The sequence below is a fragment of the Podarcis raffonei genome, chromosome 3 (genome assembly GCF_027172205.1).
Source record: "Podarcis raffonei isolate rPodRaf1 chromosome 3, rPodRaf1.pri, whole genome shotgun sequence".
Classification (NCBI taxonomy): Eukaryota; Metazoa; Chordata; class Lepidosauria; order Squamata; family Lacertidae; genus Podarcis; species Podarcis raffonei.
The window spans coordinates 113,310,345-113,598,702 of NC_070604.1; the positions used below are offsets into that span (position 1 = coordinate 113,310,345).

The 288,358-nt window shown below is 45.7% G+C and overlaps 2 protein-coding genes, 1 long non-coding RNA gene and 1 other non-coding gene across 7 annotated transcripts; 1 reads left to right on the top strand and 3 right to left on the bottom strand.

Moving 5' to 3' along the window:
• Window positions 1-3,191: 3,191 nt before the first annotated feature.
• PNPT1 (polyribonucleotide nucleotidyltransferase 1) lies at window positions 3,192-43,716 on the bottom strand. Of its 2 annotated transcripts, none has more exons than XM_053383663.1 (28): window positions 43,494-43,716; window positions 41,769-41,829; window positions 41,523-41,597; window positions 41,182-41,287; window positions 40,660-40,709; window positions 39,192-39,255; window positions 39,059-39,106; window positions 36,423-36,536; window positions 33,533-33,719; window positions 29,948-29,999; window positions 28,825-28,882; window positions 26,240-26,336; window positions 24,688-24,790; window positions 23,391-23,461; window positions 21,418-21,454; window positions 18,736-18,802; window positions 18,563-18,652; window positions 17,581-17,634; window positions 17,369-17,478; window positions 15,677-15,748; window positions 15,524-15,587; window positions 12,115-12,198; window positions 11,036-11,119; window positions 9,463-9,569; window positions 8,733-8,788; window positions 6,664-6,742; window positions 5,786-5,833; window positions 3,192-3,507 (listed from the first exon to the last, which is right to left on the bottom strand). In XM_053383663.1, the coding sequence occupies exons 1-28, from the start codon at window positions 43,679-43,681 to the stop codon at window positions 3,352-3,354; spliced, it is 2,382 nt and encodes a 793-aa protein (XP_053239638.1). In that variant the 5' UTR covers window positions 43,682-43,716; the 3' UTR covers window positions 3,192-3,351. The 2 variants fall into 2 exon arrangements, with proteins under 2 accessions (XP_053239638.1, XP_053239639.1); XM_053383664.1 differs by having other exon boundaries at window positions 41,523-41,593; window positions 43,494-43,601.
• Window positions 43,717-72,138: 28,422 nt separating this feature from the next.
• EFEMP1 (EGF containing fibulin extracellular matrix protein 1) lies at window positions 72,139-143,599 on the bottom strand. Of its 3 annotated transcripts, XM_053383683.1 has the most exons (12): window positions 143,357-143,599; window positions 132,829-132,918; window positions 131,998-132,085; window positions 127,782-127,830; window positions 124,914-125,159; window positions 100,381-100,503; window positions 98,629-98,748; window positions 83,754-83,873; window positions 80,982-81,101; window positions 77,571-77,694; window positions 77,262-77,457; window positions 72,139-75,573 (listed from the first exon to the last, which is right to left on the bottom strand). In XM_053383683.1, the coding sequence occupies exons 3-12, from the start codon at window positions 132,079-132,081 to the stop codon at window positions 75,415-75,417; spliced, it is 1,341 nt and encodes a 446-aa protein (XP_053239658.1). In that variant the 5' UTR covers window positions 132,082-132,085; window positions 132,829-132,918; window positions 143,357-143,599; the 3' UTR covers window positions 72,139-75,414. The 3 variants fall into 3 exon arrangements, with proteins under 3 accessions (XP_053239658.1, XP_053239659.1, XP_053239660.1); XM_053383684.1 differs by lacking the exon at window positions 98,629-98,748; XM_053383685.1 differs by lacking the exons at window positions 98,629-98,748; window positions 100,381-100,503 and having other exon boundaries at window positions 143,357-143,598.
• A 29,755-nt stretch (window positions 143,600-173,354) lies between these two features.
• Window positions 173,355-249,678, bottom strand: LOC128411375 (uncharacterized). Its single transcript, XR_008329776.1, has 3 exons — window positions 249,397-249,678; window positions 193,279-193,419; window positions 173,355-174,408 (listed from the first exon to the last, which is right to left on the bottom strand). It is a non-coding gene; the product is annotated as an uncharacterized LOC128411375 (long non-coding RNA).
• Window positions 178,139-178,212, top strand: TRNAK-CUU (transfer RNA lysine (anticodon CUU)). Its single transcript has one exon. It is a non-coding gene; the product is annotated as a tRNA-Lys (tRNA).
• Window positions 249,679-288,358: the final 38,680 nt, after the last annotated feature.

Consider the following 288,358-nt stretch of genomic DNA (forward strand, 5'->3'; position numbering starts at 1 on the left):
ATCCCCGCGACGGGGTGAGCTCCCGTTGCTCGGTCCCTGCTCCTGTCAACCTAGCAGTTCAAAAGCACACCAAAGTGCAAGTATTTTTCGCTCTAGAAGACGCACCAGACCATAAGACACACATAGTTTTTGGAGGAGGAAAACAAGGAAAAAAATATTCTGAATCTCAGAAGCCAGAACAAGAAGAGGGATCGCTGCGCAGCGAAAGCAGCGATCCCTCTTGCTGTTCTGGCTTCTGGGATAGCTGCGCAGCCTGCATTCGCTCCATAAGATGTACACACATTTGCCCTTACTTTTTAGGAGGGAAAAAGTGAGTCTTATAGAGCAAAAAATACGGTAAATAGGTACCGCTCCGGTAGGAAGGTAAACGGTGTTTCCGTGCGCTGCTCTGGTTCGCCAGAAGCAGCTTAGTCATGCTGGCCACATGACCCGGAAGCTGTACGCCGGCTCCCTCGGCCAATAAAGCGAGATGAGCGCCGCAGCCCCAGAGTTGGCCACGACTGGACCTAATGGTCAGGGGCCCCCTTTACCTTTACCCTTTGGGACACCCTCCCATCACACACCTTTGCTCTGGGCCCCACTCCTGCCATAAGGGAATTGCTGTTGTGCTCATGTGCTGCTCCTGAGTACAGGATTTGATGAGGCTTTGGTCTGATCAAGCTGGGCTCTCCTTAACAGTCAACACTGGGCTAAATGAAGAGGCTAAATAGACTTCTCTGGCAGCAGCAAACAAAAGATGCTTCACAGTGATTCCCTCTAGAATTTGCTCTGTCTGTGCCTGGATGTTTTTGATAGGAAAAACATTCACCTTTGGTCCCCACCCTGCGTTCAGCTCTCACTTGTGGCTCCTAGAAGCAGTCAGCATGTGACAGCGGCCACACTCTGGGAATGGTTTTGACTAGCTGGCTAAACCAAGGGAGAGTAGTTGATGTGTCTCAAAACCTCAGTGAGTTAGGGACTCACCTAGACAGCATCTTAAAAAGCAGAGACATCACCTTGCCAACAAAGGTCCGTATAGTTAAAGCTATGGTTTTCCCAGTAGTGATGTATGGAAGTGAGAGCTGGACCACAAAGAAGGCTGATCGCCAAAGAATTGATGCTTTTGAATTATGGTGTTGGAGGAAACTCTTGAGAGTCCCATGGACTGCAAGAAGATCAAACCTATCCGTTCTGAAGGAAATCAGCCCTGAGTGCTCCCTGGAAGGACAGATCCTGAAGCTGAGGCTCCAATACTTTGGCCACCTCATGAGAAGAGAAGACTCCCTGGAAAAGACCCTGATGTTGGGAAAGATGGAGGGCACAAGGAGAAGGGGACGACAGAGGACGAGATGGTTGGACAGTGTTCTCGAAGCTACCAGCATGAGTTTGACCAAACTGCAGGAGGCAGTGGAAGACAGGAGTGCCTGGCATGCTCTGGTCCATGGGGTCACGAAGAGCCGGACACAACTAAACGACTAAACAACAACAGCATGTGAAAACATGCTCTCGTGGATTGAGTGGATGAGACCAAGAGTGGGTCCAATGGTCAAGAAGGCAGTTTCCGCACACTTGCCATAGTGGGGAGTGAAGGGCAGATGGCGCTCAACAACCTGGGAAGGCAGCCCACCTAGGAGAAGGAAAACTCAGATCCTAAAGCTCCGCTGCCTTGCAGGATATCTTCAGGAGAAAAAAACGCTGAGGAATAAACCCTACAGAAATCCGGAGAGGAGATACGAAACAGTTGGAAGGCGCCTTGTACACCTCCTTCCAGCAGCTCCTGCAGCCAAGCTGGTGCCAAATTGATTGCTCTGCTTTCCTTTGGACTATTATCCATGAGGCTGAGAGGGGGTCTTGTCATCTGGGCAGCCTCGTGCCCCAGGGAGGTGACAGCACTGCTGTTAATGCAATAGCTTTATTTCACCCCCAGAGGCACACTCCATTGTCTCTCAAGACAGACAGATGCCAACAGCTGCACTCTCAGTATGGTTTTAACACTGGAGAGCACCCAATATTTCTTCTAGCTGTTGGTTCATTTTGACATTTAGGTTATCGCTTCTACTGGGAAGTGCAGCTCCCAATATGCAACAATAATTTCAAAGTACAACACACTTGGGGGCTTAGCATTTTATGAAAATAACATAGTAAATCCATACATCTTGAAGGTTCCTTTCTGGTTAGAGACAGATTCGTTTTGCTCATCCTGTGTTGTTCTTCACACATCTCCCCCCAGGAAGGTAGACTGTCACATTTAACAATGTGCATCCCTGTATGTACAATTAGTGTGTCTTTTTTATTCTGAGGCCAAGAGGAGAAGGATGTTCTGTCTACTTTTCCCCTTGTGCTATTGTACACAATGGCAGGCTCACCATTTTTAACACCACAAGAGATTTGCAGCAATGCTTCCAGAGCTTCAATAAATTTATCAGATTTGCATTTTAAGGCATCCATTTCAGTTTTCATCTTGTTTTTCCTGAACAGACGTTGGCAGCCCACGGGCCATCCTCTCTCCACTCTTTACGCATCCCAAAGGTTGTTCCTGTCTAACCACCTGTATCTTTCAACTGGTAGCTTGAGACCTGATTCCAGTGTGAAATATATGAATGTTACACATTCAGCATGACCAAAAGACAAAAAAGCCACACTGTCTTTGTCTTTGAATGACCTCTCCTGAAAATGTCTTTTAAAAAATGTTCATAATGGGATCCTCAAAGTGGCGCTAAATTTGCCAGATTATAAATACGCATTTGCTAAAATGTTCGCCTGCAAAGTTGTGTTGCACAGTTTGCTCCATTTTATAGCAGTCAGTCCCATCGTCACTAGTTTCTAACGGGAAAGATGCACATAAAATTGTATTGAAAGGGTTTAAAAGCAAAGCCTAACGCAGAGTTAAATAGATCACGGAGGTCATTTTCTGTTATGCGAGAGAATGAGCTGTTTGGATTTTTTAAAGACATTCTTGCAAGCCAAACAATATACAAAAAACAGCTGAGAGTGCGCACACACAAATGTATCTTCAACACACCTCTTGAGCAACAAAAGGTGTTAAGTAGTAGGCAGTTTTCTTTTCTTATTGTCTGGAAACAGTCCAGCTACTTGGAAGTGTGGTTTCAAGTTTTACATAATTTATAGAGGTGTTGCTATGGGCATGTTTTTCAAAAGGAAAAAACTCTACGAGGGGAAAAAGAAAAAGAATCAAACAACAGAAAATGAACTGATATCCACTGATCTTTATACAAAATTTAAAATATTTCTCTGTGTGGTATACAAACCTGCATGATAAGAACTTGTCATTTCACAACAATTTAGTCTCTTGTCAGAGGGTCACAGCATTGATAAGTCCAGAATGATTTCTACACTTCCGAATAAAAGTTGCTACGATGTTGAACTAGCAGGCTCTGGAATGGGACCTCCCACGACTATATTGCTCTTGTCACTGAGTGTTTTAACCACTGTTGTAGCTGGAGACTGAAGCACTTTCCTCGAAAGCCTCATTCTGCCGTCAGTAGGATCACGCCCAAAATATTTCACCTGTTCATTGGGAAGAAATGGGATTGATCGTCTGTAAGGGGATTTGACACTTCAGTATAAAAGTTTAAACACCTTAATGGTTTTTTAAAAAATCCTATTTTTAACTATTTGCTTTTACAATATAGGCAGGCAGTATTAATAATAACACGACATCTTGGGTATGACTGAAAGCCTCAATAGGGAAAAGGCTTCCCTTTCTTTTCTACTAATAACATTTGAGGATTCCCTGCTGCCGCACTAAGCAATTTCAGAAAACCAGAAATACCTTGTGCAGGAAGACTTTTGTGGGTGTACCATCGCAAGTGCATAAAGGCCTTGTGGTCCCATTTTTGTTAATTTCTGTTTTGGACCATGGAGAGCATTGACTTTGGCCTCGTTCACCCTGAGCTTTGAACCACATTACGAACCTTGGTTACAACCTTTGGTTTGTGTGGAAAGAGCCTGGGTTCAGACAACACATTAAGCCAAACCATGGCTTGCAGCAAAACAACCAGGAGGAGCTAAGCAGCTAGAATCTCCGATCCAAGAGCCTACACCTTTGCCCATTCACACTATGCCACACTTTGGTTGAGCACGATGTCCAAACCGAGCCTTTGTGATGTACTGTAGATTCCGGCGTATTAGGTGACTGGGCGTATAAGACGACCCCCAACTTTTGGTGTTCAGTTATAGAGTTTGAGCGCCGCCCGGGGCAGAGCGTGCACCCCTCCGCTGCCTCTGCTGTCACAGCAGCAGCAGCCCAAGGCGAGGTGTTTGGAGGGCCGGCGAGTAAGTGCCATGCTTGGAAGGATTTTCCGTGTCCCCTTCTGTGGGGAGGGAGGAGGAGCGACAGCAGAAGGGGCGCCTCTGCTCACTGACTCCCTCTCCTCCTTCCTAACGCGTATAAGGTAAAGGTAAAGGGACCCCTGACCATTAGGTCCAGTTGTGGCCGACTCTGGGGTTGTGGTGCTCATCTCGCTTTATTGGCCGATGGAGCTGGCGTACAGCTTCCGGGTCATGTGGCCAGCATGACTAAGCCGCTTCTGACGAACCAGAGCAGCGCACAGAAACGCCGTTTACCTCCCTGCCGGACCAGTACCTATTTATCTACTTGCACTTTGACGTGCTTCTGAACTGCTAGGTTGGCAGGAGCAGGGACCGAGCAACGGGAGCTCACCCCATCGCAGGGATTCGAACCGCCAACCTTCTGATTGGCAAGTCCTAGGCTTTGTGGTTTAACCCACAGCGCCACCCGCGTCCCTTCCCAATGTGTATACCCGGCGTATAAGACGACCCCTGACTTTTGAGGTGATTTTCCAGGGATAAAAAGTCGTCTTGTATACCGGAACATACAGTATGTACATGGACCTGTGGGATTGTATGAGACAAGAATATATACCTATCGACCCCCCCTTTCCCATAGTCCTGCTTTCAAGTGGGGCTTCATCTAACAGGATGTTCCTACATACAAACACACTGCGCACAGACAACAGTTCTAGCTTAGGGGGTTGGACCAGATGATTCCCATGGTCCCTTTCCAACTCTACAATTCTTTGATTCTCCCCCAACAGAGTAGTTTTCTATGTGCGGAGGATCATTTAATAAGAACAAGGCCCTCTCGCAGTTGGAAACGGTGCACCTCAGAAACACGCCTTCCACCTCAGGCAGACCCTGTCCCAAGTGGAAATGCAGAAGGACAGACCTACTGTCAAGCCAGAGGGATATGAAAAATGAAAATTCACCACAGGATTCCCCCCAATATTGAGTCAGTTTACTAGCCAGCTACTATTTATAGTCACCAGTGATCCACTTCCCTCCTCTGAATCCTCTGGCAATCACAGAAGAGTTAGGAGAAAGGAAGGGAGGGGTCTTCTCTAATTTGCACTAATGTATGGAGAACGAGAACATTTGTCCCACTTCTGGGAAGAGATCCCTGCTGTTTTCTCACCTTATCTGAAGCACAGTGCGAATAGGAGCTCTGGGGAGGGGAATCTGTGTTTCAGTGCTTTACATGCCAGAGAGCCAGGAGAATTTATCCCTGGCAAGAGGATTTGTGGACACCTGGACAGGCACACACTCTCATCCCAAACAACCCCACTTTGCCCCCAAACGTGCATTACATGAACAGCAGAAATCACATAGCATAGCAGAGATCTATTACGTACTGTAACCTAATGAAATGCTAGCTGTGCAAAAGGAACAGTTTACGGATGGTGTCCATTGAGTTTACATACACATTAACCTTCTTAGACAAGTGAAAAACACCTAGAGGATGTTCATATATTGGTTTAAAGTTTACCTGGATTTCTTGACCAACTTCTAATCCAAGAGCACTAGGATGTTTAATCTAGAACAGAGGGTATATATCATTATTTTTATCCAATTATTTGCCGGAAAATCCTACTCTCCTGGGGCATGAATTATTATTCTTTTACCTTTCCATCTTCCATTTGCTTGGTGTTAACATGTAACTGCAAAATTCTCTAAGTGGCCACCATGGTCAGAACGACCCATTCATGTGACAGTAATAGCACAGATCAGGGGGCCAAACCTTAAAGATACAGTGGTACCTCGGGTTTAGTACTTAATTCGTTCCAGAGGTCCGTTCTTAACCTGAAACTGTTCTTAACCTGAAGCACCACTTTAGCTAATGGGGCCTCCTGCTGCTGCTGCACCGCCGGAGCACAATTTCTGTTCTCATCCTGAAGCAAAGTTCTTAACCTGAAGCACTATTTCGGGGTTAGCGGAGTCTGTAACCTGAAGCGTATGTAACCCGAGGTACCACTGTAATGGGTGAGATGGAACATAGCACGTGCAGGTGCCCCCTCACACAACTGGGCTTCTCCATCATCTCCTCCCCTCTGCAGTCCCCCACACACTCTAGAGGACCATTTGGAGCAGATTTGGGGCAGGGCGGTGGGTCTGGGAGGGTGGTGGAAAGAAAGGAAATGAAAAGTTCCACTGCATCAGCAGGTGGTCATCGCTGGATATTGGCTGTACACTTACTAGTTAGGTTGCTCCTGCCTCAAATGACTCTTCTGATAAGCATGGCCAAGAGGCAGACTTCCTGACCTACTAGCATCGCTTCCTGAGCACCACATCTCCACAGTAATGGCACAGGAAATAGCAAAAGCACCAGAGCACAATTCAGCCACTACTGAAGGAAAAAATAAATACCTTTCTTTGATCCAGCTGAGAGTTGTGAAGTAGAACGGGAGTCATGTTTGGGTACAATTTTACCATCACCCCAATATCTCTGCATTAAAAGAAGAAGAAGAGTAGAACTTGCTTTACGTCAACAGACTGTGATGAGAGGGCTTGTGTTGTGCAATATATCCTTACTTAGATGAAGCTAAGCCTGTTCCACACATTCCTCTATTCTTGGAAGGATAAAAGACCCACCTTATTTTTTGCAGGCTTGCTTTCTTTACTTATTCTCTAACCTTTTCTGAAGTGCACACAAAAAATGCTTTGCAGTCTTTATCTCAATAGAGTTTTGTGGACATCTTAATCTCCATTCTTATGCAGTAAGGCTGGTAAGAATATGGATAGGGGGGTCAGCATTAAATCAATAATAATTAAAATAAAATAAAATAAAATAAAATTATTATTATTATTATTATTATTATTATTATTATTATTATTATTATTTATACCCCGCATCTGGCAGAGTTTCCTCAGCCACTCTGGGTGGCTCCCAATCGAGTATGAAAACAATACATTAAATATTAAAAACTTCCCTAAATAGGGCTGCCTTCAGATGTCTTTTAAAAATAGGATAGTTGCTTATTTCCTTGGTATCTGATGGGAGGGCGTGCCACAGGGCGGGCACCACTACCAAGAAGGCCCTCTGCCTGGTTCCCTGCAAGCTCACTTCTCACAATGAGGGAACCGCCAGAAGGCCCTCGGAGCTGGATCTCAGTCTCCGGGCTGAACGATGGGGGTGGAGATGCTCCTTCAGGTATACACTCCTTCAGGTAACACTTTGAATTGTGCTTGGAAACGTACTGGGAGCCAATGCAGATCTCTCAGGACCAGTGTTTTATGGTCCTGGCAGCCACTCCCAGTCACCAGTCTAGCTGCCACATTCTGGATTAATTGCAGTTTCTGGGTCACCTTCAAAGGTAGCCCCACACAGAGCGCATTGAAGTAGTCCAAGCAGGAGATAACCAGAGCATGCACCACTCTGGCAAGACAGTCTGCAGACAGGTAGGGTCCCAGCCTGTGTACCAGATGGAGCTGGTAGACAGCTGCCCTGGACAAAGAATTAACCTGCGCCTCCATGAACGGCTGTGAGTCCAAAATGACTCCCAGGCTGCACACCTGATCCTTCAGGGGCACAGTTACCCCATTCAGGATCAGGGAATTCCCCACACCTGCCTGCCCCGTCCCCCAAAAACAGTACTTCTGTCTTGACAGGATTCAACCTCAATGTGTTAGCTGCTATCCATCCTCCAACCGCCTCCAGGCACTCACACAGGACATTCAGTGCCTTCACTGGTTCTGATTTAAATGAGAGGTGGGGCTGGGTGTCATTTGTATACTGATTTAAGGGTCTGGGAGGGAGTTGTGGAACGATGCACTCCCTCATGTCTGTTGCACACAACTGCCTTTATATATGGGCAACAGCAGTTGTGCAATTCCAGATTCACTTCCTAAAAATATGATTAAACGGCTGGATAGGGTGCAGAATCAGGTCAGTTATGAGATGAGGGAGGTATCAGACTAAACAGAAGCTGCATCAAGACGTTTACAAATCACTGCACTTGTATTTAACTTTAAAATGACCTATTTTTAAACATACCGTATTTTTCTGTGTATAAGGCTAGGTTTTCCCCTCCCAAAAAATTAGGTTTAAAATTGGATCTCGTCTTATACTCGGGTAGTGCTGAGGGGTGTTTTCTTAATTTGGAGTCCCCCAAAATAGGAGGCGTCTTATACATGGGAAAATACGGTAATCCTTCAAATGAAGCAAAAATATTAGTCTTCACCACCATTTTCAGATTTGTGTTCATGATGTTTGTAGGCATATATAAATTATACATTATATACTCAAGCTAAGTATGGAATATTTGCTTATATAAAACACACACACTCAAGGTAATGTACATTGTTCTCCTTCCTCCATGTTTAATCCTCAAAACAACCTTGTGAAATAGGCTGGAGTCAGAGGCAATGACTAGCCTAATATCACCCAGTGAGCTTAGTGGATCATTAGTCATTATAACCTGATGAGTTTCTCTTACCTCAGTTCTGTTATTGTGGCTGTATAAATAGCTCCGAATTCCAACTGATAGTCCTGCTACAAGAAACAAACCAGAAAGAGATGAATGACTAGCTCCGCAAAACCAAGAAATCTGAAATTTAAAGGATGGGTGTGTGATTCGGCATAGGACTTGCCGCTCGATGAAAAATGCAAAGTTCGCACTGGGCACCAACTGTTGGCTATTTGCAGTTTAGTAGCGCTGCAGAGAGCTTGCTGGGGAGACCATGCATTAAAAAGGGACTTAAACAAGGTTTTAATAAGAAAAACAAAAACTCCATTTACACTAAATACATCAACAACAAACCAAACCCAACCCCCAGGGTAATGGGAGAGCTAGGTGCTGCTCCTTATATACTACACCCAATTGCTGACACAGCTTGATTAACACAACTCAGCAGCACCTGCTATGTTTCACAGCTGTAAAGCTGGGTCTCGTTATTTTGCTCTGGCCCTTGCTCTGGCCCCTTAAAGACATACACATCGGGTGGAACAATGATGAACCTTTACATTTAAAGAAACCATTCAACACCAACAAGCCCTTTCTAATAGCTCTATGCATCCTGGCCATCATATCTTAGATATATGTTTTAGCACACCCTATCTAATAGGCTTAAAGCAGCAGGAAAAGCAGCCATACCTATATTAAGAGACGGATCTTGATACATGAAGCATATGCACAATATATCAAAGTCCTTAAAATATGCACTTACATCATCTTTGCAGATTTCGGTAATAAATTCTCGTGCTTCATGCATAGCAGACGGCGTTGGAGCAAATACGGAAAAGGTCTCTTCGTCTATTTGGCTAACGGTTACCCCTGCAGGATAAAAAATGTGGATAAAATCAACACTGCTGTAAAAAAAGAAAAGAAGAAAAGATTGGGTGGTTTTGTACAGGAATTGTTAAGTGACTCAACACACTGGTGCTAGAGATGTGTAGGAATCAACGGGCAAAAATGTAACGCCCAAATCGTCAATGTAGGATCAAGAGGAAGGAGCGGAAAGAGTTCAGACTTGTTGGATCTACTCTGCAGATTCTGAGCCTAGGAGTTTGTTCTCCGTTCCACAACGGAGCTGAACTCACAGTCCTTACGGACAGAAATTTCCACTCTTGCTCGCTGCCTCTCACCAGCTTACATGTCAGTGGGAAAGTAATCTTGCTGCAGCTGGGTGTCAGAAATCTCCGTGCTAATCTACTGCAAAGAGATCTGCCAGTAGGTCCCAATGCACCTTCTTACTCATCTCTGCTAATGAATGAATTCTCCTCCACGTTGTTCACTATAATGAAGCATGCCAATGCCATCCGGATCTCCCGCAGGAAACTGAAGCCAACTAGCTTAAGGAAACTCTGGCAGGTATTGGCTGTTGTTAAGGTTAACGGCAGGAAGTGCAAAATAGAGAAAGTTTTCACAAGAAAGGGAAAGAGTCTACAGCATGGGTAGGCAAACTAAGGCCCGGGGGCCGGATCCGGCCCAATCGCCTTCTAAATCCGGCCCGCGGACGGTCCGGGAATCAGCGTGTTTTTACATGAGTAGAAGGTGTCCTTTTATTCAAAATGCATCTCTGGGTTATTTGTGGGGCATTGGAATTTGTTCTTTTTTTTTCTTTTTCAAAATATAGTCTGCCCCCCCCACAAGGTCTGAGGGACAGTGGACCAGCCCCCTGCTTAAAAAGTTTGCTGACCCCTGGTCTACAGGTATGTTTAGCCTGGAAAGAGGAGACTGAGTGGAGATACAATAGCCACCTTCAAATACCTGTCACGTTGAAGATGGAGCAAGCTTGTTTCTCCTGCACTGGAGGGTAGGACCTAAACCAATGGCTTCAAGTTTCAAGAAAGGTGATCCCAACTAAGCAGCAGTACAAATTTTAATATTTGTAAGAGCTTTTTGACAGCAGAAGAGACTCCCTTGAGAGGTTGTGGACTCTCCTTCCTTGGGGGATTTAAGTAGAGGTTGGATGGTTATCTGTCAGGGATGCTTTAGTTGAAATTCCTGCCATCACAGGGGGTTGGATTAGATGATCCTCGTAGTCCCTTCCAACTCTACAATTCTATGATTCTCGTCTACATTTCATTTGCACTAAGAGAAAGCACACGGCCACCAGAAAACGAAAAACTTTAGTTGTATCCCTGCTTTTAGTCTGCATTATCAACTTTGTGAGTACAGCTATATATGCAAAGCGTTCCTCCCTATAGAGAAAGGCATGTGCTTCAATTTTGGGGAAGGAGAAGAGGATAATTTAATAAATTCGCAAACGTACACATCAAAAATCAATGAAGACTCACCAGTTTCAGCTTGAAGTTTTTTTAAATTATAACCACCAGGGCCAACAAATCTCGCCCTTTTTGATAATGGCACCTGAACATTTTCTGAAATGCAAAGAGTTTTAAGTGAGAATTTTGTTGCAATAATAGGATCAAGGGATTTCCACACCCACCCACACAATACTTTTATCCTAACTGTACGTAAACATGTTAATATTTTTAGAGACTTAAAATATCGTGGCATCGTTCTGGAACTCATTTTCTCCAATGGAAATAAAAGTTCCATCTATGGGACACTCCTATCAGTAGATGAGGGGAGGTGGCCTCTTCTGATTTCCCATGCAACTCCCTTCTGCCCCACAAAAATATGGATTTGGAGTGTATATGAGAATGCAGGAGGAATCAGGAAAAGCTACCTTTCTTCTTTCTGCCAGCAGGATCCTCTGTTAGATCAAAAGCGCTTCCATGAATAGAAGGGAATTCGGGACCTAAACTATTATCTTAAAAGCATAACTTTTCAGCTCAAAAGATGCCATCACTTTATGGTAGCCTTGTAAGTTAAAATTCATTAGTTCACAAAAAATGGGAGGGGCGGGGGATTTGCCATACTAGCAGTCTGAAATAAAGCGTAAACAAAATTTACCCTGAATTAACAAATGTTTACTCCCTGCCTGATCACCAGGAGGTGATTCTTACTTGCCAGATATAACCAGCCAAGTTGATGCTTACAAACCAGCATTATTTACCTTATTTTAGACGTGGGATGAAGCCTTTAATAGTACTGTACCCTGAACAAATTTTTAACATGCTTATGTGACTTTTTAAATGGAATTTCTCCTTTCATTGTAGCTCCTTTCAGGGGGAAGTGAAATAGACATTTAAGAAACCTAAGCCTATACTGAATTAGGAATTAACTTGAAAGAAAGGTTCTAATCTAAAAAGTAATGCATGCATAGCCTGACAACTATGGGCTGTATCCTTGACCACCAACCACTGTTCTTAAAAAGCATGGTTTGCACACCTACGGGAACTTTGGTCCTCCAACTGAACTCCCCACCCCACCTCTCAGAATATGTACAGTTAATTAGAAACGCTATTACCTACAAGTGGTCCGTTCTCTTTTCTGCTTGCTCTAGGTTTTGCAATCGTTTTGTTCATAATTTGCAATATTTCTCTCTTTGCCACTAAGGGAGAAAAAAACACATAAAAAAACCCCTTCTAGTTTAAATATAGAACACACATGTTAAATGCTTTCATTTTTTTTTAAAAAAACTCTATTTTGTTGCAAGGAAACCTTCCTTTCTTCCCTAATGCTTCTAACATGACTAATCAAGCAAAACATTTGCACGCAGCAGCACAGCGAGGGTTTGAGGCACTTTTGGGGAGTTGCATTGTTCAATAAAAGAGCAGAATTGTTTCCAGTTTTATGCTTCATAAAGGCATTTAGGGCAGCAGATCTTCTGTCCAGCTCTGTGCATTATTTCCAGCGCGTTTTAAAAAGCCCAACATCTCCCTCCCCCAGGTGAAGCACATTACACTACACAGCACTTAAATCACTGTGCAATAATGAATCCTTATTCCATTGGTGTAGACTTTTGCTGGTACAGGGGTACCTCGGGTTACATACGCTTCAGGTTACATACGCTTCAGGTTACAGACTCCGCTAACCCAGAAATAGTAAAGGTAAAAGGTAAAGGTACCCCTGCCCGTCCGGGCCTGTCGTGACCGACTCTAGGGTTGCGCGCTCATCTCGCTCAAGAGGCTGGGAGCCGGCGCTGTCCGAAGACACTTCCGGGTCACGTGGCCAGCGTGACGAAGCTGCATCTGGCGAGCCAGCACCAGCGCCACACACGGAAACGCAGTTTACCTTCCTGCTATAAAGCGGTCCCTATTTATCTACTTGCACTTAGGGGTGCTTTCGAACTGCTAGGTTGGCAGGAGCTGGGACCAAACGACGGGAGCTCACCCTGTCGCAGGGATCTGAACCGCCGACCTTACGATCAGCAAGTCCTAAGCACTGAGGTTTTACCCACAGCGCCACCCACGTCCCTAAGAACTTTGCTTCAGGATGAGAACAGAAATCGTCCTCCGGCGGCGCAGTGGCAGCTGGAGGCCCCATTAGGTAAAGTGGTGCTTCAGGTTAAGAACAGTTTCAGGTTAAGAACGGACCTCTGGAGCGAATTAAGTACTTAACCCGAGGTACCACTGTATTGTGTTGACCGTGCGTGTGTGACTTCCGAAGCTGATTCTTGGAATACAAAAACACAACACCCAGTGCAATCACAAGTTCATCTAAATAATGGGCCACCATATGTTACTTAGGTAGAAACCCCCCCCCCCAAAATTTATTTCAATGAACACCTTGCTTGGCATTGATCACATTTGCTTATGTCACATGGAATGCTTTCTCTAACACACAGCTTTTTCTGAAAGCAAGCTAGCAGATGCAAAGAAATCAAAATTGCTTTCCTGAGAAAAAGGAGAGCAAGCCAGCTTTCTTCTTCAGAAACAGAAATGTGGGCAGAGTTCACTGCCTATAAACAACAGTTTGACTGGGAAGAAATATGGCTAAGCTGTAAGCCAAAGAGTATCAAAGCAATCCAGAACCTCTGGAGGCAACAGACTAGTGAAAGCTGCCCCATATGGAGTTAAGTTTGCAACGTTTAACTATTTCTAATTGGTAAATCAACTATCTAAACCTTTATGCCAGCCTTTCTCAAATTTGGAGTCCCAAATGTTGTTGGGTCTACCACTCCCATCAGTCCTGACTGCTGCCCCTGCTGACTAGGGAAGATGGGAGTTGTAGTTCAACATTCTCAGAACCCAAAGTTTAGAAAGTCTGCTTTATGTGTTGATTAGTCATGGTGGCTGCAACATAAAGACATTATTGGTTATTTTTTGAGGCTATTTTGCTTAATAAAAATAATAAAAAATAATAATATATTATTTATACCCCGCCCATCTGGCTGGGTTTCCTCAGCCACTCTGGGCGGCTTCCAACAAAATATTAAAAATACAATAAAACATCAGACATTAAAAACTTCCCTAAACAGGGCTGCCTTCGGATGCATTCCTTTAAGAAATGAAAACGAAAACATGAAAAGGAAAATATTAAATCTGGGCTCGCCGTCTAACAGTTAATGGTAGGTTTTGTTTATTAGATGCAAGATGACCCTTCATTAGGGCACCAAATTGAGATCTCACAGGATGCACATTTAAAAAAGTGATCAGTCATTTTGCTTAGAACAGGGATAGTTAACATGTGGCCCTCCACATATTCTTGGACTCTAGCTCTCATCAGCCCCAGACAGCATGGGCATGGTGAGGGACAATGGACAAAGTCCAGAACCATCTGAAGGGCCACAGATTCCCCACCCCAGTTTAAAATGAAGTGACCCATAAGCTAAAAGCTCTTTTGCAAAACTTAACATGAAGGATGAGGATCTCAGTATTATCATATTTTTATTTTTTAGACAGTGTCCAAGGAGTACCTTGGCTCCAAACAAATATATGCCCAGTGCATATCTTTCGTCTTCAAGTCTTTGGTTCAATAACCATTAATGCCACATTTTATTTCATATAGAAGCATTCTGAATAATGCATATTAGGTTAATAACCTCTCAAATATGCTGAGTCCCTTTAATATTAATTTTTTCCCTGCATATCATGAACCAGACTCCTAACTTTTAAACGCTGGAAAAAGAGACAACCAATTTACCAGGCACATAAGAAACCATACATTTTACCAATGAAAGGTTTTTTTTTTTTAATTCACACATCAAAATTATTCCTATCACACAACTGAACTTCCTAGGTCTAACAATGATTGCTTGTCACACCAACAATTTTAACCAGGCATCCTCAAAAGGCCAAAACAGGGCCAAAACCAGAATAGCGATTTGTTAATTTATTATTTGTGCTCATAGTGCAAGGTGTACTTCACCAAATGGCCCTAGGGCAGGTTGCAAAAATATGAAAATCCCTGAAGAAAAACACAAAAACGAACAGTATCAAAGCAAAGGTGGCCTGACATCCCAGGACTTTCAAATCGGGCAAAAGCATGTTTGTGGACCTGAGGTTCTGCCCCTGGTACGTAGGGACAGAATACATGCCGTTACAGAAGCTTTCAAGAGGCTTTTATTTAGAAGGCTTAACCTCAAAGAGACCACCTAAATACAATAGTCGAGTCAGAGATATTAAGGTGGGCACTGATAAGGATTTACAGTGGTACCTCAGGTTACAACGCTTCAGGTTACGAGCTCCGCTAATCCGGAAGTAGTTGCGAACTTTGCCGCAGGATGAGAACGGAAATAGCGCTGCAGCGGGAGGCCCCATTAGCGAAAGCACGCCTCAGGTTAAGAACAGTTTCGGGTTAAGAATGGACCTCCGGAGTGAATTAAGTTCATAATCTGAGGTACCACTGTACTGTTCTAACAGGGCTGATTGTCCATTTCATGGGAAATTAGCAAAACAGCAGTGAAAATCAAACGCCATGCGCTCTACACTCACCTGTGGCTTGCTGAATCGCTTCCATCACAATTTTTAGGGGTATCCCTGGTAGTTTGATATCAGCCTAATGATACACAAGTGAAAAAGTTAAAATAGCATCTTTTTTTCTGGAACAGAGGTTTATTTCAAATTAAGAGGATTGGAGGAGGATACCTGTAAGGCAGTGATTCCTTTATTCGTTCCAGCCATTTTGAAGTCCATATCACCATGATAATCCTCTATTCCCTGCAGAAAATAAATATATTCCAAATGTCTTTCCAAGACCACAGAGTTTCTACTCACAGACTGAAAAAACCGACACCCCAGCCCTGAACATAATAGAGGGATGCAAATTCTACCACAATAGGTTAAAACAATTCCTACATTTCGGCTGCAACCACAAAACCTATACTTGCAACATATTTTCACAGTCGGTGCCTGTCTGAGAAACCTTTAGCAGAAGTCCCCTAATTATAGTTTCATGGTTTCCTTGGAAAATGTCAGATAACAAAGTAGGGGTATTTTGTAGAAGAGTTTGAATACAACTGCACTACAAGCTTAAGTTTATTTTAAGTCAATGAAAGCGGTAAGAATTCTATTAGAGAACACTAGCTCCATCAAAAGAACTATGATTTCCAAGATTTCAGGTAAGCAGACACAATTACTGTATACCAATTCATGTATACATCTAATGCAGAGGTCTTCAACCTTTTTGGGTCCATGGGTCCCTCGACCAACTACATTCATTCTGCCGCACCCCTGTGGGGCTCAGGAACCCAGTTGTGTCGCCCCTAGCCTGCCGAGCTGGCAGCCTCTCACCCTTTTTCAAACACCCTCCCTTGTGGAGTGTTCCCTCAGCCTCCTCTCCTTCTCCCTTTGGGAGTCCTCCGGGCAGCCATTGCATCCACCACCAGCCTCTGAGCTGCCTCAGCTCCCAGCAACCAGCACCCCTGTCCAGCCACAGAGGTACCATTTGCCTGGGGAGCTTGTATCCAGGGCTGCTGCAGCAAACAGCTGTGCAAGCCTTTTGGAGGCAGAGACGTGAGAGGGCATCAGAGGAGGGAGGGAAGGACAGAGGCCAGTGTTGCCCACAGCGCCCCTGACCATCATTCAAGGCACCCCAGGGTGCCACGGCACACTGGTTGAAAACTACTGATCTAATGCGATGCTGTGATTAATGTGTGTTCTGTTGCAGATGTGTAAGATTTTTGCACAGACAGCAGATTTTGAACATCTGGCAGTCAATGTGATAAAAACATTAATGTCAAATCAGGTACTGTGGGTTCAACAGGCCATCAAATTATTATTCCCTATTTTAGCATTGTGGCTACTAATGAAGTGTTAAGGTGGCTGTTCTGCATGTAAACAATATGCATTCTCCAACGTGAACTAATAGTAAACAAAGGAAACTTTTATAATCATTTTGCACTATCCAAAGCACATCATATAGGGCAGGCACCCCCAAACTCGGCCCGCCAGATGTTTTGGGACTACAACTCCCATCGTTCCTAGCTAACAGGACCAGCGGTCAGGGATGATGGGAATTGTAGTCCCAAAACATCTGGAGGGTTGAGATTGCTGATGCCTGATGTAGGGAATCCTGTAATCCTGTAAAGCAAGCCTGTATTATTATTTCATATTGCAGATGGAAGGGATTAAGGAGAAGAGATGGTAGTTTGTCTGAATTCATAACAGAGGAGAGGTTCAAAATGAGGACTTCCAGATTCATAGCCAAGCCTCCAAGCCACGTGTTACTGGCAATTTGTGAACAATTATCTATACTTTACACATGTCACAGATCTGAGTTTTAAGCTAGAGTCCAGATCTTTTGAATACTGAGAAACAGACTCAATTAGGAACTCTTACCAGAATGTCTGTTAGCAAGCGATAATCCTCAATGTCTCCATTTTTTTCAGAATTAGCCCTGGAAACCAAACCAACAGCAACACCTGCGACAGGAGACGATATTGGGACTCCTAACAATAAAAGAGAAATCATGCATTTCTGAGTTTTGGTGCCACTTCCATTGACCTATGCATAAACACATCCCAAAATATGAATTCCTCTTTGTGGAATACCTGCATCCATCAGTGCCAAACTCCCACCACAAGCAGAAGCCATTGACGATGATCCTGGAAATAGAAACCACAAGGTTATGCTATCAACCATTTTTGAGTAGCCACTAAAATATATGATCTGCATATAAATAAGTTTCTTAGCAACACAAAAGACATGGACAACCGTTTGCCACCGTATGATTTATATTTCTCCCTGGGATAGGGGGTTTTCTTTCCAGATACAAGAAGCACTCAGTTTTTGCACTGTTTTGTTGCGGTTCAGAAATTTCAGCTAACATCTGAGTAAATGGTCTAAAGACATGTGCTCAAATTATGGGGGAAAGAGTAAGGTAAAGGTAAAGGCACCCCTGACCATTAGGTCCAGTCGTGACCAACTCTGGCGTTGTGGCGCTCATCTCGCTTTATTGGCTGAGGGAGCCAGCGTACAGCTTCCAGGTCATGTGGCCAGCATGACTAAGCCGCTTCTGGCGAACCAGAGCAGCACACGGAAACGTCATTTACCTTCCCGCTGGAGCGGTCCCTATTTATCTACTTGCACTTTGACGTGCTTTCGAACTGCTAGGTTGGCAGGAGCAGGGACCGAGCAACGGGAGCTCACCCCGTCGCGGGGATTCAAACCGCTGACCTTCTGATTGGCAAGTCCTAGGCTCTGTGGTTTAACCCACAGCGCCACCCGTGTCCCTGGGGGAGAGTAGGGGTTTCCCTAATGAAATCCACAAATATTAGCCCAAAGCCCATTAGCCAATTCATGACCCCTTGTGCCTTCTAAAAAGGGGGGAAATCTCAAAAAGTAACCTATTTGCCCTTCCCATTAGCCGTGTGATAAGGGCCCTGCCAGATTTCAAATCATAGGTGTGGGGCGAGTGGAGAGAGTTTTATCAGCGCAAGCATTTCTGCTTGTGCGATGGAACGATCCGCTTAGCGCTAAGTTGAATTCCACCCACACATTCTGAGCAATAGTTAAATAATAAAAATCAAATACCATTTGACTCCAGTACTTCTGAAGTAACCCTTATTGTGAAAGGGAATTCACTGGGAATCACAGGCTTCAAAGCCTTTTCTGCAAGTGCACCTACAAGTAAAAAATTATGTTGTGAATTACAAGGAGTAATTCAGTTTCAGTCTAAATATTCAGCTTCTTCTGTTCTTACTCACCATGGCCAAGCTCTCTTCTATTCATGCCAGTAATTTTGCCAATCTCGTTAGTTGCGTATGGAGGAAACTGCAAAATTTTAATATATCAAGAGGGGGAGAAATTCAGTATAATGCTTATCTGATTGTCAGCATTCATTTCAAGGCAAACATCCATGGAATTCACCCAAAAGGATAAAAATATGCTCATGCAATGAGTCATTTGCAGAGTTATTAATATGCTACCCTTTGGAATAATCTTCAGCCACATATTTTAAGTTGTACACTTTCACAGTCGTGACGAAAACAATGAGACCTTTAAAAAAATAAACTATCTGGCTTATCCTATGCGGAGTTATGCACACCTAATGAAAGCAGCAATCTTAAGTAGATCAGAGTGAATACTTGCACTATAATTTGAAGTGATACAACCTCCAGACGTTTTATCAATTAAAGTAGCTTTACTTAGAGTTGCTATACTATGCTGTACAAATGGAAGATTGAATTAGTGCCTAATTTTAAGGTTTAGACACTTTTCAGGATCTTCTCTTTCAAAGCATGAAAGAGGTTTCTTTCAAAACCTAATTGAAACTCTCCAACATTTTTAAACGTGTCTTAAAACTGCAGAAAGGTCTTAATGCTTAAATTCAGCCATCTTTCACAATAATCTCTGTAGCTTCAGTACTCAAAAGTTTCACTGTGAATATAATTGGGATAAGCTAAGGGATGATTTACAAATCGTCCTTTTAATAAGAGAGGGTGGGAAATCGAAAATTCCAGTGCATCAGGTTCCTTTGTGCAAGCAGCTACGGATGCAGAGCATTTTCAGCAATCACCTATCTGGTTCTGTATTCCTGGATCAGACTGATCCCACTGCTACTGTTATTACAGTGGTACCTCAGAAGTCGAACAGAATCCGTTCCGGGAGTCCATTCGACTTCCAAAACGTTTGGAAACCAAGGTGCGGCTTCCGATTGGCTGCAGGAAGGTCCTGCAGCCAATCGGAAGCCACGTCGGACATTCTGGTTCCAAAGAACGTTCACAAACCAGCACACTCACTTCCGGGTTTGTGGCATTCAGGAGCCAAAACGTTCGACTCGCAAGGCGTTCAGGATCCAAGGTACGACTGTATTTCCACCATCTACTACTGCTACATTTATATCTCACATTTCCTTCAATGGGCTGAAGGTGGAGCACAAGTTTCTCCCCTTCTCCATTTTATACTCGGAACCCTATGAAGTAGGCTATGCTGAGAAACTGCGACTGGCCCAAGGTGAACTTCTTGGCCGAGTGTAGAACTGAAACCTGGATTCCAAGGTCCTAGCTCAGCACTCTAACCACTACACCCCACTAGGGTATGGTGGACTCACTCCAAACCTAATCTTCCCCTAATCTCAATCTCTTTCTATCTCTCACACACACTCTGGTGTGTTTGAGAGAGCGAGCGAGAGAGAGAGAGATTAGGAAGAGGCAATTATGGGTGCTTTAGCTGAGATTCGTGGATGCTTTAGCATTTCAGGGAGTTATACCAGATGACTCTTGGGGTCCTTTCCAATTCTAAAGTTTTATGATCCTGAGATTAGGAGGAGGAGGAGGAAGAGCAATCCTCCCATTTACCATATTTTTCACTCTATAGGATGCACCAGACCATAGGACGAACCGGACCATAGGAAGGGGAGAACAGGAAAACAAAAATTCTCCCCCTCTCCACTCAGCACCCCTTCAGCGAAGTGGCAGGAGAAACGGAGCCCCTTCCATTTCTCCTCCCGCTTCGCTGAAGGGGCGCTGCGCAGAGAGGGGAAACTGTGCAGCGCCTCTCCAGAGAAGCGAAGCCTGGAGAGCAAGAGGGATCGGTGTGCACCGACCCCTCTCGCTCTCCAGGTTTCAGGCGGCTATCCGCAAGCCTTCGGAGCGCAGTGGGAACTCCTGCTGCGCTCCGAAGACTTGCGGATAGCTGCCCGAAGCCCCTGGAGATCAGTGGGAGTTCACGCTGCGCTCCAGGGGCTTCGGGCGGCTTCAGCGAAAGCAACGCGAAGCAACGCGAAGTGCGGGGGGAGCTCTCCCTCTGCGCTTCGGAGGCTTTGTGTTGCTAACGCTGAAGCCAAGGAGCCTGCATTTGCTCCATAGGAAGTACACACATTTTTGGAGGTGAAAAAGTGCGTCCTATAAAGCGAAAAATACGGTATTTGCTTTCGGACAGCAAAGCAACCAGCGAACATAGCTTGTCAGCAGCAGTCTCAACAAAGGTTATCTCCTATCCAAAAACGAGCAAGAAGGAAAGGTAGAGTAAAAAGGAGCCTGTTTGTTTCAAATACCAGCGCTATTAAAGTCAGGGTGAGGGGAGAAGACGCTTTATTTATGGTACATATTCAGCTGCTTTTCTTTTTTTTAAAAAAAGAGCACCCAAAGCAGTGTACGGTATTAAAATCACAAAACAATTAAAATAAATACATTCTAGCACCGTGCAACTCTATACAACCCCTAAATACACCCTGACACCACAATGAAAAAATTAACAACAATTCCACATACAGCCTGTCTCCCTAGAGGAGGCTCCAAAGCGGCCTGCATGTGGCTTTCAGGCCTCAGGAATGGGCTCCAGATATAAAGAAAGCAATTCGAGAACAAGCCCCTATGTTTTCAGAGTAATTACTCCTAATAATTAAGCACAAATGCTTTTTATGAAGCTCAAGTGAGTTCCCATACCTCGTAGTGGAGCATGAAGTTCTTCTCCTTTATTCCACTAAAAACAGAAACAAGTGTTACAAAGAACTAAATGAGCTGCAAGTAATTTACTTATATCAGGAACCCCTTGAAGCTTCTGTCGACCCTGTCTCTCTCCGGAAGGGGTTGGGTACAAACGAGGGGTAGGTTTCTGTAATGCCTTAAATACTAGGGGAAATTCTTTTCCCAGGAAGGCCCTGCCTGACTGCCTCTACCAGAGCTCAGAGAATAATATTAGGGTACAGTAAGCTGAAGGTAAAGGTAAAGGGACCCCTGACCATTAGGTCCAGTTGTGACCGACTCTGGGGTTGCGGCGCTCATCTCGCTTTACAGGCCGAGGGAACTGGTGTTTGTCCACAGACAGCTTCCGGGTCATGTGGCCAGCATGACTAAGTCGCTTCTGGCGAACCAGAGCAGCGCACGGAAACACCGTTTACCTTCCCGCCGGAGCGGTACCTATTTATCTACTTGCACTTTGACATGCTTTCGAACTGCTAGGTTGGCAGGAGCAGGGACCGAGTAACGGGAGCTCACCCCGTCGCGGGGATTCAAACCGCGACCTTCTGATCAGCAAGTCCTATGCTCTGTGGTTTAACCCACAGCGCCACCCGCGTCCCTCGGTAAGCTACTCTAGCGTTAAAACAAAGTGCATCTGAGCCCGGCTTATGCTTCATTGTGAAGTTGGGTGAGCAGCAGACCAACAACAGATTAAATCATTTTTAACTGAGTAGTCGTTTGCATACAGGCGGCCACCATTTCTCGCGCGTGTTCCGACCCTGTTCCGTCTTTGATCACGTGTCAGTTGGACACGGCTAAGATGGTTGCTGCCTATATTAGCAAAATATGTTAGTAGTGCTTTTCTGATACTGAATAACAGATGAGGCAGCCTCTGTTACAATTCCTGCTCACTGTTAAAGCAAAGTCTGTGTTTTAATATACCCTGCCATTTCTCAATACATCTGCCCCACTAGGATTTGTCCTTAAACAGTTAGAATTATCCCCTATGGAATAACCAACTCACATTCGGGTTGCCTGAGCCAATGAAATTTTTGTCCCTACCGAAACAAAAAAAAGCAAAAACCGGGCAACTTTCTTCTTAAAGGTAAAGGTAAAGGGACCCCTGACCATTAGGTCCAGTCGTGGCTGACTCATCTCGCTTTATTGGCCGAGGGAGCTGGTGTACAGTTTCCGGGTCATGTGGCCAGCATGACTAAGCCGCTTCTGGCGAACCAGAGCAGCGCACCGAAACGCCGTTTACCTTCCTGCCAGAGCGGTACCTATTTATCTACTTGCACTTCGTGCTTTCAAATTGCTAGGTTGGCAGGAGCAGGGACCGAGCAACGGGAGCTCACCCCGTCGTGGGGATTCGAACCGCAACCTTCTGATTGGCAAGTCCTAGGCTCTGTGGTTTAACCCACAGCGCCACCCGCGTCCCACTTTCTTCTTAGGAAAGCTTTTAATAACTACTTTTGCACTGTACTGTCTCAGGATTACTTCAAAGTTCAACTTAGCTATGTTATTTTGATATTCTTTTTTGCATGTGGCCAGTCTTGATTTCTCTGAAGGGGCTGAATATACCCATTTTCAATGATGTTTAGAGAGATTGCCTTCAAATAAAAGATGATTTCATATGAATGTCAGAAGCTGTGTTACCTCTGATCAGATTTGCCCACACAGTCCAGTTTATCGACTCAGACTGGCAGCAGCCTGCCCCAAGCTCTCAGGCAGGGAGAGGTCTTCACCTCTGTCTGCCACCTGATCCTTTTTAAATGGAGATGCCAGGATTGAACCAGGGATCTTCTTCATGCAAAGCATGAAGCTCTAACCACTGAGCTATGGCCCCTCCTGATTTTCTTGAAGATTATGAACACAAGGTCCTAAAGAGTCACATGGTGCAATTAACACACCAAAGTCAAGTTGGGGTTTGAAAGGAGAAGGGATGGTGGTATATATACCTTAAAGCTGTTGTGATAACGTCAGATTTTACACTTGATTCCAGTGAGTCAAATGTAACTGTGCAGAGGACCTAGAAAACAAAGGTCTACTGAAAATACTGTGGTTTAGGGGAGAGGAATTAAGTTTTCAACAAATAAGAAAGTGCAATGATTCAAAAGCAAGACACATAAAAACCCAGATAAGGTAAGTATTGCTCTGGGCACAAACTCACAATGATATCAGAAGGGGAATCATTGACATGCACGGTTTGCACTGCACTGTTTTGGATTTACAGAGAACAACTTCCAAGTTTCAGCCCTCCCCCCTTCTTGGTTACAAGTTCTGCTGATTATGAACCAATCTAGAGGGCACATTTGCTATTCTAGCCCTCCCACCAGATACCGATTACAGCTGGGCGAGTCACTAATGCAGTTCAAAGGTGCGACAACTTTTAAATTGACATTTGGTAGAAGAACTTGCAGTAAAATATACACACAGTTCTTCTGAACAGATTTTCTTTTTGGCGGCGGGGGGGGGGGAGAACAACCACACACACACACACACACTCTCTCTCTCTCGCCACCCCCACCCCCCTCATATATACAGTGCTTTTTTCTGGGGGGACACATACCCCTAAACATTTTGTGAATCTAAGCTTGGTCTCATTGAGGGGCAGTATTTCAATATGAGTAGGAAAATGAGAGTATCCCTAAACATTTTTAAAGAAAAAAGCACTGCACGCATACACACACAAACACACACACACACACACACACACACAGTGCTTTTTTCTAAAAAAATGTTTAGGGGTACTCTCATATTTTCCTACTCATATTGAAATACTGCCCTTCAATGAGGCCGAACTTAGATTCTCTCTCTCTCATATATATATATATATATATATATATATATATATATATATATATATATATATATATATATGAGAATTTATCACCCTTCAATTTAAGCAGAGCAGCAGGTCTGATTCATAGATGCTGTTATTTTAAGCAATTCGCCCACGGGGAACCTTTTCATTCACTGACTCACACATCCCCCACACAGTGCGGTTTTTAATAGTGATGCAGAACATACGTGTACTCTAATTTTATAAGTACGCTCGGAGAAAGTTAGGAATGATTTTGCACTTATTCAAATAAAGAATCAAGTTTATTTCAGGATGGTCTTCAGGAGCTTATCCGCACCATCTAAGTCCATTTCGTAAATTTCATTTTAGTTGCTGACCCACAGCCACTGAACCACAGTATTTTTATTTTTGAGTAAAATAAAAAACGGGGGGAAAAGAAGATCAGTGAATACCTGGGTTTGGCCTCTCTGAAATAACGCTGATCCGTGAAGGGTTTTGAACATGTCCACCTCGCAAGTGATGTCTCTAAGTGAAGTCAAGTCTCGACCATCACATCTACGGGAATAAAGCAGCAGAGAGGACAGTTTCCACAGGTTCCTCTCACCTCGGCTCTAGATTTGGCCTGCATTCATGAATATTTGTTTTTTTTTAAAATAAATGTTTATTAAAGTTTTACAAATCAAAAAATTCATCATTTCAGATATAACATTACCATAAATGAGGCTCACATAAAAAACAGAACAACAAAGATATATAGCAAAAAAAAGAAAAACAGAGAAAAAAAGAAAAAAGAAAAATCCACTTTCTTACATTTACAAACTTCCATAACCCTCTGTCTTGACCTCCTCACATCCCCCTTTTTTGTGTTCCTCTTTATTCCAATCAAATTCAGCAAATTCAAACCCTTATTTAAACCATGCTTAAATTTATATTCTTCTAATTATTATGTCCCAATTTTTCATTGTTTTAGCCCATTCCTCATCTTATATACTATGACATAATATTATTCTGTTCATAACCCCTTCTGCTTTTTAACATTCTTCTTTTCATTCACATTTAACCAGATCCCACAAACCCTGTTACCTTCACTTCCCACATCATATTAACACTCAAACATTTTGCAGTGTTTTTGTAAATAGTCCTTAAACTTTTTCCAATCCTGTTCCATCAGTTCTTCTCCCTGGTCAGCATTCATGAATATTTGGAATCCAGTGCAAGTGTTATTATGGCTATAACTGGGGGAAAGGGAGGATTGTGGCTACCCACTTTGCCTCTAGTCCAGCCTGATGTGCACACATTTGAAGCCACAGTCAAATGAGGCCCCAAAGAGAGCAGGTTTTGGCCTCGGTCACACACTGCTTTTAAACATCCTCAAACAAAACCATGATTTCGATTTAAACCACAGTATAAAGCAGACTGGTGAACAGGACTAAAACCACAGGCGATTTGTTCCTCTCCTGCTGCATTGCTGGGAGTGAAACCGTGACAAGGCCTAAAGTTACATCCAAACTTGGGCTTGTAGCTTGTTTCCTTCCAAACAAACCACAAGCTGTAACTAAGGTTTGTTCCTGGCTTACTGCTGCTTTTGTTTCGCTTATAGCACATTCTTAACCAGGCCTACTCAGAAGTCAGATATATGAAATTCAGTGGGCAAGTAAGGGGGCTTAGCACTGAGCCTTAGCTCCTGGAATTGCCTACCACCTGAAATTTTTAGCCTTGTGCTCCCAGCATGTTGTGTGCTCACCTTTAAACCATAGTTAAGCTTAACTATGGGCTTAAAGAGATGAGCAAACAAGGCCAGGACCTGTGTACCACAAAGTAGGAGCATACTGATAGTTCTATGTGTGTGAGCATCCATTCCTTAAAGGAACCATGTGGAAGCTGCTTGGTACGCAAGGCCACTGCAAACCGGTGCAAAGATGCTGCTGCTTTTGGCCTTTCAGTGTCCTTATTCCGCGGAAGAACCTGTTTTAAACACAGCGACGCGGAAAACGCCATGTTTACCTCCTGTATTCATTCAGAACAAGATTTCTAAAGACTTCCTTCAAGACGACGTTAAAAGATTCCATGATTTCATAACACTCCGCTTCCGGGAACTTTTCTAGAGAGAAAGAAGAAAATTGAAACGAAACCTAAAACACAATGCTTATTTCCCCCAATTACTGTATTTTTTCGCTCCATAAGAAGCACCTGGTTTTAGAGGAGAACAAGAAAAAAAATATTCTTTCCCTCTGCTCAGCGCCTCTCCAGCAAAGCGGGAGGAGAAATGGAAGGGGCTCCGTTTCTCTTCCTGCTTCGCTGAAGGGGCGCGGCGCAGCTCTCCCTCTCTGCGAAGCGCCCCTTTAGCAAAGTGGCAGGAGAAGCGGAGCCCCTTCCATTTCTCCTGCCACTTTGCAGAAGGGGCGCTTCGCAGAGAGGGAGAGCTGCGCGGCGCCTCTCCTGGCTTCAGCGATAGCTGCACAGCCTGCATTCGCTCCATAAGACGCCCACACACTTCCCCTTACTTTTTAGGAGGGGAAAAGTCAGTCGTATAGAGCAAAAAATACGGTATGTGACTAGAAGGGAAGTAAAAGGAATTTGTGACAATAGGTGTCACTACTTGCTTTAAATTTTCAGTTAATAAGAAGAGTTTGGATTTGATGTCCCGCTTTATCACTCCCCTTCAGGAGTCTCAAAGCGGCTCACATTCTCCTTTCCCTTCCTCCCCCACAACAAACACTCTGTGAGGTGAGTGAGGCTGAGAGACTTCAGAGAAGTGTGACTAGCCCAAGGTCACCCAGCAGCTGCAGGTGGAGTAGTGGGGAATCGAACACGGTTCACCAGATTACGAGTCCACCGCTCTTAACCACTACACCACACTGGCATTGGCAGGTTTGATGCTCAAAGCACCTAGGAGAATGGCTGGGGAATAAGATGAGGACAAAGAGCTGCACCAGCCTGGAGCCGACACACTGATTATCCTCAGTGCTGTCATGGGAAAGTAGTGGGGCACAGCCCCTCTCCTGAAATGCCGCCCCTCACCTACAGGGATCCTGCTGGTGACACTACTGTCCACCTGCATGTTTGGTGGGCAGAGTGGTGAGCTCTGCACCAGTGGAGTGAAGCTGGCATGAGCCCATGGGCAGGGACACGTCCCCATAACACACACACACACATACACACACACACTGGCACAAAGGGAGTTTGGATTACAGTGTCTGGCTGGTTTCTGTCTCTTTTCATTAAGCAGGTACACAGTAGAGAGCCCAACACTAGCCAAGAGTATTCTCAGTGCCTTTGGAGGTCAGAATGGAAGACTGGTCTGGGGTGGGGGTACATGCTTCTGTCTTCAGCATCTTCATCTTCAACATCCACAACAGGGAGGACTATAGCATAGGCTTAGTTATCATGGGTGCAAGTCAGCCCAGATACATGTTTATCTCTTCGGATCGCAAAGCAGGGGTACATACGACCAAACGCTCCTCATTAAAAATACAATCCAACCCCCCACCCCACTGGATTTCAACCTTCTCTCTCATGTGTTTTTGGGGGACAGGGGATGGGCTGGTGTGGAGGACTCCCTGGTCCTGAATAGGGTAACTGTGCCCCTGAAGGACCAGGTGCGCAGCCTGGGAGTCATTTTGGACTCACAGCTGTCCATGGAGGCTCAGGTCAATTCTGTGTCCAGAGTAGCTGTTTATCAGCTCCATCTGGTACGCAGGCTGAGACCCTACCTGTCCGCGGACTGTCTCGCCAGAGTGGTGCATGCTCTAGTTATCTTCCACTTGGACTACTGCAATGCGCTCTACGTGGGGGTACCTTTGAAGGTGACTCGGAAACTACAACTAATCCAGAATGCGGCAGCTAGACTGGTGACTGGGGGTGGCCGCCGAGACCACATAACACCGGTCTTGAAAGACCTACATTGGCTCCCAGTACGTTTCCGAGCACAATTCAAAGTGCTGGTGTTGACCTTTAAAGCCCTAAACGGCCTCGGTCCAGTATACCTGAAGGAGCGTCTCCACCCCCATCGTTCTGCCCGGACACTGAGGTCCAGCACCGAGGGCCTTCCGGCGGTTCCCTCATTGCGAGAAGCAAAGCTACAGGGAACCAGGCAGAGGGCCTTCTCGGTAGTGGCGCCCGCCCTGTGGAACGCCCTCCCAGCAGATGTCAAAGCGATAAACAACTACCTGACATTCAGAAGACATCTTAAGGCAGCCCTGTTCAGGGAAGTTTTTAATGTGTGATATTTTAGTGTATTTTTGGTTTCTATGGAAGCCGTCCAGAGTGGCTGGGGAAACCCAGCCAGATGGGCGGGGTACAAATAATAAATTATTATTATATTATTATTATGTGCTGGTTTTCTATTTGCAGAGAATGTTAAGAAATGAGGCAAGAAGCATTTGGTCATGTGACAACCCCCCACCAAATCAGAAGTGGCACAGTCCTGACGCAGCTTCACCATCTGAGTAAGAAGCAGGCTGCTGCAAATATCTGCATCCCCAAGTCCATGAAAAAATGTCTGACTGCCGAACGCAGAACTGTAAGACAAACCCTGGCAAAGTAAAACATTTTAGAACATAGTATAGTCAATTATGAGTGTGTCTGACCTTTCAGCTGCTCTTCTGTTTCAAGTCTGATTTTGTTAATTGCTTCATCTCTTGAGATCTAGGATGCAAGATATTCATTGACACATTCTGAATTTTATTAAGATGAGCTATAGAATCTCTTGAACATACTATGCTTGGGAGCTAACGTACATCAGCACACAGAGGCCATAGAAACACACTTCCCTAGAGAGTCACGCCACTCAGTAGATGTGATCATAGAACTGTAACACTGGAAGGGACCCCCAGGGCCCAACTCCAGGTAATGCAGGAACCTCAACTCGATCATACATGACAATGACCATCCAAACTCTGCTTATGTACGATCTAGCTAGGAACCTGAAAAAGCTTTTACTCTGTGCATTCTCCCAATGTGTGCAATTTCTCCATGCTGGCACCACCGATGGGGGATACTTTTAATTCCCACTGTATGCAGGCGGTTACCATTTTATGCTGGCCCTCAAACTTAAATGTAAAGGGACCCCTGACCATTAGGTCCAGTCGTGGCCGACTCTGGGGTTGCGGCGCTCATCTCGCTTTATTGGCCGAGGGAGCCGGAGTACAGCTTCCGGGTCATGTGGCCAGCATGACTAAGCCGCTTCTGGCAGACCAGAGCAGCGCACGGAAACGCCGTTTACCTTCCCGCCGGAGCGGTACCTATTTATCTACTTGCACTTTGACGTGCTTTTGAACTGCTAGGTGGGCTGGAGCAGGGACCGAGCAACGGGAGCTCACCCCGTCGCGGGGATTCGAACTGCCAACCTTCTGATCGGCAAGTCCTAGGCTCTGTGGTTTAACCCACAGTGTCACCCACGTCCCTGGCCCTCAAACTTAGGAAGGAATAAAGCAGCAGAAGGCTTCTGGAGATACACTTCTTGTTCTTCGGATCGGGATGGGAGGGCACTGTGGTGCAGAAGGGAGCAGGCCAATTGAGGCTACAGTAAGTGAGTGGACAGAAAGGTTCTTTGCATTGTCATTTACATTTCATCTAACAAGAGGAACAAATTCAGAGCAGAATACCTAGACAGGAGTTGTGTGTGCATCTCTTTAAACCGGCTGAAGCCAAACAACGAAAACCCAAGAAGTGGTTCAGGCGCAATTTACCAAAATGCATTTAAGTACTCACTTTATCATGCGTGAAGTCGGAAAACACAGCAGTGATCTTTCCAGATGCAAGGCTTCAAGCACGGGAAGGTGGGGGAGAAAAGACAAAGACGAAAAATTATAGCCAAATCATACAGTGGTACCTCGGGTTACAGGCGCTTCAGGTTACAGACGCTTCAGGTTACAGACTCCGCTAACCCAGAAATAGTACCTCGGGTTAAGAACTTTGCTTCAGGATGAGAACAGAAATTGCGTGGCAGCAGCAGGAGACCCCATTAGCTAAGGTGGTACCTCAGGTTAAGTACAGTTTCAGGTTAAGAACGGACCTCCAGTTCTAAATAAGAGCTTAACCCGAGGTACCACTGTATCTGAATGCCAACCTGGTTGAACCCCATGACATTTAAAGCAGCAACATAGGACAAGCAGAGAAAATAACAGGTGCTACACATAAATCCTAGCCAGACAGGCCAAGGCCCGAGTGACAGTTCTTCTCTGGTACCTCATTTATTCTGTCTCTAGAAGGATCCCAATCTGCCTTGAAGCAGACCGCAAAAATCAAACAGCTGTGCCAAGAAGATGAAAAGAAGCATAACTGCAACACATTTTGCCCACCTGAGTCCCACATGTTAGGGGTCTCTCAAGCAAACAGAAGCCTTGCCATTTCCATCAGTTAAATAGTGAGGAAGTTTACCCTTTCTGCTTCATCTTATGAATCACTTCAGAGAAAACTAGAGCAGAACAGTGGGCACCAGACCACTGCAACACTGCTGCTCTTGTTTTATTTAAATACAGTGGTACCTTGGGTTAAGTACTTAATTCATTCCGGAGGTCCGTTCTTAACCTGAAACTGTTCTTAACCTGAAGCACCACTTTAGCTAATGGGGCCTCCTGCTGCCGCCGTGCCACCGGAGCACGATTTCTGTTCTTACCCTGAAGCAAAGTTTTTAACCTGAAGCACTATTTCTGGGTTAGCAGAGTCTGTAACCTGAAGCGTATGTAACCTGAAGCGTATGTAACCCGAGGTACCACTGTAATGCTGTCAGGGCATAAGGTATTTTATAGAACAATGTAAGTCAAAGGCTGGCACCTCTTCAGAGCAACCCCCAATCTTAGGTTCATGTTGGGGGTGGGGGTAGAAGCGGCAGTATAATCCCCTCCCTGTTCCAACAGTCAATCACTCGATGAAGGTGTTTAGCTGTCATTAGGCTGTTTTGGGTTTGTGTGTCTCTTTCCACCCTAAATATTTTATTGTACTTCTGCAAACCTCAGTCCAATACTACCTCCCTCTCTCACACATGGCTGTTGCTGTTTTGGCTGCATAAGCAACAACACTCACAAGGACTGGGTGGCAATTAGATCTAGAACAATACACAGTCCTAATGCAATACACAAAGTCAGCATGCGATGCGACCCTGAAGGCTACCAACATGTCGCACTCCGAACACAATGGAACTGCAGCCAAATTGCAACAGTGCTGTAATTATTTCGGCAAAAGGTGTTGTGCCCATACTGAAGATGGGAAGGTTGAGGCCGAGAGGGAATTACTTGTCTAAAGCCAGCACCTGGTTTTCTACAGCACAGGTGAAATTTACAAGGAGAATTTCCAGCTTACTCTTTTTACTGGGGCACTAGCTTTCCAATCTGCAGTGGAAAGAACGATTGAATGCTGTTGCAGACAGGTATGAAATAAAGCCTATTTGTCATGAAGCAGAAGAAAGAACACCCCGCCAGAAAACATAAGATAAGACTGCTATAAGGCAGGCTTCCTCAACCTCAGCCCTCCAGATGTTTTTGGCCTACAACTCCCATGACCCCTAGCTAGCAGGACCAGGGGTCAGGGATGATGGGAACTGTAGTCTCAAAACATCTGGAGGGCCAAGGTTGAGGAAGCCAGGCTATAAGGTGTCTCATGGCTGAGACTATGTTTCACTTTGTACGTCTAAAAAGTACAATTGCTTTAAAGAAGAAAAAGCCTCACTCAGTGTAGGTCAGATTTTTGTTTCTACTCCTTATGCCTTTTCAACCCCTGCCATGTATTTGGGTGTTCCGATTCGTTACTCAATTTATCTTCAATCCTCACTTTAATGCAAAGATGTTGGACAAACTCCAGCACTTCGCAGCCTCTCTGTTCAAGGCAGATCCCAAAATATTGCTCAGGGTGGTTGTGAAGAAGAGGATGGAAATTCAAGCTGATTCAATAGCAGGTTTCCTACAATTCACAGGGAAAACCTCACTGCTCCAGACTGTACGCATATGAAAACACCCCTCTTGCTCGCTTCAGTTATTGGACCAAATGTGCCAAGTGAAATACAGTGGTACCTAGGATGCAAACGGGATCTGTTCCGGAGCCCCGTTCGCATCCTGAAGCGAACGCAACCTGTGTTTGCACGTGCCGCGATTTGCCGCATCTGCGCATGATGTCATTTTGAGCATCTGTGCATGCGCGAGCGGCGAAACCTGGAAGTAATGCGTTCCGTTACTTCTGGGTCGCCGCAGAGCGAAACCCAAAAACGCTCAACCCGAAGTATGACTGTACGCAGCTTGACACAAATAATTTTTTCCCTTAAAAAGAAAAAAAGGGCTTCTTCTTTAATTAAAATAAACCATGGGTTAAGAATTATTCATAATTCATAAAAGACAGTCCAACTGCCTTTACAGAGACGGTGAACTAAGAAGCTGCTTTCCCTTAATGCTGATATTTTTTAATACAACCCACTTTAAGCCCCAGTGGCAGTTGGGGGGTGGCTGGGAGAACACTTTTTTTTAAAAAAAGGAAATTTGTGTGCTTTGTTATCCTGGTGGCCAGCTCTATCCCGTTTTCTTCTCCAGAGACAGAAGGCAACATCAGCAGCTGGGCGGACAGGGGCCAAATGGGTCAAAAGATTCTGCCAGCTACAAAACCGAAAATTTCCCAAGATGAAAAGCACCACCATCATTGCTGAGCAGTATTTTGTGAGACACTGTTTCATCAGCAGTGCTAGCTAAGGACAAGGATGGTAGGAAGCACACAGTGAAAAGGTTTTAACGTTCTGTTCAGATCTCTTGCTCTGTTACGTTCCCAAAAGCAGAGATGGGTAACCTGCAAGCCCAGTGGTCAGGAATGATGGGGTTGGAAAAAAGCATCACCCAGAGGGTCACAGGTTGTCCATCCCTGGGTCCTTGCAGAGGAGGGGCAGTCCTAAAAATGAAATATTGCATATCCCTCCATATCCCCCACCAAACTGTTTTTTCTTCCACAGCTTCAGAATTCCAGGGAATTTCACATTCACCAAGGATTAAGCAAGTCTATTTTTACCAGCACAATTTAGGCTCCTACACACAAAGGAGGATCAGTAAAGAAAGGCAATTACTAACACAAATATAATTAAGTAAAGGGTACCAAACGGAAGATAAAGTGATCAAGAGCTGGGCTCTTATTTAGCATATGAGTGGAACAGTTTTAATATATCCTTTTCTTTCCATATCATAGCAGCTTTTGTTGTGTTTTGAAGGTGGATGAAAATTTACGTAGGTGTATTTTAGATTTTTAAAATAAGGAAACCCTAAATTCAGCTACTATATCTGCAGTTGCAGCCCACGTAGCCCAGAAAACCTTTTGTGTACTTACTGCTTTGCACATTCCACAATCTGCTCAGGAGCAGTGAATAGCTTCTGCACGGTTCTCTTGGCAACGCCCTGTTCCTTTGCCAGCTGTTGTATGCCTTGAATTATTTGCTGGGTGTGCTTCACGCCCACTTTGATAGCATGGCAAAAGTCCTGTTGCAATACGTTCTCGGCAGCAGCTTCCAACATCACTATTTATTCAAATTCAGAGATGGGAAAGTCAGTCACAGCTGTCTTCTTCGACCGATACATTTCAGTTATCAACCAATATTCACAGAGAAACCCAAATGGCAAGTGTGGATTTTGAAAACAGAAGCTAACAACTTAACCTGCACTCTCACAACGCAGGTCATTTCATTTTGACATTGATCCTGACAAAGTAGAAACAGTAAGCCATGAGACATCACATACAGTCGTTTGAATGCAACAGCCTGTTGGATCAGACCAGTGGTCCATCTAGTCCAGCATCCTGTTCTCACAGGGGCCAACCAGATGCCTGTGGAAAGCCTGAAAGCAGGAACTGAGCCCAACAGCAGTCTCCCCTCCTGAGCTTTCCAGCAACTGGCAACCAAATGGAGACAGATCATAGCCATTGTAGCCTTATCCTCCATGTGTAATCCTGGTATGCCCTGTGGAGGGCCTTAAGGTCCACAAATGACAACATTTTGGAGGTCCCAAGGTGGTTAGATTGGTCTCAACTAGGGCCAGGGCCTTTTCAGTACTGGCCCCGACTTGGTGGAACGCTCTGTCACAAGAGACTAGGGCCGTGCGGGACTTGACAGCTTTCCGCAGGGCCTGCAAGACAGAGCTGTTCCACCTGGCCTTTGGTTTGGACTCAGTCTGACCCTTATGTTTCCCTCCCCTTATGGTCCTGATTTATCGGCTACTTTTAAAATGAGGCTGCATTTTAAATTGCATTTTAACCTGTATTTTAAATTGTTGTTTTTTTCTTTTTCTTTCCCCCCTGTTATGTTTTTACTGTGATTTTATTGGTGTTAGCTGCCCCGAGCCCGGCTCTGGCCAGGGAGGGCAGGGTATAAATAAATTTTATTAATAATGATAATAATGATAATAATATTTTAAAGTCATCCAGGTTGGTGGCAATCACTGCTAGGGCTGGGCGATATATCAATATATTGTCCAAAACCGGTTTGACTTCCATATTGTGATATCAGATCCAGTTTCATAATTCTTGATCTAGCAATGTATCTAGAATTGTGTGTGTGTGTGTGCGCGCTATGCAAAAAAACCCCAAAAACCAAAATGTGGGGGAAATTGTGAAGCCAGCCGATGCTTCTCTCGATTCCAGCATTCCCTGTTAATTCTGCCAGCTCAGCTCTCCCGACTCCTGCAGAGGGCAGCGAATCACTGGCAAAAATCACGATGCAGGGAAAAACGTGAAGCCAACCAATGCCTCTACATAGCTCCATCCTTATTTCAACCACCATGATATAACAGTATATCACGATGCTTTGGTGGTGATATATCACAATGTTGAAAACCAGATATTGCCAAGCCCTAAACACTGCTTCTCCTGGGAGCAAATGTTATAGTTTAACCATGTGCTGTGTGAAGAAGTATTTTCTTTTGTCTTTTTTTTTTGGTCCCTCTGCGAGGGAGAAAAACAGTTCTCTATTCATTTTCTCCATCCCATGTGTAAATTTATACTTCTATCATGCCTCCTCTTACTCGTCCTTTTTCTGAACTAAGAAGCCTCAAATCTTGTAACCTTTCCTCACAGGGGAGTTACTCCGTTCCTTCGATCATTCTGGTTACCTTTTTCCAACTCTACAATGTCCTTTTTGAGGTGAGGCAGCCAGAAATGTGCACAGTTTTCCAAGTGTGGTTGCACCATTGATTCAAAGAAAGACATCCTACCTACAAAGTTTCAGTCCCATTAATAAATTTAGTGAATGACCTCAAAACTGAGGAATCAGGAAACCACTTAAGTTTAGAACTGGTTCATACACATCAAAGTCCTTCAACACATCTCTCAGTCCCTCAATGTTCAATGCAAGAACCAGGAATTATTGCACCTGAAGTTATCTAAAGTGATACATGAAGTCAAACTGCAATGTTTTCATCTGTAGTTGCTGATTCACACATGCTAGTCATCAAGTGATAAATATGTGTATGTGAACCAGCCCTTGGAGAGAGGCGCACACAGGTTTTCAAATGAGCCTTCCATCTAAGCCTTCTCTCGGCGCTGCCACTCTCACAGGCAGGTTTGGTAGGGATGCAGAAGAGGGCCTTCTCGATGGCTGCTCCCAGACTTTGGAACTCCCTTCCTAGAGAGGTTAGGCTGGCTCCCTCCTTGTCCTTCTGATGGAACTTTCTTGTTCCAGCAGGCTTTTGGGAACCGACAGTTTTTAAGGAAAGGGCTGGTGCTCTGATATTCTATTAATGTTTTGTTATTTTTAAGTACAGTGGTACCTCTAGTTACGAACTTAACTCATTCCGGAGGTCCATTCTTAACCTGAAACTGTTCTGAACTAGAGGCGTGCTTTCGCTAATGGGGCCTCTTGCTGCCACTGCACCGCCGGCACACAATTTCCGTTCTCATCCTGGGGCAAAGTTCTCAACTCGAGGTAACTCTTCCAGGTTAGCAGAGTTTGTAACCTGAGGCGTTTGTAACTCGAGGTACCACTGTACTGATTTTTTTCCTGTTCTTACTAACAGCTAAGTACAGGCGGAAAAAAACCCAGTCCTTAATTTTTTTAGCTATAAGCTGCCTTAAGTCCCTTTTAGGGAAAAAGGTGGAATATAAATAAATAGGGTACCAGTAATAACAATAATCATAAGGCTAACACCCACTTAACTTTAAAATAGCATAGAATGGCTTCATACCATACTCTGGCCATTTTACCAGTAAATAATCCATTTGAATCACTTACCAATTTGGCTACGAGGGGCTCCAGAGACCACTAAATCCAACGTGCTGGAAGACATTTCTTTTCGTGTGGGATTCACAACAACTTCGCCGTCAATCAGTCCTACCCTCACAGCACCTGAGAAGATACTCCATAAATTAAGATATTCCGTCAGTTAGCTTTTTGCAACTAAGGCAACACTAACTCAAGAGCTTGTGAGGATACTTTTCAGATGTGCTTTTAACATGGAAAAGCTAATGCCATTTGGGAGAACTGCATAGGGCAGTGGTTAGGCAACCTAAGGCCCGGGGGCCAGATGCAGCCCAATCACCTTCTTAATCCGGCCCGCGGACAGTCCGGGAATCAGAGTGTTTTTACATGAGTAGAATGTGTCCTTTTATTTAAAATGCATCTCTGGGTTATTTGTGGGGCATAGGAATTCATTCATTTCCCCCTCCAAAATATAGTCCAGCCCACCACATGGTCTGAGGGACAGTGGACCAGCCCACGGCTGAAAAAGGTTGCTGACCCCTGGCATAGGGCTTGACAATTGATTAATTCAAGAGATTTTGCTGTGACACACAAGTATTTCAGCAGCTGAACCGCTAAGAGAGCTGCCTACCCTTAGTTTGCGTGTACTGGACACAACTGATAGGGATGGGGATTTAGCTCTGTTCAAGAAAGTACAACTTGGTCTATCTGTGCTTTGATAGCAGGTTAACTCTGCTCCACATAGTACGTGGTGACCAGTAGATAAGAGAACCGAGGAACTAGTTCCCGGGGGGGCAATTTAGCAGCCCCCTCCCTTGCTGCACAGCAAACTACAATGAGTCCCTAAAGCAATTTTTGATACAGCAAGGAGAGGTTGGACAGCTGTTCAAGTAAAGACGAAGCAGAACTCCACTGTGTTGAAGGACAGGTGCAAATCACTGCACAAGTTGCACAGACTGAATGTTAATTCACTCCTGGCACAGATCTGCCAAAAAACCCCAAAAGGACAAGAGCCCAGAGGAACCAAACAGAAACCCATGAAAGATGTGCAAGAGGGAATAAAGTGGGCCCTGAAAAATCTGGCCACAATATTACACTTCATTACGCTCCTCAGCAAGTACTGAACTGGACCTGAGTCCAGAGTGACTGGACAAAACAGGGAAGACGGGATGATGGGGAGGTATTACCTGACCTATTCAAGTCCTTAAGGGCCCCTGCTCACATGTGATCTGTCTGTTTATATGTATGGACGTTTTGCTGTACAAGTGAATCAGGTTTATATTGTTTGTAGCTACTGTCTGTCTGTTGCTTGTTTTCAAATGAAGCTATAATTGCCAATAGCTATGCAACAATAAAGACCGACTACTTCGGAACTGGCCAATCCTGCAGCTACAAGGATGCTCTTACAAGACTGAAGCAAGACTAATCTAGATAGAATGTTAATAAACCAGCTCAGAGGCAGAACATCTCTTGAGGAGTCCCAAATATTTATTACAGGGGTGCAAACCTGAATAATATGGGGGGGGGGAGGCAAGTCCACCCCACATAATCACAAGACGCATACAAGCACACCATTTGAATGGCAATGCTCATCAACCGGGGGGGGGGGCCTGGCCCCCTCAAATATTTTACTGAGTGTGTCTGTGTGTGAAGGGACCTTGGCCCCTAGCAACTGGCTCTTATGATTCATTACAAGTTTTATTTACCCATTCTTTTATACAGTGGGCGCTTGGGTTGTGAACGTGATCCGTGCGGGATGCACGTTCGCAACCTGTGTCTGCACACGTGCGGGTTGCGATTTGGCGCTTCTGCGCATGCGCAAAGTGCGATTTGGCGCTTCTGCCGAAACCTGGAAGTAACCCATTCGGGTACTTCCGGGTTTCGGCAGTCCACAACCCGAAAAAACACAACCTGAAGCGGATGCAACATGAGGTATGACTGTACAGTATATGCTCTGATATATTCAATGTATCAATGACTTCAAATGTATCAATGTATCAATGACTACTTAAAATCCATCGGGGGGGGAGGGGGGGAGACACAATGTAATCTAGCTTCTAAAGATTTCTAGCCTTCATGGTGCCTGGATTTTTTTTCCTTTTTAATTTTACAGCTTCAAACTGGTGAGGTTTGCTTTCATTTCTCATAAACTTGTGCCATGCGTTTGTAGGAATCAAGCCGTCAGAGGAATTGGCCATTCTCCAGGCACCCGGCTTGAGTTCCTTGTTGACCTCCCCATCTGCGACTCCCGGCAAGATCAGGCGAGATCTCAATCGGCGATCCTCCTCTAGCGTGAGAAGAACACACCACTCCTCCCCTCTTCCCTGCCATCCCCAGGGAGGGGAAAGAGACAGACAGAAATGTATTTACATGCCTTTATTTCTGTCTTTCCAGCAGTACAGAGAAATGTGTCTGCACTCTCTTAACACCAACAGCAGAGAGAGAAAAACTCCTCCCCTGTACTTCCAGTACAGGTCAGATGACACTCTGAGCTAACATCCGGTGCTCAGTACAGTGAATAGACTGTTCCTTTGTTCCCACGGTACAGTCCCAAGCATCAACATCCTGTTTGGCTTTCCAGCCATCTGGAGCTCGCTGCTGCATTGCTCCTTTTTCGTAACAGCGTTTTCAAACCAATGCTAAATTTAAGTTAATGTATCTTTACTCACCAATGGGACCGTTCCATGGAATATCCGACAAAGCAAGGGCTGCGGAAGCTAAAAGTAATTGAGATGCATTACTTGAAAAATCTTTATACTGTTTTGCTAAGACTAACTAGTCTTATTTACAAAAAGTTTTTACCTCCATTGATGGCCAGCACCGCAGGATCGTTGACACCATCTACAGCCAAAAGATTACAAAGGATCTGGGGAAATAAAAAGAAAAGTTGATGCATGATTTCATGTAGCAGCCCTGTTCATGTATATGGAGGTACCAGGATTACTCTGGAGTGCGGCTATGTCTTTAGCTCAGTCTCCAATGAGGCATCTCCCAACGATGCGTTCTTTGTGGTTATCTAAATTCCAATAGGTAAGCTCCTACCCGCAACTGGGCACACGGTTGCCCAGAAGTTGCACGTTTAGATTTCTTTTCAAAAAGCTCAAGGCAAAGTACAGCTGCTTAAGGAAGGAGACAAAACCTCAGGGGCGGGGGGGGGGGGAAGCTCAGCCACACTCTAAACAGACATGGTAACATCCTATATGCAAGCAGCACACAAAGGCTAGTATTATTCAAGGTGTTGGGTGACAATCAAAGTTCATCATATTCAGAGTAGAACAAATTAAATCAATGGAGTTAAAATACTTAAATGTGGTCTACTCATAGAGTACAACTTAGCTGGGTATTTCCCGTTATAGACTGTGCACCTATGGAAGTTGAAATAAATAAATTTATCTGCAAATACAAAGGTCATTGCTAACGTTTAGGTAAGGACTATCGCCTTACAAGTGTTCTTCCACACATACTCATGTTTTGGATTTGCCCTCCCAACAAAGATGTGTCAGGAAGACCATCTTTATGTTCTTTTAATTCCCCCATGAAAAATTGTTCATTTAAAAAACAAAAAAACAGAGGTTCCTATCAGTCAGGTTTTCCCAACGTACTGTGGGGTTGATTCCCCTTAATGCCCTGCTGATTATTTATTATTGCTGCTTGCTTTTTGGATTGTTAAAGTTTTGTTGCCCAATAGTGATGTTATTCATTTTTGCCTTATTTAAAAATTTAGGAGAGGGATTTTTCCAGAGCCAAAGTTTTAAGATATTTCATTTAATAAATACCTTTTGGGTCCCCTATGTTTCTCATCAATTATTTTCTAATATACTATAGAAAGAGAAGACAACTGACTATTTCAACAGTGCGGCCTCTCACAGGGAGGCTAACTGGATCCACAGCATCCCTTCCATGTACAGAAGGGCTCCTTCCATTCATGGAAAACACTGAGACCCAGCAAAGTCTTCTGTTGGAGGAAGCAAGGTAAGGCGGGTGACATTTCCTACCTCATGCAGCCCCTAACACCCCCTCCCCCAATGCTTAGGGAGTTTTCCATGGGGCCAGAGAGATGGAGGAATCGGCAAATATTGCCTTCCTCTCTTCCTCCAGCGGGAGAATCTCATGAATGAAGTTCCACTCAAAAGAACGCTGGATCCAACCAAGAGCGATATTTCCCACATTTCTTTAGTAGCAACATACAAAGCGGCTATTTAATAGTGGTATCGCACTAACATCACACTAGGAACTAGGCTAGAAGTAAGAAGTGATCAAAGTAACTTACCTGTGTATCATAATAGTAGCCTGCTGGAAAGAGTGGTCTAATGGACCGATCTGTAAAACAGTATTAAATATTTAAGGTCATCTCTCTCTCTCAATGTCTAATTGTTTTCACAAGCTATTCACACTGCAGCAGATGGGGACATAAAACCAGTTAAGACAATCCCCTGATGCAAAGCAGGACCGTCTCCCAAAGACCATCTCCTGGGATCCAGGCACACATGAAGATCGTATCCAGACAAGAAATTAGTATCATTGGTTTCCATGGAAGAAATGCATGCAGGGCTCTATTACCTTGGAAGCCAGTCCACTGAAATCAATGAGATTTGCGTCCCGGTTAGAATGCTTAGGATCAGGTTTATGTCATCCAAAGGTAAGGAGCACTTAAGGCACAATTTCCCCTAAATATATTAAGAAACTACTGCACCATGGGGAAAGCCTTTAAAAACAAAGTCCCCCTTTTCAAATTTCCAAGAAATTATTGGAATAGTTATAATAGAACACAGCTCAGACTTATAGTACATACCTATTACTCTGCTTGTAAGAATTTCTTTATCGGTAGAGCTCAGTTCTCTTCTCAGATAATTGGTAGGAATTCTTCCTGCTGCAGCAGCTTTTTGTCGATAGTCAACCTTACATAAGAGACAATATTATTGTTCCCTTTTATTTTATTAAGCACAGGACAGTGTAGAAAATCACAAGATACCAATCCAGTTTATCTGATTCACCCAGACCAATAAAATAATTTTATAGGCTTTTGTCTAGAAATGTTTTAACTTGGTTATTTGAAAGATATTTGCATTATAACAAACTAGTATAATTTTATGCAAAGCTATGCATTATGTTAAATACTTCAGTGCTACTCACCACCAAAGGCATGAACTGAGATGGAGAAGGCTTCGTTTTACTGACCGCTGTCACCATCACTGAAGTATCACCTAGCTTAATTTTTTTTAAAAGAGGGGGAGAAAGGTATTAGGCACACTTCTTCAGTACAGAGCAATGAGATATCAATCTCTAGTTATATTTGCTATATTTCTGGAAAGATAGGCAAAATGTATCAAACAACTGAAACATATTTCAATGGTATATGGTTATTGAATAATTTTCTACCTGTACTACAGCACATCCGTCAGCGAATCGGGCTAATTTTCCAGAAGAGATTTCTAATTTTCTGAAGAAAGGAAATTAAAGAAAAGTTTCATTATGTGAAAATTTATATTTCTCTTAGATCTGTGTGGCAAGGGGCTGCATTATTCAGCTGACAGGCAAACACACCCTGCAAATGCCTGCAGGTGCTTTCATAATTTCATAATGCTGTAGGTAGAAGGCATGAAAAAAGGCACCCCACACACGTTTAGAAAAACTTTCATTTTACTATAAAACTGAAGCTGGTCAGCTGTGAGGGAACAGTCTCTCTGCACAAGTTTTGCTCATATTTATATACATATATATCTTGCAGATATAGCAGCAAAAATGAAATAAACATTACCAGCTCACATTAACAATTAAGAAAAGCACTTTCGACCTTTGAACACATGTCTTATCATCAATCTTGTTTGGATGCCTATTTATACGTTTTAAGTCAGGACTGATGTTTTCCCCCCACCTGCTCAGAAGTGACAGCAGCGTGGGAACATGTTTCTGCTTCCACTTTGATTATTTTTTTTCTTTCATCTTTCCCCTACCCACAAAGTGATCCCTGCGAGTGGCAAAAAAGCTATGCGGACAAACATTAAAACTGCACCAAACTCAAGGTTGCTCCTTCTCTGGAAAAGAAATGGAAAAGTATAGTGGTGCAGCAGTAACAAAACCACAAGAACATTTGCAAAGCTAAGCGGTGTCCAGTATGGTTTCAAATATTGGATTTTGGGGGACAGACTGCACGTTGAGATTCGTTTGGACTAGGTCACCCTCTTGCCAATAAAGGTTCGTATAGTTAAAGCTATGGTTTTCCCAGTAGTGATGTATGGAAGTGAGAGCTGGACCATAAAGAAGGCTGATCTTTGAAGAATTGATGCTTTTGAATTATGGGGCTGGAGGAGACTCTTGAGAGTCCCATGGACTGCAAGAAGATCAAACCTCTCCATTCTGAAGGAAATCAGCCCTGAGTGCTCACTGGAAGGACAGATCCTGAAGCTGAGGCTCCAATACTTTGGCCACCTTGTAAGAAAAGAAGACTCCCTGGAAAAGCCCCTGATGCTGGGAAAGACTGAGGGCACAAGAAGGGGACGACAGAGGATGTGATGGTTGGACAGTGTTCTCGAAGCTACCAGCATGAGTTTGACCAAACTGCGGGAGGCAGTGGAGGACAGGAGTGCCTGGCATGCTCTGGTCCATGGGGTCACCACAACTAAACAACAACATCAGATCAAATGTTAAAAACAAATGGAATGAAGATATGCAGGAAATAATACTATGTTAAAATAAACCAGAGAAGGAGGTTGAGGGAAGTTCGAGGGGGGAGGGAAAACTCTTGAAGTAGTGAATTATTTGTTATGATACAATATTGGAAAAATGGAAAATTAATAAAAATGATTACAAAAATAAATAAATTCTCAACTGCAGGCAGACTGTTACAACCCATCATATCTTCAAAGGAGGCCTCTTTCCAACCCTGTCATTCTGTAATTCTTCACTATGCAAGGCGGTGAGGGCAAAGACACTCTGCACGTGGGCAGAGGCAACATCAAACACCCCCAGGAGTCAGGCGCGGCTTTGGGAACGGATTCCAAGGCTGAACCCTGTTAGGTTTTAAGCCCTGGAGGAAATGAAGAGGATCACACACCGCTTTTTATGCGCAGGGGAACCAGTCACCGTTGCCTCCCTACTCCTTACCTGCCCCCCACGTCCACAGACACCGCTTTGGGGCCTCCAGCAGAGCTCCAGAGGCCTCGAGCCCGAGCCAGCCGCGCCAGGCGGAGGCAGCCCGGACCCCTCAGCCAGGGCCCCATGGCGCCGCTACCCCGGCAAGCGCTCGCCCTCCGCCTCAGCCACGAAAGGCAGACTGCGCTGGCGGCCGCCATGACACCACAGTCGCCCGGCAAAGCGCGACCTCCGACCCCGCATTCACTTCGCACTAAGGCGCAAGCCGATTGGCTCCCCGAGATAAAACCGCCGGGCAAAGGGGCGGAGCAAAGGGGCGGACCAATGACAACGGAGCGGTGCCGAGGTTCGATTTCGATTCCCCGAAAGCGAGGGAGCAGCCGGCGGCAGTGCGCACGCGCCGGAGCTCGCCCCTCAGTGGCCGGCCAGATGCCGCGGCTGGGCCAATAAGAGGAGACTTAGAACGCCGGCGGCGTTTTCTTGCTCTCCCCTGTTCTGGCAAGGGGCGCGGCGGAGCAGAGGTTCTATGCGCGTTCTTTCCCGCAAAGAATTGTGGGTGCTGTAGTTCTTTTTTGGTTTTGAATTACAAACTTTATTGAAACTTATTTTTTTGTGTAAATCAGTTGGGTTTCTGGCTGCTTTTTGGACTATAATTCCCATCACCCCGATCACTGGTCCTGCTAGTTGTAGTTCAGAAACAGCTGGGCACCCCAGTTTGGGAATCGCTGGAATTATCTAGTTCTGCATCTGTTCTGGCATCCATCTGTGTTGGGAGACAATGGAGGCTTGTGCCTTTGGGGGTGAGGACACTTGCAGCGCCTGCTGTGGCTGTAGAGACCAATGTGGGAGAGACACGTTTTAATACTAAGAATAGTAATTATTATTTATACCCTGCCCATCTGGCTAGGTTTCCCCAGCTACTCTGGGTGGCTTCCAGCAGAATATTAACAAAAAATATTCTTTTGCAGCTGGGGCATATGAAGGTGCCCAGTTGTGCTGTTGTAGATGCACCATGGCGCTTCTTCAGTATACCTGAAGGAGCGTCTCCACCCCCATCATTCTGCCCAGACACTGAGGTCTAGTGCCGAGGGCCTTCTGGCGGTTCCCTCATTGCGAGAAGTGAGGTTACAGGGAACCAGGCAGAGGGCCTTCTCGGTAGTGGCACCCACCCTGTGGAACGCCCTCCCATCAGATGTCAAAGAGATAAACAACTACCTGACATTCAGAAGACATCAGAAGGCAGCCCTGTTCAGGGAAGTTTTTAATGCGTGACATTTTAGTGTATTTTTTGTCTTTTTTGGAAGCCGCCCAGAGTGGCTGGGGAAACCCAGCCAGATGGGCGGGGTACAAATAAATAATAATAATAATAATAATAATAATAATAATAATAATAATAATAATTCTCTCTGCAGTCCTCCTAGCGGTCATTTCTCCTATGGTCACTGCTATGGATACACAACTTCATATCTCTGGGCTCTGAGGACATCTTCATCAGCAATGAAGGATTTTCCTGGATTTAGACTGCTCCATATGGGAAGAAAGGCTTAAACAGCATTAGAGCTTTGGGGCTCCTGATAACTCCCTAGCCTGCTAAATATACAGTGGTACCTTGGGTTAAGTACTTAATTCGTTCCGGAGGTCCGTTCTTAACCTGAAACTGTTCTTAACCTGAAGCACCACTTTAGCTAATGGGGCCTCCTGCTGCTGCTGCTCAAATCCCTGAGACCGGCTCCTAATGAACAGTAAAATGGGAAACGTGCTGTTGCTGAAAGTGCTTTCTCTCTTGACAGTTAACTCTGCGTCGGAGGATACAATTAAGATACAATATTACTGACTGATTTCTCCTGATTTCAAAGTATCAGGAAATAAATGGAAATAGAAACTGTTGTCCTTTTGAGACTGGGGGATGAAAGGGAAAAGTAAGTTACTTTAAGATATTATTTGTTGCTGCTACTGTGTCCCCCTAGAGGAACTTTGAAATTGTTGCAGCTGCAGCTGGACTAAGGGGAATTTTCCATTTCAAAACAAACTCTGACTCTGAGTGTGTGACCGGCCTTGATAGACTCTGACTCTGACTTTGAGTGCGTGACTGACCTTGACTTTTATCTGGAGGGTTATGGCAGATGGGAAAGACAAGTTAGAGTCCCTGCAAAGGAGAGCTTCGACATCCGGCCCTGCTGGCTTGCCAATAACAACCCCATTGGTACAATCTAAACCGAAAGGTATGGCTGCTGACGATGCCCTGACCCAGGCACTTAGTAAAATAAATGAATCTTTGGATAAAATAAGCAAACAAGTAGCCGAGGCATCGAGTAAAATTGACCAAAACACCACAAGTATTAATCAAAACACTACAAGCATTAATAATTTGGGTCAGAAGGTAAACACTAATACTGAGACTATTCAGAAATTACTGCAGGAATCAACTTTGATATGAAAGACAGCTGATGAGGCAAAAGAAATTGCAACCACTACAGCCACCATTGTAGAAGAGAAGATACCACCGATACACAAACAACTACAAGACCACAGATCGATATTGTCTATGATCGAGTTGAGGGAGAAACAAGCAAATTTAAGGGTCAGGGCGGTTCCGGAATTGGAGAAAAATAATTTGATTGAATTTCTTACACAGGAATTTGCAGACTTCTGGAATCCAGATTTGGAGAAGGACAGCTTCAAGATAGTGAGTGCTTTTAGACTTGGACAAGGAGGGAGAAAGAACAGAGTGAGAGACTGTTTGATCACCCTCCGAACAAAAGAGGAGAGAGACAAAATCTTGAGTCTGCATTTCCAGAAGACTTTGGTGATACATCAGTCAAGAGTGGAAATATTTAAGGATATTCCGAAACATCTTTTGGACCTTAGGTCCAATTACAGAGATTTGACTGCATTGCTGAGAAGTAACGGAATCTTTTTCAGGTGGGAATTCCCCCAAGGTCTGTCTTTTAGTTACAAAGGCAAGAAGATAAAAATAAGATCAGAGGACGACAAACTTAAATTTTGGAGAGACCACGGAGAAGACCTGCAGAAGAAAGCTGAAGGAGAGTTAAGTGCACTTGTAAGTGAAACTTTGGATATACCAGATCTACCTCCTGAATTGAAAGACCGCTTGAAGAAGGTGATACCACCAACAGAACAGGAACAGGCACTGGGTGCTGTTGGAGGAGAAGCATAGTAACTACATCATGGCTCTGCAACTATTAAGTTGGAATTGTAACGGTTTGAATTCCCCTCAGCGAAGGAGATCTGTGTTTCATTTATTAAGAAAGGAACAATTGGATCTGAAGCACTATTTCTGGGTTAGCGGAGTCTGTAACCTGAAGCGTATGTAACCTGAAGCGTATGTAACCCGAGGTACCACTGTACACACAATTAGGGCCAGCCCAATATATTTTGGTGCCTGGGGGAAAACACAACATGGCCCCTCTCCCTCCTTCCCTGCCAGGGAAGAAGGGGTGAGTAAAGATCTACACCAGGAACAAAGAGGGGATAAAGATCCACATTGGGATCTGCTGCCCCTGCGGATCTTGCCTCCGAAGGCTGGGCACAGATACAGGCACAAAGGCTTGTGGAGCAGAGAAAGGATGTAGTGACATCCAGGCAGCACAGATATCTCAATGGAGTTTGTGCCACTAAGTGGTGTCCAAAGGGTAATTAGTACAAAACTGAGCTTATTTATTCTCATAAGATCATGTTAAGCTGTTGAAAGTTATCAAGCTCCTTTATATGATGTAAACTCTGGAAATTTAAAATATAATATTTTATTTGTTTATAACAATAATTATAGACAGCCGCCTCATATACGAAATTTGCCTCTACAGTCATACCTTGGGAGTCGAATGGAATCTGTTCTGGAAGTCCATTCAACTTCCAAAACGTTCAGAAACCAAAGCGTGGCTTCTGATTGGCTGCAGGACATTCAGCTCCCGAAAATCTTTCGAAAACCAGAACGCTCACTTCTGGGTTTCAATCGTTTAGGAGCCGATTTGTTTGGGAGCCAAGGCGTTCAAGATCCAAGGTATGACTGTACAACAAAATATCATATACCTTAAAAACAACAAAAATAATAATGACTTGGCGCATCTTGGGGGGAAAAAAACAGAAACAACTGAAGAGACCTATCAACATGAAAGGGGCACATGAAACTTAAAATCAAGGATGCCTGTTGAACCTTTGTTAGAAGCGTATTCCTCAGCATGGGATTGGGGATACTAAATATCCAACTTCAATCGAAGTCAGTAGTCAGCTGAAAAACTGGCAACCCGAAAAAAAGAGACAGACTTAATAGCTTTGAGTATTATATACCAACTTTATGGAAAGCAAAAATGTTTTTAATGTTTTTAATTATGCTTGTTTGTGCTTAAGGTATGATACATTACGGGCAAGTCTTATTATTATTTTTAAAAAGGATATTAATTATTCCATGAAGTGTAAAGTTATATAGCTCTCTTGCTGGAGACCAGAGATGATTGTTCATTCATGCTCAGACAGCAGAATAATGTGAGCTCAAAGCAACAATTGTGCCAGTATCGGACTTCACACATGATTAAATTAGTACTAGCTGATGTGCATTATACAGTTGCACGCAACTTCCGTCTCGAAACAGACTCTATGGGTGTCTGGCTTACTGAGGTGTGGTTACTTTAGAATGAAGGTCAGTGGCTGTGGTATCTTTGAGGATATGTGGCTTTATTTACACATATATGCAGCCTGAGTATAGGATGGAGGGCTCACAGCATTAACACTCCCAACTGACCTCACTTCCTGTCAGGGAACTGCCATTGGAGCCTAGGGTGGAGGTAAGGCTCCCTGACGATGCAGGAGAAGGAACCAGCAGGGAGAGAGAGAGAGCTTCCTTGGAGGAAGGAAATAGGAGGGACACCAGGAAGAAAGAGGAGGCTGCGGAGGGAGGGCTCCGAGACTCTTCCACAGAGAGCAGCAGGGAGAGCCCAGGACCTCCGTTGGGCACGCCCACTCTGCGCAGGAGACTTCCGCGCAGAGAGGCTAGGCGGAGACTTGGAGTGAAGGAATTTTTATGTTGGAAGAAGTTCAGAAAACGCCCACTAACGGATTCTGCCAGTGACTGAGACAGTCATGGAGAAAGGGCTGTCCAGCCAGGGAAAGGTTTAGCCAGGCAACGCTGTCTAGAGCTGCAGCACCCTTTACGCACAAGCAACCCCAATTCCCTTTACACTTCCCCATTAGGTTTTCCAGGGAATCCCAGCACAGAGCAATGCAAGCCTCTGTGTACCCAGCTTCCAACATAATCCAAAACTCCCTCTCTCTCCCCCCCCTCTCTCACACACACAAAAGCCCCCTTGGCCTATTGTTCTCCAGCCTAGGATGATGTGGCATCCTACCAGGCAAAGCCCCTTCCCCATTTGTATTTATGGCAACAGAGATTACTCTTTTAAAATGCAAATGGCGGGAACTTAGCTGAGCAGCTAAGGCCATTCCACAAGCTTCCTCCTATAGATTCTAGCCTCCCATAAACAACAACAACAACAACAACAACAACAACAACAACAACAACAATTTATTTATACCCCACTCTGGGTGGCTTCCAACAGAATATTAAAATACAGTAATCCATCAAACATTAAAAGCTTCCCTAAACAGAGCTGCCTTCAGATGTCTTCTAAGAGTTTGGTTGTTGTTGTTCTTTTTGACATCTGGTGGGAGGGCGTTCCACAGGGCAGGTGCCACTACCGAGAAGGCCCTCTGCCTGTTTCCCTGTAACTTGGCTTCTCGCAGCAAGGGAACTACCAGAAAGCCCTCGGCACTGGACCTCAGTGTCTGGGCAGAACGATGGGGGTGGAAGGAATAGGTTTTGAAGGAATCTGCAGTGTCTTTCAGACTGACCTCCCACCTCCAACTTACAAAACTAACTTCACTTCCTATCTGGAGCTAGTCTGAAATAACTATATCTATAACAATGCAGAAATAGCTGGAAGCTATTTCATTTTCATTTTATTTATTGCTTGCGGCTTACGTATATTTCGCAAGCAATTGACAGAGCAGTGGTGTCATTTTTGGAGCATCACTTACAAAAGTCAGATTCGGTATGTATGTGTGTATATATGTATAAGGTAAAGGTACCCCTGCCCATACGGGCCAGTCTTGACAGACTCTAGGGTTGTGCGCCCATCTCACTCTATAGGCCGGGGGCCAGCGCTGTCCGCAGACACTTCCGGGTCACGTGGCCAGCGTGACAAGCTGCATCTGGCGAGCCAGCGCAGCACACGGAAAGCCGTTTACCTTCCCGCTGGTAAGCGGTTCCTATTTATCTACTTGCACCCAGGGGTGCTTTCGAACTGCTAGGTTGGCAGGCGCTGGGACCGAGCGACAGGAGCGCACCCCGCCACGGGGATTCGAACCGTGACCTTTCGATCGGCAAGTCCTAGGCGCTGAGGCTTTAAGGTGTATATATATGTATATATGTGTGTAAATATGAAATATGAAAATATGAAAAAGTGTGCTGTGCTCCCCACCGAATATTAACCGATCTATTGCAGCACAAGGTTTTGTGAACTAGTGTGCATTTGATAAGATGGGTGAAGTGCCATCATCAGTTGGTTCATACACAAACATAGAGAACAGAGAAGAGAGGGAATAAATGCAAAGCTGACGTATTGAACAGTAACGGAGAACCTGTAGTCTTCCACAAGTTGCTGGACTACATTTCGCACCATCCTTGACCTCTTTGCATGGTGGCTGGGCTTGATGGGAGTTGGAGTCTAACAGCACCTGTAGGGCCACGGGTCCCTCATCCCTGGAAGAAGAGTTTGGATTTGGATTTGATATCCCGCTTTATCACTACCCGAAGGAGTCTCAAAGCGGCTAACATTCTCCTTCCCCTTCCTCCCCCACAACAAACACTCTGTGAGGTGAGTGGGGCTGAGAGACTTCAGAGAAGTGTGACTAGCCCAAGGTCACCCAGCAGCTGCATGTGGAGGAGCAGGGAAGCGAACCTGGTTCACCAGATTACGAGTCTATTGCTCTCAACCACTACACCACACTGGAAGAGAGCGTAAGTGGAGTGACCTTCCATAGCAGTGAAAATGGGCAAACGCCGACTATTAAACTGACTGATGCATTCTGAAATAAAGGACCGTTCCAAGTCTGCACTGCATCAGGGCAACAGAATGAAGGCACCACATTCTGAGATCATATTGTGGAAGATAATTTTGAGTCCAAGCTGGTGAGCATCTACCATGGGTGAGTGACATTTGATGATCAATAATTCACTTTCTATTGATAGGGAAGCTGCTTTAATTGCTCTCTGGTTTATGGAAGATCGAAGAGGTCGTGTCAGTCTCATCTGCTGTGTTTTTTGGTTTAATTAGATCTAGCCTGGGGAGGGAAAAAATTATCTCAGCACATAGGTGGCCTCTTTGTTTATTAACTTCATTCAGCCGTCTTGTGCACTAATTGAGATCTCAAAAACACTACAAAAACAATGGCTGCTCCCAGACAATCTGTTTCTTGGGCATTCATTCTGATTTGCCCGCACAAAGTTTATGGGGAGGTTAGACAATGTTTGCTATTTACTGAGCATCCATTCTGATTTTTTTCTGGGAGAAATTTTGTGACAGTGTATTAAGCAACCATTATCCCACACTTTCCAATGCGCTTCCTAGTCACTTTCCTTAGTGCAAAAAGCCCTATTTTGTTTTGGTGTGTGTAGGGAAAGCGAGTTTGTTGTGCAAGAGCTTTAATAGCACAACCTGAATTTACTGTTATGTCCTTGTTCCTATTATTTGGGTGGGATTTAGTCTGGGAGGACCAAGTGTCTGAGTACAAGGACTCAATGCAGAAGGGCTGGATGAACGGAAGCCAGAAAACAAAGAGTTAATGATGGCAGTAAGGATGTAAGAAGGCCTGGTCTCCTGATTCGCCCTGTATTTGTCACATGCAGCCCTGTTTCCGTTCCACTGCAGGTTGTATTCTGCAAAAAACTATGTTATTCGTCTCACCACCTACTGTTGTGAAAATTCCTTAATTTATTAATTTACTTAATTACTTAAATAAACTACTTAATTTATTACTTAATTATGTAATTTACATAAGTGATTACGTAAATTATGTAGTCATTATGTTATCCCACTTTCTTCATTTGCCATAGTGGCTAGCAGCCATTGACAGCTTTGTCCCTCATGAATTTGTCTAATCTTTTAAAGTCATTTAAGTTGGTGACTGCCTCCTGGGGATGCCTGAAGGAGCCCTGATCATCTCTGACTTCAAAAGCAAGAAGTTGTTGTTGTTGTTTAGTCATTTAGTTGTGTCCGACTCTTCGTGACCCCATGGACCAGAGCACACCAGGCACTCCTGTCTTCCACTGCCTCCCGCAGTTTGGTCAAACTCATGCTTGTAGCTTTGAGAACACTGTCCAACCATCTCGTCCTCTGCCGTCCCCTTCTCCTTGTGCCCTCAATCTTTCCCAGCATCTGGGTCTTTTCCAGGGAGTCTTCTCTTCTCATGAGGTGGCCAAAGTATTGGAGCCTCAGCTTCAGGACCTGTCCTTCCAGTGAGCTGATTTCCTTCAGAATGGAGAGGTTTGATCTTCTTGCAGTCCATGGGACTCTCAAGAGTCTCCTCCAGCACCATAATTCAAAAGCATCAATTCTTTGGCGATCAGCCTCCTTGATGGTCCAGCTCTCACTTCCATACATCACTACTGGGAAAACCATTGCTTTAACTATACGGACCTTTGTTGGCAAGGTGATGTCTCTGCTTTTTAAGATGCTCTCTAGGTTTGTCAAAAGCAAGAAGTACTGAAAACAAAAGGCTTTTAAATTGCGCAAACTTTCTCTCTTTCTCAACAGATTCCCTTTCTCTACCATTAGGTGGCACCAATTAGCTGGTTAACCGCATGCCCAACTGTATTAAACTTTTTTTGTCCCCTACGTTCTTTTATGGAGGTGCAGTGACAATGGGCAAAACCTTGTTATATCGTTACATCAAAAGTTGTTACAGCATATATACAGTCATACCTCATGTTGCATCCACTTCCGGTTACGTCTTTTCAAGTTGTGTCCCACGGCAACCTGGACTTACCGGAATGGTTACTTCCAGGTTTCACCAGTCACGCATGCGCAGAAGCGCTAAATCGCACCGTGCACTTACGCAGACACAGCGCTTCTGGATGCGAACGCTTCGAGTTGCAGACATGCCCCCGGGATACCAGTTAGTCCTGGTATGCCCTGCAGAGGACCTTAAGGTCCACAAATGACAACATTTTGGAGGTCCCAGGTCGCAAGGTGGTTAGATTGGTCTCAACTAGGGCCAGGGCCTTTTCAGTACTGGCCCCGACTTGGTGGAACGCTCTGTCACAAGAGACTAGGGCCCTGCGGGACTTGACATCTTTCCATAGGGCCTGCAAGACAGAGTTGTTCTGCCTGGCCTTTGGTTTGGACTCAGTCTGACCCTTATGTTTCCCTCCCCTTATGGTCTTGATTTATCGGCTACTTTTAAAATGAGGCTTCATTTTAAATTGCATTTTAACCTGTACAGTGGTACCTCGGATTAACAACTTAATTTGTTCCGGAGGTCCGTTCTTAATCTGAAACAGTTCTTAACCTGAAGCACCACTTTAGCTAATGGGGCCTCCCGCTGCCGCCACACCACCACCACGCGATTTCTGTTCTCATCCTGAAGCAAAGTTCTTAACCTGAGGTACTATTTCTGGGTTAGTGGAGTCTGTAACCTGAAGCGTATGTAACCCGAGGTACCACTGTATTTTAAATTGGTTTTGTTTTGTTTGTTTTGTTTGTTTCCTCCCCCCCCCCCATTATGTTTTTACTGTGATTTGATTGGTGTTAGCCAGCCCGGCTATTGGTGTTAGCCGCCATGGCTGGGGAGGGCGGGGTATAAATAAAATTTATTTTATTTATACAATAAAATATATGTTTTATTTATAATAAAATTTTATTATTTATTAAATTTATTACTTCTGCAACTCAAGGTTCCACTGTATATTTATTTTAAAAAGCCTGCCCCCCACCCCGAACAAATTTAGCTGCAAATGCACTTCTGGAACAAGGAGATCCACATTCACGTTAGAAGAGATTCCTGGATCAGACCAATGGCCCATCTAGTCCATCCTGTTCTTGCAGCGGCCACTCAGATACCTTTGGGAAGCCCAAACGCAGGATTTGAGCACAAGAGCAACACTGTCCCCTCCTGTGGTTTCCAGCAACTGGTATTCAGAAGCATGGATACCTATAACAGCAGAGGCAGCGCATAGCCGTCGTGGCCAGAAGCCATGAATAGTCCTCTCCTCCGTGAATTAATCTAACTCTCTAAATCTAAAGCCAACTATCTCATTGTGTCAGCACATTGATTTCTACTTGTGCAATGGGACTTTCCCTCCTCTCCTCTTCTCCGTTCCCCCTAAAGTCATTCTGGGGGCTCCCGCATCCCTCTGGGGCAGGTTTGGCAAAGGTGTGGGGTGCACACAGGGGGAGAAAGCGTTGAGTCCTGTTGTGCTTGTTATGTACTGAGGTTCTCACCCTGGGCCAGCAGGGGGATACTGTAGAAAGTTTTCACTCAGATCCACATATGCAAATAAGGAATGGAAAGTGACGTTCAGTGATTGGATAGTTACAGAAAGTTGTTACTGTTGCGTTGTAGTGGAGCTCTATATAAGCAGGCTGGCTGAACCCTTCAGTTCAGTTCTGTTCTGGCCTGTGAATAAACAAGAGCTGTTTGAAGAATTGCTGTGTTGTCTGATATGTTCACCCACAACTTAACAGTGCAAGTGGTTTTTCTTGCGCAGACAGTATGAGTTAGTTTGATACCACCCTAGATGACTTAAGTTTTTGCCCTCCCTCTCTTGGGCAACAAGAGCCACCTTCCAGCCATCTGAGATTAGGGGGAGATCTGGACTGAGTAAATGATTTCCCGCTAAATTTTAGCCACAACACCTGACGCCTTTACGCAGGAGATACTGCTCACCTGAACTGTTTCCAACCTCAAATCAATTGGGTGGCCCATTTTCTTCCTGGAACTGTTCAGCCCCACCCACATTGCCAAGAATATTTCTTTTCATCCTGTGTAAACCAAACTTCCAAGGAAAGAGAATTAGGAAAGAGAGCTTAAGGGTTTCCCTTTTCTTTCTGATTTATATGTTGCCACAGATAGCAGCAGCTGGAAAATGCAAACCACCCAGAAGTTTTTAATTGGGGAGGGGTGGGAAGGTTAGTTTAGAAGGATTTTGAACCGAGGAAGAGTTTCAACAATCCAGAGATGTCATCTTGCATAAAGCTTTCAGATGCAGAAGGAGAATTCAAATTCTTTTGCCGCATAGCTGTTCTATGACTAGGCTTGGCAGGTCATGATTTTAACAGGGCTCAAAAAAGAAGATCACTTCCTTCTGAAGACAGCTTATATATTACTGTTTAATTTTTTTATTTTTCTTTACAAACAAAAACAGACAATACACAAGAAAACAAACAAACAAGCCAGACATCAACAACCAAATAAGGAATACAACACAAGGAGCTTTCAATGATAAAGTCAAAAGAAAGATGAAAAATCAGGAGTAAATGAACTGGGTTCAATTGTTGTTGTTGTTGTTTAGTCGTTTAATCGTGTCCGACTCTTCGTGACCCCATGGACCAGAGCACGCCAGGCACTCCTGTCTTCCACTGCCTCCTGCAGTTTGGTCAGACTCTTGTTGGTAGCTTCAAGAACACTATCCCACCATCTCGTCTTCTGTCGTCCCCTTCTCCTTGTGCCCTCAATCTTTCCCAACATCAGGGTCTTTTCCAGGGGGTCTTCTCTTCTCATGAGGTGGCCAAAGTATTGGAGCCTCAGCTTCATGATCTGTCCTTCCAGTGAGCACTCAGGGCTGATTTCCTTCAGAATGGATAGGTTTGATCTTCTTGCAGTCCATGGGACTCTCAAGAGTCTCCTCCAACACCAGAATTCCAAAGCGTCAATTCTTCGGCGGTCAGCCTTATTTATGGTCCAGCTTTCATTTCCATATATCACTACTGGGAAAACCATAGCTTTAACTATACGGACCTTTGTCGGCAAGGTGATGTCTCTGCTTTTTAAGAGGCTGTCTAGGTTTGTAATTGCTTTTCTCCCAAGAAGCAGGCATCTTTTAATTTTGTGACTGCTGTCACGTGACTGCTGGGTTCAATTACAAAATTATAAATGGGGTATAAAAAATAGGGACATTCCAGGATCTAATCAGAAGCAAGGATGACTTTTATAATTCTAGGACTGGGACACTTGGAGGGTCTTTAAAAAGCAAACCAAACGGAATTTCTTCCTCATTCCCAATGGCGCATAGGGTTGCACCTTTCCCCACCTGATGATCTTCTGCAGCAACACCTTCTCTGTGGGAATGTTGTGGATAGTAGGAGAGGATATATTGATTAAATAGTATCCTTCCTCACAGCACCAGTGAGCTGGTAGCATTCTCCTGTATATTGCAGGAAGTTGGTAGATTTGTTAGAATCTCTTGAGTTAAGCTATCCAGTCTGGCTTGTCCAGATTGGATTGAACCTGGTAAATTCCCTTTGTTCCCTCTTAAAAAAGATTAAAGACACCACAGTCTTTTCTTGAAAGCAATAAGAAGTTTACTTACATTCAGTTCACAGTAGGATCCTGAAGGCAGGCTTTAGCTTGTACAGTGGTACCTCGGGTTAAGTGTTTAATTCGTTCCAGAGGTCCGTTCTTAACCTGAAACTCTTCTTAACCTGAAGCACCACTTTAGCTAATGGGGCCTCCCGCTGCTGCCGCGCTGCCAGAGCACGATTTCTGTTCTCAACCTGAAGCAAAGTTCTTAACCCAAGGCAATATTTCTGGGTTAGCGGAGTCTGTAACCTGAAGCGTATGTAACCTGAAGCGTATGTAACTTGAAGCGTATGTAACCTGAAGTGTATGTAACCCGAGGTACCACTGTAGTTACAGAAGAGAGTGTGGGTTCGTCCTGTATGGGGATTGAGCCCATGTGCTGCTGGCTAAGAGCCAGCAGACAGCAAAAGCATCAAGATGGAATAAAGCGAAGGAGAAGGGAAGATGGCTGCGTGACCAGTCCTTTTATGGGGTCTCTCAGGGTCATGCCCATCTACCTGGTCTGATGCAGGGGGAGGATGCTCCAGGCCAGGTGTGACAGGAAGTCCTCCTGGCTGGAGCAACATTCCCCTGTGTGTCCACTCTAGGCAAACAGGAAATGTAGTTGTCAGGGAACTGCCATCGGGAAAACAGGAAGTGAAAGGGCTCACAGAGGCTGAGAGAGACTTATCAGCTGAGGAGGGAACCAGCAGGGGGAGAGGAGGAGCTCCAAGGGAAAGTGAGTCGGAGGGATGGCTCAGAGACACTTCTAGCGAAAACAGTGGGGAGGTTTCAGGACCTCCCATAGGGACACCCACTCCTCGCCGGAAACTGTCGCGCCGAGAGTCCAGAAGACGCGTTTCCGTTAAGGAACTTTTATGCTGGAAGAAGTTCCGTAAACGCCCACTGTCGGATTCTACAAGCGACTGACGGAGCCATGCTTAAGGCGCTCCGTCACAGACAGAGGTTTGTGGACTTAGCCAAACTCTGAGGGACTAGGAATTTCACGCACAAGCAGCTCATCATCCCATCACAGTAGTATTTGACTGCTTTTGTGATGTTACATCCCACATTCTCCACTTTTCTCATAGGCAGGGTTGCTAAGAACTGGGCAATACGATAAGCCAAGCAGAACAAGAATCAACACTTTGAGTAGGCCCATCTGTATCAGTGATCCATGCGACGGTCACCTCCAGGCTTGACTACTGTAATTCGCTCTACGCGGGGCTGCCCTTGAAGCTGTCCCAGAAACTCCAGCGGGTGCAGAATGCTGCAGCGAGGCTCCTCACGGGGTCTCTGCCATGGGAGCATATTCACCCAGTGCTTTTCCAGCTGCACTGGCTCCCGGTGGAGTACAGGGTCAGATTTAAGGTGCTGGTTTTGACCTTTAAAGCCCTTCACGGCCTAGGACCCTCGGACTTATGGGACCGCCTCTCCCAATATGCCCCATGGAAAGCCTCAAGGTCCATAAATAGCAACACCCTAGTGGTCCCGGGCCCTAAGGAAGTTAGATTGGCTTCAACCAGAGCCAGGGCCTTTTCAACTCTGCTCCGGCCTGGTGGAACGCTCTGCCTCATGAGACCAGGGCCCTGCAGGATCTGATTTCTTTCTGCAGGGCCTGTAAGACAGTTGTTCCGCCTGGCCTTTGGCTTGGAGCCAATTTGACCCCCCCCCGTCTTTCTTTTTTCTTTTCCTTTCTCCTCCTGTTTTAATATTTTAATGTTTCAATATTTTAATGTTGTATTTTAATTTTGTTTTTAAGTTGTATTCATTCAACTTGTTTTTATTATTGCTTGTTAGCCGCCCTGAGCCCGGCCTTGGCTGGGGAGGGCGGGGTATAAATAAATATTATTATTATTATTATTATTATTATTATTCCTGCTAAGTGCAGAACTTAAGGCTTTGGGGTAGCAGAACACTGAACTCTTCCGGTGGTAAGTCTAATCCTGTTAGTAAGTCCAACAGCGTCGGACGAAAAACCAAATGAAAACATCAGGATTGTTCCCATAACATTTTTTTTGTTTGTTTCATCAGACTTGGAATAGAGGCATGGGAAAGGGTTTTAGCTTTTCAGTTCCAGGATAAACCCACCCGGAGCCGACACTCAAGTAACTTGCCAAACGCAAATGCCATTCAGAAGACCTTCTCGAGAGTTCATAAATTCTACCTGCCATGCAAAAATGCATGTGACTTCACTCTGCTGGGTGGGATTGTTGAGCCAGGATAAGAAAATGTTTTCTTTTTTGATATTTAAGTATGAAGCATGGCAACAGCAACCACTGAAAATCAGCAAAATAAAGGAACAAAAAGAAAAAAACCCACACCTTTTAGGGCTGATTCCGCACTAATAATAATACAGTGGAACCTCTACTCATCACCACAATCTGTTCCAGAGGCCCATCCGGAAGTCAAAGTGGGTTGCTGGGAGAGGCACCATTGTGCGCAGGCGCGGGCGGCGATTGCCCACCTCTGCGCATGTGTGAACGGTGCTTGCCACTCCTGCGCATGCGCGAACGGCGGCAAGCCCGCCGGTTACTTCCGGGTTTGCTGCGGAAGTTGAGCAAAATGGACGCGAGCAGAGGTGGGACATAAGAAGAGGTCTGACTGTAATAATAATTGTTGTTTAGTGATTTAGTCGTGTCCGACTCTTCGTGACCCCACGGACCAGAGCACGCCAGGCACTCCTGTCTTCCACTGCCTCCCGCAGTTTAGTCAAACTCATGCTGGTAGCTTCGAGAACACTGTCCAACCATCTCGTCCTCTGTCGTCCCCTTCTCCTTGTGCCCTCCATCTTTCCCAACATCAGGGTCTTTTCCAGGGAGTCTTCTCTTCTCATGAGGTGGCCAAAGTATTGGAGCCTCAGCTTCATGATCTGTCCTTCCAGTGAGCACTCAGGGCTGATTTCCTTCAGAATGGAGTGGTTTGATCTTCTTGCAGTCCATGGGACTCTCAAGAGTTTCCTCCAGCACCATAATTCAAAAGCATCAATTCTTCAGCGATCAGCCTTCTTTATGGTCCAGCTCTCACTTACATACATCACTAAATAATAATAATAATAGTCTTTTAAAAGTCAAGTAGTTGTTTATCTGTTTGACATCTGATGGGAGGGTGTTCCACAGGGCGATCGCCCTGGATGAAGGTCTGACGATCTGTTTGAAAGTAGATGGGAGATTATTGGATCAATAAACTGTCAGACAGAATGAGCTAATACGCTTCTCATGCTGCCTTATACTGAGGACTCAGCTACATTAGTCAAAAAACGTTTTGAATGTGTTAAAAACATGCAACACCAGATGGCGCCAAAGAGCAAAACAATTTCTATGTGAATTTTAGATAGCGGGTTTTATTTTTGTTATACTGATTTAATTTCTGACTTATATATAGCGTTACTTTTCCGGTGTGTAGATCCACCCTGAGTCAGATCATCTAGTCAGTATTTTCTACACTGACTGGTAGTAACTCTCCAGGATATCAGGCAGGGACATTCTCAGTCTTACCTGGAAATGTCAGCTCAGGATCTTCTGTATGCAAGGAAGATGCTCTTCCACTGAGCTATAGCGCGCGAGAGAGAAAGACCTAAACACTGATGGTATGGACACCAGAATAAGGTACAGGACTGTGGGGTTGGGGCAGGTTAGATATTTATCAAATACTGTATTTTTCGCTCTATAGGACGCACTTTTCCCCCTCCAAAAATGAAGGCGAAATGTGTGTGCGTCCTATGGGGCGAATGCAGGCTTTCACTGAAGCCTGGAGAGCGAGAGGGGTCGGTGCGCACTCCCCTCTCGCTCTCCAGGCTTCAGGAAGCTATCCGTAAGCCTTCGGAGCGCGGCGGGAGCGAATGCAGGCCAGGCTCCCAAGGCTTGCGGATAGCAGCCTGCAGCCCAAAGCTGTTCTAGCTTCGGGATGGCTGAGCAAAGCTTCCGCAGGGCAGCGGGGTGCCTTCACCCTGATGCCCTGCGGAGGCTTGAAAGGCTGTCCCCAAAGCCAAAACAGCGAGTTGGGGTGCTGCGCAGCCCTCCGTCTCACTGTTCTAGCTTGGGGATGGCTGCGCAAAGCCTCCGCAGGGCAGCGGGGTGCCTTCACGCCACTGCCCTGCGGAGGCTACAAAGGATGTCCCCGAAGCCTCAAGCCTTTGGAGTGCAGCTGCGCTCCAAAGGCTTCAGGGATCTTTGAGGCTAGCGGTGGGGGAAAGCAGCGCTTCCCCCCACCGCCAGCCCCACAAACTCGGGGGGCAGCGGCAAGGCTGCGCGCAGCCTTTGTGCTGTTCCCCGACCTGCTCTTGTACGCACCTTGAACACACCTGTTCTCCCCCTCCTATGGTCCGGTGCGTCCTATGATCCGGTGCGTCCTATAGAGCGAAAAATATGGTAATGCATGGTCCATAGAAAAATTGAGAGAGAAGTTTAGAAATACTAGAAATCAGGTTTCTCCCCCAGAAACCTATTCCCATGAACTTATTTGTTACAAGGGAGCTTTGTATGTTCCTGTTCATTTTATGGAGTCACTGTTTATTTTATATTTAGAAAAGCATTTGAACTGATATACTTGCAGGAGAACATCTGAGAAGCTCAGCCTAAAGGCGGTTGTGCAGCTTTTCGGATCTGCTTAATTTAGCAACCTTGAATAGCCCCCTTGTATTCCCACAACAGGAAAACACACACACTACTAAAGCATTTGTAGGGTAGCAGCTCAGATTTACAAACTGTAAAGCTCCCCACAAATACTTTTGATAGCGACAAATCCTCCGGCTTTGGAAGACCACCCAGCCTTTGGGTATTGTGTGATATAAAATGACCTCCTGATTTTTCCATCAGCTCAAACAGAGGAGCCTGTTGTACATTCACATGATGTAATATGTACATATGGTAAAAACACTCATATGGCAACCTAGGGTGTAATAGGAGATACGTTGGTTGTTCTTTGAATTGCCATCATTAAGCAACTCGAAGAGAGAGAGAGAAACTACTTACTGCTCAGCTTTCCATTTAAACCTTGCTGCCTTAAAAGTGGACATTCAGAAAGCCAGAAATTAAATGTTAAGAGCTGCTTCATGCTGAAATTCAATGCATATCAAATTCCAGAGGGGCAGCTACATTAGCCTGTGGTAGCAAACAACATTAATGAACCCTTGTGGCACTTTAAAAGCTAACAAGACCAGTAACAAAAGACTTAACCTAGCGCCCAGTTTCCTTGGCATGAAGGTCAACAGACACTGTGGAAAAACCAGAGCATCCCATTTTTTTCTTGTCAGAGAATGGTGGCCATTTTGGACGCAATGGTATCGTGTGATTTTGCGCTGTGATCCCCTCCCCCAAAAACACTTTTTGGGGGGCTGTGATATCACGCGGTGCCCCCAAACACGTGTTTCTGGGCACCGTGCCCCAAAAAGCACTTTTTTTGGGTGAGGGGAATCATGGCATGAAATCACGGTGCTGAAAACGGCTGCTGTTCTCATGTGAGAAAAAGTGGGAAGAAGGTGTCCCGGATTTTGCCGCAAAGGTGTTGGAGGCCTGGGAATCAGCGTGTTTTTACATGAGTAGAATGTGTCCTTTTATTTAAAATGCGTCTCTGGGTTATTTGTGGGGCATAGGAATTCGTTCACCCCCCCCAAATATAGTCTGGCCCCCCACATGGTCTGAGGAACAGTGGGTTGGCCCCCTGCTAAAAAAGTTTGCTGACCCCTGTACTAAATGATGCACAGTGTGGTTCAAATGAATAGAGAGAAGTTTTCATCCCTTCCTCACAACACTGCGGTCATCCACAATGAAGCTGGATGATGGAAGATTCAGGGCAGGCAAAAGGAAGGGCGTTTTTATCGCAGTGTTATGTACTGAGCTGAATCCTAGAACAATAGGATCCAGAATGCAGAAGTCTGATTGGTCCACAGGAGCCACCCAATCCAGCTCCAGGTGGAAGTGAATCAGCGACCTGATTGGTCTGCAGGAGCAGCCAATCAGGCTCCTGGACGAAGTGAATCAGCAACCTGATTGGCCTGCAGGAGCAGCTAATCCGGCTTCTGGAGGAGGTGAATCCGCAACCTGATTGGCCTACAGGTGCAGCCCGGAATTAGCCAATCACGCGGGGCACATTGTGTAAATAATGTATATATAGCGAGACGTTTTGGGGAAAGTTTCATTCATTGCTACTATGAGCTGAATAAAGAGCATGAAATTCACACTCGACTCCGAGTATACTTCATGCAGCGTGCTATTAAACGGTGGAATCTGCTCCCGCAAGATGTCATGATGCCACCAACATGGACGGCTTTAGAAGGGGTTCAGCAAATTCGGGAAGGGTAAAGCTATTAATGGCTGCTAGACCCAAACTACTTTACTTATGAGCCCACCTTACTTCACACGTGTCCAACTTGACGGCTTCGATCTGTGGAACAAAATGCTTTGCTGTACTTTTTTCCAGCACCTGCTTAAAACATTTTTGTTTAGGCAAGCCTGCCCAGATATGTAGAATATCGACATGTGTTTTTAATCTGTTTTTAACTTATCACTGATTTTAATTATTTTTTGAATGCTTTCAATAGCTGTTTTTAACTCTTCTGCTGCTAGCTTTATTGTCAATTGTTTTTGTAAACTGCTTGGAGGGTTGTTTTCTTCTTCTTACAATCAAGCAGTCTATAAATTGTTTATATACATATTTATATATTATATTTTATAATATAGTAGTGCGAGAGGAATGTTCCCCTGCAGATATTGCTGCAATACGACTCCCATCATCCTGTTAGAATTCCTGCTCTGTGATTGCAGTCCTGGGATTGTTGTCTATCACATGACGGCTTATGTTTTGACTCCACAAAGTGGGAAGTGAACGATCCCGAACGATCGACCAGGAACGGAGAGAACATGTCAGTCGGGCATGTGTCTCTGCCAGGGTCCTATTCGAGTGTAGGCTGAGCTCCTGACACATCCTATGCCCTTTTAAAATGTGTATAATTCAGAAGGCGATTGGGCCGGATCCGGCCCTAGGCCCTAAGTTTGCTTACCCATGATTTAGTACATTGCTATGCATCATTTTATACACCTCTGTCCTGTCCATCCCCCTTACTTGGCTTTTACCCCCTCAGGGACGTCTGCCCGTTCCCTTTCCTGGCCTTTCGTCCCAGGTGAGTTACCTGAGAGAAACTCCTATGAATTCCAGCTTCACACGCTACTGATGTTGGGGTGGGGGTGGCCTGCTCTCTTCACAGCTGACAGCCCTTTAAAAATGTTTCCTTGGCCTGAGGAGAACATACAGACTTGCTTCGGCGCCTCGAGGCACAATTTTTAGCCACATCCATGGAGACCAAGATCTATGACAACATCAAAACAAATCGGTCTATCAGTGGAATGTAACACTACATACTGAACCCATATATCATCGGAGCCACTTCCAAGAATTTCACCACACCTGCAAAGGAAAATTTCGCAAGACAATATAGACATCCAACTGCGGCTGTGAGCAGGAATATAAAATCCACCACAGGCTTTTATATTTTAAAGTACCTTCCTTTACTCACTGCCCCCCGTCTTTGACCATGCCCATTCCAATAAAGAAACATATTAGGATTATTTTAAATCATCATAATAATTTTCCAATTTTATTATCGAACATTCTGGCAGAGCTTTTGGAGAAAAGAAGATGCACCAGGGTTTTTTTTTTACTGTTGCACAGGAAATCCCAAGGTAAATTGTTTGTCGCTTGCATTATGGAGGGCAAACTGGGTAAACCACTTTGAAATCTTTGCATTAGGTTAATTTGCAGCACAACTGCATAACACACATGCTCGGTTTACAAGCCACTCAATCGCCCCCAAGCATCACACATTCAGCGTATTTTTCAAGCCCTTAACATGGGAGCAACAGGGCCAGGCCAATACATTTGGGCACCTGAGGTGAACCACAAAATGGCAGCTCCTCACCAGGGAAGAAAGAGTTGAGTGAAGATCTACGTTGGGAACAAGAAGCGGGGAATCAAATCAACCTAACATGTCAGTTGAAGTGGAAATCAAAGGCCGCCGCAGCGGGAAAGGGGACCACTCTGAATTATACTGGGTGGGTGCAGAGCCCAAGAGATGCCAGAGGGCATAGGAGCGAGCCGAGGTCCCTTCAGCCCCCCAATAAAATATTTGAGGGGGCACCCCCAAGTTGATGGGCACTGCTATTCGAATGGCGTGTGAGTGCCATGTCTTGTGATTGATTAGGCGGGACAGGGCTTACCTGCCCCCCTATATTTTATTCAAGTTGGCACCCCTGCCAGAGGGCAGTCCCTGCCATTTCCTCCTTAGGGGTAACAGGAGACCAGCAGCACCTCCTATCTGCCAAGAGCCCGCTGTAGAGGGGCCATGGCAGGGCAACTGAGGAGGCTGTGGGCAATGCATTCCTTGGAGGCTGGAAGTGTTGCCCCTGTGGATTCTGCCGCCTGAGGCGGTTGCCTCACTTTGCCTCATGGGTGAGCCAGCCCTGATGAGCAAAGTACTGATCTTCTCCTTCTCCTTCATCTCCTCCTCCTCCGTAGGGCCTTCTCAGTAGTGGTACCTGCCCTGTGGAACGCCCTCCCAGCAGATGTCAAGGCAATAAACAACTATTTTACTTTTAAAAGACAACTGAAGGCAGCCCTGTCTAGGGAAGTTTTTAATGTCTGATGCTGTATTGTTTTTAATATTCGGTGGAAGCCACCCAGAGTGGCTGGGGAAACCCAGCCAGATGGGTGGGGTATAAATAATAAATTCTTCTTCTTCTTCTTCTTCTTCTTCTTCTTCTTCTTCTTCTTCTTCTTCTTCTTCTTCTTCTTCTTCTTCTTCACCACCTCCTCCTCCTTCCTCTTCTTCATTAAGAAAAGCACCATTGAGCTAATCAAGTTTTATCAATTTTGTGCACTGAGATTATGGTCTTCCAGATTACTTATTTGAATCACCAATTAATGTGTGGAGGAATCTATTTACAGCTTTGCAATTTCACCCTATGCTCACAGCCTGTTTCATAGGGATGGAAGGGTGTGACAGTTTACTTTCCCTCGATTTCTCATTTTTCCAATCTTAAATTCAGTTCTTCACATTTCTGCAGGGAATGCAAATCTGACAGATTCATCTTTAAATGTGAACTGAATTGAAATTCTGCTACACCCACACCTGTACACAATCGTTTGTGTACCTGGGGCCAGGAAGGAGTGAAAAATATTGTTCATTATGTGCAGGGTTTTGAAAAAATCTCTACAAATTTGATGTTTTGGAGCTATTTTTAAGGAAATTCACCAAAAAATCAACATTTCCAACATTCCGTATGGGTTGTCATGTGTCCAGGTATTCCTGGACATTTTCATGATTTCCGGAAATTCCACCCAGACACTATTTCCGACAGATGTATCCTGGATATGTCTGGAAAACCTGAACGTAGAAGTCATATTGCTCCCTATAGAATTCTCCTAGGGATAAATTTCTTAAAGAAATTCCCCAGAGGGAGAAAAACATGTTGATGGATAGAGATAAATACACTGCATAAAAGTTTTCTATGGACTCTGCTGCAAATAAAACGTTTTAAATGTGTTGTAAAGTGCAATATACAAATGTGACACTAGATGGCGACAGCGAGCTATGCCAAATTCAATGTATTTTTCAAAACTTTTAAGTATGTGTATAGATTCCACCTATGTTTTCCTTAGATCAGACATGTATAGCATGGGGTCCTATGTGCTGGGGACCATCAATGTTGAAATGTACAGTGGTTACAAACACCTCGGGTTACAAACACTTCAGGTTACAGACTCCACTAACCTGGAAGTAGTACCTCGGGTTAAGAACTTTACCTCAGGATGAGAACAGAAATCGTGCTCCGGCGGCAGCGGAAGGCCCCATTAGCTAAAGTGGTACCTCAGGTTAAGAACGGTTTCAGGTTAAGAACGGACCTCCGGAATGAATTAAGTTCGTAACCAGAGGTACCACTGTACTTCTACACTGCTTGTATTTTTGTGATAGTCAGTGGCTTGTAACAAATAAATCTGACTGCCTGACCTCGGAGCATCGGGGACGGCACTACTGTTAGTTAGAGCGAGACAGCTGCCTCAGATGGCAGATACTGGAAGGCAGGGTTATGGCAACAACGTGCCAGAGGACAGACATTGTTAAGTTGTGGGTGAACATATCAGTGATTCTTCAAACAGCTCTTGTTTATTCACAGGCCAGAACAGAACTGAACTGAAGGGTTCAGCCAGCCTGCTTATATAGAGCTCCACTACAATGCAACAGTAACAACTTTCTGTAACTATCCAATCACTGAACGTCACTTTCAATCCCTTATTTGCATATGTGGACCTGAGTGAAAACTATCTACAGTATCCCCTGCTGGCCCAGGGTGAGAACTTCAGTACATAACAGACATTGTGCCAGGTAATCCCTCTGCCCACAAAGTTAGCCTGCTGTTGCTCTCAGATGTAGTGCAGAACGCCATCCTGTCACACTTTCCCCTAATATAAGCATTCAAAGTGAACCAAATTTCTCCCGTGTCTCTAAGCCTGGGTGCCACTCACTCTATCATTGCCCCTTTCAGTAGCTCTTGCATTTTCAGTTCCTTGTCTTTTGCAGACTGTGTCTTTGCCCCCAAGTATCTGGTGAAGGTTTTGATCCTGCCCCCGGGGAAGTAAGAGATTGTCTGCCAAGGTGCCTCTCTGTGCAGCCTCTCCAAAAGCACAGACTCTCTCCTTCCAAGACATTCAGAAAATTTAGGCTGGCTCTCCAGGAATGTTGGCATTCGAGAGAGGTGCCCATTTGCATCTACAGGCTGGCAGAGCTACACATAGACGGGTGCACTCCAGTTAAAAGGAAATCTTTCTGGGTGGCAATATAAAATATCATAATTCATAGTGTGTGTGTATGAAATAGAACTCTCTAGACCCATAACAGACTTATCCAGAATTCTGTGAATGTTTTAGTGCTTGATTAAAGATTTGAAATGGATAATTTCGGGCTTCCCCCTTTATAAGCATTCCAGAGCAAAGACAGAGCTCTTCCTCTCCCATTAAGGTTTCATGTTACTATTTTTGATCCTCCGGACTCTTTTCTCTGTGTATAAAACAGCCAGTGCCTCTCAATAAGGCCTCAACATGTTGCTTCGCATTTCCTCGCTCGCTTCATCCCTTCGCCAGATCCTTATTTTGCTGTTGTTGTTATTTTAAAAGATCTCATGAGACAAAAATAGCCTTGTTACATATTAGGATTAAAAGATAAAGGCCCCAGGACACTAAACACAGCTCCGGATTTGGAAGGAGGGGGAAACTTGCTTGCCGTCATTTATAGAAACCATTTGGAGGCACTATTTTTTTTTTAAAAAAATTAAAAACTCGGGTTAAGTACTTAATTTGTTCCTGAGGTCCGTTCTTAACCTGAAACTGTTCTTAACCTGAAGCACCACTTTAGCTAATAGGGCCTCCTGCTGCCACAGCGCAGCCACTGCACGATTTCTGTTCTCATCCTGAAGCAAAGTTCTTAACCTGAAGCACTATTTCTGGGTTAGTGGAGTCTGTAACCTAAAACGTATGTAACCTGAAGCGTATGTAACCCGAGGTACCACTGTACTGAGTTTTTGGTGGATTATTTCTCTCTCGCATACACACCTGCACTCAGACAGCCTCACGGTCACACCCACCCACCTACCCAAAGTTACATTGAGCCTTGAAGTCTTATCCAGATGTTAAACTGTCCAGCCCAAACTCTGTACCACTTACCAGATTGTCACTGGCTTTGCGACATTTCAGACATTTTGGGGACTCCCCTTAAGAATCAGAACAAGGGCAGGGGCCCTTTAGGTTAAAGCTACATTTCCTTTGGGGAAATTGTTATGTACTGAAGTTCTCACCCTGGGCCAGCAGGGGGATACTGTAGATAGTTCAGGTCCACATATGCAAATAAGGGATCGAAAGTGACGTTCAGTGATTGGATAGTTACAGAAAATGGTTACTGTTGCGTTCTAGTGGAGCTCTATATAAGCAGGCTGGCTGAACCCTGCAGTTCAGTTCTGTTCTGGCCAGTGAATAAACAAGAGCTGTTTGAAGAATCGCTGTGTCGTCTGATATGTTCACCCACAACTTAGCAGAAATTGAGTTGGGGGCCCGCAGAGGATGTAGGAAAGATTAGAGCCCAAAGTGTTTGTGCTACATTTTTTGTCCGCCACCCTGTTTTCTTTCTCCCTCCGTGGCACCCCTTTTCTGCGACAGAATGGAGGAGTCCAGACCTTCCTGGGTCTTCTACAGTGGAGTCCTCCAAATCAGAAAATGGTCATGCCACACCCTCAGGATGGGCAGCGGGAAGTACTGGCTTCATAGGCTCATATAAAGGTAAAGGTAAAGGACCCCTAAGGAACGTGGGTGGCGCTGTGGTCTACACCACTGAGCCTAGGGCTTGCTAATCAGAAGGTTGGTGGTTCGAATCCCCGCGACGGGGTAAGTTCCCATTGTTCGGTCCCAGCTCCTGCCCACCTAGCAGTTCGAAAGCATGTCAAGTGCAAGTAGATAAATAGGTACCACTCTGGCGGGAAGGTAAACGGCGTTTCCGTGCGCTGCTCTGGTTCACCAGAAGCGGATTAGTCATGCTGGCCACATGACCCGGAAGCTGTCTGTGGACAAACGCCGGCTCCCTCGGCTCATAGAGTGAGATGAGCATGCAACCCCAGAGTTGTCCGCGACTGGACCTAATGGTCAGGGGTCCTTTACCTTTACCTTACTCTTTCCCCCATAATTTGAGCACATGTCTTTAGACCATTTACTCAGATGTTAGCTGAAATTTCTGAACCGCAACAAAACAGTGCAAAAACTGAGTGCTTCTTGTATCTGGGAAGAAAACCCCCTATCCCAGGGAGAAATATAAATCATACGGTGTCAAACGCTTGTCCATGTCTTTTGTGTTGCTAAGAAACTTATTTATATGGATGGTTAAGTGCGGTCAAAGGCAACTATGGAGTTGCGGCGCTCATCTCGCTTTCAGGCCAAGGTAGCCGGCGTTTGTCTACAGACAGCTTTCTGGGTCATTTGGCCAGCGTGACTAAACCGCTTCTGATGCAACAGAACACTGTGACGGAAGCCAAAGCGCACAGAAACAACATTTACCTTCCCGCCACAGCGGTACCTATTTATCTACTCACACTGGCGTGCTTTTGAACTGTTAGGTTGGCAGGAGCTGGGACAGAACAATGGGAGCTCACTCCGTCGTGGGGATTCGAACTGCCGACCTTCTGATCGGCAAACCCAAGAGGCTCAGTGGTTTAGACGACAGTGCCACCTGCCACCTTTGCTCATATAAGAACACTTATGGAACTTCCTTATACACCCTTCGCCTTCTACTTTCTTTGGTGACGTTTCCAGGTCACTTCTGGCTTCAGTGTGATATATTGGACGTCCCTAAAACGGTCGCTGCCTGTTCTTGCTTCAAGGGACCATCCAGCCTGTTATCAGCCGAGAATTCAGAGCAAAAGATGTTGTTGTTGTTCAGTTGTGTCCGACTCTTCGTGACCCCATGGACCAGAGCACGCCAGGCACTCCTGTCTTCCACTGCCTCCCGCAGTTTGGTCAAACTCATGCTGGTAGCTTCGAGAACACTGTCCAACCATCTCGTCCTCTGTCGTCCCCTTCTCCTTGTGCCCTCCATCTTTCCCAACATCAAGGTCTCTTATCAGCAGAGAATTCAGAGCAAAAGGTGTTATTGGGGCTTATTTGTTTCTCCAAGGATCCTAAATGTCAATGGTTAGGCTAATCGCCGGATGGTCCTCAGGCTTTTTAAAAAAACTGTCTTTACACGCAATTCAAAACAGGGCATCTGCGGGGTGCAGCACATCACTCCTCTTTTAATTTGCATCCATCAGCAACGATTGGGGTGGCGCATGAAGTACATGGACAAAAGCCCTTAACTGAGCAACTGCATAATATTATTCCTAGCCAGAGACGGCTCAAAACTCCCAATTTTTACCAAAAGGCCCTGCCTTTTGCTAACGTATACACAAGCCCGCACAAAATAAACAGCCCTGTTTAACATCTGCTTTTGCCTAAATAGAAAAAGCAGTTGATATATTTCCCCACCCGCACCCCCTCTCCTTTCAATAGTGACAATAATTTACTCTGCTGGCCAGATGAAATAAGACTGCCCCCCCCGTGGCCCACCCCCTGCCCCCAACAACAACCAGATGCGGCTTGTATCGTGCAGGTGTTCCCCCAGCTGGGAAATATGGAAATCTGCCATCCAGCAGGGATGATGGTTTGTGATAGAAATGCGAGGGCGTTAAAAATAATTCAAGTAAGAGGAGACTCTTCTCCCTGGGGTGGAGTGGAGGGGGGCTCCCATATGCAGAACATACGATGGGGGAAGCAGCTGGGCTGCAGTTGAGCTGAAGAGTTATAAAGTTAGAAACATATTTGGCCTTTTCAAAACATAAGCAACAGCCCGCTGCCATGGAAACGGATTTCAACAGTAAACTCCTGTTTTTTAAGACTTCCAAACATAATAATCCCATTAGACTCATGTTCAGGTGGTCTCAAAGAAGTGAATGAACCCGGTTACTATGTCCACGGGAGTCTTGTTTACTCAAGGCTTCTATATTTACCGCCAGCATCCACGTTTCTGGGAAGAGGCAGCATTTTACAATCGGTCCTATTTTAAGGCCCACGATCTTTGATAGTGGCAGAAGCAAAGAGAGGCAGATGAAAGGGGAGTTGGGTCCTGTGTTGGTTGCTATTTTAGAGTGCCTTAGGAACGCCTCCACCCCCATCGTTCTGCCCGGACACTGAGGTCCAGCGCCGAGGGCCTTCTGGCGGTTCCCTCACTGCGAGAAGCCAAGTTACAGGGAACCAGGCAGAGGGCCTTCTCGGTAGTGGCACCCGTCCTGTGGAACACCCTCCCACCAGACGTCAAAGAGAAGAACAACTACCAGACTTTTAGAAGACATCTGAAGGCAGCCTGTTTAGGGAAGCTTTTAATGTTTAACAGACCATTGTATTTTAATACTTTGTTGTAAGCCGCCCAGAGTGGTTGGGGAAATGCAGCCAGATGGGTGGGTTATAAATAATAAATGATTATTAAGGTAGTACCTCGGGTTAAGAACTGAATTCGTTCTGGAGGTCCATTCTTAACCTGAAACTGTTCTTAACCTGAGGTACCACTTTAGTTAATGGGGCCTCCCGCTGCCACCGCGCCGCTGCCGCGCAATTTCTGTTCTCATCTTGAAGCAATGTTCTTAACCCGAGGTACTATTTCTGGGTTAACGGAGTCTGTAAGCTGAAGCGTCTGTAACCTGAAGCGTCTGTAACCCGAGGTACCACTGTATTATTCTTATAGTGCATATAGGAAGGCAGGCGAACTCTGGGCTTGTGGGATCTACTTTGTTTTTCACAAAAAACCGCAAGATCTGCCAACCAGAGCCACAGGTATCTTAAGAGAAATGGTCCATTTGTCCAGCCTATGAGTTCTGCTGTCCACATTTCCGCAGCAGTTTGCAATATTATTATTTTTAAGAAGTCCCATGTGAATTTTGGGCAGTGGAACACAGAGGCAGTAATTGCCACCTTAGTTGGGCATAAGTCCTTTTGCTATTGTTTGCTGGTGCTGACTTGTGACAGGGCCTCTTCGGTGGTGGTTCCCTGGTGATGTAATGCGTTCCCTAGTGAGGTGTGCCGGTCTCTTTCATTGTTAACTTTCAGGAGGCATTTGAAAACATTCCCAGGTGACTGACTGGTTGTTCCTGGCAACCCTGTGATCAATAGGTGGAATAAAATTTGTAACTGGAATTGCTTTTTGAATTTTTAAATCTGTTTTAGAATGCTTTTCCTTTGTTTTTAAATTGTCTGTGCCCTGGGAAGGGCAGGATACAAATTCAATCAATAAACATGCAATACATTGACAGGAAGCATTTTTCCTGCTTGTTCTCAATTGTCCCTTTTCTGAATGATTCAGGGAAGATGCTGTCTCCCACTACGAAGTCACAGGCAGATGTGCAGCTGATGTAAACTTGTGTGTTTCTTTCACATTAGCAACACAATCCACTGACATATACCAGCTGCTGATCTGGCTTCTTTGAGCTGTCCTTTTAAGATAAAATAACTCGCAAGACAAAGCAAGTCCACTAAAAACAGGTTTATTTACTTATTTCTTTATTTTTTATAAAAAATTGTACATCAAAGACTTCATTATGGTTTTTCGATGAAGAAACAGGAGAAGGTTTTACATATTACAAAGGGATGTATTCAGTTCCAGGTTTTACTACCGTTTTTTTTTTAATGAACACTGTACATTTAGAATTGCAAATCTGAGTTATAAAACATATATAGGATGAGTAAGGCACTGCTGTATTGTAGAAAGTTTAATAAAAGGGAGCCAGCTCTTGGATCCCAAATTCTGAAAAAAAAAACCCAACACATGTCAAAGCCAAAAATGGTTTAAAAAAGAAAAAGAGAAGAACGTAGAAGCAGCTGTTTTTTCAATTGGGGGATCTTAGTATACAAACATATATTCCCCCACCCCCTCCTTTGCTCAGGAACTAGAAAGAAGCAAGCAACAATACTCATGCAGAAACATTTCTCCAAATGATGTCGTCTTTCCATTGGGAGCTTCACTCATTGTTGGCAAAGCTTCTTCCTTATGTCCCATTTTTCTTGGAAAAGATAAAATGGTAACAAGTGGTATGGAAACACCCAGTGCGAACTATTTTCTCTTTATGGTGCTCATTAATCCCAGATCAGTTAAACAACAAGAACACACAAATCAAATAGGAGAGAAAAAATAGGTGTCTGAGGAATTAATTCTTCTTTTTTTATAACCTCTATCCACATCGTTTAATGTGGGCGAGCTATCTTACTGTTAGATCTCTTAATGGTGTTAGATGGTCTTAGCGGTGTGTCCGTAGGTGACTGTGGAGGCCAGTTCTGGATCTACACGTCCTTCCACAGTGGGGACATTGGTTTCTGGGCGGGAGTTGATCATTTGAACGGCCTGTTCTGATTGAAGTGCTTTGAGCACAACGTGGGTTTAGGGACAATGGGATGTACAAATAAACCACCTGAAGTGTAGGTGGGTTTCCACGAAGCACCCCTGCAGGTGTGCTTCAGTAATAACAGCAAGAACCTTTATTGAACTACAGAACTGGACAACAGGGGCAAAGCAACTGCTTATATACATTTCTGAAGGCCTGGGCCACTCCCACTCCCATTGTGATTGGCTGTCTAAACTTCCAAGCTGCGAATCATAACTCAGTGTTTAAGGGCCAATGGCAGAGGCCCAAATCCTGAAATGTTCTGTGATTGGATATCATGTATCGAATCAGAACACAGGGGCTCAGAATCCTTAGTCCAGACTCAAGCTCAGGCAAACACAGACCACTAAATACACAGCAACACCTATGGCAGGAGTGGGAAACCAACAATCTGAATGCCAAATGTTGCCCTCCGTTCCCCTGTATCAGGCCCTTGGGACTCTGCCTAGGCCACACACCCTTCTCAGGCCACACCTCTTATCAGTCCTGTCCCGCCCCCTGCCCAAGTGCTTTTGCCTCACTGAAATGCACGCTTGAACTGCGATGATGCCTCACTTGGAGGATGGCGAGGCATATGAATGAGTTTCTGCGTCGAAAACACAGACCTCTGCATGGCTGAAAAGTTGTCCTGCTGTACAAACGCAGGAGTCACATCTGTTGCTTTACTCGCCTTCCCCTCTGGGCACACCCTCTTTTGCATCTGGCCCCACCCACCACTACCATGTGGCCCCTGGGAGGCTTCCGACGAGGCCCTTGGTCTGTAAAAGATTCCCTCCCTCATAGCTTCTATGATCACCAGGCTTTTGAACCCAAGAGCACTGTCCAGCCAGTACAAAGCGCATTCGAGTCCCGCTGATTTTAAACGTCATTGGGACATCAAAAGTGGCCCTCTCTGGCTGGGTCTCACCCTACAGGCGTGCTTCAATGTGCACACGAAGCTCTTGGGTACGCTAGCAGTACTATTTCGCCCACGTCTACAGATGAACGTACAGTGGTACCTCGGGTTACATACACTTCAGGTTACATACGCTTCAGGTTATAGACTCTGCTAACCCAGAAATAGTGCTTCAGGTTAAGAACTTTGCTTCAGGATAAGAACAGAAATCGTGCTCCGGTGGCGCGGCAGCAGCAGGAGGCCCCATTAGCTAAAGTGGTGCTTCAGGTTAAGAACAGTTTCAGGTTAAGAACGGACCCCCAGAACGAATTAAGTACTTAACCCGAGGTACCACTGTACTTGAAATTGGGCTTCTTCCATTGAAGTAAGCAGGGCAGCCCATGCAAACAGAAGAACATCTGCGCTGGGCTCATTTCCCCATAAAAAATCAGTGGGAATAGGTGAAACACTATCCAACCCAGGATCTCATACAGTGGTACCTCTGGTTGCAAACGGGATCCGTTCCTGAGCCCCATTTGCAACCAGAGCAGAACGTAACCTGCGCCTGCACATGCACATGCACGGGTCGCGATTCGCTGCTTCTGTGCATGCGCGAGACGCCATTTTGAGCTTCTGCACATGCACGAGTGGCGAAACCCGGAAGTATCCCTTTCCGGTACTTCCGGGTCGCAACCTGAAAAGATTTAACCCGAAGCATCTTTAATCCGAAGTATGACTGTAACAGAAAAGTGTTAGCTTTCAGTCAAAACAAATGTTTACTTTTTTGGGGGTGTCTGTGGATAAAACAGTCTGTATTTGAAGGTGATGTCCTGCTATTCTAGAAAGAAAATGAGAAAGCAACAATTATAGCCATATTCTCATTTCCAAACCGTGATGACTGAACGCATTGGGGGAGGGAGGGGTGAGATTTTGGTCTCTGACCTTGTCCTTCTGCCTCCCCAACCTCTGTGTATTCAGTGGAAGGTGTGGCTGGACCCCAGTTATGCATGAAAACTCTTTCATGCGATTGGAAAGCCTCTGTGATTGGGGTCCTCCGTGGTGTGCGCACAGAGCCAACGCACGTGCGGTTTCCATGTGCACAGCGCTCTTCCACCACTTCCATCGAACACATGAGGGTCTGGGGCAAAGCCAGTGGCTACGACCCCACTCTTCTCAGTGGGAATAGCGCCGCTGTGCAGTCGGTGTGCGACTTACGTGCGCGAGGAATCGGGTGGGGAGAAATGCCATCTTTATACAGAAGGTTTGCAATGCCCAGGTTATATTGCTGAAACACATATCCTACTCTTGAATTATAAGCATAACAGCGTGGTTACAAGTACTAATTTCCTTAATAAAGGGGCTTTCCCCTCCCCTTTAAAAAAAACAAAACAAACACACCCCGTAAATTCTATAAATAAAGTCGTAAGTGCTTCATTTAAGGGAATATTTCTTTGGCTGCTGTGGGTGCTTGCGAGTGGCTTAGCTGCAGAGGCTAAAAGGGATATGGTCCTACAATTAGCGTTAATCTCAGCACGGAACTCGACCGATAGTTCATACTGTTGACGGTAAGCAGCTCCAGGTCAATGATATGTTCTCGAGGTCCCGTTAACGGTTTCACCAACACAAGCATTGCGCTCACAGAGCTTGTTTGCTGAAAGAAAATAAGGAATTGGAAGTTATCACCTGGAAATGTCTGTCTCCACCCCGCCCACCTGGGAGTAAGTTTCAAAGAGCGGTGTTTTCCCTGAGTTATGGATAGGGATGTTAGAGAGTGGAAATTGCCACCATGTCTGGAATGAACATTTGTCCAGCAAAATAATCGGTACTCTTGCTGCTGATGTCTGCAAACAATAGGTACCGTATTTTTTGCTCTATAGGACACACTTTTCCCCCTCCAAAAATGAAGGGGAAATGTGTGTGCGTCCTATGGAGCGAATGCAGGCTTTCGCTGACGCCTAAAGAGCGAGAGGGGTTGGTGCGCACCGACCCCTCTCGCTCTCCAGGCTTCAGGAAGCTATCCGCAAGCTGTAGAGCCCGGGGAGCGGATAACAGCAAGCTCTGGAAGCGAAGGCAAGGTTGCACGCAACCTCGTCACCGCTCTCGGACCCGTTCTGGGGGCTGGGGTCAGGGGAAGCTCGGGCTTCCCCCGCCCCAGCCCTGCGGCTAAAAACGAAGCCAAGACAGTGAGCGGGATGTCTTGGATTCTTTGCTCTTTGGGGCTGGGGGGGGGGATTTCCCCCCCTAAAAACTAGGTGCGCCCTATGGTCCGGTGCGCCCTATGGAGCGAAAAATACAGTAATGGATTCCTTTCCACTCCATAAGCATCGCACGTCCTTTGCACTGAAATGGTGCGGGATAATGTAATGATAATTACGTAAAACTCTCCCGCAGCAGAGAGTGAGACAAATAGCGTCGTCTTTGACGGAAGCTGAACTGCGGCAGAACAGCCCCAAGGCTGCATGCGACAAACGGCCTTGGTCCAGTATATCTGAAGGAGCGTCTCCACCCCCATTGTTCTACCTGGACACTGAGGTCCAGTGCCGAGGGCCTCACTGCAAGAAGCCAAGTTACGGGGAACCAGGCAGAGGGCCTTCTCGGTAGTGGAATCCGCCTCTGGAACACCCTCCCACCAAATGTCAAAGAGAAGAACAACTACCAGACTTTTAGATGACATCTGAAGGCAGCCCTGTTTAGGGAAGCTTTTAATGTTTGAGGCATTATTGTATTTTAATATTGTGTTGGAAGATGCCCAGAGTGGCTGGGGAAATCCGGCCAGATGGGCAGGGCATAAATAATAAACTACTACTATTATTATTATGATTATGATTATGATTATGATTATTATGAACACATGTTAGAATGAAAATCAACACCTTCTTACCCTCCCAGTTGCAGAGTTGAATTCATTTTATTTTTTTCAAATATCCCTAAAGCTGCTCTGGGCTGGCAGGGCGGTGTGAGAAGGATGCAACAGCCATGTGCCTTTGATCCTAACCTCGCTTTGCGAGGCTGGGCTCAAAGGGCACATGACTGTCGCGCCCTCCTCATCCCACCCTTGGGTGTCAGGGCGCAGGTGAGATTTGCCTGCCAAGGGCTGCATCAGGCAGCTGGCCTCTCACCTGTGGGGGGACAGGTGGTGCAGCATGGCCCATCTTGTCTCTGGTGGGGCTGGTGCTCTGGCAGTGTTGGCAGTGAGGGCTGGGCTGGCACAGCGGGCTTCATTCATGTGCCGACCCAGGAGCCGGCAAACCGCACTATGCTGCTGCCCTTATGGGAGCTTTATGGAAACCCAGGCAAGCCGAGTCAAATTTTGTTAGCGGAACTTGGCATAATACTCACTCTCAGGACGAAGTCTCCGTTCTCATTTCCAGATTTGATCCGGAACGTGTTAATGGTATTAGGGTAAATGGTGGTCGCCTGGATTTGGAAGATATCGGACGGAGTCATTCTTTCTGAGCGGATGCTCATGTATTTGTGCACAATGGAGTATGGAAGGTCTCGGCAAAGGGGGTTGGACACCGGGCAAACGCAGCGACTGTAAGACAAACCACAACGACTGAAAAACAAACTCCTCGCACCTGTGGGCTTTGCAGCTCTGAACGTTGCAAATGAGGCTTTGCTAAAAGATCTCTTAGCAGTTCCCCTTACTTTTCAGACGACAGCACGTAAGGCTCTTGACAAGGGTTCCTCGGGTAACAGCGGTATCCGCCATGATAGTTCCAGCACATTTCGTCCTCCCGGCATTCATGGCCCACTTCACATTCATTGATATCTAAGAGAGGAAGCGAAAGAAGTGAACCTTTAGAGTTTTGCTGGCAGAACCCCTGAACTGTTATAATTTAGATAGGCTTTTGTACAGTCATACCTTGGGTTACTGACGCTTCGGGTTGCGCGATTTCAGGTTGTGCACTGCACCGCACCCAGAAGTACCAGAATGGGTTACTTCTGGTTTCGGCGCTTGCACATGCGTCGAAGTGCTAAATCGCGCTTTGCGCATGCGCAGAAGTGCTGAATCACAACCCGCGCGTGCAGAGACGTGCAGGTCAGGGGTTGAGAATGCTGCGGGTTGCAAACGTGCCTCCTGCACGGATCACGTTCGCAACCCGAGCATCCACTGTACTTGAATCTGCAGCAGATAGCTGCCTCTACTAAGCCGGCAGTAGAGAACCTCCAGCCCCGTGGCCTGATTATTTATTTATTTCATAAAATTGATATATTGCACGATTGTAAATAAAACATAGAAGTGGTTTACCCCCCCAAGATATAATTATCACTACAAATTTTACAGCCGCAATTTAAAACAGACAAAAAGTTAAAACTGCAATAGAATAGGCCAAAAAAAAAAAATCAAAACTCATAAAAACTTTATAAGTGTTTGGGTAGGCTCGTCTGAGTATGAATGTCTTCAGCAGGTGCTGAAAAGGATGCACTAAACGACTTGGTTCTTACAAATGTGGAATGAGTTTTAGGTGGCCCTTATGCCAATTCCACTGATCAAAGCGGTCGAGGGTAAGGTCATCTCGTATGTAAACCAGTCCCAAATTGTAAAGGGCTTGATATGCCAATAGTAACAACTGAGCATGCCCCTTGTAGCAGATCAGCAGTTCAGTGCAAATTTTTTGAGCGCAGGTGATTTAAAACTATCTAATCCCTGCTCCTGCCAACCTAGCAGTTCGAAAGCACGTCAAAGTGCAAGTAGATAAATAGGTCCCGCTCCGACGGGAAGGTAAACGGCGTTTCCGTGCGCTGTTCTGGTTGGCCAGAAGTGGCTTAGTCATGCTGGCCACATGACCCGGAAGCTGAACGCCGGCTCCCTCGGCCAATAAAGTGAGATGAGCACCGCAACCCCAGAGTCGGTCACGACTGGACCTAATGGTCAGGGGTCCCTTTACGTTTACTTTAATCAATCCATAATTAAAATATGAAACGACATTAAAACATCTTTAATTAAACGACACAGTTTAAAAATGCAACAAACAGTTTAAAAAACCCAGTTAGAACAATGTCATCGTAAGTTCAGATCCAGGAGAATGCTTGCCTAAACAGGAGCCAGCGGCATGCCAATACGGATGACTTCTCTTTAGAGGGACGTGCTTTCCATAACCCTGATGACGGCACTAAGAAAGCTTGCCTGTGTGTTACCACAAGCCGATGATCACCAGGCTGGGGCAAAACTAACCTGATATCACTGGATGTCGTAACGATGTAAGGTGGGTGGTGGTGGCGGCTCCCCCTGTCAAAGGTTTTGTCCACACTTCTGCTTGCTCCCTGCTTCCCAGGCTCGGGTCTGAGTGGTTGTTCATTTGTCCCACCACTTTCCCCAGAAAAACTGCTGTTTATCGCTGAATCGGAACAAACGCTAGTCCACAGAATAGCTGCTAAGTTGTGGGTGAACATATCAGACAACACAGCGATTCTTCAAACAGCTCTTGTTTATTCACAGGCCAGAACTGAACTGAACTGAAGGGTTCAGCCAGCCTGCTTATATAGAGCTCCAGTACAAGGCAACTGTAACAACTTTCTGTAACTATCCAATCACTGAACGTCACTTTCGATCCCTTATTTGCATATGTGGACCTGAGTGAAAACTATCTACAGTATCCTCCTGCTGGCCCAGGGTGAGAACTTCAGTACATAACAATAGCCGATTGCCATTTGCTCTGATTCAGCAGTAAATCAGTGGGACAAGTGGAAGTGTGGACAAGGGAAGGTTCTAGCCCATGAGTCAGATCCAGTTGCCCACCAAGTCACCTGGCTTCTGTTAACGGATCTTGGGGTTCTAGTGAAAAAATAAAGTAGACTCCACAAGTCTGGAACACGCCCGCCCATAATGTATAGCTGCCAGCCTCATGCATGCAGGACTTCCATTCATCTTAAACCAGGCCTACGCAGAGTCCACCAATCATGTACTGTGGTCTGTAAGATGCTTAATATCTCCTCCACCTCTTCCTGGATCATTGCTGTTCCCTACAGGGAGTGAAGAAGGTTCATCTGTCCCCTGCTTTGCTGTGCTGGTGGCAAGTTGCACAGGGGACATTTTGCACTGCCCATGTTGAAGAGATTTACAGGAAGAATCCTGAGACAATGAAAGACTCTTTAAAAATGGTTGTTATTATTATTATTGATTTTTAATTTCAAGTAACAAAAATGCAAGGAAAACAGAGCTTAGCGGTTGCACAGAAAAAAAGAGAAAAGTAGTGGGTGATTGTTTTAGACGTTCCAAGAAAGGCTGTGATGGCCTGGTACTCAGGCTCGGACTCAGAGCCAAAGGATTCTCAGTCCGCACCAGACCCTTTGCCTCAGGCGGCAGCTGAACCTAGTCTGGGGCCTGATTCTGAAGAGCCCCAGTCTGCACAGGTTCTCCTGCGACAAGCACCAGCTGGGCCAAGTCAGGGGCCTGAGCCTGCCCTGGCTCCAGATGTGGGGATTACCTCGTTGCCTCCAGCTGGGCCATCACTTACAGCTGCTCCTCTACCGGCTGGGTCAGGGGAGGCTGAGGCGGCCCATGGGTCTAGTAACCCACCGATGTCTCCCAAGCTGCAGAGACTAAGGTCCGAGAGAAGGAGAGACCTGAGTACTCGCAGGAGGAGTGCTCGCCTTAAGGCGACAGGAGGTGAGTCACTGGGGGATCAGGACTGGCCATTACCCCGACAGAGATAAAAGGCTGCGGGACCCCACCCCAGGTTGTGGAAGCAACGTTGCTGTTTGCCAGAACCTGCCTGTGATCCTGTGCCTGACCTTGCCTGGTTTCCTGCCTCATGTCCTGCCTTGGCCCTGTTGGACTGACTCCTCATGGAACCCTTGGATTCGTGACTGGACCTGGACCGTGTTGCTTGGGTTACTTCTGGGCCCAGCACAAAGGCAATCAAATGAGAGTGTCTCTCCATAAGGTTCTATGAGTTGATGGAGGATGAAAACCATGGACGATTGTGTTAACAAAGTCGGTAAAGGGATACTATGCAGTATGTAGAAGGTGTGATTCTTCCTACCCCACAGATCAATATTGGTTTATATGTTAGAATCAAGGCGGCAGGAGTGCCACAAAAGAAATATGCTTACCTTGACAGTTTCTGCCTCTGATTAACTGGTAACCATCTGGACACAGGCAAGAGTATCTCCCTGGTTCATTGACACACTGATACATACATATGTAGTTCGAAGTTCCGCATTCGTTGACATCTGTAAAACAGAGACATCTGCTAGACGCCATATTTTCCTCCGGTTTGTTTGTTTTTTAATAAAAAACTTGCAATTTATTTATTTGACTTCTATATTTATACGACTTCATCATAAGATGCCAGGGTGGTTCATAAGATAAAAATACAAAGCAACAGATTGAGGGCAGGGAGCATTGGCCAATGAAATCTGGGGTCTGAAGTCCAATCAGAGTGAAGGCAACGCTTCTGCCTCTTATTCTGGCATCTTGTGTTTAATTTCTTTTTTTTAAAAAACCACACCCAGTAGCAGGGTCTTCACCACCTGAGACATGTGCAGGCATCAAAAAGGGGAAAGAGAAAAGGGGAAAAGTGACCAGGGCTTTTGACCCCAGAAAAGCACCTGCCATTTGAAGTGGGGGGAAATTGCTAGTAAATGTTTTGCTCAGTTTTAACTGTGAGTTGAATCCAGTTAAGTCACTGCATGAGGGGAAGATCTTCTGCTCAGACAACAGAACTTCCTCTCCCCCTCTTTCATCTGTATCCCCACCCACAACATCTATTCTGAAGGGTTCAAGGAAACCATGAAGTGGATTTAGAGTGTTTGTGCGTGAGGTGAGGAGAGGGACAGGAAGTTCTCCTGCACATGCAGAAGTCACTTCCTTCATGCAACAACTCTGCTGGATACAACCCTATAAGAGTTATAGGGTTGGGACAAAAAGCTCTTCCTGTTCTGTTATATCTCACAGAGCGGGATTCAACTAAGTTGTTGACTGCACAGAAGGAGGTCTGCTTGTGCAACAGGACTGCCCCCCTCTCTGCCCTTCTGCATCCCCTAAATATGCTTCGGAGGGTTGTGGGGAAAAGGTTCAAGCCAGGTGACTCACAGGTAAGCCCTCTTGAACCTTTCCCCCACAACGCACCACTTTTTAAGACCTGGCCACAGTGATCCATGCGACGGTCATCTCCAGGCTTGACTACTGTAATTCGCTCTACGCGGGGCTGCCCTTGAAGCTGTCCCAGAAACTACAGCGGGTGCAGAATGCTGCAGCGAGGCTCCTCACGGGGTCTCTGCCATGGGAGCATATTCACCCAGTGCTTTTCAAACTGCACTGACTCCCGGTAGAGTACAGGGTCAGATTTAAGGTGCTGCTTTTGACCTTTAAAGCCCTTCTCGGCCTACGACCCTCGTACCTACGGGACCGCCTCTCCCGGTATGCCCCACGGAGGACCTTAAGGTCCATAAACAGCAACACCCTAGAGGTCCTGGGCCCTAAGGAAGTTAGATTAGCTTCAACCAGAGCCAGGGCCTTTTCAACTCTGGCTCCGGCCTGGTGGAACGCTCTGCCTCACGAGACAAGGGCCCTACAGGATCTGATTTCTTACCGCAGGGCCTGTAAGACAGAGTTGTTCCGCCTGGCCTTTGGCTTGGAGCCTATTTGATTCCCTCCCCCTCTTTCTTTTTTCTTTTTCCTTCCTCCTCCTGTGATGAGGCTGCATTTTAATATTTTAATGTTTCAATATTTTAATGCTGCATTTTAATTTTGTTTTTAAGTTGTAATCATTCAACTTGTTTTTATTATTGCTTGTAAGCCGCTCTGAGCCCGGCCTTGGCTGGGAAAGGCGGTGTATAAATAAAAATTATTATTATTATTATTGTTGTTGTTGTTGTTGTTGTTGTTGTTGTTGTTATTAAGAGTGGCAAAATGCTGCCACCCCACCATTTTCACAACCTAAGCACAGGCCTTTGAGACGGACTCAATATTATTTCTGGTATTTGGGAACATTTAACCAGAGATGCCAGGAAATAAGCTTGAGACGTTGTCCTCATTTTCACGTCACTTCAAACCATAGTTAAACTAAGCCATGGTTTAATGTGCCCGTGCTGTGGAAATCACATTCGGTCCTGTCCTGCTGCTGCTGCACTGCCAGGAAACAAACCATGGCGTAGGGTTATATCTGAACCAGGGCTCTTTGTTTGTTTCCCTCAAGCAAACCATGAGTGGTAAGCTAAGAACAAACCATGGTTGCTGCTTGCGATTTGTTTTAAAAGAAGCAAAACACAGGGTTCAGATGCAACAGTAAACCAGAGTGTGGTTTGTTCTGCAGCACCATGGCAGGAAAGGAGCAACGGCACATGATTTCAGCAGCATGCACCACGTTCTCATTAAACTATAGTTTAACTATGGTTTAAAGTAGGGCTGGGGAACCTGTGGCCCTCTGGATGTTGATGGACTACAGCTCTCATTGTCCCTGTTGATCAGTTGAGGCTGAAGGGAGTTGTAGTTTAACAACACCTGGGGTGCCACAGGTTCTTCACATGCAAACCAGACCATTGTGCATGCAAAGCCCATGTTCTGCAGAAGTCGGACACAATTCAGTGCAAAGTGAAGCCCCATCAGGATTGATTTCAGTGACTGCTTAGCTCCCCCTCTGAAATCAGTGGGATTTCCAGTTGCTTAACTGTGGTTGTACCTGATGACCGTGGATATTAAACGTTAAAAGACTGCTGATAAAACCAATGGGGACAGTTAAAAACCTCTGACTAGGATGATGGAGAATCTGGAGTCACTAATGTTTCTACCCCCATATTACTTGCACAGCCCAAAGTCAACTTAAAAGGCTCCTACCATCCCATGTCCTTTGAGAACCACCAATGTAGCCAACAGTCACTCACCATCGCAATTCATTCTGTCCCGGCTTAATTCGAAGCCCTGATTGCACTGGCAGATGAAAGATCCAACCGTGTTGTAGCACAGTTGTGCACATGGGTTGCTGGTCTCACATTCATTTATGTCTAAAAAGGAAAGATGATAGGTCTTTACTAGGGCTGGATAAATCTGTCAATTTGTTACTTCAATTTTTTACAATCTTAAAAATCAGTTTTTCACATTTCTGTAGCAATTTGTGATTTTTTTAAAAAATCATCGTGAAAATTTGCTTGCATTTTAATGCATTTTTTTTTAAAAAAAACCCCAAACACATCTTTGTATGCATTTTCTCCCAATACACATATTTTTGCAATGTAATTTTCCCTAATAGAACACATTTTGGTCTGTTATCTCTTCTAATAGAGATATACTTTAGCCTAGAATATGAATTTTTGTACACATTACCTGGCTGAAGAAGAGCATTGCAAAATTCATAGAACTACGAATGTTGAAGGAGAGCTGTGTTTTGGTTTGCGTATTATTTCAGAGAGTGTAATTTAGTAGTTTGCCTTTAAATGTGAACTGAATCAAATTTCTGCTCCAGCCTTACTCTTCACACAAAGCTGGGTCTTCTCTCACATTGTATTTAGGCAAATTCACCAGACGGTCCAGGTAGGCTTAACTTTGCAGAGTCAAGACAATTTATGTAGGATTTATGTACCTAGGAAATGACAGTCAAGGTGCCTGGGTCCTATCTGGCAGAGGTCCCCCGCTAGCCCTGCTATCATTTATTAACACTGGAGGTGGTGCCTAGTACTGTATGCATTGAATCTGTGGACTACACCAGAGGAAAGAGACTACACAGAGAATTCTGTGACTCACTCAAATGAATGGGAACGTCCATATTAGTGGACATTTCATTTCACAAAATGTATGTATTGCTTACTAGCTCTAAAGACCTTTAAGCAAGTTTGCAGTAGGCAATCCAAAATATGGATTGAAGGCACCAACAAAAACAACCCTTAAAAAGAAATCGCATGAGAAAAGTGTTAAAATATAAAATAAAACCCAGAAACCTTTTGAAACACTGATACTTACTAACATAATGTACCAAAAGCAGAAAGAAATTTTCAGCAGGCATCAAAAACCATCTGGTGTCCAGGTGGATCTTGGGCCGACCCTGACCCTTCTGTAAATTTGGCATTTTAAGTTTATGCTGTGATTTAATTGGGCTCTCAGTTAACTTCTATGGATATCACCTTATGTAACTACTGTTAAACTTCTGTGATGATAAGATATAAACAAATCCGAATCTATGTACTTTTCTGTCGCTTCTTTAAATTAACATTTCTATGATCAAGCATTTTAGGGAAATTTTTAATGTTTGATGTTTTATTGTGTTTTTAATATTTTGTTAAAAGAGTGGCTGGGGAAACCTAGCCAAATGGGCGGGTATAAGTAAATAAATATTTAACTTATATGCAGAATTCATCATGCGAAAGGCTGGGCTAGATGAATCCCAAGTCGGAATCAAGATTGCTGGAAGAAATATCAACATCCTCAGATATGCAGATGACACAATCTTGACGGCAGAAAGTGAGGAGGAATTAAAGAACCTTTTAATAAGGGTGAAAGAGGAGAGCGCAAAATATGGTCTGAAGCTCAAGATAAAAAAAAACGAAGATCATGGCCACTGGGCCCATCACCTCCTGGCAAATAGAAGGGGAAGAAATGGAGGCAGTGAGATTTTACTTTCTTGGGCTCCATGATCACTGCAGATGGTGACAGCAGTCACGAAATTAAAAGACGCCTGCTTCTTGGGAGAAAAGCAATGACAAACCTAGACAGCATCTTAAAAAGCAGAGACATCACCTTGCCAACAAAGGTCCGTATAGTTAAAGCTATGGTTTTTCCAGTAGTGATGTATGGAAGTGAGAGCTGGACCATAAAGAAGGCTGATCTTTGAAGAATTGATGCTTTTGAATTATGGTGCTGGAGGAGACTCTTGAGAGTCCCATGGACTGCAAGAAGATCAAACCTCTCCATTCTGAAGGAAATCAGCCCTGAGTGCTCACTGGAAGGACAGATCCTGAAGCTGAGGCTCCAATACTTTGGCCACCTCATGAGAAGAGAAGACTCCCTGGAAAAGACCCTGATGCTAGGAAAGATGGAGGGCACAAGGAGAAGGGGACGACAGAGGACAAGATGGTTGGACAGTGTTCACAAAGCTACCAGCATGAATTTGACCAAACTGCAGGAGGCAGTGGAAGACAGGAGTGCCTGGCATGCTCTGGTCCATGGGGTCACGAAGAGTCGGACACAACTAAACGACTAAACAACAACAACTAAATAAAAACAAACAAACAAACAAACAAACAATACAGCACCTGCCTAATATCAATGGGAAGTTCCAAAGCCTAGGAGCTGCTACACTAAACGATCAATTTCTTGCAAGTGCAAATTGAACATTACGTGGCTCTTGTAAAAGTGCCAGTTTCTTCAGACCTAAGCAGTCAAGTGGGCACCTATGCCATGCCTCTTTACACCGGGTTAATGGGTCATGTTGTGGGTGAGCCTAGCACAAGCTGTAGATGGGAGAGGAACCTCTCAGAAGCTCCTGCAGGATCTCCTGAAGAAGGAGGCTGCGGCCTGTCAAGAGGCCCTTTATGTTTCTGAGAGCTACAGTTCCCACAATGCATTTAGGGTCTCCGTGTTTGCTGCATATGGCTCTAGCTGCAGGTAGAAAGAAAACCTGCTGTGTGCTTTTCTAAGCATACAAATTCAGTGGCTGAAGGAACACGCATGATCTGAAGGTGCCCTCACTGCTTTCAGTCTAAATATACTCATCTTCTGTAGGGTCAAGCTCTGGGAAAACCCAGAGCTGCAGGTTTAAAGCAGAGGTTGGCTGTGCATGAAACTGTTTGGCTTCTCATGATCTCAGCAAGAAACCTTCCTCCATCAATCTCCTGTGCAGTTTTGCATTTAATAATAATAATAATAATAATAATAATAATAATAATAATAATAAATTATTTATACCCCGCCCATCTGACTGGGTTTCCCCAGCCACTCTGGGCTGCTTCCAACAGAATATTAAAATACAATAACCTATTAAACATTAAAAGCGTCCCTAAATAGGGCTGCCTTCAGATGTCTTCTAAAAGTCTGGCAGTTGTTTTTCTCTTTGACATCTGGTGGGAGGGCGTTCCACAGGGTGGGTGCCACTACTGAGAAGGCCTGACAAACAGGATCCCTTTTAAAAGATGAAGAAGATGGTTAGAATCATAGAATCATAGAGTTGGAATAGACCACAAGGGCCATCGAGTCCAACCCCCTGCCAAGCAGGAAACACCATCAGAGCACTCCTGACATATGGTTGTCAAGCCTCTGCTTGACAACCAAAGAAGGAGACTCCACCACACTCCTTGGCAGCAAATTCCACTGTCGAACAGCTCTTACTGTCAGGAAGTTCTTCCTAATGTTTAGGTGGAATCTTCTTTCTTGTAGTTTGGATCCATTGCTCCGTGTCCGCTTCTCTGGAGCAGCAGAAAACAACCTTTCTCCCTCCTCTATATGACATCCTTTTATATATTTGAACATGGCTATCATATCACCCCTTAACCTCCTCTTCTCCAGGCTAAACATGCCCAGCTCCCTTAGCCGTTCCTCATAAGGCATCGTTGCCAGGCCTTTGACCATTTTGGTTGTTTTTCTTTTTTAAAAAAGACCTAAATCCAGGAACATTTTGGGGGCACCTTTAAAAATTAAAAATAATGTGGACAACCTATCTGAAAAAAATGGGGCGTGTCAAGGATAGTGGATGAATTTATCCAGTGTAGCTGCTATGCTAGTTTCCTTCCATGCTTGAGAGAAATGCTGTGAGTTCTTTTGTTTTAAATATGACAACTTGCTTTCGCTAGGCTTGTTCAGCACCAGCCCTAACAATGAGGTACAGCTGCTCTGATTTGCTCAGACGTACGGTGGATTCTGCAGTTGCTGTAATGCAGTTAGAACTGTCAAGGATATGACAAGGTTTGAGGCTGCCTTTAAATCACACAAAATTAAATGCAAAATCCATTTTACATTGTCTTTTGCTTTCTATCGAGAACGTCTGGTATTATGCTTCAGGGGAAGGAAAAACAATATCCAAATTCCTGCGCCATGAGAAATGGAAGTCAAGTGTCATAAATCATGTTATGCAAATTAATACTAAAGTATGCAGCTGTGCTAAAGTAAGTATTCTGGCTTTTGAGATTTTTTTTTAAGCAGTGAAAGTTAATCGAACATGTACAACAGGAGTAAAGGTAAAGAGAACCCTGACCATTAGGTCCAGTCATGGCCGACTCTGGGGTTGTGGCGCTCATCTCGCTTTATTGGCCGAGGGAGCCGGCATACAGCTTCTGGGTCATGTGGCCAGCATGACTAAGCCGCTTCTGGTGAACCAAAGCAGCGCACGAAAACGCCATCTACCTTCCTGCCGGAGCGGTACCTATTTATCTACTTGCACTTTGACGTGCCTTTGAACTGCTAGGTGGGCAGGAGCAGGGACCAAGCAACGGGAGCTCACCCCATTGCGGGGATTCAAACCGCCGACCTTCTGATCGGCAAGTCCTAGGCTCTGTGGTTTAACCCACAGCACCACCCGAGTCCCTACAACAGGAGTGGGGGACCTCATTTTCATCTGTCACTCAGGAATCTCCCAGGCCACACTCCTTCTTTCCAGGCCACACCCTCACTGTCCCCTCCATACCCTCTTTGAGTGCTTTTGCCTCACTGGAATGTGCCTTCCACTAGCTTGCCTGGACGGGAAGAGCTGTCTGTAGAAGCCTCTAACTTTTGTATGGCTGAAATGTAGCCTTATATACTATTCACCTGGCACATGGTCTCTGAAAGGGTGCCCATGAAGCAAACCTGCCCTCAGAATGCAAAAGGTCCCCTACCTGAGGGAAATCACGGCAGGGGTACGGGAGCGATAATAACATACGACATTGTCCCTAGATAGGAGGACCATTAAAGTGACAGGCAGGATCAAGTTAGGTTCTCACTGACTCCCTCGTCCTGAATGGGGTAAGTGTGCCCCTGAAGGACCAGGTGCGCAGCCTGGGGAGTCATTCTGGACTCACAGCTGTCCATGGAGGCACAGGTCAAATCCGTGTCCAGGGCAGCTGTTTATCAGCTCCATCTGGTACGCAGGCTGAGACCCTACTTGCCCTCAGACTGTCTCGCCACATTGGTGCATGCTCTAGTTATCTCTTGCTTGGACTACTGCAATGCGCTCTACGTGGAGCTACCTTTGAAGGTGACCCGGAAACTACAACTAATGCAGAACGCGGCAGCTAGACTGGTGACTGGGAGCGGCCGCTGAGACCATATAACACCGGTCTTGAAAGACTTACAGTGGCTCCCAGTACGTTTCTGAGCACAATTCAAAGTGTTGGTGCTGACCTTTAAAGCCCTAAACGGCCTCGGTCCTGTATACCTGAAGGAGCGTCTCCACCTCCATCGTTCTGCCCAGACACTGAGGTCCAGTGCCAAGGGCCTTCTGGCGGTTCCCTCCCTGCGAGAAACCAAGTTACAGGGAACCAAGCAGAGGGCCTTCTCAGTAGTGGCACCCGCCCTGTGGAATGCCCTCCCACCAGATGTCAAAGAGAAAGATAACTACCAAACTTTTAGAAGACATCTGAACGCAGCCCTGTTTAGGGAAGCTTTTAATGTTTAATAGGTTATTGTATTTTAGTGTTCTGTTGGAAGCCTCACAGAGTGGATGGGGAAACCCAGCCAGATGGGTGGGGTATAAATAATACATTATTATTATTATTACTATTATTATTATTATTTCCAGAGCAACGGCTTATGCATGTGCTTAAACTCTGATATTACAATGTGTTGTTGTTGTTGTTGTTGTTTATTGTTGGGACTTCAAAGTGCAAATCTGAAAATGGAGGCCTCGGCCCAGTATACCTGAAGGAGCGTCTCTACCCCCATCGTTCTGCCCAGACCCTGAGGTCCAGCTCTGAGGGCCTTCTGGCAGTTTGCTCACTGTGAGAAGCAAAGTTACAAGAAACCAGGCAGAGGGCCTTCTAGGTAGTGGCGCCCGCCCTGTGAAACGCCCTCCCTTCAGATGTCAAGGAAATAAACAACTATCTGACTTTTAGAAGATAATTGAAGGCAGCCCTGTTTAGGGAAGTTTTTAATGTTTGATGTTTTATTGTGTTTTTAATATTCTGTTGGAAGCGGCCCAGAGTGGCTGGGGAAACCCAGCCAGATGGGCGGGGTAGAAATAATAAATTACTGTATTATTATTATTATGCACAAAATTCATTGGTACTCCTCCAGCTGAGCTGGCAGCCACCATTTTTCTTTTCCAAGGAATTCCTGGAACAATACTATGTTGGGGTTCATTAGGAGTAGCATTCTTAGACATTAAAATGGCAATCCTCAGGTGAAGAGCGTGCTGATGAGTGTTCCACACCCCTCCAATGTCTACCACACCCTAGAAGATGAAAAGACAACATTCCATTCTCTTTCAAAATCAACCCCATTCTAAATCAGCCAAAACTTCTCTTTTGATAACCTTTGGCACAGCTTTGGTTAAAATTGGGAACCCTTTGAACTATGCGTTGTTGTCACATGTGATGAGACACCACTATTTTTATATAAAAAAGACCCACCACCTTAACAGCTAGATACCGTCTTTCTAAAAAATGCTAAATAAAAAAAAGAGGGATGGGTGAATCTGACAATTTGGGTTTGTCTTAGTTTCTAATTTTTCTCCAATTTTAACTTCTGTTCTCCATATCAGTTTTTTTTTTAAAAAATATAAAGCCTTCATGAAAAATCACCAGCATTTCACTACAAATTTATCATAATATACACATCTTTGCATGCAATTTTGTCTACTATACACATTCTCGCAGTTATTTACCCTAACATAATTGATTTCTATATGTTGTTCGAACATATGCACACCTTACCTTAGTATGTGCATTTTTGCACATCTTTTACTTAGCTGGAGAACAGCATTGCAAAATACGGAGAAGTGCAAATTTCAAAACCTGGCTGTGTTTCAGTTCACGTATTGTTTTGGAATGTGCCAATTAGGTAGGTTCACCTTCTAATGTGAACTGAACGGACTCTCCCCCATCCCTAATTAAAACACACAGCACCACACACCTATTACCTACAATCCATGACTTGAGCGGAAACTTGCATCCAAACTGGCTGACTTTTTGGGGAATTGGTTTCAGACCATTTTTATTCAGGGTTTTTTGTTTTTTTAAAGTGATTGATTTTGCTGTGGTCCAGTCCCTCTTTGCTTCACAGATGGCTCATTTCTTGTAACCAACAATTGCTCTGTATATTTTAATAGGGATGACTAACACGGCCGTATTTGTTTTGTCGGAGTTGCTGTTTCTACTTTTAATAGGTTTGGTTTTATGGTCCTAACACCAGGCCTGGTTGTCCAGAACATTTTCTTGATTAGTGGAGGACGGATTTAATAAGAACGAAACACCTGTTGTTAGATTTGTCTGCCAGGTTCCACAAGTTTGAAAGAATGGCAGACCACAACATCAACACCACTCCTGTGAGCCAGAAGAAAACTCAATTCAGTCAGTCACATAAGAGCCACAAAAAGAGCCCTGTTGAGTCAGGTCAATGACTCAGCTACTTTAGCATCCTCTTCTCAATTTTGCCCTCACCCCTGTGAGTAAGAATTACCCCCAGATAACTAGGCACAGACATTGCTGCAAAATTCAGTTCCCCACAACTTTTAGACCAGGGGTCCGCAAACTTTTTCAGCAGGGTGCCGGTCCACTGTCCCTCAGACCTTGTGAGGGGCCGGACTATATTTTGAACAAAAAAATTCAACGAATTCTTATGCCCCACAAATAACCCAGAGATACATTTTTAATAAAAGTACACATTCTACTCATGTAAAAACATGCTGATTCGTGCACCGTCCTCAGATTGAGAAGGCGATTGGGCCGGATATGGCCCCCGGGCCTTAGTTTGCCTACCCATGTTTTAGACAAAAGGGAACATCTGTGCTGTTAACCCCTGTCAGCCTGCCTGTGAAGACCTGGCTGAAAGTTCAGCTAGTTTCTGAAACTTCACTCTCCTCAGACAGATGGTGTAGCAAAGCAGAAGCTGAGACCAGGAATGTAAGCAGGCAAGGACTCCTATCACGAGGAAATGGCTCCAGCAATATCCCCATCAAACCCTATCCAAGTCAGCAGACAGGTTCTTGACCTGTGTATGCTTAACTGTTGTTGATGAAGAAACAGTTTGGGAGACGAGGAACACAGGAAGCTGCCTGATACTGAGTCAGACCATTGGGTCCATGTAGCTCAGGGGTCTTTCCTAGCCCTACCTCGAGATACTGGAAGTAAAAACTATAGGCTCATAGTCCAGCAGAACTTTGTACTTACACCATCCTTTGAAGGTGCTATATGAGTCAACTGCTCCTTACTGTATCTCACCAGGACAGCATCTGAGATTTCTGGGAGAGTCACTACCCGCACTTGGCTTAACTCAGGGCGATGTCCAGTGTTGCATGAGCAGAGTTCCCTTTGCTCTCTTCCCTTCTACAGCTCCCATGCTGTAGACTTGAGGGACACGCAGAGGACTGCAAGGGGAAGGGGAAGTTCCATAGTGCAAGTCCAGATGGGCACAATGGGATATCACCGTTCATGTACCTTGTCTTAGAGGAGGGCACCAGAAAGTGTTCTCATACTGTATGGTACACTGGTTTGACAGCCATGGACAGAAAGTCCCTACAGAGGGTGGCGAAGACAGCACACAATATCATGGGCTGTCCTCTGAGTCTGCTAGATGTCATCGCAGGAGACCGTTGCCTCAGAAGAACGAGGAATTCTCAGGGATGACTCACACCCTGGCCAGCACCTTTTTAACCTCCTGCCCTCAGACAGGAGATATAGAAGCATGATAAGCCTCACCAACAGGTTAAAGAACATTTTCTACCCATGGGCCGTGAGGCTGCTGAATGGAAGACAGCAACATTGCAGCTGACGTTCGGGGTTGATGGTCGTACGACAACACACAGTGTGTAACAAGGACTGAGAGATTGTGGGGGGCTCATTTAATCTCACTGTAAACAAGTGGTACAGTGGCAATAAAGTATTTCTATTTCAGTTCCTCTGGTGGGGAATCTGTCATGCTCCTTCTGGGGCAGTTCTGTAGCTCCTAGAAGTTGTCAGCATGTGACAGTGGCCACACCTCAGGAAATGGCTTTGGCTGGTCGGCTAAACCAGGTGAGAGTAGCTGATGGGTCTCAAACCCTTGGTGAGTTAGGGACATCCTCTGGATGCGAAGACAGGCTATGGCAGATTGAGCAGATGAGACCAAGAATGGGTACAACAGTCAAGAAGGCGGTTTCTGCACAGGGAAGTGAGGCACAGATGGGGTGTGTCAACCTAAGAAGGTAGCCCATCTAGGAGAAGGAAAACTCTGATCCTAAACCTCCGTTGCCTTGTGGGACATCTTCAGGAGAAGAAAAGGCTATACAAAACCGAAGTAGGGTCCCTAAGTCGGCTGGAAGGTGCCTTGCATGCTTCCTTCTGGCAACTCCTGAAGCCAAGCTGGTGCCAAACATATCGCTCTGCTTTTTTTTGGACCACATCAGCGAGGCTGAGAGGGGTTTCTCGTTGTCTTGGCAACTCAGGACCTCCATACACACTGCCTAGGCTTGTGTCCTGATGCACACCCAATTGTCTCTTGAGACAGGGATGCCAACAATCAGTATGTTGTCCCATTGGCTAGCTTAGCCAATGGTCGAGGATGATGGGAGTTGTAGTCCAATAACAACCCGGCCCCCAAAGTTGACTAACACTGTCTTACAGTACTGCCTTCTCAACTGCTTCATGGATAACATAATTCCCAGGGAAGGGGAAAGCAGAGACAAGTTGGCATGGAGGCCAAAGCTGAGTGGAGAATTCCTCTCTCCTCTCAAAACTGGGTCAGGATATGTGTCGCCCTCTATCAATCACACTTGTTATGCCTGTGAGAATTATTCTTCATTTCTGTTAGGAAATGTTGGTGGCATTTTAGCATGTAGCAAACTTTTCCAGAAATCCTATTGTGGTTTTTAAATGCTGGATTCCAGCATCTTCCCCACTTGCCCCCCTCACCCCCCATACGATTTTTGGTGAGGGGTAGGTCTATAAATAATTGCTATAAGAAACACGTACTGATAAAGCTTCTCAGCATGCAGGCAGTTTAAGATTTATCTGGAGCTGTTTATTACCCTGGAGACCTGTTCTTTTAAAATTCCACTTCGTTTATGACATGAGCCTTTGAGACCAGTAGATCATTTTGCAATGCTCAGGAGCATCAACTGCATTGCAAAATGGTGAGATTTATTTCTCCTCAGTGCAATGTTGGGGGGTCCGTTTTATATTCATCTTAAGAGCATTATCAGAGGGCACAGAAATGTAAAAAACTTGCCGGAATTTCCAAATGTAAAGTTTAGGTATGTGACCCCGTAGTGAACCCTGTTTTGCATTATTAACTTTTTATTATCCACCTACTACAGAGAGTAACTTCTAGTAGGTACAGATTTCCTCCTGTGTGAAAAGCTTCTTCCCCAGATCACTAACTCTCCAATATTTGAGAGACCAATTTTCTCAGAGGTCTTTGGCTCTGAGAAAAAGGTAGCTTATTGGTTATTGTTCGGATATAAATAGCTGAAACAACACTATTTATTAATAATTCCTAGCAACAAGCCCACCAGCTGGTAGAACTATTAATGGGACTGTGATAATAATAATAATAATAATAATAATAATAATAATAATAATAATAATTTATTTATACCCCGCCCATCTGGCTGGGTTTTCCCAGCCACTCGGGGGGGGGGGGTGGCTTCCAACAAAATATTAAAATACAGTAATGCATCAAACATTAAAAGCTTCCCTAAACAGGGCTGCCTTCAGATGTCTTCTAAAAGTCTGGTAGTTGTTGTTCTCTTTGACATCTGGTGGGAGAGAGTTCCACAGGGCAGGTGCCACTACCGAGAAGGCCCTCTGCCTGGTTCCCTGTAACTTGGCTTCTCGCAGTGAGGGAACTGCCAGAAGGCCTTTGGCGCTGGACCGCAGTGTCAGGGTAGAACGACTGGGGTGGAGAAGCTCTTTCAGATATACTGGACCGAGGCATTTTGGGCTTTAAAGGTCAGCACCAAGACTTTGAATTGTGCTTGGAAATGTACTGGGAGCCAATGTAGGTCTTTTAAGACTGGTGTTATGTGGTCTTGGCGGCCGCTCCCAGTCACCAGTCTAGCTGCCGCATTCTGGATTAGTTGTAGTTTCTGGGTCACCTTCAAAGTGAGCCCCACATAGAGCACATTGCAGTAGTCCAAGCGAGAGATAACCAGAGCATGCACCACTCTGGCGAGGCAGTCTGTGGGCAGATAGGGTCTCAGCCTGCGTACCAGATGGAGCTGGTAGACAGTCGCCCTGGACACAGAATTGACCTGAGCCTCCATGGACAGCTGCGAGTCCAAAATGACTCCCAGGCTGCGCACCTGGTCCTTCAGGGGCACAGTTACCCCATTCAGGACCAGGGGGTCGTCCACACCCGCTCGCCTCCTGTCCCCCAAAAACAGTACTTCTGTCTTGTCAGGATTCAATCTCAATCTGTTAGCTGCCATCCATCCTCCAACCGCCTCCAGACACTCACACAGGACCTTCACCACCTTCACTGGTTCTGATTTTAAAGAGAGGTAGAGCTGGTCTATAGCTAAATAATACAGGTGGTATAAGACACCTGTATTGGGGTGAAGAACTTCAGGCCCAAATGCATCTCATTTTGGGCAAAAAAAATGAGAGGCACAAATACAAGACGGGTGACACCTGGCTTGAGAGCACTACATGTGAAAAGGATCTAGGAGTCTTGGTTGACCACAAACTTGACATGAGCCAACAGTGTGACGCGGCAGCTAAAAAAGCCAATGCAATTCTGGGCTGCATCAATAGGAGTATAGCATCTAGATCAAGGGAAGTAATAGTGCCACTGTATTCTGCTCTGGTCAGACCTCACCTGGAATACTGTGTCCAGTTCTGGGCACCATAGTTCAAGAAGGACACTGACAAACTGGAACGTGTCCAGAGGAGGGCAACCAAAATGGTCGAAGGCCTGGAAACGATGCCTTATGAGGAACAGCTAAGAGAGCTGGGCATGTTTAGCCTGGAGAAGAGGAGGCTAAGGGGTGATATGATAGCCATGTTCAAATATATAAAAGGATGTCACATAGAGGAGGGAGAAAGGTTGTTTTCTGCTGCTCCAGAGAAGCGGACACGGAGCAATGGATCCAAACTACAAGAAAGAAGATTCCACCTAAACATTAGGAAGAACTTCCTGACAGTAAGATCTGTTCGACAGTGGAATTTGCTGCCAAGGAGTGTGGTGGAGTCTCCTTCTTTGGAGGTCTTTAAGCAGAGGCTTAAAGTGGAATTTGCTGCCAAGGAGTGTGGTGGAGTCTCCTTCTTTGGAGGTCTTTAAGCAGAGGCTTGACAACCATATGTCAGGAGTGCTCTGGTGGTGTTTCCTGCTTGGCAGGGGGTTGGGACTCGATGGCCCTTGTGGTCTCTTCCAACTCTATGATTCTATGATTCTATTCTATGATTCTATGATTCCAGACCTATCTAGCTGACCCTTGGGAATTCTCCTTGGGCCAGACGTAACACCAACACCCTAGCCTTGCTTGGCAACTGCAAAGCTTCTGGGCACTCCTCTCTTTGTCATGAGGTGGTAAGGGTGCTTACCTCCCTCCTCAAAAAATACACAGAGTTGAAAGAGGAAGAACAATACTCTTTCCCACTTCTTTCAGCTCTTTTCAATGCTCAGATCAGCACCTGAGCAGCTGAGGGAGGGAAAAGGGAGGAACAACAAATCCTCATTGGTCAGTGCTCATTGGGGACAATATTTAAAAGTGCAAATGTGTCAAGACATGTGCTTCATGTTTATTCAGGTTTCTGTAAGGCTACAGTTTTTAATCAGTTAGATCAGGGGTGAAGAGCCTCAGGTGGAACTGAAGTTCGCCTGCCAATTTCAGTGTCTCGTTTTTCGAATCTTAAGTTCAGTCTGCCACATCAGTTTGCATTTTTAAGTCGCTTTTTAGTGTGAATTTCCCCCCAAAATAAATTTATTTCTCTGCATTCCTCCCCCAATATACACATTCTTGCAAACCAATTTCCTCCAACACAATGCATTTTTGCATGTTCATTTCACCAACATATGCATTTTAATGTACACAGTATTTGGCTGGGGAACTGCATTGCAAAATTCAGAAAACTGCAAATTTCAAAGGATGGTTGGAGGGTTGCCTATGAGAAAATGTGGCCCAAAGCTTGAAGAAGGTTCCTTGCCCCTGAGATTAATTGATAAAACTTTCTTAATCGGCTGAAAAAGTGTCCCTATAAACTTTTAATACAAGCGCTTATAAATGCAGATGGCAAACAGCATCTTAAAAGAAACACAAAAAGGAATGCATTTTATAAGACTTTGTCTGCTGTAACAGCTCTGCAGATCGTGTAGGAAGAGAGAAGATGTACTTCTTACTTTAGAAATACTGTGTTAAGCCATGTGCAAATGTAATCGATAGACTAATTCACCAGAAAACTGCTAGGTATAGTAATTTAATTCACTGAAATTATAAATGCTTGTATGCATTACTATGTGTTTAAATTTGATTGGTTGGTAACTGAATTCTGGAGAGTTCTCTAGTAGTTTTCATGTGATTGGCTAACAATGGTCACATGGGAGATATCTATTGATGGAGATACTCCATTTTATATGATGTAAGATGCTTTAGAGTCCACTGTGAACACTGCTAAATTGAATAGAGCGTTGGAGTGCTTCTTCTCTGCTTGAAAGTCAGAGAGCAAAGCTGCAGGAGAAGGGGAAAGGGGAAATCCCTTATAGGAGCTGCAAGGCATGGCCTAACTGAGATACAGAAGGCTGAAAGTGCTGTGCTCCGAAAAGAGAAGAAAACACAGTTGTTTGGAAGTTAGAAGAAGAGACTATAATGCTTGAAGAAGCATGTGACTATAAATATTATGTTTTAATTCATCTCTAGCTATAAGTTTCTGCAAGCTTTTGAATGTTAAAGTCTGGACATTGGTTCAATCTCCATAGAGGGGTGTCAGTCATATATCTGTTTTGAGTTTCTTAGGTGCGATTTCGCTACCCTTACTTCAACAAAACATCAAGGTTTATTGATCAAAATGCCTTTAACAGGTTGCACTCCTAGGTTTCAGAAATAGCAAATGCAGCGGTTGGGGAACCTGCGGCCCTCTAGATGTTGCTGGACTAGCAATGGCCAATGAGCAGAGATCAGGGGAGCGGAACCCACCCACCAGCCTTTGGAGGGCCACAGGTTCTTCCCCTTCCTTGCATGAAACCAGCAATGATTAAACAAACTCCGCTGGCTTGAGAAGAATACCACAACAGAAAAACAAATCAAGCAACCAACACAATACAGGCTAAAAACCATCTTAGTTCAACACTGTCATGACAGGGTCAAGCATTTTAAACTGCTCTGGGCACAGCTTTCCAGGGAAGATTCTAGAAAAGAGAAGAAACAGAAACCATGTACTGAGAAAACTCTCTATTTTGGTGACTGAGTTCCTGGATTTGATTGGCAATTATGACCACAAGCTCTCACAAAGTTATTAACAGAAACCCAATCGGGGGTAGACAACGTGGTGCCCTTTCAATGCTGTTGGACTACAACTCCTGCCAGGGATGATGGCAGTTGTAGTTCAGCACCATCCGAAGGCTCCCATGTTGGATGTCTCTGCTCTACGGGACGGGACTGTCTATTCTGACAGTGGGGAAGCCTCTTCTTCTGAGGCCTGATCTGCCAAATTCCCCCTCGAATCTTACCTGCGCACGTGTGGTTGTCGGCTGCTAACTGAAAACCAGCGTTGCATTGGCAGTAGTAGCTACTGGGAGTATTCACGCACCGATGATGGCAAAACGAAAGGCGTGCGCATTCATCTATGTCTGGGTTGCCGTAAAAGCGCAGCATTTAAAAAATAAATAAAAACAAAAAAAATGGAGTTAAAAAAACTCGCATTGCCACCATTCCTTTAATCTGACAAGAATAAAGGCGCTAAGATATCGTTACCAGATATTTTTTTCAATGGATCCGGGGACCCCCCCTTTTTTTTTTGAAGATGAGTAGCAACAGGGAGTCAGTAGTGGGGATATTGAGGCAAAAGACCCTCAATATGCATATTGTATAAAGGTGCAAAGCCCTTCTTCCGCACCCTGTGAAACATAAATGTGCAGTTTTTTAAAAAACTGGGCAATGACGCGCCATCCACCCGTGACTCCTGAGCCTTCCCTGATCTCCTCCCCCCTCCCCCCTTTGTTTTGACAGATTAGGGGAGGCTCTGGAGTCAAGGGTGGGCAGCCGCCGTGCTGCCATGGCACCCGCCATTTGTCCTGCACCCGAGCAGCGAGCAGCTCCTGAAGCCAGCCAGAGTCAACTGCACTACCAGGCTGGCTCCGGGCTGCTGAAGCTGCCGCTGCCATGTTTCCGGGGGACAGATTTGCAAATCTGGGGACATTCAGGGGACGGAATTTGTCCGGGGACAGATTTGTAAATCTGGGGACTGTCCCCGGGAACCGGGGACGTCTGGTAACCCTATGCTAAGATGATGATTTGTCATCATTTATATAAAGGGTAAAGGGACCCCTGACCATTAGGTCCAGTCACAGACGACTCTGGGGTTGCAGTGCTCATCTCGCTTTATTGGCCGAGGGAGCCGGTGTACAGCTTCTGGGTCATGTGGACAGCATGACTAAGCCGCTTCTGGCAAACCAGAGCAGCGCACGGAAACGCCGTTTACCTTCCTGCCAGAGTGGTACCTATTCATCTACTTGCACTTTGATGTGCTTTCGAACTGCTAGGTTGGTAGGAGCAGGGACCAAGCAACGGGAGCTCACCCCATCACGGGGATTTGAACTGCCGACCTTCTGATCGGCAAGTCCTAGGCTCTGTGGTTTAACCCACAGCGCCACCCGCGTCCCTTGTCATCATTTATACAGCTCCTATAATTTTCTAGCCACTGCATGAAGATTTGAAACAGGGGCATCTCTGCTTACAGGCTTGCAGTTTAGTAGGTATAACACAAAAGGAAAATGGGATGGCAAGGGAAGAGGAAAACGCGAGCCCATGCACCAATTCCTAGAGCTACTTAACACTTCTTAAAATGGCCAGCTGGACTAGACAGCTCAGAGAGGAGCCAAATGACAGTCGAGTCAATGGAGTCTCTCTCTCATCCTTCAGCTGCAACCAGCTGGAATGACTGCCAATAGATGTTGAATCAGGGAGAGAGAAGGAGCCAGGAGGGATGGAGTTAACCCTAAAACCTAGCTCTGATCACATGGAGGTTAATGGGGAAACCCACAAATACAAGATTCATGTATTTAACAATGGGGAAACATTGCAGAACAACTTATAAAGAGGAATGGTGTGTGGGCAGTCCAGTATAAATCTACCACCATTGTACTATCTGCATCAGTGGCCTGTTGCAGAATACACCTGTAAAAAACCCCCCACTACTAGTTAGGGAGAAAGGCCCTTAAACTTTACTGTCAAGGAACATCTTGCTTCTCCACAGTACTTACCGACACATTGGTCCCCTCGCTTCTGATACCCGGCTGTGCATTGGCAGCTGAACGATCCTCTTAAGTTGACGCATATCTGATCTACCCTACAGTTGTGGGCGCCTGTTGCACATTCGTCAATATCTTTTGAAAGCAAAGAAACAAAAACGACAGCATGGACTTTAGGGACTTTGGAGGTGCAGTCCTAACTTTTCTGTTTGTCTCCAGAACCTTGGGAGAAAGTAGAAGGCAGCTGAATCCCATATTCAAGGACGGATTCTCGTGTTGATGGAACCGTACAATCAGCTTGGAGAAGTGAATATTAAGAGGGGACATGCTAAGGTAAAGGTAAAAGGACCCCTGACCATTAGGTCCAGTTGTGACCGACTTTGGGGTTGCGGCACTCATCTCGCTTTACTGGCCGAGAGAGCCGACGTACAGCTTCCGGGTCATGTAGCAGCATGACTAAGCCACTTCTGGCAAACCAGAGCAGCGCACAGAAAAGCCGTTTACCTTCCCGCCGGAGCAGTACCTGTTTATCTACTTGCACTTTGACGTGCTTTCGAACTGCTAGGTTGACAGGAGCTGGGACCGAGCAACGGGAGCTCACCCCGTCATGGGGATTTGAACCGCCGACCTTCTGATCGGCAAGTCCTAGGCTCTGTGGTTTAACCCACAGCGCCACCCGCGTCCCATGGGCCTTCAAATACCCAAAGGGCTTGTTCTCCACTGCTCCAGAAGGCAGGATTAGAGAGGGAAGCAGATTTCAGCTAAACATTAGGGGGAAAATTCCTAAGGGTAAGAGAAGCGAAACAGTCAAACAGACCGCCTTGGACACAAATTTGGTCTCTCCACTGCTGAAGGATACGCAGCCAGTGCCAAGGATGCCATGGTTACATCCTGCTGCACAGATCTTGCATGGAGAAGGAAGTCAGATTAGATGACTTCCTAGATCCCTTCTAGCACTATGATTCTCTGACTATTGCTTCCTTCTTCCTGGATCCAAGGCTGTACTGTTTGCTGCAAAGTTTTATTGAGATTCTCGCAATACAATAAAAGGAAAATAAACAGACTAATCTACAAGAAATAATAAAAAAGGAAACTAAAAAGAAAAGAGAACAACACCATCTTCTCTCACTGCTATATCTGTGTGAGTGTCGTGAGGTGGTTGGAGGATGGATGGCAGCTAACGGATTGAGGTTGAATCCTGACAAGACAGAAGTACTGTTCTTGGGGGACAGGGGGTGGCCTGGTGTGGAGGACTCCCTGATCCTGAATGGGGTAACTGTACCCCTGAAGGAGCAGGTGTGCAGCCTGGGAGTCATTTTGGACTCACAGCTGTCCATGGAGTCACAGGTTAATTCTTTGTCCAGGGCCGCTGTCTACCAGCTCCATCTGGTAGGCAGGCTGAGACCCTACATGCCCGCGGACTGCCTCGCCAGAGTGGTGCATGCTCTGGTTATCTCCCGCTTGGACTACTGCAATGCGCTCTACGTGGGGCTACCTTTGAAGGTGACCCGGAAACTGCAATTAATCCAGAATGCGGCAGCTCGACTGGTGACTGGGAGTGGCTGCCGAGACCATATAACCCCGCTCCTGAAAGATCTTCATTGGCTCCCAGTACGTTTCCATGCACAATTCAAAGTGTTGATGCTGACCTTTAAAGCCCTAAATGACCTCGGTCCAGAATACCTGAAGGAGCGTCTCCACCCCCATCATCCAGCCTGGACACTGAGGTCCAGCGCCGAGGGCCTTCTGGCAGTTCCCTTGCTGGAAGAAGTGAGGTTACAGGGAACCAGGCAGAGGGCCTTCTCGGTAGTGACGCCTGCCCTGTGGAACGCCCTCCCAGCAGATGTCAAGGGAATAAACAATTATTTTACTTTTAAAAGACAACTGAAGGCGGCCCTGTTTAGGGAAGTTTTTAATGTATGACGCTGTATTGTTTTTAATATTTGGTTGAAACCCGCCCAGAGTTGCTGGGGAAACCCAGCCAAATGGGCGGGGTATAATTAATAAATTATTCTTATTATTCTTATTTTAACTTTTATCCCATACAGAAAGCTGTGAACCCTCCCAGCTCTCACCTGGGACCATTCCTCTCTTTTCTCACCCTTTGAGGTCTCCCCTCCCCGCCTCTCACACAGGGTCCTTCAACCTATCCTTCATCTTCATCAGCTTGCAATTCCATCTGTGAAGTCTCAGGCTGCAATGTTTGGATAAGCACCCGCCTTTCTACAAACCACAAGGAGATCCCTGCGGGATCAGACCATAGCTGTCAAAGTTTCCCTTTTTTTAAGGGAAATTCACTTGTTCCGAATAGGATTCCTTGCAAGAAAAGGGAAAAGTTGACAGCTATGGATCAGACCGCAGGCCCATCTGGTGCGGCACTCTTCTTCCCACAGTGGCCTACCAGGACAGTTTTTAAAAAAACACTTCTTTGTGCATAGTTGGAACTTTGCAATACGTTCCCAGAAGAAGCAGTGATGGTCACCAACTTGGGCGACTTTCAGAGAGGATTGGACTAATTCATGGAGGGATAAGGCTCTCTGTAGGGACGCGAGTGGCGCTGTGGGTTAAACCACAGAGCCTACAACTTGCCGATCAGAAGGTTGGCAGTTCGAATCCCCGCGACGGGGTGAGCTCCCGGTGTTTGGTCCCTGCTCCTGCCAACCTAGCAGTTTGAAAGCACTTCAAAGTGCAAGTAGATAAATAGGTACCACTCCGGCGGGAAGGTAAACGGCGTTTCCGTGTGCTGCTCTGGTTCGACAGAAGCGGCTTAGTCATGCTGGCCACATGACCCGGAAGCTGTACACTGGCTCCCTCGGCCAATAAAGCAAGCTGAGCGCCGCAACCCCAGAGTCGGCCACGACTGGACCTAAAGGTCAGGGGTCCCTTTACCCTTTACCTTTAAGGCTCTCTGTGGCTACTAGTCACAATGGCTGCCTAATGGAGGCAGGATTGAATGCTGTTGGGATCAGGTCCAGCTTGTGAGCTTCCCAGAGTCATCTGGTTGGCCATGAGAACAAGATGCTGGAAATAATAATAATAATAATAATAATAATAATAATAATAATTATTATTTGTACCCCGCCCATCTGGCTGTTGACTTCCTCATGCAGGACTCTTCCGATATTCTTACATTCTTAATGGCTTGCAATTCTTCTCTCTCTCTCTCTCTCCCCCTCAACCCCAGTAGAAGATTCGGCAAGCTGCATCATTGTACTGGGTTTGTGTGTGGCTTCCCAGATTTATGCCTTTTATAATCCGATGCAGCACAGTTTGACAGCAGTTTCTTCTGGCATTCGGCACCAACTGGAAGTCTCTAAGCTGAATAAACAAATTCCTTGAAACTAGTTTACAAATCCCACTTGAACTCTAAATGTTTGTTCAGGAACTGGGGACCAGTGGCATATTCCGGGTGGGGACATGGAAAAGAAAAGATGGATTCTTTCTCATGCAAAATGAAAACAAACTTGACCCTCCCCCCCACCACACACAAAAAAGCCAGATCACAAATAGAATGGACTGTTTTGACTCTATTCTTCAGGCTTGCTCCCCCGACACACACACACACGCACACTCTTCGAATGCCCAAATATTTTCCTACATGCTTCCTTTCTATATGACAGCTCAAAAGAAACTTTCCTCCACCCTGACTCAGTCCTTAAATTGATGGCTGTTATCAGTTCCTAAAAGCTGGCTCACTGCTGGAAAAGTACACAGAAGAAGACGGGCAGGTGGAACGCAAACTTTGCATTAACTCACAAAATGCCTGTCATTGCGACCAGTGTGCTTGTGTGTGTGTGTGCGAGCATGTTTATTATATGGACAGCTAGCATCTTGCAAAGACCTGTGTGATGTGTGTGTCGAGAGAGAGTCGAGTTGCAAAGATCTGTCTGGCAAATGAATGCTTGTGTACAGTGGTACCTCGGGTTAAGTACTTACCGTATTTTTTGCTCTATAAGACTCACTTTTCCCCTCCTAAAAAGTAAGGGGAAATGTGTGTGCGTCTTATGGAGCGAATGCAGGCTGCGCAGCTATCCCAGAAGCCAGAACAGCAAGAGGGATTGATTGCTGCTTTCACTGCACAGCGATCCCTCTTGCTGTTCTGGCTTCTGAGATTCAGAATATTCCTTTTCTTGTTTTCCTCCTCCAAAAACTAGGTGCGTCTTGTGGTCTGGTGCGTCTTATAGAGCAAAAAATACGGTAACTCGTTCTGGAGGTCCGTTCTTAACCTGAAACTGTTCTTAACCTGAAGCACCACTTTAGCTAATGGGGCCTTCAGCTGCCGCCGTGCTACCAAAGCACAATTTCTGTTCTCATCCTGAAGCAAAGTTCTTAACCTGAGGTACTATTTCTGGGTTAGCGGAGTCTGTAACCTGAAGCGTATGTAACCCGAGGTACCACTGTACTGCATTGTGTACTGCCAGTGTTCATCTGCATGTGTTGTAGAAGAAGACTTTGACCCCACAAAGGTAATAATCACAACTGTCACTTTATCACCTTTTCCTCTGGCAATGCGGCCTCAGAAGGCTGCCCATGAGAATTATTATTATTATTATTATTATTATTATTATTATTATTAAAAGTGGCCCTTGGGGCCCCTGCTTTAAGATCCTATGGTAGCAAGGGAGACAATTGGTCCATGGGGGAAAACAGAGGCTGCTTCAATGAACTGGTCCCTTCTTTCCCAGTTCTTTTAGCCCTGCTTTCCGTGTCCTTCTGTAGGAACACAGGAAATTGCCTTTCGCTGAGTCACACCATTGTTCCATCTAGCTCAATAAAGCCAGCAGCTCGCCAAGGTTTCAGACAAGGGACTTTTCCCAGCCTCAGTTGGGAAGGATTGAACCCGGGACCTTCTGAATGCAAGACGGGTACTCTGCCAGTAAGCTACAGTCCTTCCCTGTAAAATCTGAGCAGCGCAGCCAGGGGCATCCAGAGACCGCGTGAATTTTCCTGCTTCCCTGCAACATGAGGGCTGCTCAGCCAATCACAGCCAGAGGCCTCGTTGCCCCTCCAAACCCATTGCCATAAAATCCCATTGCAATTTGAGTGGGGTTTTTTTGCAGCGGCCCCCAAGACTTTAAACACCCCCCTTTAGAAACAGTTCTTATAAATTCAGTGTGGTTATGAATACTACAGTGGTACCTCAGGTTAAGTACTTAATTCGTTCTGGAGGTCCGTACTTAACCTGCAACTGTTCTTAACCAGAAGCACCACTTTAGCTAATGGGGCCTCCTGCTGCTGCTGCGTCGCTGGAGCCCGATTTCTGTTCTTATCCTGAAGCAAAGTTCTTAACCTGAAGCACTATTTCTGGGTTAGCGGAGTGTGTAACCTGAAGCATATGTAACCTGAAGCGTATGTAACCCGAGGTACCACTGTACTATTAAGAAAGCCTTCTCCAAACTGCCTTGCAACCTGCTGAGGTTTATGAGATAATATAGAAATACTGTGAGAAGTGTTTTATTTTGCAAGTTGTGGGGGGGTGAAATGACTCCAGCGCCCCCCCCCGCACACTGTGGCAAAATACAGGTTGGCTTGCACCGCCTCACGCTTGTTCCCACCAGCTTCACTAATAGCTGCGCTCCAGCGATTTCCTCTCATTTGCCAAAAATGTACCCAGCGCCCTCTCACAAAGTGATTTATACTGTTTTCTCCCCTTCCGTTGCTGACTTTGGCAGGGCGCTCGTCATTCTGTGCTGAAATTCTGGGTGAGCTCTCGGAAGACCCTTCCTTTGAAGCAAGCTGCTTTTAAAAAGTCTTGTCAGTGCCCCCCAACTCTCCCCCGTCCTTCCCAGCTCGCTCTCTGCCACCTCCTCGGATCCCTTTGCTGGAACCGCCATCCTAAGAACACACCGACTTTAGAGAAAGCCCACGGATTCTGTTGGAACTTGCTTCCAAGAAGAAAGCACGCTTTAGGATCTCTTTCTTTCTCTCTCCCTCTCTTTACATGCTTGGCTCCATTCCCTCTTGGCTGTGACTCACTCTTCCCAAAACCCCTGACTCACGCTGCTTGCTCCCTTATGTAACATTTTAATCTCCGCCGTTTTGCTTCCTACAACCAGATAATCACAACAGCGCCCGGCATTTCCAGCGCGGTTCCCACCGGCCGTTTACACTTCAGTGCAATTATTCCCCCAGCTCAGCTCTTTTATGTAACCAAGCCACGGGGTTGCTTTGGTGCCCTTTTAAACCTGTGTCAATCTGGAGCCCATGGTTATGGAGCAACACACTCGAGCCAATCCAAGCACGCGGTGACTCTCATTATTCTTGGTCACTAGCTGCGGGGCTGGAAAACCCCCGAGTCCTCCTTGCCTGGGCACCTCGCTATCTAAGGCTGGCACCTAAAGAGAACATGCTGTAGAGGCAGGCACCCAACTCCCAGCTGGGAGAGAGCCCAGGGCAAATCAAGAACAACAACACGACAGATACTTGTAGGCCAAGGCCTATGGGACCGCCTCTCCCGCTATGCCCCACGGAGGACTTTAAGATCCATAAATAGCAACACCCTAGAGGTCCCGGGCCCTAAGGAATTCAAACTAGCCTCAACCAGAGCCAGGGTCTTTTCAGCACTGGCTCCGACCTGCTGGAACGCTCTGCCTCATGAGACCAGGGCCCTGCAAAGATCTGATTTCTTTCCTCAGGGCCTGTAAGACAGAGTTGTTCCTCCTGGCCTTTGGCTTGGAATCAATTTGATTCCCTCCCCCTCTTTTTTCCTTTCTCCTTCTGTGATGGAACTCCTATTTAGGGACTTCCCTGGCTTTTTTCTGGCCCATGTAGGACCAGTCTGGATAGTTAGCCTTGGTGAAGACTTGATGTTTTTATCCCCCCCAAAAGTTTTTGATTGAGTTTCCACTGAAATGAGGCTGCATTTTAATGTTGTATTTTAATCTTGTTTTTTAAGCTGTATTTCAATCAATTGTTTTTATATTTGGTGTTAGCCACCCTGAGCCCAGTCTTGGCTGGGGAGGCAGGGTTTAAATAAAATTATTATTATTATTATTATTATTATTATTATTATTATTATTAAGGATGGGGATGCTGTGGCCATCCAGGTGTGGCTAGGTCACAACTCCCATAATCCTTGACCACCAGCCATGCTATAGAACTTGAGAGTCCAACAACATCCAGAAGCTAAATAGGTCCAAATTCAATACAGGCAACTCTCCATTTACACACCTTCAAGGCACATGCTACCATGCCGAACCCAGAAGCAACCCCCCCAAACGTCAGAAAAACATCACCAAAAATGGGCGGAACAGGGCAGGGGCAGAGCAGGGGTGAAATGGGTTGTTTGCAGGCTTTTCCAATGGCGTTTCAAATCTACACGATTTCACTCCAATGCACGGTGTCTTGGAATGTAATCCCCAAGTAAATTGCGACTGGGAGAAAGCAAACTCTTCGGAGTGGCCCAAGTCTCTTAGCTTTAGGGCCATCACAGTAGAGACCCTGCTCCATTTGTATGCAGGTATATGTGCTGCTGGAGGAGACTCTTGAGAGTCCCATGGACTGCAAGAACATCAAACCTATCCATTCTGAAGGAAATCAGCCCTGAGTGCTCACTGGAAGGACAGATCCTGAAGCTGAGGCTCCAGTACTTTGGCCACCTCACGAGAAGAGAAGACTCCCTGGAAAAGACCCTGGTGTTGGGAAAGATGGAGGGCACAAGGAGAAGGGGACGACAGAGGACGAGATGGTTGGACAGTGTTCTCGAAGCTACCAGCATGAGTTTGACCAAACTGCGGGAGGCAGTGGAAGACAGGAGTGCCTGGCGTGCTCTGGTCCATGGGGTCACGAAGGGTCGGACACGACTAAACAACAATATGTGCTGCAGGGCTCCTTTGACAATTCTCTGTGTGTGTTTTTTAAAAAACTATTGTGTCCTAGCAGAGCGATCCTCTGCAGTCCATTTAGTGTACAGTCATACCTCGGGTTACAGACGCTTCAGGTTGCGTTTTTTTGGGTTACAGACCCGCCAAACCCCGGAAGTACCGGAAGTACCGGAACGGGGTCGCGCATGCACAGAAGACCAAATCTTGCTTTGCACATGCGCAGAAGTGCCGAATCGCAACCTGCGCATGCGCAGACGCGCCGCTGCGGGTTGCGAACGTGCATCCCGCACGGATCACGTTCGCAACCCGAGTGTCCACTGTATTCATTTTTCCTGATTTGAACTATCAAATGGTGATTTTCTTGAGTCAAAATGAGAGTCACTGGTGGAGAAAGAGGAGTGTGGGGGGAGCGCACCGCCCCCGGCAGTGCGATCCCAGTGGGGTGCCATCGCAGGTACCCCCCGCCCGCTCTGGGTGCCACGCCCCCGCAGGCGGCGTGCCACGCTCCCAGGACGTGACCACGCCTCTGCGGGTGGCACGCCATGCCCCCGGGGCATGTGCCAGCCCTACCCCCACCTGCTCTCCACCCCCCAGTGCCAGAGCATGAAGCTCCGCCACTTATGAGAGTACCCCTAAACATTTTATTTTAATAGAAAAAAGCACTGGTAGCATCTATAGGAACCTAACCTTTGGCACCTGCACTGGTTACTTGACCTGAAACAAGAGGCCGGCGGATTTTGGCAGTGTTCATTTCTACCTTTTAAGCTGCAGTCTTATTCCCAAGCTACCTGAGAGCAAGCCTTTAGGAAATCGACAGTTCCCATTGCTTCTGCACAGAATTGTATAGGATTGCTCCACCTTTGGAAAGGAAAAAAAACTGCATCTGACTTTCTGCAAGCTTCAACCTCCACCCCAGTAAATATCCTCCCATAAATGTGCAGGTTTTTTTCTTTGCAGGACAGGCCTTTGAAGAGTCCTGGCGAATTATGTCTACTGTTTGAGGGAAGCGTTTCTCAAGAGCTGAAGGAAATCCATTCAACGTGCTGCCTCTGCTTCTTGTGACGACTGCGCTTTAGGACGGCGGTGCCCTGACATGCCCTCTCTTAACATTCCTCCCTTACATTTCTTATGGCTAAAGCCAGGCTCAGCGGCTATAGGCTTCCCTGGACCTTCCCTCAATCCCTTCCTTGCATTTTGCAGCAACACCAGGAACCTTGCTAATCCTCCGCTTTCCTCTTCTGCATTAGCAAAGCTATCTGCAATCTCTGTCAAAGGCTTTTCTTTTCTTCATTTCCCTTGCTACTTCCTTCCATGTTTGGAATGTTGCACATCTGGGCTTAATGCCCAGATCACTTTTAACTCCTTGGTTTTGGAAGCTCTGGTTTTATTTATTTATTTATTTAATACAATACGAAAATGTCACCTACTATCTTCAAATCAGGAAGCAGCTCTAGGTTCGCATCCACATCGTACCTTTAAAACACATGGCTCCCCGCCCCCCCCCAAAGAATCCTAAGAACTATGGTTTACCCCACCACAGAACTACAATTACCTGAACGCTTAACAAACTACAGTTCCCATGAGTCTTTGGGGGGCAGCGTGTGCTTTTAAATGTGTGTTAAAAGTGCTTTAAATATATGGCATGGATGTAAGGTAAAGGACCCCTGGACAGTTAAGTCCAGTCAAAGGCGACAATGGGGTTGCGGCTCTCATCTCGCTTTCAGGCCGAGGGAGCCGGTGTTTGTCCACAGACAGTTTTCCGGGTCATGTGGCCAGCATGACTAAACCACTTCTGGCACAACGGAAAACTGTGACGGAAACCAGAGCACATGGAAACGCTGTTTACCTTCCCGACACAGCCATACCTATTTATCTACTTGCGCTGGTGTGCTTTTGAACTGCTAGATTGGTAGGAGCTGGGACAGAGCAACGGGAGCTCACTCCATTGTGGGGATTCGAACTGCCAACCCTCTGATCGGCAAGCCCAAGAGGCTCAGTGGTTTAGAACACAGCGCTACCTGTGGTGTGGATGTGGCTGATGTCAAAAGGATGGTGAAAAAGGTACTGAAATATCTCTCTCTAGGAAGCCAATGGGACCCAAGGCTAGTTAACTTGGGGTGCGTCCTGCCCTAGGGAAATTAATGACTGCCACCATCATGATTTCACAAGACGCAAGTATTATGATTTATAACAGAGCTTTCCAAACTGTGTGTTGCGACACGTTAGTGTGTGGGCTGCAGTGTGTAGGTGTGTCACGTGAACGCTCCCTGTGCTCCTCCCGGGGCTCGAAAGGGGTGAGTTTAACCTCCGGTTTGCTAGTAAAACTGAATTACGGTGTCGCTAAATGATGCATGTCTAAAAAGTGTGTCACCGGGGCTGGTTTTTTTCAGCTGGAGCTCAATGGAACGCAGATCTGGTACCTCTCAGGTGGGCGCCATTGCCATTATAAGAGAACAAGGGAAGCGTTCATGGTGAAAACTTTGGAAAGCTCTGATTTATAAAATACAATATTGTGATGGATGCATTTTTGCTGGGGACTGACGTGATGCTGAATTGCAGGGTCTTGTGAATCTGCACTGTGCTGCAAGCTGCCCAGAGTGGCTGGAGAAACCTAACCAAATGGGTGGGGTAATAATAATAATAATAATAATAATAATAATAATAATAATATCCATTGCTTTATTGCTATATTTTCAGTATTTTTATGAATTTTTAAAATGCGCTTGTATCTTCTTTTTTTTGGTAATCCACTCGGGCATAATGTAATTTGACGTTGAGCAGGATATAACTGCAAATAGTAAATGCATTTTGACTCCCGCGTTGCAAATGAGCCTATAAGTGTTGGTTATGTTTAACTTTGGCATCATGATCTGAACGCTATGGTGCAGTTTATCATCAAGATGTCGAAAGAGCCTCTTGCCAGTTATGTTAATGCTAGCAGTCAAGATTGTGAACGGGTGGATAATAATGATAATAATAATAATTTATTATTTATACCCCGCCCATCTGGCTGGGTTTCCCAGTTAGCAAACTGGGCCAGCTTTCTCCTGCAGGAGTTGCCTCTTTAAATCTGTTCCTTTCACAGATGAAGCAAGCACGAAACCAGCGCAGTGTGAGCGCAGCTCTTAACCCACCCACGATGACCAATAAATGTTGGAGGATCGTCAAAGGAAAAAAAATAATGATCGGAGATAAAAGAGTTCCCCCTGCTTTCCCTCATGGCATATCATCTTCAGAACAAATAGGGAACATTTCCATGGATTTCGTTCAGCACCATATACTTCCCAAAAGCAAGTTCTTGAACAGGAAAAGAGAGCATGACAGCTAAATTGAATTAACGTCACCAAATTAAACTCCCGGTTCATCACTGCAAAATTAAGAAAGGGAGGGGGAGAAACACAACACACACACACACCCGAATCAAGTCATCATGTGTGATTTCTTTGCTTATGTAAGTTAATAGAAAAGCTATTTGACATTTGATACGAAACTGCCACCCTTCGCTGAAAGACAGCCAGCAATCTGATTATGCTCTAACGGTGTCCAGAATTATATGATTTTCTTTTGCTGGGTTTGTCGTTTCCAGTTTGGTAATCGCTTCTGTTTTTGTTTACTTCCCTCCTTGGAAACCTAGGAAGGAACCAGCAGGCCAGACATAGGGGACCTGTGGCCCTACAGATGTTGCCAAACTACATCTTCCATTATCCCTGAACATCCACCAATCCTTGCTGGGGGCTGTTGGGAGTGAGAGCCGGACAACATCTGGAGGACCACAAATTTCCCTATCCCTACTAGGTTGAACTTAGCCCAATAGCCACCTATTAAGTACTTGCCAGTTCCTCTGTTTTACTCATCCAAAACAGGGAGCAAAAATGGGAGGTTTATTGCACTTCTGGTAGGCTACTGAACATGGCTAGAGTTCATGGAATCATAGAATTGTAGAGTTGGAAGGTACCCGAGGGTCATCTAGTCCAACCCCTGCTATGCAGGAATCTCAACTAAAGCATCCCTAAAGCCTTTCCAACCTCTGCTTAAAAACCTCCAAGGAAAAAGGGCCTATCACTTTCTGAGGGAGTCGAACAGCCCTACCATCAGAAAGTTCTTCCTGATATTTATTCAGAATCTCCTTTCTTGTAACTTGAAGTCAATGGTTCGAGTCCTATCCTCTGGGGCAGGAGAAAACAAGCTTGCTCCATCTTCCATGTGATAGCCCTTGAGATATTTGAAGATGGCTATCATATCTCCTCTCAGTCTCCTCTTTTTCCAGGCTAAAGATACCCAGCTCCCTCAACCGTTCTTCATAAGGCTTGGTTTCCAGAACCCTGCTCATCTTGGTTGCACTCCTCTGCACACCTTCCAGCTTGTCAATTCTACCGCATGTTTTTTTATTTACAGTGGTACCCCTGGTTGCGAATGGGATCCGTTCCAGAGGCTCGTTCACAACCTGAAAAGAACGCAACCCACGTCTGCACACGCGCGGGTCGCGATTCGCTGCTTCTGTGCATGCGCGTGATGTCATTTTGCGCATCTGCGCATGTGCAAGTGGCAAAACCCGGAAGTAACCCTTTCTGGTACTTCTGGGCCACCGCAGGACGCAACCTGAAAATGGGAGGCCCCATTAGCTAAAGTGGTACCTCAGGTTAAGAACAGTTTCAGGTTAAGAACAGACCGCCGGAATGAATTAAGTACTTAACCTGAGGTACCACTGTAACACAAGACACGTAGTAGAACATGGATGGGGAATCTCAAGTCCTCTAGGCCTCTCTTTCTGGCCCTCCGAAGTTCCCCCAGGGCCGCATAACCCATCTCATAGCCACACCCCATATCCCTAATATTTTTGCCTGGCTGGAATCCAACTAACTCCTGAGGATTTCCCCCAGGCAATCCTTATTACTCAAGCCCTGCTCAGTGTCCCCACGTGCTTCTGCCTCGCTGTAACGTGCGCCTCTTGCTTGCTTGGATAGGGGAGGGAGAAGTGGGGTAGGGAGGCAGACAACTTTTGTGTGGCTGGAATGGGGCCTACTTCTGCTGCTTACCCTTGTGACAGGAGCGAGCCAGCAGAAAACCACACCAAACAAGTCAATTTTAACTCTTTACAGTGGTACCTTGGTTCTCAAACACCTTGGTACTCAAACACCTTGGAACCCAAACACTGCAAACACGGCAGTTTGCGAACTTTTTTCGGAAGCCAAATGTGCTCCGTTTTGAGTGTTACGCTTCCGATTTGAGTGCCACACTTCCGTTTTGAGTGTTAAGCTTCCGATTTGAGTGTTATGCTGAGGTCGATCTGTTTTTGCTATTTATTTTGCGTTTTTGTGGCTTTTTTGTTTTGTTTTTGTGACTGTGTAGAACCCAGTTCAGCAACTGATTGATTGATTGATTGTGTGACTGCAGGACATTGTTTCCTGCTTTCATTTTATGGATCAGTGGTCTCGTTAGATAGTAAAATTCATGTTAAATTACTGTTTTAGGGGTTGTTTTTAAAAGTTTGGAATGGATTAATTCATTTCGCATTACTTTCTCTGGGAAAGCGTGCCTCGGTTTTGGAACTCTTTACTTTTGGAACGGACTTCTGGAACGGATTAAGTTTGGGAACCAAGGTACCACTGTATTAGCAAAAAACAGGATCAGGACCGAAGTATCAGGGCTAATGAGCACAGAAACTCATCTCCAGCAAATCTTGTCCCCAAGAAGCAGTTGCAGAGACTTACATCCCCACAGCTGCCTAAGTCTCCTCCTTTTCAGTGCTTTTCTGAAGTAACCTGAGATTATGCCTGCGTGACGCTAAGTTCTCTGCTCTCTTCATGTGTCTCCAGGTTCTGGGAGACCTGGAGGAGGGGAGCTGGTCACAGCAGGAGGAGGAGACGCATGCCTTTTCACCAGCTGGACTCATCTCTGCCTCTTTGCCTCCCTCCTCTCCATCTTCAGCTTCTTCCTCTGAGTCTGGACTGCTTTCTGCCACGGACTCCACCCACTCACCAAGCCCTGTTCAGCTTCCAACACCTCTTTCCCCCAGTCTTCTCCCTCTGATCATTCACTGTTGTCTCACCACCAATCTCCAGTTGGTTCCTCCCACCATTTCTCTGTGTCCAGCCAGTCTGTGACACCTTGCCCATGTGGCCCCCACATGCTTATTCATGATGGCATGTGGCCCTCAGGCTGATAAATATCCCACACCCTTGTTCCAGAGCCACACAGCATTCCTAGCTCTTGAATAAACACCGGTTGGAGAGGACCAAACATTGTGGTCCCCACCTTTAACAACATTAGGGCAGCTCCCCCTTTTTACTGGCCCTGATAGGAAAGGTAAAGGGGACCCCTGACCATCAGGTCCAGTCGTGGCCGTCTCTGGGGTTGTGGTGCTCATCTCGCTTTATTGGCCGAGGGAGCCGGCATACATGTGGCCAGCATGACTAAGCTGCTTCCGGTGAACCAGAGCAGCGCACAGAAACGCCATTTACCTTCCTGCTGGAGCGGTACCTATTTATCTACTTGCACTGGTGTGCTTTTGAACTGCTAGGTTGGCAGGAGCAGGGACCGAGCAACAGGAGCTCACTCCGTCGCGGGGATTTGAACCGCCGACCTTCTGATCGGCAAGTCCTAGGCTCTGTGGTTTAACCCACAGCGCCACCCGTGTCCCTACTGGCCCTGATACTGCATCTCTAACCACAGTCTGATGCCCAGAAAAAAGCAGGCAAAATCCTTCTTGCCCAGTATTGCCAACTTTGGCTGGCATCACCTCTCCGGATCCTTTCCCCCGGAAATGCCAGGGACCCACCCTGGTTTTGCATGCAAAGCAGGGGTTCCAGCCCCCTCCCCAAATGAAACACGCCAAGAGCATCCGGAGCCCCTCTCTGAAAATGTTCCGCGAGTTCTTTTCGGGCGGCTGCGAGTGCAATTTAAGTTCAAGCCCAGCTCGGTTGACAGCTATCAAAAGCAGGAGCCTTATCTCAATGAGGATATTGTTTTCCAGCTGCAGTCATGCTATCTGCTGGCAGCAGCCCCCTTTTCTGAAATCTCTACAACTCCCTGAGTAAATAAGTAGATTCCTGACACGGTTCCAACTTCCAAAATATGCCTTTGAAGGGCTCAGCCAGCAGCAAGCCGCAATGATTTCCCCACCGCCGAACATGTCCATGTGAGACTCTAAGCTCTCAGTTAGATAAGAAAGGGGACTGAGGCTTGTTCGTTTTCGAAAGGAGGCAACCAGGGCCGTTTTTGAAAGATAAGAAGCCACTGAGGGACTCTGTCAGGACATGAACGGTCTGATTCACAGCGTGCATCAGCACAGGTTGGATTAAAATAATCTGGAGGCAGCTTGGCCTCCCTTGCCCGAGTGGTTCTGCTCCAGTTACACTGAATAGACTTTCTCGTTCATCCCTAATTGCAAATCACTTGGGGTCAGACAGACAGTGTCACGTCTATAAGAATGATCCTCTTAGGGAGCAATCCTACAGCAAGATCTGCCGGGATGAGTAGGGTTAGGATACAGCAGTTTTCTGGCTGAGCCAGTGTGTGTGTGTGTGTGTGTGTGTGTGTGTGTGTGTGTCTGCACAACTGGCATAATTCCTGATCCTTGGCTCAGCTGGAGATATGCTAGCATATCTCCTTCACTCCGAGCCCAGCTAGGTGAGGCTAAATTCCAGAACCTAAAACTACCTAACTGCGCTGCAGTGGGAAGAGAAAGCTACACGAGACGGGATTGTGGTCTGATCTGACAAAGCTATTTGTGTATCTTGATAGTCTCCAAAGGGGCAACACCTTTTCTTCTCCTTCTCGCGCAGGGCAACAGACAGGCCCACACATACCAGAGAGCTTAGGAGAGAAAGGGAAGGAGGATTTCTGCCCAGTATCGCTTCTGCCAAGTGAAACTCGCAGACGGAGTTTGGCTGAAACAACGCACACACTTTGCCCCAGGGCTATGAAATTCTGTTGACCCGGGTGCAACGGTAGAACAACGGCGTTGCCAAGGAAAACAAGCAGAAATGCATAGTGCGGCACAATAGGATTCCTCAGAGCTATGACAGGGCAGGTAAGATCTGTGGAAAAGAGTGCTGTTGGCCAATGAGGCAGTCCAGGAAGATTTTCTCAATGTCACCTGTCAAAGGTAGGCCCAAAGGAAGCACCTGGGCTGCAGCTCAGGGGTACGACTCATGTACCGTATTTTTCGCTCTATAGGACGCACTTTTTCCCCTTCAAAAATGAAGGGGAAATGTGTGTGCGTCCTATGGAGCGAAGACGCCATAGTCCCGCGACCCTCTCCCGGCTGGAGAGGTAACGCGCGGCTATGGCAGGAGCCTCTCCACTGCGCCTTTCCGCTGCTCCCTGACCTGCTCTTTGGGGCTGGTGGTGGGCTTCCCCCCGCCAGCCCCAAAGAGCAGGTTGAAAGGAACCTGAAGCCTGGAGAGCGAGAGGGGTCGGTGTGCACCGACCCCTCTCGCTCTCCAGGGTTCCAAGGTAGCCGCCTGAATGCACCTTAAACGGCACCTTGTTTTAGAGCGGGAAAACAAGAGGGGGAAAATTCTCCCACTCTGTGCGAAGCGCTTCCTGCCGCTTCGCTGAAGGGGCGCTGGGCAGAGAGCGGAAGAATTTCCCCCCCTTGTTCTCCCCCCTCTAAAACAAGGTGCGTCCTATTGTCCGGTGCGTCCTATGGTGCGACAAATACGGTAGGTCCCAGACTCTTCATTTCAGCAGCCTATTTTTCATGGAGAGAGTTGCTTTGTTGCTGCTTTTGTTAAACAACTCTTGCTTAGAAACCACGCAGTGGCAAACCTGCAAACCTTGTTTTGCCTTCTGCACAACCATGCAGATTAATTTACTAGGATCCCTTTGATGGACCTTTAAAAAATAACTCTTAAGTTCCTTTTAACTGAAGTATTTAATGTCATAGAAGAGGCAGTCTGCATTCTCTCTTGTACCAGACAAGATACCTCTTCAAAATTGGTGCTTGCTGCATGCTGTGCAGACGTGATATGAAAACAAAGCATCCAGACGAAAATGTATGCTGATGGAAACTTATTAAAATTTACAAAAGGAAGACCTCTTTTTAAAAAACAACAACAAAAAGAACAACAACTAAGTGACTAGCCAAGTTGTACCACTTTGGACTGCAGGTGATGGCGCAAGTCTTGTTGAGAAAGCTCACTGATGTCAATAATTCTCTGCGCATGAAAAACTAGGATGTTTTAAAGGGTCGCTTTTGAATAGCCTTTGCCCTGAGATGCTAGCTTCCCTGATGCTGGTGGACTACAGGTCCCATGAGCTATAGGCAGCTTGGCCGGTGGGTCAGGGGTGATGGGAGATGTAGACTAGCAATATCTTGAGGAGCCCAGAACCCTGATACGTTAATTGAAGTGGAGGAGCACTCAGACCTGCGTTGCAAAGGAAGAAGAAGAAGAAGAGTTTGGATTTGATATCCCGCTTTATCACTACCCGAAGGAGTCTCAAAGCGGCTAACATTCTCCTTTCCCTTCCTCCCCCACAACAAACACTCTGTGAGGTGAGTGGGGCTGAGAGACTTCAGAGAAGTGTGACTGGCCCAAGGTCACCCAGCAGCTGCATGTGGAGGAGCGGAGACACGAACCCGGTTCCCCAGATTATGAGTCCACCGCTCTTAACCACTACACCACACTGCGTAATCCGTTCTGGAACGTAATCCGTTCTAGAAGACTGTTCGACTTCCAAAACGTTCAACATCCAAGGCAAGATTTCCGATCAGTTGCAAGAGCTTTTTGCACTAAAGCAGAAGCAGCGCCGGATGTTCAAGTTCCAAAAAACGTTCAAAAACTGGGTTTTCGCCGTTCGGGAGCTGAAACGTACAATAACTGAGGCGTTCGAGAACCGAGATTGGTCTGCAATTGAATCCACCTCTCAAGATTAGGGTGTCAGAAGAGTCATACAGTGGTACCTCGGGTTACATACGCTTCAGGTTACAGACTCGGCTAACCCAGAAATAGTGCTTCAGGTTAAGAACTTTGCTTCAGGATAAGAACAGAAATCGTGCTCGAGCGGCGTGGCGGCAACAGGAGGCCCCATTAGCTAAAGTGGTGCTTCAGGTTAAGAACAGTTTCAGGTTCGAATTAAGTACTTAACCTGAGGTACCACTGTATTTCAATATTGATAAGGATTTTGTACCTGCCTACTCAGAAGTAAGTCCCACTGCATTCTGCAGGAATGCAGCTTTCTTTTATTACATTCTTGGAAGCTTTTGAAATGGTCAAATGGAAACAAATACAATTTTGCATTTGAGCAGCTGACCTAACAGCAACAAGGCTTGAAATGTTTTGTTACCAGCCTTGGTTCACTTACTGATCCCAAGGAAAATCCTTCTCCCACTCCCGTCAAATGGCTGCAGGTTTGCACAAGAAATACACCAACGAGCTTGAAATTTAAATTTCATCACCGCGGGAGCTAATTTGTTTTGACAGATAAGGAATGCCAGGTAGTTAATTTATTATTATTATTATTTCTGACGGGCAACATTTTTCCTCTCCAGCTATATATAATTATATGGGAACGGATTCACTCCATGCTAATATCTGAAGAGAGCTTGAAGGCCCAATCAAAGAACTATACATTGGTACCTCGGGTTACATACGCTTCAGGTTACATACGCTTCAGGTTACAGACTCCGCTAACCCAGAAATAGTACCTCGGGTTAAGAACTTTGCCTCAGGATGAGAGCAGAAATCGTGCTCCGGCGGCGCAGCGGCAGCAGGAGGCCCCATTAGTTAAAGTGGTGCTTCAGGTTAAGAACAGTTTCAGGTTAAGAACGGACCTCCAGAATGAATTAAGTACTTACCCCGAGGTACCACTGTAGATGCATCACTAGTAAAGCAGTTTCTGGGGCTATCTTGTGGTGCAATCCTACACACGTCCACTCAGAGTTAAGACCCACTGAATTTAGGGGGACTAACTCGCAGGGAAGTGTGTATAGGACTGCAGCTATAGATAGGGAAGGGCCAAAGCTCATCGGGAGAGCATTTGCCTTGCACGCAGAATGCCTCATGCTCAATCCTCACCATCTGGGAAAAGTCTCACACATTTGCGCAGCCGACATATCATACCAGCAATCTTTCTCTCTAGCCCTCCGGTATAATTCCATCTTTCTTCAGTCTCGGAGCGCTGTTGCTTATGTAAGCAAAATGGCATGGCCCACACCTGAGAAGAAGGTACTAGTGCGCTTGGGAGAACCGCAAGGTTTGCAGAAGTTAAAAAAAATCTTCAGCAAAAATAAAATAAATGCTCTGATGATGAAATCCCTTCCTTTCCCCATATCATTCCGATACGGACTGACTGTTGAAGCAGCTAGAATCCGGAACTTTCTAGGCAGGGGACTAAAGTCAACAGCAAAGCAATCCCGACTTACCAAACATGACTCTTAATGGAATACTGACACTACAAACTCATAGACCAGTCTTTTCTCAACCTTGGATGTTGTTGGACTACAACTCCCATCATCCCTTGCTAGCTAGGGATGATGGGAGTTGTAGTCCAACAACATCCAGGGACCCAAGGTTGAGAAAGGCTGTCGTAGATGTTTTATATCATTATAACTGCCATAGCTCAACAGCCCTGGCCTGCCTTCCCCTCATTCTTTAACAGATACTACTTGGTTATGGTTTTCTATTAGGGCCAAACACACGCACCTTTCCCATTTTGTTAACGAGATTTTTTGACTGCATTATAGAATGAAATCCTTGTCAATTTCATGTTAATTATTGCCAATTTATAACATAAAAAACCGAGTCTCTTAATGCATGTTGCTTCTCCTGCGTCCTTTGCTGGCCTTCAAGCCTATGTCCTTTTTGCTGCCAAATTACACGTGACGAAAAGCGGATATTTCCACACTATACTTAACAATGGGGGAAGCCACTTCTATCATGGTTTGAGCTCAATGGCATGGCAGCAAATAAAACACAAAAATGTTAATTGGTATAGAAGCCATTTTATAATCACCACATGGAGGCCAAGCTGCTCAATCACTCTATAATTTGCAAATCCCTTTTGTATTTTTAGTTCGGTCAAAACATAACATTGCACGAGGTAAAGTGGAACTCTTCGGGATATAAGCATACTTCCTTAACATACCTTTCCAGAATATCTTCACATTTTTTCTCTGCTCATCCACTTAAAATTACGAGAATATCTGTGATGGCCTGGGATTCGGACTCGGACGCTGAACCTGAGGAATCCCAGCCTGCACAGGAGCCCGCACCTCCAGAACCAGCTGAGCCGGGGCTGGGGCTTGAGCCTGAAGGTCCTCACCTGTGCTGGATCCTCAGGTGCAGGCACCAGCTGAGTCTGCTCTGGCTCCTGAGGTGATGGAGGGCCCATTGCCTACAGGTGCTCCACTCTCAGCCCTGTCAGGGGAAGCTGAGGTTGCCTCTGGGTCCGGTAACCCTCCAGCCTCTCCTGAGCTACAGAGGCTCAGGGCAGAGAGGCAGAGGGAACTAAGTTCTCGCAGGAGGAGTGCTCGCCTCCAGGCCAGGAGAGGTGAGTCACCTGTGGACCGGGGTCGCCCTATGCCTCGGGGCAGATAAAAGCCAGCCAGCCCCAGTCCCAGGTTGCGGGAGCAACATTGTTGGTAGCCTGTTCCTGCCTGAGCTCCTGACCTCACCCAACTCCCTGCCTTGGACCCAGCTTCAGCTTTGATGGACTGCCTCCATACTGCACCCTCGACCTTGGACTGGACTCGGACCTCACTGCACAGTTAACCCTCGGGACCAGCAGAATATCCATCTGTTACAAGCCATCTATAAAGAAAGCGAATCTGAGACAACTGAACCCTTTTCAGACTTGAGCCATGCAAAACTTCTCTCTATGTGATGGACTGCAACGTTTCTGCAGGCTGTCATCAGCTAGCCTGTCAAACCATTGGCTGAGCTGCTGTGAAGTCATGGGGTTACTTCCACACCTAACAGTTTAGTCTGAAGTTGCCACGCTATTTGTCCACTTGTGAAATGAGGAATCCATCTGATGTACAACTGTCTGTTGTGAAGAAAGCGCAACTGAAGCTTTCAAGGGCTCCTGCACTTTTAATTAAAGGTTACCTATTTGCAGGTCCTGTTTTGTTGCTTCCCCTTAAGCCTGACCAGAGGATTTGTGAACAGGAACAGGAAGTGGCGTGGGGAAAATTAAGAGAAATAATCTAGCTAACCGACTATTCACCACAGATTCTCTACTCAATCTCAAGAGGAGGCAATAAAACGGGTAGGGCCTGCAAATAGGAAACTTTTAATTAAAGGCACAGGAGTCCTCAAAAGTTTAAGTAGAGTTTCTTTGTACTGGATAGGCTTGTGCTCCACTGCACATCAGATTGGCTCTCCATTTAAAGCATCTTAGGCAGGGAGATATATTTTTCTCAGTGTCTGCTAAGCTGATCCTTTTAATTGAAGTTGCCAAGGCCTGAACTAGGGATCTTCCGCACGGCTTTGCCATTGATTTCCCTTATGTTCCCTCCCTAGATTAGCAATTGCACTTTGCTAGTGAGCTATATCCTCACCCCCCCCCCAGCTCTGATCCTTTGGTCAGAGATCCAGTCTGAAGCTTGCCAGCATTTCAAACAAGCTAGCTAATGAACAACATTTGCATGAGTGTACACCCACCACTCCCCAGGATAAAATTCCCAGGATGTTAGCGATGGTAATTCCTTTTAAAAAAAATTTTTTGCACAATCAGGAATAGGGCTTGCAGCAATCCTGTAAACTCTGGAGACTGTTTCTCATTGTGTTTGTTTGTATAAATAGTTTACTTTAACATCTGTTCCTCCAGCGCATATCATTTTTGTGAAAGAAACGACCCGGAGCCAAATTCTGCTTTTGATTCATAAACACTTGTTCTAAGGCTAACCAGTGGGAGATCCAAGTGCACGTCAGCAAAGGCATCTTCCAAGATTTGGGCTATTGATTTTTCTTTTCTTTTTAATTCCCTGGCTTCAATAGAGAGAGGCCTTTCTATCTAATTATATTAAATAGTGGTTTAAATGGTCATAATCGAGACAAGCTGTATGAAATAGCTGTAGTTCCTTTCTCGGTATTCATAGAGGCAGCGCCAACCTCATTTACCAACAAACACATCACTCTCAAATTAAGTTACCATTAATGGGATGCTCTCATGGGGTTTATTTTATGAATCAGAATATAAACATGTTGGATGGAATCCTTACCCTAGAAAAACCACTGCCCAAACCACCATTGATTTCCACGGACCTCAAGCTTCTTCTGCCCTGGCCAAAGGCTCAAATTCAACGCTCTTTAAATCACAGTTGATAAATAAGCAACAATGTCTTAAAGGACAGTCCCGCACAACCTGTGAATGTCCAATATATACGCTACTTCCCATATTATGTAGTACAAGTGTGCCTTGCAACAAAATCATAGAAGCAAAGAATTGTAAAGTTGGAAGGGACCTAAGGGTCATCTAGTACAACCTCCTGCAATGCAGGAATCTCAACTAAAGCATCCATGACAGATGGCTACCCAACCGCTGCTAAAATACATCCATTGAAGGAGAGTCCACCACCTCCCGAAGGAGACTCTTCCACTGTTGAACAGCCCTCACCACCAGAAAGTTCTTCCTGATGTTTAGTCGTAACCTCCTTTCTTGTAACTGAAGCCATTGGTTCGGATCCTATCCTCCGGAGCTGGAGAAAACAAGCTTGCTCCACCCTCCGTGTGACAGTCCTTTAGATATTTGAAGATTGTGGGTTAAACCACAGAGCCTAGGACTTGCCGATCAGAAGGTTGGCGGTTCAAATCCCCGTGACGGGTGAGCTCCCGTTGCTCGGTCCCTGCTCCTGCCAACCTAGCAGTTCAAAAGCACATCAAAGTGCAAGTAGATAAATAGGTACCACTCCAGTGGGAAGGTAAATGGCGTTTCCGTGCGCTGCTCTGGTTCGCCAGAAGCGGCTTAGTCATGCTGGCCACATGACCTGGAAGCTGTACGCCGGCTCCCTTGGCCAATAAAGTGAGATGAGCGCCGCAACCCCAGAGTGGACCTAATGGTCAGGGGTCCCTTTACCCTTTACCTTTATCATATCTCCTGTCATTCTCCTGTTATCCAGGATATACATACTCAAGTCCCTCAATTGTTTCTCCTAAGTCTTGGCTTCTAGGCCCTTGATCATCTTGGTTACCCTCTTCTGCAGTAGATCCTCACCACATTAACAGGAATTCTCCTACTCAAGGTTCTAGCCAGCCAGCAGTGACTCCCTGGGATAGCGAACCAGCTTCAGCTGATTAGCCAGCTGCACCCCTACATAGAGATAGTCTACTCTGATAAAGTCCAGCTTAAAAGGTTAAAGGTAAAGGGACCCTTGACCATTAGGTCCAGTCGTGACTGACTCTGGGGTTGTGGCACTCATCTCGCTTTATTGGCAGAGGGAGCCAGCGTACAGCTTCCAGGTCATGTGGCCAGCATGACTAAGCCGCTTCTGGCGAACCAGAGCAGCGCACGGAAACACCGTTTACCTTCCCACCGGAGCAGTACCTATTTATCTACTTGCACTTTGACGTGCTTTCAAACTGCTAGGTTGGCAGGAGCAGGGACCGAGCAACGGGAGCTCACCCCGTCGCGGGGATTTGAACCGCCGACCTTCTGATCGGAAGCCCTAGGCTCTGTGGTTTAGATCACAGCGCCACCTGTGCCCCTAACCTCCAGCTTAGACTACTAATATATGTGGGGCTGCCTCTGAAGGAAGTTTGGAAGTGCAGCTTGGTTAGAATGCAGCTGCTAGGCTGGTAACTGGGACTAGGGGCTGCGAGCATATTAGGCCAGTGTTTTGCGAACATGTAGTGGCAAACTGATCCATTTCCGGGGTCGATTCAAAATGCATTTAAAAATGCATAATTTTATCCTGCATAGCAACGTAGGAAGCTGCCTGATACCAAGGTAGACTGGGGGTTGAACCTGCGACCTTCTGCCTAAGAGGCAAGATGCTCTACCACTGAGCTACAATCTAAAGCTATATAAATATGTGCTCTGAGGATGATGTACTTCAGATAAAATAAATTCAACAATGCATCTTTTGCGAGAAGAATTATGTTTAAAATGTGCATTTAGATACAAATTTTCATGCGCATTGGAAAAAGGAGGAATTTGCAGATTAAGGCAGGAATACGACAAACTGACTTCAGAATGGGCAGGTGCCGAAACCGATGGAGAGCAGAAATAAGCTGACTCAGTTCTTACTACAACCTCATCCCTTTCTTCTGAATTACGGTACCTTCTCTGATATAAGTCACTAAGGCTACATTACCTGCCCTTCCTGTTATTCTCTACTACATAGCAGGGGCAAACAGATAAGCACAAGTCCCCCCCTTGCTTCAATTTTGCTGGCATAAGTCCATGTTTCTTTCTGATTTTTTTTTAAGAATGCAAGACAACTCCGCGTACATTTATTACATGCATTTGTGTACATATTCCCCACCACTCCCCTCAATAATAATAATAATAATAATAAATTAAGTCAATGCACTTTCTCCTAAAACACATATTTGAATATGCATTTCAACTGTGGGTTTTTTGGGTGTGCATGTTATGCGCACCGAAATGGCATTGCAAAATCTGGCTAAGGGTGCAATTCGACCAGTTTTGTTCCAATCAACAACTGAGTTCAGGATGGTTGAACCGGGCCAATCTGGTGCGGAAAGGGGGCCAAACGAATCCCACCCCCCTCCCTGATACAGGGATGTAAAGCTTGGCATAAGATGACTTCCTTACCTTGGCACACGTTGTGATCGCTGGCTTCAAACCCGGCCGCACACTGTATCCCCGGGACAGTCCTTCGAGCTATGGCATTGCCATTTCGGCCATTAGGCACAGGCACGGGTTCAGGCACAGGTTGCTCTTGACCGTTGTTGACGATAATCTGAGCCGTTCTGGGCAGGCAGAGGTATCCTCCGAAGTGGTTCACGCATTTCATCCCACCTTTGCATGCATCGTGCACGATTTCACATTCGTCGATATCTGCGGTCGGAAACAAGGCGAAGGTGAGCACCAAAACGGCAGCATCCTCCTGCCTCGGATGCAGGCGAGTGTCTCAGGCAGGCGGCAGGTGTGAGAATGTTATCAGCACTTCCACATGGAAAGAAAAGGTAGGGGAAGAGGCAGCAACGGCCTGTCCTATTTCAACATAATCATAATCATAATTTATTATTTATACCCCGCCCATCTGGCTGAGCTTCCCCAGCCACTCTGGGCAGCTTCCAATCAAGTGTTAAAAACAATACAGCATTAAATATTAAAAACTTCCCTAAACAGGGCTGCCTTCAGATGTCTTTTAAAGAGAAGATAGCTACTTATTTCCTTCACATTTGAAGGGAATGTTCCACAGGGCGGGCGCCACTACCGAGAAGGCCCTCTGTCTGGTTCCCTGTAACCTCACTTCTTGCAATGAGGGAACCGCCAGAAGGCCCTCGGCGCTGGATCTCAGTGTCCGGGCTGAACGATGGGGGTGGAGACGCTCCTTCAGGTATACTGGGCCGAGTCCGTTTAGGGCTTTAAAGGTCAGCCCCAACACTTTGAATTGTGCTTGGAAACGTAGTGGGAGCCAATGCAGATCTCTCAGGACCGGTGTTATGTGGTCCTGGGTGAAACAGAAAGGTGCTCCTCCACTCACTGCTAACTGGGGTTGCATGACTACAGCTTCTGCCAATTATTTTTTTCCATTGATTTTCCAAATTATTACAAGTAAAACCAAATTAATTCAATCTAATATTTCCAAAACCGGTTTCCCGCTCTCGTTACATGTCCAAGATGTACCCCCAACTGCTGCATCAGTTTTCACTTAGTCTCTAGTTGACATCACTTCACAACTGAGCCAGTGTGGTGTAGTGGTTAAGAGCGATGGACTCGTAATCTGGTGAACCGGGTTCACTTCCCCACTCCTCCACATGCAGCTGCTGGGTGACCTTACGCTAGTCACACTTCTCTGAAGTCTCTCAGCCTCACTCCCCTCACAAAGTGTTTGCTGTGAGGGAGGAAGGGAAAGGAGATTGTTAGTCACTTTGAGACTCCTTAGGGTAGTGATAAAGTGGGATATCAAAGCCAATTGCCAGTAATATTTTCGTTCAGCTGCCCCTTTACAGTGACTACGGCAGGAGTCAGCAAACCTTTTCAGCAGGGGGCCGGTCCACTGTCCCTCATACCTTGTGGGGGGCTGGACTATATTTTGAAAAAAATAAATAAAAATTGAATGAATTCCTATGCCCCACAGATAACCCAGAGATGCCTTTCAAACAAAAACACACATTCTACTCATGTAAAAACATGCTGATTCCCGGATAGTCTGCAGGCTGGATTTAGAAGGCGATTGGGCCTGATCTGGCCCCTGGCGCTTAGTTTGCCTACCCATGGACTATGGCTTCTGGCAAGAACATGGGAGAGGTGAGTAAGATATATGCTGTAATATTTTTTCCTTGCTGCTGCAGGAGCAGCAGTGGACAAGCAGGACACCCACCCCCAGCCACGGGAGATGTGAAAAGTGGCGGCAGCAGCAGCGATATCTCGCGAGAGTTCCACAAAATCTCATGAGATGTTGCCATAAGCTGCTGCTGCTGCTTCGCTTTGCTTCTCTGGCGGCAGCGACAGGGGCTGGCAGTGTTTCTGCAGGAGTGCTGGCCATTCCCCTGTGTCAGGGACTGGGCAGAGGAGGAAGGGTAAAGACCGCCTCCCCATCCTGACCCTTCTAGGGAGGAGGAAGAGGAAGCCAGTATAGATTTACAACAGAGGTTTGAGGCAGGTCGCAGCTCAGAGGCAGATGTGGGGGAAAGCTGGGAAATCATGGGAGAGCCAGAGCAACACCTGGCGGACACGTTGTCACTAGAAAGCATCCCAGACCCTCCATCTCCCAGAACCCGGCGAGCCTTAAAAGCAGGAGAGCAAAGAGCACAAAGACAGAGCACGTAGCAGCACCCGCAGAAGTGATGAATGAGGAAGTGGAAGAGACAGGGTGTGTCTCTCTGTAAAGATTGAAACAAAAAAGGACGGTAAGAAACTTTTCCTTGTCTTCATACTTTCCTGGGCAACCAGCCGGGAACTGCTGGCAGCATCCTGACACCCTTGGGTCCTCAGTCCACCTCATGGGGAGAGGGGAATTGGATGTGCGAGAGGTACACAGCTAAGCCAATTGCATGTGCAATGCTCAACCATTATTGAGCTCTGCATTACCCTCCTAAATGACTGCTGTCCATGCTGTCGAATGGGAATGTTCCATGATGCACTCTTTAACGATAAGGGGTGCTTTAAATGAATGGCATGAATGTGACTATAACCCAACAAGATCTGAAGAGCACCACATTGGCTATCCCTGCAGTAAATGGATCATTCTCACTGCCCCAGAAGGAAATATCAATGACGAAGAATGCAAATCTGTGCTGGAGAGAAACTGATACAGTGGATGCGATTCCAAAAACCAGGATATGGCCACAATGTTTGTGCTCCTTCCCATGCTTTCTCCATAGTCTCTGCACTGGAAAAGACCATGGAGAAAATTCCACTATGCAGACGGAATTCTCATTAGTTCAAGCTCAGGATTCCCTTTAGCAGATATAAATTCATCAATGTGCTGCTTGTTACAGTTTACTGTACCTTTGCATCGCTGCATGACGGGATCCCATTCGTAACCATCTGTGCATTGCTGCATGTAAAGCAAAGAAAACCAATTAGCACAATCAAAACAATAATATGGATTAATATATTTTCTGCTGTTAAGATCAGGCCCCAGTTTTATGGAGTTTTCAGGAAAGAGACTTGCCTCTCTCCCCAGGGCTCACATTACTTTTTACAATTGCTGATCCATCGTCACTGAGGGCCTCCTGAGTTAGGATAACATTAGGGGTTGTGTGTGTTTGTGGGGAAATCAGTTTGCAAATTGGAAAATGTTCTGATGCCCTAGAGGGTGATCTAATTTAGTATGTTCTTTAATTTGTGTTCAGTGAACGAAACTTGAAAAGTTCCCACTGCCAAGCTTGCGCAACATTTTATTTGCAATCCCCATCCATTCATTGTTGCAGTGAACTTATGAAACAAAAGCATTTTCCACAGGAAAATAAAGCACTGCATTTCCCCGCATGTCACCTCACTGGAGGGACTGCTGAGGCCATACCTGCACCGTCCAATTGAAATCATTCTCTAGCTTGAGTAAAAAGGTAAAGGTAAAGGGAGCCCTGACCATTAGGTCCAGTCGTGGTCAACTCTGGGATTGCAACGCTCATCTTGCTTTATTGGCCGAGGGAGCCGATGTACAGCTTCCGGGTCATGTGGCCAGCATGACTAAGCTGCTTCTGGCGAACCAGAGCAGCCCATGGAAATGTCGTTTACCTTCCCGCCAGAGTGGTACCTATTTATCTACTTGCACTTTGACGTGCTCTCCCCTCACGGGGATTCGAACCGCCGACCTTCTGATTGGCAAGTCCTAGGCTCTGTGGTTTAATCCACAGCGCCACCCGCATCCTGCTAGCTTGAGCAGGAAGCTTCTAACTGCAAGTACAAAATTAGCACATTGGGGAGCACCAACGTTTGACCCAACTTACTATTACTGAATGTGCAAAGGGACAGAAATGTCAAAGGAGAGCTCTTGGACCTCGTTGGAACATTCAAATGGAAAATTTGCAGTCTCTGAAGCCATATTGTCAATCAACAGGTAAGTTGCAGAAAACAATGGCGGCTTAAGACATCTTGACATCGAAAGTGAAAAATCAAGCAGTACCCTTCTGGTTTCTCAAAATGTAGCATTTTAGCGAAATAACTGACAGTCTTCATCATCAGGTTTAACTGATGAAAGAGAGAGAGATGCATACAGATACTGTTGCAGGTTGGGAGGGGGTGTCAGTCTGCACAATGCCTCCCTTCCTAATCCTTGGGGTCCTGTCCCCGGTAGAGTTAAAAGCTGATGGAACAATCCTTTGCTAACTAGGCAATTGTAAGATAATGGCCAAAGCTTGTCACTTAAGCACCTAAATCAGTCCCTTTGACTAGGAAACAGAGAGTTTAGCATCATAAAGAGCATCCTTAAAAAAAAATGACCTGCGCTGCAGCTAAGTGAAATAGCCAGAGGAGTTGTATGTGAGCTCAGCTGAGAGCAGGATGAAGGCTGAGACGCTGAGACAGATCCAGGCTTGGTTTTTGTACTGGAATACAATGCTGTGGTTAAGGGAGAAGGAAGACTTTTTGGGGTATCAATGCTGTCTGTCTGTCTGTCTGTCTATCTATCTATCAATCATCTATATCATCTATCATCTATCTATCTATCTATCATCTATCTATCATCTATCTATCTATCATCTATCATCTATCTATCATCTATCTATCTATCTATCTATCTATCTATCTATCTATCATATCTATCTATATCATCTATCTATCTATCTATCTATCTATCTATCTATCTATCTAATCTAGCTATCTATCATCTATATCTATCTATCTATCATCTATCTATCTATCTATCTATCTATCTATCATCTATCATCTATATATCTATCATCTATCTCTATCATCTATCTATCATCTATCTCTATATCTATCTATCTATCTATCTATCTATCTATCTATCTATCTATCATCTATCTATCATCTCTATCTATCATCTATCTATCTATCTATCATCTATCTATCATCTATCTATCTATCTATATCTATCTATCTATCATCTATCTATCTATCATCTATCTATCTATCTATCTATCTATCTATCTATCATCTATCGTCTATCTAATCTACCTCAGGGTTCCCATATGTCCTCTTTTTCCAAGACTCGTCCTCTTTCTCATGGGTAGAATTGCCATAGTGATCCATAGTTAAAAGTAGAAGTTGGCAAATATGTCCTCTTTTTTGCTCTTCAAAATCCGGCAACCCTATCACGTCCGCCATACTAAGCACAGTGTTTTCACAGTACTACTGATGGCAGGGAGTGAGTGAGCGAGCGAGAGAAACCCTCGAGTTAATAAATCAGCTTGTCATGGCGAGCCAAATCCACCCCTGCCGTAACTTGGTAGGCACTCACGGCGTTTGCTCCAGCTAAGAATCTGTCTCAGCATGTTGACGCCCTTGTTGCTCAACACGCTGGGCTGCGGTGGGTTGTTTTGAGTAGCTTTGTTACTCAAGGAGCTTAAATCGGAGGCAGAAACTAACTCTCTCCCCCCTTCCATTTATTCACAGGTGATGCTAGAAGTCTGCCAAATCTCGCAGCGAGCTGGAAGGGAACAGGCCTTGAGTGTAACAAGGGGGCAGGAGGGCAGCTAATTGCATTACAACCCCAGCTCTCCAAAGGAATGACAGCATCTTCGGGCTGAGGAAACTGGACTTACTGTAGCTATAAAAAGGCCTCTGAGCCCCAGAGGAAAAAACAGCAGAACTTACTGAATCTCCCCAATGCCCGTTTAATGCACAACGAAAAATCACGCCCAGTTAACAACCCAACGGGGAGCACTTCGCAGATGACTTATCCTCAAGAAATCCCATTAACTTCAGTGTGATTGCTCCGCTGTGGATGATCAGCAAAATCAGGAACACAGGAAGCTGCCTTGCACTGAGTCAGAACATCGGTACTATTGACAACTGATGTCGACGCGCGGGCAGTTCCATGGAGAAGGAGGTCATTCTCAATATGGGGATGAGGGACTGGTGGCCCTCCTGAGCTTGTCAAGACTTCATTTCCCATCACACCCGTTCACGGGCAATGCCAGCTGGGGCTGATGGGAGTTGGAGTCTGGCAGTATCCAGAGACCCACAGCTTCCCCATCCCTGTCTCAAGATATCGCAGGAGGAGAGAGGCAAAAGCAACAAACGATAAATGTGAGACTGAATATTCATGCAGTAGGCTGGGGGAAGAGACTAAGGTGTTCAGCAAAAGGCTTCCTGCATGATTATGGAAGATCGCAGGGTCACCTCAGATTTAAAAGAGGATTGGGCAGAGGTCTTTTTGAGCAGGAACTCAGGGGAACTGAGTTCCCTTACCTTTTAAAAATTAAATAATTGCTATTCTTTTTTTGTCTTGGAACGGGTATACACGCCTGAGCCAAAAATCCGCCTATATCTGCAGTCAATAAAGTTGTGGCCATTTCTAATCTAGATCACTGCCTGCTTGAATTTACTAATCACATCTTAAATTTAGCCACTGCCTGGGGTGGAGGTGGCACTGTGACTGCAAATAACTAACTAACTAACTAGCTAACTAACTAACTAACTAACTAACTAACTTCAACACCTTTTCCCCACAAAAACGCACTGGGATTGGGTAACTGTTGATGGGGAGGACCCTGTGGAACCATTGCCAATAAAAAAAATAGGCCTTACTAGGTTATACAAACCAGTTGACATCTGCTGCGGTGTGAGTGAGGTGGGTTCTGAGGAAGGATTTGAAGGAAGAGAAGCTGGGAATGGTACTATGAATAACGGGAAAGCAGGTGTGCTTTGACAGCTGAAGAACATCTAAACCAGGAACACCTAAGAAGGCACCCTCCAGATTCTACTGTGAACCGCCCTGAGACCTCCGAGTATAGGGCGGTATATAAATTCAATAGATAAATAAATAAATAAATAAATAACAAATAGATAAATAAATATTGCACTCCGATTCCCATCAGCACCACCCAGCATGGCCAATAGCCAGGGATAATGGGAGTTGTGGTCCATTAACACCTGCAAGGCCACAGGTTCCAGATCCCTACAATATGAGGATGCATTTAACTTTTAACCTCATGTGTAGTTTGGCCGCCAGACAGATTCTGGTACTATTAACTTCTGTAGGATTGGTTTGAAAGCCCTGTAGTAGACAACATTCCACCCCCCCTCTCGACTTTACCGTGTATGTGATCGTTTCGTCTCCTTCCTGTCCATGAACTGTAGCGAGCATCAATGCAGCGAGGACAGCGAACAGCGCCATCATGGATCTTAAAAGAAAGGAAACCCAGTTTAAAATCAACAACAACAACATCATAGGTAGATGACAGTCAGGCACTCCTGATAGCAGGAAACTGAGAAGGGAGGCCTAGCAGATGCCTGGGTTTCAGTGCAGGATCAAACCTGTCTCTGGGATGTACCACTTCAGATCAATGCTTGGACTAGTTCAGCTTAACAGCAACTGAATTAGTTCACTGAAAGACACCTAAAAGTAGGCCCCATAATTGCTGGGTGACCTAAATGTGAATAAAAATTTTGGGAACAGAACTTTGAACGATTTATAATTCAACTTCGTTTTCTTAGACGCGTTCTTTTAAACCAGGCATTTAAATAAAACCACACACAAATATGGAAGATCTGCTCTCTTCAGCAGAATAAAATTTCAAAAAGGTAAGGTAAAAAACACTTGATTATAAGTTATGCTCACATAAACATTTTTAAAAAAAATATTCTGTAAGATGAGATGCACACTACAGAGAAATATTAAGAATGCACTCCTGTGTTCTGTTCATAGGCCAAATGTGAGTAAAAGGTGAGAGCCTCTTAGAGCAACTGGTCGGACGCGTTTCAGCATAAAGTCCTCTTCAGTGGCCAAACAAATGTACCTGTGATGGGGGTGATTTACCTTAACTTTGTATTTTTGGAATGTAAAACTAAGAAAAACTCCAGAAATGCTTCACAGAGCGACAAAGATCTGTAACTGTACCCCAGGAGAGAAGATGGGGGAAATTACCTGATGAGAGAGGGCAGAACTGAGCCCTGAGACAAACAGGAGAGTGTTGCTTGTAGTTTAGTGATGCTCCAAGCTTGTACGTTTCTGGAACTGAGGAGGGGAAGGCAACAGCACAGACGGTATTATAATAACTGTGAATTGTGCCTAATGTAAAAGCCACTGTTCTCTAGAGACAGATTCTTTTCTGTTTAAACTTCATCGTCCAAATTGCTCAGGTCAGTTCAAAACGTTCCCATGTTTTTGTCCCAGCGAGGCTGCAAGCTCATGTACATTTTACATCTCCACTGACCACAATCAAGGACTTACTTCCAAATAAACATGCATAGGTCCGTACTAAGTGTTTAAAAGCAGGCCCAGTTCAGCAGACAGCACTGGCCAGCCAATCTCTGCGATAGCTTCTTTGCAACCCTTTATCTTACTCTTAACACCCTCTGCCCACAGCAAGAGGCGGCAATCACCTCTCAGCCCTAGTGATTTGCACTATTGCCTGCATTTTCCAGCTCTGCTGAGTTGATTCATTGATTGAACCGAATCAATTTCCCTGCACATAGAAAACTAGGGTGTCAGGGAGAAGGGTAGACTAGAAGAGGGGTGGGGGTCCCATGGCTTCCAGATATTGTTGAACTGAAACTTCCGTATGATGTACCGTTGGTACATCACACCAAGTAAGCTAGCCAAAATGTATAGGAACCAGGATAAAGTCTGCTGGAAATGTAAGGAGAAGGAGGGGAACTTTTTGCATATGTGGTGGACTTGTTCTAAGATCAAAGTCTTCTGGGATATTATATATAATGAATTGAAAAAGGTATTTAAGTATAACTTTAGTAAAAAACCAGAAGCTTTTTTGCTGGGGTTAATAGAGGAAATTCAAGTAAAAGATGTAAACTTGTTTATGTATGCCACAACAGCTGCAAGAATACTCCTGGCCCAGAAATGGAAGCAGCAAGAACTCCCCACATTGGAAGATTGGTAAGTAAAGATGGTTGAATATGCAGAGCTGGCTAAGCTGTCGGGAAAGATCCGGAATCGGCGTGATGAACTGTTCCAAAAAGAATGGGGCAAATTTATATGAAAGAAAATTGTAAACAGTTGAAAACGTTTGTAGGTTTGAGTTGAAATGTTTTGTAATGGGAAATTAAGGAGCTGATTTACATATAAGAAGGTGATTGCTAATAGATTGATATAAGGTAAAAAAGTGGATATAGGTATGCGAAGAAATTGGTAAAGGTGTGTGGAAGTCTGTTAGAGGGAGGGAAGGAAGTTGATGCTTAATTTAAGCAATGCTTCAAGTTATGGATTGTTTTCCCCCTTTGATTTTTATATGTAATGAAATATAGAAAACTTAATAAAATTATATTTAAAAATAAATAAATGAAACTTCCGTATGAAGGGGTGTTGCAAGCATACAGATCCCAAGAGGGAGGGGGGTCCTGATTGGCTGAGGATACCGCCCCCCCCAGCCCCATCCTTGCATGGTACAGCACAATGCATTTATGCTAATATGGCCTCAAAGGTCAACCACCAGGGAGAATGGACTTGAATTCTTTCAATGCACAAGAAGGCTTGAACGAAGGCCCCATATTATAAGTGTCATCAAACTGCTTTCCTCTCTCAAGAAAAGGAACAGGGGAAGATAATTAGGGTGATGTGAGCTGAGGGATGTTTCAAGAAGCACACGCAAATAAGCTTTTTTTGGGGCGGCGGAATATCCCCTTGTGATGGGTAGCACTGTCCGTAGAGGATGAGACTCTTAATTTCAAGGTTCCAGCCCCACATTGGGCAAAAGATTCTTGCATTGCAGGGGGTTGGACTAGATGACCCTCGTGGTCCCTTCCAGCGCTAAAATTCTATGATTTTTTTGGGATGCCTCAGGGTGAACACATCCTACGGAAGGAATCACCTTGTCCCACCCGACTCAGCACAGAAGCATGGGAACTGCTTCCCTATGATGCAAGCTCATGTCTTGTAAACAAAGCAACCACGATGGCAAGGCTAAGTGTGTGGGCTTTGCCTCTCCTGGATAACTGCCCTTCCACCTGGACTTGCGTCAACTGGCCACTGCAAATGACGGCACGATGGAGAAATCAGCTCCTGCCCCACTGCTGGGGGGGAAGGTGTGGCACAAGGGCCTATATACAACCAGACAGCCCCACTTTATGGAACAGCTATGCAAGGCTTCCACTGCTCTCTATGCTTTGCCGAAGGGCGAAACAACTTTTTGATTCTTAAAAGCCATTCTAGGCTGATTAGATGGCTTCGTTTTAATCCGCGCTGGTGCTTAATACGGATTTTTATTGCTGGCCTTAAATTGACTTGCTGTTGGTTTCACATTAGTCTCTATGGGAGGCTATTCACACTCAATGGTAATAAAAGGTAAAGGGACCCCTGACCATTAGGTATAGTCGTGGCCGACTCTGGGGTTGCGACGCTCATCTCACTTTATTGGCCGAGGAAGCCGGTGTACAGCTTCCGGGTCATGTGGCCAGCATGACTAAGCCGCTTCTGGCGAACCTGAACAGCGCACGGAAATGCCTTTTACCTTTCCACCGGAGCGGAACCTATTTATCTACTTGCACTTTGACGTGCTTTTGAACTGCTAGGTTGGCAGGAGTAGGAACCGAGCAACGGCAGCTCACCCTGTTGCGGGGATTCGAATCACCGACCTTCTGATCAGCAAGTCCTAGGCTCTGTGGTTTAACCCACAGTGCTACCCGCGTCCCCTATGGGAGTATATTGTATTTTAAAAACGGGGTATCAGAGTTTTTAGGGGGCTAACCAGGTTGGGATAGCTGGGATAGCAGGCTTGTTGGTTTTGAATGTCTTATGTAGATTTTTTTTCTTTCCAATTTCATTGTTCTGTATGGGACAATGACAATAAAGATTATAGTATCATGTTATTTCAGAGGTTGGTTCCGTTTTTGAATTTTTGTTTGCGGGGAGGGGCATTTTACAGAAATAAAACGGCAGCAAGGAAACGTAAAATGAGAACAACCAGGAACCTGGCCACCACATAAGAATGGCAGTCTTCAGCATTGCCATCTGAATCCACCTGAAAGAAAAACCTTAAAGAACCTTCGTATCTGTAAGACTGTAAGCAAATTCTCTTCCTGCTCAATGTACACTTAAGGCCAGATCCAACGTTACCATGTGGTATTCTCAAAAGCTGCTACACGCCCCCCGGCCCCACAAAAATGCTCAAGATCCCAGATTCTATTCCCCACTTCCATACCCTCCAACATTTCTCCAATGCAAATAGGGACGTCCCATTCCATAATGATAATTTTACTATTTGTACCCACACATCTTCTGGGGTTGCAGCAGCCACTCTGGGCAGCTTCCGACATATATAAAAAACATAATTAAACATTTAAAAAAACTTCCGTACACAGGATTGCCTTCAGACGGTTCGGGGGTTGGATAACTCCATACCCTCCATCATTTCTCCAATGAAAATAGGGACATCCTAAGGAGAAGTGGGACATTCCTGACGGCTTCTCTAAATTACGGATGCCCCTGGGAAATAGGGACACTTGGAGGGTCTGCATTTCTCCAGGTGGGACAGAAATGTCCCCTCTCTCTGAAACCTTGGAGAGCCACTGCCAATACTGATGTGATGTTAACATATGAGAGTGCTGGAGGTGAAATAGTTAAACAAGTTACCCAATCAGAACCCAGGGGGGTGGAGTCAGAGGGACTATAAAACCAGCTCTGGGAGGGGTGAAAGGGGAGTTTATTGGGAGTTGGGTGGTTGGTTGGAGTGGGAGTGAATGGATTAGAGTCTGTGGGTAGGTTGAGTTAGTGTAGCAAAATAAGCTGAGTCAGGAACAGTTAGGAGCTAGGAAGACAAGTAAATATCTGAGAGGTGGTTTAGTGAGGGAGAGCAGGTAGCGGAAGTTATAGGTCTGGATAGGCACCCTATGATTGTAATTGACCGATACCGTTTATGAAACCACACGCTTGTTAAACTGCAATAAATAAACAGAAGTTTATGTTCCAATTTAAACCTGACTGGACTCAGTATTGTACCAGGTAGGGCCTGGGTGGTGGCAGCGAGACATAAAGTGGTGGCACAGGGATCAATAGACGGTGAAATGTCCGGGGACCCAGTGTGATCGCCACAATTGCCAGTAGGCAATTCTGATCTAGACTGAAATATACTAGGGGTCGAGAGTGGATTTCATGCTCTTTATTCAGCTCATAGTGGTGAGGAGGAATGGAAGTTCCCCCACAATATCTGCTTTATATACATTAGTTATACAATGGGGCCCACGTGATTGGCTAATTCCGGGATTCTCCTGTAGGCCAATCAGGTTGTGGATTCACTTCCACCTGGAGCTGGATTGGGTGGCTCCTGCGGACCAATCATACTGCTGCATTGTTCTAGGACCAATCAGACTGCTGCCTTTTGGATCCTCTTGTTCTAGGACCAATCAGACTGCTGCATTTTGGATCCTCTTGTTCTGGGACTAATCAGACTGCTGCATTTTGGATCCTATTCAACTCAGTACGTAACATAGATGGAACTGTGTTCTCACTCAATACAAGGCAGCTCCCCATGTTCTTATATGTCACTATTGAATCTGCACTCCCTCCCCTCCAGCAATGTGCTGGTCCACATTTCCCAGCCTAAGCTGCTCCAGAGCCCAATGGTGTTGGGAACAGAGGGAGAGAGAGGAGTAGAGGTACCGGGGCCTCTTGCGTCCTCTTTCCAGAGTGGCCAACCACAGATGCAATATATAGGAAGTGTAGGAAGCTACCCTATAATCTTCTCTAAACAGCCATCAGCGACCACATAGGATTTTCCCATCAGAAAAGGAATGAGAAGCTGCCTGGTCTTGGCAAGAAAGAGGCTGATGGCAGAATTGGCCTTTTGCTATGTAACCACCTGCAAGGATCAGGAACAGACCCTCATTATGGGCCAGATATTACATTTATAGCAACTAAGCTGGCTCCAGGTTTAAGGGGAAGCTGGGCAAGATGTCTCATTTTGGGGAGGGCCCTTGTTATGTCCTGAGTTGAATAGGATCCAAAAGGCAGCAGTCTGATTGGTCCTAGAACAATAGGATTCAGAATGCAGCAGTCGGATTGGTCCTAGAACAATAGGGTCCAGAATGCAGCAGTCTGATTGGTCCGCAGGAGCCACCCAATCCAGGTGGAAGTGAATCCGCAACCTGATTGGCCTACAGGTGAATCCCAGAATTAGCCAATCATGTGGGGCCCATTGTGTAAATTATGTATATAAAGCAGACATTCTGGAGGAACTTCCATTCCTCCTCACCACTATGAGCTGAATAAAGAGCATGAAATCCACTCTTGACTCTGAGTATATTTCACCCCCGATGTTGCATCTTTCTGGGGCATTGTGGGAGATGAACATGGTGACTCCCAGTCGCTTTCAAAACGGGCTTTGCAGCCTCAGCAGTTGCCTAAGGATGCCATATGATAACACCCCTGAGGTATTTTGAGTGTACACGAGGTGGCAAACCCAGGTCAGCCTCTGCGTAATGTGTGAAAGTGCTCTAAAAAGCGACACAAGAAATCCAGCCTCCGTACCACAGAACCTAGGGATCGCCTGAACTCTCCAACTTCCTGAAATACACAGGACAGCACCTGCCCCTCTTTACCAATGCAATGATATGAACCATTGAACCCACTTTGCATTCAACCGAACCTCATGACTCGCTTCAGCTGTGACCACTGAACAAGGTCATCCACACAAATATGAATTCCACTCTTATCTCTTGACCTCATGTGCAGAGGACATCCCATTTAAAAAGTGTTGAGCCTGCAATGGTGGGAGTCTTGACACAAAACCTTTGAGCATCAATGCCCAACACATATGCCATATCAACTCCTGGTGCTGTTTGCACTAAATGATGATGGTGCACATGTGAAAAGCATATGGTATTATGTATGTGTGTGTGTGTGTATCTATCAGTCTATCAACTGTATGTAAGTTGCTTGAAGATGTGACAATCAACTCGGAAGTTTAATAAATGAAAAGTAACTCAAAGAGAAAGCATAAGAAGGTGGGAGAGTTTTGTGCTTAGAAATAAAGCTCTGGTCTGATAGCACAAAACTGGAAGACTGGAGAAATTCCAACAAAAGAACAACGGCAAGAGAAATTGATGAATTACACAGAACTGGCAAAACTGATGGATGGACTACGAGAAAAGGACAACAGTGACTTTGAAAAAGAGTGGGGACCTTTTATAATATATTTGCAGAAACAAAGAAAGAACATCGACTTGACGGCAGGATTTAAATAAACACTCACATCTTTATTAACAGAGAACATTTAAAATAATGAAGAAATGATATAGTGGAGTTTAAGAAGCAGCAGTATGTAGTAAGGTAAAGGGACCCCTGACCATTAGGTCCAGTCGTGACCGACTCTGGGGTTGCGGCGCTCATCTCGCTTTATTGGCCGAGGGAGCCTGCGTACAGCTTCTGGGTAACAAATCAGAAATGGAAGCTGAGGGAAGCCCAGGAGGGAAGGGGTGAAGAGTTGTAATATGTATGTTATTGATATGAGATGTATGTAATGACAGAAGGAAGTGAATAAAATTTTATTTAAAAAAGAAATAAAAAAGAAATAAAGCACTGGTTTTGTACTGTGGAGAAGAGTGACCTGCGAGGAACAAGAAGTCCCCTGTTCAAATCTCACCTGCAATAGACACAACTTGTAGGCTGGGATAGCTCAGTCAGTAGAGCATAAGACTTTTAATCTCAGGTTTCTGGGTTCAAGCCCCACATTGGACAAAATATTTCTGCATCACAGGGGGTGGAAAAGATGACCCTTGTGGTCCCTTCCAACTCTACAATTCTGTGATTCTAAGATCACACATTGAAAACATAATACATAATACATCTCTCTACTGCAGCATCTGCAGCTGGTTCACACCCACATTGTCCTAAAATGCATCTCTAAAACCCGGAACTGCCACACTAGCATATGGCAATTTTTGCTTTCTTCCATCTTCAACCTTGGACAGAAGCAAAGGGAGCAATTATCTTGGGAAAGAACGCTTTCCCCTTTCTTGTGACAATATGTAGGGGAGTTACTCCCCAATATTTTATTTTCTTTAAGTGTTCAAAGGAAGAAACAATAAATATAATACTGGCCTACTTTACAGGGGTGTTGCAAGGACTATCACAGTAAGGTATGTGAAAAGCTTTGGGCAGTATCCAGTGCACTCGTCTTGTCTGCACAAGGATTTGCACTCGTGCAACAGACTTTTTTCCTTCCCTCCTCCTCCTCCTCCTCCTCCTCCTCCTCCTCCTCCTCCTGTGTGTGGTCCATGCCCTCTCCTAATCTGCTACAGAAGGTTGGGGGAACCCCAGAACCATGGCTCAGAACACCCTTGCACTGCCAGAACGATTCATGCAGTGCTGTTTCGGAAGCAACCCTTTGAATTCTGCTATATAAATTGTAAGTATAATTCTGTGAAGGTTGCCAGAGGTCCCTTCTGCTACGCTTCCTGTTTCCACAAAACACAAGAGCTTGAGAATTCTTTTACTGGGTCAGATCAAGGTGTACAAAATCCAGTGGACATGTTTCTTATTTCAGCCCCATTCCAGTTCTAGAGTATTCTACAACTAGACTATTCAGACTCGTTATCAAGTGTCTTCTCTTAGGCAATGCATCTTCTGGTTCCAGCACAATATATCTCATTCAGGCCCCTTCAGTGCCATCTACAGAAAAGATTCCACAGGTTCATGGCTTACGGTCTTGCAGGAAGCAACCAACATTTATCCCCCTCCCCTTTAGTAGTGGAATATATTTAGGGCAGTCTTGCCAATAAATCCACCAAAGTTAGAAACATTTTACCTGCCTGTTCACTACACACATACACCATTTGCAGCGTATCAGCAGCCTTAAAAAGGAATGCAGAGAGGGAACATTTCTCTTCCATTTTACAGAAATATTCCTGCTTGGTCACCTGGAAAAATTTCTTACTTGCCACAAACAAAATGGCAAGTGGTTAATTTCTAGGTCAATCGGTGACCTGGATGCAAAGTGCAATCAGCTAGGATCGGCAGGCTTAAAAAGGTAAAGGGACCCCTGACGATTAGGTCCAGTCGTGGCCGACTCTGGGGTTGCAGCACTCATCTCGCTTTACTGGCCAAGGGAGCCGGCGTACAGCTTCCGGTTCATGTGGCCAGCATGACTAAGCCACTTCTGGCGAACCAGAACAGTGCACGGAAATGATGTTTACCTTCCCGCCAGAGCGGTACCTATTTATCTACTTGCACTTTGACATGCTTTTGAACTGCTAGGTGGGCAGGAGCAGGGACCGAGCAACGGGAGCTCACCCCGTTGCGGGGATTCGAACCGCTGACCTTATGATCGGCAAGTCCTAGGCTCTGTGGTTTAACCCACAGCGCCACCCCCAGGCTTACAGTGGCCTAAATTCAGCACGCGGCATAATGCCGGTGCTTAACGTCCTATGCTTGAGGATGAATACCAGGTTGGTCCAAAAGGTTGTGAGAATGTCAGGCAACGTGACATTCATTTCATTGGCCCAACTCAGACAGGGATGCGGTGTGTGTGTGTGGGGGGGGGGATCTGTGGCCCTCCAGATGTTGCTGGACCCCAGCTCCCATCAGCCCCGGCCAGCAAGGCCTGTGGTGAGGGATCATGGTAGTTGTAGTCCAACGAAATCTGGAGGGCTACAGGTTCGCCATCTCTGATGTAGCAACTAGCAGCTATTTTTGCAGGACACACCCCGTTCTCTTTCTCACCCCCACCCGTTCACCCCATTCATACACCATCCATTCATTCTCACTCAAACATCCTGTGCCTCCATTCAAACACATGCGAGGACGAACCCCATTGATACAGGATCCGTTCTCCACACACCCTTTCTCTTACACCTCCCCCCCTTTCTCTCACATAACACAACACCCTACCTATCTAGGTCCCCCACATTCCCCCCCCCCCGCTTTCCTCCCCATCTCTAAAAATTTAAAGCAGGTATGAAGGCTGTGGGAACGCCCCCCTACCCCCCAATGGTCTGCCTCAGGGTAATGTGGCTGCAAAACCACCAAGTCCTTGCAGCTTATTATTTTACCTGCTTCACCAAGAACTGGTGTCTCTGTGTGTGGAATGTATGGGCACAGAAAGAAATGCATTAAATCTTAGAATCAACCCCCTGCAATGCAGGAATATGCAGCCATCCTATAAGGTGATCGAACCTGCAACCTTGGCGTATAACAACACCAGGCTCTAACCAACTCCCTGGATTTACTGATTTTCTTTCTTTTATTACCACATCCATGTGCCACTTTCCCTCCATGGAGATGAAGGTGGCATACGCCGTTCTTCCCTTCCCCCCATTTTATCCTCACAACAGCCTTGAGAGGTAGGCTGGGCTGGGAGGGCGTGACTGGTCCAAGGTTACCCTGCGAGTTTCCTGGCTGAGTGGGGCTTTGAACAGGTGTCTCCCCAATATCCAGCCCAACACCCTGACCCCTGCGCCACTCTGGCTCTCAACAACCAGCCAGCCCCCTTATTTTAAGAAAGGTATCCTTTGTTAAGTCCAGAAACCTCCCCTCACCCCGGAGAATAAAGTTCCAGGTTGCCCTTCTCTTTTGGATATTATTATTTTTGGTATGGCATTGCCTATTCACCTCTCACTATTCTGATGTATTAAAGTGGTGGACTTGGGGCTCTCAAATTCAAAGCCTCTCTTGCTCTCCATTCTACAGCATTGTTGTGGCACCCCCTGCAGTGTGGGCAAACCGGCCGCGCTACCCTAAAACCTCCTCTGTCTACTACCCCAAGCAGACTGGACCCTAAACATATTTGCGTTTCAGAAACTGAAGTCCTGTGGAATTCAAGGAGAGTTAACTCCCAAAAATGGTGTTTAAGGACCAGAGTTCCCACTGCCTGTTCAGTTAAAAGTTTCCGCTCCATCAGGGCAGCCTACATAGGAGAGGAAGCCTTTAATTGAACAGGCAGTGGAGTTTCCTTCTGAGTTACTATTCCTTATTTGCACAGCCAGACAAGGAGTTCAGAGCACTACCTCCCTCCTTCCCAATTGCTTCTCCCTCTTTCTATAATCTCATGTTACCTCCTGGGCTCTTGGGGAGGAAGGGCAGGATATAAATTTAATATATGTAAAAGCAAGCAACGATTGCTTTTCTCCCAACACCAATCCTAACATTTTTATCCCCCCTGGAGTAGAAAACCTACCCAGCTGAGGGAGGTACCCCACCAAGTCCTAGGCGCTGAAAACAACCCCCTGAAGTCGCTCAAGTTTTCCAGTGGGTCTAATCGGACTGAGTGGGAGACACGACCCACAAACCACCCCAAGGGCGAAAAAAATCCCCTACACTCCGCTTTGCAAACTGCATCCACTTCGGCGCACCTAAAATCCTTGCACTGATCCCTTTGCACCCGCCAATCTCGGTGCGCCAGAAACTTTCCTTTGCAAGAATCTGCCCACCTACCAAGCGAGGAATCACCTCTCTCCTTCTCTCTCCTCTTCCGCCGCCGCCGAATCCGAATCCGGGCGCGCCTTACCTGCACAGCCGCAAGAACGCGATGCCCCTCTTGAAGACCGCAGCTTAGGTGAGGAGGGAAGAGGGTGGACTCCCTTCCCGAAGCGAGCCAGGCTGCAAGACCCCCAAGTTTGCAGAGAGAGAAGTTGGAGAGAGCGTATGGAAGCTCTCTCCCCAACGGCAGGTTAAGCCTGCGCCTTCGCTGCGCTCCGTTCGCAGATGGAGCGTGTTCCCCGCACCGCCTCCCTTCGCAAAGATCTTTGACAAACTTCCCGGCTACTGTTTGCATCCATTGGACGCCCCCTACCGATCTTCCGCTGACTTGACCCTTTCTGAGAAGAGCCTGATGTCGAAACACAGGGCGAAGGAGAGGTCGCGCGGTGCAAACCCAGAATTTATTATTTTCATGTTTCATATTTGGTTTTGCACTTCTTCTTTCAATGGAAGGCGCTGCTCAGTAAAGGGATTCCTCTTCAGGGCGCGTTCCAGAAGGGTAGCCCTGCCGTGGTCTGTTGGATAGAATCACAAAACTGTAGTGTTGGAAGGGACACCGAGGGTCATCTAGTCCAACCCCAGCCCCCGAAACGCAGCAGAGAGTTTGTGGCACCTTAAAAGACCGGGCACATTTATGAGCGAGGCACAAGCTCCAAAGCTTCTTTTTTCTGTTTCACAAAATGTATACATTGCTTGATTGTAAAAGCGACTGCAAGGAAACACAAAGCAATTTAGACTGGGCAATAAAATTATCAATGAAAACAACTACTGTGTGCATTGAAATCCACATTAAATCCACATTAAATCCGCTGTAAAGTTAAAACAGATTGAAATATACATGGATGTTCTACACGTCTAGGTAAGCTTGTCCAAACCAAAATGTTAGCAGGTGCCGAAAAATGCAGTGAAGGCACCTGCCTGGTTTCCATTGAGAGGGCAGTGCTGGATTAATTGTTGTTGTTGTTGTTGTTGGTGAACATATCAGACAACACAGTGATTCTTCAAACAGCTCTTGTTTATTCACAGGCCAGAACAGAACTGAACTGGAGGGTTCAGCCAGCCTGCTTATATAGAGCTCCACTAGAACGTAACTACCCAATCACTGAACGTCACTTTCAATCCCTTATCTGCATATGTGGACCTGAGTGAAAACTATCTACAGTATCCCCCTGCTGGCCCAGGGTGAGAACTTCAGTACATAACAATTATTATTATTATTATTATTATTATTATTATTATTATTATTATTATTAAAATTTGTATACCTCCCTATTCCCGCAGCTCTCAGGACCCCGAGGAGACCGTTAGGCAGCTGAAATCTCAGGGGCCCCCCTCGCAAATTATCTCAGAATATGTTTTTGATTTCACCAATAACAATTGTAACGAACCAATTTTATTACGCAGTATTACTTCGATCTGTTGTCTCAGGGTCCCTAAAAGGAGTGGGGCCCATAGACCAGTGGGTACTCTGCCTATTTGGTAACCTGGCACTGTGACAGGGAGTTCCAAAGTGTAGGTGCAGCCACAGTAAAAGATTGCTTTCTTACGTATGTGGAATGGGTATTATGCGGCACATGCAACAATGGCAGTTCTGGCCCTTGAAGAGGTCAAGTAGGCATATACAGGGGTAGGGTGATCTCGCAGATAAACTGGTCCCAAGTTTTTAAAGGGCTTTATAGTCTCATCTTCAACTTGGCTGGATAGCAAATCAGCAACCAGTGCCGCTCTCCGGGTGTAGGTGTTATATTTTGTCGTCAATCTTGTTCAGTCTCCGTAAATTGTGAGTCAGTCGCGGAGCTGTATTGCTGTTCAATTGCTTCAGCAAATACAGTGGTACCTCAGGATAAGAACTTAATTCGTTCCGGAGGTCCATTCTTAACCTGAGACACCACTTTAGCTAATGGGGCCTCCCGCTGCTGCCACGCAATTTCTGTTCTCATCCTGAAGCAAAGTTCTTAACCCGAGGTACTATTTCTGAGTTAGCAGAGTCTGTAATCTGAAGCGTCTGTAACCTGAAGCGTCTGTAACCCAAGGTACCACTGTAAATAAAATGCATTCCCCCCTAGCATCGTTTGAGTCTCAACAGATTCTTGGACTTGAAATTGGAAGCCCAAAGCAGTTCTTGGCAGTCTAGTTTTGCATTCAGTGGAACATGCTTAATCTAAAAAGATTGGTTATGCCCTCCCTGTTTTCCCCCTTCCCTGTAAAATTTCTGGCAATTAACAGACATGAAAACTTTTCAAAGTACCTCGGGTTAAGTACTTAATTCGTTCTGGAGGTCCGTTCTTAACCTGAAACTGTTCTTAACCTGAAGCACCACTTTAGCTAATGGGGCCTCCTGCTGCCGCCGCACCGCCAGGGCACGATTTCTGTTCTCATTCTGAAGCAAAGTTCTTAACCCAAGATACTATTTCTGGGTTAGCAGAGCCTGTAACCTGAAGTGTATGTAACCCGAGGTACCACTGTACGATTTTGTGCCTAACTGACTATGGCATCAGCCACAAGTGCCTACTCCCTGGGACACTGGGTGGCCAAGCACCAGTGGCAGAGAGCAGGTGGGGTTGGGGCTGGCGCACATCCCGGGGGCATGGCGCACCACCCATAGGGGCGTGATGCGCGTCCTGGGGGCGTGGCACTCAGCGCGGGCAGGGGAGCAGCCGTGATGGCACCCCACCGGGATCGCGCTGCCAGGGGCAGTGTGCTCCCCCCGCAATCCTCTTCCTCCACTAGTGCCAAGCACCCACAGAATTCCCCATGAAGGAGCCAGGCACCCACACATTTCAGTGCCAGGGCCATGGCACCCACAGCCCCGGGCACCCGCAGTCGCAGGGCCAAGTTGGCACTCCTGGCATTATCTTTGAAGCTTACGCTACAATCTAAACACATCCTGTCTTTAAACTGCATGCGCAAAAGCTGTGTGTAAACTTTATGAAATAAATAAAATAAGCCTTAACAATTGTGTCGCACGCCATGTGCCGAGTCTTGAAAGCGCCACAAACTTACCTGCTGAAATAGACCTAACCTTCTAGAAAATGGTCTGGAACTGAACCATTTCAGAAAGCCTACCCCTTTCCAAGAAAGAAGAAGTACAAATTGCAAAATAAAGAAAACAAATCTGGATTTGCACCATATGACATTTCCACCCTGTCTTTCAACATCAGGTTCTGGACCGCAAGGGTCAAGTCAGTAGAAGATCAGTAGAGAGCGTTCAATGGACACTTGTAAAACTTGCAAAAAGTTTGGGTTTGGGTACAAATGGCAATCAATCAATCAATCAATCAATCAATCAATCAATCTGGTAAGGAATAAAATGCTGTAGCAATTGAGCAGGTGAGCAGAGCAGAATGTGGAGGGCATGATCCAGCAAACACACAGCACTTTTTAAAAGTTGGATGGCCTTCAAATGGGAGTTTTCAGCCCTGAATCCACAGGGCTTGAAACTGTGGCCGAATTGTGACCACAGCAGTCTCAGAAGAAGGGTTTAGATTTTCTTAGGATGCCCACTGGCTTGGAAGGAAGTGGGATTTACTTCTGAGTAAATATGTATAGGGTGGCGCTGTGGGTAAAAGCCTCAGCGCCTAGGGCTTGCCGATCGAAAGGTCGGCGGTTCGAATCCCCGCAGCGGGGTGCGCTCCCGCTGCTCGGTCCCAGCGCCTGCCAACCTAGCAGTTTGAAAGCACCCCCGCGTGCAAGTAGATAAATAGGGACCGCTCTGGCGGGAAGGTAAACGGCGTTTCCGTGTGCTGCTCTGGCTCGCCAGATGCAGCTTTGTCACGCTGGCCACGTGACCCGGAAGTGTCTCCGGACAGCGCTGGCCCCCGGCCTCTTGAGTGAGATGGGCGCACAACCCTAGAGTCTGTCAAGACTGGCCCGTATGGGCAGGGGTACCTTTACCTTTACCTTAAATATGTATAGGGTGCACCACTAAAGTAAAAACAAACAAACAAACAAAACCTAGATATACGACAATTCAATTGTTCATTTTGGTGACAACTATCCGGATCAGATACACATTTGGGCCCATCTGCACCCTGTGTTTAAAGTAGGATCGCATAGATCTCTCATAGAATCATAGAATTGGAAGGGATTCTGAGGAGCATCTAGTCCAACCCCCTAAAATGCAGGAATATGCAGCTGTCCAGATATCGAACCTGCAACCTTGGCATTGTCAGCACCATGCCCAGCTATCATACCACATTCTTCTTCTTCTTTTTTTAAAAAAAGATATTTATTAAGGTTTCAACATTTTACAAAAATAAGAAAAACAAAACAAAAAAAGAAAATACAAAGTAAAAACAGTTAAAAACAAATCATTTTTTTCCAGATCTTATCTTTCATTTGCTTGTTTCCCTGACCTCCTCGCACCTCCCTTTTTTGTATTCCAATTCAATTAATTAGTTCAGCAAATCCTTTCCAGCTTTATATTATCACGTGATAACAAACCATTTTATATATTCCTTTATAACATTACTACTAAAAACCACTTAACTTCAATCCAACATCATTCTAATATTCATTAATTTTGCAGTGTTTCTGTAAATAGTCTTTAAATTTCTTCCAATCTTCTTCCACCGACTCTTCTCCCTGGTCACGGATTCTGCCAGTCATTTCCGCCAGTTCCATATAGTCCATCACCTTCATCTGCCATTCTTCCAGTGTGGGTAAATCTTGTGTCTTCCAATACTTTGCAATAAGTATTCTTGCTGCTGTTGTAGCATACATAAAGAAAGTTCTATCCTTCTGGGCCTCTGGTTTCTTCAGGAAGGTATATTTAAATACCTTTTTCATTTCGTTATAGATCATCTCCCAGAAAGCCTTAATCTTTGGGCATGTCCACCAAAGGTGAAAGAATGTACCTTCAGTCTCTTTACATTTCCAACATTTATTATCGGGCAAATGATAGATTTTTGCAAGCTTGACTGGAGTCATGTACCACCTGTATATCATTTTCATAATATTCTCTCTTAAGGCATTACATGCCGTAAATTTCATACCAGTGGTCCATAACTGTTCCCAGTCAGCCATCATAATATTATGTCCAACATCTTGTGCCCATTTGATCATAGCAGATTTCACCGTTTCGTCCTGAGTATTCCATTTCAACAGCAAGTTATACATCTTTGATAAAATCTTGGTTTTGGGATCTAACAGTTCTGTTTCCAATTTTGATTTTTCCACCTGGAAACCAATTTTCTTATCCAAATTATATGCCTCCATTATCTGATAATAATGAAGCCAGTCTCGCACTTTATTTTTTAGTTTTTCAAAACTCTGCAATTTCAATTTGTCTCCCTCTTGTTCCAAAATTTCCCAATATTTCGGCCATTTGGCCTCCATATTGAGCTTTTTCTGTGCCTTCGCTTCCATCGGTGACAACCACCTTGGGGTTTTATTTTCAAGTAAATCCTTGCATCTTATCCAGACATTAAACAATGCTTTCCTGACTATATGGTTTTTAAATGCTTTATGTGCTTTGACCTTATCATACCACAGATATGCATGCCATCCAAATACATTGTTTAAACCTTCTAGATCCAAAATGTCTGTGTTTTCAAGAAGCAGCCATTCTTTCAGCCAGCAAAAAGCTGCTGATTCATAATAAAGTTTTAAGTCTGGCAGGGCAAATCCACCTCTTTCCTTTGCATCCTTTAGTATTTTAAATTTTATTCTAGGCTTCTTGCCCTGCCAGACAAATCTAGAAATGACTCTCTGCCACTTCTTGAAACAATCCATTTTATCCAAAATTTGCAATGTTTGAAACAGAAACAACATTCTAGGCAATACATTCATTTTTATCGCAGCTATGCGGCCTAGCAGTGAAAGCTTCAAATTTGACCAAATTTCTAAATCTTTTTTCACTTCCGTCCAACATTTTTCATAATTGTCTTTAAATAAATTCCCATTTTTAGCTGTCATATTAATCCCCAGGTATTTCACTTTCTTAACCACTGTCAAGCCTGTCTCGTTCTGAAACCTCTCTCTCTCGATCGCTGTTAGATTTTTCTCTAAGACCTTTGTTTTTAACTTATTCAGTTTAAATCCTGCAACCTGACCAAATTCTTGAATCAGTTCCAAAACTATTTTAGTACTAGATTCTGGCTCCCATTCTTCTTCTTCTTTTTGTTCTTCTTCGATCACTCGTAGCTGAGTAAGATTGTCTTCCACAAACACAGTTTTAACAATGAGTCCGTAAGCGACTGTGGAGGCCAATTCTGGATCCACACATCCTTCCACAATGGGGACATAGATTCCCGGGAAGGGAGTTGATTACGGTGAGGGTTTGCCAAGCGTGCCTTCCTCTTAGCACGTTTCTCCCTTTTGTCCTGAGTTGGAGTGTCTTCAAAGTCCATGACACCTTTGGTAAACCGCTGTGTCTTGCCACAAGGAATCCTGGGTAATGTAGTCTGTTATGGGTGCGGAGAGTTGTTCGCAGACTCCTATTCCCTGCAGAGAGCTGCAATTCTCGGAGTGGCAAACGCAGTTCCAGACCTCCTGCATGTGTTCATTTCTGCAGGAATCAATGCACTGACAATCGCAGGAACGTAGAAAGCTGCCTTATTCCAAGTCAGACCGTTGGTCCATCTAATGTAATATTGTCTATATAGTAATAATAATGAAGCATGTGAACGTAAGCAGGTACTCGCTTAGTGTTTAATAAGGATCAGGCAGACTCAGCAATGGAGAATAAGAAGGTAAGGTTTATTGCCAGGCAATAAGGACCCAGTTTGGAATCTCTTCCAAAAGGAACTGGGACCCCGATTGACAGAAATCCAGAGGTCTTTATACCCGAGCAGATCACAGCAAATCATAGATCATGAGACAACCATGAGGGACTCACAATATTGTCAGCGAAAATTAGCCAATTAGCAAGCTTCTTGCCACGCTACCAGCTCCTGGTCAAGCACTGGTCAAGCACGGAGTTCTAGTTCTGCTTTCCGTTGCTTGCAGTGACGCTCTGTCTAACCTCTCCCCTAGTTATGACAGGACAGGGAGTTTGGAGATTTTGTGGTTTTGCTCTTCCTTTTTATGGATTAATTTAGCCTGTATCTGAGGGGATTTTGTAGCAGTATCTCTGATTCACGTCTTCCCCTTGTCCAGGGTACATGGATGTTTGTAGGGGAAAGGTCGGCTCCTAATTTTGCTGTTTCAAGCAGTTTGCCGTTAGCTAAGGCACAGCTTCCCTTTGATTCAAAATGGATTATAAAATACTGTAAGCCCTGATTATGTGTGAGCATATATGAATATATTGATTACTGATAACTGATTATATGGATAGCATAGGGGTAGCCCTTCTTCGTTGCCTTAATAATAATAATAATAATAATGATAATGATAATAATAATTCCCCAGCCACTCTGGGCGGCTTTCAACAAAATATTAAAATACAGTAATGCATCAAACATTAAAAGCTTCCCTAAACAGGGCTGCCTTCAGATGTCTTCTGAATGTCAGGTAGTTGTTTATCTCTTTGACATCTGATGGGAGGGCGTTCCACAGGGCAGGTGCCACTACCAAGAAGGCCCTCTGCCTGGTTCCCTGTAACTTGGCTTCTCACAGTGAGGGAACTGCCAGAAGGCCCTCAGCACTGGCCCTCGGTGTCTGGGTAGAACAATGGGGGTGGAGATGGTCCTTCAGGTATACTGGACTGAGGCCATTTAGGGCTTTAAAGGTCAGCACCAATACTTTGAATTGTGCTCAGAAACATACTGGGAGCCAATGTAGGTCTTTCAGGACCAGTGTTATATGGTCTCGGCGGCCGCTCCCAGTCACCAGTCATGTTGCCGCATTCTGGATTAGTTGTAGTTTCTGGGTCACCTTCAAATGTAGCCCCACGTAGAGTGCATTGCAGTAGTCCAAGCGGGAGATAACCAGAGCACGCACCACTCTGGCAAGACAGTCTGCGGGCAGATAGTGTCTCAGCCTGCGTACCAGATGAAGCTGGTAAACAGCTGCCCTGGACACAGAATTGACCTGCACCTCCATGGACAGCTGTGAGTCCAAAATGACTCCCAGGCTGCGCACCTGGTCTTTCAGGGCACAATTACACCATTCAGGACCAGGGAGTCCTCCACACCCGCTCGCCTCCTGTCCCCCCAAAACAGTACAGTGGTACCTCGGGTTAAGTACTTAGTTCGTTCCTGTGATCCGTTCTTAACCTGAAACAGTTCTTAACCTGAAGCACCACTTTAGCTAATGGGGCCTCCTGCTGCCGCCGGGCCGCCGGAACACAATTTCTGTTCTCATCCTGAAGCAAAGTTCTTAACTCGAGGTATTATTTCTGGGTTAGCGGAGTCTGTAACCTGAAGCGTCTGTAACCTGAAGCGTATGTAACCCGAGGTACCACTGTACTTCTGTCTTGTCAAGATTCAACCTCAATCTGTTAGCTGCCATCCATCTTCTAACCGCCTCCAGACACTCACACAGGACCTTCACTGCCTTCACTGGTTCTGATTTGAGAGGTAGAGCTGGGTATCATCTGCATATTGATGGACACCCGACAGGGTTTCAGAGAGGAGAGCATTCCCAGTCCTACCTGAAGATGCCAGGGACTGAACCCGGGACCTTCTGCATGCAAAGCGGATGCTCTACCCCTGAACTAGAATAATAATAATAATAATAATAATAATAATAATAATAATAATAATAATTATTATTTGTACCCCGTGCACCTGGCTGGGTTTCCCCAGCCACTCTGGGCGGCTTCCACAGCGACCAAAAATACACTAAAATGTCACACATTAAAAACTTCCCCTCAACAGGGCTGCCTTAAGATGTCTTCTGAATGTCAGGTAGTTGTTTATCTCTTTGACATCTGAAGGGAGGGTGTTCCACAGGGCGGGCGCCACTACCGAGAAGGCCCTCTGCCTGGTTCCCTGTAACCTCACTTCTCACAATGAGGGCCCTCGGTGCTGGATCTCAGTGTCCGGGCTGAACGATGGAGGTGGAGACGCTCCTTCAGGTATACAAGACTGAGGCCCTTCCCACCCTCTGATTCCAAACCTGCCTAGTGTGTGCAAATAACTTTTCATCTTTGGCCTCCCAGCTGCCGCTTCTCCCAAGTGCATCTGTTATCTGCAATCCTTGGCAAGGCCTTAAAGCACTGAGTGATCTTCTGGCAGGAGTCTCCAGCGGTAGAAGTGATTCTCCCAGCCTCTCAGAATGTGGGGCCACAGCCACACTTATCAATCTTTGCTCGGAGGGAATATCTGCAAGGCGGTGGGGAGGAATTGCCTCCCTCTATCAATTCACCTCCCGCAAGCAAATGTCAGAAATGCGACACGTACATCTGAGATTGGCTGAGGATGCGTGGCCTGGCTCAGAACACTGGCAGCCTGAGTTTCATCTGCGATTATTAATGACCCGAAAGGAAATTCTGATGTTCCCAGGAAGGAATTTAATGCGCGGGTCTTTACGAGGGTGCTGCACAGGAGTTAACGAAGTTATGTACAGTCGCAAAGGAGTCGTTTATCATATCCGGGCTGGAATTAATCATCCTGAAGCGGGTTGAAACAAAAGCGGTGCTAATGCACGACATGAGGTCTATAATAATAATAATGATGATGATGATGATGATGATGATGATAATGATAATGATAATAATTATTATTATTTATTTGTACCCCGCCCATCTGGCTGGGTTTCTCCAGCCACTCTGGGCAGCTTCCACAAAGACCAAAAATACACTAAAATATCACACATTAAAAACTTCCCTGAACAGGGCTGCCTTAAGATGTCTTCTGAATGTCAGGTAGTTGTTTATCTCTTTGACATCTGATGGGAGGCCGTTCCACAGGGCAGGCGCCACTACTGAGAAGGCCCTCTGCCTGGTTCCCTGTAGCTTTGCTTCTCGCAATGAGGGAACCGCCAGAAGGCCCTCGGCGCTGGACCTCAGCGTCCGGGCAGAATGATGGGGGTGGAGACGCTCCTTCAGGTCTACTGGGCCGAGGCTGTTTAGGGATTTAAAGGTCAACACCTTTAGGGTTCAGGTGACATTGAACAAGCTGCCTTGGCAGGAGAGCAGGCTTTAGAACAGCGGTTCTCAACCTGAGGGTCCCCAGATGTTGTTGGACTACAACTCCCATCATCCCTGAGCTCTGGCCTTGCTAGCTAGGGGTGATGGGAGTTCTAGTCCAACAACATCTGGGGACCCACAGGTTGAGAACTGCTGCTTTGGAAGGATGAAGGCGTCAGTTCCCCGTCCCAAGAAGAATACTAGAATCGGAGAATTGTAGAGCTGAACGGGACCCCCAAAGGCCATCTAGACCAAGCAATGCAGGAACCTCAACTAAAGCATCTGTGACAGATGGGCATCCAGGCTCTGCTTAAAAAGCTCCAAGGAAGGAGAACCCACCAAGACTTCTGTGTAACCCTAAAGCTTGCCAATTGAATTGGTGCAATTAAAACCACCATGTGATTTTTTAAAAAATGTCTTTTTATTAAAGATTTTCTTGATTTACAAAAGTATGTGCAATGTCTCTCTCTTTTATTCCCCCCATGTAACATTTTTTTTAACAAATTGGTTTCATTTGTCGAGACATTAGGAAGAAAAGGGGGAAAGATGTGGAGGGGGAAAAAAGATGAGTGGGGTTTCTATCAGGTGGCGATGTTTCTATTTTACTTACTATATGTTGGGTTTTGTGTCAGCGTCGCTAGTGCAGGTTCCCTGCTGTTCACTTGTGTTCCTTCGGTGGTGAGAGAGGTTGGGGTTGGCTAGGGTGTGGTTGTTCATTTGTGGTTGGCTGTGGTGGTCTTTGTTTTAAATAATCTTTATTAATTTAAATTACACACTTATACAAAGAATTTACAAAGAATTTACAATCATACTACAAAAAGAAAATTAAAGAAAAAACAATTAAGAAAAAAGAAAAGAAAATACAGAAAGAAGAAAGAAGAGAAAGCAGATTTATGTACATAAAAAAACACTTAATCTTCCTAATTAATACTTAAACACTTAAATAAAAAAGATTTCTGACAAAACGAGTCTTCCAATCATTCTCATTGTACTGTTTCTACTGTCGTTTTTTCCGCACAGTTTTATATTCTTTAATATTGTTCCCGTCTACTCCACAAACGGTATTTGTTGTGTTTACAAGTATCACTCAAGTTGTGCTAATATGGTGTGATTGGTACAATATGATCTTATCTAATCCTTAAATATTCTCCATTCTCCAAATATTTCCTGGATCAATACTCCTCTAACTCTTCCCCTCAGCTTTGCTAGGTGGTGGTCTTTGTTTTCATGTGTGAGTAACCAGACACTGGAGAGACCTGTCAGGAGTAAGCATGGACCAATGGTACCAAATAGTATGGGAAACAGCCTTACTAGAAAAATTAACCAATAAACTGAAAGTGACACTGGGACAAATAGAAGAAGATGCCTTCACCCCGGTATGGCTCTCCTTTATCACATACACAGCCCAACAAGACAATGACAAAAATCCACCAACAGCATACAAATCAATATGGCTAACCTGATCCAAAACCGCCATGTGATTTGAGATGGCCTTTTTTTTTTTAAAGACACCTACCTGCATACAGCCAGTATGGTGTAGTGGTTAAGAGCGGTAGACTCCTAATCTGGTGAACCGGGTTCGATTCCCCGCTCCTCCACATGCAGCTGCTGGGTGACCTTAGCGTGGGGGGTGTAGGGGGGGCCAGCCGCGCCGGGCGCAACATCTGGGGGTTAGGGTTAGGGGGTGCAAATCCACGGGTTAGGGGGCGCAAATCCACAGGTTAGGGGGCGCAAATTACTTGCCTTGCCCCGGGTGCTGACAACCCACGCTACGCCACTGCCTGGGGGTCACAGGAGAGCACACAAGGAACTTTTTTTCGGGGAGGGGCAACCTTGTTACATTCAAAGTTTCAATCTCAAATAAAAAGAGCTTTTTGATTACAGTGGTACCTCGAGTTACAGATGCTTCAGGTTACAGACGCTTCAGGTTACAGGCTCCGCTAACCCAGAAATTGTAACTTCGGTTAAGAACTTTGCTTCAGGATGAGAACAGAAATTGTGCTCCGGAGGTACGACAGCAGCCGGAGGCCCCATTAGCTAAAGTGGTACCTCAGGTTAAGAACAGTTTCAGGTTAAGAACGGACCTCTGGAATGAATTAAGTTCTTAACCCGAGGTAAAGGTAAAGGGACCCCTGACCATTAGGTCCAGTCATGACCGACTCTGGGGTTGCGGTACTCATCTTGCTTTACTGGGAGCTGGTGTACAGCTTCTGGGTCATGTGGCCATCATGACTAAGCCGCTTCTGGCGAACCAGAGCAGCACACGGAAACGCCGTTTACCTTCCCACCAGAGCGGTACCTATTTATCTACTTGCACTTTGACATGCTTTCGAACTGCTAGGTTGGCAGGAGCAGGGACCGAGCAACGGGAGCTCACCCCATTGCGGGGATTCGAACCACCCACCTTCTGATCGGCAAGCCCTAGGCTCTGTGGTTTAACCCATAGCGCCACCCGCGTCCCAGATTAACCCGAGGTACCACTGTATTATTTTTAAAGCAGGGTATGTTTTGTTTACTGATCAGTACAAGACTCCTGGCATCCTTCTGAGCAAGCGAGCATCTTTCTCATACAATGTGTTCGCAGGACAGGGCTTGGACATAATCGTGGCGAGCGAAATGTGAGTGAAAGGAATTGGGGGTTGGGGACACAGGGAAGGAGCTGTTTCTCTTTCCAGCTCTGTGGTCAACACCATTGCCCTGACCTGATTACTTCAGCCGATGTTTTTCCTAAATCTGTCATGAATCAGCAATTATCAGCTTTCGCAACACTCTGTGACTGTCCTGTGAGAAGCTGCTGAGGGACTGTTTTATTGTGGGCTGGATGTTCCTGAAAGAACCTTTGAATATACAAACACACACACACACACACACACACTCTCTCTCTCCTTACACACTTGGCTTTTCCTTGGCCAGAGAAAGTGCAGAAAGACAGAAGAGGGATGAGGAGAGGGAGGGGAAAGAGCAAACTTCCACATCCCCCAAGTGTGAGGGAAGATCAGCTGAACACAATTTGGATGTGAACGAACGATGCCTTTTATAACAGGCTCGCATGTCAACAATATATTTTTCCATTAAGCCCTGGAAGAGGTCCAGATTGAGGAATTAAACGTTCCTTCTTCCATGGGAGTCCTTGCATAATAGGGAACGCGTGGAGTGGAATGGGATTAGCACCCATGCGCAGCTAATAGTTCCAAAAGGGCTCCCCCTCCTGTGCCTGGATCACTGTCTATTGAAAAAATTGTTAATAAGTTAAAAAAAAAGAAGAAGGAAAAAATAAGGGAATTTTCCCACCGGTTGATCAGCAGAACATTGGACAAACATGCTGGGTGATCTGTGTCAGGAGGTCTGTTTTGCAGGTCAGCAAAGTTCCTAGGAAGCTCAAAAAAAATAAAATAAAAAAAAGGCAGAGAAGACAAAAATGCAAATACAATTCAGCACAGTTTCCTAAGAGTACTGATGGATAAATCTGTCAGTTTTGGTCCCCTCAGTTTTCAAATCATAAATGCATTTCTTCCCCCCTGCTGCAGCACTTCGCTTTTTTTAAAAAAGTGTCTTCATTAAAATTAACCAGTATTTTACTGCAAATTTCTCCCAAGAAACACATCTCTGTATGCAATTTTGCTTAACACACACATTTTTTGCAAGCAATATCCCCTATAGTTTTGTGCACGTGTTGCAAAACGCTCTGAGACCTTGAATAAATAGTGTTATATAAATATTCTTTATAGATGAATAAATTCAATACAGTCACATATGCATTTTCATGCGCACTTTCCCTTGTAATCTGCATTTTAGTACTCATTGTTTGGGACTGCCTTGCAAAATTCAGAGAAATTCGAATTTTGAAGGATAGGTGTGTTTTGGTTCGCGTATTGGTGCGAGCAGAGTGAATTACGTAGTTTCTCATTAAAATGCAAACAAGATTTAATTTCTTCTCTGTCCTTAGCTGGGAGTCATCAGGCTTCAAGGCATGAGATTGTGGACATGGAGCATAGAAGCCAATTTCTAGGGACTGAGGGGTCTTCGGCCCCCCAATAAAATATTTGAGGTTGCTACTCCCCCCCCCATTGATGGACATTGCCATTCAGATGGTATGTGAGCACCACATCATGTGATCGATTATGCAGGGCGGGGCTTACCTCCCCCCCAATATTTTATTCAAATTGGCACCCCAGGTTAATAGACTACACTGTCCCTTGACGTGCTTTTGAACTGCTAGGTTGGCAGGAGCAGGGACCGAGCAACGGGAGCTCACCCCATCGTGGGGATTCGAACCACCGACCTTCTGATTGGCAAGCCCAAGAGGCTCAGTGGTTTAGACCACAGCGCCACCCGGTAGCTTGCCCCTTATAGAGCTACAATTCCCAGCACCCTTAACAAACTGCAGTGGTACCTCAGGTTAAGTACTTAATTCGTTCCTGGGGTCCGTACTTAACCTGAAACTGTTCTTAACCTGAAGCACCACTTTAGCTAATGGAGCCTCCTGCTGCCGCTGTGCTGCCGCTGCACGATTTCTGTTCTCATCCTGAAGCAAAGTTCTTAACCTGAAGCACTATTTCTGGGTTAGTGGAGTCTGTAACCTGAAGCGTATATAACCTGAAGCGTATGTAACCCGAGCTACCACTGTACAGTTAGCAGGAATCTTTGGGAGAAAGTGATGTGCTTCAAATGACATGGCTGTGATCTTTGACTTTCCAGAAGTCTGCAAAGATTGTTATCTCTCCACCAGCATAAAGCGATTGACTCTCTGTTGGCCTGCCAAAATCTTTACCAGATTTACTCATCCTGACAAAGCTGAAGGATGGTTTTGTGCCCCACAAAGCTCCATGGCTGAAGACCATTGGAAGGTGGTGATTTTGCCTCCACAAAACCAAGTGGAGCCTCTTCTCTGCACATCCATTTATGATAGAAGGAACATGGATGAAGTCATTGGGCTCAAATGCCACATGTGGTGGTGGCGAACTTTTTCAAGCCGACAGACACCCGTCACATCATTTGCCCAGCTGGAGAAGGGCTGAAGAAGAAAGGAACCAAGCAAGCAAACAATTTTGCCTTGGTCCAGTACTGCAGGAATCACTGCTCAAAAGCAGCAGGGGTCTTAAGATAGACTATGAGGGGATAGGAAAATCCATGCAGCGATCGTAAGCAGGAAGTTCCTTTCCAGGAGGATATCGGCTAAAATAGATCTGTGGTTTGTGAAGGGAACTGCTTTGGAATGTTGACCTTTAAAAGCCCAAGATGGGGGCTGTTTCTTTGGAAAATTTGTCATCGTAATGTGGAAGGACACTGTAGCCTCCGATCCTCGTGCGTTGCAACAAGATGCGCTGAGGCCTAAGTTATTCCTCCCGGCAGATGTTTGCCACAGATGGCATTTTGGAGATCTGGCCTTGGTTGAAGAGTAAAGTGCAAGAATGTAGGAACAGCTATAACGGTTCAGAACCAAAGCAATGTTTTTCAGCTGGGGCTCCATGCATATGCAAAACACAGCAATGCTGATACTCTTGGCCTCCATCTTACGCAGCTCCACTTTCAATACTGTCTAAGCCTGCAAACTTTTTGGGCTGGAAGCATTGCAAAACAACTAACAGTGCAGAATGATGGCTGGACGGCTCAGTAAAAACCCACTTCGAAAGCACCATTATTGCATCTGAGATGTGTTGCAGACCACACCTCCAAACCTCCCTCTCCCCCCAGTCTGGAGGACCCAAAGCCATCCTAGCCACACTTTATGACAGCTAAGGAATGAGGTGTTGTGTATGGATAGGACCATAAAGAGAACATGCCACAGGCGGAACTTCCATGTTGCCCCCATGCCCATCTTTAACCGGTGGGGTCAACCTCTTTCTGCATGAGACAAGGATTAAGTTCTACCTTTGAGAGAGGGCTCTGTATTCTCTGTGTTCCTTTTCTCTTTCTTCTCTTTTGTTTATTTAGATCAGCTTTTTTTTATTGAACTGTATGGTGAAATGTAAAGAAGGCTGATCGCTGAAGAATTGATGCTTTTGAATTATGGTGCTGGAGGAGACCCTTGAGAGATTACCCAGCAAAAGCAAGCTCACACTTTGCATTGAGTTTGCATACAGGTACAGTCATACCTCAGGTTACAGACGCTTCAGGTTGCGTTTTTTTGGGTTATGGACCCACCGAAACCTGGAAGTACCAGAACAGGTTACTTCCGGGTTTCGGCAGTCACACATGCACAGATGCGCCAAATCGCAACCCACACATGCACAGATGCAGTGCTGCAGGTTGCAAACATTGCGGGTTGTGAACATGCCTCCCGCACGAATCACGTTCGCAACCCGAGCGTCCACTGTACATATGTAAGAGGCTCGTTTATATTTTGGGAATGATTCACATTCTTACGTAGCAGCATTGTGCATTCTTTGTCAATAAAAACTATGATGTGGCACAAGCAAATTTTTATTCCAAAAGTGTGGACTGGTGGGGGGGGGGGGGGAAGAAAACCACTGCCTTAAGGACTCACTGCAGAGATTCTGCATGTGATTGATCAAGGGCAACAGGAAATCGCCTACCTGTTATATTTGCCCTCTTGTGGAGAAACAGAGATATTACATATGGTTCTGCTGATAGTTTTGAAATCCCTTATTTTAGGATCCCTTTCCAGCGATTCCCCAGCCCACCTTGGCAATCTCACTCACCCTGGATTTTATAACCAGTGCTTTGAGAGGTGGTTGAGGTTCCCGCATTGCAGGCAGTTGGACTTGATGACCCTTGCAGTCCCTTCCATCTCTTCAATTCTATGTTGTTGTTGCTGTGTAGTTGTTTAGTTGTGTCCGACTCTTCGTGACCCCATGGACCAGAGCCCACCAGCCACTCCTGTCTTCCACTGCCTCCCGCAGTTTGCTCAAACTCATGTTGGTAGCTTCGAGAACACTGTCCAACCATCTCGTCCTCTGTCGTCCCCTTCTCCTTGTGCCCTCCATCTTTCCCAACATCAGGGTCTCTTCCAAGGAGTCTTCTCTTCTCATGAGGTGGCCAAAGTATTGGAGCCTCAGCTTCAGGACCTGTCCTTCCAGTGAGCACTCAGGGCTGATTTCCTTCAGAATGGAGGGGTTTGATCTTCTTGCAGTCCATGGGACTCTCAAGAGTCTCCTCCAGCCCCATAATTCAAAAGCATCAATTCTTCGGCAGTCAGCCTTCTTTATGGTCCAGCTCTCACTTCCATACATCACTACTGGGAAAACCATAGCTTTAACTATACGGACCTTTTAACTATGATTCTATGAAAAATACTACTGCAAACGGGGATTCCAATATTATTTATTTTTGTGTAGCTGAAGCCATTACAAAACAAAACGAGACACATACGACAGAATAAAACACAATTATGCAAAGTAATTATGAAAACCAGGCATTCTGTTGGATAACAGTTTGCTCCGCTGAAGAATTTAACTTATCATCCCAGCAAACTTTTCTCCTTAAAACTGGTAGTCTAAAGGCAAAACAGGTTACTTTTTCAGAAGTATAAGGAGGACCTTTCTCCTAATAAAAAGTTAATGAGATAATCAATCTCTCAGCTGGGAGATTTAAATCTTTGAACAAGGCTCATAGATTGGGTAAATCAGTAAGTAGTGGGGAAAGACTTAGTGCCTGTATTTACTGTATTTTAATATTGTGTTGGAAGCCACCCAGATGTGTGGGGTATAAATAAACTATTATTATTATTATTATTATTATTATTATTATTATTATTATTATTATTATTATGCTCCCTTTAACTATGTTTTTCTGGGTCCCTCACTCCACCTTGCAAATTGGTACAGCTCCAAAGCTTCAGCCCATCTTAATCTGACCACATTACTGTACGTTTACTTTGATTCATAAACCTCACTTGCACTCAGGTGTGCTTATTCCCAAAGTGAGAGTTCATACTTGCAAGCCAAGCTTGCAATTCAAATCAACCTCACGGGGTTTCACAAGATTGACATGTGGGTGAGAGTGGGACCATGCATGCTACCAAGGTGTGATATAAACAATGTCAGCCAGATCATATCTTCTAAAAGACCTCAGCTTTTGATCGGATGACCTCCAAGGCAGCTCAGAGCATGCTAACAATCCCACACGTGCTTTACTCGGAAGCAAGTTCTCATTGCAAAGATTTCGCATTTGCCGTATCGAGGTGGAATCCTCTAACATCTTCCACCCACACTTCTTCTTTTTTAAAAAATAATTTTTATTAACAGGCCAATCATATCACATTATCCATATCACATTAGTTCCAAATTATATAGCCAAATTTTAAATTTTGTTGGGGGTACCCATACATCAAGCTCCGCACGAGTCCAAAACAGCACCACTTATCTTACTGCTTTAATTAGACAGTTCTGTCCAGTTTGATCCGGATAGTCCTTTATTACTTCCTTTCTCTTCTTGTTGTTATCGTAAATTCCTTTCTTTGAGATCTCTGATGATTTTCACAAGCAGGTTGAAAGCTGGCATTCTATGTGGATTTTGTACTCTTCCAAAAATCATATCGGTCAGGGACAGCCTCTGTACAACGCTTCCATAAACAAAATTAATCTCCGGTCTGTCCTTTATTTTTCTCAGGCTTACCAAATAAATCAAATGAGTCTGGGGGCTCTGTCAGGTCAAACTTGCATTCCAACATTCCTTCTCATTCGAACGATCCTCATTCTCCTCCCCCTGTCCTTCTTTCTCCGGCAAGCCTGTCTTGGCGAGACGCCATTTTTTAACTGCGTCATAAAATTTTTCCTCTTTTCTCACTGTTCACCAGTCTTCTCTCCTGTTGTATCCATCCCACATAGTTCTTAAAATGCTGCCTATGATTCATAAAAACGCGACGATCTTGTTTCTATCTGGGGTGAAGGGTTATTAATATCACATCGTGCAAAGAAAAAAAGAGTTTTTTCCTCCACCCCCCTTCATTCCAAACATACAGTCTCCTTGTAGTGATTCATCAGAAGATTTACTTATCTGTCCGTCACTCCTGGTCGCAGAGATCCATTAATCAGCAGTCTTATCTGTCGACCTTTCTTTGACGTATGTGCTTTCAGATTCATTTCCAATCATATGTTTCCAATTATAATTCCGAGCTGAAGCAACCAGCACGCGCTGATTGGAATCGGCGTCAGGAAGATCTGACTTCACTGAGGGCCTGTGCCAAGTGTTCGGCACCCCCATCTCTCGGATCGGGGGTGCATTGTGAACACCGCTGGCAGGGCAGTGCCCCCCATATCCAGGGGGGTTTAGGAAGGCTGCATACTTCCCATAGCAGCCCCTTAGTACTTCGTATGGGTCAGAGAGATGTTATTGTCGGCCATCTTCCAACACGCCACCTGGTGGCCCCCTCCACCCACACTTCTTGTGTAGCAGTGTTTGCAAAAAAAAACACCCCACCACAACATGTAGGGATTACCTGTCCTCAGATGAACCTGACACAGGAAAGATGAGCCCTGCCTGTGAGGAAAGGCAAAGGGAGATGAGGGGAAATCGTAGATCTTTTAAACTTTGGAGATTGCAAGGAGTAGAAAACAACAGCGAAGCGGGGAAGAAAAAACAGGGAGCGGGAAACAGCAGGTCTTGGGGGCTGGACTCTTGCTGCCTGATGTGCAGACAACTCACTTGTCAATCACAACTCTGACTTCATTCATTGGCTAGAAAACACTGAAAGTTGAAAGCAGGAAGGCTGGCTCATTTCACCTCTCACTTAGAAGTTTGCCTGGACATCTTACTTCGTACCATCTCTTCCAGGAGGTTTAGCAACTTTCTTTCAACTAAAAAATAAAAAATAAACCTCCTTGTTCGGATCTCTACTTGTTCTGGGCCTGGTGCATAAATACCACCCCTAGGAAGTGCTGCTGGGATGCTTAAAGGTAAAGGGACCCCTGACTGTTAAGTCCAGTCGCAAACGACTCTGGGGTTGTGGCGCTCATCTCGCTTTACTGGCTGAGGAAGCTGATGTTTGTCCGCAGACAGTTTTTCCAGGTCATGTGACCAGCATGGCTAAGCCGCTTCTGGCGAAACCAAAGCAGCACACAGAAATGCCATTTACCTTTCCGCCGGAGTGGTACCTATTTATCTACTTGCACTTTGACATGCTTTCAAACTGCTAGGTTGGCAGGAGCAGGGACCGAGCAATGGGAGCTCACCCTATTGCAGGGATTCGAACTGCTGACCTTCTGATTGGCAAGCCCTAGGCTCTGTGGTTTAGACCACAGCACCACCCGCGTCCCACTTGCTGGGATGCTTAGCATCTCCTAATCTGCTTCTCCCCCTTACACCTGCAGAGCTGGCCAGCTGCCTGGGCTTAACTCCTTGGAAGTGGACAGCGGTATCTGCTATGGCACCTTTGATGTTTCTGCTCCTCCTGGACACTGCCCAGCAGATACCAGTATCAATGGCTGCTTTCAGCAGCTCCATTTGGAGGTAGGCTTCCTGCTCTGTCACCCCCAAACCTTAAGATCCACGTAGGGATGCAGAGATGTCATGGACAGGACTTTACGATGTCATAGGTAGGACTTTATGATGTCATGGGGGTCGGTGCCTCATGGGATTGCAAATTATTAAAAGTCGGAAGATGTGATCCATAGGCTGGGTGGGTCCAGGAATCCAGCAGAAGCAGAAATGTGAAGACCCAGGAAAAGGAACATTTAAGGGTTGTTATTTTTATTCATGTAGGGAGTCAGCAGTGGTGGACCTTGAGGCCTCAAATTTCAGCGCAATGCCAAAATCTGGCACCCCCTGAATGTCAGAGCCATTCTAAATACAGTTGTACCTTGGAAGTCGAACGGAATCTGTTCCGGAAGTCCGTTTGGCTTCCAAAACCAAATCACAGCTTCTGATTGGCTGCAGGAAGCTCCTGCAGCCAATCAGAAGCTGTGGAAGCCCTGCTGGACATTCAGGTTCCAAAAGAACGTTTGCAAACCGGAACAATCCAGGTTTGTGGCGTTCGGGAGCCAAAACGTCCGAGTTCCAGGGCGTTCAGGATCCAAGGTATGACTGTAATAGTTGCGGTGCTCCCTAGTTGCACCCCCAAGTTCTGCACCCAGTGCGACTGAACCAGTTGTGCCCCCCAAAATCCGCCTCTGGAGCCGGTATGAGCTCTCTTAAGTAAAGACCATTCCTCCCCCATCCAGTACAGAAAATCAGATCCTGACACTTGTGTTGGGCCCAGCATTCTTGCTTGTTATGGTGGCCATCAAATCCCAAGCCACTCTAGACAAGGTGACTTCAGAGTGGTTTCCCCAAGACCAAGTTCATGACCTCTGACACCACCTTTGTGTCCGCCTCCATCAGCCCAAGTCTGGAGATTGTTATGTTAGTCCCTTACCTTTCTCGCCCCGCCCTGGCCACAGTGATCCATGCGATGGTCACCTCCAGGCTTGATTATTGTAACTCGCTCTACGCGGGGCTGCCCTTGAAGCTGACCCAGAAACTCCAGCGGGTGCAGAATGCTGCGGCGAGGCTCCTTATGGGGTCCTTGCCGCAGGATCACATTCATCCAGTGCTTTACCAACTGCACTGGCTCCCGGTGGAGTACAGGGTCAGGTTTAAGGTGCTGGTTTTGACCTTTAAAGCCCTATGCGGCCTAGGACCCACATACCTATGGGACCGCCTCTCCTGGTATGCCCCGCGGAGGACCTTAAGGTCCACAAATGACGACATTTTGGAGGTTCCAGGTCGCAAGGTGGTTAGATTGGTCTCAGCTAAGGCCAGGGCCTTTTCAGTGCTGGCCCCAACTTGGTGGAATGATCTGTCGCAAGAGACTAGGGCCCTGCGGGACTTGACATCTTTCTGCAGGGCCTGCAAGATGGAGCTGTCCCCCCTGGCCTTTGGTTTGGACTCAGTCTGACCCTTATGTTTCCCTTCCCTTATGGTCTTGATTTATCGGCTACTTTGAAAATGAGGCTGCATTTTAAATTGCATTTTAACCTGTATTTTAAATTGGTCCCCCCCCCCAATTATGTTTTTTACTGTGATTTTATGGGTGTTAGCTGCCCTGAGCCCGGCTCTGGCCGGGGAGGGAGGGGTATAAATAAAATTTATTATTATTATTATTATTAGTAGTAGTAGTAGTAGTAGTGGGGGAATTCCAACCCTGTTTTGGGATTCCAACACCAGTTAAAAACTGGCAGACTACTGAGCAGGGAACTCAGAAGCAGTGATGGAAGAAAGCAGCGAGATTCTGAGCAGGAAGTTGGTGGCCCAGACCCTCCTCTCTAATATTTGCCTGGGACTCCAGAGAGTCACTTCTTGACAATACTGGGCTAGATGTATGAATATTCTGACCTAATATTACATAGCTTCCTTTGTAGATAGCACAGCTATCTACAAAGATAGATAGGACCGCCTCTCCTGGTATGTCCCACAGAGGAACTTACGGTCTTCAAACAAAAACATCCTGAAGGTCCCAGGCCACAGAGAGGTTAGGCTGGCCTCTATTAGAGCCAGGGCTTTTTCGGCTGTGGCTCCAATCTGGTAGAACGCTCTGTCACAAGAGACCAGGGCCCTGCGGGACTTGACATCTTTCCGCAGGGCCTCCAAGACGGAGCTGTTCCGCCAGGCCTTTGGTCGGGGTTCAGTCTGATTCCCTCTCCTCTTTTCATAAGAACATGCATGAAAGTGGCCTCCCAATTTTTCTCACAGGCCCATATAAGTTCAGCAGAAACACTTGGGCCTGGTGAGCATTTAAGGTCCCCAACCCTAATCTGCGGGTTGCCATCTGATTGGATTTTATTCTGATCCTGATCTGATTTGAGGATATATTTTAATTGATTGTCTGATTTTATGCTAATGTGTTATACATTTGATGTTAGCTGCTCTGAGTCCGGCTTTGGCTGGGGAGGGCGGGATATAAATAATTTTTTTTTAAAATTATTATTATTATTATTATTATTATTATTATTATTATTATCTTTGTTTTTTGTCACATGGAACTCAATGGAAGCCATGATGAGCTGAGCCACCCTCTCTTTGCATAGCTCCACCCCTTCATTTGCATAACGCAGGCTCTGCTCTTTGGTGTAAAGCTGGAATTCTGGCAACTGGCTCGTCTATGTATATATATTTAATCTAAGGAATCCTTCTTTTTATTGGTTACACGGAGGTTGTCGTACACTTGTCCCAAGCCCTTGGGAAAACGGTAGTGGCTATGGAACAGGATTAGAGAATTGCAGGTAGATTTGGAATACAAAATAAATGAACTGCCGGTGGACGTCTTGTGAATTTGATTGGAGTCAAAGTTTTAGACTAGGAACTGGATACCACAGAATGCTTGGCAGTCATATATGCATGTGTCAACTTGCAAGGCTGGGCCATTTGCATCTTGACGGAACTGCAATTTCATTATATTTGTTACTGCTGAGTTTGTTTAAGCAGGAAGTTTAGTATGAAAAGTGACTGGGGGGGGCAGAGAGGGAGGGAACTAATCTGGATCCTTCCCAACTTGGCAAGGCAAAGAGACTTTTGAGCCCAGCAATTTGTCTTAAGTTTCAGGTTCCGGGAATTACTAAATATTTCAGGATCACCTAGAGCAAAGCAGGATGAAATTTGCTTGGGAGTGACAGAATTTCTTGCCGCGCTTGGGCTGGGGACGATATCGATGGAGAGGAGCAAAGAAGCCCTTTAGAAGTACAGTGGTAACTCTAGTTACGTACTTAATTCGTTCTTGAGGTCCGTTCTTAACCTGAAACTGTTCTTAACCTGAAGCACCACTTTAGCTAATGGGGCCTCCTGCTGCCGCTGCGCTGTTGAAGCACGATTTCTGTTCTCATCCTGAAACAAAGTTCTTAACCCGAGGTACTATTTCTGGGTTAGCAGAGTCTGTAACCTGAAGTGTATGTAACCTGAAGCGTATGTAACCCGAGGTACCACAGTATTATATCTTCTGTTGTGAGCACACATTTGAAAAAAGGTTAGCAATGAAGCAGACATACTGTAAGAAGCAGAGACCATTTAACAACGCAGGAAAGTAAGAACATCACATCCCGCAGAAACAGGAGATTTACCGGCACAACCCTGAGCTTGGCTACTCAGAAGTAATTCCTACTGAGGCTGTGTACGTGCCATACATTCAAAACACATTTAAAACACATTTCATCCCCTGAATAATCCAGAGAGCTGTAGCTTATCTCCTGACAGAGCTACATTTCCCAGCACACTTAACAAACCACAGTTCCCAGGATTCTTTGGGGGAAATGATGTGCCGTAAATGTGCTTCAAATGTACAGTGTACACACAGCCTAAGTTCAGTAGGACTTAGAATCATAGAATTGTATAGTTGGAAGGGACCACAAGGGTAATCTGGAATCTCAGCTAAAGACTTGTTGTTGTTGTCTAGTCATTTAGTCGTGTCCGACTCTTCGTGACCCCATGGACCAGAGCACGCCAGGCACCTCTGTCTTCCACTGCCTCCTGCAGTTTGGTCAAACTCATGCTGGTACCTTCGAGAACACTGTCCAACCACCTCGTCCTCTGTCGTCCCCTTCTCCTTGTGCCCTCCATCTTTCCCAACATCAGGGTCTTTCCCAGGGAGTCTTCTCTTCTCATGAGGTGGCCAAAGTATTGAAGCCTCAGCTTCAGGATTTGTCCTTCCAGTGAGCACTCAGGGCTGATTTCCTTCAGAATGGATAGGTTTGATCTTCTTGCAGTCCATGGGACTCTCAAGAGTCTCCTCCAGCACCATCATTCAAAAGCATCAATTCTTCGGCTGGATCTTGGGGTGACAAGTGAGTCAAAGATATTCTGAAGGAGGAAAGGAGCTGAATGCTTGTTTTTTTTGTCTACATAGTGGAAGATATATACAGTAGTACCTCGGGTTACATACGCTTCAGGTTACAGATGCTTCAGGTTACAGACTCCGCTAACCCAGAAATAGTATCTCAGGTTAAGAACTTTGCTTTAGGATGAGAACAGAAATCGTGCTCTGGCGGCATGGCAGCAGCGGGAGGCCCCATTAGCTAAAGTGGTGCTTCAGGTTAAGAACAGTTTCAGGTTAAGAACAGACCTCTGGAACGAATTAAGTTCTTAACCCGAGCTACCACTGTACAGCAGATCTCTGTGTCTGAACTAACTTTCTCAGGCAGGGCATTTGAGGAATGGAGGCAAGTAGTCTTGAAGACAAGAGATCAAGTTCTATGGCTTATTGACAGTGGTACCTTGGGTTAAGAACTTAATTCGTTTTGGAGGTCCGTTCCTGAAACTGCTCTTAACCTGAGGCACCACTTTAGCTAATGGGGCCTCACGCCGCCGCCACGCGATTCCTTTTCTCATCCTGAAGCAAAGTTCTTAACCCGAGGTACTATTTCTGGGTTAGCGGAGTCTGTAACCTGAAGTGTCTGTAACCTGAAGCGTCTGTAACATGAGGTACCACTGTATTTAAAACAAACACATCGTTGGGTCCAGAGGTCACCTAACTAAGCGTTCTTTAAAGAAGGCAAATGTGAAATTGCTGGTTTTCTAACAATAAGCGGCAACTTGTCCCTAAGGCTGGGGGTCACACCTGAGGACTGAAAAATCCCAATTTTAGAAGTTAAGTGGTTTTTAGCAGCAATGTTATAAAGGAATATGTAAAAATGGATTGTTAACAGGTGATAATCTAAAGTTATAATATATTAAGATAAAGGATTAAGATAAAAACAAAGAGGGAAAGGATTTGCTGAATTAACTAATTGAACTGGAATACAAAAAAAGGGAGGTGTGAGGAGGTCAGGGAAACAAGCAAACGAAAGACAAGATATGGAAAGATTGATTTGTTTTTAACTGTTTTTATTTTTCTGTACTTTGTATTTTCTTTTTTCTTTTTCTTATTTTTGTAACATTTTGAAACTCTAATAAATATCTTTTTTTTTTAAAAAAAGAGAAAAATCCCAATTTTAAAGATGGGACTCAGTTGCTGGTCTAGTCAGCTTTGCATAGAAGTTACCATCCTGCATTTTGTTTCAGGGAACAAAATGGCTTGGACCGGTCTTGCAAGGGTTGAGTTTGATTCATATCATTCATCTCTCTTTCTCTCTCTCTTTCAAATTAGATTAAGCTGGTCAATGTCATAAATGTTTCTTCTAGAATAAAACGCCTCTGAGCAAATGGGCAATCTCTCTTTGCTTTTGGGTGGCTCTCCTTGAAACATATTTTCCCCATTAACTTAGTAGTAAAGTCAATTGGCAGCGATGAATCTTCTTCATTAATTTCTTTGTTGGCAAACTTTATCTCTCTTTCGTAATTAGTGACTGGGTGGAATTTGCTGGAATGGGTGAGGATGATGGTCTCTTGTGGTTTGAAATCTGGAACTGATGTGAATGACGCTAAAAGTTAATTTTGTCATCATTAATGATGAATAAGATTTTCCTTATGTTTTCACTTCAAGAAGAAGGAAAAGAAATAATGGAAAGTTAAGTCCTATTTGTTTGTCCTGTATTTTTATGGTTGGGGATGGGGAGATAAACTTGGGAATTAGGGCCATATGTTTCAGCTATAGATTAATCAACCAAGTTTAAGTTGATTTACTGATGGGAACTCCCCCCCTCCTCCATGTTAACATGACCAGGTTCTAACATAGTGTTGTTGTTGTTTAGTCGTTTAGTCGTGTCCGACTCTTCATGACCCCATGGACCAGAGCACGCCAGGCACTCCTGTCTTCCACTGCCTCCCCCAGTTTGGTCAAACTCATGCTGGTAGCTTTGAGAACACTGTCCAACCATCTCATCCTCTGTTGTCCCCTTCTCCTTGTGCCCTTCATCTTTCCAACATCAGGGCCTTTCCCAGGGAGTCTTCTCTTCTCATGAGGTGGCCAAAGTACTGGAGCCTCAGCTTCACGATCTGTCCTTCCAGTGAGCACTCAGGGCTGATTTCCTTCAGAATGGAGAGGTTTGATCTTCTTGCAGTCCATGGGACTCTCAAGAGTCTCCTCCAGCACCATAATTCAAAAGCATCAATTCTTCGGCAATCAGCCTTCTTTATTGGTCCAGCTCTCACTTCCATACATCACTACTGGGAAAACCATAGCTTTAACTATATGGACCTTTGTTGGCAAGGTGATGTCTCTGCTTTTTAAGATGCTGTCTAGGTTTGTCATTGCTTTCCTCCCAAGAAGCAGGCATCTTTTAATTTCGTGACTGCTGTCACCATCTGCAGTGATCATGGAGCCCAAGAAAGTAAAATCTCTCACTGCCTCCATTTCTTCCCCTTCTATTTGCCCGGAGGTGATGGGACCAGTGGCCACGATCGGCAAGGCAGTGATCCATGAAGGGGAACATAGTGTAGTCCCCCCTAAGTACAGGACTTACTGCAGAATCCTATGGATAAATAATAAGAGGGACAAGGCACTATTGATCTGGTCTGGGGCCTGATTCATGCTGGATCGCTCAATGCCCCAAAGAGGATTGAGGGCCTTGCACAACCCTAAAGTTTTGCATCAGGGTTGGGGAGAGGAAAAGCCAATGTAGACAGAGTATTGCTTGCACCGCCTCCTTCTCCCCAACTTCCTGTCATCCTTACCACCCCCTAACAAGTTTAATAACACCCCCCACACCTTTCAACTGTGTTACAGGCCACTCCAATCTCTGCCAAGTGGTAGCAAGATTCCAGGGGCCTTGGCACTTAACCAGGGCTTGTGTTCCTTTAAAATGAGGCATAGCGGAGACTGTAGTGTCTTTAAGATATATGGTTTTATTTATACATATATACAACTTAGCCTTGATGGAGGGAGGGCAGAGCATCACGCCTCATAACTTCAGCAAGCTTGGGTCCAGCCATTCTCCCTGGTCTTTGCATGCAGGTTCCTCTAGCCCAGGCATAGGCAAACTCGGCCCTCCAGATGTTTTGAGACTACAGTTCCCATCATGCCTGACCACTGGTCCTGTTAGCTAGGGATGATGGGAGTTGTAGTCCCAAAAAACATTGGAGGGCCGAGTTTGCCTATGCCTGCTCTAGCCAGCACCACATGGAGTTCTGACCTATCCCTGTTGGGATACTGCCAGGGAGACAAAGTCCATCTGAGCCCCCAAGCCGGCTGCCGGACGATCCATCGATCTCCCGTAGACACGCAGTATCAGCAATTAGCGACACGAAGCCTCAGAAATAGATTGCCACATTCTTAGGCTGGTGCACACTCTATCAGCAGAATTCACACAGCGAGAGATGCACAGCAGGAGAGCATATTTACAGTTTATTTAGCGTTGGTCAGAACAAAGAAAACCATGACCGCCTGCATCGGTATGCTCAGGCAACAAGAAGGAAACGAAAGCAACTGACACAACAGAAACATCCTGTGAAACAGGAAATACGCAGGCTGTGACACAAACATCCTGCTCCCTTTTAAGGTGGAACGGAAATATCCTAACAATCCCCTCGTGTAAAAAGGGCCAGCTTTTTCCCCTGTGGTGACACCTCTGCAGACCACACCCACTCCCGAGTCACATGCCCTCTCCCCATGCCACGCCCCTTACCAGCCTTGTGTCACACCCTCCTTCTGACTCTCAACCAGTGTTCTTCAAACCTGGGTCTCCAGCTGCTGTTGGACCACAACTCCCATCATCTCTAGCTAGCAGGACCAGTGGCCAAGGGATGATGGGAGTTGTAGTCCAACAGCAGCCGGGGACCCAAGTTTGAGGAGCACTGCTCTGAATATCACACCGGTCTCTGAACTGTGATAGTACCTGTTGCTCGCTTGGCCAAAGGACAGAGAGGGTTCGTGTATGAGTGTAGAAACTAGCCCATTTGTTCAAAGGTAACATGATCTTTCACTGTTTTGCCCCAGACCCCAGCCATTGCTAGCATGAGGCTCCTGGATCCTTTCCCAGGAAGGAATGCAGCCCGCGGAGCTCAGGACTATTGATCTGAATGCAATCTCAGGCTGAGGACCAGGGATTTTTTGTCTCCGGCCATATGAGAAGCATTACACGGTGCAAAGGCCCTTGAGTGACAGCTCCCTCGGAGCAGCCTGTGTGAGTCAGCCCTGAGCTATGCGTTTCTGAGTAGGTCAACTCTGGTTTAGGCAATAAGTTGCAGCTCCCGGAAGGATTGGATTAGAGAGGTTTAAAGACAGGGCTGCGGATCTGCTCAAACCTTAGAGCCACCCAAGGCCAAATGGGACAGAACTTCAACACAACAGGGGAGGTCTCCGGCCTTAAAAGGCCAGTTACTCATCAAGCATCTCGGATGGGGCGTCCCAAGAGCAAACTCCTTGGGTGTAACTTATTTCATACCCTTACTGGAATATGATGCTAGCGTGCAAATAACATCCGATGGGCAGTCAGCAGAGAGAGGCAATGTCGTGTGGCCTCCAACTCGATCTTCAGCCGGCACCTTATAAAGCTCAGAAAGGCATTTCTGTCCGGTGGCCCTTTAAGACGGGAAAACAAAAGTGTTAACAAATGAGCTTTTTGTCATTTATTCAGCCTTCTTTTATTGCACATCTGAAAAAAAAAAGACTTCTGGAAGCCCAGAACGTGGAAGGGCTACATCAAGGAGGCCCCAACATGATACCACAAGTGTCATAATAATAATAATAATAATAATAATAATTTTTATTTATACCCCGCCCTCCCCAGCCAAGGCCGGGCTCAGGGTGGCTAACAAGCAATAATAAAAACAAGTTGAATGAATACAACTTAAAAAGAAGATTAAAATACAATATTAAAATACTGAAACATTAAAATATTAAAATGCAGCCTCATCACAGGAGGAGAAAGGAAAAAGAAAAAAGAAAGAGGGGCGGGGAATCAAATTGGCTCCAAGCCAAAGGCTAGGCGGAACAACTGTTTTACAGGCCCTGCGGAAAGAAATCAGATCCCGCAGGGCCCTGGTCTCATGAGGCAGAGCGTTCCACCAGGCTGGAGCCAGTGTTGAAAAGGCCCTGGCTCTGGCTGAAGCTAATCTAACTTACTTAGGGCCTGGGACCACTAGGGTGTTGCTATTTATGGACCTTGAGGATCTCCATGGGGCATACCGGGAGAGGCGGTCCCATAGGTACGGGGGTCCAAGGCCATGAAGGGCTTTAAAGGTCAAAACCAGCACTTTAAATCTGACCGGGAGCCAGTGCAGCTGAAAAAGCACTGGGTGAATATGCTCCCATGGCAGAGACCCCGTGAGGAGCCTCGCTGCAGCATTCTGCACCCGCTGGAGTTTCTGGGACAGCTTCAAGGGCAGCCCCGCGTAGAGCGAATTACAGTAGTCAAGCCTGGAGGTGACCGTCGCATGGATCACTGTGGCCAGGTCGGGGCGGGAAAGGTAAGGGACCTTTCATGAGAAGTAAGATGCCATATATTTAAAGCACCCCTCCAGGCTGGTAAATTCTGCAGTATTTCTTTGACACAATAATGGTGCATCCGTGCTGTACTTATACTGGACCATCACCATATCATTCTGCCTTATTACTTCTTTTGCCATCCTTCCCCAATGTTACTGCATTATTGCTGTCTGGAGAGGCACTCTTGCACTTTAGCACATCAAAAGTGTGACTAAGAAATAAACTGGAGCATTTGTGGCAGGGTTGCCATATCCCCCAAAGTGAAAATCTGGACAAAGTGGTTGAGCCCACCTTGCCATACGTCCAGATTTCCCCAGACATTTTGTGGATTCAGCAAAAATCTGCCCCGATGCCATTTTGCTGAACAATTCCCTGGGAAAACCCAGATTTGGTAACCCTACTTTATGGTATAATACTAATATTTGCACACCTCCTCTGTAGACCTCAGGGTGGTCCGCAAAATAAAATTACAATATAAAAATACGAACAACAACAAAACAATAATTCGCCCTCCCACAACACATAGAAAAGGGCATCAGATGTCAATCAACCCAAAGCCTGGTTTTTGCCTGGCACCTAAAGGTGTACAATGAAGAGGCCAGGTGAGCCTCCCTGGCGAGAGCATTCTCAAATGGGGAGCCACTGCAGAGAAGGCCCCGTTCTTGTGTTGCCACCTTCTGGACCTCTCATGGAGGAGGCACAGGAAGAAGGGCCTCAGAGGTTGATCTCAGAGTCCAGGGAGGTTCATATGGCGAAAGACGGTCTTATAAAAAGTGACACGATTTCGGCTGGAAGTGATGGGAGGTGCAGTGGTTGTAAACGAAGCAATATGGCCGCCCTGGAAGATTGGAAAGCACAAACAGTATTAACAATGGGATTGCGTACTGGGATCCTACCGCCACCACGATCCTGAACAATCATTTCTGAACAGCAAACAGTATGTATCACAAAGGACCCAATGCCCGGGAAAGCAGCAGAAAACAGGTACGCTACTTGCTTGGCATTTGGCATTGAGAAAATACTGGTGGGAAGGAAGTCAATTGAGTGGTGTTTGTAGGTTTGTTTGTTTTATGTCTATATGTGTTACTTCAGTTTTTCTTCTCTGTTGACACTATTTTTTCTCTTTTATCTATTACTTTTTTAATGTCTTTGTGCTCTTTGATGTTGTTTTCAAGAATTCAATAAAAAGATTTTTAAAAAATATAAATACTGATGGGGCATCAGACCTTTTTCTGGAAGCGGCTTACAAAAAATAAAATAAACCACCAAGTGGGGGCAACTGTACTATAGCTGGACCGGTTAATTTGAGAATTTTGCTGATGCTCGTTTAGATGCTGAAGGCAATGCATTAGGAACTGATGGTGCCTGATTATTATCCAATCAGTTCCTGATGCAGTATCTGCGACATCAAAAACTCTGCAGGGTACACGTTTGTGTGTGTGTGTGTGCTTGTGTATGAGAGAGAGAGAGAAAGAGAGAAAGAGAGAAAGAGAGAAAGAGAGAAAGAAAGAAAGATCGCTTCTATTTCCAATGTTTAGGCAGTGAGTGCCGTTCCTTACATTGCCATAACAGCACCACCCCCCATGCACAGACTCAGGAGAACCTCAATGTTTGCAGAAAGGGCAATAAGTATTTTTTGGGGGACGGGGGAGCACAAAGAGACATGGAGCTCAGGGAGTATGTTCAATGGCCATGGAATGCTGACAAGAAACCAGGAAAAAGAAGGGGGAACGGAATGGAGTGGCTGAAATCCCTGAATTCCACGCAGCAACATTTTGCTGCAGCTCCCACTTGTTTTAAACTACTGCCACAGTGCACAATTTACCATTTGATTGGGTGTGTTTTTCAGGCACTTGTTCGTCCACCAGGCAGCGAGGACTGCTTCCCTTTTGGAAATACTCACTATCGACTACATTAAAGAAGGTGGCGGCCGGCTGTTTTGCACTCACTGTTGTTTCTGGTTGATAAAAACGTATGGAGGCAATAAGCCCTTTAACTCCAGAACGTAAGAAGGGTCTGCTGGATCAAGCCAATGACCAGTCTAGTCCAGCATTCCGTTCTCCCAGGGACCGACCGGATGCCTGTGGGAAACTTTCCGGCAGGATTTGAACACAAGACCGCTCTCGCCTCCTGCGGATTCCAGCAACTGGTATTCAGAAGTATTGTGGCCTCCAAGTTCCCCCCGTTCTATCCTCTGCAACGTTCCTTCGACCGGCTGTTTTATGCCTGACATATACATACCTCCCAGTGCCCTGGGGGAAAAGGACATCCCATTTTTCTGCGTGAGATTGCTGGCCACATGACCCGTAAAGCGAGATGAGCGCCACAACTCCAGAGTGGTCCGCAACTGGACCTAACGGTCAGGGGTTCCTTTACCTTTATACATATGGGACACGGGTGGCGCTGTGGGTTAAACCACAGAGCCTAGGGCTTGCTGATCAGAAGATCGGCGGTTCGAATCCCCGCAACGGAGTGAGCTCCCGTTGCTCGGTCCCTGCTCCTGCCAACCTAGCAGTTCGAAAGCACGTCAAGTGCAAGTGGATAAATAGGTACCGCTGTGGTAGGAAGGTAAACGGCATTTCCGTGTGCTGCTCTGGCTCTCCAGAAGCAGCTTAGTCATGCTGGCCACATGACCCGGAAGCTGTACGCCGGCTCCCTCGGCCAGTAAAGCGAGATGAGTGCCACAACCCCAGAGTTGTCCGCGACTGGACCTAACGGTCAGGGGTCCTTTATACATACCTCCCAAGTGCCCTGGGAAAAAATGACATCCCTTTTTTCTGTGTGAGATTGTGGCAACCATGTTGGGTGCCGAGATCTTGTGTGCTCTCACCCTGAGAAAAGCACTTTGGGGGGGCCTAACAAGATCTCACCCCCCAAAGCACTTTTTCTGAGTTGAGAGTGTGGAGTGGGTCACAAGTCTCACATGGGAATGTGTCCTCGAAAAGTTGGATGTTAATCCAATGTTAATCCTCAACATTATCCTGGTCACCTGTCCCATCACGTCTCACCTTTTCCTTGCAGAGGCGATGAAGGCAGCAGAGAAGGTTTCAGTTCATTTGGCAGAGTTGGGGAATGAATGGTGACTACATGTCCCATCATGCCCTTGGGGGAATGGATGGAATTAAGAGTCACGTTTGCACCAAGGCATCCTGGGAAATGCAGTCTTTCCTCCCTTGCTCTCTCTGGCAGGGAAGTGATAGCCCTCCTACCACTGCCTTCACTGCCTCCCCATTCTCATGTCCCATGTAAGGCTTTTTTGGGGGGGAGGGGACTTTAATTAATAATATCTCAATCATAAAACCCTCCAGGCGATGTGCACAGTACAATTATTGACACAGAAGCAGCCCAAATCCACAAAGCCATTAGAAAGTAAGGAATGCACACACACAAGATAACCAAGGATGAAACACAGATTAGAATCTGAGGAAAGAGATTGCTTGTTAAGCGTCACTATACGGCATGTTCATTTGCCAATAAAGCTACACGGATTTGCAAACAAATAAATAAACTGTCCAATTTTATGTCTGGATGGGCTTGCTGAAATAAAAAGGCCTTTGGCAGACGTCTAAAAACAATCTAGCAAGGGCGCTTGCCTAAAGGTGGCAGAGGGAGGTGAAATTGATGAAAGAGGTGGCAGTTTTTTGGTGGGCAGTTTTTTGGAGAAGCACCCATCCCTCAGGTGTGCACCCTCACAGCAAGTGAAGGGTGGTCCATGAGGATGAACAGGGTGCCACCCCACCAACACCAGTCAGTCCCGAACCAGTCCAGGGGTTGGCGCTGTCACTTTTCAATTAGCAATAATTGTGCAGGGGCGGACTTTGGTGCCCTGAACAAGGCCAAAACCTGGCACCTGCAAATGGATCTTCTCAATTATGGACCTTCTCAATTGTGTGCACCTTCGGCATGGCACCCTGTGCGGGGGAACCACCTGTGGCACCCTAAACCCAGTGCTGAATGGCACCTCGGATTAACCTTGTTGACTACGATTCTGCCACTGTGCAGAATCTTTAGCCCCATGTGTTGCCATTGTAGAAGAGACGAGGAGGGTGAATTTAGACTGAGCAGGTGTCACCTGTCATTGGCTCTGGCGCCACCTACTGTTGACCTCCCTGCTTTTCACCCCACCAGTTCCAACAGGCCGCAGCCAGCCTGTTCTGCAAGCCCCTGTTTTGGAGGGTAGGGGAACATAGGGATGCATGATTCCTTCTTACTCTCTCAGCCTACTTCACACACTGATTAGACCAGTGGGTCCCAAACATTTTTGGGCCATGCCCCCTTTGGTTCCACAAATTCACCCCCAGTGCCCGCTAACCCACCCTATAAAAAAACATTATTCAGAATAGAGGTTTGCATTACCCACTAAGGAAGATAACTGCACGATAAAATTCAAAACAGTGACAATCAATTGCACGTTGACTCAAATTCCAATGGAAAATATTTAGTTTAATTAATTCGACAAAACTGATGTCCTCGATCTAGTGATATCAGCTAAAGTCCAGCAGCCACTTGCCAGCCCCTGGCCTCTTAGTCCCCCCTAGGTAATGCCACTGCTTTCCAGGGGGTAGTACCGCCCACTAGCTCAGTCGGTAGAGCATGAGACTCTTAATCTCAGGGCTGTGGGTTCGAACCCCATGTTGGGGGAAAGATTCCTGCTTTGCATGGGGTTGGACTAGAATTCAGCCACGTCCGACTCCAAAGAGACTGTAATCTACTCACATTATAAAAATACTGGCTGTGATTTGCCCATTGTTATTGACAGGCGAAGTTGTTAAGCTTTTTTTTTTTTAGGGGAGCTAAAGCTTTTGTGATGGCCTGGGATTCGGACTCGGAGGAGCTGAGCTGGGGCTGGGGCTTGAGCCTGAAGGGTCCTCACCTGTGCTGGATCCTCAGGTGCAGGCACCAGCTCTGAGGCGATGGAGGACCCATTGCCTGCAGGTGCTCCACACTCAGCCCCGTCAGAGGAAGCGGAGGTTGCCTCTGGGTCCAGTAACCTTTCAGCCTCTCCTGAGCTGCAGAGGCTCAGGGCAGAGAGGCGGAAGGAACTAAGTTCCCACAGGAGGAGTGCTCGCCTCCAGGCCAGGAGAGGCGAGTCACCTGTGAACCGGGGCTGCCCTATGCCTCGGGGCAGATAAAAGCCGGCCAGCCCCAGTCCCAATTTGCGGGAGCAACGTTGTTGGTAGCCTGTTCCTGCCTGCACCCTGTCCTGCTGGAGCTCCTGACCTCGCCCGACTCCCTGCCTTGGACCCAGTTTCAGCTTTGACAGACGGCTTCAGTACTGTACCCTCGACCTCGGACTGGACTCGGACCTTTCCTCATGGAAACAGCACAGCTTTCTATGGGGGTGGAATCACTAAGTGTCTTGCGATCTGCCGCTATCTACCACAGATGTCCGGTGATCTACTGGCAGATCACGATCTACCTGTTGGACATGCCTGGACTAGATGATCCTTGTGTGGCTGCTTCCATGATTCAAAACACTTCCTTAATTTTTTCCTTTGGAACAGTATTTCTGCCTCTACAAGCTATGCGGAGGGGTGAATCAGTTCAGTTCAGTGCCTGTGGGTGGAAGACCTAAACTAGGACAAGTTAGTCAGCAAATGTTCAGATTATTTCAAGAGATGCTTCCCGTAAGGCAGGAAATGATATACAGTGTCCATAGGGGCTGCTTCTCAATTCGTGGAATGCTTGAAATTTGACAGCCCAGAAAGAGAGAAAGTTTTTCAGATCTGGGGAGCATTTGTTTCCGCTTAGGATTTAGCACTGGCTCCTGTGGTATCTTGAGATGCTATCTGCACACAAAACCATAATATCTATGGTTGTACAAAGTTGTTTAGAATGTGGTAGAACTGCTAGTAATATTTTGCTGTTGGGGGGTGTGGTGTGGTGAGGCAAAGAGATCTCCACAGAACGGAAGACAAAGCCAAAGTCTTACCGAAATGTTTGTAGACTGGACAATCATTCACAAACATAAAATAAAAATACATTTTGTATCCATTTCCACAAAGAGCCAAGCATCAGTTTGAAGCATGCTTTCTGTGGGTTGAGGGAAATTGAATTGCGACTGCATATGCATGAACCGAGCTGACGAATATATTTCCAAGATACTGCTAGAGTGGATTGAGTTATTATCTGCACAAGCTGCCAAATTTAGACAGGGCACTTCATGATGTGCAGAAGTCAATGAAGTCAAACACCGATCTTGTGCGTTTGAGAGCGGCTGTTTTCCGTGCAAAGGGATCTTCTCCGGCTCTGTGATCTTCCGTGGGCGCATGATCGATCCGCCACAGAGCAACGCAATTGCCGTGTTTAGCATAATCCCAGATACCACTGTGAGAGGGTTCGTTAACTGCTCACAGTTGCCAGCTGAGATTACACCAGCTCACAGCCATCTGTGGAATCTGGCCAGGGAGTGGATTTGCACAACTCGGCTCACAACTTCGACAACGCCTTGTTCCAGGTTCGAAAGCTTTGGCGGCTAACATGGCATTAGGGAAGAGCTGGATTAAGGTGGTTGGGCACCATGACGCAGTTCCCTCCTTCCCCACCACCCGAAGAGAATATCAAGGTAAAATTTGTTTTATTTTACTGAATGTATTTAAGAACATAACATAATGTGCTGGCTCCCTTGGCCTGATAGCGAGATGCGCACCACAACCTCATACTCGCCTTTGACTAGACTTAACCGTCCAGGGGTCCTTTATCTTTGTCATGGTGCCTCCTTATAACGTTCAACCATGGCTCAGAGGTATGTGCAAATGCAGTCATGATATCTCGGTCTAAACTTATTTACAGGGTGGTTGTTGTTCCGAGCTCTTCCATTGTAGGACACATTTCTGCCTTGGTGTTTTCTTGATCTCTTATCGGAGTACAGTGGTACCTCTTGTTGTGAACGGGATCCATTCCGGAGCCCTGTTCAAACCTGAAAAGAATGCAACCTGTGTCTGTGCATTTGTGCACACACGGGTCATGATTCGCCGCTTCTGCGTATGCGCATGGCATCATTTTGCGCTTCTGCGCATGTGCGAGTGGCGAAACCCAGAAGTAACCCTTTCTGGTACTTCTGGGTCACCGTGGGACGCAACCTGAAAAAAGTACAATGAAGCAAACGTAACAAGAGGTGTGACTTTACATTTGAAAGCGTTGTTGTCCCCGAGACCGGATCAGTAAGAATAGTCATTTGATCTGAATAAGAGTCGCCTGATGCGGCAAAGCATTTGGAGGGTGTTGCAAGTGTCGAGCATCTCCCTTCACAGCGCTACATTCTGGTCCAGTGGTATTTGGCACGTGCGAAACAGCAAAACCGCGAAAAGAGGAGCTTGTTCCCTTGAGTGCCTTATTTAGTTCATCTCGGGTAATAAGGAACGCAGCAAAATGTGAGGGAGACGTTGAGCTGGTGGTCTTGGAAGAGGTTTACACACAAACAGGGAAAGAACAACAGCTGTAGTTGCTGCAATGTTTTATTACCGCTGACCCCAAATTACTATTACCCTGCGATGCAGAAGAGGGCCGAGAATCTGGATTTGAGGGCCAGGGGAGGAAATGGAGCACGACAGAGGAGGGGAATGACCTAGAGATGAAGCTAATTGAGGCAGAAAACCAAATCCCCTCCCCGTTGCAACATGCTCACAGCAATAAATTAATTCTGTGGCAGTTTTACTGGCACCCAGGGGTGGATCTACCATAAAACTGACCAAGCTTGAGCTTTGGGGCCCCTCACCATTTCAATGCAAAATTTAATCTGCATTAAAATGCAAATATTTGGGGCAATAACCTCATGCATATATTGGGTGCACGGGTGTTACACTGGCACATACAGGCCTTCGAAATTGTTCTACATTAGTTCTGTATCGTAGTTGAAAAGGGTTTGAGTAAAAACGCTGCGGAGGTGAGGGTGGGAAAATCAATCTCCGGAACAAAATTGTTCTGTAATTATTTAATTTGAAAAATTTCGGAAATTTAATTTAAAAAATTACATTCGCAACAATGTTTCATGTTAGAGAAAATTGCATATAAAAATATTGCTAAACACCAGCCCCAGGGACGCAGGTGGTGCTGTGGGTTAAACCACAGAGCCTAGGACTTGCCGATCAGAAGGTTGGCGGTTCGAATCCCCGTGACAGGGTGAGCTCCCGTTGCTCGGTCCCTGCTCCTGCCAACCTAGCAGTTCGAAAGCATCTCAAAGTGCAAGTAGATAAATAGGTAGCGCTCTGGTGGGAAGGTAAACGGCATTTCCGTGTGCTGCTCTGGTTCGCCAGAAGCGGCTTAGTCATGATGGCCACACGACCCGGAAGCTGTACGCCGGCTCCCTCGGCCAATAAAGCGAGATGAGCACCGCAACCCCAGAGTCGGTCACAACTGGACCAAATGGTCTGGGGTCCCTTTACCTTTACCTTACACACCAGCCCCAATCTCGACAGCAATGGGAGATTTCAGGGAGTTCCAGGTATGCTTAACTCTGGGTCTGTGTTTCTGTTTGGACAATGAAGCACAGTGAAGACCCTGATGTCTTTATGATATTGGTTTCTTTACGCATATATACAACCTGAGCCTGCCGTGATAATCTGCACCAGCATTTTAAGGGGGTCCTGCTTTTCTCCTAGGCTTGCCTTGCTTTGCAAATCCCATCCCAGTTTGCTCCCCCCTCGCTAAGCTAAGCGCTGGCCTCTTTTAACACAGGCAAAGGTCCCTCTCCCTTCGATCCTCTTGCTGTGTGGATGACCCATCACTCCAGGCTAACACCTTAAAGGGGAACTAGTTGACTCCATTGGTTTCTAACACATGCTGATTTCAAGAGATTAGCGAGGTGTCTAGTACACAGTGTAGGAAGTTAATAAGTCTTTCACACACGCTAATTAAAGGATGAGAAGCAGCTAGCGCTCAGCTCAAACACACAAGGGACACGGTTTTAAATTCTTTGTTGTGAACCGCCCTGAGATCTACGGATGAAGGGTATACAAATTTAATAAATAAAAATAAATAAATTTAAATCCCAGCACCTACAAACCTATAGCAATGTATTTTAGGAGACATGTTTCAAAAATGATCATGAATTTTCAAGTTTGCTTCACACGCACATGTACACATGCACACACACACACCATGTTTTGAATGTGTAGCTGAAATTCAGATTAGAATAATAATGATCAGTGCTTTTTTCTGGGGGTACGCATACCCCTAAGCATTTTATGAATCTTTGTACTTTTGTCCATTTACAGTGGTACCTCTGTATAAGTTCGTCCCGTCCAGCGTCCACTTCGGCGGACGTCCGCGGCAAACCCAGACGTACTGGAACGGGTTACTTCTGGGTTTGCTGCTCGCGCATGCTGAACAGGAGCATCGCTTTGGACTGGAAAAGGGTTCATCAAAGCTGACTTTCTTTCTTTTCTTTTTTACAAGGACTGCAAAATTTGTCCAGTTCACATTGTCAAATTGGCACTCCCTGCACCGATATGCAAACCAAAGCCCACTTAGCCTTCAGAAATCGCACTCCTGAATTTTGCGATGAGCTTCTCCAGCCAAAAATTGCATACACCAAATAAATGTGGTAGGTGTTCAAAGGAAGTGTGCACAGGAACACACACATATATATTATATCAAGGGAAAAATCCTTGCCAAAATGTGTGTAATTGAAAAAGCTGCATAAAAAGTGTGTGGTTTCTATGCAGACTTCTAAAACCCCCCCATTAAAAATAAAGAAAAGGGGGCAAATTGAACTTGAGATAGTAAAAACAAATGAGAAACAGAGAGAAACACAAACTGACAGATTTGTCTGTCCCTTGTTTGGCATCGCAAATCCGACAGAAGAATGCCCTGATTTTGGCTCCGGGAGACAGAAACATCCCACAAGCGATAAACATTTCCCAAGCCAAGTCTTCCTTATGACATTGAGCTATTCTGTTTCCCTTATATTACTCAAGGTTGCTAAAAAGGCATAAAAAAGATCTTTGGCCACAAGCGGCATGTTGATGTAGTAAAATGAAGGACGTGGAAACAAAAAATAATAATCCTATTTTTATGTTCTTTGCCCCCCAGGTTGAAGTTCAGGGTTAACAGCTGGAGAGATTCTTACGTGCCAACTTCAGAGCACAGCTGTGTCTTGTACAGCATATAAACTCCTTCTGCTAAACATTTGTAGCCTTCAAGGAGGACGTACTTTGCGGTCAGAGCTTAATAACAGCAGGGTTCAAGGAGGCATTTTGAAACCCACTGTCAGATCCCAGAACCATGTGAAGAGGCCCTTAGCTTCTTATCACTTGTCCATCTCTCCATGTTTGAGAAAGCCCTCAGCAAAGACCCTTCTCGAGGGACTAGGTCTCTGTTGTCAGGCACCACTGGACTTACTGAATTCTGATTGACAGCAAGAAGATGTAGCCACTAAAATCTGCCACATTTGGGAAGGCCGCCCAACTCTAGTCAGAGCACTAGATAAAGGAGGCTAGGTGCCAAAGAGTGAGCCAGCAGAAAGTCCTATCTTCAAAGTTGGAATTAACTCTTTATTTGCAAAAAACACAATCTTCACACACTTGGCTGAGTGTCAGCCTAGGTAAAGGTAAAGGACCCTGGACGGTTAAGTCCAGTCAAAGGCGACTATGGGGTTGTGGCACTCCTCTCGCTTTCAGGCCAAGGGAGCCGGCGTTTGTCTGCAGACAGCCTTCTGGGTCATGTGGCCAGCATGACTAAACCGCTTCTGGCGCAACGGGACACCGTGGCAGAAACCAGAGCGCACGGAAATGCTGTTTACCTTCCTGCCACAGCGGTACCTATTTATCTACTTGCTCTGGCGTGCTAGGTTGGCAGGAGCTGGGACAGAGCAACGGGAGCTCACCCCGTCGCGGGGATTCGAACTGCCAACCTTCTGATCAACAAGCCCAAGAAGCTATTTGCAAAAACACAGTCTTCACAGACTTGGCTGAGTAGGTCTGGCCCCATGAATCAGTTGCCAAGACTGAAAGTCCTTGCCTCCCTGCAGCCATCAAAGTCCCTTCCTCTTCAGGGCTTTCCCCCTAGCGATCAGAGACTGCGCCTGCATGCAGTCTGCCGTGGCTCTGCCCTTTTCGGCCCTCTTCTGGTTCTGGGAGACCAGGGAGGAGGAGAGCTTGTTGCATCAGGAGGGGGAGACATCCTGGCTTCATCACCAGCCGGACTCATCTCTGCCTCTCTGCCTCCAGAGGAGGTGGGGTTGCAGGCTTCACGGTCCCTCCATGTGCGATTGGGGGGTGCCTGGCTGCATCACCCCCTAGCCAGCCAATTGGGGTGGTCCGGGGGTGTGGCCTGCCCTATAAAGGCAGGATGCAGCCGGGGATCTCCCTCTTTGTCTGCTTGCCAGCTGTTCCTGTTTTCCCACCCTCCTGCCCTATAAGGTTTTCTTTCTTTGACCTTGCTATGGACCTTGGTTGGTCGCCGTTGAGGGGCCTGGTAGGTTTTTCGCCTACCTCGTAGCAAATCGTCACAACTTTCTGGGTAATGGCGGTTAGGCATTGGTATAGTTCTGTAGATGGAAGAGGGGAGGTAGCGCATATTGAAGGGTAGTCCGTTAATGGATTCTGGGGGGCGTGGCCCTGTCCGAAGCCTAGGGAGGTGAGGGCCTAAGGCACGCCCCCTATCGGTGACCCCGGGGGAGTTCCTAGTTGATGTGCATCAGCAGGACTCCCCCTGCTGGTGATTAACCCTTCCTGGACTTCAAGCAGGCGGGCTGGAGTCAGATATAATCGGTTAGGACCAATGCCTAAGCCAATACCGCTCATCACCTGTAACTGATAAAGTTGTGGCCTTTTTTAGCCCATTAATCTTAATAATTGTGTCATTATTTCCACCTGGGGGCGGGTCAGGAACTCGCCATGCAACTCTCCAACAGTTTGACTTCACTCTTGAGGGCATACTCTTCCATTGTCTCCCGAGACAGATGGATGTCAACAACCAAGACAGATCACTGATCCATGTAGCTTAGTATTGTCTACATTGACTTGCAGTGATCCTCTAGGACTTCAGATAGGGTTCTCTCCCAGCCCTTACCTAAAGATGCCGGGGATGGAACTTAGGACCTTTTGCATGCAAAGCAGATGTTCTACCACCAAAATGATGGAAGACGCATCACTTAAGAGTTGGTGTGTCCTGCTAAGATCACACAGTTTCAGCCCATACCAAAAGGTGGGAATCCTACCTGCAAACATCCCAGAAGTCAGGTTCTTGCTCCTGTATAATAAATCTTGCCAAAATTACTTAATACCGGCTGCCTTTTATGGCTGTGGGTGCTATCATAGTGGCGTCCTCTTCCAGAGTAACCCAGTTTAACAGAGCAAAAATAGAGCAACACAAGTGAATTGTTTGCTGCGCAACTGTGAATTTATCAGCCCTTTTGGCAATACATGCTCAAGGTGCACCCTGAGATTGTAAGGCCTCCAGATCGCGGAACCTCTACGGGTAGCTGTGAGATCGCTGTCATGCCATCACATTTGCCTGCAGAGATTTCTCAGTCTGTGACTTGGATCCAAGCTTGCGAGGTCACGAGGCCAGTCCTTCTATTCATACATCATCATCATCATCATCATCATCTATTTATTTATTTATAGCCCGCCCCTCTGGCTGGGTTTCTCCAGCCACTCTGGGCGGCTCCCAACAGAATATTAAAAACTCAATAAAACATCAAACATTAACAACTTCCCTCAACAGGACTGCCTTCAGATGTCTTCTAAAAGTCAGATTGTTGTTTATTTCCTTGACACCTGATGGGAGGGTGTTCCACAGGGAGGGCGCCACTACCGAGAAGGCCCTCTGCCTGGCTCCCTGCAACCTTATTTTTCGCAGGGAGGGAACCACCAGAAGGCCCTCAGAGCTGTTCCGGCCTGGACGACAGTGATGGAGATGCTCCTTCAGGTATACCAGGCTGAGACTGTTTAGGGCTTTAAAGGTCAGCACCAAGACTTTCAATTGTGCTCGGAAACGGACTGGGAGCCAATGTAGGTCTTTCAGAACCAGTGTGATATGGTCTCAGCGGCCACTCCCAGCCACCAGTCTAGCTGCTGCATTCTGGATTAGTTGTAGTTTCTGGATCACCTTCAAAGGTAGCCCCACGTACAGCATGTTGCAGTAGTCCAAGCGGGAGATAACCAGAGCATGCACCACTCTGGCGAGGCAGTCCATGGGTGGATAGGGTCTCAGCCTGCACACCAGATGGAGCTGATAAGCAGCTGCCGTGGACACAGAATTGACCTGCGCCTCCACGGACAGCTGTGAGTCCAAAATGACTCACCTGGCTGCGCACCTGGTCCTTCAGGGGCACAGTTACCCCACTCAGGACCAGGGGGTCCTGCCTTGTTGCTTCAATGGCTCCCGTGAGATCTTGAGATGGCCTGTTTGGGCCACCCCCAGAGAAGCAACCCCCAAGAACGCAGGTGGGGAAGACCAGAGAGCTGTAATATCCATGGCAGAATGTTTTTTGCTTCAGGGACCATTTCCTAACTATTCTGACTCTTTCACCCAGGATCATTCTGCACCATCCTATTGGATATTTCTGCTACATCTAACCTATACATGAAAAGGCCCTAAGTAACCAGTGTTAAGATGGTGTCCATTCTATTAAATCAGTGGTTCTCAAAGGCTGTGGTGTGCCACACTGGTGGGGCAGGAGAGAATGACCAGCATGGCAGGAAAACTCAAGGACAATCAAAGAACATTTAAACATTTCAGTGTAGCATAGTATAATATCAAAACAATTGTTTTCTTTTTTCATTTGCGGAATACGAATAGATATATTTTCAAAATGTCAGCAAATGATTTCGAGGACAACCCTGCTCGTGTTTTCCAACGTATTTCTTATCAATAAAAAAATCCGAGAGACATTTTTTTGTTCTGAAAGTGTGGCCTGAAGAAAAAAATGTTCGAGAACCACTGTGTTATAAATGGGATATTTATGCATCTAAAGGAAAGGGCTGTTTTCACGATGCTAACTTGGAGAGTTATCTGCTGCGGGAGGTGCAGGAAACACCCCCCCTTGAAAAAGACAAAACCCATTGAGAACGAACAGGGGCCTATTTGTGAGGCTGACTATTAGTTCACAATGATCTTCCACAATGGCTATTCGGCAACAGCTGGCCCACGTCTCCTGCGGACAAAGCCTTGGTGGGGCCGGAGACCCCCTACGGATGAACCGTAACCGTTGCCCGGGCAACAGTTAACCAGCACGTGTTTCATTGTTCCCAACTGTTTCCCCCAGGATATTTACAGGTGGCAGGGGATTCCCCTTTCCGAAAGAGGGGTCGCAACCTTGCGAACTTTCAGATGTTTCAACAAATTGGGGGACAAAAACAGCATTTCCCCCCTTTTCAAGTGGATTAAGTAAATCTTATTAGAGTTCATTTAGGAGGCAGATGCAAGGCACAGCGTGAGCTCTTTCGCTTGCTTTTAAAAAAATTATTATAAAAAAAGTATTCAGTGCAATTTGCCAGGACGCTATCATCAAATTTGGGGGGTGGGTGGGTAGAATCATAGGATTGTACAGTTGGAAGGGACACCAAGGGTCATCTAGTTCAACCCTCTGCAACGCACAAGACTAGGATAGTTTGTGGCTTTTTCAACAGAACTGAACTTCTGGGCAAACTGATATCCAGAATTTGATATATGAACATGGCAGTCTCGTGCATGTCAACTCAGGAGAATCACTAACAGGTAGGATTGCAGCTGTAGGCTGTGAACATTTCTGTTGAGATCACACAAGTTTTCTGATTCAAATGCATTGCTCCCTTTGATAGAATACCACGTTCTTTTCTATCGTTTTCCAGTTATGTATGCATGTATATACAGTGTTCCAGTTACAGATAGGTAGCCGTGTTGGTCTGCCATAGTCAAAACAAAAAATTTTTTTCCTTCCAGTAGCACCTTAAAGACCAACTAAGTTAGTTCTTGGTATGAGCTTTCGTGTGTGTGTATCTGAAGGAGTGTGCATGCACACGAAAGCTCATACCAAGAACTAACTTAGTTGGTCTTTAAGGTGCTACTGGAAGGAAAATTTTTGTTTTGTTTTGTATATACAGTGGTACCTCAGGTTAAGAACTTAATTCGTTCTGGAAGTCTGGTCTTTTCTTTTCTTCTTTACAATAATATTTATTATTTTTCATACAAAAACATAACAAAAGACAGAGTAAACAATAATAAAAGAAAAAATAAAACAAAAAGAAAAAAAGAAGAATAAAGAATATGAAACATAACATATATCAAATCTGGAGGTCTGGTCTTAAACCTGAAACTGTTCTTAACCTGAAGCACCACTTTAGCTAATGGGGCCTCACGCCGCCGCCACACGATTTCTGTTCTCATCCTAAAGCAAAGTTCTTAACCCGAGGTACTATTTCTGGGTTAGTGGAGTCTGTAACCTGAAGCGTCTGTAACCTGAAGCATCTGTAACTCGAGGTACCACTGTATTTAAAAGATTCCTAACTGCCTTTCGGCTGAAACTTTCACGGCATATCTCTGGGCTGTACAGAAGGTGGGGGGGAGGAAGCTTCACAACACAAGTCACATTAAAAAGCAAGCCTTTCAGTCACACAAAAAACAGTAGCCAAAGCAAACCCGTAAATTTAAAAAGCAGCAATAAAGGTTGAAACCAGAAAAGGCAAAATTGAAACGAACCTTTAAAGGCCCAGGAGAGGGGGAGGAGGAGTCTTTACCTGATGCCAAAAGGAAAACAAGCCAAATGTCCTTGGAACAAATAGTGCACAACTCAAGGGTGCCACCACCGAAAAGGCCCCGTCTTTAATTGCCAACCACTGTACCTCCAAAGGTGGGAGGGCTTGCATGGCAGGCCGGGCATCAGTACGAAGCAAAGTTGTGCAAATGCCAGGGCCCACAGGCCCCACAGTGGCTGATGCTAGCACCCCAGGGTTGTTCCTTTCGTCAACAAAACATTTCTTAGGAGATTGAATCTGGTACTTATATGCAAAGCATGCTACAAAGCTATGGCTCTCCACCCCCAGTTGATAAATATAGCAAAAGCTGGGTGTATTTTGCTTCTTCCTTTTTAAGCCCAATAGAAAAAAAGAAGGCAAATCTAAAACGTTGCCATTGCAAGGGAAGTAATAGTGCCACTGTATTCTGCTCTGGTCAGACCTCACCTGGAGTACTGTGTCCAGTTCTGGGCACCACAGTTCAAGAAGGACACTGACAAACTGGAACGTGTCCAGAGGAGGGCAACCAAAATGGTCAAAGGCCTGGAAACGATGCCTTATGAGGAACGGCTAAGGGAGCTGGGCATGTTTAGCCTGGAGAAGAGGAGGTTAAGGGGTGATATGATAGCCATGTTCAAATATAGAAAAGGATGTCATATAGAGGAGGGAGAAAGGTTGTTTTCTGCTGCTCCAGAGAAGCGGACACGGAGCAATGGATCCAAACTACAAGAAAGAAGATTCCACCATTAGGAATCCATTAGGAAGAACTTCCTGACAGTAAGAGCTGTTCGACAGTGGAATTTGCTGCCAAGGAGTGTGGTGGAGTCTCCTTCTTTGGAGGTCTTTAAGCAGAGGCTTGACAACCATATGTCAGGAGTGCTCTGATGGTGTTTCCTGCTTGGCAGGGGGTTGGACTCGATGGCCCTTGTGGTCTATTCCAACTCTATGATTCTATTCTATGCTTGATGGAAGCAGCCAATAATTTCTCCTGCTGATAGCAAATTCAGGGGGCGAGTGCCCACAGGAATGGCACCAAAGAAGCCTACCAAGAAACAGGAGGGAGGTATTGGCATGCTGCAGGTGGCACGCATCCTAAGCCTTGCAAAGTACAAAGCAAACTAAAAATCTACCCCCCCAGAACGGCCCAATGATGGGGACTGAGCGTGCCCAGTAGCTCAGGAATGATGGGTATCGGTTGGAAAAGAGAAATGGGAAGGGGGACAGCCAGTCTGGAAACTTCGTGGCCTCAAAATCAAGCAGTGAGGGCTGTTTGTTGCTGTCATATTTCTTTCTGGGCAAGTTGCACTCTTATTATAGAGGAATCGAAGAAAGGCAGCGCAGCAGCAGGAGAAAAATTCAGAGAGTAATGGAATGAGCGTAGCACTCCCCCTGCTGTCTGTAAGTGGTGATTCACCGACACTCGCATTGAATTGGTTTTAATTCTACTGTTGTTTCACAAATTGCAACCTATCCTGGGATCTTACGATGGACTGGACATTTTCATAAGGCCATTTTGTTGTTTTAGTTGGTTGGGTGTCCCTCTTTTCCTTACCCAGACCTTTGGGTTATAGGGACATTCTAATGGTTGTTCTCAGAGCTGTTTAATTTTTTTTCTTCTGATTTATGCTGGAGTACTTAATTTTAAGGGATGCGGGTGGCGCAGTGGGTTAAACCATAGAGCCTAGGATTTGCCGATCAGAAGGTCGGCGGTTCGAATCCCCACGATGGGGTGAGCTCCCATTGCTCAGTCCCGGCGCTCGGTCCCTGCTCCTGCCAACCTAGCAGTTCGAAAGCACATCAAAGTGCAAGTAGATAAATAGGTACCACTCTGGTGGGAAGGTAAATGGCGTTTCCGGGCACTGCTCTGGTTCGCCAGAAGCAGCTTAGTCATGCTGGCCACATGACCCGGAAGCTGTACGCTGGCTCCCTCGGCCAATAAAGCGAGATGAGCACCGCAACCCCAGAGTCGGCCATGACTGGACCTAATGGTCAGGGGTACCTTTACCTTACTTAATTTTAAATTATTATTTTTTGATTCTGTAATTTTTTGCACATTGCACATTGCTATATTCTCCACTCTGAAATATTCAGTGAAGAGTGGGCTATACAGACTATATTATTATTAAAAATGAGGGGTTCAGGCACACTGAGGAAGCACCCAACATTGTGGGTGCCCGGTGTTTGTGTGTGGAGCTTTCTGGAGGCCGTAATAGACCCCATTGGCCTCTTCCCACCATGTGGGCTGTGGAATATTGAGGGGCCATTTCTGCCACATCATTATTTTCTGTCCCGGTATAAAAGGGGAGTTACACTTGGAGCCAAGCCTAGCTTCTTCTCTCCCTTACCTTACAACAGTGGTGTCCAAACTTTTTCAAAGAGGGCCAGATTTGATGAAGTGAAGTGCCATGAGGGCCGACCAAAGGGCCAACCATAATTGTTGAGCTTTTTTTTTAGGATTGAAGTTGTTGAGGGTTTTTTGAGGATATAAACTGCCACAGGGGCTGGATTAAACCGATTAAGACCCCGAAATGGACTTTGGACATGCCTGCCTTACAAGAAATAATGTGTATGTTGGGGCAGGATCCAAACTTCTTTTACATTGGTAGGCAAACTAAGGCCCGGGGGCCAGATCCAGCCCAATCGGCTTCTAAATCAGCGTGTTTTTACATGAGAAGAATGTGTGTTTTTTATTTAAAATGCATCTCTGGGTTATTTGTGGGGCATAGGAATTTGTTCATATTTTTTTTTTTCAAAATATAGTCCGGTCCCCCACAAGTTCTGAGGGACAGTGGACTGGCCCCCTGCTGAAAAACTTTGCTGACCCCTGCTCTTATACATTGCAATGAAAGCACAACCGCTTGCTTGCTTGCTTATTTGATAGCAGGTACAATTTCACAATATGAGGGATTTCTGGTGGGAGGGATATAGATAGGGGTGCAGAGGGAAGCAGGAAGTTCTTGGGTATTATTTTTTTAAAACTTAGAGTGTCTCCAGACTGGACATACTGGAACGATAAGTTTGCATAATTAAAGTAGATTCAAGGACTCCCCTGCTGCAATAGATCTACTTTAACGGAGAACTGGGAGTTTTGCAATGGGGAAGATGCACAGAAATGTATTGGCTGAATGAATATAATATAGAAGATGAATAAACACCTTGCAAGCAAATCAGGATGAACGGAGAATGAATGCTCATTTGCCATAAGGGTAAAGGGACCCCTGACCATTAGGTCCAGTCGTGACCGACTCTGGGGCTGCGGTGCTCATCTCGCTTTATTGGCCGAGGGAGCCGGCGTACAGCTTCCGGGTCATATGGCCAGCATGACTAAGCTGCTTCTGGCGAACCAGAGCAGCACACGGAAACGCCGTTTACCTTCCCGCTGGAGTGGTACTTATTTATCTACTTGCACTTTGATGTGCTTTCGAACTGCTAGGTTAGCAGGAGCAGGGACCGAACAATGGGAGCTCACCCCGTTGCGGGGATTTGAACCGCCAACCTTCTGATCAGCAAGTCCTAGGCTCTGTGGTTTAACCCACAGTGCCACCCGCGTCCCTATTTGCCATATAACTGCCCCCTAAACAAATGTTCAAAAAGGCCAGATATGATCTAGACTCTGGCATAAGCTTTATGCAAGCAAATCAAGGATGAATGCTCAATAAACAGAACGTCCAGACATTATACAGTACAATTTCTGTACATAAAGAGTAATATAAACAGCAACAAAACATGTTCACTGCCTTGAGGATTTTATTTATTTACACTATCTTTCAATAAAAGAGCACCTGCTCACAATTTTTTTTTTACTGTTTGAAAATGCAAATAAAAGCAATCCATTTGAAATAGAAAAAACACAACCTCAGCTAAATGAATCAAAACGAACATGTCTAATTACACAAGTATCTCCACCAATCCCCAACCATCCAAATAAATAGCTGCATTTCCCCCCTGTCTACCAATGAAGAATTAATACAGACCTCACGGAGGAGAGCGTTCCACAACTCTGGGGCCACAACAGGTAAGGTCTTGCCCCAGGTAGATGATAACATTACCTTGCTAAAGGAAGGAACTTTGATTAGGGTCTCACTTGTAGATCCTAAAAGCCCCGGGAGATTATAGGAGAGAAAGTTCTCCTTGAGATCCAGGCTGATCCAGGCTTTGACTGTCAAAAGCTGCATCTTCTTGAATTAGTCCTGGAAACAAGCAAGTAAAAAAATAAAAAAAAATGCAGCAGTTTTAGAACAGTTCTCAAGTTGCAATCAATGCAAGAGCCCTCATTCCCAGTCCTCAATATGCAAGCTTCTTCATTTCCCCCAAGCAAACAAAACATGGCACCTTGCCTCCCCCAAGGCGGCAACCTCTTCAGCCAAACTATAGTAAGGTAAAGGACCATTAGGTCCAGTCGTGGCTGACTCTGGGGTTGCGGCGCTCATCTCACTTTATTGGCCGAGGGAGCCGGTGTACAGCTTCCGGGTCATGTGGCCAGCATGACTAAGCCGCTTCTGGCAAACCAGAGCAGCTCACGGAAACGCCGTTTACCTTCCTGCCAGAGTGGTACCTATTTATCTACTTGCACATTGATGTGCTTTCGAACTGCTAGGCTGGCAGGAGCAGGGACCAAGCAACGGGAGCTCACCCCATCGCGGGGATTCGAAATGCCGACCTTCTGATCAGCAAGTCCTAGGCTCTGTGATTTAACCCACAGCGCCACTTAGCCAAACTATACATATATATTAAAAAAAAAAACCTTCCCAAAATTTTAATGGGAAGGCAGAGGGCAGTGAAAGGCACCAAGGGGGTGTCTAAGGGCACCACATTGGGGACCTCATGTGTAGACAGTACTGAGCTAGGAGGATCAATGGTCGGACTCAGTTTAAGGCAGCTTCCTGTGCTGCACAGCCACTTTTTAATTTGAAATGTGTTGTATACCTGTATCTGTATCTATATAGCTATATATCTATACAGTGGACGCTTGGGTTGCGAACGTGATCCATGCGGGAGGATCTATTGCTAAGGGTGGATTTGACCCCACACCTCCCAACTCAGTGGCTATTTAACCACTTCACGACATTGTTTGTTATCTAGTATTAGTATTATTTAGATTCGCAACCTGCAGCGCTGCATCTGCGCACGCGTGGGTCACGATTCGGTGCTTCTGCGCATGCACAAAGCACAATTTAGTGTTTCTGCGCATGCACGAGCGCCAAAACCCGGAAGTAACCCGTTCCGGTACTTCCAGGTTTTGGAGCGTCTGTAACCCGAAAACGCACAACCTGAAGCGTCTGTAACCCGAGGTATGATTGTATATCCTTATCTCCAGATCTCCATCTCATCTGTATCTGTATATCTATATATAATGTATCTCATTCTTGTATCCCTATCTTCTTCAAGGCGGGGCTGGAGGCACCCATAGGTGGAGCAATGAACGCAAATTTCACCTTTGCACAGTACATGCACCCACACAACCCCCTCTGTCCTTTTGCAGAGACATGATCAGAACTCAAGGGCACATTCCAACCGGGTGGGAGGGAAGCCCCAGGGTCAGAAGCAGGGCCAGTGATTGGTGTAGCCTGGGGAGAGGGAGCGTACCAGAAAGAGGCTAGAGGGCCACATTGGGCTCCGGGGTCTGTGGTTCCCCACCTCTGCTATTAAGATCTGCCAGCTGCTCAAGGGCATTGCTGAGACAACTTGTATGTTCTGCCTCTGCTGCCGAGTTGCTATCTGTGGTCCTGAAACCCACGCATTAGTTCTTCTCTAAGGTGCTGATTTTGTCTCACTTTGCCTTCCTGCCTCTCTGGAACCCTGGGACTACCGACTTCCCTCTTTTGATATTTCCATTCTGCTTTTCCAACAGCAATGTTGAGCTCAAAGCTACTCACAATAACCATAACCTTAAAAATGAGCAAGCATTGCAGTCACTACAATCATACCTTGCCAACAAAGGTCTGTATTGTTAAAGCTATGGTTTTCCCAGTAGTGATGTATGGAAGTGAGAGCTGGACCATAAAGAAGGCTGATTGCCGAAGAATTGATGCTTTTGAATTATGGTGCTGGTGGAGACTCTTGAGAGTCCCATGGACTGAAAGAAGATCAAACCTATCCATTCTGAAGGAAATCAGCCCTGAGTGCTCACTGGAAGGACAGATCCTGAAGCTGAGGCTCCAATACTTTGGCCACCTCATGAGAAGAGAAGACTCCCTGGAAGAGACCCTGATGTTGGGAAAGATGGAGGGCACAAGGAGAAGGGGACGACAGAGGACGAGATGGTTCGCGAAGCTACCAGCATGAGTTTGACCAAACTGGGGGAGGCAGTGGAAGACAGGGGTGCCTGGCGTGCTCTGGTCCATGGGGTCACGAAGAGTCAGGCAAGACTAAACGACTAAACATCAACAACAATCATACCAAAAATGCAATAGCAGAAAAAGATAAGGCAGAAAACAAATTCTTCGCACGATTAATACAATGTACAGGCCATCGCCTATCTTTGGTAGTCAGTTTCCCTATGGATCAGGCCACTTAGACAGCAATTTGGGCATCTCTCTGTGTCACCAAACATTGATGGGTATCCCATTCAAAATCAGAGAGAGATTTCCAGCTATCAAGAGACCTTTTTCTAATGAGACCCAACCCTCCCGGACTAATTACTGAACAAGGGAGCACAGAAACAGGAAGCTGCCTGATACAAAGTCAGACCATTGATCCATCTAGCTCAGGGGTCAGCAAACTTTTTCAGGCTGGTCCACTGTCCCTCAGATCTTGTGGGGGGCCGGACTATATTTTCGGGGGGGGGGGATGAATTCCTATGCCCCACAAATAACCCAGAGATGCATTTTAAATAAAAGCACCCATTTTACTCATGTAAAAACACCAGGCAGGCCCCACAAATAACCCAGAGATGCATTTTAAATAAAAGGACACATCCTATTCATGTAAAAACATGCTGATTCCCGGACTGTCCGCAGGATTGAGAAGGCGATTGGGCCACATCCAGCCCCCTTTGTGTGCCACTCCAACAACAAATTATACATTTTTGATAAATTTTTAACATTAGTATCTAACAACTCCGTTTCCAATTTGTTTTTTTCTGACGCAAAACCATTTTTCTTGTCAAGTTTAAACAATTCATTAATCCGATAATAATGTAGCCAATCCAATTTATCGTTGATTTGCTCAAATGGTCTTAATTTGTATCCTTCCTTATCTTCCAACAGTAAATCAGAATATCTCAACCAGGTACTCTCCATATTTAACTTCTTCTCGGCCTTTGCTTCCATTGGTGAAAGCCACCTAGGTGTTTTCCTTTCTAAGAGATCTTTATATTTTATCCAAACATTGTATATTTTCTAATTATTTGGTTTTTAAAGCCTTTATGAGCCTTTATCTTATCATACCATAAATAAGCATGCCAGCCGAATACAGTGGTACCTTGGGTTACATACGCTTCAGGTTACAGACTCCGCTAACCCAGAAATAGTACCTTGGGTTAAGAACTTTGCTTCAGGATGAGAACAGAAATCGTGCTCTGGCGGCGCAGCAGCAGCAAGAGGCCCCATTAGCTAAAGTGGTGCTTCAGGTTAAGAACAGTTTTAGGTTAAGTACGGACCTCCGGAACGAATCAAGTACTTAACCAGTGGTACCACTGTACATTGTCGAACCCCTCCAAATCAAGAACATCAGCATTATCTAATTTAATCCATTCCTTAACCCAACAAAGGGCTGCGGCATCAAAATATATCTTCCAACCCGGCAGAGAAAATCCCCCTCCTTCTTTTGAATCTGTTAGTAATTTATATTTAATTCTGGGTCCGCTCCCCCGCCGCCGCCAGATAAATAAACACTTTCTGATGGTCTAGCTCAGTATTGCCAAGACAGACTGGCAACAGCTCTCCGGGTTTCCAGGCAGCGATTCTCTCCCAACTCTACCTGGAGATGACAGGAATCAAACTTGACACCTTCTGCTTCGCAAGGCAGATGCTTTGCCACTGAGCTACCGCCCTTCTCCAAATGGGATTGGGAACACCCTCCCTCTCCTTGTTAACATACAATCTGCCCACACCTCTCTCTGTGAAAAAGGAAAAACAAGATTTACTTTTATTTTTTATTTCCCTCCCTTCTCTCTTGATGTTTTCCCCAAGCCCCTTAGCAACTGGGATCTGGCTCAGAAGGCACACGAAGGCTCCTGGCATGATGCCCTGTTTCTTTTCCTAGTCAACAAAGCCAGAGACCCCAGCCGCAGAACGGCAGGTGCAACAGATTCAGGGTCCAGAGATTTCGCTTCCTGGGTCCAAACGCCACCTGCCAGCATGTTGTGCTTTCACTAGGAGATGGAGCTTGGAGCGGAGAGGAGGGGGAATTTCTCTAGAGAAGGGGTGAGGTGGAGATTTGGGCCTTCTGCAGACAGAGACTCTGGCGTTGGGCCTCTTCCCAGCTCTGCAGAGGGCAGTTTGCACCTAAGGAGGGAATAGCTCCCCTCTCAACCAATTGCCATATTTATTTTATTCGTGGAAATATTTCCACACTGGGTCATCAAAGTGGCTCACAGAGTTTTTTTTTTTAAGAAAATATAATGGAGTTAACAATTTCATGAGCTCCCAAGCAGAAGCGAAAGGTGCCTAGAGATGGGCAGATCTACCGTATTTTTTGCTCTATAAGACTCACTTTTTCCCTCCTAAAAAGTAAGGGGAAATGTGTGTGCGTCTTATGGAGCAAATGCAGGCTGCGCAGCTATCCCAGAAGCCAGTGATCCCTCTTGCTGTTCTGGCTTCTGAGATTCAAAATATTTTTTTTCTTGTTTTACTCCTCCAAAAACTGGGTGCGTCTTGTGGTCTGCTGCGTCTTATAGAGCGAAAAATACGGGTATTTGGTTTCTCATTTTTGCAATCTTAAGTTCAGTTCTATGCATTTTTTTTTTAAAAAAGCATTTCTGTACCAACGTAGGATGAAACATCAGGGGGGCGTAAAATGTTAAAACATAAAACGCAATTTAAGAAATAAATATTAAATATAAACACTACTGATGATCCTTAAAGTGGCTGGCTGATCCAAATAAAAATCAAATAGCTGTAAAGGCCTGTCAGTGTTTCCACATTAGTTTGCAATGGTGGTGGTGGTGACGATTTAAAAAAGGCCTCCTGAAAATCATCAGTGTTTTTGTTTGAATTTCTCCCAATAAACACATTTTCATATGCAATGTCTCCTAAAGAAACACTTTTGCAAACCAGCTTCCCCAAACACAATGCATTTGTGCATGATATTTTCCAGTAAAGCATGCATTCATTTCTGTCCAGTGCCAAGGGCCTTCTGGCGGTTCCCTCACCGCAAGAAGCCAAGTTACAGGGAACCAGGCAGAGGGCCTTTTCGGTAGTGGCACCCGCCCTGTGGAACGCCCTCCCACCAGATGTCAAATAGAAAAACAACTACCAAACTTTTAGAAGACATCTGAAGGCAGCCCTGTTTAGGGAAGCTTTTAATGTTTAATAGGTTATTGTGTTTTGGTGGAAGCCGCCCATAGTGGCTGAGGAGGCCCAGCCAGATGGGCGGGGTATAAATTATTATTATTATTATTATTATTATTATTATTATTATTATTATTACCTGGCTGGAGAACAGAAAAAAAATGTGTGAATTTGGTAGAGTGGTTGTGTTCTAGTCCCCTTTCCACTGAGGGAAAGCCCACAAACAGTCTTCTCTCTGGTGTAAATAGTGTCTTCACCCCAAGCAGTAAGCCAAAATGGCAGAAAGTCCCCCCCCAAAAAAGAGGCAGATTTGGGGGGTTAGAATGGAAAGACACAGGACAGGTGATGCATTCCTGTCCCCTAAAAACATCCCTTCCACCCCTTGCATTTATATTACTTCAGTGCCTCTCCAGATTGGTCTATTTTTTACTCCTGAAGGTATCCTGCAAGGCAGTGGAGGTTTAAGATCAGAGTTTTCCTTCTCCTAGATGGGCTGCCTTCCCAGCTTGATGAGCCCCATCTGCCCCTCTTTTCCCTCTACAGCACATGAAGAAACCACCTTCTCGACCATTGGACCCACTATTGGTCTCATCAATTCCATCCATCAGAGCCTGTCTTCACATGCAGAGGAAGTTCCAACCTCACAGAACATTTGAGATCCATGAGTTATCTTCACCGGCCAGTCGAAGCCGTTGTCACATGCTGACAACTTCTAGGAGCCACAGGCGACCGGTGGGGACTGAACTACCCCAGAATGAGCATGACGTGTCCCCCACCAGCAATATTAAAGGTAAAGGGACCCCTGACCATTAGGTCCAGTCATGGTCGACTCTGGGGTTGCGGCGCTCATCTTGCTTTACTGGCTGAGGGAGCCGGCATACAGCTTCCGGGTCATGTGGCCAGCATGACTAAGCCACTTCTGGCGAACCAGAGCAGTGCACGGAAACGCCATTTACCTTCCCGCCGGAGCGGTACCTATTTATCTACTTGCACTTTGACGTGCTTTTGAACTGCTAGGTTGGCAGGAGCAGCGAATGAGCAACGGGAGCTCACCCCGTCGCGGGGATTCGAACCGCCGACCTTCTGATCGGCAAGTCCTAGGCTCTGTGGTTTAACCCACAGCACGACCCGCGTCCATTCACCAGCGATATTACCCCTCCCCTAACCCCCCACATACCCCAGCTCTTGAACTATAGTGCAACAAAAGCAGGACTACCCCCCTCCGCTGTGCATTTGTGGCATGAAATGTTCAAGAATTTCAGCAAGAAGCTATGGGGCATATAAAGATGGGAAAGGAAGCATGTCTTGGAAGTTTTGATGGTGCAAGCAGTATAGGAGGCAGGATTCTGTATAACCACCCCGGTAGCACCATGAGTACAAGTCATCATAAATACACAATAAAAAAGGATGTCTGGAGAGGCCCTCAGAAAATGTGGGTGCTGGAATATGCTTCTGCCAAAATACTATGTTTTTCTCTCCTTAGAATCAAAAAGCAAACTAAGTAAAGGTAAAGGGACCCCTGACCATTAGGTCCAGTCGTGACCAACTCTGGGGTTGCGGCGCTCATCTCGCTTTATTGGCCGAGGGAGCCGTCGTTTGTCCGCAGACAGCTTCCGGGTCATGTGGCCAGCATGACTAAGCCGCTTCTGGCGAACCAGAGCAGCGCACGGAAACACCGTTTACCTTCCCCTATTTATCTACTTGCAGTTTGATGTGCTTTCGAACTGCTAGGTTGGCAGGAGCAGGGACCGAGCAACGGGAGCTCACCCCGTCGCGGGGATTTGAATCGCCAGCCTTCTGATCGGCAAGACCTAGGCTCTGTGGTTTAACCCACAGCGCCACCCATGTCCCCCCAAAGCAAACTACATGTACTCAAATGCTCTTCATTGAGTGTACTCATCCCTTTACAATTCTATAGACACAATAGGCAAATATTAAAGTAATAGCAAAATAAACCTGTGTAGGATTATAAAGGATTGTAATTTTTGCATTTCATTGCCATTCAACTCCCACCTTATTCACCCCCTCCTTTATATACCTGCCGGCTAAGATCTCTTACCTAGAGATTCTCAGGGACCGGACCTTTTCAACTTACGCCACAAATTATATTTCAGTTATTAATGCCACATAAATTTTTCTGAAGCAAATTATGTCCATGGAGAAGTATAAAGAGAATCGACATATTGAGCAGTGTGCTATATTTTTGGCGTTTCAACCCTGAACAACCCTACATAAGAGTACGCGCTGTTGATTTCAACATGCCCTTGCGTCTTACGTGCCAAAAAAGGAAGCCAAATTAAAACTTTTTAGCAGTGTGACATTATAGAATTAACTCTGGATTTTGAATGTCACCAGCGGGTGGCAGTTCTTTAGCAGGTTGCCTTATAACTACACCAAGAGAGTATCCAAAATTTGGTGGTTGGCATTCAGTTTGCGAATGTTGACCATCCTGGGTGAACCAGGTAAATCTCCAAAAACTCTTGACATGTGACAAATGCTTACTTGTGTACTCTCCAAGAGTTGAAATACAACCATGTCTCCATCTATCTCTACCCATTTTCATGTCGGCTCAAAATTAATCTGGGATTGTCAACATTTGCCTATCAGTGCAGCCTCCCACCTAATTTTGGACATTCACTGTAACACATACATTTTTGGGGGTGTGGCCAACACTCTTCCTTCCACAACAGGAAAATCAAGGTGTTTGTAACAGAGCGGTAAGGTTACATCTTTGCACAGTTAACATAACTTTCTACCTCACCCCATAAAAAAAAAAGATTTTCAGGCTTACCAGAAAGGATTGTTTGCAATGCTTCCAATATAGCCAGGCGGGTGGGGGCATGTCTGAAGAGACAGAGAACACGGCAGGATGGCAACAGGTTTGCAGCCGAGAGGTCGCTAGCGAAAATTCTGCTAAAGCAGCATTTTATAGCCCAAGTCCACTTTGCTTTTTGGCATTAGCTCATTTGGCAAAGGCCACCGTGGGGAGGGAAAGAACCCCCGACACTATACAGCATCTATTCAATATCTAGGTCTTCCCTTTGAGCTGGAATCCTCTTTGAAGTCTTCCAAATTCGCCACCGGAGCTCGCCTGGGCCTCCGAAGTTCCCTCCCTGTCGCATCGCTTCCTGCTTCTTTGATTTCCCTTCCCAATTTCTCCAGCACAAAAGCATCTGCCCACCGCATAGGGCAGCCGAAAGCTTTCAGAAGGTTTTCTGTCTCTTTTTTTTTTAAAGCTCCCCCCACCGCAGCGAAAGAAAGGCAGGAGCAACATGTTACAACAAGCGAGCTTTTCTATAGGAAAGGAGGCTGGCAGCCCACACTTTGTTATCCACTTCATAGGCAAGAGTCTTTTTGACAGTGCTAAACCATCGGCCCTGCTGAGCTCAGCAGGAGTCAAGCGCTGAGTACCATCTGTCAAAGCTGTAGGGTCTTCCCCCTCCTCTCCTCGCCCCATTTATTATTATTATTACTGTTATTATTATTAAATTATTCTACAATCTGCTAAAAAGGAGGCAGGGAATGGAAGTTACTCGATTGCATTGTTAGCGGAAGTTTGCAGACTGACACCGAGCAGCAGTGAGTGTGCAAATTCCCAAAACACTACAAGGAAAAGAGTGGGGAGAGAGTATTCTCTGAAGAGAGCCAGTCTTTTAACTCGGAGGGTCTGTGTGAAGCGGAAAGAGAGTTCCCTGCTATCTTATTCAAGAAAAGGTTCGAACCATGCATTTAGAAGAAGCTTTGATGGGGGAAAAGGTACTGTTTGAATGTTTTATTTCAACTAGCCATAACAGGTATACTTTTTCTTGTTGCGTGGCGAGTTCCCGCCTCCCCCCAGTGGAAATAAAGACACATGACAGTTATTTAAGGTTAATGGGCTAAATATGGCCACAACTTTATTGGTTATAGGTATTGGTCCTAACTGACTATCCGGCTTCAGCCTGTTTGCTTGAAGACCGGGAAGGGTTAACACCAACAGGGGGAGCCCTGCTGATGCACATCAACTAGGGACTCCCCCAGGGTCACCACTCGGGGCGCACTTTAGGCCCTGACCTCCATAGGCTTTGGACGAGGCAACGCCCCCCGGAATCTGTTTACCGAACTACCCTTCAATATTTGGGGGAGCTGATGGTGCTCCCCCCCAACACATCTACATAAAAATACCCCTACCAATGCCTAACTGCCAAAACCAAGGAAGTTGTGACGATTTGCCACGAGGTAGGCGAAAAACCAAATGGCCAGTGCCAATTTGCCAAGTGGAAAAAATTCCTACCAGGCCCCTTAACGGCGACCAACCGAGGTCCATAGCAAGGTCAGAAAGGAAACCTTGAAGGGCGGGCGGGTGGGAAACCTAAAAAGCTGAGCGGGCAAAGAGGGAGATCCCGGGCAGCGCTTGCCTTAAATGAGGCAGGCCACACCCCCTGAGCCAGCTGATTGGCTGGCCAGGGGATGACACGGCCCGAGGATTCCCCTGATCACGTGGGGCTGAAAGCCAGCCTCCGCGCGGGTGTTGGGGGCGTGAGCCCGCAACACCACCTCCTCCTGAGGTAGGAAGTGGCTTTGTCATTGTTACACGAACTTCTGGCCCTCCAAGTGTTGCCGGACTACAAATCCCATTGGCGCTGACCATTGGCCATGCTGGCTGGTGCAGATGGGAGTTGGAAGTCCAACAGCTTCTGGAGTCTCCTTCTGGTCTCCTTCTGGTCAACAGCTTCTGGAGTCTCCTTCTGGTGGAGTCTCCTTCTTTGGAGGTCTTTAAGCAGAGGCTTGACAACCATATGTCAGGAGTGCTCTGATGGTGTTTCCTGCTTGGCAGGGGGTTGGACTCGATGGCCCTTGTGGTCTCTTCCAACTCTATGATTCTATGGAAGGCCACAGGCCCTCATCTGCTTTAGTTCCTTCAGAAACGCACAGTGAAATTTTTGGAACCTCCCCAAAAGTTTATCCCTACTTTTAGATGGGGTTCAGCTCATTCAGAAATGGAAGACTTGAGTCTGAAGGGCTCTATTTTGCTCATATTCAGCCTGGCAAGTTAAAGACAAGTCCACCCATTTGCCACCTCAGTTGGCCCAGAAAAGTAGGACACAGAGATGGTGCCTTGGGCTGAAAACTGAGGGGCCGTGGCACAACGTGTGCCTGTGACAACACACATGTGAGGCATGACACATTGTTGGGATGAGGCGCATCCTCAGGAGAAGGCCTTCCCACCGCTGTGAGCTTCAATGGCTGTGGCTTCAACACTCTCGGCCTCCTCTGTTCCCTCAATATTGGGGGGCTGAGTCACCCGCTAAGGAATTTTGAGGGGACTGATGACAGCTCCATCCCCTAGAGTTAGTGTGCCTGGTAGGACAACAGTGAATTTAGCATGGCCATAGTATCTTCATGGGTCGTCAGTACAGTATAAGTTTTTTATATCTAAACTGAAGGGTCAAAAAAACAAAGCAGCAATCCCCTTCTTTTTATTTTTATATTCATTCCCAGGAACGCTTAAGGAGGCTACCGGCAGCTGCTCAAATGCCCATTTCTGAAAAATGGAAGGCATTTGACAATTTGCAGTTGCCTTCTTCGTGGTGTAACAATGTCTGGAATCTGGCGATATTTGAGAAAACAGCACACTGTTTAAAAGTCTTAAACGGAACTGAAGACCCAGAACGTTCCTAGCCCGCTCACAGAGACTATCACTGCAAATGCAAAGTTCTTTGCTGATACCAGTGTGAGAAATTCGCTTCGTAATAGTGAACAGCAAAAATTGTTCTGTTTATCTTGTTCAACAGTGAAAACAATTATGCTTTCACATTGCAATTGCATGCCTTTTTGTGTTTTTTTACATAATTCAATAAAATAAGAATACCCTTCTTATTAATACACAGCTTTTTCAGGTTTTGGCGTTTGCAATATGTTTTTGAAAAGTAACATACCTGCACCTCTCACCTGTCCATTCTTTCACCTTTTGTACCACTTGTTGATATTCTGGCAACTCTGCTGATAAGCTGTGAATGTACTGTGGGTGGAATTTCCTTTTTTTCATTTTAAGGTTGTGAATCTTCACAGAACCACAGATTCCATGCACAGTATGTCTGCTACATTAACAGCAGAGCTCCCAGATGATGTGCAACTGCTGTCATGGGCCCCTGGCCTCCATTAGGATCTGGCATGGTTTGGTGGCCCCAGATGGAAGAGGAGAAAGAAGGAAGGAGAAGGAACAGACTGGGGGTGGGGGGTGGGACAGGAAAGTTGGCAACTAAGGGATGGAGGAGGGAGGGCCTCCCCTTGCGACTCTAGATATCAAAGTCCAAGAAGCAGATCTTCTGGCTATATCTACCACCCCTCCTGTAGAGCAGAGCCTCATCGGGGAAATGGAAAGACTTCAACCAGCCAGAGAGAGAGGGGCGCTGAACAGGAATTGGTGGTTGCAGCCCATGAGACGATATACAGCCTATGCTAGGCTGCCTTCCGATGGCTCAGGTGGCAGAAACTCCATAGCCTCCAACATTTCTCCAATGAAAATAGAACATCCTGCCATAGCCTCCAACATCTCTCTAATGAAAATAGGGACATCCTAAGGAAAAGCGGGACATTCCGGGATCAAATCAGAAACCCGAATGGCTTCTGTAAATCCGGGACTGTCCCTGGAACACAGGGACACTTGGAGGGTCTGTGTCATGGTTTGGTTCACGGGCAATTTAAGTCCCGGCTCAGGACGTTGGGACTGGGGGCAAGATGGCAGGGTGGGAGCAGGAACAGGAGTCCAGAAGCCAGGAGTCAGAAAGCCAAGAGTCTGAGGGTCAGAGAGCCGGGAGTCAAGAAGCCAAGGGTCTGAGGGTCAGGAAGCAAGGAGTCACAAAGTCAGGGATCCGAGGATCAGGAAGCAAGGAGTCACACAGTCAGGGGTCCGAGGATCAAGGAGAAAGAAGTCACAAAGTCAGGAGTCCGAGGATCAAGAAGCAAGGAGTCACAAAGTCAGGGGTCCGAGGATGAAGAAGCAAGGAGTCACAAAGTCAGGGGTCCGAGGATGAAGAAGCAAGGAGTCACAAAGTCAAGGGTCTGAGGATGAAGAAGCAAGGAGTCACAAAGTCAGGGGTCCGAGGATGAAGAAGCAAGGAGTCACAAAGTCAGGGGTCCGAGGATGAAGAAGCAAGGAGTCACAAAGTCAGGAGTCCGAGGATCAAGAAGCAAGGAGTCACAAAGTCAGGGGTCCGAGGATGAAGAAGCAAGGAGTCACAAAGTCAGGGGTCCGAGGATCAAGAAGCAAGGAGTCACAAAGTCAGGGGTCCGAGGATCAAGAAGCAAGGAGTCACAAAGTCAGGGGTCCGAGGATGAAGAAGCAAGGAGTCACAAAGTCAGGGGTCCGAGGATGAAGAAGCAAGGAGTCACAAAGTCAGGGGTCCGAGGATCAAGAAGCAAGGAGTCACAAAGTCAGGGGTCCGAGGATCAAGAAGCAAGGAGTCACAAAGTCAGGGGTCCGAGGATCAAGAAGCAAGGAGTCACAAAGTCAGGGGTCCGAGGATCAAGAAGCAAGGAGTCACAAAGTCAGGGGTCCGAGGATCAAGAAGAAAGGAGTCACAAAGTCAGGAGTCCGAGGATCAAGAAGCAAGGAGTCACAAAGTCAGGGGTCCGAGGATGAAGAAGCAAGGAGTCACAAAGTCAGGGGTCCGAGGATCAAGGAGGAAGAAGTCACAAAGTCAGGGGTCCGAGGATCAAGAAGCAAGGAGTCACAAAGTCAGGGGTCCGAGGATCAAGAAGCAAGGAGTCACAAAGTCAGGGGTCCGAGGATCAAGAAGCAAGGAGTCACAAAGTCAGGGGTCCGAGGATCAAGAAGAAAGGAGTCACAAAGTCAGGGGTCCGAGGATCAAGAAGCAAGGAGTCACAAAGTCAGGGGTCCGAGGATCAAGAAGCAAGGAGTCACAAAGTCAGGGGTCCGAGGATGAAGAAGCAAGGAGTCACAAAGTCAAGGGTCCGAGGATCAAGGAGCAAGAAGTCACAAAGTCAGGGGTCCGAGGAGCAGGGAGTCAAATGCAGCAACGTGTTGCTGTGGCAAAGAGGTGAAGGGAAAATGCTGACCTTATATCCCTTCCCGGCCCTTGTGAATTACCAATCGGCCTCACCTGTGTGGCCGCGCCTTGCCTCTTCAGAACAAACTTAGGAAGGCCCCAGTCCTGCAGAGCCCTATTGGTCAGAGGGCTTGGCTCCTGCTCGCACACCTGACAGTCTGCATTTGTCGGCACACATACACAGTTCTCCATATTACAGAGACCAGAGACCTTTCCTGGATCCTTAAACAATGCTAGGGAAAGGCGACGACACCAGGGACCCGCCGACAGCAGCCGAAGGAGTTAAATGTTGCCAGCACCCGGCATTTAAAAGAAAATCTATAGGCGAGTCAAACAATTAAGCGTCTTCAGGTAGGTGGCTTCATTCAATGCTGCTGGAGAAACAGCAGTAGCACCACTTATTCTCTTTGCGCAGCGTGGGTCCCAGCTGTGGCAAGCCCCAGCACCTGTTCCTTCCACATTCCTGCTGCTTCGGGGCTGTTAGCGACGGACTGCCAAGGGGGCCCTGTGAGGCTCATAATGGATCAAGGCAGGCGCTGAGTGTGGCCGTTGCTTAACTAATGGGTAGCTGTTCACTTTCGCACCAGTTGTTCTCTGGCTTTTTCCAGGATCAGAACTTGGAAGAAGGTTAGACTCTTTGTATATATCTTTCACATAGACTTGAATGAGGAAGATACCTCATTCAGAGAGACTTGATAGAACTGAATGATGCTTCTCTCCAGCTTGCAAAGTTTTTAATGGAATATGTTATTATACACCCTTGTGCAAATTAATTGAAACAAACAATGTAGTTTATTTTACAAAACTCACATACACAGTGGTACCTCTGGTTGCAGATGGGATCCGTTCCGGAGGCCCGTTTGCCACATGAAAAGAACGCAACCCGCGTCTGCGCACGCGCAGGTTGCAATTTGGTGTTTCTGCGCATGCATGGGATGTCATTTTGCGTGTCTGTGCATGCGCGAGCGGCAAAACCCGGAAGCAACCCTTTCAGGTACTTCCGGGTCACCGTGGGGCGTATCCTGAAAGAACGTAACATGGAGCGGACATAACATGAGGTATGACTGTATGTACATTAGTAACAGATATGACCTCTGCTATTTTTAAGCAGCATTTGAACACAGTTTGGCATGGAGTCTGCTACGGTGGTACCTCGGGTTAAGTACTTAATTCGTTCTGGGGGTCCATTCTTAACCTGAAACTGTTCTTAACCTGAAGCACCACTTTAGCTAATGGGGCCTCCTGCTGCTGCTGCGCCGCCGGAGCATGATTTCTGTTCTCAACCTGAAGCAAAGTTCTTAACCCGAGGTAATATTTCTGGGTTAGTGGAGTCTGTAACCTGAAGCATATGTAACCTGAGGTACCACTATAGTTTCGAACAGTCACTGTTGATTTTCAGATCCCTGTACCACATCTGAATCAGTGCCTGAATGAGCTTCTCCATAGTCGTACAGTCTACAGCACGGAGGCGACTTTTGCATATAGCCCACAAATTCTCAATGGGATTTACGTCCGGGGAATTCCCTGACCAATCAAGTACCTGTATTTGCTGCTCTGTCATGAATTTCTTCACCACTTTTGATGTGTGACAGGGGGCTAGGTCCTGTTGCAATATCCCAGTACCATCAGGATACCTCTTTTCCAGCCCTGGCATAACTCTCTTTCGTAGAACCTCCGTATATTGTGACGAGCGCATCATTCCTTCTATTGGCTGCAGGCTTCCGACACCATAATGATCAACAGATTTTTCGTGTTTGTTTTGAGTACAGGATTATGAGTACGATAGAAAACATGCTTTGTTTCAATTAATTTGCACAAGGGTGTAAGTTTTTTTGTGGGGCAGGGGGCAAGACTCAACTAAAATATTTGAATTTATCAACCGGTTAGAATTTAAACGAACTATTAAATTCCAGAGTGGGGTCTGGAGTTTAAACCAGAGTCCAGGAAAAAGCCTGGCAGAAGTTCCTTTGCGAGGGAAACACCAGAATGGCGAAGGCCATTAGCAGAATCTCTGAGCCGGATAGAAAATGGGCAAAGCTCCTCCCTGAGGTGAGAGATAGTTAGCAGAGACAAAAGCTCCAGGAGGGAGGCGCAGAACTGGAGTGGGCAATGAAGAAAAGCGACTAGGAAAAAAAATCTCACTTTTTGAAGGAGGGGGCCAGTGCACGAGGCAGGCAGCTTGTTTTATGCTACAGATAAGAGGCTTAGACATGATGTTTGGGGTCTCTTGGACACCGAAGCTGCAGCAATGGAACGAACAGGATCGTCTTGGGATGTGAATGCTCTTTCCATCTAGGTCCAGGCTGCATTATATGTAAATAAACCATGTATCATACAGACGCTGCCGTCTCCGCTGTGCCTCTTTGTTCCAATAGGAAACGAATAGCTCAGTTAGTAGAGCACGGGACTCTTAATCCCAGGGTTGTGGGTTCAAGTCCTGTGTCGGGCAAAGAGATTCCAGCATTGCAGGGGCTTGGAATAGATCAGTGTTTCCCAGCCTTTTCCCGACCGTGGCCCCTTCTGACCTTCTTTCCTTCCTTCCTGTGGCCCCCTCCCTGGACGTAGCCAAGACGGGGCAGGAAGGGAAGCTTCCCCCCAATAAATAAAAATCAATACAAATCTGAAGTTCTGCCCCCCCAACAAGCCTGCCCCCTGAACAAAAATCCTGGCTACGCCCATGCCCCACCCCCGTTCTACCAGTAGAAAGGCAGTTATTTAAATTTTTTTGTGTGTAAATAGAACATGTTTTATTTATAATTTTTATAATTTATACAAAATACAATTACATAAAACGATAGGAGCATAATGAAATATTGTAGAAGCAGAAAAACATAGACTCATAGAGCTGGGACCCAAGGGTCATCTAGTCCAACCCCTTGAATTGTAGGAAACTCAGCGAAAGCATCCATGACAGATGGCCGTCCAACCTCTGCTTTAAAAACTCCAAGGAAGGAGAGTCCACAACCTCCTGAGGGAGATCCATCTTCCATGTATTATAAAAAGTAAACAACACTTATTTGACCCCAGTTATTTGACACAAAGGTGGGAACCTACAGACACAGTCCAAAAGGCGCACTGGGTCGGCCAATTGGTGCCAAAGAAGGATAGAACTTTTTTTATGTACGCTACAGCAGCAGCAAGAATACTCATTGCAAAGCATTGGAAGACACAAGAATTACCCACCTTGGAAGAATGGCAGATGCAAGTAATCGACTATATGGAAATGGCTGAGATGACTGGCAGAATCCGAGACCAGGGAGAAGAGTTGGTGGAAGAAGATTGGAGGAAATTTAAAATTTATTTACAGAAGCAGTGTAAAATGTATGAATGCTGATGACATTGAAATGAAATGAAGGGGTTTTAGTGACGAGAGTGAAAGTTTGAAATTATAAATTTGGGAGGTAGGATACTTAAGGACAAAGTGGTAGGATATGAATTTGCTGAACCAACTGTCAAAAAGGGATACAAAAAAGGGAGACGTGAGGAAGTCAGGAAAATAAGTTAATCAATGTTGAATAATTAGAAAAGAGTGACTTGTGTTTTTTCTTATTTTACTTCTGTGTGTTGACTGGTGTTTTTTTTTCTTTTTTTTTCTTTTTTCTTTTTTCTTTTTTAGGTTAAATGTTTGTATTTTAGGTATTTTATGTATTGTGAAATCTTGGTTTTGTGCTTTTATTGTCCTTTGTTTGGTGATGTCTTTCCTTATTGTTAAATTTAATAAAATATTATTATTAAAAAAACAACAAAAGGCGCACTGGGAATTCTGTATATGTGTGGAGAATTTTAAAGAGCTGACCTGGTGCAAAAAGATCTTGTCATCCGGAGGAGCCCTGGCTGCCTATATAAAACACTATAGCTCCCCACACGCTTCCCTGGGAGTAAGACCCACTGAACTCACTGCGGCTGCCTTCTGAGTAGACACTTATTAGATGCACTTACTAGATGCAAGTCAGCAGCAACAAGCAGCTCTGGTTTGCCCAGCCCTACCCATTGCCACCTCTTGTCTTTGTCCATGGAGTTTTCTTGGCAGGGATACTGGAGTGGCTTGCTGGTTCCTGCTCCAGGTGGATCATGTTTGGTCAAAACTCTCCACTATGACCTGCCCATCTTGGGTGGCCCTGCACGGCATAGCACATAGCTTCTCTGAGTTATTCAAGCCCCTTCACCATGGCAAGGCAGTGATCCATGAAGGGATCCCAGTAGTGATGTATGGAAGTGAGAGCTGGACCATCAAGAAGGCTGATCGCCGAAGAATTGATGCTTTTGAATTATGGTGCTGGAGGAGACTCTTGAGAGTCCCATGGACTGCAAGAAGATCAAACCTATCCCTTCTGAAGGAAATCAGCCCTGAGTGCTTACTGGAAGGACAGATCCTGAAGCTGAGGCTCCAGTACTTTGGCCACCTCATGAGAAGAGAAGACTCCCTGGAAAAGACCCTGATGTTGGGAAAGATGGAGGGCACAAGGAGAAGGGGACGACAGAGGACGAGATGGTTGGACAGTGCTCTCGAAGCTACCAGCATGAGTTTGACCAAACTGCGGGAGGCAGTGGAAGACAGGAGTGCCTGGCATGCTCTGGTCCATGGGGTCACGAAGAGTCGGACACGACTAAACGACTAAACAACAACAACAACACCCATTGCCACTGCACTTAATAATAATAATAATAATAATAAATTTTTTTTATATCCCGCCCTCCCCAGCCGAAGCCGGGCTCAGGGCGGCTAACAACAATAAAACAATACAAAAGTACAACACAAACAACACTCTAAAATCATTCATTATAAAATTAATTAAATTCAAGCCACTGGCCACCATTGGGCCAGAGCTCCGCGAAGATTGCCGAGGGAGGGAGTCAGGCTGTACTTGCTCAAATCAGGAACCTCAGCGATCGCTCTCTCCCACCAGAAATGAACCAGGACTGCTCCAAGAAAACACATGGGGCAAAAAGGAGCACAAAGCCCTGATGGGCTGCTCCTTTACCCGCTTGCGATTGGCCAAGCATATAGCCAGCCTATCAGGTTTTTGTTTTTTAATTATATTTTTTCTTCACTTCTCACTTCCCACGGTGGCCCCTGAGCCTCGTGCTGTGGCCTCCCCTATTTACGTGATTTTCACCTGTAAGGTAAAAGGTAAAGGACCCCTGGACGGTTAAGTCCAGTCAAAGACGACTCTGGGGTTGCGGCGCTCATCTCGCTTTCAGGCTGAGGGAGATGGCGTTAGTCCACAGACAGCTTTCTGGGTCATGTGGCCAGCAGGACTAAACCGCTTCAGGTGTAATGGCTCACTCCATCGCTCAGATTCGAACAACAGTCATACCTCGGGATGAATATGTAATGGAACGCATTACTTCCGGGTTTCACCGCTCGCGCATGCACAGATGCTCAAAATGACGTCATGCACATGCGCGGAGGCAGTGAAACACGACCCGCGTACATAGAGACGCGTGTTACGTTTGCTTCAGGATGCGGAACGGATCCCGTTCGCATCCAGAGGTACCACTGTACTGACCTTCTGATCAGCAAGCCCAAGAAAGACTGCACTATATGACCCTCGTAATCTCTTCCAACTCCACTATTCTATGATCCTATCCACTTTCTCCACACATAATTCTACACACTTTCTTTATTTGCATTTTTCCCCCCTGAAAGAAAAAGCTCCAGGTGTAACCTTTCCTCATAAGAGAGTTGTTCTACCTCCTTGATCATGTTTGGCTTTTTTTTGAGCCTGATCCAAGTCTGTAACTGTCCTTTTCGGGGTCATTATTTAGAACATCTGCACAAGGTCGGTGCTAACGGGTTCCGACGGAGACGATATGAAGGACCGGTCAGCAGAATTTCTATGACAGACGCCGTCAGGGAGAACCGCTGGCTTTGTGATATTTATCGCCGCTGACAAAATGGATCCCGGCCAGCCTTTCGAACTATATATGTAGCCCTTTTCCCAGCATGCTTTATGGGAAACTGTAATTCTTTTCCAGATGACATGAGGCCGATGACAGAAGAATGGCACAATTAGATTTACACATGATTAGAACTGCAATTTGCACCGAGCTCTGACCTCCAGCTGTATGCAAATGGCAGACATTCAATTTGGGGTGGATAAAATGGCTGACCTTTCGAGAGTTCATTCGGGGCTGATCAATACACACACACACACACACACACACACACACACACTGTCCATATTTGATACACGAGTTTTGGCTTATGGGTGAACAGAACATGTACTGTACTTGAGTAGAATCCAGATTGGTCACAGAGTTGGGTTGGTCAACTTTACCGGCATTGGCTGGTTTGTCAGCTGCTACCCTTGGGGGGACACGGGTGGCGCTGTGGGTTAAACCACAGAGCCTAGGACTTGTTGATCAAAAGGTCGGCGGTTTGAATCCAAACGACGGGGTGAGCTCCCATTACTCAGTCCCTGTTCCTGCCAACCTAGCAGTTCAAAAGCACGTCAAAGTGCAAGTAGATAAATAGGTACCGCTCCGGTGGGAAGGTAAACGGCGTTTCTGTGTGCTGCTTTGGTTCGCCAGAAGCGGCTTAGTCATGCTGGCCACATGACCCGGAAGCTGTACGCCGGCTCCCTCGGCCAATAAAGCAAGATGAGCGCCGCAACCCCAGAGTTGGTCACGACTGGACCTAATGGTCAGGGGTCCCCTTTACCTTTACCCTACCTTGGGGGGACACAGGTGGCGCTGCGGGTTAAACCGCAGAGCCTAGGGCTTGCCAATCAGAAGGTCGGCAGTTCGAATCCCCGCGACGGGGTGAGCTCCCGTTGTTCGGTCCCTGCTCCTGCCAACCTAGCAGTTCGAAAGCACATCAAAGTGCAAGTAGATAAATAGGTACCACTCCAGCGGGAAGGTAAACGGTGTTTCCGTGCGCTGCTCTGGTTTGCCAGAAGCGGCTTAGTCATGCTGGCCACATGACCTGGAAGCTGTACGCCGGCTCCTTCGGCCAATAAAGCGAGATGAGTGCTGCAACCCCAGAGTCGGTCATGACTGGACCTAATGGTCAGGGGTCCCTTTACCCTTTACCCTACCTTGGAAGGTGGTGAAATCTCCTTCACTGGAAATTTTTAAACAGATGTTGAATGGGCATTTGTCAGCTGTGATTGCTAGACTGCAGGGGGTTGGACTAGATTACCCCGGGGTCCCTTCCACCTCTATAGTTCTGGGATAAAAGCACCTGCAAGCTTCTCCATGACCAAGAGCCCTTAAGAATCATGCTTGCAAGTCCCCTATAGACCTTGTTGCTGAATGTGGAAAACCTGGTTGTGCGGGGCGGGGGGGGGGGACGGATGGACGGACGGGACACACCAGGGTGCATGGTTCGCAGCTCAAAATCCTTTTCCTTTAATAACGCCTGAAGGGGGGCTCAAAGTACCCTTCATTTCCTTGCCTCTGAAATGCCACCAGGTGCGTTCTGCTATTTGGTTTGGAGCCCCAACCTCTCGTTTCTTTCTCTTGGGCCTCTGCAGTTAAATTATGATGATGAGATAAGTTCCATCGCAATTAACTCATCATGTTACTGCTTTTGATCGCTGTATCATAAAAGGCCCTGGCTTGTGAACAGCAGCCGGCTTGTTCTTTGCTGTTTAGGAAGGCTAAACGGTCACGTATTGTTATTAAAAAGAGAGAAAAGAATGGAAGAAGGGGGCTCCTTCTCTTGGAAATTCAGGCAGGACAGGGGCCCTGATTATTATTTTTTTAATGGTGTAAGGTTTCAGACGAGACGCGGGTGGCGCTGTGGGTAAAAGCCTCAGCGCCTAGGGCTTGCCGATTGAAAGGTCGGCGGTTCGAATCCCCGTGGCGGGGTGCGCTCCCGCTGCTCGGTCCCAGCGCCTGCCAACCTAGCAGTTCGAAAGCACCCCCGGGTGCAAGTAGATAAATAGGGACCGCTTACTGGCGGGAAGGTAAACGGCGTTTCCGTGTGCGGCTCTGGCTTGCCAGAGCAGCGATGTTACGCTGGCCACGTGACCCGGAAGTGTCTGCGGACAGCGCTGGCCCCCGGCCTCTTGAGTGAGATGGGCGCACAACCCTAGAGTCTGTCAAGACTGGCCCGTACGGGCAGGGGTACCTTTACCTTTACCTTTAAGGTTTCAGACAGAAGAAGGATGTGTACCAGAATCATACCCATTGCACCTCTTCCCCTCCCCACTTCCTGGCTTGATCCAGAGTGCAGCCAAGCCAATGTACCTGCATAGTAAAAACCTGATCCAATATTTAAACTCAACTAGGGCCAGGGCCTTTTCAGTACTGGCCCCGACTTGGTGGAACGCTCTGTCGCAAGAGACTAGGGCCCTGCGGGACTTGACATCTTTCTGCAGGGCCTGCAAGACAGAGCTGTTCCGCCTGGCCTTTGGTTTGGAATCAGTCTGACCCTTATATCCCACCTCCCTTATGGTTTTGATCTATGGGCTACTTTTAAAATGAGGCTGCATTTTAAATTGCAATTTAACCTGTATTTTAAATTGGGGTTTTTTTTTCTTTTCCTATTATGTTTTTACTGTAATTTTACTGGTGTTAGCTGCCCTGAGCCTGGCTCTGGCCGGGGAGGGAGGGGTATAAATAAAATTTATTATTATTATTATTATTATTATTATGCAGAAGGCAACAATGGGAGTTGGCTCCCAGTCCATAGGAAGGGCTAGAGCAGACAGGGCTTGCACAACATGGAACCTGCCAAGCAGAATCAGGCTCGCTAGTCCTGTGTGGCTATTGAGAAATAACGTCCTTATGCTGCCTGCCTGGGTGTGCAAGGACGTGCTAGAATCAGTATTTTAGAGTAGAAGGAGGCCTTGGAATGCAGGAGCTAAAACAGGGTGCTCACATTGCATAATAACATACCCTCCAACATTTCGCCGATGAAAATAGGGACGCCTTATTCAATAATCTTATTCAATAATCTTATTCAATAATCAAGTTCTTAAAGAAATGGGAGTGCCTGATCACCTCATCTGTCTCCTGAGAAATCTCTATGTGGGACAAGAAGCTACAGTTAGAACTGGATATGGAACAACTGATTGGTTCAAAATTGGGAAAGGAGTACGACAAGGCTGTATAATGTCTCCCTGCTTATTTAACTTATATGCAGAATTCATCATGCGAAAGGCTGGGCTGGATGAATTCGAAGCCGGAATTAAGATTGCCGGAAGAAATATCAACAACCTCAGATATGCAGATGACACAACCTTGATGGCAGAAAGTGAGGAGGAATTAAAGAACCTTTTATTGAGGGTGAAAGAGGAGAGCGCAAAATATGGTCTGAAGCTCAACATCAAAAAAATGAAGATCATGGCCACTGGTCCCATCACCTCCTGGCAAATAGAAGGGGAAGAAATGGAGGCAGTAAGAGATTTTACTTTCTTGGGCTCCATGATCACTGCAGATGGTGACAGCAGCCACGAAATTAAAAGACGCCTGCTTCTTGGGAGAAAAGCAATGACAAACCTAGACAGCATCTTAAAAAGTAGAGACATCACCTTGCCAACAAAGGTCCGTATAGTTAAAGCTATGGTTTTCCCAGTAGTGATGTATGGAAGTGAGAGCTGGACCATAAAGAAGGCTGATCGCCGAAGAATTGATGCTTTTGAATTATGGTGCTGGAGGAGACTCTTGAGAGTCCCATGGACTGCAAGAAGATCAAACGTATCCATTCTTAAGGAAATCAGCCCTGAGTGCTCACTGGAAGGACAGATTGTGAAGCTGAGGCTCCAATACTTTGGCCACCTCATGAGAAGAGAAGTCGCCCTGGAAAAGACCATGATGTTGGGGAAGATGGAGGGCACAAGGAGAAGGGGACGACAGAGGATGAGATGGTTGGATGGTGTTCTTGAAGCTACCAGCATGAGTTTGATCAAACTGCGGGAGGCAGTGGAGTGCCTGGCGTGCTCTGGTCCATGGGGTCACGAAGAGTCGGACACGACTAAACGACTAAACAACAACAACAACATTCAATAATCTTATTATTATTAATAATAACTTTATTTATATCCCTCCCATCTGACTGGATTGCCCCAGCCACTCTGGGTTGCCGCCAACAAAAAACGTAGCAAAACTATGCAGGGCTGACTTGAGATATCTTCTAAAGGCTATATAGTTGATTATCTCATTGGTTCGGTGTTATGTACTAACCTTGGATCCTAGAACAATAGGCAAGTAGGATTCTAGAAAATTGGGGAGCTGAATGTGTGCCAATTTGAATGAACCCCCCCTGATGCCCTCCCCACAACTTTGGACACCCTACAGTACATTTCCGAGCACAGTTCAAAGTGTTGGTGCTGACCTTTAAAGCCCGAAACAGCCTCGGCCCAGTATACCTGAAGGAGCGTCTCCACCCCCATTGTTCTGCCTGGACACTGAGGTCCAGCACTGAGAGCCTTCTGGCGGTTCCCTCACTGCGAGAAGCCAAGTTACAGGGAACCAGGCAGAGGGCCTTCTCGGTAGTGGCACCCGCACTGTGGAACACCCTCCCAGCAGATGTCAAAGAGAAGAACAACTACCAGACTTTTAGAAGACATCTGAAGGCAGCCCTCTTTAGGGAAGCTTTTAACGTTTAACAGACCACTGTATTTTAATACTTTGTTGGAAGCCACCCAGAGTGGCTGGGGAAACCCAGCCAGATGGGCAGGGTATAAATAATAAATTCTATTCTATTCTATTCTATTCTATTCTATTCTATTCTATTCTATTCTAGCCTTCCTTATCATATCCCAGGAACCTGGGTTATTTATTTTATTTCAGTATTTTCTTAAAAATCTTGCTTTTTTGACCCAGTTTGGGTCTACTTTATGATGGGGGTTATAGTTCAACAACTAGAGGAAGGGGAACGGCAAGTTTTCTCCACCCCCCCAATCCATAACTTCGCTCCCCTTACGAAGGAGGGAGCAGCTAACCACGGTCTGGCTGAATCATTTCTCTCTAGCTTTTGTTTCCATCCGCCGCGTCTGTCGACAAACGGAGTGAAAACTCTCCAGTTTAACTTTCATTTGCACTTTATCGATTCGGAGGGCGCGGAGCGGATAATACGAGGACACGGTTTTTCTTAATGAAAGGAGGGGAAAACAATTCCAACCCTTTCCAACTTTTCACAGATGAAATTAGAGGCACCCTTGTTTTTCGCTCCCTCTCCGCTAATGCTAGAGCTCATGGCCATCTGATGAAGAGTGATGCTGGAAGGTGCAGGATGAATAAAAGGAAAGACTTAAGGCAATAAACAACTACTTTACTTTTAAAAGACAACTGTTTAGGGAAGTTTTTAATGTCTGACGCTGTATTGTTTTTAAAGTTCAGTTGGAAGCCGCCCAGAGTGGCTGCGGAAACCCAGCCAGATGGACGGAGTATAAATAATAAATTATTATTATTATTATTATTGGGCAAATTCATGGAGGAGAAAGCTGCTAACCAGGGTGACTCTGTTCTGCTTCCACAGTTGGAGGCAGTAATGCGTCTAAAGACCAGTTGCTGCAATTCCACCCATAGTATTTTAGGCAGCAACTTCTTACTACATTACTTATTTGTATCGCTTGCATAAAGTAGTTAAAAATAAATCACGTGTTAAAATATTGTTAATATAAGCCAACCATCAATTATTAGTGTTTGTGTGAGGTTATCCTGTCTTGTGAACCACCCTGAGATCTTCAGATGAAGGGTAGTATATAAATTTAATTAACAACAAGAACAACAAGAAGAAGTTTGTAATCCAGATAGGAAAAAATCACGGGAGGAATTCAACATCACACTAAGGTGATCGATCCATCTATCAGGGTGAGCATTTTGGTTTGCCAAGGAGAACAATTCCTTCCTAATAATAATAATAATAATTTATTTATACCCTGCCCATCTGGCTGGGTTTCCCCAGCCACTCTGGGCGGCTTCCAACTGAATATTAAAAACAATACAGCGTCAGACATTAAAAACTTCCCCACCTTCAGTTGTCTTTTAAAATTAAAATAGTTTTTTATTGCCTTAAGTCTTTCCTTTTATTCATCCTGCAACATCCCTCTTCATCAAATGGCCATGAGCTCTAGCGTTAGCGGAGAGGGAGCAAAAAACAAGGGTGCCTCTAATTTCATCTGTGAAAAGTTGGAAAGGGTTGGAATTGTTTTACAGCATGTTTTACAGATGAAATTAAAAACTGTTCTGGGCTCCTCCCGACCCCCCCACGCCAATTTCGGGAGGGGGGAAAGAGGGGCAATTCCTGCTTGATAAAGCAGACTTTTCTATATGTGGATTTACGAGAACTTGTACAGTGGTACCTCGGGTTACATACGCTTCAGGTTACAGTCTCTGCTAACCCAGAAATAGTGCTTCAGGTTAAGAACAGAAATTGTGCTCCGGCGGCATGGCGGCAGCAGGAGGCCCCATTAGCTAAAGTGGTGCTTCAGGTTAAGAACAGTTTCAGGTTAAGAATGGACCTCAGGAACGAATTAAGTACTTAACCCGAGGTACCACTGTACATTATTCCACTAAACAAGCAAACAAACAAACAAACAAACAAACAAACAAACAAACAAACTGTATTTCTCTTCAGGACTATTTTGAAAAGTTTTAACATGCATTTCTGCAAAACTTAGGGTTCCTCCAAGCCCGCTAAGACCGCCTGCTCCTGTACAGACACCGGAGAGCACTGTTTTGGCTACACAAGGACCAGTCCTCAGTGAACTGAATTCACTGATAGAATATATTAAAAGATGTCAAAAATCGTGAATGGATCGGGTTACGGCACAACAGCCACTTGCCACATGATGTACATATAATGGACTGTACCACGTCAAGCTGCAGGACAGCGGGGATATCACTTTTGAATGCTGCCCTATGTAAAAATTCCCTGCAAATAGAAAGGTAGCACATCAGGGAAGAGTATTCTAGTCAATGTTTTGCCCGTTGCGCTTGGATATTCTTTACCTATTAGCAGGATTTTTTTTAAAAAAATAACACGGGGAGCCTGAAAAAACCACTTCACCTCCATTTTGATCTAGTCAAATCTACTATTTCAACACCCCACAGTTTCATTTTGCTGCCTGTGTACAGTCCAAGCCAAAGAGCTGTTTTTGACCTATAAAGCTCAAGACTCTGAAAACCTTGTGGATGCCTTTTCCTCATAAAATGCTATCCAGAACCTTACGGTCATCATCATGCAAGGCCCTTCTTTGGGTGTCACCTCCAAGAGATGTCAGGAGGGTGGCAGTGAGAAGACGGGCCTTTTCAGTGGTAGCCCCTGACTTGCACCCAAGGGAGCTTGCCAGACGCCAACAGCGACATTTTTTCCAGCACCAGATGACAACTTTTTTACTCTTCCAGGGAATTTGTATAGAATTCATGCAGTCGATGCACGTCACTTTGCTCGATGAGAGTTTTTGCAATTGATTTTTTTTTGGGGGGGGCGGGGCGAAGTTTCAGTGTATTTAAGATATAAGGTAAAGATAAAGGTACCCCTGCCCGTACGGGCCAGTCTTGACAGACTCTAGGGTTGTGCGCTCAATCTCACTCTAGAGGCCGGGAGCCAGCGCTGTCCAGGGACACTTCCTGGTCACGTGGCCAGCGTGACAAGCTGCATCTGGCGAGCCAGCGCAGCACACGGAAACGCCATTTACCTTCCCGCCAATAAGCGGTCCCTATTTATCTACTTGCACCTGGGGTGCTTTCGAACTGCTAGGTTGGCAGGCGCTGGGACCGAGCGACGGGAGCGCACCCCGCCGCGGGGATTCGAACCGCCGACCTTTCGATCGGCAAGCCCTAGGCGCTGAGGCTTTTACCCACAGCGCCACCCGCGTCCCTTTTAAGATATAGCCTTTTGTTATTGCTGTGAGCTGCTCCAGGATTTTTCTGTAGCTCGTGCATTGAATTTAATAAAAAGTAATACTATTATTATATGGTAAGCGTACTTGTTTTTTTGTTTTGTTTTCACTTTCAGGGGTCTCTTGAAGACTTCTTTATGCTGGCAACGGTCCATGGCGATGTTTAAAATTAATGTCCTCGGGTAGTCGGTCAATTAAATGATTTATATTGCTTTTAATGGTTTTCTAAACGATGTCACTGCCCTGATATTTTACGAGAGTAGTATATAAATAATTTTATAAAATAAATAAATACGTGAGGATAATAATAGGGTAGGCCATCTACTTATTGGAGATGGAAGGGAATCCGAGAGCTGCTACTCCATAAGTGTGCTTCTGTATTTTTAGATATGGGTGGGAGATAAATGTCTGCATGCCAAAATACAACTGCCCACTAAGTTTCACTTAGTGCCAGTTTCACAAGCGTTCATTCAGAAATCCTTTCTATCCTATTTCTGCATCGGTCTGTGGCTTTGGTTTTAAAAGTTCACAAAATGCCACCTGGTTTTTAAATGCATTTTTCTGCAGGCACACATTTTACCCCCTCTCGCTTTCCCGAGAAACATGTATTTCTGTAAACATTTGAGCCTGAAATATTTTAAGTGAAGAATTGTATTACAAAATTCTAGATGTGGGGAAACAGAAATGTGTATTACCCACCCAGGAAATGCAAATTAGGTTGGTTCACTTAGGGAAGCTTTTAATATTTGATGAATTATTGTACTTTAATATTTTGCTGGCAGCAACCCAGAGTGGCTGGGGAAACCCAGCCAGGTGGGCAGGATACAAATAATAAAAATTATTATTATTATTAAACATGTGCGCCAAACCTTGAGCATCTCTACTGGCTAGCTACTCAGATTTTAACTCTAAATGCACACGCTAGCACACACTGGTAATAGTTGACAAAGGCATTGCCAGCATAGTGTTAGAAATAAAAAAACCTGGTTCCTAATATTTCCCACGACAGGAATCTGCCTTACACTGAGCCAGGCTATTTGTCCATTCAGATCACGGCAAACTCTGACTGGCAACATCTTTCCAGGGTCTTAGGCATTGAAGTAGTTCCCATCGCCACCGGGTGCAACATCCTTTTTTTACTCAAGGATCTGTGGCCTTCCAGATGTTACTGAACTCCAGCTCCCATCAGCCCCAGGCAGCCCCAACAGTCAGCGATGATGGGCATTGTAGTAGAGCAACATTTGGAAATAGCTGTCAACTTACAGATTTGAAAATAAGGGACCAGCAGCCTCGAAAATAAGGGATCAGCAGCCCAAATAAGGGATTTTGCTTGGCTTATACATAAATCCGGAACTGCTTTTGCTGCGACTGACTGCTTTGCAGGGGGTTGGACTAGATGATCCTACGCCTCTGGCTTCCCCTGGCAGCACGGCGGAAGTCTCGCAAGAGAGGGGCTGCCTGCCCACCCGCCGCCACCCGTCTCCTCACGACGTGCCCGAGGGGGAAAAGGGAGAGACGGAGACGCGGCAGCTCGTGCGCACGCTCTCTCTCGCGTTGGAGGACCCCGAGCCGCTGCTTCCCTCCTGAGCGGGTGAGCATGAAACCCAGGAAATCATCATCAATAACGGACAGCACTGGGACACGGCGCTGGGATAAGGGAGTTTCCCGCCAAATAAGGGACAGTTGACAGCTATGCCCCTCATCTTTTTCTTTAACAGGAGTTCGAATGGGATTGGACCAGAGACATTCTTGCACGCAAGGAATCAGCTCCACCACTCGCCTTTGGTCCTTACAAAAAAAAAGCCAAATCAGAGACGGAACATGGATTGAGATTTTCCTGGGATAGCAGCCGGAAATTGTGGGCCATCAATGATAACTATCATCATCATCATCATCATCAAACCTTTTATTGGCATCACATACAAACATCCAAAACTATAAGTAGGGATATTTAAAATATGGCATTTATAGTATGGGCTTTGGCCTAGATGGTTATTTCCAGCAGAGTTCAAAACAATGCTGTCACTATTATTTGGAAAGAATTTGGCATTTAGAATTTGTGCGGAGCTAATCGGCAATACAGTGGTACCTCGGGTTACAAACGCTTCAGGTTACAGACGCTTCAGGTTACAGACTCCGCTAACCCAGAAATAGTACCTCGGGTTAAGAACTTTGCTTCAGGATGAGAACAGAAATCGTGTGGCAGCGGGAGGTCCCATTAGCTAAAGTGGTGCTTCAGGTTAAGAACAGTTTCAGGTTAAGAACGGACCTCCAGAACAAATTAAGTTCTTAACCCGAGGTACCACTGTAAAGTTGATGTCAGTAAGATATATAAAAACATCTCTCTCTCTCTCTCTCTTTCTGACTATAGATACCCCCCCCCCCGCAAGCATATATTGCACACACAAAAAGCTGTGTGACGCTGTCCAATAACCCTCTAATTTTTATGGCACAAGTTTTACCTTTATGAACTAATGAGTCCGATGACTGAAGAACCTTTGCTAAAAAAGGCACAGGGTGTCTTTTGTTTTTTCAGTATGTGCACAAAGAAACCGACAACGAAAATCTGTCTTGCAATTAAAATTACGGTTTGAGGGGAAAAAAGGGGGAGATTTTCCAATCTTTGATGAAATAATAAAGCACCCGACTCAAGATGCAAAGGAAAGCCTGAGAAACATTTGCCCGGCTTGGCTAACAACACAGATTTAGCAAGGATAGTGACTTACCTGTCCTTTCCCCTTCCTTTTAAACGTTAGCAATTTCTCTAAATCCTCCCTTGCTTGCTTGACTGCTAATACTGACGTGCTGCTAAAACGGCTTGGCGACCTGCTATGTCACATGATAAACTGGAGGAAAATAATGTGAACAAGTTATTAACACTTCAAGGCTGACCCTTCCCTCTTCCCCAGAATGCTTTGGGCCTCCTTATTGATTGGGTCTACGTCGCTTTTTGTCACCTGGGAATTAACAATTTGATGTTTTATTTGACCATTTATCTCTTTAGCCAAACTGTTGCAATATCTTTGACCTTTTAAAATGTTTATGACAAGGTGTTTGGCTGTTAATTGCTAGACATAAAAGACCGAAAACCCAAGGGTTAGGTCTAATGTCTGTCGCGTGCTGAACACATATTCTTTTGATAAAAGCAAACTGAAGTATTTCTCTCTCTCTCTTTTTTTTGCAAATAAGCTGGAAGAGGAATCCATTTCCAGTCAGTAGACGTATTGATAAACACGGAGAGAAAGAGAATTTGGTGCAATATTTATTATATTTTTTAAAAATCGATTTATCGCGTTTGTGTCCTGCTATTGTGTGTGTGGGAAAATCAACCTGTTTCACTTTTATTTGATCTGGAAGCTTAATTCTACAGTATACTGGCAGAGTCCAACTCACAGGAAGTAACAATTATTTCTGTTCTGAGGTGGTGAGACCACAGTTGGCTTACTGTCCCCCATTCTGGGCTCCACATTTTAAGGATATTGACCTACTGGGTTTACAGGGAGGTAACTAGGATGCTAAGATGTTAAGAGGAACGATTGAAAGAGCTAGGTAAGGGTTAACCTGCCCAGGTTTGGAAACAACAGCAATTACCAACGGCGACAGAAGGCAATGGAATTATGCAGAAATAGCTAGATTAACAGGGAAAATTCAACAACAGGGCGATAAAACATTTCAAAAAGAATGGGGAAAAGTTATGTCATATATAGGAAGGATAAGGTGAAATAGAGGGACGCGGGTGGCGCTGTGGGTAAAAGCCTCAGCGCCTAGGGCTTGCCGATCGAAAGATTGGCGGTTCGAATCCCCGCGGCGGGGTGCGCTCCCGCTGCTCGGTCCCAGCGCCTGCCAACCTAGCAGTTCGAAAGCACCCCCGGGTGCAAGTAGATAAATAGGGACCGCTTACCAGCGGGAAGGTAAACGGCGTTCCGTGTGCTGCGCTGGCTCGCCAGATGCAGCTTGTCACGCTGGCCACGTGACCCGGAAGTGTCTGCGGACAGCGCTGGCCCTCGGCCTCTTGAGTGAGATGGGCGCACAACCCCAGAGTCTGGCAAGACTGGCCCGTACGGGCAGGGGTACCTTTACCTTTACCTTAAGGTGAAATAGTGAAACCAGTAGAACTGAAATAAACCTCATAATGCGAAATACAAAGAAAATTTCTGGATAAAGAAAATAACAAAAAGTAAAATGTATAATGTGATTAGTCTAACCAGTGGTAGTTGTAAATGAATACAGACAGGCAATAAGAATTGCGTATACAGGAGGATTTATTTGGCTATAGACACTCTATGGACAAATGCGAAAGAAGAACAATAATATACAAAACGGATGAAGACAATGAGAAAAAATTAGATGTGATATAAAAAGCTGGAAGAAGGAAGGAAGGAAGTCGGCCCTTAGGAGCAAATATAAAAGTAAAATGTAAAACAATATGTGTATGTGGAGTATGTAAATGAAAATCAATAAAGAATATTATGGTGGGGGGGAGAAAAAGAAAAGAAAAGAGCTAGGTATGTTTCACCTGGGGAAGAGAAGATGAAGAACGTAACGTGACAGTAGTCTTCAAATAACTGAAGGCTTGTCACACAGAAGATAGATCGGTCATCTTTTCCATGGCTCTAGAAGGCTGGTGTACAACTAAAGGCAAAGGTAAAGGGACCCCTGACCATTAGGTCCAGTCGTAACCGACTCTGGGGTTGCAGCACTCATCTCACTTTACTGGCCGAGGGAGCCGGCGTACAGCTTCCGGGTCATGTGGCCACTTCTGGTGAACCAGAGCAGTGCACGGAAACGCCGTTTACCTTCCCGCCAGAGCGGTACCTATTTATCTACTTGCACTTTGACGTGCTTTCAAACTGCTAGGTTGGCAGGAGGTGTACAACTAGGGATGAGCAAAATTGTCTGGGCTTAGTCCGTGTCCCTTGCACACTAGCAGACTGGCAAGTCCATCTCATCCCAAACCCGTGACGAATCTTAAGGAAGAACCCCATAATCTAAATGGAACGAGGCAACAAATACTCTGAAAAACTTGTAGAGCTGCCACCAGGCATTGCAAACCATACTGAGGTAGATGATTCAGTATAAGTCATCTACATATATTGCTATGTTTTGGTGGGTGAAGGGCTGTAGCTCAGTGGTACAGCATCTGTTTTACATGCGCAAGGTCCCAGGTTCTATGCCGGCATCTCCAGGTAGGCCTTTTCGTTTTTTTTATTATATACCCTACCTGCCCACGGACTGTCTCACCACAGTGGTGCATGCTCTAGTTATCTCCCGCTTGGACTACTGCAACGCGCTCTACGTGGGGCTACATTTGAAGGTGACCCGGAAACTACAATTAATCCAGAATGCGGCAGCTAGACTGGTGACTGGGAGTGGCCGCTGGGAACACATGACACTGGTCCTGAGAGATTTGCATTGGCTCCCAGTATGTTTCCGAGCAAATATTCAAAGTGTTGCTGCTGACCTTTAAAGCCCTAAACAGCCTTGGTCCTGTATACCTGAAGGAGCGTCTCCACCCCCATCGTTCAGCCCTGACACTGAGATCCAGCGCCGAGGGCCTTCTGGTGGTTCCCTCATTGCGAGAAGTAAGGTTACAGGGAACCAGACAGAGGGCCTTCTCGGTAGTGGCGCCCACCCTGTGGAACACCCTCCCTTCAGATGTGAAGGAAATAAGTAGCTATCCTATCTTTAGAAGACATCTGAAGGCAGCCCTGTTAAGGGAAGTTTTCAACATTTAACGCTGTACTGTTTTTAATACTTGATTGGGAGCCGCCCAGAGTTGCTGAGGAATTATTATTATATATTACATGCGCATGCAATAATATAAAAGAGAACAGCCAATTTTGGGAAGTCTGAAGGCTTTTTTGTGTGTGCGCGCATCTTATCGGAAAGAGTTGCTCTTTGAAAGCTCGTCCTGCTGTTTCTTTCCCACAGCTCCCCAGTACTTGCTCAGAGTATTCTCCCCGGTTATTTTCCAAGGTCCAAGCTTTTGAGTGATTAGGCCAGAGGCGCTCGGCTTTAGTCACATCTGCTGTTTTTCTGGAGGTCAATCACACAGTTCTCCATTCAGGGCTAGGAGGAAGGGAGGCCTTACAAAGGAAAACAATTATTCCAATTGAAGGTATATCGATCCACATCCTGTGGTTTGCGTGGCGGTTTGGGGACAGGGCGGCTGCTGGGGAAGAGGAGGGGTGGGGGTGGGGAAGAGAGAGAGAGAGAGAAAGAGGGAGAGAGAGATCAATTCCTAGGGTTGCCAAGATGTTTGGGCCAGCGTTTGTGTGACAAATGGGGCTTAGACTGCAACAAGAAGGGGAGAAGGGATAGCACTGAGAACACGGAGGATGAGATGAGGAGATTACTCTCCTTGATTCTGTCCAAAGCATATCAGCAATGAATTTATTGAAAAGTTGTTGTGTCCACGCAAGGACTTCGGCATGCGCAATAGAACTTCTCCTTCTCTTAAGAACACGAGAAGAGCTTGCTGGATCACGCCAATGGCCCATTTAGTCTAGCATCCTGTTCTCACAAAGCCACTTCCGCCCTGCAGAGGAGGTGGGATTGCGGGCGTCATGGCCCCACCATGTGCACGGAGGCTGCAGCCCAACTCCCGAACGATCGGGGGAATCCCTGGCCGTGTCACCCCCTGGCAGGCGTGGCTAGGGATCTCCCTCTTTTCCCACCTATCAGCTGTTCCTGCTTTTCCTGCCCTCCCGCCCTTTAAGGTTTTCGTTCCTTGACCCTGCTCTGGACCTTGGTTGGTCGCCGTTGAGGGGCCTGGTAGGAATTTTTCCACTTGGCAAATTGGCACCAGCCACTTGGTTTTCGCCTACCTCGTAGCAAATCGTCACAACTTTCTTGGTATTGGCGGTTAGGCATTGGTATAGTTCTGTAGATGGAAGAGGGGAGGAAGCGCCATCACCTGCCTCGCATATTGAAGGGTAGTCCGATAAAGGATTCCGGGGTGTGTGGCCCTGTCCTAAGCCTATGGAGGTAAGGGCCTAAGGCATGCCCCCGAGCGGTGACCCCGGGGGAGTTCCCAGTTGATGTGCATCAGCAGGACTCCCCCTACTGGTGGTTAACCCTTCCTGGACTTCAAGCCGATGGGCTGAAGCCGGATATATTCGATTAGGACCAATGCCTAAGCCACTACCGCTCATTCCTGTAACCAATAAAGTTGTGGCCATATTTAGCCCATTAACCTTAATAATTGTGTCGTGTGTCTTTATTTCCACTGGGGGGGGGGGACGGGAACTCGCCACGCAACCCAAATGTCTGTGCAATCTGCAAGCAGGTCCCGAGCACATGAGTACTCATGTTATGTGACCTCCTCTCCTGGTCTGCCCCGCAGAGGACCTTAAGGTCCATGAATAACCATAGTTTAGTGGTCCCGGGCCCTAAGGAAGTCAGACTATCCTCCACCAGGGCCAGGGCCTTTTCAGTGATGGCTCCGACCTGGTGGAATGCTCTGTCCCATGAGACTAGGGCCCTTCAGGATTTAACCTCCTTCCGTCGGGCCTGTAAGACAGAGCTATTCCACCTGGCCTTTAATTTGAATCCAGCCTGATCTTTTATTCCCCTTCTCTTCCCTCCCCCTCCCCTTTTATGAAGATCACCCGCTCTGAGACCCCACAGCTGATTCTCCCCTGGCCTCCTTGCTGGCCCAAGTAGGACCAATTCAGCCAGCTAGCCCTGGGGATTATCTAATTGATTTTTGAATTTTATTGTTACTCGTGTTTTATACTGTATTTTATGCTGCTTTTATTATTAAGTGTTTTAAAGTGTTTTAAATTTGTTGTAAGCCGCCCTGAGCCCTGTTTTTGAACCGGGAAGGGCGGGGTATAAATAAATTATTATTATTATGTTACGAGGGAAGTCTTGGGATAGCTCAGTTGATAGAGCATGTGACTCTTAATCTCATGGATAATAATTTATTTATAATAATAATATAATAATAATAATGATGATGATGATGATGTGGGTTTGAGGCCCATGTTGGGCAAAGGATTCCTGCAATTCAAGGTGTTGGACTAGATGTCTCCCGCGGTCCCTTCAGACTCTATGATTCTTCCCTCCTGTGGCTTCCAGCAAGTGATTTGCAGAAGCATTTTTGCATCTAACCGTGGAGCCATCGCCATCGTGGCTGGTAGCCATTAAAATAATAATAATAATAATAATAATAATAATAAATTTTATTTATATCCCGCCCTCCCCAGCCGAAGCCGGGCTCAGGGCGGCTAACAACAATAAAACAATACAAAAGTACAACACAAACAACACTCTAAAATCATTCATTATAAAATTAATTAAATTCAAGCCACTGGCCACCATTGGGCCAGAGCTCCGCGAAGATTGCCGAGGGAGGGAGTCAGGCTGTGCCCCGGCCAAAGGCCTGGCGGAACAGCTCTGTCTTGCAGGCCCTGTGGAAAGATGTCAAGTCCAGCAGGGCCCTAGTCTCTTGTGACAGTGTTCCACCAGGTCGGAGCCACAGCCGAAAAAGCCCTGGCTCTAGTTGAGGCCAGCCTAACTTCTCTGTGGCCTGGGACCTTCAAGATGTTTTTATTTGAAGACCGTAAGTTTCTCTGTGGGGCATACCAGGAGAGGCGGTCCCGTAGGTACGAGGGTCCTAGGCCGTATAGGGCTTTAAAGGTTAAAACCAGCACCTTAAACCTTAAAAGCCTTCTCCTACATGAATTTCTCTTATGAGGGAAGAAATGCCATGGTACAGCTGCAGCAGCAAAACTGGAAGCCTTCATCGGCCTCACCTGCAATGAAACCTGTATCCGTCTCTACTGCCACAGCAGGTGCTGTAACTTCCCAATGGTTTGACTTTACTCTTGAAGACAGATGGATGCCAGCAGCAACAACATGAATTTGTACAATCCTCTTTTTAAACCATGCAAATCGGCAGCATCACTGCCTCCAGTGGGAGAGAGTTCCACAGTTTAACTGTGCGCTACATGAAAAAGTACTTCCTTTTGTCCTTTCTGAATCTTCTGCATCAGACCTCCACAAGTTCTAGTGTTCTTCTCTGTTTCCACTTTCTCCATGCCACCCTTAATTTTATAAACGTCTGCCGGGCCTCTTACTTGCCTTTTCTCTTCTCCCTGCCTAAGGTTGGGGGGAAACCCAGAACAGTTTTGAGAGGTGCTCAGGGTGAGGAAAGGACAAGTGGAAGTCTCTGCGTGAATGGGACCACTTCACTAGAAACAACCCAGAGTTTCTTAGGCATCATTTGGTCATAACTTGGTTCCAACCACGCCAGGAATTTGCACTCTCTATCTTGGAAGCTTCTTGTCCCACATAGAGATTTCTCAGGAGACAGATGAGGTGATCAGGCACTCCCATTTCTTGGGTTCCATGATCACTGCAGATGGTGACAGCAGTCACGAAATTAAAAGACGCCTGCTTCTTGGGAGAAAAGTAATGACAAACCTAGACAGCATCTTAAAAAGCAGAGACATCACCTTGCCAACAAAGGTCCGTATAGTTAAAGCTATGGTTTTCCCAGTAGTGATGTATGGAAGTGAGAGCTGGACCATAGAGAAGGCTGATCGCTGAAGAATTGGTGCTTTTGAATTATGGTGCTGGAGGAGACTCTTGAGAGTCCCATGGACTGCAAGAAGATCAAACCTATCCATTCTGAAGGAAATCAGCCCTGAGTGCTCACTGGAAGGACAGATCCTGAAGCTGAGGCTCCAATACTTTGGCCACCTCATGAGAAGAGAAGACTCCCTGGAGAAGACCCTGATGTTGGGAAAGATGGAGAGCACAAGGAGAAGGGGACGACAGAGATGGTTGGACAGTGTTCTCAAAGCTACCAGCATGAGTTTGACCAAACTGCGGGAGGCAGTGGAAGACAGGAGTGCCCGGCGTGCTCTGGTCCATGGGGTCACGAAGAGTCAGGCACAACTAAACAACAACAAAATCTTGGAAGCTCTTCCACAAATGTATTTATTAATTTTTTTTCTTCCATGAAATACCACATCTTTCTTCCATCATGGAATCCACTGCAGCCTATGTGTGGTTCCTAGGTGGTCGTTCATCCAGGTCCTTTCCAGACCCAGGTATGCTTCAGAAATGTGCTGGATTGATGTGCCTTCTGACCAAATCCCCTGGGACTGATGTGTGTCAAGGCTAAATTTAACAGCTGCTTGTCTGAAGGTGCCTGGGCTGATAACAAATATTCGGCGAGTATTTGGTGTGTGTTCGGTGTTGACATTTGCAAATGGGTCATTTTTTTGAGAGTAAAATCATTGCAGGTGTGGCGCACAGGTGCCTGTATTCCCAGAGTGATGAATGTTCCACGCTGATAGCAGGAAGGCACCATTCCAAACTGGGCACCTGTGTGGGTTTTTCCATTCAAGTAGAAAACCACAACTAGTTGAAGTTCCTGCTAGTCATGAATGGTGGAGACTCACAACGCTACATGTGGGCATTTCCTTTTGCTTCATGAAAAGCGGCACGTGCAATTGCCCGAGAGCCAAAATAGATGTCAGATGGTCCATGAGAATGCTGCTTTTCTGTGTCCTACATGTGCCTTAGCGAGTCTACATGGACTTCCCAAGAACACCAGCCCATTTGTGTGCAAGGCTAAGGCATGTGAACGCTACACTTGAATCGGCAGACACACTTGGGCCCCCTCCAGACTGGTGCTTGTTGTGGGATAACCAACCTTGAATAAGCTACATGCTATGAAGGGGTTAAGACCATAGAGTAAGCTGTCCTGCCAGGCTTAGCTCAATCAAGTCTTTCTTCCCCATCCAATTGATCAGAGCAGCTCAGCATGTGAGCTGCATGGCTCTTACAAATCACTATACCAATAATTCCTATGCCCATAATTTAGGAACTTTCATCGCTATAACTGTGCCAAGTTTTACTGCCTGTGCTTTCTGAATAATGTATGGAAATGCACACGAACCTGGCCTTTGAACAGTTTGTAAGTAAACCAATTCTTAACTTACCACATGTAAAGTCTTTTTCTATTATAGGCGAAGAGGGGAACTTTAGAAGGGCATATTTTAAAGGTCTAACAGTCTTTTATTTCCACACTTCACATTGCTGCATATTTTTATGATTTTAAATCTCTGCTGGAGTTTTCTCATTAAAGAGTACTTGCCCCAAACCTGGATCCTGACAACCAGGAAATTCTCCTATTATACATATTTTTTACTCGACAACAATCCTTTTTTGCTGGGTGTGGTCTGTGGGGAGTTCTTAGGGTATTCATTACAGAGGCATTGTGGGATAAGTTGGCAGCTGACACCATGAGCATCATCACAATGCCACTGGAAAGGTGTTACATCATGGCATAATATTATGGGATTATGGATAAACAAACAAACTACTTCTGAGAGTAGCTCTATCACTTCTCTAGCTTCCAAAAATGTAAAAAAGAAAGCACAATGGAACTGTTAATTCCTGAACTGCTAACCAGTAAGCCCATTCCAAAAACCTTTCAAACAACCCCTCCAAAATCTCTCTCTCCCAATCCAGTTTTTCACCTCCCTGAATGTCCACAAGGGTTGAGCTGTTGAGCATTCAATTGTTGAGCTGAATGTTCTCAAGTGAGAATTTGTGGCTCAGCCTTACATCTTATGAAGGGCATCTTACCGGTTAGGTATTTACAGAAAAAAATCCAGAAGTTATTTATTGCCTGAAGCCTCATATTAGTACCTGTGTCCATTTAGGTAGGGACACGGGTGGCGCTGTGGGTTAAACCACAGAGCCTAGGACTTGCTGATCAGAAGGTCGGCGGTTCGAATCCCCACGACGGGGTGAGCTCCTGTTGTTCGGTCCCAGCTCCTGCCCACCTAGCAGTTTGAAAGCACGTCAAAGTGCAAGTAGATAAATAGGTACCGCTCTGGCGGGAAGGTAAACGGTGTTTCCGTGCACTGCTCTGGTTCGCCAGAAGCAGCTTAGTCATGCTGGCCACATGACCCATTAACTGTACGCCGGCTCCCTCGGCCAATAAAGGAATCATAATGTTGATGATCGGATGGAGAGTGATTTATAAGCGGGTGCCAGTCAAAAGATGATGGTTGAGCATGGGGTTTAAAGCAATCTCTTCCGATCTGAATCTTGACCAGGGCTGGACCAGTTGCGGATTTACATTTAAGCTAAGCAAGCTATAGCTTAGGGCCCCACTCTCTTGGGGGGCGGCCCACCAAAAAAATTAAAGGAAAAAAACCCAGGATGTACATTTCCAAAATATAAGATAAATAACAAATAAAATAAAACCTACATACAGCAACAGTGTTTTGTGTTGTGTAGGCTCCTATGATGTAAGTAATGGGCCTTGCCTGCTGGCCGGCTCCCTAATAATAATAATATAATAATAATTTATTATTAGTACCCTGCCCATCTGGCTGAGTTTCCCCAGCCACTCTGGGCGGCTTCCAACAAAGATTAAAAACACATTAAAATGTCACACATTAAAAACTTCCCTGAACAGGGCTGCCTTCAGATGTCTTCTAAATGTCAGGTAGTTGTTTATCTCTTTGACATCTGATGGGAGGGCGTTCCACAGGGTGGGAGCCACTACCGAGAAGGCCCTCTGCCTGGTTCCCTGTAACTTGGCTTCTTGCAGGGAGGGAACTGCCAGAAGGCCCTTGGTGCTGGACCTCAGCATCTGGGCAGAACGATGGGGGTGGAGACGCTCCTTCAGGTATATCGCTGGTTTGCTCATTTCTATATACAGTGGTTTCTAGAGACTAGATTATGAGTCTTTGTAAATGGTGTTTCTCAAGGTCCTTTTGTTATTGCCAAATGCCAATGTGTTTGCATTATGAAGTTTGTTATGAATAAAAAATCATTTTAAGTTAGAGCTTAATAATTATTTCACTGTTGATATACTTCTTAATTGTATTTCACTTCAAAATTACTTTGATAAAATACATATTTTGTTATGTGCAAATGGCTTTAGATCCCTATTAGGTCCATAAATTACCATATAGCATATATTCAGCAGAAAAAACAGTTACAATTTGTTGCTGACAAAGGATAGCTGGACATATAAAGGGCCCCATTACCTTCAGTAGCTTAGGGCCTCATCAAACCTAAATCTGGCCCTGGGCTGGACCAAAGCAATTTGCTAACTGAGGCAAAGGACAAGATAGTCAAGTTTTTAGAAGTTTACTACATTTCTGATAGGATGGAAGGAAGAGTCAAGTCCTTCTTGTTTCACGCCAAAGTGCCAGGAACTATTGACCACTGCCCCTTATGGCCAGGCGAATCTCTGCAGCTTCTCAATGAAGTGCCACCACTGCCCCATGTGGTGAGCGATGTAATTGCAGTTTCACAGAGAAAAAGTTTCCAAACCAATTCCACCTAGGTGGACATTGGCTACACTTGAGCAGCAGGGTCTACATGAGATCTAGTGAGTTTGTACTACAGATGGGCAAATTTGTCCATTTCAGCTTCTCTTAGTTTCTCGTCCGTCCAGTTTTTAGTTCTCCAGATTCCTACATCAGTTTCTCATTTTTTTTTAAAAAAGGTCCTCGTGAAAATCCATCAGCCCTTTAGCGTGAATTTACCAATTTTTGTATGCAATTTTGCCCAACGTGTACATTGTTGCAAAACAATTTCCCTTCATATAATGAATTTTGGTATCTTATTTCCACACATATATGCATTTTAATGCAGTATATGTATTTTGTGTACATTACCTGGCGGGAGAACAGCATTGCAAAATTTGGAGAAGTGCGAATTTTGAATGTTAGCTGGTTTTTATGGACCCCCTTGCAATGCAGGAATCTTGCCCACAGCCATCCCTGGCTTGGCTCCAACCACCAACATTTCAATTAACAGCCAGAGGCTCTGACCCATTGCACCACGGGAGAGCTCAGTGACCCACACGAACAAAAGCTGATCACAAAAAAACTGTGCAATGCAGAGATTAAGCAGGGACTGAGGCTCTGAGGAAGGGCCATTGCACAGTGGTAGAACATCTGCTTTGCATGCAGAAGGTAGAACTGAGAATAAACACCCTTCTGAGACCTTGGAGACTGACCAATTGACCAGATTGACCAATGGTCTGCCTCAGCGTAAGTCAGCACCCGATATTCCGGTGGTTGTTCTTGCTAAATAGGGGTAGCTGGAAGTTACAGTGGTACCTCGGGTTACAGATGCTTCAGGTTACATACGCTTCAGGTTACAGACTCCGCTAACCCAGAAATAGTACCTCGGGTTAAGAACTTTGCTTCAGGATGAGAACAGAAATTATGCTCCGGTGGCATGGCGGCAGCAGTAGGCCCCATTAGCTAAAGTGGTGTTTCAGGTTAAGAACAGTTTCAGGTTAAGAACGGACCTCCGGAACAAATTAAGTACTTAACCCAAGGTACAACTGTACGGTGCTTTTGGGGTGCAATATTTTATCTCCCTGCTTATTTAATTTATATGCAGAATACATCATGCGAAAGGCTGGGCTGGATGAATCCCAAGCTGGAATTAAGATTGCCGGAAGAAATATCAACAACCTCAGATATGCAGATGACACAACCCTGATGGCAGAAAGTGAGGAGGAATTAAAGAACCTTTTAATGAGGGTGAAAGAGGAGAGCGCAAAATATGGTCTGAAGCTCAACATCAAAAAAACGAAGATCATGGCCACTGGTCCCATCACCTCCTGGCAAATAGAAGGGGAAGAAATGGAGGCAGTGAGAGATTTTACTTTCTTGGGCTCCATGATTACTGCAGATGGTGACAGCAGTCACGAAATTAAAAGACGCCTGCTTCTTGGGAGAAGGGCAATGACAGGCCTAGATAGCATCTTGAGAAGTAGAGACGTCACCTTGACAACAAAGGTCCGTATAGTTAAAGCCATGGTTTTCCCAGTAGTGATGTATGGAAGTGAGAGCTGGACCATAAAGAAGGCTGATCGCCGAAGAATTGATGCTTTTGAATTATGGTGCTGGAGAAGACTCTTGAGAGTCCCATGGACTGCAAGAAGATCAAACGCATCCATTCTTAAGGAAATCAGCCCTGAGTGCTCACTGGAAGGACAGATCGTGAAGCTGAGGCTCCAGTACTTTGGCCACCTCATGAGAAGAGAAGACTCCCTGGAGAAGACCCTGATGCTGGGAAAGATGGAGGGCACAAGGAGAAGGGGGCGACAGAGGACGAGATGGTTGGATAGTGTTTTCAAGGTTACCAGCATGAGTTTGACCAAACTGCGGGAGGTAGTGGAGGACAGAGGTGCCTGGCGTGCTCTGGTCCATGGGGTCACGAAGAGTCGGAGACGACTAAACGACTAAACAACAACAAAGGGCACCATTTTAATGATCTACCTCAGACACATGAACCCTACAGGACAACCCTTCTTTGAAGTCTCTAGGCCACTGGCAGCACCCCCGAGGGATGCAGATATGGCAGGTGGCTTTCTCGTGAGCCAAGGCCAATGTGCTGATAATTTCTTCCTGCCGCACTACCTTTTCTTGTAGGGGGAAACTGGCAGGGAAGTTACTCAATAATTTACATGCAACGCTCTATACGTCCAAGTCTATAAGTGATGCATTATTCTCCCATCTAGAGCAAGCGAAATTGATTGCATGCTATATCTTCCATTTGCTGCCTTTATCAGTATTTATAACTTTTGCTGAGTCCGAGGATCTGTTGAAGCCAGCAGCCCATCCATCGGGGTGCTGAATTGCGATTTTCAAGCGTGTGTGTGTGTGTGTATGCACACAGACGCACAGAGGCTACTTCCAGCAACCACCATTTGACCTTTACATCGGCTGCAGTCATTGGCCAGTACCAAGGCTGTAAATATGAATTAGGAGCAGCAACTACAACACAGTCATGTGTGATCCATTTTGCCTTTGGGTGGCCCTCTGTTTTGGATGTTCAGGGTGGGAGGTCCAGCAGGTGTTTAATTATTGTGGCTGCATAGTGCTGCCTCGGTTAAGGATGCCAGGTCTTGAACTGTCATGGATGCTTTAGCTGAGATTCCTGCATTGCGGGGGTTAGGCTGGATGACCCCTGGGGTCCCTTCCAACTCTGTTGTTGTTTAGTTGTTTAGTCGCGTCTGACTCTTCGTGACCCCATGAACCAGAGCATGCCAGGCACTTCTGTCTTCCACTGCCTCCCGCAGTTTGGTCAGACTCATGCTGGTACCTTCGAGAACATTATCCAACCATCTCGTCCTCTGTTGTCCCCTTCTCCTTGTGCCTTCCATCTTTCCCAACATCAGGGTCTTCTCTTCTCATAAGGTGGCCAAAGTACTGGAGCCTCAGCTTCAGGATCTGTCCTTCCAGTGAGCACTCAGGGTTGATTTCCTTAAGAATGGATAGGTTTGATCTTCTTGCAGTCCATGGGACTCTCAAGAGTCTCCTCCAGCACCATCATTCAAAAGCATGAATACAGTTCTATGATTCCATGAACCCCAGATTTCATGTACTGAGGCTGGGGGAGTTTGCCTCGACAAGTGAGCTTCAATACCCTGAGTCTGAGCCCCCGTTACTGACGAAAGAAGAATGGGGGATGAAACTAATGGACTATGCAGAATTAGATAAACTAACAGGAAGAATTCGAAACCTGCAGGACCAGAGATTCTCAGAAGACTGGAGGAAATTTGAAAAGTAAATGTGATGAACAGATTACGCTAGTAGGTTTGCAAGAAGTTTTGTAAGGTGAATTATTTGAAACATTGCAAAAAAGGCAATGAGGAGAATTATTAGTTGTTGATAATTAAAGGTAATTTGAGAGCAGTACATGTGAAAAGGATCTAGGAGTCTTGGTTGACCACAAACTTGACATGAGCCAACAGTGTGACGCGGCAGCTAAAAAAGCCAATGCAATTCTGGGCTGCATCAATAGGAGTATAGCATCTAGATCAAGGGAAGTAATAGTGCCACTGTATTCTGCTCTGGTCAGACCGCACCTGGAGTACTGTGTCCAGTTCTGGGCACCACAGTTCAGGAAGGACACTGACAAACTTGAACGTGTCCAGAGGAGGGCAACCAAAATGGTCAAAGGCCTGGAAGCGATGCCTTATGAGGAACGGCTAAGGGGGCTGGGCATGTTTAGCCTGGAGAAGAGGAGGTTAAGGGGTGATATGATAGCCATGTTCAAATATATAAAAGGATGTCACATAGAGGAGGGAGAAAGGTTGTTTTCTGCTGCTCCAGAGAAGCGGACACGGAGCAATGGATCCAAACTACAAGAAAGAAGATTCCACCTAAACATTAGGAAGAACTTCCTGACAGTAAGATCTGTTCGACAGTGGAATTTGCTGCCAAGGAGTGTGGTGGAGTCTCCTTCTTTGGAGGTCTTTAAGCAGAGGCTTGACAACCATATGTCAGGAGTGCTCTGATGGTGTTTCCTGCTTGGCAGGGGGTTGGACTCGATGGCCCTTGTGGTCTCTTCCAACTCTATGATTCTATGATTCTATGAAATTAAGAAATGCATAATAAGTGATAAAGAACAGGAAATCATCAGAGGTGTTGACGGAAGTCCAAAAAATATTGTATGAGATGAGAAGTTTTGTTGTATGAATGTTAATCAATATATTAAAAACTAATAAAAATGTGTGTGTGTGTGATATATATATATATGTATCTGAGCCTCTTTCTTTTGAGGAGGCATTTGTCTCCCTCCAAAACTAATAGTAGCCTTGGAATACCTACATCTGTGATTTACATCAGGGAACACGAGAAAAGCCTTACCGTATTTTTCCGTGTATAAGACGAGCCCTATTTTTGGGGACTCCGAATTAAGAAAATGGGGGGAGATTGCCCAGAGTTGTTGAGCTCTTTTGGGGGAGGATTGTCCAATGTTACTGAGCTTTTTTTGGGGGGGTTGCCCATAGTTGTTTTTTTGGGGGGGAGATTGCAAAAATCGCTCACCGGCCTGACCGCCTGGTTCAAGAGCCGATCCCTCTTCCCCTGGGAAAATGCAGCACTGTGTGGGGAATTGGGGCCTCCTCACAACTCTCTGCCCCCTTAGCAAACTACCCTTCCCAGGATTCATTGGGGGAAGCCATGACTGCTTAAAGTGGCATCATGGCGCTTTAAATGTTTGGTGCGGATGTCACCAAGTGAACACAGCTTATGGTGATTCGATTAGGTGATGTCATAGAGCAATAAAACAGCTCCTTTTTAAATAATAATATAAATGAAGCAATTTTTTGTGCTTTTTGTTTGGTTTTTTGTATTAAATTGCACTTCAACCTTTCCCAGCTGAACTGACCCCTCCTTCTTTGTAGACACAACAACAACAAACAACAACAACAACAACAACTTATTATTTATACCCCACCAATCTGGCTGGGTTTCCCCAGCCACTCTGGGCAGCTCCCAATAGAATATTAAAAACACGATAACACATCAAACATTAAAAATTTTCCCCAAACAGGGCTGTTAGTAGATTATAGCATACTGAAAAAGCATGCAATGGCCTAACTTGCAAATCTATCTATATCTATCTATCTATCTATCTATCTATCTATCTATCTATCTATCTAATCTATCTATCTATCATCTATCTATCTATCATCTATCTATCATCTCCAGCTTCTTTATCCTGCCTGCCACACTTATTGCTATTTGCTCTTGGTTAAAAAAAAAGAAGGAAATAAATAACGAAAATTAAAGATAGCGAGCGAGAGAGAGAACCGAAGGTCATCCATACAGTTGTCCCAATCGCAATCTGCGCGACTTTAACCCTGTAGAGAAAAAGTAATTACCCTTTGGCTTTTGGTGACCTCAACTAACCTTTGCTGAAGGACCAGAGAAAATAAAAGGCTGACCAATCGCCTGCCCTTTGCTGCCCCACAGTTAACCCTCTCAGAGAGCGAACACCGCCTGCGCTCCTCCCCCCCAACATGACAATAGGATGTGGAAATGTTACCATGGAAATCTTGTCGGAAGAAGAAACAAACAACAAAAATCCATTACAATTAGTAGTGGTTTATTGGGTGGTGCCTGCACAACTGTTTGAATCCATACGTTGCTTTATCTTTCATATCAGGAGAATGGAAGGGTAGAGGAGAGGTGGAAAATGGGGGGTGCCAGGAAATGGCTGAAGGATAATCGAGGGAGCAAAAGGAGGGGAGGGCTTTAAGATTTCTGGGGTGGCTTGCTTGGGATAAAAAGACTGGGCTGAACATGTCCCGACCAACCAGCAAAATTAGCAGTTAACAGCCCTCTAGCAATTACTTTACAGCCAAGTTTGCGGGTGGTGCTGTGGTCTAAACTACAGAGCCTAGAGCTTGCCAATCGGAAGGTCGGTGGTTCGAATCCCCTTGACGGGGTGAGCTCCCGTTGCTCAGTCCCAGCTCCTGCCAACCTAGCAGTTCGAAAGCACGTCAAAGTGCAAGTAGATAAATAGGTACCGCTCTGGCGGGAAGGTAAACGGCATTTCTGTGCGTTGTTCTGGTTCGCCAGAAGCGGTTTAGTCATAGTACCTCGGGTTAAGAACTTTGCTTCAGGATGAGAACAGAAATAGTGCTCCGGCAGCATGGCGGCAGCAGGAGGCCATTAGCTAAAGTGGTGCTTCAGGCTAAGAACAGTTTCAGGTTAAGAACGGACCTCCGGAACGAATTAAGTACTTAACCCAGGTACCACTGTAAAACATAATAGGAGGGGGAGATATTCTTCCGAATCTAACTTTTTTCAGAAGAAAAGCAGCCTAGGGAAGGGAGTTTACCCTTGCCTTACTTGCTGTTTTCCACTCCAAATTATGCCCATCTCTTTTTGCTTCTGCAAGATTACAGATCACAAAACACACCTTGAACCTCACGGAGAGAAGAAGCAGTTGTGTTGTGTGTAGGGGTGTGGGGGACAGAGCAGTGACACATTCAGTAGGAAAGGGGTTAAGCATCTTTTGCTACTTCTCAACTAAAAAACAGCAACGTTCCTTTACTTTAAAGAACGAGTGTAGCAACTTTGCTTCACCCATTTGAGTGCAACAGGTTTGGCAGTCTGCGCTACTACAAGGCGCACGGAGAGAGATGCCATTAGCGAATGCTTCCCTGTGTTAAAACCAACCGACCAAACCAGGCAAGTGATTCATCACTAAAAAGCAGGTTTTCACGCGGAAAACACTGGGAAGAAAAAGTGCTCAGACGCAGTGCTTTGAAGCACAGATCTGTATGTAGAAACATGGCATAAAAGGAAGTCCGGATGAGGTCTCAATCCAGATTATTATTTTTTTCTAAGACAAAAGAACTCCAAACTTCAAGGTTAAAAATTTCGACAATGTGATACGGGTTTCATTGAACTCAAATAGGCATGGATTTATTATTTTATCTAAAAAAATATATATCTTACACCTCTTGATTGTAAAACAACATTGCATTTTTCAATTTGGGGTTCTTTCCTTTCCAGTCCTCAGCTCAGCTTGTCCCATCTTCGCATCAGTTTGTGATTTTTAAAAATAAGTGTTTTCATGAGAATTTTTCAGCGTTTGTCAACTTGGGATCAAAGTACAGTGGTACCTGGGTTACATACGCTTCAGGTTACAGACTCTGCTAACCCAGAAATATTACCTCAGCTTAAGAACTTTGCTTCAGGATGAGAACAGAAATCGTGCTCCAGTGGCGCGGTGGCAGCAGGAGGCCTCATTAGCTAAAGTGGTGCTTCAGGTTAAGAACAGTTTCAGGTTAAGAACAGACCTCCAGAACAAATTAAGTACGTAACCAGAGGTACCACTGTAATCTGAAGACCATCTGATTCCTTATAATTCACCTTGATTGCTGAGATCCTCAGATAGGGCACTTTTGGTGGTTCTGCACACCTTTGAGATTCGGTTGGCCTTCACTAGGGACCAAGCATTTATTTTTTTATTGTATTGAACTTTATTACGGCCATTGGCCCATCACACGACAGTTTCCCATACCAACATAATGTACTTAAACCTCCAAATTTAAAACCGTCAAAACTTACAAAAAACAGACAAGAACCAAAGCAAAACAAAAACAAAAGACCAACATCATACATTACAGTAAATTTGTAACATAAACATCACCCTCTACTCATAAATTAGTAGAAGACATCAATGGTGATATCACCTAATTACATCCTAAAACATAGATCATAGTTTAAAGGGATTATCCGAGCCGCACAGGAGTCCGTTTCTCTTCTTTAGGGATAGAACGCTGATCAAGAATCTGGCAACCATGAGTGATCTTAGGGGGTCATCATCATTTAATAGATATCTCAGTTTGGCTTCATTCGTATCATCGGCAATTCCCTTTAGATATTGAGCAAGAAACTTGCTCCTGGCCGATGAGTGAAATGCACAATCAAAAATTATGTGATGGACCAAGCCTTTCATGTTCCAGGCCCTGCCCTGTGGAACTCCCTGACGCTAGACAAGTGTTTCTCAATCTTGGGTCTCCAGCTGCTGTTGGACTACAACTCCCATCATCCCTGGCTAGCAGGACCAGTCGTCAGGGACGATGGGAGTTGTAGTTCAACAGCAGCTGGGGACCCAAGGTTGATAAAAACGGCTAGATGTTTGGCAGCGGCTGTCCCTGCATTCTTTCCAACGCCTCTTGAAGGCTGCACTTTTTAGACAGGCCTTCAAAATATTAACTTATCTATTTTAACCAAACATAATCTACTGATGTTTTATTGATGTTTGTAATTATGTTTTATAGATATTGGTAGATTGATTTGATTGTATTTTATTTTGTGTTTGGGGGTGGTGGTATTGATTTGTTTTCATTTTAACTATTCATTTTGTACTTTTATCCTGCATTTTTATCTCGGAAACTGCACTGAGATCTTCAGACGAAGGGCAGTATATATACTTAATAATAATAATAATACAGTAAGCCACCTCAATATATTTTATTAAGATGTGAATCACAAATATTCAAATAAATAAATAAAATCCAGCCACTTTTCTCCTAATAAACACAGTGTACTCACTTTTGCTAGAATTATTATTTTCATTATTATTAATATTAGCAGCAGTATTAATAATAATTTGACTTTTTGTCTCTTGTCACACAAAGGTCTCAAAGGAAATAATTCTACAGCAGGATCTACTGAGATGAGCAGAGTTAGGATCCAGTGGATCTCTAAATGAGCTGAGAGGTTCCCAGCGCAGCCAGGGTATTGCCTATGTAATCCCCCCTAACAGTCCACCGAGGTGAGACCAGTGGGTCATATGGTCTGGCAACCCTGTGTAAGTTAAGAGAGCAAAAAGGTTGGTTGGTTTAATTCAACGACTATTGAATTAAAATAACATTCATAAAAATATTTTTATTATCTACTAAATTTGTATACCGTCCATCATCCAAAGATCTCAAGGCTGTTCACAGCGTATAACTGATGCACACATGGCGTCGATTTTAAGTGAACAATAGCAGTTCCAATAATACAAGCGTTTCAAGGATAAAAAGCCTCGGACACAACTAGTAGATTTTGCCTCAACGTTTGAGAACATTGGGCAGATTCTCCTTGCAAAGGAACATTGGTTGCACAATGGAAAGTCCTCACAGAATGTCACCATCATTTTAGCCTGAATTTCTCCCAAAATAAACACGTGTGTTTGCAATATTGTCCATTATATTTTCCCTAATATAACGCATTTTTGTATGTCATTTCACGAACCTATACATTTTTATGCACACACCACCCTCAGATGTACATATGACTTGGCTGGAGAACTGCGCTGTAATAATATATAGTAGAATTTTGAAGGAGGCTGGTTCTCACGTTGTTTCAGAAATATGGCTTATGTAAATTTACATTTAAAAGAAAAATGGATTGAATGTCTCCCCGTCGACACCTGAAGTAAACTGGTACCAAGCTCTTCAGGGCTTTAAAGGGTAATACAGTGGTACCTTGGATTAAGTACTTAATTCGTTCCAGAGGTCCGTTCTTAACCTGAAACTGTTCTTAACCTGAAGCACCATTTTAGCTAATGGGGCCTCCCGCTGCCGCCGCGCCGCCGGAGCACAATTTCTGTTCTCATCCTGAAGCAAAGTTCTTAACCCGAGGTAATATTTCTGGGTTAGCGGAGCGTATGTAACCCGAGGTACCACTGTACCAGTATTTGTGTTCACTTAGGTGAACCTACATGGCACGCGGGTGGCGCTATGGGTTAAACCACAGAGCCTAGGACTTGCCGATCAGAAGGTTGGCGGTTCGAATCCCCGCGACGGGGTGAGCTCCCGTTGCTCGGTCCCTGCTCCTGCCAGCCTAGCAGTTCGAAAGCACGTCAAAGTGCAAGTAGATAAATAGGTACCGCTCCGGTGGGAAGGTAAACGGCGTTTCCGTGCGCTGCTCTGGTTCGCCAGAAGCGGCTTAGTCATGCTGGCCACATGACCTGGAATCTGTACGCCGGCTCCCTCAGCCAATAAAGTGAGATGAGCGCCGCAACCCCAGAGTCGGACACGACTGGACCTAATGGTCAGGGGTCCCTTTACATTTAGGTAAACCTACACCTGAGATGTTGCAGTTTAAAAAGAAACTAAAGGGTGAGGGGAGAGCAGTGGTCTTCACCCTTGCTTCATAACAAATTGACTGCTAAGAAAAACAACACAAGAATGGTGAGAGTGTTGGCCTAGGGGCGGGAGGACCCGAATTCAAATCCTCCCTCAGTGATGAAGCTCATTGAATTGCTGTGGACCAGTGTCTCTCACTTATTTTCACTGACTAAGCTACATCACAGGGTTGTTGTGAGAATAAAAGCAGGAGGAGGGGAGAATAATGCACGCCACTTCAGCTCCTAAAAGGAATGGCAAGATATCAGTGTACAGTGATACCTTGGTTCTCAAACGCCTTGGTACCCAAATGCCGAAAACCTGGAAGTGCGTGTTCCAGTTTTCGAATGTTTTTTGAATGTCTGATGCGGCTGTCAGCTATTGTTTCCAGGGCGCCTGCCCCAATCAGAAGCTGTGCCTTGGTTTTCAAACATTTCAGAAGTCAAACAGACTTGAGGAACGGATTAAGTTTGGCGCTTTTGTTTTTGCTCCTTATTTTGCATTTTTGTTTTTGAGGCTTTTTGGTTAATTTGTTTTTGTGACTGTGTGGAACCCAGTTCAGCTGCTGATTGAAATGGATAAAAGCCCCCGCCCCCCATCCAAACAATGTAAGAAAATAAATTATTTTTAGTTTTAATCATCTACAATACTGTCTTATTTATTTTATAGTACAGTACATTGATTATTGCTTTCATTTTATGGACCAATGGTCTCTTTAGATAGTAAAATTCATGTTAAATTGCTGTTTTAGGGGTTGTCTTTAAAAGTCTGGAACGGATTAATCCATTTTGCATTACTTTCTATGGGAATGCTTTGGTTTTGGAACACTTTGGTTTTGGAACAGACTTCCGGAATGGATTAAGTTTGAGAACCAAGGTACCACTGTACACACACGTCAAAATATTCTCCTCTCTGACACAGGCTGCATCGAGACACATAAAAAAAGTTCCAGGAAAACGCGTTGCAAACTTTATTATGGGAAATCACGTTGGCATGAGACGGGACTCCACAGTGCCATCTGGTGTCGCAATGTTATAACGCATATAAAATGCTTTTTTTTTTTTACTAATGTAGCTGAGCCCCCAGTTAAAGCACATGTACTTTGTACGCCATGATTTTTAAAAGTCTTAATTGGGATCAGCAAGGCTTGTTTGGCTTCCCATCCGTTAGATGAAACTTAAATGAAACTCTGTTCCACAGGGAAAGAGGAAAACAAGAGTGAGATCACTAAAGCTGGCCATAAGCCACCACGAAAATATTAATAACAACAACAACAGGCTTTGATTATATTTGCTGGCACTGAGAAATACTCTTAACAATTATGATATCAAAAAAATGCTATGGGTCACTCCCTTCTTTCTCATTCTCAACATACCCTTTTTTTACTCCCAAGGTAAGCATGTTGGGTTCTCTCTCTCTGTCAATGTAAGATTCATTCGTTCCAGAAACAGAGAAGAAATATTCTAAGAAATGTGACAAAAATGTCAGTGTTTGACATTACTTGAAGAGAGAGCCGTCCCTGCCATTGGGCAGGGTGAGGCAGTGGCCGCACAGCTTGCCCCTCACCTCGTGGGGTAGCCTAATGCTCCTCAGGTGCTGTGGAGGATGCCATCCCATCACCAGTGTTGAAGTAAGAGTCAACAGCCAGTACACTCAGGTTCTGTACATGGAATAGAATGAAGGGCCATCTTTGCCTCAGGCGGCAAAATGTCTTTGAGCTGCCTTGACCCAGAGGTTGGTGCTTTTGGCTGGCCCTCCTCCAACAGTTCCACCTAGTAGCAGATCATGGGGTGTCAGCAAAAGAAGGAAAGGGGCAGATCTCTGAACTGTGGGGAGAACCCAAAGTGTTGGTGCCAACCTTCAAATCCCTAAACAACCTCGGTCCGGTATACCTGAAGGAGCGTCTCCACCCCCATCATTCTGCCTGGACACTGAGGTCCAGTGCCGAGGGCTTTCTGGCGGTTCCCTCATTGCAAGAAGCCAAGTCAGAGGGAACCAGGGAGAGGGCCTTCTCGGTAGTGGCACCCGCCCTGTGGAATGCCCTCCCACCAGATGTCAAAGAGAAGAACAACTACCAGACTTTTAGAAGACATCTGAAGGCAGCCCTGTTTAGGGAAGCTTTTAATGTTTGATTCATTACTGTATTTTAATATTTTGTTGGAAGCCGCCCAGAGTGGCTGGGGAAACCCAGCCAGATGGGCGGGGTAGAAATTAATAATAATAATAATAATAATAATAATAATAATAATAACCATCTGAACAAGCTAGCTCATTTTTTTGAGGTCAACGTGACCTCAGCTTTTTGGCGTAGCTTTTTGACCTTGGCTTATCTATACAGCTTTTTGGCCCGACCCCCCTCTCAGAATGTTTTATTTGATGCTTCAATGTAGGTTGTAAACCACTTTGAGATTTTTTCTTCTTCTTAAAAATATAAAGCAGTAGAAGAATGAAGTGAATGACAACAACAACAATAAGATAACAAAATGATGCGTTTTCTTTCGAATATGAATAATATTATTCATATTACAACAGCCATAATAGGAAGACAGGAAACACCACAAAACAGGTACACTGAAACAAGAATCTGACAGCACAATCCTTAACACGTCAACTCACAGCTGAGCCCCCTGTAGCTCAGTGGCAGAGCATCTGCTTCGCATGCAGAAGGTCCCGGGTTCGATTTCCGGCATCTCTGTTTAGGGCTGGGAATGTCCCCTCAGTGAAACTCTGAAGAGCTGTTGCCAGTCAGGGGAGACAATAGTGGAGTAGCTGGACCAATGTCCTCACTCAGCATAAGACTGCTTCCTGTGTTCCTATTGAATTCAGCAGGGCTTATTCCCAGGTAAGTGGGCTAGGATGTTTCCGAGCACAACTCAAAGTGTTGGTGCTGACCTTTAAGGCCCCAAATGGCCTCGGCCAGTATACCCGAAGGAGCGTCTCTACCCCCATCGTTCTGCCCTCATCGTTCTGCCCAGACACTGAGGTCCAGCGCCGAGGGCCTTTTGACGGTTCCCTCGCTGCGAGAAGTGAGGTTACAGGGAACCAGGCACAGGGCCTTCTCGGTAGTGGCACCCACACTCCCGTCGGATGTCAAGGAAATAAACAACTATCTGACTTTTAGAAGACATCTGAAGGCAGCCCTGTTTAGGAAAGCTTTTACATTTTTTGATGAATTATTGTATTTTATTATTATTATTATTAGCCTAAATTATCCATTAAAAATAATAATACAGTAAATAAGAGTCTTACTAACGCATGGAACGCATATGTGGAAATATGAAATGAGCTATATAAAGGTTCAATGCTGTACAGTGGTACCTCGGGTTACAGACAATTCAGGTTACAGACACTTCAGATTACAGACTCCGCTAACCCAGAAATAGTACCTCAGGTTAAGAACTTTGCTTCAGGATGAGAACAGAAATCACGCGGTGGCAGCGGGAGGCCCCATTAGCTAAAGTGGTGCTTCAGGTTAAGAACAGTTTCAGGTTAAGAACGGACCTCCGGAACAAATTAAGTTCGTAACCAGAGGTACCACTGTACTAGTGAAGACCAGCAGTGAAATGTTATGGTGTATCTAACAGGTTGGAGCAGGAGCCTTTGTGCTTTGGGGCGGGTAGAGTTTCAAGAAGGGAAACAGAGAAAAGTTTCTCTCCTCTCCTCGCTCTGCTTCCAGCCCTGAACCTAAGCAGTTTATTCCGATAGAGCGGGTTGGCGGTTCCTTTCTCTCTCACTTTACTTTTCCCCACCTTTTTGAGTGACACCTCAGCAGTCCACATGCCTGGGAAAGCTGGCAGGTCCTTGTCAGATCGTTTTGGGACAGTGGTGGGGTTTAAAATACATTTCTTTTTAATTTACTAGCACATATTTTGCATTTCTAGGGATTTCCCCCCAAAGTAAGCAGAAGTCACTACCTTACTTTTGACTAGCCGCTCAGCCACCTGATTTTTGCTGCTGGAGACCTGCAACAAGACGTTGCAGCATGGAGGACTCCCCTTCCATCTTCCATTCGTTGGAATGAATTAATCTAAATTAGTCGTGCCCATTAGCTTCAATGGGTCTACTCCGGGTAGGACTACAGTTGAATGCAATTGGCTGAGATAGGTGTGGATCTAGACAGACAGACTGATAGATATACAATATATATTTGTGATTGCTTGATATAAATCCATATGTCCATCTGTTCTTCCGTAGTGGAACGCAAACTGTATAGATGATACATTTAATAATAAGGAAGTGTGTGGGGGGGAAATCAGAATAACAACACAGCATAATGTTGCCATGCTGCTGTTTGGCCTGTTCAGCAGAAAACCAAATAATAATAATAATAATAATAATGTGACCTCATCTTTACATCACACGTGGGCAAATTAATCAGAAAGTTTACTTGTGAGCTTTCATACGTAAGTGGCTAAACGGTGCCTTGCTGTCAATAAAAGTTACATATTATTATGGAATTGTATAGCTGAAATTCACTGTTTCGACCTATTTTGACACATTCACAAATGACTTGGACAGGACTATTGAGACAGGGTCGCTCCCATTGTTCTGTGGGAATTTTCACAGCAACCTCACAGTAATATCGTGGCCGGTAAATGACTGGCAAGACTTGGTTTTGAATATTGTACAGAGGTTTGAGAGGAGAAAGGTAGTAAGTTGTTTGTAAATGTCTAAATCACACTTCTGACCTTACTTTGCGACAAACTCTATGGCTGTAAACATGACCTGAGTATTCCATTCTCAGCAATATATGTGTGTTTGTTTGTGTATGTGTGTGTGTAATATATATGTGTATTATAGACAAAAGGCACTGAAAACAAAACAAAACACTTTGGCATTGACCAAATGATAACCGTTCAGGCTCTTTTGCCACACGCAGCACAGTTATAACAATCTTTTACGAAGCAAGTTGCCAACAGAGATCCAAACCTACGGCGCCAATCCTAGCCAACAGACTTACTCGCAAGCAAGTTCTGCTGCCACCAACGAGACTTACTCCTGAGTAAATGCATGCACTCAGGTGGCACCAGAGAGACACAGCTGAAAGAGAGCTTCACTTTGCCAAGCCTTCATCCTAGCCGTATCTTCCAGAGACCCTTCCTCCCTGGTTTGTTTGTTTTCAGGAACTGACAATAGCGCTGCCTTGCTCAAAGTTACCATAGCAGTCATTAAATAATACATTGCTGCCTCTCCTGGTGATCTAATTTATTTATTTTTTAAACAGCCCAGCAGAAACTCATCTTAGCATGCAGGAGTTTCCATTGATATGTCTCCATGGTTTTTTGGTGGTTAATTTTTTGGGCGTCTTGTAATATTGAAATGACCCAATAATAAGAATTATAACAACAACTACTACTACAGCAACAATAAACCGGGTCTCTTTAATCTTAGCCACGCAAAGCCCATCCGATATGCCAAAAATTAAGAGCGGATGTACCTGGGAGAAGACTGAGCGTGCTCTGGGGAGTCCATCGTTCTCTTTTTCTTTCGAAGTGTACCTGAGACATAGCGTCATCCTTGAGCCCCGGCAATAAAGACTGGTACATGCCACACGTTGCTGGTCTTTTGCTTATGTCCCGCAGTGCTTTGAGAAAAGGGGTTATTGCTGCAGAAAAGAGAGAGCAAAAGCAAGAGAGAGAGAGAGAGAGAGAGAGCGCTGGCCATACAGTAGGAATAATCACTGCAGTCCGGCTCACCCCCACCTCCCTCTCTCCCTCTCCCTCTCTGTACAAGGCCCCAGATGATTCTGACTGCATCCTTCCATCCATAAATCATTCCCCTTATTCTATTGGTTACATGCTACATGGCAAGTATTGATTTTTCTCGTTCCCTCATCACTGCAGGACCTATGGTTTTTCTGAGCTGGTATACACAAAGATACACACATACACTATACGTTTGGGCTCGCACACACAGACGCACGCCAGTGTACGTACATAACGCAAGATGCCTTTCTGTTAATTCTACACCACCACCCTGGGCAAACAAACTCCCAACTCTGAAAAAAATGTACAATTTGCACCACACACGTTTTTGAGAATGAAAGGAAACAATCAGCTTCAGGTATGAGCACGGCGGGATCAATCAGTCGTCCCCCCCCCCACTTCCAAAATGCAAAAGGTTAAAGAACACGATTTGGGTGCGATTGCAAGCCGGGAAGTCAGAAGCCTGAAATGTTTCAGCTGGGAAACAAGAACTCAGTGGGGAGAGTTTAAACTTTGGGTGGTAATTAGATGTTCGCAGTGGCCGTGGCGCTGCCACTGAAAGCAGCAGGTCGGAGTCAGTCTTCTCATCTACAGCGTTTCTGAAATTCATCACGTGGCAGGATGTTGCCTCGCTGCGAGTTGCTCGGCCGGCAGCAACATTTGGAAGGTGGGGGAACTTGCCGCCTGACAATGTCACGTTCTGAACTCAGTCTCACTGGTCGTTCTGAGTGGAAAATAGCGAAGTGGCAGACCCATGAAAGGCTCAGCTCCTGGCCTCTTTTATCAAACGATCCCAGGCAGCAAATCTTGGCTCATATAATAATAATAATAATAATAATAATAATAATAATAATAATAATAATTTATTATTTATACCCCACCCATCTGGCTGGGCCTCCCGAGCCACTCTGGGCGGCTTCCAAAAGAATATTAAAATACTATAATACATCAAACATTAAAAGCTTCCCGAAACAGGGCTGCCTTCAGATGTCTTCTAAAAGCCTGGTAGTTGTTGTTCTCTTTGACATCTGGTGGGAGGGCGTTCCACAGGGAAGGCGCCACTACCGAGAAGGCCCTCTGCCTGGTTCCCTGTAACTTGGCTTCTCGCAGTGAGGGAACCGCCAGAAGGCCCTCGGTGCTGGACCTCAGGGTCCGGGTAGAACGATGGGGGTGGAGACGCTCCTTCAGATAGCTGTGGGATAGCTGTGGTCAAAATGGAGCACCCATTTAACTCGACAAAGGGCTGTTTCTACATATTATTATGTGCAGATTCAGGAACCTCCGGATGTGGCCCAATCGCCTTCTCAATCCGGCCTGCGGACGGTCTGGGAATCAGTGTGTTTTTACATGAGTAGAATGTGTCCTTTTCTTTAAAATGCATCTCTGGGTTATTTGCGGGGCCTGCCTGGTGTTTTTACATGAGTAGAATGTGTGCTTTTATTTAAAATGCCTCTCTGGGTTATTTGTGGGGCATAGGAAATTGTTCATCCCCCCCAATATAGTCCAGCCCCCCACAAGGTCTGAGGGACAGTGGACCGGCCCCCTGCTGAAAAAGTTTGCTGACCCCCTGGCCTTGATCTTCTGTTTTCTTCTGTTTGCATGCGCAGACACTGCACCCCTGACCTTCCCCAAGTGGTTATGAATGATGGACACAGCAATTTAGATTGGACCAAATGAGGCCACAACTTTATGGACATCAGATGTAAGGTTTTTGACATAGGAACTGGGCAAGCATTACCTTCAGGCCTGCCTGCCGGAAGTGATGCCAAGTGTCAACGCCTGGGCATCTGGATGAAAGCAGCTCCTCCCGGATCCCTCTAAAGGGATACCCTACCTTTGGAGGGGCAGGCAAAGGCCACAAGCTCCCCGCCAAGGCATACGCAATGCCTATACCGCCACTTGAGCCTAACTAGGCTTGCCAACTCAGGTGAAATTCCTTGATCTTCTGCTTTCCTCCCTTCACCAGAACACCGCACAGAATTCTGCTTAGGCTGTGTTATCACCTGTCTTGCTTTGTTATCACCTGTCTTGCTGTGTGAGGGGCCGTAGCTTGACGGTAGGACACATGCTTGGAGTGCAGAAGGTCCCAGGTTCAATCCTAGCATCTTTAGTTAGTACAGGGATGGGGGAACCTACGAGGTCCCCCTGTTAGTATTTCATGACTCCAATGATGCAGTTGTGGTTGGTGTAAATCCCATGCCTGAGAACAGTGTGGGAAACAGAAGACAGTCTTATCTCTTCCGCTATATGTACTGTGGTACCTCAGGTTACAGATGCTTCAGGTTACAGACACTTCAGGTTACAGACTCCGCTAACCCAGAAATAGGACCTCGGGTTAAGAACTTTGCCTCAGGATGAGAACAGAAATTGTGCGGCAGTGGGAGGCCCCATTAGCTAAAGTGGTACCTCAGGTTAAGAACAGTTTCAGGTTAAGAACGGACCTCCAGAACGAATTAAGTTCTTAACCCGAGCTACCACTGCACTTTGTAATGTACTGTCACTTTTACTTGTTTGTGCCTGTTGTTCTCTCGGAGCTGGAGAGAATAGACGCCATTATTCTTTTGTCTGTACATAGTGTGTAAATACGGTCATACCTCGGGTTAAATGTGCTTCAGGTTGAGCGTTTTCAGGTTATGCTCCGCAGCGACCCTGAAGTAACGGAGTGTGTTACTTCTGGGTTTCGCCACTCGCGCATACGCAGACGGTCAAAATGATGTCACGCCTATACGCTGAAGTGGCAAATCGTGACCCGCGCATGGACAGACACGGGGATGCGGGTTGCGTTCGCTTCAGGATGCAAACGGGACTCCGGAACGGATTCCGTTCGCATCCAGGGGTACCACTGTAAATAGTAGATTAGCTCTGCGATGTCTCACGCTTCTTGCTGTGTTATGCCAGAAGCTTAGTGTGCATATACCATCTGTTATATGTCGCTAGAAGCACACTGGAAGAGAAGGGAGATGCCTTTTCCAGAGCTGCGCGTACCAGAGGACGCTCAGATTTCCGGGGACTTGCAGGCACCCCCAGGGCATTTTCCAACACCCTCTACCTGACCTGTGGGATTCCCCCCCAAGTCACACCCCTGACACAGTCCTGCTCTGCACCCTCCCTGAGTGTTTTTGCCTGGCTGGAATGTGTCCTTGGAGTCTGTTAATGCCTCTTGGAGAGGGACATCTCTCTCTCTCTCTCTCTCTCTCTCTCTCTCTCTCTCTCTCTCTGTGTGTGTGTGTGTGTGAATAAACTAGCCTCCTGTACAAAGAATCACATTCATTTCTCTGCTCAGTGTCACTCAATGACAGTGGCTGCCCAGGATTTCAGGCAGGGAACATTCCTTGCCCTACCCAGAGATACTGAAAATTGAACCAGGACCATTTATTTTATTTATTTTTTAAAATTAAATTTATATACCGCCCTTCATTGTAAGACCTCAGGGCGGTTCGCAGAATAAATTGCAAAGTAAAAACACAAGTAAACAACTAAAACAACAAAACAATAACCTCTCCCCTTCTCACAGACACATTTAAAAGGCTGTAGAATATTAATCTGCCAAAGGTCTGGCTGAAGAGGAATGTTCTCACCTGGCGCCTAAAATATATAAATAAATAATAAATAATTTTTTATATATACCCTGCCCTTCCCGGTTCAGAAAACTGGGCTCAGGGCGGCTAACAACAAATTTAAAACACTTAATTGATGCAACAAAAAACAGCATAAAAAACAGTATAAAACGTGAATAACAATAAATTCAGAATTCAAAAATCAATTTAGGGGGAAAATCCATCCAATAAACATTAGGTGATCACCAGGGCTAGCTGGCTAAATTAGTCCTATTTGAGCCAGCGAGGAGACCAGGGGAGAATTAGCTGTGGGATCCCAGAGCGGGTAATCTTCATAAAAAGGGGATGGGGAGGGATATATAATGAAGGCGCCTGGTGAACCTCCCCTTTTGCATGCAAAGCTGGTGCTCTACTCACTGAGCTGCACAGCCCTTCCCTGGCATACATCATAGACATGTTGGAGACGAGTTTGTACTTCCTTCGGTAACGCTCCATGCTCTGGGGTGGCAGGTACGCTATCCCCCCTTTCAGAACTATCATGAAGGTCAGACCCCATTCAATTGTCATAAAACTGCACAGTAACTCAAATCAAGGGCATGCTTTTCTCCTTGTACCAGCAGTTTATAACTATTTGCTATTTTTTGTTACAGATAGGTAGCCGTGTTGGTCTGCCATAGTCAAAACAAAATTTTTTTTTCCTTCCAGTAGCACCTTAAAGACCAACTAAGTTAGTTCTTGGTATGAGCTTTCGTGTGCATGCACACTTCTTCAGATACACTATTTAGATAGTGTATAGATATTGCTATTTTTTGTGTGTGCGTCACAAGTTGTGTAGCACAGAAGGAATGCAGGGGAGCACAGCTTCAGTATTCCACCCCCCCCCAAGCAGGATCAATGATGTCATCTATCAGAGCAATGGGATAATTCGTGAGTCCTCCTTGCTCTGGCAAACAAATGAGGTGACAATGACCGCTCCCCACATTAAATGGGGGGGCGCCCTTTGCATGGTCACGCACAGCCCCCTGGACCCTAGGCGGCACCATTAGCACAGGCTTGGCTTCGCCTTCCTCAGGTGGGATACCTGGAGGTCTATGCCTACCTCAGCCAGTTGCCCAATCCCGCCTGGGGAGGCGTTGCCAAGGTGATCAGGCCAGGTAGGGGGAGGGACTACCCGCCCACACAATAGGGGGAGGATCTTACCTGGGAATTGTCAGGCGGAATCCTTTAGTCTATCTTCCCTAAATAGGGTGGGCGTGTAGCAGTGACCCACGCCCTCTCCTCTTTGCGGCACCGATACCAGGGTTCCCCGTCAAAGGGGTTTTGAGGGGAGGCTTTGGCCGTACGCCTAGAGGTTGTCATTGTTCTCCCCACGGGGGCGGGCTCTCTCTGCTTGAACATGTGTTCTCCAGAGCCAGCCACACTGGATAACCCTGATGTTCCTGGCGGGGGACTGGGAGGGATAAGCTCCCATGCCTGAGCCAAGGTCTACCCACATCTGAAACACAATAAAGTTGTGGCCAATTTTAATCCCATAGCACATTGTCTTGAGTCGTTATTCCACACAGGGGCCGCCCAGGGTTTGGGGGACTCCGCCTGTCCACACAATGAGGTTTACAGGTTTGCTTGTTATAGATTACCAGCGGAAGCCAGAGAAGAAGGAAAATAATTAGCCAGAGGTTGGGTACGTCTTTTTCTTTCCTTTGATGGGGTTGCAGCTTCATGCATGCAGTTAAAATTGTAACACTTCTTTGCAAGGTGGTGTGGATTTCTAATTGAAAGCTAAACGTCAACCGGATGTAGATCTTCCGTTAAAGCTCCATGTGATTTGAAAGTTGAAGCTATGCAGTCAGAAGCACCACAAAGTTCAGTGGAGAGTACCGGTAGATGCATAGGATTGCACTCAGGCTCATTTTAATAAACTGAGTATAATTGCTCTTTGGGGTGTGCCTGCACTTTTGGACTCTCCATGGGGTCATTGCAAAAGCCTCTCCTTGGGTGCATGGGGTTCCAGGTACTAATGGGGTCCTGCATTTCAAATATAAAGCACTACTAGCATAGGAGAGTCTGAATCTCCAGAATTTGCTTCCTAAAGTGCTTCTAGAGGACCTCTTCTCTTCAGCATTCATCTGTACATGTTTGGAACAAATTTGCAGGGAGGGAAGTGATACAATGTCCTGCTTATTGAGCCTTCATTCTGACTGGTTTGTTGGGAGGTTATACAGTGGTGCCTCGCAAGATGAAATTAATCCGTTCTGCGAGTCTCTTCGTCTTGCGGTTTTTTCGTCTTGCGAAGCATGGCTATTAGCGGCTTAGCGGCTTAGCGGCTATTAACGGCTTAGCGGCTTTAAGAAAAAGGAAACAAACTCGCAAGAACTCGCAAGACGTTTATTCTTGCGAAGCAAGCCCATAGGGAAATTCATCTTGCGGAACGACTCAAAAAACGGAAAACCCTTTCGTCTAGCGAGTTTTTCGTCTTGCGAGGCATTCGTCTTGCGGGGCACCACTGTATGATGTTGGATCAAGCAGTCCTTATCTCACACTTTTGAGTGCTTTCCCATCACTTTCCTCACTGCAAACACAATCTGATTCAGCCCCCCCCCCCAAAGTGGGCCTGTTGGGCAAGAGCATGAAATCCACTTTAATTGTGCAACCTGAATGTCCCAGTGTGCGAATGAATCTCATTGGAAGAGTAGCGACAATCTGGAAGTAGCTTTTAGCTTATGGAAAATTGTACATGTGAAAATGGGCAGCCAAGAAGTAGCCAATTTATTGGGAGGTGCTGTAGCTCAGCTGCAAAGCATGTACTTTTCATATAGAAATGGCAAGGAAGTATTTTAAATACACAGCGTGGATGTGACCTGTGTTTTACAGTAAACCAAGGCTTTGGCATTCAGTTTCCCTGACCATAAAATAGCGCTCTTAACTACAACATAATACTAGGGACCCAGCTACATTAGTTAAAAAAAACAAAACAAAACATTGTAAATGTGTTATAACACTGTGACACTAGATGGCTCTGTAGAGCTGAAATTGGAACCCTATGAAATTTTCCATTGTGAGCTTTAAAATGTTTTTTTCCAGAGCATTTCCAGAGCGTTTTTTATAACTGTGTAGATGCAACCTAGAGGGACGTGGGTGGCGCTGTGGGCTAAACCACAGAGCCTAGGACTTGCCTATCAGAAGGTTGGCGGTTCGAACCCCCACAACGGGGTGAGCTCCCGTAGCTCGGTCCCAGCTCCTGCCAACCTAGCAGTTCGAAAGCACATCAAAGTGCAAGTAGATAAATAGGTACTGCTCCGGTGGGAAGGTAAACGGCGTTTCCGTGCACTGCTCTGGTTCGCCAGAAGTGGCTTAGTCATGCTGGCCACATGACCGGGAAGCTGTACGCCGGCTCCCTCGGCCAATAAAGCGAGATGAGCGCCGCAACCCCAGAGTTGGTCACGACTGGACCTAATGGTCAGGGGTCCCTTTACCTTTAGATGCAGCCTTGGTGGGAGGGTCACTGTCAAACTATCCAGCTCTCATGTACTTTCTGAGATGTTGCATTCGCATCAAAGGGAATAGCATACCCAATGAAAATAGGGACTTCCCATTCCACAACAACAACAACAACAACAATAACAACAACAATTTTATTATTTATACCCCACCTATCTGACTGGGTTGTCCCAGCAACTCTGGGTGGCTTCCAACATGTATAAAAACATAATAAAACATTACACATTTTTTTAAAAAAACTTCCTTATACAGGGCTGCCTGCAGATGTCTTCTAAAGGTGGCATCCTTGCTTATTGTCTTGAGGGTCACATAACTCCATACCCTCCATACCCTCCATACCCTCCAACATTTCTCTGATGAAAATAGGGACGTCCTAAAGAAAGGCGGGGCATTCTGGGATCTAATCAGAAACCAGGACAGCTTCTGTAAATCCAGGACTGTCCCTGGAAAATAGGGACATTTGGAGAGTCTGTAATAACTGGCTCCTCTCTGATATCCATTTCAGCCATTCAAAGAAGGAAAGGAATGCCGTATTTTTTGCTCCATAAGTCACACTTTTTCCCTCCTAAAAAGTAAGGGGAAATGTCTGTGCATCTTATTGAGCCAATGCATGGTCCCTGGAACCGAACTGCCCAGGGGCAAAAAGCAAATTGTGCTTTTTTATATATATAGAAAGAGGGAAGGGGTGTTGAAACAAAGCCGCTGAGCAGCTGATCGGCAAGTGATCGGGAGGGAGATAAGGCTGCAGGTAAAAGTGGCTGCTGGGGGAAGGGGGGAGGTAAAGAAAGCGAACTTGCAAGGAGAGGAGACAGGAATACTAAAACAAGCAATGGGGAGAGAAATTGGAAGAAAAGGGGGAGCAAAAAACTGCTCCAGCTAAGGAAAAGACACTAAGGCAAACAAAAGGGAAGGGGGAGTTGAAACGAAGCCGCTGAGCAGCTGATCGGCAAGCGATCAGGAGGGAGATAAGGGATGCTAGCGATAAAGGAGGCTGCCTGGGATGGGGGAGGTAAAAGCACATGGATCCTCAGGATTTTTGCATTGGGTCACCCCAAATTCACCATCAGATCACATAGCATGTCCATGGCTATAGCCTGCATGCACCAAAATCACACATCCACTGTTTCGTGGGGCCGCAATGGCACAAAAACATGCTTACAAAGCACGGATCCACATGGATTCTCAGGATTTTTGCACTGGGCTACCCCAAACTCACTGTCAAATCACATATCATGTCTGTGGCCACAGCATGAACCACAAAAATCATGCATCCACTGTTAAGTTCAGAATATTTTTTTTCTTGTTTTCCTCCTCTGAAAACTAGATGCATCTTATGGTCAGGTGTGTCTTATGGAGCGAAAAATACGGTAATAATAAAAAAGCACCATGTCACAGCACATGTTGGTATCCTCCTGCATCTCTAAAATTTGCTGCACATGGAAATCTAGCAAGTCAGGGAGGAGAGCTCCAGAGCTGTCTTCTGCCCGATGTGCAGGAAGGCAATTTGTGTCACAAAGTATACACCCAGCCCACAGTCTAGGACTGTCTGGAGAATCCAGTGGCCTCCCTGAATGCAGAACTTAGTCATCCATGCGCTTTGCCATATTGGCTGGCATCTGTCAAACGTCTTGAGCAGAAGCATGCATAAAACAACCACAACCTGCACCGATTCTGCTGAGCTGAGAGCAGGATCCTAGAGATCTAAATATAGTGGGAGGAGGTGGGGGCAGGGAGATGGCTGAAGGGGAGTTCATAGCTGTGGCAGAGTGACCTCCGCAAGGCCGTCAAGGTTAGAGAGAGCTTCGGTGATGAGCTTAGTAAGCAGTTGTCACAAAGACATCTGGGACGTTTCTAACCAAAGCACAGAATTTCCCCTAGACTTTGGGGGAGGAATGACTTTGCCGCTGTTGATGTCTTGGGAAGCAATTGCTCTCGCTTCAGCTCATTCCCTTCGCAAACTCCTGTCCTCCGAAGTGCTTTCTCAAAGATGCAAACGCTCCCTTCTTCGAGATCATCTGGATAATCTGTTCTGCATGTTCTGCCTTTGAGCTGCGGTCACATTAGAGAGGGTGCCGGACGGGGCCTTCTCTGTCGTAGCATCCATTTTCTGGAACTGTCCTCAGTAAGAGAGAAGGCTGACCTGTCTATATATAATATTTGATACCAACAATGAACATAAGGGGAATGAAGAGTAGGCCCACAATGTTGCCCCTGCCTCATAGGTAATGCTCTCCGCCGGTGACTGAGACTCCCCTTTGGGTGTAGAGACAGAGTAGTAGTCCTTTTGCAGACAACCTACACATGCAAAAGTCGAAGGTGGAGCCTGCAAAGCACATGGTATTGCAATAATAATAATAATAATAATAATAATAATAATAATAATAATTTATTATTTATACCCCACCCATCTGGCTGGGCTTCCCCAGCCACTCTGGGCAGCTTCCAACAAAATATTAAAATACCGTAATGCATCAAACATTAAAAGCTTCCCTAAACAGGGCTGCCTTCAGATGTCTTCTAAAAGTCTGGCAGTTGTTGTTCTCTTTGACATCTGGTGGGAGGGCGTTCCACAGGACGGGCGCCACTACTGAGAAGGCCCTCTGCCTGGTTCCCTATAACTTGGCTTCTCGCAGGGAGGGAACCGCCAGAAGGCCCTCGGCGCTGGACCTCAGTGTCCTTGTAGAACGATTGGGGTGGAGACGCTCCTTCAGGTATACTGGACCGAGGCCGTTTACGGCTTTCAAGGTCAGCACCAACACTTTGAATTGTGCTCGGAAATGTGCTGGGAGCCAATGTAGGTCTTTCAAGACCGGTGTTATGTGGTCTCGGTGGCCGCTCCCAGTCACCAGTCTAGCTGCCGCATTCTGGATTAGTTGTAGTTTCCAGGTCACCTTCAAAGGTAGCCCCACGTAGAGCGCATTGCAGTAGTCCAAGCGGGAGATTACCAGAGCATGCACCACTCTGGTGAGACAGTCTGCGGGCAGATAGGGTCTCATCCTGCGTACCAGATGGAGCTGGTAAACAGCTGCCCTGGACACAGAATTGACCTGTGCCTCCATGGACAGCAAGAGTGGGCCCAGTGGCATTATCCTGCTGCCTGCTTCTCTATACGTAGCATATCCCCCAAGTGCCCTGTTTTAAGCAGGACATCCTGGATCACAGAAATCTATTCTGGCTTCTGCTTGGATCCCAGAATGTCCTGGTTTTTGTTCCAGCACTCTGGCACGTGCCTTCTGATCCAGTGCTCTGTGACACCCCGCTGACAACTGCCAGAGCGTCTGGCCGGAAGGTGCGTGTCCTTCCTAACGCCCCGATTTTGGAGATGAAAATGTTAGAGGGTATGCACGTAGGATATATGCAAGGAGAATGACTGAAGACTGCAGAAGCGGATAAAGAAACCAAGCTAGAGATTTCATGCATGCACTCAGCAAAGCATGGTCCAGGATGCAATCTGCTGATTGGAAGTAAATTGGAATAAATTGGAACACTGTAAAGGCAAATTCACTGCACTCTGAAATTTATCCTATTTTCCTGGCCGCAAAAGGAATCTAAACTTGGGTTTACCATGCAAAGAGGCAGTAATGGCAGGAGGGGAAAGATTTATAGGGGAACACTGGAAGCTGCCTTAGTCTGTGCCAGACCATTGGCCCTGCTTCCTCCGCAATGTCTACAACAGGGTTTCCCAAACGTGGATCTCCAGTTGCTTTTGGATTACAGTTCCCATCATCCCTGACCATTGGTCCTGCTAGCTGGGGATGATGGGAGTTGTAGTCCAGCAATGGCTGGAGACCTAAGTTTGGGAAACTCTGACTGGCAAAGGCTCTCCATAATTTCAACCCTACCTGGAGACTGAAGCTGGGACGTTCTGCATGCAGAGCAGATTCTCCATTGCTGAGTTATGGAGATGTGGAGGCAGGGAGGGCAGGCACTTAGACCTTTCCACATCCACTATCCCCTCCCCAAAGTCTTTCATCCCACCACTAACTGTTAGAATTCCTGCTCCATGACTGCAGTCATGGGATTGTTGTCTCTCACGTGACAGTATATGTTTTGACTCCACAGACTGGGAAGTGACGGAGACAGGATGTTTGTGTTACTGTGTTCCGTGAAGTGGGACTATTGTCCTTTGTTCTTTCTCTTTGCTGCCTGATGCTAGAGAGAGGGGGAGCCATGTTGCAGTGCTCCGTGTGTGTTTATATGTAAACAAAGTAGATCAGCCAAAATGATGAGTTGCTGAGGTCTGCTATGCAACTGCGAAGACTCTGCGGATCCCTAAGTGTGCCGATGTCTGTTGGCATCGGTTGCTGTGATGTTCGGGCAGAAGAAAGCTTTTGAAGCTCCCGAACGATCGACCAGGAGGGAGAGAACATGCCAGTTGGGCATGTGTCTCTACCAGGGTCCTACTCGAGTGTAGGCTAAGCTCCTGACACTAACTCCCCCCGGGAAACTTCTTAGAAGTATGGAAAGAACAGGTCTCAGGGTAATGAGCCAGGGAAGGATTAATTTACCTGAGCTCAATCGCACCTTGCAACAAATAAGAAAAGTTGGAATTATGTGTTTGCTGCTGCCTGCACCATTCTCCCCATTGTGATATTAGCAGCAAAATATCCCAAGAAATTGTTTTGCATTCTGTCCTAAAAGTCTTAAAAGGGCCATTGGAGTCAATACTTGTGCTGAAAAGGAGGAGGTTATTTTACTTGAATTGATCACTTAGCAACCAGGATCTCTACCTACGGATGTAGCTGGTCCATGGGTTACCAAGGAACTGTGACAATTGCTAAACAGCTGCCCTGCTAATCTACATAGCCTTTAACCCCGGTCAGCTGAAGGATGGGCCGATGACAGCCAACGAACAATGAAAACACACCCTAATATTTTATTTAAGAGCTCAGGGATGCCACAGCTGCAGGGATGATACAAGCAGCCAGATTGAACTGTTTCAACTCAAGTGTTTTTGCTTTCAAGAAGAAGAAAAAGCCTGGTTCTTCGCACAGCCCGAGAAGGTTGTGATAAATCACACATGAGTTGTTCCAAAACATCTTTGAATTCTCTCCCCCCCACCCCAGTTCCTGCCCTCCTCTCCGCTTTTGCATGGCCTGATTAAATACAATCTATCAAAAAGCGTCTTAGCTCATGGCTGCGTTTTAAAACAGGGGTGCTAAGTGTCCATCTGTAAAAGAGCAGATCACTTGTAAGAAAGCAATTATGGATGTAGAGGAATACATGAAATCTGCCCTTTTGAAGCCTGTAATGTTTCGCAAACCCTCATCTCTTTGCATTTACTGTCTGTCTCAGGGAAAACAACAACAATTGAAAGTGAAGCTGGAGAGGTGGCACAGACGAGAAAAGAAATTAGCCAGGGTGATAAAAGAGTATAATAAGAAGGAGAAATTTGGGTGAAAGGAAGTGGAGGGAAAGGACAGTGGGATATATTACACTGTGGACCAGTTCCCCAAGGGCGTTGGAAGAGTCACAACAGCTGCATTCATTTAAAATGGTGCAAGGCAAGAGCAGAGGCAACAAACAACAAATGTGTGCTGGTGTTTTGTGGTGATGCAGGCAAAAAAAGGAGCGGGCATCTTATGCAAAGAGGGGGAAATGAGAGAATTAGCAAAAAAAAGGCTCCTAAAATTAGAAGAGGAATTCAGCAGAGGGGATAAAAAGATGATGATAATAGTGTACATCCATGTATCTGTCTTAGATATGCAGATGACACAACACTGATGGCAGAAAGTGAGGAGGAATTAAAGAACCTTTTAATGAGGGTGAAAGAGGAGAGCGCAAAATATGGTCTGAAGCTCAACATAAAAAAAAAACGAAGATCACGGCCACTGGGCCCATCACCTCCTGGCAAATAGAAGGGGAAGAAATGGAGGCAGTGAGAGATTTTACTTTCTTGGGCTCCATGATCACTGCAGATGGTGACAGCAGCCACGAAATTAAAAGACGCCTGCTTCTTGGGAGAAAAGCAATGACAAACCTAGACAGCATCTTAAAAAGTAGAGATATCACCTTGCCAACAAAGGTCCATATAGTAAAAGCTATGGTTTCCCCAGTAGTGATGTATGGAAGTGAGAGCTGGACCATAAAGAAGGCTGATCGCCGAAGAATTGATGCTTTTGAATTATGGTGCTGGAGGAGACTCTTGAGAGTCCCATGGACTGCAAGAAGATCAAACCTCTCCATTCTGAAGGAAATCAGCCCTGAGTGCTCGCTGGAAGGACAGATCCTGAAGCTGAGGCTCCAATACTTTGGCCACCTCATGAGAAGAGAAGACTCCCTGGAAAAGACCCTGATGTTGGGAAAGATGGAGGGCACAAGGAGAAGGGGATGGCAGAGGATGGTTGGACAGTGTTCTCAAAGCTACCAGCATGAGCTTGACCAAACTGTGGGAGGCAGTGGAAGACAGAAGTGCCTGGCATGCTCTGGTCCATGGGGTCACGAAGAGTCAGACACGACTAAACGACTAAACAACAACAACAACATCATGCAGTGGCATCAATGGGGGGGGGGGTCTGGGTGCCTGAGCACCCAGAAAAATTTTTGTTGTGGGTGCTCAGTACCCACACCACAGGTCCCCCAACACAACTTCCGGTGCCTCGAGAAGCACCAGAAGTCACGTCCGGGGCCTTGTGAGACGCTGCAATGTGCGTCATGGGGCCCAAGTTGACTCTCCTGCCAAGTAGAATAAGAGAATCATAGAACTGCAGAGTTTGAAGGGACCCAGGGGGTCATCTAGTCCAACCCTCTGCAATGCGGGAATCTCAGCTAAAGCATCCATGACAGACGACCATCCAACCTTCAAGGAAGGAGAGTAGAATAAAATTGCTTGATGGTGTGAACAGGGCATTGAAAGTCTAGAAACACTTTCGATTTTCATCTATGTCTGTGCACAAATGTTTTTCTAGTCTCACGTCTTATATTCTTAAGCTCTCCACCATGAGAACTGTGGAACTGCCTTGCATTCAACCAACGATACTTTGGGCAAGAAAGCAAAATTCGACGGAAAGCAAAAAATTGCGCTGCTGCTAATATTAGCCCCTCGGCAGCCTGACAGCTGGTATTCTGACAGCACGTTTTGCTGCAAATGGGTGTTGACTTTTTTTGTTTTGTTTGAAAAGCTCTCAAGTGTTCAGCTGCCATCATGCAGTGACATTTATTTGAGTCTCAAGGTAATAACCACAGAAGCACCCTATATAGATTCTCTCCAGATGACCTTATATTCTCTCTGGAGCCAACCTTTATTATTCGTGGTATTCTTAGAGCTGTTTCAGTATCACGTGGAAAGGTGTTTTTTTTAAAAGGCATTTTATCAAAAGGTGATTTTTTTGTGTGGCTATGGCTCAGGAATATCTGGAAAAATGGATATTGTGGAATAGTTTTCTTGCATTTTAGCCGTATATGGATGTAGGTATCAACAAGGCATTCTTAATTTCAGTGCCAAACCTATGTATCAACTGTAGGAACATGGGAAGGAATTCAGTTCCGTTCATCTTTTAATGCAAATCTAGCTAATTCATGCTGCCCCAAATAATACGCAAATTGAAAGGAAGCTTTTGAAATCCACTGAATTTTGGGCTGCAGTTCTCCAGCCAAATCACGTGTCCCCCCCCCCCCCAATGTGTATATTACAGGAGGCTGCACATAGAAATGTATATATTAGCTGAAAGAACATTAGAAAATAGATGGGGAAATAGAATGTAATGTATTAGGCAAAATTGCGCACAAAAAAATGTATAAGGAAAAATGATCAATAAAATACCAATGAATTCTCTTGAGGACTTAAAAAATAGATGTAGAAATGAATTTAAGATTGGAAAAATAAGAAACAGAGAGAAACCAAAACTGATACCCATCCTTAGCCACATGCGAGGCGTTTATTACGCATTTCAGTTTGTAAACAGATGGACATTTGGTACCAGGCTATGTTTATTGCATATCATTCTATTTATTCTTTAAGAGGAGAATACACTAATCAATAATGTCAAAATGCTTCCAGGTGGATGTTTATTGTGGGATAGGTGCTGCTGATTTGTCTTTTTTTGCAAAGCGTGTTCTCTTTCATAGAGAGCACGTGTTGCAGTGGGGTCTGACAGGCCACCCCTCTGTTGCTGGGTGGGTTAGTATGGATGACCATCCGCAGTGATTGGGCGGTTGGGTTACTGGGCAAATTTTGGTGTTGCCATTTACCTTCCTGCCACAGTGGTACCTATTTATCTACTTGCACTGGTGTGCTTTCAAACTGCTAGGTTGGCAGGAGCTGGGACAGAGCAACAGGAGCTCACTCTGTCGCAGGGATTTGAACATAGCTGTCAAGTGTTCCTTATTTGAAGGGACAGTCCCTTATTCCAGCGCCATGTCCCGCTGCTGTCCCTTATTGATGGATGTCCCTTAAATGTCCCTTAAATGATGTCCCTTAAATTTCAAAGGAAGCAGCTCCTCTCCCTCCCTCCCTGCCAGCCAGGGAGGAGGGAGGCTCCAACTGTGTTGCTTGGCTGTGTTGCTCATCCAATAAGAATTCTAAGAATGACTGGGGGGGTGGAGCTTGCATGCCTTGTGTGTGGCTAGTTAATGCAAGCTGAGGGGTTTTTTGAATGCTGGACGCCATTTTATTCCACGTGCTGCTGCAAACTTTGAAGTGCAAAGCCAGGTCGGGGAGCCATCTTAAGTTGAGGCTGATAGGCCTTGTTGTGCATGTGATTCAGATTCTATTCAGTTGAACCGCTGGTTACAAAGTTGGTTGGACAGTGTTCTCGAAGCTACCAGCATGAGTTTGACCAGACTGCAGGAGGACAGGAAGACTGGAGTTCCTGGAACAGGTGAGGCTGCAGGTCCCTTATTTTGGCTGCTGGTCCCTTATTTTCAAATCTGTAAGTTGATAGCTATGGATTTGAACCACCGACCTTCTGATCGGCAGGCCCAGGAGGCTCAGTGGTTTAGACCACAGCGCCACCCCCTTCCTTGAGCATACCCAATGTATCTTTCTTTGGGCCGTGAGATGCTTACCATATGCCAGGGACGGCTAAATTCCAGATGCTGCCGCACTACAAATCCTATCATCCTTGACTGTTGGCCATGCTGGATGGGACTGATGGGAAACGGAGTCGAACGATATCTGGACATCCACAGATTCACCATCCTGTCTGAATGCTAAAATAACATGGAATAATTTCCTTGAATTGTTCACAGTGCCCGCCCCCCGGCCCCCTGTTTATAACAAAGAGAGCAACCTCAACCCAAGAGAAAACTTGAAACCAATCCCTGCACTTCATATTAAGTTGGCAGGCATTGGTAATTAAAACTTTGTGACTCTTTATGCTCTTTGCACGGAATACGCTTTATGTGGGACACATGTTCCTTTGCACCCCCCCCCGGTTTTTCCACTCTTGATATTTTAACTCCTCCATTGTACAGCTTGGTGGAAATAATTATTGTTCTGCGTGTCACCCTGGATGAAAGCAACAGCCTTCAGTCCTTTGATATGAAGGCTTCGTTTCCATGTCCCTGTTCAAATCCTATCCTCCATACTTAATAGGCATTGTGCAATTGATCTCCAAGCTCGGCTCTTTATGAAACCATTAAGGATCTTTGGAAAAAGATATTGCTCTGGTTACAGTGACAAATTAAGCAGGGGAACTAAATAAGGAAATGAAAATAGTGCGTGCTTTATGGGGGATCTACCAAATGCAGCAAGAAAACAGGCAAAAAAGATGTTGGACACAATATAATGTTGGAAAATTTGGAAAGTTTATGGAAGAAAGGGGTTAAGTTTACTGCATGTACTGTATTAAAAGAAAACATCATGAACATGATGTATAGATGGTACTTAACCCCAGGAAAATTGGCAAAGAATTACCACATGAATGATAATATATGTTGAAAATGTAGAGAAAAAGAAGGTACCTTTTTCCATACGTGGTGGACGTGTCCCAAGGTGAAAGACTTCTGGGGAAAGATTTATAATGAATTGGAAAAAAATGTTGAAAAATACATTTACTAAGAAACCAGAGGCCTTTCTACTTGGAATAATAGGAATTGAATTGCCCAAAAATGATGTTAGACGATTTTTGTATGCCACCACAGTGGCAAGACTGATGTTAGCCAAAAATTGGAAATCCCAAGAAATCCCAGTGGTGGAAGAATGGCAGATGAAGATGTTGGACTTTTTGGAGCTAGCCGACCTGACTGGAAGAATCCACGACCAGAAAGAAGAGGAATATCAAGAAGATTGGAAGAAATTTAAGGATTATTTAACTAAATATTGTAATATAAATAATTAGAAGTCACTTGAAAGTACCAAACAGGCCTAGGATTAAAATAAGATTCAATTGTAAGTAAGTCGGATTTAGAATATTAAGAAAAGAGAAGAAGGTAGTTAATTGTTGGAAATAAATGTTAGTTGAAGAATGATATTGGAAAGCTGTTATATGCAGATACAATAAAATTCAGAAGGGAGCGATTTGAGGAAGTCAATCAACAATGTAAGATAAATTGGGTTTTTCAAGTGATATGTGTTTAATTTTTTTGTTTTTCTTTTAGTCTCTGTGTTTTCTTTTTGTGTGTTTTCTTTTCTTTTTTCTATGTAGTATTTGTTATAACTGTGAAAAACTTAATATTTTTTTTGAAAAAAAAGAAAAAAAACAGGCAAAAAAGGGGGCCCCTCCATGCAACTTAGTTAATATGCTCTGGCGATTGAAGAAGGTCCTCAATATTTATTAAGTTATTAGATTTGTTACCCACACTTTGCCATAAGGTCCCAGGCCGGGTTACAACAACAGGGCCAGCAGTCTTACCTGGCTGAATATGTGTTATTTCAGCTGTTTTCAATCAATGGCGATAAGTTCCTGGAGCGATTCCCTTTTGATAAGTGGACTTAACTGCCTTGATTTAATTCTGGCCAAATTTCCGCTGAAGCTGCGTCTTTAATTTTATAGAGGTACAGAAAGCAGCATATTACCCTCACCATCTGCTCCCAGGCTTTGGGTTTTTGTTCCCGGAGTTCGACTTGAAACGAATTACTGGGAAATAAAGGATCAAATCCCTGGAATGAGTCGGCACCCCTGCCGTCCTAATCCATAGGAACAGGCTGGATCTTTCTGCCCTTACCAGCTTTGATTAGTTTGCAGCGTAATTAAAGAAATTACGAAGGAGGTCTTCTGCTCCGACGTGATTAACCGAACCGCAATTCATACTACTTCCTGCTTCGTAAGAATCGCCCTCCTTCCTGACATAACAGTTTGCATTGATTAATAAAGAAGACAAAAGGAAGACTTTAAGGAGGGGGCACATCAGCGCTTTTGTGATTCATGACCAACAGCCTGAGTTTTATCTCCTCCTCTGTCAGGTCGTATGTCGTGCGTAATCATTTATAGCTGATGTCTGTTCTTTAATTAAACAAAGCAAATGGGATTTATGTAAACCCATTTTTTTGGAGGGGGTGTGCGGAGAGAAATGGACGGCAAAGAGAAAGGGATCTCCTCAACTTTTTCTTGCTTTTGCAAAGCGCTCGTAGCGTTTCACATCAATGCTGTTTGTTTGTCAGGTTTGCACCCAGCAAATCACCCAGGGATTTCAAGATAACTTACATTGAGGGCAAGGGGAGGAAGCGATGTGGGGAAGGTGAACAGGCCAGCCCTACTGTTAGGCAAAGTAAGGTGGTTGCCTCAGGCAGCAGATTTTGGGTATCCTAAAAGGGCAGTAATATAATTCATTATTTGATTTGTTACCTTTGCGCTTTTTCCTGCCAGGGAAGGGGAGAGCAGCTTGTGGATTTTCCTGTTCCTAGTGCTGAAATAATTTCACCAGATACTATCCACTCTGACTTGTGTGGAGGGGATGTGCGAATCTGTCCATTTGGTTTCTCATTTTTCCAATCTCAAGTTCAGATACTCAGGGTGGACCCACTGAAATTAGTGGGCCTAAGTGTAAAGGTAAAGGGACCCCTGACCATTAGGTCCAGTCGTGGCCGACTCTGGGGTTGCAGCGCTCATCTCGCTTTATTGGCAGAGGGAGCCAGCGTACAGCTTCCGGGTCATGTGGCCAGCATGACTAAGCCGCTTCTGGCGAACCAGAGCAGCGCACAGAAGCACCGTTTACCTTCCCGCTGGAGCAGTACCTATTTATCTACTTGCACTTTGACGTGCTTTCGAACTGCTAGGTTGCAGGAGCAGGGATGGAGCAACGGGAGCTCACCCCGTCGCAGGGATTCGAACCGCCGACCTTCTGATCGGCAAGCCCTAGGCTCTGTGGTTTAATCTCCAGTGCCACCCGCATCCCTCGGGGCCTAAGTGAGTCATGTCCATTTAACTCCTGTGAGTTAACTCTGAGTAAGGTTAGCATTGGATACAACCGTTAGGCAGTGGTGAAGACTTTAAATCTGAACAGGTGCACAGTGTGTACACATTGTAGTGTAGCACCCTGCTTGTGGTTAACGCTTAGCTGGAATGAAATATTCAATGCAGCAATAGAGAAATTAAAATAATAATTTATTTGTCAGACAAATAAATGATAGACACAGTCGTATATGGTTACCAAAGCTCTGCCCTTCCAGCCCTGATGGCCAGCACTTATATTCCCTCAGCCCAGCCCCCTTGCTCCTCCTTTGGCTGCCTCTGTCCAATCAGCTTGGTTGAAATTCCTATTGGCTGTTTGCTAGAACCAATCATAAAAGATACACCCATTTCCTATTACCTTTTATGGGAGACAAAGAGCTATATTTCCTTCTATCTATAAATGGCAGACAAGTAGCCATATATCTTACATTTGCCTCGACAAGGCACCTTAATTACCAGATCACCTTTTGCCCCTGTTGCCCCTGCATTCCAAAACAAATGGCTAAAACAGATGGCTTATGGTATTAAATTCTATCTAAACAGAGATCTTGGGTTCACATTCTCACACACCATCAATGAAATAAGAATCTAACATAAGAATCTAACATATCTTACTTTCTAAATCCTTTGCCTAATTACATTAAGCCAACAAATCTCATACATAACATAGATAGCTTTTTAGAAGAAAAGGCCTTTGCAAAGTAAAAAGGAACTCAGTAAAAAACAGCTTCAAAAAGAAGCCTCTTCAGTTTACACCCCCCTTTCCCAGCCAGCTACTTTTCCCATTAGCTCTTCCCAAAATTTATTGCTCTTTAACTCTCTCATTATACCTTAGACCTTAGGAAAATATGGCTAGAGTCTGATGGGAGGCACATGGTATTATTTTCTGTTAAACAATAAATCTTACTATTTACCAACTCTTAATTAGTGTTTTTGCAGCTTGATTGTATTCTGTAATATGTAGGGTCAGTATAACCTTTGCTCCCAGCCTGTAATTCCCTTTTACAATTTTGAGAAACTTGTCTCCTGCTACTGCTATAAATCAGGGGGCCCCTGTTCAGGAGAGCAGGAAGATAAATAACTGCCAAGGAACTTAGCCAGCTGGTTTCTGCCTGGCATGAAACATACAAACATTTGCAAATATATCTTTAAGCTCATTTTAAAATACAGGCCTTGATCAGATGCCTCAGTAGGATCTTCCAGAAGTTATGCTGGATGCATCAGGATGAGTTGGGGCCAGCCTATGCGACCTTGCCAGCCCACTATATGCATTCAGGGGAATGTTTCTTCACATCTGTACAGTCCAGATGCGGAAGTTGGGTGCAAGAGGGAGCTTACAACAAATTGCATTAGAACAGATTCACGTGAACAGATGCTTCACTTTTATGAAACTGCACCTGCTTTTAGATCTTTTGAATTCTGCTGTTCTCCCAGCTGAGGATTAGTTTCCATGCGTTAGAAATTATTTATTGTAATTGTTAAAGAGTGAATTTCTGTTTAATAATAATAATAATAATAATAATAATAATAATAAATTTATTTATACCCCGCCCATCTGGCTGGGCTTCCCCAGCCACCCTGGGCAGCTTCCAACAAAATATTAAAATACAGTAATCCATCAAACATTAAAAGCTTCCCTAAACAGGGCTGCCTGTTTAATTTAATTTAACTTTAATTTTTAGATGCTGATACTATTATTCCATACTATTCTAATGATTGTTGAATGTTCCTTCATTTGATGTAGGTTGCTTATTTTAAAGTTAGGTTTTGTTATCACATTTTTGTATTGCGTCAGATTGTTATAAGGTGTACATTCTTTGTTTCTTCAGCTTGTAAACCGCCTTGAGTATTGTAAAATAGAAAGACGGCATACAGATTAAAAAAGTGATGATGATGATGATGTTGCCTAACAGAAGCAGCTCAAAACTTCTGATTCTTGGGAAAGGGCAAGTCCAAGCAGGCTCCAGGGTTGAAGGGGTGCTCTGATGCTCCCCTCTGGTGGGTCTGAGTGGGCTTACAGAAATGGTGACAACTGCAGAATTTGTGTCAATGGGTGCAGGGGTGTAGCTTGGGTTGTTTGTTCCTGGGGGCCATGGTCCCGGGTGCACAATTTTTGAGGGGGGCCTTAAAAGAAGAGAGAGAGAGATTTTATATGCATATGGAGGGACAGAATAATAACCCCAGGCTAGACTGGCTAATGTTGCAGTGCCATCTTTTGCGAGAGGGATATAAATGCTAGGAGATTAAGATGATCCCTTTTAAGTACCAGAGATTACGGGGAAACCATTGTGGGCAGAGATGATCCCACATCTGTCTCCTGCAGAATTTCTAAGTCTTCCTCAGAGGCACAGGATGTTGGAGATGCTCAGAAGCAGAGTACCTAATCCGATTTGACACTTGATGATGGCAAAATTCAACAAGGCTGGCCATAATGGCAAGCAGCAGAACAGTATGGTTATTGTGTTGAAAGGCAACAGGAGCAGTTCCATTGCAGCCTTCCAGCACAAAAGAAGGACCGTCTATCCACTAGCTCCTCACAAGTGTGGTGGGACAAAATGGATGTGATATAGGTTGGGGTATTTGAAGGGTATTTGAATTCTGGTGCTGGAGGAGACTCTTGAGAGTCCCATGGACTGCAAGAAGATCAAACCTATCCATTCTGAAGGAAATCAGCCCTGAGTGCTCACTGGAAGGACAGATCCTGAAGCTGAGGCTCCAATACTTTGGCCACCTCATGAGAAGAGAAGACTTCCTGGAAGAGACCCTGATGTTGGGGAAAATGGAGGGCACAAGGAGAAGGGGACAACAGAGGACAAGATGGTTGGGCAGTGTTCTCGAAGCTACCAGCATGAGTTTGACCAAACTGTGGGAGGCAGTGGAAGACAGGAGTGCCTGGCGTGCTCTGGTCCATGGGTCACAAAGAGTCGGACACGACTAAACGACTAAACAACAACAACAACAACATTTGAAGGTGGTGTTGAGAAGAGCTGATCCACATTACACATTTAAAGCATGCGACTTCTCCCAGAGAATCATGGGAATGTAGTCTGTTCAGGGAATTATGGTTTTGTGGGGGTTAAACTACAGTTCCCAGGATTCTTTGGGGGAAAGTCACATGCTTTAAATATGTGCTTAATGTTCTTCAGTAAGAGGAAGAACAAGCAAGCGTTAGGTCCTCTGCGTGGGGAAGACAGAGAAATGCTATTCGGTGACAGAGAAAAAGTGGAGCTACTCAACGCCTACTTTGCCTCTGTCTTCACCCAAAAGGAAAGTGATGCCCAACCTGGTGATAACAGAGTAAATGATGTAAGGAGGGAGCTGCAGCCCAAGATCGGAAAAGAGGTAGTAAGGGAACGCCTAGCTACTTTAAATGAATTCAAACCTCCAGGGCATGACAAGCTGCATGCAAGGGTACTAAATGTTAGGATCATCCTACTCGCGTGTGGCACTGTGGGATAAACCACAGAGCCTAGGACTTGCCGATCAGAAGGTCGGCGGTTCGAAACCCTGCCACGGGGTGAGCTCCCGTTGCTTGGTCCCTGCTCCTGCCAACCTAGCAGTTCGAAAGCACCTCAAAGTGCAAGTAGATAAATAGGTACCGCTCTGGCAGGAAGGTAATCGGCGTTTCCGTGTGCTGCTCTGGTTCGCCAGAAGCGGCTTAGTCATGCTGGTCACATGACCCGGAAGCTGCACGCCGGCTCCCTCAGCCGATAAAGCGAGATGAGTGCTGCAACCCCAGAGTCGGTCACGACTGGACCTAATGGTCAGCGGTCCCTTTACCCTTTACTTTTACTCGCGTGTAGGACCCTGGCAGAGACACATGCCCGACTGGCATGTTCTCTCCCTCCTGGTTGGTTGTTCAGGAGGAAGCTGATCACAGTGGCTGATAACAAAAGGTATTAGCATGATTAAGGATCCAACAGGGTATTTGCAGTTCGTGTAACAGACTCAATAGCTCAGCATTTTGGCTAATCTCCTTTTATTTACATATAATACACTCAGAGCATTCTGACTTAACTCCTTCCTCTTTCTCATCAGACAGCAAAGAAAAAGAACAAAAGACAATAGTCCCACGTCACGGAACACAGTAACATAAACATCCTGTCTCCGTCACTTCCCACACTGTGGAATGAAAACATACACCATCATGTGATAGACAATAATCTCATGACTGCAAGCATGGAGCAAGAATCCTAACACTAAAGGAGCCTGTGGATGTAATTTCAGAGCCTTTGTCTATTATCTTTGAGAATTCTTGGAGAACAGGTGAGGTCCCTACAGACTGGAGGTGGGCAAATGTTGTCCCCATCTTCAAAAAGGGGGGAAAGGAAGACCCAGGTAACTACCAACCGATGAGCTTGACATCAATACGAGGGAAAGTCCTAGAACAGATTATTCAGCAGTTGCTCTATGAGCATTTAGAAGAGGATGCTATGATTACTAAGACCCAGCATGGGTTTATCAAAAAAAAGTCATGCTAGACCAATCTGATTTCTTTTTTTGAAGGAATTACAAATTTGGTGGATCAAGGAAATGCTGTGGACATAGTGTATCTTGATTTCAGTAAAGCTTTTGAGAAAGTCTCCCATGATATTCTCACGAGGAAGCTGGTAAAATGTGGATTGAACAAGGTAACTGTTAGGTGGATTTGTAGATGGTTGACTGGTTGAACCCAAAGAGTACTCATTTAATGGTTCCTCGTCATCCTGGAGGGATGCGGGTGGCGCTGTGGGTTAAACCACAGAGCCTAGTACTTGCCGATCAGAAGGTCGGCGGTTCGAATCCCCGCGACGGGGTGAGCTCTCGTTGCTCGGTTCCTGCTCCTGCCAACCTAGCAGTTCGAAAGCACGTCAAAGTGCAAGTAGATAAATAGGTTCCACTCTGGTGGGAAGGTAAACGGCATTTCCGTGTGCTGCTCAGGTTCGCCAGAAGCGGCTTAGTCATGCTGCCCACATGACCCAGAAGCTGTATGCTTACCTTTTACATCATCCTGGAAAAAAGTGACAAGTGGGGTGCCGCAGGGTTCTGTCCTAGGCCCGGTGTTGTTCAACACCTTTATAAATGACTTGGATGAAGGAATTGAGGGGCTGCTCATCAAATTTGCAGATGACACCAATGCTGCAGAAGACAGAATCAGAATTAAAAATGACCTTAACAGATCAGAGAACTGGGTATAAGCTAACAAAGTGAATTTCAATAGGGACAAATGTGAGGTACTGCACTTAGGCAGCAAGAACCAGATGCACAAATATAGGACGGGGGATGTCTGGATTACTAGCAGCACAAGTGAAAAGGATCTAGGGCTCTTGGTGGGCCACAAGCTTAACATGAGTCAACAGTGTGATGCAGCAGCAAACAGAAGCAACAGAAGTCTAGTGTCCAGATCAAGGGAAGTAATAGCGCCACTCTGTTCTGCCTTGGTCAGACCACACCTGGAATACTGTGTCCAATTCTGGACACCACAATTTAAGAAGGATGTTGACAAGCTGGAACGTGTGCCGAGGAGGGCAACCAAGATGATCACGGGTCTGGAAGCTAAGCCTTAGGAGGGGCGCTTGAAGGAGCTGGGTATGTTTAGCCTGGAAAAGAGGAGACTGAGAGGAGATATGACAGCCATCTTCAAATATCTTCAGGGCTGTTTTCTCCTGCTCTGTAAGGTAGAACTCAAACCTATGGATTCAAGTTTCAAGAAAGGAGATTCTGACTAAACATTCAAAAAAAACTTTAGAGCCGTTCAACAGTGGAACAGACTGCCACAAGAGGTGGTGGACTCTCCTTCCTTGGAGCTTTTTAAACAGAAGTCGGATGGCCACCTGTCTTGGATGCTTTAGCTGAGATTCCTGCATTGCAGGGGGTTGGACTAGATGACCCTTGGATCCCTTCCAACTCTAAGATTCTATGATTATTATTTTATAATGTTTAATGTTTTTATTTTTTACCAACAACCAATACACAAACAGTGAAACCCCCCAGGCAGGTGATACATTGGGTATACATAATCAATAATAACATATTCAAATCAACCATATGTACAATTTTATATACGTTAACACTCCTCCACCCACAAGGTTTATTTAACTTTTAACATTTTAATTGCCCCCAATTGTTCAAACCCACCCAAATAATTCAATATCTTCTCAAACCAATCCTCCTCTTTCTCACTGACTTTAAACCCTTTCATTCTGTGTATCTCCACAGTTAGATATTCTAAAATTATAATATTATTCAGTTTTCTCCTCCATTGGTTCACCCCAAACTCTTCTGCATTTTTCCAAATACTCGCTATAACTTGTCTGGCTGCAGTTACCATCAATTTTACCCATTTACATTCCTTTTTTTTTTTTTAACTCGATGCTACTCAGACTAATAAGAACTATGATTCTATTATTCTATGGTGTGAATGTGACTGAAGTGTTGAAAGTCTGGATACAACTCAGCTTGCGGATGGTTTTTAATGGGTTACGAAAAATAGAGTCGGGGACCTCCAGACTCCCAGACTATCCCTGCGTCTTTAATCAAATTATGCAGAAATGAGAGCTAAATACATGCTATATTCCATTAGCTTTCTGGAAGCTGCTTATGCATCATGAGAAAGCTCAAATATAATGTGGAAATTAACCTTCATGGAAACATCAGGGAAATGGAATAAACTACCTTCCATAATTTCTAGGCACGGGTCATAGAGGTTTTTCTTTGCTCCCACTGTTTTTCCTGGGAAAACCCACTGTTTACTGCAGAATTGGAACAAAAGTCAAACTGCAGGAGATCCAGTCGATGTTTGTTCTGATTCAATAATGGACAGCAGGTTTTTCTGTGCCTAGAAATCATGGAACAAACCAAAATGTGAACCAGCCGTTCGTCTTCATTTTGGCCGGGGCTGAGGGGATAAGCAAAGGCTTCACAAATGAGGCTGGTTCTGAGTTTAGCTTTGAAGGAGGAGAGCCAGGGAGCGACTATCCTGCATAGGTGTTATGGGGGGGAGCACGTTCCAGGCATCTGGGGCAGCGAGCCTCACAAACTCTGCCTACTGAGGCAGCAGCACTGAAACCTCTCCGCGCAGCATCCTTCAAGCTTGATGAAAGACCCAGGCCAAAGGCCACCGGAGGTCAAAGGCCAATGGAAATGAAACGTATGCATAGAATCTCCCAGCCCTTCTCCTCCGTGTCACAAAGACAAATGGGGTTTTAAAACATCTGCCCCCACCCCCAATTCCAAACGAAGTGGCTTTTTTTCTTTTTCTTTTTGCTGGGTGCGGGGTGCAAACAGGGAGAAGAATCTTCCTGGCTTCCTGTTTGTTAATGAGCTGAAAGTGGTTTCAAACCATCCCTGAGCAGCAATCCAGAAGTTTAGGGGGTGAAATGGGTTGCCTCCAAAATTGTGAAAATGGAAGGGGAAGAGAGAAATGGAGGGGATTCCAAATGGGAAGTGAAGTATACTCAGAGTCGAGTGTGGATTTCATGCTGTTTATTCAGCTCATAGTAGTGAGGAGGAATGGAAGTTCCCCCGAAATGTCTGCTTTATTTACACAATGGGCGCCATATGATTGGCTAATTCTGGGATTCTCCTGTAGGCCAATCAGGTTGCGGATTCACTTCCACCTGGAGTTGGATTGGGTGGCTCCTGCGGACCAATCATACTGCTGCATTCTGGATCCTATTGTTCTAGGACCAATCAGACTGCTGCATTCTGAATCCTATTGTTCTAAGACCAATCAGACTGCTGCATTCTGAATCCTATTGTTCTAGGACCAATCAGACTGCTGCAATTTGGATCCCATTCAACTCAGTACATAACAGGAAGAGAGGGCTTTGTGGGTTTCCTTTAAAGCTAAACCCTCTCACCGAAAAGACTGTTTGGTGCACCATAGCAATGAAAGATTTTATACTGGGATTTATTAGGAAACGATTGAAAACACAGCAGTGTACTTTGGGGAGCTGCTATTCCTTATGAACCACCCCGCTCCCATAGGCCTTTTGGAAAGGCTCAGTTTCCTGTGCATGAAATCAAACTCACCAAGCAGGGACTTTTTAGTAGAGGCACCTACCACGTGGAACAGTCTCCCCAGGAAAGCTTTGTGGGTCTCGTGTTGACAGTCACCAGCCAGAAGGTCAAAGCTTCTTATTTTTGATTAGCCAAAGTCTTTTCAAAGTGATGATTTGTAGGGGTGTGTGTAGATGCTAGGAAATGATATATTTATTAGGAGCTTCCTGCAGCCAATCGGAAGCTGCATCTTGGTTTCCGAACATTTTGGAAATCGAATGGACTTCCAGAATGGATTCCGTTCCACTTCCGATGTACCACTGTATTACTTAAGCAGAAATGCATCTCACCCTAGTGGGCTGTGATCAGGTGAGCTGTGTGCCTTGCTCCTTCCGCTATCCAGATGGGTAACTCCTGATGGTTCTTTATCTTTCAACCAGACTCGGACTGCACAGCCCTCCAGCAGAGGACTTCTTCAAGAAGCAGCTTCACCAACCTAGTGCCCACCAGATTTTGTTGGATCACAACTCTCATCATTCCCAGCCAGCTGTGCTGGAAGATGCTGATAGGAGTTTTCAGCCAACAGCATAAATGTTTAGATGGCCACAATAAATATATCCTGTCCAAAGAGCAAAAGTACTTGCTGGAAGTACTCCACCCTCATATCCATCTTTGGAGCACGTTTGTAGCATGAGGGCAAGATGTAAATACTGAAAGTAAGCTTGGTCTTAGGACAGGAGATATTTACTGTGGGCATTTAAATTTTTGTGTCCCAGTGATCAGCAAATTCATGGATGGTGGGGATGGTGGGGATGATGCTAGATCAGGGACAATGTGAACGAAGTGATGTAGCAGATGAGTCTAATGGGTGCTGGAAGGGGCCATCAATACATCTGAAACAAATGTCACTTGGTCTAAGATTAATGACCAGGGTGAAGCTTGTGAGAGTCTCATTAGAACTCTTCCTCAGTCCAGACTTTGTCCTCCTTTGTAATGGCCTCGTGGCCTCATTGTTAAGGGCGATAGCTGCAAGATGTGCTGAAATTTGGAAAGGTCATATAGACCTTGAATGACGGAGGTGATGGATTTTAACTCTGGTCGCATTTGGGTGCATTTTCTATGGCACAGCATCTTGGAAAATCGTCATCACGTCCCTGGAAGCTGGGATGTAAGTATGTAAGCCTCCATGCAGCTCCTCATGTCTCTGTTTGGCATCCTCAGGACTCCTCCAGGTCACAAACTCCTGAAGTTACACCCTTTTCGCGTTTGATCAGCTTGCATTTGTCCTCATATTGTGGCAACGCCTCTTGCTTGCCTCACTGGGGAACAGAAATAGCTATCTCTCTCTGCATCTGTACTTTGTTTAGTCGTTTAGTCGTGTCCGACTCTTCGTGACCCCATGGACCAGAGAACGCCAGGCACCTCTGTCCTCCACTGCCTCCCGCAGTTTGGTCAAACTCATGCTGGTAACCTCGAAAACACTATCCAACCATCTCGTCCTCTGTCGCCCCCTTCTCCTTGTGCCCTCCATCTTTCCCAACATCAGGGTCTTCTCCAGGGAGTCTTCTTTTCTCATGAGGTGGCCAAAGTACTGGAGCCTCAGCTTCACAATCTGTCCTTCCAGTGAGCACTCAGGGTGTGTGCAAACCTCTGCTTTTTGCATGTCCGGAATGTAGCCTGCTGTACAAATATGAGAGTCGCATTCATTGTTTTGCCCATTCTTCCACCTGGCCCTACTCACTTTTGTTCCTGGTGTTGCCCCTGAATAACAGTTGGTGGGTGCTGCTGAACTCTGTTCCAGCTTCTGGGGCACTCTGCACATGTTCACAGGCCACCTCTCCTTTCGCCAGCCTTCAGGCTGTGTGCCTAGTATGAGCTCCACGTTTTGCAAGGAGGGGGTCCTTGCTCCCCCAGTGACGTTAGCAACTCGCTGCACCAGGGCCAAGCCCCCTCCTGGCTCATGTGTGGGCCTTTGACAGGTGCCCATGCAAGTTACGCTGTCAAGCCAGCCCTGCAAAAGCGGGGTTTTAATTTCGGCGAATCTGCAGAGTGCCAAAGTGCTTATTCAGCAGTGCAAAAGCAGGAACGGATCTATTATCCCCTGCCAAACAGAATTGCGTGCTGGAAAAGTTAAAGCTCAATTAATTGCATCTCTAAGTCTCTGGAACTAAATGGCTCGGCAGCCTCTAAAGGAGTTCCACACACGCTTGTCTCGTAGCTCGAAACCAATTAATGGCGCTCTTGCTAAGGAAAAAGTCTGGGGCAGAAAATCTCCAGGTCATGCGCTATAGGACATCTTAAGGCAACTGTCTGAGCAAGAAGACTATAAAAAGGTAAGGTAAAGGACCCCTGGATGGTTAAGTCCAGTCAAAGGCGACTATGGGGTAAGGCGCTCATCTCGCTTTTCAGGCTGAAGTGGCCGGCATTTGTCCACAGACAGCTTTCCAGGTCATGTGGGCAGCATGACTAAACCACTTCTGGCGCAATGGGACACCATGACAGAAACCAGAGTGCACGGAAACACCGTTTACCTTCCCGCCACAGCGGTACCTATTTATCTACTTGCACTGGTGTGCTTTCAAACTGCTAGGTTGGCAGGAGCTGGGACAGAGCAACGGGGGCTCACCCCGTTGTGGGGATTCGAATCGCCGATCTTCTGATTGGCAAGCCCAAGAGACCACAGCGCCACCTGCATCCCTATGACAAGAATACTATACTTTAGACCAGTGGTGGGGAACATATTGCAACCTGAGTGCTGTAGTTTCTTCTGGGCAATTTCCAGAGGGCCACACACCGAACCAGCTTTTGTACAGGAGACTTTGTTGTTGTTTAGTTGTTTAGTCATGTCCGACTCTTCGTGACCCTATGGACCAGAGCACACCAGGCACTCCTGTCTTCCACTGCCTCCCACAGTTTGGTCAAACTCATGTTTGTAACTTCGAGAACACTGTCCAACCATCTCGTCCTCTGTCATCCCCTTCTCCTTGTGCCCTCCATCTTTTCCAATATCAGGGTCTTTTCCAGGGAGTTTTCTCTTCTCATGAGGTGGCCAAAGTATTGGAGCCTCAGCTTCAGGATCTGTCCTTCCAGCGAGCACTCGGGGCTGATTTCCTTCAGAATGGAGAGGTTTGATCTTCTTGCAGTCCATGGGACTCTCAAGAGTCTCCTCCAGCACCATAATTCAAAAGCATCAATTCTTCGGCGACCAGCCTTCTTTATGGTCCAGCTCTCACTTCCATACATCACTACTGGGAAAACCATAGCTTTAATATACGGACCTTTGTTGGCAAGGTGATGACTAGTTTCTCTATATTTTCACCCACCTCTCTTGATTTTCCATCCAGGCAAACAGGAGACATGATCAGAACTCAAGGTGGTGTACACGGTTCTCCCCCCCCCAATTACATAATTCCCATAATAACCCTGTGGGGTAGGTTAGGCTGAGAGGTGGGGCTGGCCCCAGGTCATCCAGGGAGCTTCATGGTTGAGAAGCAGTGCTTTTTTTCTAGAAAGAGAGGTGCCTGAGGGCCTGAAGGCTTGCTCAGCTGAGGGGATGCTTCTTCCCTACGCCTCAGCTCTGTGGGTCACAAAAGCCACCCTGCCTCTCCTGCATACAGGGCAGCTTTTCCATGCATCAGCTGTTAGCTGGGTGTCTGAAGAGCCTCAGCAAACAACAACAACAACTTATTATTTTGAAATATACTTGGAGTCCTGTAGTGATTTCATGCTCTTTATTGCAGCTTGTAAAGCAGTGATTGAATTGCCCCCCCAAACCTCAGGCTTTTATATACAGTATTTAAACAATGAGTCCCATCTGATTGGCTGATTCTGCTTCCCTCCTCGAGCCTGATTGGTCCTTTCCTGCAAGCCAATCAGTTGTTGCATTCTATGTTCCTACTAGCCTAATAGGCTGATTAACTTCCCCCTGGAGCCTGATTGGTTCTTTCCTGGAAGCCAATCAGTTGTTGCATTCTAGGATCCTACTTGCCTATTGTTCTAGGATCCAAGCTTAGTACATAACATATTTATACCCCACCCATCTGGTGGGGTTCTCCACCACTCTGGGCAGCTCAAAAACAGAAAGTTAAAAATGCGATAAAACATGAAACATTAAAAACTTCCCTAAAAAGGGCTGCCTTCAGATGTCTTCTAGAAGTCAGATAGCTGTTTATTTCCTTGACATCTAATGGGAGGGCGTTCTACAGGGCGGGCGCCACTACCGAGAAGGCCCTCTGCCTGCTTCCCTGTAACCTCACTTCTTGCAGTGAGGAAACTGCCAGAAGGCCCTCGGAGCTGGACCTCAGTGTCCGGGCTGAACGATGGGGGTGGAGACATTCCTTCAGGCTGAGACCATTTAGGACTTTAAAGGTCAGCACCAACACTCTAAATTGTGCTCGGAAACATCTGGGGAGCCAATGTAGGTCTTTCAGGACCTATATGGACGTGCTTTTGAACTGCTAGGTATGGCAGGAGCAGGGACTGAGCAATGGGAGCTCACCCCGTCGCGGGGATTCGAACCGCCAACCTTCTGATCAGCAAGTCCTAGGCTCTGTGGTTTAACCCACAGCCAAAACCTGGAAGTACCAGAATGGGTTACTTCTGGGTCTCAGCGGTCGAGCATGTGCAGAAGTGGTAAATCGTTCTTTGCCCATGCGCAGAAGCACTGAATCCCAACCCACGCGTGTGCAAACACGCCGCTGCGGGTTGCGGAAGCTGTGGGTTGCGAACGTGCATCCTGCATGGATCACATTTGCAACCCGAGCGTCCACTGTATCTATCTATCTATCATCTATCTATCATCTATCTATCTATCTATCTATCTATCTATCTATCTATCATCATTATGATTAATTAAATTTATATATTGCCCTTCATCTGAAGATCACATTTCCTTCTTTCTTTCTTTCTTTCTTTCCTTCCTTCCTTCCTTCCTTCCTTCCTTCCTTCCTTCCTTCCTTCCTCTCTCTCTCTCTCTCTCTCTCTCTCTCTCTCTCTCTCTCTCTTTCTCCCCATCCATCTTGAAGGAGAGGACTATCAAAGGCTATTATAATCTGCCTCCACAGTTGATACTCACCGAGCCTTATGCTCGATCCTGGTCCGTTTTGTAAGAGGGTTGGGAAAAAGTCAAGTCATGCAACAACGCATCTCAAAAACCTGGAAAAACAAGACCACCCCTATGAAAGGGATCGGAAGAGATGTGAGCGCATTTATGCCCTGTAAAGTTGTGATGGGGCGCCATCTGTTGGTCCTCACCAGCTATGTTTCCACAGCAGAAACTTTTGAGGAAGGAGGGGGCAGTGTGGGAAGCAGGTGAATTAACCCAGGGCTAACCAATCCGGTCCCCTTCAGATGTTGTGAACTATAATCATATCTGCAGCATACATTTAGAGCACTCTTACATCATTTCAAGAGCCGAAGCTTCCATTCGAAGTCTCCTGTAGTTTGTTATGGGTGCTGGGGGAGTTGTTCTGTGGCAAACATACTACAGTTCCCGGGATTCTTTGGAGGGAAGCCATGACTCCACGCTGATGTGGATATATGGCATGGATAATAATAATAATAATAATAATAATAATAATAATAATTTATTATTTATACCCCGCCCATCTGACTGGGTTTCCCCAGCCACTCTGGGCGGCTTGCAACAGAATATTAAAAACACGATAAAACATCAAACATTAAAATCTTCCCTAAACAGGGCTGCCTTCAGATGTCTTCTAAAAGTCTGGTAGTTGTTGTTCTCTTTGACATCTGGTGGGAGGGCATTCCACAGGGAGGGTGCCACTACCAAAAAGGCCCTCTGCCTGGTTCCCTGTAACCTCACTCGTCACAGCAAGGGAACCACTAGGAGGCCTCTACTTCCTTTTTTTATTTATTTAATTTTTATTGGAAATTTTATTTACAACATGACATAAACCCCCCGCCCCCCCCCAATAAAGAAATACAATAAGCATAGCATACAATTATACAAACAACCAAAACTTCCTTTATCCTGTATCTGGCCTCCTTATTTACTTCTTATAAGCTGTTTCCTTTATGAGTAATTATCAAGATTTTTCTAATTGTAACTTAAATATCCACAAAGTTTCCTGCAAACATTAATCAAAACAAGTCCAGGTATGTATTTTAGGCCACTGTTTTGTGAAGTACTCTCTGCATTTCCCCCATGCTTTTTGAAAGTCTTGTCTAGTGTGATCTCTAATGGCCTCTGTTAATCTAGGCAGTTCAATATACTCTAACAGTTTTTCTTGCCGTTCCTTTTTTGTTGGCACAATTTTCCAGTTTTTAGCAGTTAGGATCCTTGCTGCTCCTGTGGCATAGAGGAATATTTTCTGATCTTCTCTTGCTATACCTGTGTCCGTTATCCCTAGTAGAAAAGTTATACTTAAACATTTTGTTAAGCTCATCATATACTATATTCCAGAAGCTTTTGATTTTTTCATAGGTCCACCAAACATGTATAAGTGTCCCCTCTGTTTTACCACACCTCCAGCACAGATTTGTTTTTGTCTTATACATTTTAGCTATTTTGGTAGGTGTTAAGTACCATCTGGGATGCGGGTGGCACTGTGGGTTAAACCACAGAGCCTAGGACTTGCCGATCAGAAGGTTGGCGGTTCGAATCCCCGCAACGGGGTGAGCTCCCGTTGCTCGGTCCCTGCTCCTGCCAACCTAGCAGTTCGAAAGCACGTCAAACTGCAAGTAGATAAATAGGTACCACTCCGGTGGGAAGGTAAATGGCACTTCCGTGCGCTGCTCTGGTTCGCCAGAAGCGGCTTAGTCATGCTGGCCACATGACCCGGAAGGTGTATGTCTGTGGACAAACGTCAGCTCCCTTGGCCAGTAAAGCGAGATGAGCACTGCAACCCCAGAGTTGGACTGGACCTAATGGTCAGGGGTGCCTTTACCTTTACCTTTAATTACCATCTATAAAACATCTCCACTTCCATCAGATCCAGGAGCAGAGCTGATGGTGGCAATGCCCGAGTTGGAAGGGACCCAGGGGTCATCTAGTCCAACCCCCTACAATGCAGGAATCTCAGCTAAAAGCATCCATGGCAGATGACCCTGACATGAGGACATGGCTTCCCGTGGCATTGATCAGGACACGAAGAGCATAGATCCATTTGAAGATTTGCCCTCAGAATCTACATTTTATGCATGCAGCGCTGGGAAGTATGCTAAGCAGAGGCCTGAATTATTGATCAGGAGGACAATAAAAACTATGTTTTGAAGCAGAAATTATCCTCAAGAAGCCACACAAGAGCGATCACTCAAGAAGGGTGGAAAAGCGAAGCGAAAGGATACGGGCCTTTCAACGCCTGCTTCCTCCTCCATTATTTAGAGGTCCCTCATTGAACGCTCATTCTTATCTTGAGTAGGCTATCAAGGAACATGAAAATCCAATCCTTACAAGATGCTCACGCTGGGCTGCTGGCATCTGCTCATAGCAGAGGGCAGGGTAAAGCTGGGACATGAAGTCCCAGCCCATAAATATTCAGGGGGAAAGCTATGGCACTTTGCATAAATTCTTCTCAAACAGGTGCGCCCGGCAGAAGGAGGAGGGCACCGCCCAGCTCCCAGCAGACTCAGCAAGCGTAAATAAAACAAATTATCCTTGGGGAGCCAGGAGGCAGGTGAGGCTTCTGAAACAGCGAGAAAAGAAGATTTAGCCTTTCATTTGAGAAAGGAGATGTAGGCAGCCCACAGCAAGGGTGGGTGAATCCATCAATTTTGGTTTTTCCTTTCTTATTTTTCCAGTCTTGTTCTCTCCCCCCATTCAGTTTTTCAGTTCTGCACATTTCCATGTCAGTTTGTGATTATTTTTTTTACCTATCTAGGTGACACTGTGGGTTAAACCACAGAGCCTAGGACTTTCCGATCAGAAGGTTGGCGGTTCGAATCCCCGCGACGGGGTGAGCTCCCGTTGCTCGGTCCCTGCTCCTGCCAACCTAGCAGTTTGAAAGCACGTCAAAGTGCAAGTAGATAAATAGGTACCGCTCCAGCGGGAAGGTAAACGGCGTTTCTGTGCGCTGCTCTGGTTCGCCAGAAGCGGCTTAGTCATGCTGGCCACATGACCCGGAAGCTGTACGCCGGCTCCCTCGGCCAATAAAGCGAGATGAGCGTCGCAACCCCAGAGTCGCCCACGACTGGACCTAATGGTCAGGGGTCCCTTTACCTTTTATAAAACCCTCAGGAGAAGTCATCCGCATTTGAGTGCAAATCTGTTTATTCATTGATAAAAATAGCTGTGATTCTGAGAGCCTGCTGCATCAGGCCAATTGCCCACCTAGTCTGGCGTCCTGATCTCACAGCCGCCAACCAGATGCTGGTCGGAAGCCAGAGAGAGCAGGAATGAGCACAAGAGCCCTCCTGTGGCTTCCAGCAACTGGTATCCTGAAGCACCGTGGTTGGAGGGATCATGGAACAATGGAACTTCCTCATACCTAAGCAGATCTATGGTCCATACAGGCCTGTATTGTCTGTGTGATGGCCTGGGACCTGGGCTCAGACTCGGAACCAGAGGGGTCTCAGTCTACACCGGATTCTTTGCCTCAGGCATCACCTGAACCAAGTCTGGGGCCTGATCCTGAAGAGTCCCAGTCTGCACAGGTGCCCCTGCAACAAACACCAGCTGGGCCGAGTCAGGGGCCTGAGCCTGCCCTGGCTCCAGATGCGGGGATTACCTTGTTGTCCTCAGCTGGGCCATCACTTACAGCTGCTCCACTACCGGTTTGGTCAGGGGAAGCTGAGGCGGCCCTTGGGTCTAGTAACCCACCGACGTCTCCTGAGCTGCAGAGACGAAGGTCTGAGAGGAGAGACCTGAGTACTCGCAGGAGGAGTGCTCACCTTCGGGCGAAACAGGGAGGTGAATTGCCGGGGGATCAAGACCGGCTGCTACCCCGACAAAGATAAAAGGCTGTCGGACCCCGCCCCAGGTTGCGGGAGCAACATTGCTGTATGCCAGATCCTGTACCTGTCCTTGCCTAGTTTCCTGCCTCATGTCCTGCCTTGGCCCCGTCGGACTGACTCCTAACCTTCGGATTCTGGACCAGACCTGGACCACATTTCTCGGGTTACCCCCGGGCCAGCACAGTCTGCACTAATTGGCAGGGACTCTCCAGGGCTTCAGGCAAGGGTTTTTCTTAGCCATATCTGGAGATACCAAGGATTCAACCTGGGATGTCCTGCGTGCTGTCATAGGAGCAAGCCGGTCAGTAATCACACAGTTCAAAGATGGAGTTAACTCTTTATTAGCAAAAGCACATCTCCACAGACTTGGCTGAGTGTCAGCCTAATGAGTAGAGCAGTTCATTCCTGGTGGCCTTCTGCCACGAAAATCAGCTCCTGAGACTTAAAGCCCCCACCTCCTCACCAGGGCTTTCCCCAAGCAATTGGAGACTGCGCCTGCAGGTGGCCAACCTCCCCTCTGCCTCCCCTTTAAGGGTATTCTGTTAAAGGAATCCGGGGGTTGTGGTTCCAGTCCGAAGCCTGGCTGGCAGCTAGGGCCATGGCCCGACCTTTCTGGTGACCCTGGGGGAGCTCCGAGTTGATGTGCATCAACAGGGCTCCCCCTACAGGTGGTTAACCCTTGTGAGACTTCCTGAATGGCAGGCAAGAGTCAGATATACAGTGGTACCTCGGGTTACAAACACTTTGGGTTACAGACTCCACTAACCCAGAAGTAGTACCTTGGGTTAAGAACTTTACCTCAGGATGAGAACAGAAATTGTACGCCAGCAGGAGACCCCATTAGCTAAAGTGGTACCTCAGGTTAAGAACAGTTTCAGGTTAAGAACGGACCTCCGGAACGAATTAAGTTCGTAACTAAAGCCAATACCACTCACATTCTGTAACCAATAAAAGTTGTGGCCTTTTTTCGCCCATTAACCTAAAATACTGGTGTCCACATGTTTTACTCATCAAAGGTCCAGTATATCTGAAGGAGTGTCTCCACCCCCATTGTTCTGCCCAGACACTGAGGTCCAGCGCCAAGGGCCTTCTGGTGGTTCCCTCCCTGTGAGAAGTGAGGTTACAGGGAACCAGACAGAGGGCCTTCTCGGTAGTGTCACCCGCCCTGTGGAACGCCCTCCCACCAGATGTCAAAGAGAACAACAACTAACAGACTTTTAGAAGACATCTGAAGGCAGCCCTGTTTGGGGAAGCTTTTAATGTTTGATGCATCACTGTATTTTAATATTTTGTTGGAAGTTGCCCAGAGTGGCTGGGGAAGCCCAGCCAGATGGGCGGGGTATAAATAATAAATTATTATTATTATTATTTATTATGGAGGGTTGCGAGGCCTTGACTTGCAAGGGGGGGAGGGGAGCTTGTTGCAGCAGCAAGGGAAAACACCTGTGACTCTTCATCTGCTGAACTCATTTTGGCTTCCTTCCTGTCCTTCTTCAGCTTCTGCCTTTGATTCAGGACTTCTCTCTGTCATAGACTCTCCCAGCTCACCTCTTCACCTTCTGATATCTCCTCTTCCCAGTCTTCTCCATCTTCTCCCTCTGACCACTCATCCTCCTCCCACCACCACTCCCTGAGCTCTGAGCCTTCTTCCCTTGATGGTTCCTCATCTGGTTCCTCCCAGCATTCCTCAGCGTCCAGCCGATCCATGACATCTGCACAGCAGACGCTCCGCCACTAAGCTGTGCTCTTTGGGCAGGTTGGTTAGGGCAGGCAACCCCATCGAGGAAGAAGGCGCTTCAGGTTAAAGGCAAAAGAGACTTGACATTGGACCTACATAAATCATGGATGCAGCAACTTTGCTAAAGCTAAGCAGGTCTGGAACTGGTCCAGACCAGAATTGGAGACCACCAGGAACGTTTCCCCCACTGTTTAGGTAAAGGTAAAGGGACCCCTGACCATTAGGTCCAGTCGTGACCGACTCTGGGGTTGCGACGCTCATCTCGCTTTATTGGCCAGCATGACTAAGCCACTTCTGGCGAACCAGAGCAGTGCACAGAAACATCGTTTACCTTCCCGCCGGAGCGGTACCTATTTATCTACTTGCACTTTGACATGCTTTCGAACTGCTACGTTGGCAGGAGCTGGGACCGAGCAACGAGAGCTCACTCCGTTGCGGGGATTCGAACTGCCGACCTTCTGATCAGCAAGTCGTAGGCTCTGTGGTTTAACCCACAGTGCCACCCGCATCCCACCCCGCCACTGTTTAGCATTCCATTAAAGAAGAAAGGTGGGCTAACCAACAATTAAATAAACAAGGTGGATGAAAGCACCCTGGAACTGGGGCTTTGAGAGGGACAGAGGCTGCTGTTGCTTTTGTAGTGCTTTCAAGACTTTGGTGGTCTAAGGAAGAGCTG

Coding starts and splice junctions, on each gene's coding strand:
- PNPT1 (XM_053383663.1), bottom strand. CDS start 43,681: ATGGCGGCCGCCAGCGCAGTCTGCCTTTCGTGGCTGAGGCGGAGGGCG. Junction 33,720..36,422: donor AGCCCCTCGTAGCCAAATTG/GTAAGTGATTCA, acceptor TTGAATAAATAG/TGATGTTGGAAGCTGCTGCC. Junction 17,635..18,562: donor AGAAGTACTGGAGTCAAATG/GTATTTGATTTT, acceptor TTCTATTTCCAG/GATCATCGTCAATGGCTTCT.
- EFEMP1 (XM_053383683.1), bottom strand. CDS start 132,081: ATGATGGCGCTGTTCGCTGTCCTCGCTGCATTGATGCTCGCTACAGTT. Junction 127,831..131,997: donor ACGAAACGATCACATACACG/GTAAAGTCGAGA, acceptor CTTTACATGCAG/CAATGCACAGATGGTTACGA. Junction 100,504..124,913: donor CGATCACAACGTGTGCCAAG/GTAAGGAAGTCA, acceptor TGCTTTCAAAAG/ATATTGACGAATGTGCAACA.